General features: G+C 34.6%; 19 protein-coding genes across 24 annotated transcripts; 10 read left to right on the top strand and 9 right to left on the bottom strand.

Moving 5' to 3' along the window:
- Positions 1 to 16868: 16868 nt before the first annotated feature.
- mol (dual oxidase maturation factor 1 mol) lies at positions 16869 to 91011 on the top strand. Of its 4 annotated transcripts, XM_077442419.1 has the most exons (10): positions 16869 to 17101; positions 37142 to 37338; positions 79782 to 79972; positions 81160 to 81217; positions 86091 to 86225; positions 88085 to 88307; positions 89404 to 89615; positions 89703 to 89895; positions 90023 to 90336; positions 90450 to 91010. In XM_077442419.1, coding segments are annotated over exons 3-10 (1302 nt in total). In that variant the 5' UTR covers positions 16869 to 17101; positions 37142 to 37338; positions 79782 to 79807; the 3' UTR covers positions 90452 to 91010. The 4 variants fall into 4 exon arrangements, with proteins under 4 accessions (XP_077298545.1, XP_077298543.1, XP_077298544.1 ...); XM_077442417.1 differs by lacking the exon at positions 16869 to 17101 and having other exon boundaries at positions 37221 to 37338; positions 90023 to 90340; XM_077442418.1 differs by lacking the exons at positions 16869 to 17101; positions 37142 to 37338 and adding an exon at positions 71091 to 71456 and having other exon boundaries at positions 90450 to 91011.
- Positions 90573 to 94800, bottom strand: LOC143919862 (EF-hand domain-containing family member C2-like). The gene is made up of 15 exons (XM_077442413.1): positions 94101 to 94800; positions 93909 to 94032; positions 93726 to 93838; positions 93576 to 93656; positions 93412 to 93503; positions 93179 to 93344; positions 92945 to 93107; positions 92687 to 92873; positions 92436 to 92586; positions 92171 to 92359; positions 91940 to 92085; positions 91745 to 91858; positions 91503 to 91682; positions 91282 to 91411; positions 90573 to 91168 (listed from the first exon to the last, which is right to left on the bottom strand). Exons 1-15 carry the CDS (start codon positions 94185 to 94187, stop codon positions 91064 to 91066), a joined length of 2028 nt encoding a protein of 675 aa, XP_077298539.1. The 5' UTR covers positions 94188 to 94800; the 3' UTR covers positions 90573 to 91063.
- Positions 94801 to 95049: 249 nt separating this feature from the next.
- On the bottom strand, positions 95050 to 97086 carry LOC143919863 (U6 small nuclear RNA (adenine-(43)-N(6))-methyltransferase). Its single transcript, XM_077442414.1, has 7 exons — positions 96919 to 97086; positions 96611 to 96824; positions 96372 to 96512; positions 96162 to 96297; positions 95973 to 96089; positions 95724 to 95884; positions 95050 to 95646 (listed from the first exon to the last, which is right to left on the bottom strand). Exons 1-7 carry the CDS (start codon positions 97003 to 97005, stop codon positions 95081 to 95083), a joined length of 1422 nt encoding a protein of 473 aa, XP_077298540.1. The 5' UTR covers positions 97006 to 97086; the 3' UTR covers positions 95050 to 95080.
- Positions 97087 to 101080: 3994 nt separating this feature from the next.
- Positions 101081 to 102789, bottom strand: Rpn6 (regulatory particle non-ATPase 6). The gene has a single exon (XM_077442379.1). The coding sequence runs from the start codon at positions 102736 to 102738 to the stop codon at positions 101470 to 101472; it is 1269 nt and encodes a 422-aa protein (XP_077298505.1). The 5' UTR covers positions 102739 to 102789; the 3' UTR covers positions 101081 to 101469.
- A 1718-nt stretch (positions 102790 to 104507) lies between these two features.
- Positions 104508 to 107088, top strand: Ccz1 (vacuolar fusion protein CCZ1). The gene is made up of 11 exons (XM_077442002.1): positions 104508 to 104801; positions 104892 to 104989; positions 105066 to 105156; positions 105246 to 105317; positions 105391 to 105516; positions 105594 to 105769; positions 105846 to 106114; positions 106203 to 106390; positions 106466 to 106554; positions 106632 to 106759; positions 106837 to 107088. The coding sequence occupies exons 1-11, from the start codon at positions 104730 to 104732 to the stop codon at positions 106893 to 106895; spliced, it is 1368 nt and encodes a 455-aa protein (XP_077298128.1). The 5' UTR covers positions 104508 to 104729; the 3' UTR covers positions 106896 to 107088.
- Positions 107089 to 108847: 1759 nt separating this feature from the next.
- On the top strand, positions 108848 to 117643 carry Hmt-1 (ABC transporter ATP-binding protein/permease Hmt-1). Its single transcript, XM_077442374.1, has 17 exons — positions 108848 to 108949; positions 109259 to 109412; positions 110798 to 110942; positions 111030 to 111229; positions 113063 to 113216; positions 113320 to 113497; positions 113580 to 113746; positions 113896 to 114133; positions 114210 to 114385; positions 114457 to 114526; positions 114606 to 114741; positions 114846 to 115053; positions 115128 to 115306; positions 116361 to 116475; positions 116555 to 116695; positions 116780 to 116901; positions 116979 to 117643. Exons 2-17 carry the CDS (start codon positions 109267 to 109269, stop codon positions 117160 to 117162), a joined length of 2559 nt encoding a protein of 852 aa, XP_077298500.1. The 5' UTR covers positions 108848 to 108949; positions 109259 to 109266; the 3' UTR covers positions 117163 to 117643.
- Positions 117639 to 158792, top strand: Gprk1 (G protein-coupled receptor kinase 1). Of its 2 annotated transcripts, XM_077442375.1 has the most exons (17): positions 118468 to 119005; positions 119138 to 120379; positions 127168 to 127244; positions 147181 to 147254; positions 151793 to 151894; positions 152691 to 152765; positions 152851 to 152912; positions 152990 to 153041; positions 153122 to 153313; positions 155703 to 155868; positions 155966 to 156107; positions 156407 to 156581; positions 156655 to 156755; positions 156834 to 156996; positions 157116 to 157284; positions 157506 to 157762; positions 158120 to 158792. In XM_077442375.1, exons 2-17 carry the CDS (start codon positions 119853 to 119855, stop codon positions 158300 to 158302), a joined length of 2517 nt encoding a protein of 838 aa, XP_077298501.1. In that variant the 5' UTR covers positions 118468 to 119005; positions 119138 to 119852; the 3' UTR covers positions 158303 to 158792. The 2 variants fall into 2 exon arrangements, with proteins under 2 accessions (XP_077298502.1, XP_077298501.1); XM_077442376.1 differs by having other exon boundaries at positions 117639 to 120379.
- Positions 158793 to 161375: 2583 nt separating this feature from the next.
- On the bottom strand, positions 161376 to 163525 carry Pdxk (pyridoxal kinase). Its single transcript, XM_077442410.1, has 6 exons — positions 163460 to 163525; positions 163078 to 163180; positions 162750 to 162993; positions 162408 to 162677; positions 162116 to 162295; positions 161376 to 162043 (listed from the first exon to the last, which is right to left on the bottom strand). The coding sequence occupies exons 1-6, from the start codon at positions 163516 to 163518 to the stop codon at positions 161931 to 161933; spliced, it is 969 nt and encodes a 322-aa protein (XP_077298536.1). The 5' UTR covers positions 163519 to 163525; the 3' UTR covers positions 161376 to 161930.
- Positions 163526 to 163940: 415 nt separating this feature from the next.
- Blos1 (biogenesis of lysosome-related organelles complex 1 subunit 1) lies at positions 163941 to 165893 on the bottom strand. Its single transcript, XM_077442117.1, has 3 exons — positions 164997 to 165893; positions 164834 to 164906; positions 163941 to 164713 (listed from the first exon to the last, which is right to left on the bottom strand). The coding sequence occupies exons 1-3, from the start codon at positions 165055 to 165057 to the stop codon at positions 164476 to 164478; spliced, it is 372 nt and encodes a 123-aa protein (XP_077298243.1). The 5' UTR covers positions 165058 to 165893; the 3' UTR covers positions 163941 to 164475.
- Positions 165634 to 173410, bottom strand: LOC143920144 (TBC1 domain family member whacked-like). Its single transcript, XM_077442861.1, has 9 exons — positions 173157 to 173410; positions 172292 to 172606; positions 169065 to 169248; positions 168794 to 168988; positions 168488 to 168717; positions 168008 to 168037; positions 167782 to 167917; positions 167517 to 167597; positions 165634 to 165774 (listed from the first exon to the last, which is right to left on the bottom strand). The coding sequence occupies exons 1-9, from the start codon at positions 173342 to 173344 to the stop codon at positions 165634 to 165636; spliced, it is 1500 nt and encodes a 499-aa protein (XP_077298987.1). The 5' UTR covers positions 173345 to 173410.
- mRpL18 (mitochondrial ribosomal protein L18) lies at positions 173110 to 177541 on the top strand. The gene is made up of 3 exons (XM_077442384.1): positions 173110 to 173234; positions 176120 to 176375; positions 176454 to 177541. The coding sequence occupies exons 2-3, from the start codon at positions 176215 to 176217 to the stop codon at positions 176806 to 176808; spliced, it is 516 nt and encodes a 171-aa protein (XP_077298510.1). The 5' UTR covers positions 173110 to 173234; positions 176120 to 176214; the 3' UTR covers positions 176809 to 177541.
- Positions 177542 to 177872: 331 nt separating this feature from the next.
- ox (ubiquinol-cytochrome C reductase complex subunit oxen) lies at positions 177873 to 178588 on the bottom strand. Its single transcript, XM_077442385.1, has 2 exons — positions 178337 to 178588; positions 177873 to 178033 (listed from the first exon to the last, which is right to left on the bottom strand). Exons 1-2 carry the CDS (start codon positions 178469 to 178471, stop codon positions 177998 to 178000), a joined length of 171 nt encoding a protein of 56 aa, XP_077298511.1. The 5' UTR covers positions 178472 to 178588; the 3' UTR covers positions 177873 to 177997.
- Positions 178589 to 180317: 1729 nt separating this feature from the next.
- Usp32 (Ubiquitin specific protease 32) lies at positions 180318 to 190098 on the top strand. Its single transcript, XM_077442372.1, has 23 exons — positions 180318 to 180464; positions 180603 to 180846; positions 181269 to 181596; positions 181672 to 181900; positions 181976 to 182539; positions 182620 to 182847; positions 182934 to 183082; positions 183172 to 183312; positions 183410 to 183500; positions 183904 to 184061; positions 184147 to 184370; positions 184441 to 184576; positions 184650 to 184775; positions 184847 to 185050; positions 185133 to 185322; positions 185404 to 185682; positions 185759 to 185805; positions 186319 to 186869; positions 186952 to 187106; positions 187182 to 187477; positions 187544 to 187729; positions 187806 to 188276; positions 188357 to 190098. Exons 1-23 carry the CDS (start codon positions 180407 to 180409, stop codon positions 188669 to 188671), a joined length of 5370 nt encoding a protein of 1789 aa, XP_077298498.1. The 5' UTR covers positions 180318 to 180406; the 3' UTR covers positions 188672 to 190098.
- Positions 189378 to 191218, bottom strand: Hsc20 (iron-sulfur cluster co-chaperone protein HscB-like protein, mitochondrial). The gene is made up of 3 exons (XM_077442382.1): positions 190809 to 191218; positions 190520 to 190605; positions 189378 to 190443 (listed from the first exon to the last, which is right to left on the bottom strand). Exons 1-3 carry the CDS (start codon positions 191111 to 191113, stop codon positions 190142 to 190144), a joined length of 693 nt encoding a protein of 230 aa, XP_077298508.1. The 5' UTR covers positions 191114 to 191218; the 3' UTR covers positions 189378 to 190141.
- Positions 191219 to 194215: 2997 nt separating this feature from the next.
- Positions 194216 to 198479, top strand: unc-45 (unc-45 myosin chaperone). Its single transcript, XM_077442240.1, has one exon. The coding sequence runs from the start codon at positions 194495 to 194497 to the stop codon at positions 197339 to 197341; it is 2847 nt and encodes a 948-aa protein (XP_077298366.1). The 5' UTR covers positions 194216 to 194494; the 3' UTR covers positions 197342 to 198479.
- An 843-nt stretch (positions 198480 to 199322) lies between these two features.
- On the top strand, positions 199323 to 201750 carry CCT6 (chaperonin containing TCP1 subunit 6). Its single transcript, XM_077442377.1, has 6 exons — positions 199323 to 199612; positions 199700 to 199899; positions 199979 to 200118; positions 200201 to 200348; positions 200442 to 200635; positions 200714 to 201750. Exons 1-6 carry the CDS (start codon positions 199329 to 199331, stop codon positions 201488 to 201490), a joined length of 1743 nt encoding a protein of 580 aa, XP_077298503.1. The 5' UTR covers positions 199323 to 199328; the 3' UTR covers positions 201491 to 201750.
- A 777-nt stretch (positions 201751 to 202527) lies between these two features.
- On the bottom strand, positions 202528 to 205418 carry Pis (phosphatidylinositol synthase). The gene is made up of 4 exons (XM_077442383.1): positions 205279 to 205418; positions 204872 to 205006; positions 204481 to 204798; positions 202528 to 204370 (listed from the first exon to the last, which is right to left on the bottom strand). Exons 1-4 carry the CDS (start codon positions 205316 to 205318, stop codon positions 204210 to 204212), a joined length of 654 nt encoding a protein of 217 aa, XP_077298509.1. The 5' UTR covers positions 205319 to 205418; the 3' UTR covers positions 202528 to 204209.
- Positions 205419 to 213300: 7882 nt separating this feature from the next.
- On the top strand, positions 213301 to 219344 carry LOC143919826 (uncharacterized). Its single transcript, XM_077442367.1, has 7 exons — positions 213301 to 213859; positions 215465 to 215587; positions 215669 to 215938; positions 216020 to 216300; positions 216376 to 216751; positions 216841 to 219061; positions 219147 to 219344. The coding sequence occupies exons 1-7, from the start codon at positions 213638 to 213640 to the stop codon at positions 219206 to 219208; spliced, it is 3555 nt and encodes a 1184-aa protein (XP_077298493.1). The 5' UTR covers positions 213301 to 213637; the 3' UTR covers positions 219209 to 219344.
- A 7739-nt stretch (positions 219345 to 227083) lies between these two features.
- On the top strand, positions 227084 to 237961 carry LOC143919825 (apoptosis-inducing factor 3-like). Of its 2 annotated transcripts, none has more exons than XM_077442365.1 (3): positions 227084 to 227654; positions 235940 to 236271; positions 236358 to 237961. In XM_077442365.1, the coding sequence occupies exons 1-3, from the start codon at positions 227579 to 227581 to the stop codon at positions 237660 to 237662; spliced, it is 1713 nt and encodes a 570-aa protein (XP_077298491.1). In that variant the 5' UTR covers positions 227084 to 227578; the 3' UTR covers positions 237663 to 237961. The 2 variants fall into 2 exon arrangements, with proteins under 2 accessions (XP_077298491.1, XP_077298492.1); XM_077442366.1 differs by lacking the exon at positions 227084 to 227654 and adding an exon at positions 232674 to 232785 and having other exon boundaries at positions 236358 to 237960.
- The last annotated feature ends 5256 nt before the right edge of the window (positions 237962 to 243217 follow it).

Raw genomic sequence — 243217 nt, 5'->3', positions numbered from 1 at the left:
CATTGATTAAAAAATGCATTGAACATGGGTCGTGTAATCCGTGTCATTCATTTGCCAACATTTATAAAGATCGATTTACATGGGAATTTCTGAATTTATAACCATAGCAAAATTTCCCAATGGAAATTCTTAACTCCTGAGTATTTTAGATCGTGGCTTGGCATTTCGAATGCGAGCATTACATTTTGACAACAATGAAGAAGATGGAACTAGTTTTGAAAAAAATATATTGTTGTAAGATATATTAGATAGTCTAAACACACCTTAACAAAACTCGAAATCCTCGACGGTAGTGATATAGGATTTGTTTGGATTGGCGAAATTTTCAGCGTTGCGGGCTTTCAACAGAAAGGACGTCAGCACTCAAAGGGTTAACCTAACCTAACCTATAGGGCGGGTGATAGGTTTCGACCATTTCCCGACCTATAGAAATTCATTTGTGTTTTGAAGAGGATATTTATTGCTCAGTTGATACGAGTGTAATTGTATGTACGGCGAATGAGATGGTTGCTTCGGAGGAGTGAACAGGTTGAGCTCCTGAAGCCCACTGGCATCTGGGGATGATGCGCTGGTTTATATACATAGTAGTTGATTGTGCAACGCCTAGCTTGGCTAGTGAGATCACGTTCTGGAAGATTCCTACGGGGTCAGGGTTATAATAATAGACTTATTTTGTTTATTTTATATACATAGTTGCAAGATATATTAGAGATTCAAAACACACCTTTACAAAACTCAAAATCCTCGACGGTTGTTATCTAGGGTTTGTTTGGATTAGCTACAATTTTTATACCTGCTGTCTATTGGATTTCTAAATAATGTTGGCGAAATTTTCAGGGTTAACCATATTGAAAGAATCGCCCTCTTTTCCACAGCAAAATTATCCAACGCCCCCCTCTCAATAAAAAGAAATTATAAAATTACATCTTCTCTATGTATTTCATGCAATGGATTATTATATTTTTTTGAAAACGAACACATAAACATCATATTAATTAATAACATTGACTGAATACTATTTTAGCTTCACATTCAGTTTGTAGCTCAAAAAAATGCTGTTTTATATTTTGACTGACACTTTCTACATCTGATAAAAATGGATTAAAAAAGTATATGCAAGTCTTTGATCACATCGCCAAATTCTAAAAGATTAAAAAAGCCTAGCCTTTAAATCGCCCACAAGTCGTTACAAATGACATTCATTTTTATTATATGTTTTTTGTATTATTTAATTTAACTAATAAGATTATACAGTAAATAACAAAAATCAAATTAGTTAAAATATTGTTGCGTAGGGGTGGGTGGAGGATCCAAAGAAAAGACCAAAGTCGCTTCACAGTATTTATTGGGTGATTAAAGAGATCCACACACTGCCAGTGCTCCGTCCAGAATGCATTCATATGGCCTAAGTACCTGCTTATAAAGGGCAGGTCACTCACTACATCTTCCTCGACGCGTTTGTTTACCTATTGTTATAGTCACGTACCAGATATGCAGTCCCACGGTTTCGTGCTGTCAGTTCTGGAAACTCTATCGGGAAGCGACCGAATGCCATTACCGACCACTTAGTCAATTCGGGGATCTCCGTTGTTAGCCGACTTGTATTTAAGCCTGGAGATGATCCTCAAAAACCAATTATGACGGCGGCTCCTTTTAGCATATGCTACAATATCTAATAAGTGTACGAATTTTTTTTAACGTAATGTATGATACTATTACAAATTTATTTTTTATATTTACTTTAATAACAAAATTAGATTTATAATAATATTTCAATTTTAATTGAAAGCTCAACATTTTATAAGAATGCTAAAATGGGTGATTCATTTTGGCCCACCGTTACATACACTAGCAGTCACATAAAACGGAACGCTTGTGAATTTTACGACTTCGATTTATAATTTGTAGATAATAATATGTGACTGTAATAAAATTAAAAATGCATATGTATAGTGATATTTTCATTTCAAATTTCATTTAACCGTGAATTCAACGCACGGTCCTAAAATCTGCCCTCCATTAAATTTGTCCCCAACTCATTTTTATGACCTTTTTTTTCACGTTTGGTGTTACAAGAATGCACTATGGTACAACCTATAATCATGGTACAACCATCAAAAACATGTTTCGCTTTAGCGTTCCGTTTTATGTGACTGTTGCTGTACATACAAAAGTTGCTGTACATACAAACATTTCTCAGATATGCTTACATGACTGTGTATGGTCGCTATCCCTGGCTCTATCCAAATGCCTATCTACAGGGGGCACTAGGCTACAATTCCCTCGAGTCACGGCGTACAGCATATCCGGGAAAACATTTCTATAAACTTCTAAGTGGATCAATATACAATCCTCGTATTCTTGCGGAGTTGAAATTTAATGTTCCCAGCAAGTTCAGAGCTACTAGATACCACGAATTGTTCTTCCCACCTCAGGCACGTACCAATTTAATGCTTTCGTCCCCTGTCGCCAGGGGCATCAAGCTCCTCAACCAGATTTCTATTGGATTGGATCTGTTTAATCTAAAATATACTGATCTGGTTGAGGTACTGTATAGTTTGAGGTCGTAGCAACTTGTAACATATTGCATTTTTATATTCATATTTTTACATTTTTATATTTTCAAATTTTTATATTTTTATGTTTCATATTTTTATATATTTATCTTTCATATTATTATTTTTCATTATAATTTTATTTCTCATGTTTTTTATATTTTTATATTTCATGTATTTACAATTTTATATTTTTATATTTTATATTTTTATTTTTACAATTTATATTTTATATTTTATGTTTTTACAATTTCGTATTTTTATATTTCATGTTTTTACAATTTTGTATTTTTATATTTGTTTTATCCATATTTGTCTTTTAATTAGTATATAATATTATTATAATATATTAATAATTAATTTCCTTTTTATATAACCATAGTGTCGACTTGGAGTTGATCTGTAAAGTCACTATGGCAAATTTGTGAATAAATAAATAAATAAATACATATGTATGTATGTAATACGTCAAAAAACTTTATTTTATTGTAGTTAATTTGTCAGTTTTGCCCAACATGTTTTATTTTCTACATTTATTCCGAAACACGAAAATATTTCACACCTACTTAGCGCAATTGCAATATATAATTTTCACCTGTCATTGTTCCGACTAGGCGTACCATTACTATACTAACTATGTACATTGAAATTAATTTTTCCACTTCCGTTGCAATGTTTTTGAATTAAAATAATCATGGATCATAGAAAGGCATCAATTCAATGACACAGAATGGAAATACACAAAGTTTTCAATAACATTTCATTCATATATTGTTTAAAGCACTAATTTGAATAACGCAAAGAGTTTACACGGTATTTAGCATTTCAACGGTGCTATAAATAACGGTTTTGCATAATAATCGCAAAAAGAAATATAGACGTATTAAAATATCATTCGTCGCCATGAATATTATAATATAAGATGTGTTCAGAACACTTTTATTGGTGTAAAAATGGTCTTAATAACGCAATACAAATTTGTTTTTGTTGAAAACAATGGAGGTTACACTTTTTGCATGCGCCGCAATAAATCGTACTTTTTACGAGTCTCTTGTTATTGTAATGGTGTACGATTTTATTATTCATAATAATAATTCTGTCCAACGAGAATATAAGCCATGGATGCAATAAATTTGTCAGGGAAAATCTATGCTATCTAGTATTCTAAGTTTGATCGCACGCATACTTCAAGAACAATGCAATAATCAATTTATAATAAATAATATAACCTCATTGAATATTCATTATTTTTCTTTATTTAAAAACAACTGAATGAAACCGAAAAGTTGCAATACGCCATTGAACTCTACAACAATATTAGGATATTAAATCGACGACAAAAAACATATATACACACACATAAATGTACAAATATTAATAATATTATTGGACAGACTTGCATTCATGGCTGTTATGACCTATTTCCCCCTCCATTCAGTGTAATGCTCTATAAGGTGCAATGCTCACGCACAGTCAGACAGACACGTGGAGGTGGTCAACCGAGAGTAGTCACTCAAGACCCACTCATATACACAATAGTCGTCGGCACGCACCATATGTGGCTTTAGGTGTCATATTTTTGTCAAGTGAGGAATGTCCACAGACCTTTTCAAATAATTTTAGCATCAGTCTTATTTGATGCTCCATGCTCGACGTATGTCCTATAAAAACTTCTCTGTTTGTTTATATCACTCGCAAGATGGGCAAGTGCATCGTTAAAAATTGCACGGTGCATTCAAAAACACACAATAAACAACATGGGATACATTTTTATAAGTAAATTGAGCATTTAAGTAACATATTATTCAATTAACATCGTAGTTTGACAGTATTTTAAAGTTGCATGGTGATCGCCCGCATTCTACATAAAATTTCAGGGTTGGCACCAGAGAAATGTAAAAAATATTTTTAAATAAGTGTAAAAACAATTCTCTTGGTGGCGCCGAATACTCAATTATATTATTAACCAATTATTTAATGTAAAAATCGTTTATTTTATATTATACATATTTTTGTTGAAACTATACATTACACATTAATTTAAGAGTTCCCAAGGACAGGCAAATAAAAAAAAGTGGATAAAAATAATCCGCCAACTGAAAAAAGAAACGGATTGGCCACGAACGCCCATCACCACCATATACTCAAATTGTAAATAAATCTATATCAAAATAAAACTTTCGTGCGTTTTAGCGTAGTTATAGAGACGTACCGCGTATTTTTGACACAACCAAGGCATTGGTAAAGGCACTTCTATTATTATAACATTCCTTTGTATATATCTATGTAAAAATAAAATGTATGTAGGTATAATTGATTAAGCCATTTTGTCAAAAATAGTACGTATTCAAATAAGCGTGTCTGTGACAAGTGCTGCGTCGCTTTTTACATCAGAAGTGACACGATATTATGTCAACAAACAATGACAAGAATGCCTACAATTTATCAACACGTGTTATACGAGAAAGTATATATATGTATGTACATATGTATTATATGGCGGACAATTTATTAAGTGTAAGTCGAGCTAAAATAAATTCGCGTGTGACATAAATTATACACGCTTCGATTTATTGCCGCGCCTTTAATTTATCGCTAATTTTAATTTCAACTTTCGAATTAATTTCAAATTTTAAAATGTCGGTTTCGTTGCACTTTTGGTGCATTAATCGTCGTGGGATCGTTTCTATCTGAGTGCTATTTTTTTTTATCGGTCGACTTCTGCCCATCTCGTCCCTTTTAGTGTCCATTAACGACCGGTCACGATTTGTCTTTTTGCAAAATATTAGCACTTATGCATCATCGCGACGCATATGGGCGTCCGTGTCTCGGTTTGGCTGCTTTTGTTCCGTGGAAAATGTTTCTGCTATGTTTGGGCACGGTTGACGCGCATCTGACATTCGAATTTAGCTCGTAATGATATTTTGCACTGGACCAGCACCAGTCGACCGTCAAAATTGACGGATAATCTCTAATTTATGGTAGAATTTTTTTAATATTTTTAAAATCAATCTATGTATATAAAATTTACGTTTATTTCAGGTATAAATCGTGTAGTTTTGGGTCCGTTGATTTCAACTGGTGGTTTCGGAAAGGATTTGATACACGAATTAAAGTTTTATGTTATATATAAAGAAACAGGCTGTGTTCGATGCGGTAACCTCTTTTTTTTCAAATATCGTTAAAATATAATTAATTTAATATTAATAATAAATTAATTATATTTTAAATTAATTCTCTTGTTAGAGCGTTGGCGTCTAGAGCAAGACATCACGGGCTCGAAACCCGAGCTGGTATATTTTGAAATTCATTTTATTTTTCGAGTATCGTTAAAATATAATTAATTTTAATTAAAAAATATATATTTAATTGTTTAATCATATTAAACAATTAAATATATATATTTATTTATATTATACTTCATATTAAACAATTTAATTGTTTAATATGAAAACAAAAAAAAATGGTTCAAAACCTCGCTAAATAAAATTATTATAATTTTCATATAGCGAGAACGAAACATTTCAATTAATGTTTAAAAAAAGGCCATTTCAATATTCTACGATGGTTTCACGGCTAAGTCTCTGAGCTCAGGTATACCTATAAGAGGATATTTGTGTTCGTCATTCGCCGGTTCGACTCCGAATGAGAATCTATACAATGTTTAGGCTTTTTATCGATTCATCATTATGTTCGACTGGCGTTAGGACACACACACACACACAGATTAGCGTCTTTATATACATATATAATAATTTAGCTCTACATATGAAAAATCACTTTTTGAATCATCTTCGGTTCGCAGACGATATAGTTTTAATAGCTCACGATCCAGCTGACCTACTTAACAGACTAACGCAGCTGGATAGGAAAAGTAGGAAAGTAGGATTAAAAATTAACGTAGATAAGACCAAACTGACGTTCAATAGTTATTGCATGCCTGATAGCATCTCATTAGATGATAAACCAGTAGAAGTAGGAAATAATTATTTATATTTAGGTCAAATAATTGACATGTCCGTTAGGAAAGATGAAGAGATAAAGAGACGTATGAAATTAGGATGGAGTGCATTTGGACGAATGAATATTGTTTTTAAATCAAAAATGCCACTCTGTCTGAAGAAAAAGATCTTCGATCAATGCGTTTCGCCAGTGATGACGTATGGATGTGAAACTTGGACATTGGACGCCAAGATGCTACACAAAGTCCAATGCACTCAAAGAAGTATGCATTGGACTTTTTTCGACATAACGAGGAAAGACAAGCAGCGGAAGCGTGGGTGATAAGGGTAGTGGATATAGTGGATAGAGTAAAGACATTGAAATGGCAATGAGCGGGCCACGTGACTAGAAGAATGGACGAAAGGTGGACAAAAGAATTGCTTGAATGGTACCCGAGAGAATTCAAAAGGGTAAAAGGAAGACCAAAGGGAACATGGGTAGACGAAATTAGGAAAATGTGTGAGAGAGTTCCGCAAAACAGAGACAAATGGAAGCGTATTGGAGAGGCCTTCATCCAGCAGTGGATGGTGAATGGCTGTAGATGATGATGATATAAAAACTAATATTAATGTGGGATTTGGTTCCATAGCCTAGAAGAATGCATGTATGAATGATTAAGTTAGCATGCATGAGTAGAATGATAAAGTTAGCATGCATGAGTAGAAGTTGGTAACATGTATTGTCACAGATCGTTGTGGCTCTCCGAGTAGTGAAAAATCCATTCAACCGCTCAACGAATCTTATTTTAATATACTGCCTATGTCACTTGACAACCAGGTCCTAGATATTATTATTAAAAATTTGCCCAAAATTTAAATTTGGAAAATTAACGGAGCGCGTTCCGGCTTAGAAAATTCATTTCATTTCATTAATTTTCGAATGACAATAATGAGTAGATTTGGAGCGTGGAATTTTTTCGTTGGATACCTTATTAATTTAATTACTTTTTGCATTAAATAAAAATCTCTCACAAACACACAATCATATTAGATTTACCCTGCAAAAATGCAGATTTGATAAAGTAAATACCAACAACTGCAAAACACATCGAAATTGAATACATCAACAGTCGAACAGATTGAAAGCGACCGATTCGAAACGCGGCCCATCCAATCAACAGTTATGATGAGTCAATAAACGAGAAAATGACGTAAAAAAAGAAATAAACCGGTCACTCGGGCATTTCTAATTTGATAGATAAGCTTTAATGCGCTAATAAAAGCGTTTACAGCTAATTAAACGTGACTGAACTGAACCGAGAGAATAAGAGTGAGAAAGTAACAGTGTGTCTTTGCTTCAAGGTGATTTTAAAAATTAAATATCCGAAGAGGTATGTCGGTTCGGTCGCAGCATCCAAATTCACTTTCACAACTTTCATCTTCATCGAGATAAAAATAATACGACGAAGACTACTCGCTCCTCGACGTCTCGACTTCACATATTATATTACATACATATATAATATATCAATAGTCAAATTCAGAATCGTCGTTGCCTACTTACCACCGTCAAAGTTATACAATCCAAATTACACATTGACTAACTATTCAATGGGTAATGCCGATATAATGAGTCCCTTAATTTCCACATTAATCTTCTCCTGGATGGAAAAATTTCATAGTGACACAATCGGTGGGCGTTCACGTTTCTTATAAAATGTGCAATCGATTGCGTTAAAAACACACACACACACACACACACACAAATAAATAAACATACGCATTACAAAATGTTAAGTTTTTTGTTTGGGTATGTTTCAAGTGAAGATTGATCTTTTGTTCGGACCGTCTCCGTTATTATTGTGATGAAAAAAAGCGTGTAGGTAATACAAATAAAATTGTGATTTGGCGTGATGAATATGCATTATGGCTCAAATTTCATAATGGGACGAAGACAAGTTAAGCTATTGTCCAGCATGCCAAATGAATAAGGGTGTAAGTTCAAATGTGCGGTTTGAAAAGTCAAACTTCGGCGGTTCACCTTTGGATGGTAAAATTTTAAAGCTATACTCGTATTGCTGTAAACTTTGCACTTCCTTATTGTTGGGTTATGAATATGAAAGTCTGGCTTAAACATAATATTATTTTTATACTAAGATGTATGTGTGTAATTTGATTGGATAATAATTAAATTAAATTTCATAGAAGGTCAATAATTTTACGTGTTGTAAATTTTATCGACATACGAGTGCAAAAGGTTAATATTTTCAAGCTGAATAGTTTATTTAAAAAAAAAAAGTGTTTTTAAAAACATACCTCTTCTATAATTTGTATATAAAATTACTATTTTGAATAAAAATACCAATAATTTTATTTTACTACCGCCATCTATGTTTAAAACTAAAAACTGTATAAACGTCGGGCACTTTTCATAAATTCAAATTTCAAACGCGTCTAAAACGATATTTTTTCTCCATCGTAATGGCGAAGGATCTATTTACTTATATTGATGACCAAAATGAGCAATATGGCAAAGTATGAAAACGATCGGATAAGAGGCAATTTTTTTTCTGAATTGTAATCGTAAGTGAAGTATAAAAGACGCATGTAAAAATAGACGCATATTATTAATGAAAATCATCTTACAAAAAAAATAATATTTCTTTGTTTATCCCCTATGCAAATCTACAGTTTTCAATTCAGAACCGTCATATATGTATAGTATTTTACCATAGACGGTCTTTGGAACGGTTCAAAGCCACGGATAAAGGTTTAACGAATCCGATCTTTATTGCCTTTAACTTTACTTCTTCTAAATTAGTTTGGAACGCTGTGTGCTTGGCATAACGGAATTCTTACTACCAGTTAGTAAACCTTTCCAGAGTGCGTTGGTGCTTAAAATTCTTTATGAATCTCTAGTACGTAGCATTTTAAAATTTTCTTCCATTATATGGAGTCCTACTCATATGACTCATTCATTGAAGATTGAGACAATCCAAAAGCGGTTTCTCAAATAACTTTATATTAAATTGTATGGTTATTATTAGAGGTAGGACCGGAAGCGCGCCGTCTATTGTTCCATTATTGTAAATGCTTGAATGGATGATTAAGATGGATGAAAGTTGCTCAAAACAGATGTCTTCATCCAGCAGTGGATGGCAAATGGCTGTGAATGATGATATACGAATTATCAAATAGATGAAGTATTATGAGTTAAGAGCGGACCAAGTTTGCGCCGTTCTTTGTTCATTGTTCGCCGTGCATTGTTCATTTTTATGATGAACCTTTTACACTCTAGCTTTTGTAGTTTGCCTTGTTTCCTGGAAAATAGACTCAAAACGCCCTGTTTCCTGGAAAAACCACGCTTCCAGTCCTACCTCTAGTTATGAGCGTGAGAAAATTTGTAATGTTGAATGGTTTGTATGGAGTATTGATTCTTGATCACTGTATTGTTTTTAAAACGTGTTTCTGTGTATTTTGAAGACAATTGGTGACAATGAAACAAACAATACTACTGTAACCGAAAGGATTATCGTGTGCGCTGATTTTACAAATGATAATACCCAGCTTTGCCCTGGTGCGAATCAATTATTATATGTAAATCTTTTTCTCACACTAAAGAAAGCATTGTATTTCTAAAATCTACTCGGTCTTTTACGAGTCAAAAGGCTAAAATGACAGGCCGAAGACGAAAATATATATGTGTATATAAAAAAAATGTTTTTTAAAAACTAACCTCTTCTATATTTTGATATATTAAGACAATATATTTTATTTTTACATACCTTCTTTACGTTTCACATGGCTTTCGTGTCAGTGGTCATTTTTATCTCTTATCCGATCGTTTTTTACATACATATTTTTACATACATATATACAAATATACCAGGAAGGCTTAACAGGTAAACCCCAAATGTGCCTTCCTGGTCCACATAATTATTACATAGATACATGTAAATCTAAACAATATCCAACATCTATGGTCAGATATTACAAACATCGTATTAATACGATAAATAACGATGAATAACTTTCATGTAACAATACGAATTTTATATTCGATAAACAACCACAGAGATATCTATGGTGAGCAATATGGCGAAACCTAAGATATAACAATAACTAAAGGTTCGCAACAGAAAATTGGGAAGGAAACGCCAATTTTACAGGAATCGTTTCAATGAAAATCAGAAAAATTGGCGAATTCTGATAAGAAACGATCGACCTCGACAAACCAAGGTCTGGCCAACAGCGAGACTTAGCGGGAATCGAACTCGTAACATCAAGTACGAAATAATTCAACATTCACCACTAGACCACGCTGCTGGTTAAGAAAAAACCTAATTAAGACATCACCAATTCTCTTGATCATGAATAGTCACCGGAGCCTGAGGGGGCCGTTTATTGTTCAAAGGTTGTAAATGCATTGTTAAAGGTTTGCCGAACAATGGATAGCACTGTGACTATCCTACATCTAATCATGAGTATGACCAAATGCTCAATCTGCCATAGCGAGAGGGGGGCGAAAAGGGAAAAAAAACGATCAGAGCAGTGTGGACAAATGGGACAGTGTGGACGATAGACATCACCGTGAAGGAAGATGCAGTATTTTCAAACGTGTCTATTACGATTATTTTTCAACATGGTAATGGCGGACGTCATTTCCACTTATATTGATGACCAAACCGAGCAAAATGGCAAAGTTTGAAAACGATCGGATAAGAACCGAAACTTCGTCAGACGACAAAATCGATTCTGAACTAAGAAGAGGTTAGTAATAATAAAAAAAACACTTACGCCCTTCTTCCAACAATGTACAATGGTTGTTAACAAATAAAAAAAAAGTTTGGGAGCGAGTGTCGATTTCTCGCACCGTCAATCAGTGGCGCGCATGTGTTTATGTGTAAAATTAATTATAGGCTTCAGTGGCGTCGCGGTTATTATTATTTGAGGGAAGTTAACGAGCGAGAGGAAGTGAAATGGAGTGATGCGAGCGAGAGAGACGGCAAGTGCTCGCCTAACTGCTTTCTCTTTCACTTGTGCAACGAGAGGGAAAGCAGAGCCGGCCAAAGACGCATCGCTACACAGATACACAACCTCTTCAAAGGCCTCTTCAACTCTCAACACTCACTCTTTCATTCTTTTTAACTCAAATTACAATCACCCGGCGTTGCTCGGTAGCAAGTTCCCCGAGCTTTTTGTACGGGAGCCCTGCGATCCAAGGCTCCGAGCCATTGGGTGATCCTATGCAAGTCGAACGCTGTAGCTGTGAATCTGGTTTATTCCCGGGAATAAACCGGGTTTTTTCCCCGGGAAATTTTGGTAAAATTGAAAAAAATCAATCAAACGTAGTAGGCAAAAGCTACCAGCCACTACTTCTGAATGCTCAGAAGTAGTAAACTGGTAGCTTTTGGTAACACACACAATACAAAGAAACAGGTTAACCAATGATAGAGTATCAAAATTAGTTTCTGTTAGATCTAATCTAATATTACAAGCAGCAGATGATGAAACGCATACAACATATCTAATAAGTGATTCTGATCTAATAAGTAATAAGGAAAATAATTTAACTATCATCTCTCACATTTTTGTAAATAAAAAAAGGATTTAATCAACGATTTCGTTTTTATGCAATTAAATGTTTATTAATACACTATTGTTAATTTTTACAAAATTGAATATAAAAAAAAATATAAACACATTAAATTTTCAATTTTTAAGAGGATTTTGTGTTATATTAAATGTATTGTATGCATAAATTTTGAATAAATGTGACATTTGACATCCAAATAATTTTATAAAAACTCTTATGTTTAAATCAATTTGACCTTTCTTTAATTATTACCTACATACAAAAGTAAATTGTATTATTTGGTCAATTAAAAAAATACAGTTTCATTTAACAAAACTCAATTTTTTCCAAAGTTTCTGGTTTTTTCCCGGGTTTATTCCCGTTCGTTCAAAATTCCAATTTTTGTCCATCTCTAATTATGATATATGTATATTTAATATAAATATTAGGGATTGCAATATACTAAATTCATAAACCGGTAAACGGTAAATGATTTTTCCTACTACCGGTATACCGGTATTTACCGGTAAACGAAAGAAGTCAATTTTTTCGTGGATAGATAACTGTATGTGGTTGGTTACTTTTCCTAAAAACGTTAACTTATACTGAATCATAAATAATTTTAAAAATATATCGGGTTATAATGTCATATAAATGCATTAAAGTACGTTCGTAATAATAAATTTATTTTATTTTTTATTTTTAACCACTACATATTTATTTATTTAAAGTTTGGACCATTTATTAAATCAATCATAAATGAAAAACGTCTAATCATATTTATTGCGATTTTGTTGGTCTGTGTTGCCAGTGAATTTATTTCAGTGAATATGCAAATAAACAAATTCTTAAAACTATTTGCATCGATTTTTAATGTAATTTTATGTATGTGCTTAATTCAGGATGAAATAGTTTCCGGTAATTACCGGCAAATATTCATCGTTGGCAAATTTTTGTGGATTTACCGGTAAACCGGTATACCGGTATTGCAATCTCTACGTAAACCTCGTAATTTAAATTTTGTTAAAAAAAAACCATGTGATATATAATATAAAGGTAGATAAAATAATTGTCATTCTCCCCGTAATATAATGTAATTTTGGATTTACGAGGTTTATAAATTGGCGTAACGATATGCATATCGGATTTGCAATATTGATTGCAAACCTATGATGAAATAATTCGTCGACCCAACTACAATTTTAGTTTTATTATTTCCGTTCGAAATAAATTTATTTTGTAAAGTGGGTTTGTTTGTAATTTTTAAGACGAATATTCTGTATGTTGAAATAATTAATTTAATATAATTAAAATGATTTCCATACGTAAAAGCGTATATACAAAAACAAGTATAATATTTACCCTTGCAAAGTAAATTTTTAAATATTGTGAATTTTTAAAACAGTCGATTCAAATAAAATTCATGTATAATTCTATTGTTTTGAAAAATATTAAAAAACAAACAGTTAAAATTAGACGTAGCAACAAATGTGTCGATCTATGAATAAATCGAGCCAATGGTAATAAAACATTATTAGATTAATTTAAACGCTTATATCCGTTTGCAATTTCACGACGTGACGAAATCTCGTGACCGGATTGAAGATTATAATTAATGAAAAAAAAACCAGTAGCTCGAATAAAGGTATGAATAAACATTTTTTTACAAATCATTTTATCACCTTGCATTAATTTATAGTTTAATTGTATACCGTTTACCGGAACATTAATAATTATTTAATTTTCTATATTCAAGTACGTATGAATCGTTTTGATTTGAAATTTCTTTCTCCTAGCAACTCCGGGTAAACAAATAAAATTAATCAATATATTAATTATCGTTTTTCTGTAATATATACAATCAATTTCTAATTCAGTTTTGGAATAGCTCATTGGCTAGCGTATAATGCTGACAACCGAGGGGTCACCGGTTCGAGCCCTGACCCAACGGTGTTGCTAGCCAGACCTTGGTTATTTGACTCTAGGTCGATCGTTTCCTATTTGCCTCTATGTTTCACTTTTATAGAACACTAGTGGTGCTACCCGGCTTCACTCGGTTCCACTTTTGACGATCACCTCCATTTTAGCATGGATATAATAAAAGTAACTTGAAATGGAAATGCAGTCTAATAGTAAGAATACCGTCGAACCATGAAAAAATCCTTATTTATTTTTTTATTAAATTTATTTGAATCCAAAAAAGTCGGCTAACAATGGAGATCCCCCCGAATGGACTTAGTGGTCGGTAACGGCATTCGGTCGCTTCCCGCTAGAGTTCTCAGAACTGACAGTACGAAACTGTGGGACTGCATATCTGGTACGTGACGATAACAATAGGTAAACAAACGCGTCAAGGAAGTTGCAGTGAGTGACCTGCCCTTTATAAACAGGTACTTAGGCCATATGAAGGCATTCTGGACGGATCTCCTTAATCACCCAATAAATGCTGTGAAGCCACTTTGGCCACCCACCCCTACGCAACAACATCATTTAACGACTGACCAACCACAAACGTCTTTGACCAATCCAGCCAATCAGAAACGATTTTGACGACAGCCAATCGGAAAAGATTTTGACGACAGCCAATCAGAAACGAATTACAAACGCCGTTTCGGTTTTATATAAAATATATGTTCAACTTAGGCATAGGTGTCGTCTTGGGGAAACCCTATAATTGCGTTATGGTTAAATATATTTATAAAAATGTCTTTGTACAAAATCCTTTGTTTTGCCCGGTAAATAAATGATTTGTGATTGATTTGAAAAATAGCTAATATTAAAAGTTTCAATAAAATTGATAGTTTAATTTTGGATAAATATACATTTACATATACATATATATACAAATTAAGTTAATGTCATAGTGCAGAGTATTAATTTACAATTTCAAACATATCATACTATTTAATTAAGTCTCCAATAGATTTATGTTACCTTATATGTAATAAAGATAATGATCACCATCCAATTAGTGTAACAATCAAAAGAGCGCACAGAAAGACTTTCACCGAATAATTTGTAATCCATTTAGAAATTTGGCATTAGTTCACTCAGAATATAAGCACACGTTAGACTAGATCAATTAAAACGTGACAAAACGACAAATGTATCGGTAATTCACTCATCATTGGGAAATTCGCACCGAATAAATATGTGTACACATTGCTTATAATATTGTATTATTCATACACAGTATATGTACCTACTCCCGATTATCCGGGCTAGTTGGAATTATGGATAGTTGAAAAACACGAACTGTTGATTTTTAATGAGACTTAAAATGCGATAACACATTTCTAATGCGGATAACAGGTTTACGCCTTTAATGCGTATTATTTATTAAGAAAATCTGTCAATACGAGATTTTTTTATTTGACGATTTTCTTATATAAATGTGAATTTTCCAAGTTGATTTATTCTAATAAATTGGCGTTTGCTTTCGACCAAGATATAAATGCGGTTTTGTTCCTATTTTCATATTTTATTAGAGCACTTTTATAACTTTTCTAAAGAAAGTTTTTTTGGAAAATAAATCTATTGAAATTTATTTAAAATCGAGTATTAATTTATTTTGCAAAACAACCCGTTAAAATAATATTCATACAAGTGTATGTACATATGTATACTGTTTGAGGACTTGTCGGTTAAATAATGGGCCAAACACTTAATTTAAGAATCTGTTGTTCGATAAACGATTTTGAGAGATTTGTCTATTGATATACATACATATGTATGTATCTCTATTTGTCTATTGATAATTAAATAATTGATCCAGCAAAATACAATTTGACTAAATTTTATTCCTGATTCTATATTCTATCAGTCCACGTTGATAATATAGAATAAGTATTATTGATATTCTATCAGTCCACGATATTATATGGTATTCTATGATATTATATGATATTATAGAATATCATGATATTATATGATATTCTATCAGTCCACGTTGATGGGGTCTTCCTGTAAAGCCATCCTGATATATATGTACATATGTAAAAAATAAATAAATATTTTCTTATATACATACATAAAAGTCAATTTCGAAATTATATATTAGACTAGCTGTATTATCCGGCTTCGCTCGGTATTTGTAATATAAACCGCTTAAACATGACTAATCTAATAGTAAACATTTATTAAATTTATTTGAATAGTTTTATTTTATATAAATTTATTTGAATACTCATTTTTTTTTTATTAAATTGACTATCACGAACAAACAAACATATATAGTAAGTCTCTTATAAAAAATTATATGTACACCCCCGGCTTCTGCGCCCCCTAGGGCTCCGATATCGGCCTCTGAGCCCCCTAGGGGGCGGAGCCCTAGGGCTTTGTCCCCCAGGGCTCCACCCTCGTCATCTACGCCCCTTAGGGCTTCGCCCCGGCGCCTACGCCCCCGGGAACTTCGAATCCTTTGAATCGGAAAAAAGCGAATTATTTGTTCGATGACGTTATACAAAGTCTTTTTCCAAATTATATATTAGATTTCATTCCAGTAGATAAACTTTACATAAATATCGATTCCTTCGGCACACGCAAACCTCAAAATGAGTGATGCGTATTGATCAGATCATCTCAATTTACCAACAGGAGTCGTGCATTTTCCTCCCTGAAATGAAATCCGGCATCGTCATTAACGTTGAATTAATGGAAATAAAAGTAGTGGGTTAATGCACGGATAATCGAGAATATATAATATATATCCGTATAATACAGAATGGAGTGTATTATAACAATAGCTGGGTGGTGTGTGAGGAGTGGTTCGGAGAGAGTTCGACGCGTTCCCAAGCCAGTAAGTGTCCGCTTGTCGAACGGGCGCGTCGTGTCTACCCCTCCCCCATCTGCTACGACTGCGTTACTTCTCGAACACCCACCCATCTACCTGTCAATCGCTACTCCTCACATACACCCACTCACCCACCCAGCAGTGACCCAAGTGATCCCCCTTTCTCGTGTTCTCGTGTGTCACACTGAAAAAGTGCATCGAATTCACATTCACATTTCGAGACCGACTGAATAATACGGTACCACGTGTTTTCTATTAACATCTATATTATACTTTATTTTTTATTATGTGTGACCTTTCGACATTCGAGTGCTGAACGTACTATGTGTATTATGTATTTCGAAAACGGCGTGTTAAAAAGTTTTCGCGTTTGATGCATGAAAAATGTATTGGACTTTTCGTGTAGCTTAAAAAATTAAATCTCGTTTACATTGATTGATTACATTTATGGTTCTTAAACTTCGGTAGTATGTGTACCCCCCATTTCATAGAAAAATAAATAAACATTATTTTTATGATAAAGAAATAGTTTAAATCGTTCAAAGAAACGTTTTATCTATTTATTGCTTAATATCAAATTATAAAAGGAAATATGTACATATGTATGTTTGTGTGTGAAAGATTAGAAAAATTGCCTTATTTATGTATTGCGATATTGTATTTTATTTATTTTCAAATTAGGTCATCGCCATGCCAGAGGTCACCCCAATGGGTCACTGTGGTTCAAAATAAGCAGAGAATAAAAAATTAAATTATATATTGTACGCACTGAATGTAAAAGCTCATAAAATTATGTGAGAATGTGTTGCGTAAAAAAAAGATCATAAAAATATTTAATATTTTTTTCAAACTCAACATAATTATATATTACATATTATTTGAGAGCGTATACAATACTTGTATTAATATGGTTTTGTTGATAAATTACATTATACAAAATAAGATGGTAAAAGTTTATATGATCACGTTGAATTTATTAGTTTGTAATTTGAAATTGAATTAAATCAATATTTATGTATGTATGTACTTTTACAAATTAACATGAAACGTGTATGAATTGTGACGCAAATATTTTCACTGATAAGACTTTTGCATACCTTTAGTCTTAACTATCAATATATGGACGTACACTAATTATTCTAAAATTCGCTTGCATAATATAATTTTATCAAAACGATGTCAAACGTGATAAGTTATACGTCACGTATTGTGCATTTGAACGCAAACAATGATACATTAGCGTGGAGTCGTTAATTTGCGTAATTTCCATCATTTTATTTGTATGTATGTATGTATATAATAAATAATAATGCGGGTGCTTTATTTTGAACCGTAGGGTTTTTTCCATCAACACATAATAAAAATGTTGCCATTTCGAAATAGTTCTCTTTGTTGTTTTCGTATTGAATAATCGAGTGTCATAAAAAATTACAAAACAGAAGTATAACAAAATAATAATGCATTCCGATCGCAACTATTGTATTACATATTTCACACTCTGTCTGTATATTAAATATTTGTAAACCAAACTATCCAACTATCGATAGTGTAAATACTATATGTATATACTATGTATGTATGTACATACAGGATGTCTGTTTCAATTTTGCAAATTCGATACAATTGTGTTTGAAAAATTGTATTGTATTTAACAATCGGTTGACAGCTGAAGGTTTCGATGGTAATGACACAGTATTTTCCACTGGATATTCCTTAAGTGGGGGGGGGGGTCTTTTAATTATCGTATTGAATTGGCGATAAAATTTCGCATAACTATGAGAACAAAATGGCGAACCGGACGAATCATAATGAACAATCGGTTTTTTATTTTTTGTTTAGCGAGTAGAAGTTTTTATTCAATTCAATCCAGTTATCGCAACAATACGATCCATCAAACCGTATATAATAATTTAATATAAAATATGCTATCACTATCAAATGTTTCTAACGTTAAATTGAAATATATCAATTGATTAAATTTTATTAAAAATAATTTAAATGGTATTCGATAAATTACTCCAATTAATTATTAAATTATTTCAAACAATTGATTTTGACCGTATTACAAATGTATGTAGGTACATATTTACGAGGGCTATTACTTCGGGCTATTTTAACGGGGTCGCATTTTTTATTACTCTTTGGAGTAATCAAATCGTACGTTTCCAAACAAATAAATTTACTTTTTGAATATTATTCGAGGGGCGTTTATAATTTATATTATTCGTAGTACATATGTATGTAGGTAAATTCAGATATTATACAGGTGAAGTGTTTGACGCCAATCGTTGAATTTTGATTCTAACCTCTTAGTAGAAGTAATAATATCAGACATACAAGTGTAGTGACATAACTTTCGCATTAACTTACATAACATACATACGTACATATGAACATACCTTCGACAAATCAATTTATAAAAGAACGATACAGGTTTCATGTACTTATTCATAAAAATACTGTACTATAAATCAACAAGTTCGAAATGCATACATACATACATATGAACATATTTATAGTGTAGTAATATAAATGACGTGCGAAACAATGTAAACGTGTGTGCAAACAAATTACGCCCAATAATTATAAATATTTATAATTTAATTTACGCATACCGGTATGTATGTTTATAAAATAAAAAGTGTTCGATAGGACGATGTATCTCGTTTTTGTGTTAAACGTAGATAATCTAAGAATAATTGTCGCTGATTTGCATAGGACCTCGTGTTCAATTTAAAAGCCCGCATGTTTTCTTCGACTATTTGTTTGATTTCATTGTGTATTTTAGTCTGAAATGTCGACGCAGATACTCGATCGTAAAAGTAGACTAAATCAAACCGAAAACGATGTAATTAACCGCCATAACGATATTTACCCCTCGGAGAAATTTCGCGATGACCCTGAGGTCGACTGGTTTAACAAGAGATACATACATAATGTGACACTGGTGATGATATCGTTAACAACGACTGCACTTGTTGTGAAATTTTTAAATATTTCGCACCAGGTCTATATATGGCTTTTGATTTTAATTACGCTGTTGAATTCACTTTTATGTGCAAATAACTCGAGACAAAATTGCCCTGATAGTTGAATTCAAATAAATCACATGAATATATGTAAGATATGTATGATGTTCGGACGAAATAAGTGCTCGAATGGTACCCGAGAGAATGTAAATGGGATTTAAAAGAGATGATTGAATGAAATCAGAAAAATTGAGTTGCCCAAAAGAGTTGCCCAAAACAGAGACGAATGGAAGCATGTTGGAGAAGCCTTCATCCAGGAGTGGGTGGCGAATTACCGTGAATGATGATAAACGTAAATTAACGGGAAAAACGGGAATGAGTGGCATTACAACGCAATAATTTCAAATGCTTTCGCGTCGCCACCTGCGTTGTTAGGGTAAAATAAACAAACAATTGAATAATTTCAAATGTGTTCGCCACCTGCGCTTTTTCGAAAAATTATCATTACTCTAGTTTAATTTGACTATTAAGTATTAATTTGAAACTGAAACATTCACTTATCAGAATAACACATTGAGAAACGGGAACGGGAATGGCATGCGTTATTCAATTGTAGAAATAATCTATTGATTTAACTTTAATATCATATTTAATGAATAACTTATATATAACCATACATATTGAAAAAAAAAATTATACCTCTCTTGGTATCGAGATTATTTTTTCGGGGGTATATGGCTGGTCACGTATTTTCATTAATTAAAATATTATAATATTATAATATAACAAACATTAGTTGGAGTAATCTACATGTATTATAATAATTATTTGGATAAAAATAAACCGCTGTGCTTCCGAAAAAACAATAGCACAATCGAATTTCAGTTCAATAAAATTCGAATAGCTCGAAAAAATAAAAAAAACAATAATACAAATAATGTAAAAATCAATATTTAATTTCATGTGAAATCAAATAGTTAAATACAAGGAAACGGCGGCTATTAATCAAACACCTTTTTAACACATAAAACGCAGATAACAATCGTGTTAAAAATTCCAATTTCATTTTGTATTATATATTTTTTCCTCTAATTGGGTGTTTGAATCGGGTGATCAATTGCTCCCCATGACACGATTCCCATGAATTGAACCATTATATACCATCAAAATCGAACAAATTAACACGGTAACATCTCGTCGGTCGAGCCGGGGCTTAAGGTGTTGAACATATACATACATATACACCTAGTATGTATGTACACTTAGCATAGAATGCGTTTTCCCACACGTGAGGTGGAAAGTGAGTCTTTTATGTCACAATTGTACGTTTTAAAGTACTCCGAATCGAATCGTTCAATTATACTACGTATGCGCGAGTGTGTGTATGTGCACTTATATACAATAATATATTATATATATATATATATATATATATATATATATATATATATATATATATATATATATATATATATATTATAGAGTATTTAAACGTACGTGCAACTTTCTATTTCGTTCTATTCCGGGACAACTGGCGTATATAGGTTGAACTGGTTCACCATATAACTGGTAACTGGTTCACTTTTTTTGTATGTTTGTTTGTTTGTGTATGTGTGTGTGTGTGCAACTTTGTTGGCTGATTTGCGGCACAAAAGGTTCGAGATATGGTTAAAAGATTCAAAAGAAGTGAAAGACGTTGATAAAAGTTGTGTATTTTCGAAGTAGGAAACGATTCGAACGATAGATATGTATGTATGAGTGTAGACCTAATCGTTTGTGATTTATTATAAAATTCGATTTTTGATTGATTGATTTGTATAAGAAATATTATATGTATCTACATATTTATATTTCAGATATTTTATAAAGAGTTGAACGTTGCACCATATTGTGAAGTTCGATAGTTAAATCATTCGTGAGGTGGAAGAACGATTTTAACACTATGGTGGCCTCTGACTCATATTTGTATCACGTTGGGTGCACAACGCTTACTGGCCGCTGATACATATATGATTCACGACTACGCGAAGTGTTTCAGTCCGCTGATATATTTTTGTATCACGTTTTCGTTTGTGGCCGATGATACAATATATCAGCAGCGGACTGCAAAATATATTCTGCGTGAAAAAAATATTCGCATATTCAATATGTATGTATGTATCAGCGGCCACTAAGCGTTTTGCAACTAACATGATACAAATATGAGTCAGCGGCCACCATAGTGTGTATATATGTAATATTATCATATACTTATATTTTTAAGTTAGCTATTTATTTTATTTTTATATATCTTCCAATCTAGAATCCACTTCAACTTTTGAGCGAAGGTTTTCATACAAAATAAATATAAATTTATACATTATCATAATGAGAAATCAACAGATTAATTAATGGGTGACACTGGACACAAAGGTTAACTTCATTTGAATTCTGACAGCATAAATTTTTGATGTCAGACACTGAAAGGGTTAAAAAGGTCAAATTGAATACATATTCATATGTAATCTGATGATACGAAAGTTGTTTTTTTTTTCTTTATTTATTTTATTTTTGCAACAAGTTCGATTCAAGTTTATCTCGTAAGCGAACTTTTGTCGCTTATTGAAAATTGAAGTGTTGCTCAAAACGACATTTTTTAATCGAAGTGAAAATCTGTCAAGTGTCATTATATTATAACGAATCTCGTTATATTATTATTCTCGTACACCGGGAAGCATTTTCTACTTAATTGCAAATGTCCAAATACGGTAGACGAGTTTTCCGTTTCTTCGCGGTCGGACACTGCTGATGATAATTATGACGCGCTGCGTCCATAATTCTGGTTCGTTTTATCGGAACTGTTTGTATTTCGCACTGTCGAATTGAGACGTTATCGTTTAATTTATTTGTTTTCGTTTTATGGGCGATTTTTATGTCTAATTTCGAGTCGGTGACACGTTCTCTTGTGCAACTTTGAATACATTTTAGCATTATTATGTATTTTATGGATGGCAACAATTTTAAACTTCGGTCACATAAAGTGTTATCTTATCTGCTGTATTTATATTGTGACATTTCATTTTTTTTTTTTTTTTTTGCGAAACGGCACAATGTCATTCTGAGAAATGTGAAAAAAAAGTTAAATTATATGTATTATGCCAGGGTGACGCAATGGAAGATTTTTACTGTTAATTTTACTTTTGACCCAAAAAAGGAACAAGTCTTCTTCATGTAAATGCATAAATGATAAATTTATAATTAATAATTTGAATTATATATAGAAAAATTTGCCGGCAACACCTGTAAATACCTGTTTGATTGATTTAAAATGACTTTTGTATAGAACTGCTTGCAATTGGCGTTCGCTATACATTTTAGACTTTTCAAACCGTGCAGTATTGAATCAATATGTTCATTTACACCTCGCACAATAAACAATCATCAGTCAATGTCGCATTTTAGTACCTACATACATTTGTATGCTTATGATGCATTCGAAGAGGCCACCGGCCAATGTTAAATTGTCAAATGAATATACTTATATTAGACAGTCATTTTTTTCACGTGCTTTTCGTGCAAGATTAAATAAGCACGTACTTCTTAACAGAATTTCATTTGTTATTACTATTATGTATATATGTGTATGTGTGTATAAATTTTGAGAAGAAATCGCATGCATTGTTACGCACGTGCTTTTCAATGTTCCAAATGCCAACTCATGTACGTCGACAATGCTTCAGATTTCGAATCTGATTTAATACTACTTGGAAACAAATAAAAAAAAGGTCATTATAAAATTTGGCGACATTGATATCTATAAATATACCTAACTATCGATTGGTACACCTCGAATGCTCAGAATACGAATGAACTTCGTTGGAAATTCGAAATTGCGTAACCCTCGAGAACTTTGGTTCTTCTTATGACCTCATCTATACTACATGTATCAGTAGGTATGTATATCCTGTACATACATACATATGTTCTGAAACTTTCCCTTTTTTTATTTTTTCCACGTCGGTGTAATCTTCGACGGTAAATTGAAATAAATTAAAGCGTTAATTATGGTGATTTTTAAGCGAGGTCTTATCTCTCTCTCTGTTTCTCGTTGTGGATTTTTTTTTCATTTAAATTGCAGTACAGGAATCTTTAATTAAACATTGATCATTGGTGTGCCGTCGGTGTAGAAGGGGTTAAATTAATGGATATGAATGAGAGTGTGGAAAATATGTGGAGATATCTCTTTCGTTCGTCGTTTCTCAAGTCGTAAAATAATAATTGTATGTAGGTGGGTATACATAGCGTTTTTTTCAATTGTCTATTTGTTATTTATTTTTTCTGCAAATTAGTCAATAAAAATTATATTTAACGACAGAAAGAGGCATTGAAAAAGTGTGAATTGTAAACTTTATCAATTATTTTTACTTTATTTATGTATGTATGTCCGTACGAAGTAACAATAAATGAATGATTTGATTGTTATGACGTTTTAATTGAATTTGTAATCTCAATAGTATTCAACAATTTGAAAATTACTTACATATATTATAAATCATAATGAACTTGTAAGTCGTTATTTTATTAAAAAAAAAAAATTATAACCATTTTTGTAGCATATTTTGACGATACATAAACTAAATACCTTTTTTTTTCTAAATATATTTTGAATTAAATTATTATTTATATTTTATAAACATTTTGTTCGCGAGCATGTTGCATTGATATTGAAGTACTTCGAAATTTTCGACACAAAATGGCGTTGCCTGTATAATATTTTTCATCATAATGTGTACTTTATTTACATATTAACAATAAACTATTATTTTTTTCTGAATTAAAATTTCAACATTATATAATCAAAACGATGGGTAATAAATACATTTAATGGGATTTCTATTTGCATATGTATACATATGTATGCTTTTAATCTCCCATTCGAATATACAGATATATGTATGTATGTATTCGTCCCAATAGAAGAGAGCGCAGTTCAGACGTTGGTGCCTTTCTCATACTTTGGCCATATTTTACGAATGATTTATTCGAATAATATCATGTAGAGAGATTGAGGATCATCGATCGATAAAAAACACCGGTAGCTTAATGGCTCGAAATTAAAAAATGATCTCGTAAGTTGCACCGCATGGGGCCTCGACTCTCATAAGCCGCACCTACCACCATTATACATATTATGTACGTACATATATGTACATAAATTCATTCCGTTGCATAATAATTAAACAAAAAACATTTATACGCATGTGTGTATGTATGTGTTTAAATTTTAACTTTTTAACTGGCCTCTAACGTTTCGATGCGTATTTGGTATTCGTGTGTCGCTCGCTCGTGTCCAAGGAAAGGGGTGAAAATATTAACAATCTAATAAATTAATTATAATAATATATTTATTATAAATATTAATATATTATGCTTATTTATATAGTTGAATAAATAATTTATTATTATTTTAATTTATAAATATAAATTTTATTAATATTCATATTAATTATATTTTATTTGTGTAGTATTAAATTATTTATTTACATTTATAAATTTATATAGTATTAAATTATCTATATATTTATATACATTTATAGAATTATATAGAGTTTCTGCAGCCAAAAAATAATTTTCTACATTTGCAACTTAAAAGTTAAAATACTTGTATATGATACGTGGAATTTCCACACATTCGGTATTTTAGTTTAATCTGTATCGTATCGGATCAGAAAAATCGACTTGGAAAATATTGTAACGGCTTAAGTTTTTCTGAAATATGTAACTCATATGTAACTTTCATATTTTCTGAAATATGACATTTTTTTTTTTGCATAAGAAAATTTAATATATAATATGTGGAATTAAAATAATTTAAAATCAAAATTTTTCGATTAATTTTCACAATTACATATAGTGTTATTATTTTGGATTTTTGTGTATTATTAGTATTATATACATAGTACATACATTTATTTATTGCAATTACAATAATAATAATAATAACAATAATTAATACATATACATATTTACATATATATGTATGTAGATACGATATGTACCTTCTAAACTTTTAAAATAATAAGAAGAGTTCATTCTTATAATCTTGAAAGTTAAATAGCTTCGTTGCATCTGTAAATGGTGTTATTATTAGATTTCCAACATAATGAAGTGATTGTTAGCTGACTTGCATGGGATGTGGTGATGTTCGTTCAATAGTCAGTTCACATGAATATATTTATACATATTTGACGTATAATTGTCATAAATCAAACATTCGAATGCAATAGAGGTTTCCGATTTGAACTTATGATTTTTCTTTTATTTTTGCAAAACTTTCAAACATAATCTGTGTTGTGTATAAATATTTAGTCTCGGTTTGATCAGGAAAATGGGGTCGGAAAATATGTATAGTATTACATATTGTGGTCTTCGTGACAGCTTATCCGGATGGATAAGTGCAACGTTACGAATTGTTCCTTTTATGTTAAATGCATTGCAAAATTTTGAAATGTGTTCGTTGTTGAGACATATAAGACGACGCGTTTGAAAACAATGAAATATATATGTATGTTTGTATATATTCTATTTGACATAGTTTGCAAATCACACCGACTTACAAAATTGTGGTAAGGAAATTGTGAACTGTGACGGGGAAAATCGCATCCACGTGTATCCAAACTACCTAAATAATTAAGGAAACGCGTTTAAATGTTCCGTGGGTTTTGTTGCTTAAAAGATCGAGATTTGCATTACATATCTATGCGCTTTGCAATTGGGTAAGCCGTTCATTGTACATATACATATAAAGTTGGGATTTGTGATGTAAGTTTGGATCTTTTTTTTATTTCATATGTACAATGTATTGTATGAACTTTTTAGTAAAATAATCGGGTACCATTTATTGGCCCGGCAAATAAATAGAATGCCCCTCTCTAAAATAGCTCACACGATAGATTCAGTTTTCGCCCGGAAAATCAAACGTCAAATGGGATGCCAGTAACAAAAAAAAATATTGACCCTAACAACCTTTTAAAAATTTATTTTATTTATTTTTTACATATATGTATACCAGGAAGGCCTTACAGGTAACCCCAATGCGCCCTTCTTGGGCAATTACAAACATTGCAGGATTTTTTTTATTATACAAGTCGCTGAATTACGAGACATTGAAAAACTCGCGAAATGACGAAACATCTATGAATTGTACATACATTTTTATTGTACATTTATCAATCTCAAATAGTGGTGACATAGTAGGTAGGAAGGATATTTAGCCAATTTTACCGTGAACCGTTTCAACAATGAAATCAGAGAAAATTGGCAAACTCTGATAGGAAACGATCCATCTGGAGTCACAAATATCCAGGTCTGACCAGCAGCACTACAGATATACTCTGAAAAATTCTTTTCAATCGAGGTCAGCTCGTGGGATCGAACCCGGCGCCTCTCGACGCTATGATGACCGAGCTATACTGCTGGATAATCTTAAATGAATAGGGCCAACCCTAACTTAACCTAACCTAACTTAAACCTTAAATAAATAAGTTTTGGCTGCTAAGATATTACGATTACCCAGTGGTTATGATTTCACTGAAACGTCAAATTTTATTTCTGCTACTGGCAACCCGTTTGACGTTTGATTTGCCTACTTTTTGTCGTACTTCATTAGGGCATTTTAAGTGGAAACATTTTAAAACGCTGCATTTTGAGATTTGAGGCCTGTAAGTTGAAAATAAGATTTGACAGTGTTACGAAAATATTATATACATATCGAGGGTCAATGATCGGGGTTTGTTTATACATAGTTGTGGATATTGGGTTTTGTAAATTAAACACACATTTTTGCTTACGTCACGCGATGTAAAAAAATACGTACTTTTCATATTATCCGATGCCGATTCCGATTTCGACTTAGATATTGACTTCGAGTTTTATAATTTTTTTTATTGCATAATTTAATTGGCATAACCGATTCCCAATTTTTGTTTCAGTTCCGATTCCGATTAATTATTACTATTCATATTGTAACTTTATTTTAAATTATGTATCAATCCGAAAGCACCCGTGGAATTTTCAACGGGCATAAAACTAGTTATATACATATAATTCACAATGAAAGATGACTAGTTAAAAGTGGTCGTGAATATATTGTAATAACTATAAGTCACAACTAGAAGTGTTTCATAACGTAATAAAATGTTAATAAGAAGCTTCTTTGGAGGAGTGGATCGAGCACACCCATCTCTGAACTCCTCTCACCAGATGACATTCTACTTTGCAATCTTCAAACGTAGTCATTTACCACTCAGCAGCTGATTAGATTTCTTTGCAAATTTTTTTAATGTTTATCTGAATTACCTTCAATTAATGCATGTGCATATACGTACATACCTATGTATGTACCTGAGAAATATAATACGCACATACATACATACCACACTTATAAATATAAATATAATATAGTAGTATAAAATATAATAATATAATAGTTGTTGTCTGAACGATTACCGAGTGGAACAGAGCGCGGATCTGCACAGATAAAATCCGCAACCGTCACTTTACGCAATATAACACAACGCTCGTTTCACAAGAATAGATCCAAAAATAAAGTTAACATTTTGCCTAGAGAACGTACGTATGTATGTATGTATGTATTTACCTATTCCTGCTGTACAATATTCAATATATGTACATATCTATTATATTTTGTTAATAAAACATGAGAAAAATTTTAGCAAGAACCTTCTCCTAACAAGATGTCTCTTAATTATTTTATTTTTTTGGGACATCTAAAAGAAAATGTACAGATATAAACTTAAATTATTTCATTTAATTAATGTCTATTTCTATTTAAGTGTAATTTATGTCGTGGTAAATTGACGCAATTTACAGGGGGCGTATTAATATTTCGCTTATTTTTAATTACAAAAATGAGTTGTTCGATAGGCAACACAACAAATAAGCAAGTTATTAATGATTGGGTAATTGCCTTTATATACCTTTATATCCGCATCTAACGAGATTAATTGTTGAAAGTCAATTTCGCAATAATGGTGGCACCGAGCTCGGTTAGTAATAATGCTGTGTGCTATTCCTACTTTTCCTTATAATTTATGCATTACAATAAATAATTCGCCAAGTAAGTAGATAAATATCTGCAATATATCTATCCTCCACACCGTTTTCCGTTTACAAACGAAAACAAAAAAATTTAATGGACGTATCGAAATTAAACAGACTAATTATTATCAACGGATCGTGAATAAATCGGTCGACCGGTCGAGAGAGATGTGTGCGATTAATTTTGCACAAATTTCGCGCCGATTTCACAATCAGACTAATCGGAATTGTATATTTAAACATTGCTGCTTAATTAATTTCAATTTTTTATTTTAATTTATTTAATTTCAATCGCGGAAATGAGCTATTGAGAATTGAGCTATATATATGCCTAGGGAAAAAAACGGGTCGTGGAAAACTCGGAAAATTCAATTGTAATATTGTTTATTTTTTGAAGTTATATTTTTTTTAATCTACTATGTATACTTCTGATTTCGGAAAATAGTATAATTTGTGTTCTTGTTCGTGCACTATATAAATCCATATTTTTCAACTTATTCGGCATACTATTTTAGTGTGACCTATCTTAGTCCACGGGTTTTCAGAAAACCCCTGGGGAACGCATAGTATGTTTTAGTCAGCTTTGTAATATAGAACTCTTGACTTACACTAACAATTTTGAAGTTTGTTTTTGTTTCCTCATTTTTGAAATGCCCGAATTTTTCAGGCATTTCCATTCTATTGAAAAATAAATAGTCAATAACTCTTTGGATACTTAAATGTGATTTATTGTAGATACGCTATGCATGATTTAATTCAAATGCAAAATGAATACAATAAATATTAAAAAACAGTACGGTTACTATTTGATAAATAATAAAAATATGCGAATTGATTAACATTCAACATGAAATCAATCATATTGAAGTATTATATCCATACGTATGTAAATTCAGCACGAAAATCCGTTTTGCAACTGTTAAATTTATATTTATTGTTTTAAATCAAACTGACATTTAGATATGACGATGATTAATAATAATAATGCGAAGGCAAAATATAAAACGTGTCGAAAAGCAGAAAATAAAAAAAAATAACAATATAACATCAGCCCCGCCTCATCCATATTCAAGTGAAACGATTGCTATCTCAAAAACCTTCATATTTTCGCGCTACATCTCAAACTTTCCATTTATGATTAGATAATGGTTCTAAGAAGGATTTCAGCATTAAGATTTAATACTTTTATCATTTGAACTCGTGACATTTTCCTATACATATGTAGCATTTCATTCATTTACGTGGAGAAAATGTGTACGGAAGCACACATGGGATTATCCAGTATTTGAAAATGAGAAAAAAAGAGCAAATAAATAAAAAGTTGATCGTATGACCTATTGGGTAATATGTTGTTGTGGAATTTAATTGCACACGCGCACGATTACCCACATGTACATATATGTATTTAAGTATGTATGCTATTTAATGTAATAACTACCGCATGCTTGTTCGGAAAAAAAATCTATGTGCTAAACTGAGGTCGTTGCAGTGTGCTAAAGATGCGGGTGAGCGATTGGAATGTGCGCATCTCGATTGTGTACCTGTTCTTATAGTGATTTATAGCACGTGCGCATATTGTGTGTGTGCGTTTGGAGATGTGCGCAGGTAGTAGTGGCGAAACGAGTGGGGAGTCTATAAAGTCGACGTTTCGTTTCCAAATCCGTATCACAGCTTAAGTCTTAATAAAATTGAGGTCTTACATTGTTATTGTGTTAATGTGGGTGACTTTTATCTCGCACACACGCAAGTGAGCTTTTAAACCTACGACAATGCATTGCTACGGTCACAAGATGTCCAGATGACACAAGTGACAAAGATAATTTAACCCTTGAATGAGTTTTCCCAAGTTCGAAATACTTTTCACACATCAGCCAGCAGCGTGGATTGGTGATTGCGTTAATACTAAGCACCGAGAGAGGTCTCCGGGTTCAATCTCGAGAGCTGACCTCGATTGAAAAGAATTTATTCCGAGTATAATCTTTAATGCTGCTGGTCAGATTTGGATTTTGTGAAGTTTCCTATCAAAGTTTGCCAATTTATCTGGTTTCATTGTCGAAGCGGTCACCCACTATGCCACCACTATTTGAATATGATTTCAAAAAGTTATTATCTGTAACTGTATGTAGATGTCTCGCTATTTTTTTTATATAACACTAGCTGAACCCGGCATACTTAGCAATGCCACAATAACGCATGCAATTCCCGTTCCCGCAATCCTCGTTTCTCGTTGTGTTTCATTGTATAAGTGAATGTTTCAGTTTCAAATTAATACTTAATAATCAAATTAAATTACAGTAATGATAATTTGTCGGAAAAACAATCTAATCTTAAATGAATAAAACAAACCCTGAAAATGTAACTGGTTATGATTTCACTGAAACGTCAGTGAAGCATATATTTTCACTTGAAATATAATTTCACTGTGACATAGATACATGTAGTATTTTTATTATGTTCTGTAGTTTCACTGTGGCAAAAATATGTAAACAAATAAATGAATTTTGATAAAAGTTTCGGTAAGGCTACATAGTTTTCTAAAAATTTACAAATATATGCAATTATGTAAAATTAGTGATGTCGTTTATTAGTAATATATAATTTTGAAGGTGCTTCATACGTACATAATATCATAAATTCAATATGAATTAAAAATGTATGAGATTTTTGTATGCAGCTGTGAATCAAGGATGCGTATTCAGAGTAGGTGATATGTGTTTGGGTAAACAGTTTTTTTTTCTTTATCCTTTTAATTACATTGTGACATTGAAAGCATCGCAATATTATTTAATGTGATGATCAACCGAAACGTATTCGACGATTCGGCAATATTAAAAAGGTGAACAGGTCCAGAAGCAGAAGGACACGTGTCGTGTCGCATTCAGTAGCCGGCATGAAAATAAACTGAACCCGCATTTTTTGCGCGGAAAAGTATTGCGCAATATTTCGAATCGATTGTTTTTAGTGAGTTCGTGACGAAGATGATCCACATAGATAGCGGTTTTGATGAATGGTTTCGTACGCTCGTAGACATCTTCCTCGACCGTTTTATTATGTTCCTTATGTACCTATGTACATATATGTACATGTGTATATTTCGACTGAGTCATCGATGACTGCCGACTTGGAAAGAAAGTCAGCTGAAGAAAGTCAAACTGGCAGAATATATTATCTATGATTAACCGAAGGCGACGCGCTAAGTAGCCAAAAAAATATATCATATATACATATGTATGTACGTATACTCGTGAGATGAAGTGAAAGTGTTGTGTAAATTTCGGATATATGGCGAAGATTCGATATATTATATTACACCGGATTGACAAATTGAAATGTCTGTTTTATCCCCTTCAATTTCCGTAAAATTGTTGCGAAAGTGATAAAAACTGTTGTTGGTGGTGTTGTTTATTTTTCTATGAGAAAGTGTTTTTCTTTTTCCGTTTCTTAAGCAATTTTTAATGGACACGCTCTTGTGCTATGTCCTTCCTCCTCCCGCTCACCCATGATTAAATCCTGGGTGAACTGTCATTTATTATATTTATTGCATACATTATATTATATGTGGGGTTTAGTTTTCTAACCTAGCACTGTATGTATGAATGATTATCCCAATACGACATATGTCTCCTGACAACCAGATCCTACATTTTGGGGGTTCATCCGGGAAATATATTTTGAATATATCAAATATGAATTATTGACTTGTTTATTTATTATTAATATTTATTGCTTTTTGAAATTGTATGAAAAAATCTAAAATTCGAGTTTGTCATTGGAAAAAACCCATTCGCAACAATTTGACGCCTCTTTCTTTGGAAACAAATGTTGATAGTAAATTTCTATATAAATAGGTAGTTACATTATAATTTATCTTTATTCTCAACATATTATGCGTATATACATACATATGTATGTACTATGTATGTATATGAGCCGTTATATTTGAAATTGGTAAAGTCCACTTATCTTCACTTCGAAAAATATCTCGCAAAACATTAATAAATATAATGTTTTGCTTTAGACAATATTTAAAAATATTGTAATACGCTTACTCCGCTTTTCCAAGATTCTAGACATCGATTTAAAATAAGTGATAACAATTTGTGAGTCAAGTCAAACAGAAATAGTGTTTTTGGAACTGAAAATTGGACTTCCGTCACTTACAAATATAGCGAATTATATTTTTTTTATTTTATTATATACATGTATACCAGAAAGGCCTAATAGGTAAACCCCAATGTGCCTTCCTGGTCAATTACAAACAATGCAGCATTTTTACTACATACATATGTACATAAGTCGTTGAATTACGAGACATCTATGACTTTTAAATTGTATTGTACATTAATCATACTCAAATAGTGGTGACATAGTATATGGGGAGGTTTTCATCCAATTTAATCGAGGAACCGTTTCCACAATGAAATCAGAAAAATTGGCAAACTCTGATAGGAAACGATTGACCTGGAAGTCTAATCAGCAGCATTACAGATATACTCAGAATAAATTCATTTCAACGGGATCGAACCCGGCACCTCTCGGTGCTAGGCAAAATCCCAACCACCGAGCCATGCTGCTGGTAATGAATTTATTTAAATTTTTTCTACCTATGTACATATATAAAGTCACGTGAAATTGTATTTAATCAAATTAAAACACCTTAAGTTTATCAAACGTTATTCTAAAAATATACATGGAGAAAAATGCGCGATTTCTGTTGTTTAGTTACGATGTTTTGATCAATAGAAACCGAGATTTAAGCCACTGAAATGAAATATATTGTACGGCGAATATTGGGCACATTTTTTTATTACTATTACGTGAAAGTGCATGGGATTTGGCAGTTAGTAAATAATTTCAGTTCCGTTTCCACTCTTTTAGAATTGCAATATAATGAGAGGTCGATGTTACGTTTCCGCAATTTGTTCGAAATTAGAATCACAACTATGTATAAATCTATGTATGTATATATGTATAGTGCCCGAAATGCAATCATACGGTGCGGAAAAACTGCATTCGCTTTTTGTTTTCAGTGACATTTGGAACGTTCGCGTTCAATTGAGCGGATTAATTTGGCGTGGCGTGCCATTTAGCCGTGTAATGAGAATAATATGTGTCGATTGTCAAAAAGTTGGGAAACTGCGATCATGTCCAGCGATGATTGTTGATTGTGATCGATTGGGAAACGAGCGACCCGAACAAATACCTGCTGATTGGCCTCGAAACCCCTGAAAATATCAAACAATACGATACATTCTCAACACTCAGCACTCGAACGCTCTTTGCAAATTCTATTTTTAGCAAACGTTAAATCGCCCATTTTGAACGTACGTACGTACATATATATGTATGTATGTACCAGTGGCGTGCGGTAACTTTTCAACCAGAGGATGCTGTCCAAAACACGATCAGTTTATTTTTTTTTTAATTTTATTTTATTCTTCCAAATATTGTCATATTTATATTTATTAAAATGTTTTTGATGTGTTTTCGTCTTTTATTGAATGAATATTCAATATTGGTGTGGGTTTTGGGCTCGTAACAATAATCTCTTTTTCATTATATGGTAGAGAGGCAAATATCCTTTTTAATACATTTTTAATTAAACAATTGCAATTATTATTAACAACGGCGATAAGTCCACTTGCATTTTTTATCTATATTTAGGGCCATAATAAATAATAATTTAGGACGTAATCAATTACAATAAAATAATAAAATTGAATAACTTAACGTAACGTACGAAATATCAATCAACGAATCAAGCGAAAGTCCATAAATAAAAAAACGAATCAAGTCCATACATACGCAAAAGGAGATTTTGCTTCCAGAGCAAGTGTCGCGCGAGCGAGACGACTGTAGAGTCGTCTCACTCATGCGCATACGCAAGAGTGGCAGTTCACTTGTGCGCATGCGCAAAAGATTTGTAGAGAACTTCAGCATTCAAGGCGATACGAGATTTGTGTGAAACGAGCATCGGTCGCGCAGACGGCTACGGCCTTTCAACGGGGATGTTCGTTTATGTCAATTTTTGATCAGACAAAATATCGTATATATATATATATATCATAATCACGTAATCAAAAATATATGAAAGAAAATTTTAAGGGATGCTCAGCATTCACAGCATCCATGGACGGCACGCCACTGCTACGTTCATAGATATGTACTAGCTCTGTACTGTTAAATAATACCGTTGCGTTTTTGCGAATCGATGGAGACGCCGATTTTTATCGCGGTTGCGCAATTCAAATTCGAAATTGCGCAATCGCCGAAATAACCGTGAAATCGTTTGTCGTAGATTTGAAAATACAGACCTTGGGATTTCACGATAGCACCATAAAACGAGACAAGGTGACCTCTGTCTTCTCCTGTCTATTTTAACTGACTGCGTGGTCAGTTGCTGTTCGAACGTTTCGCCCTTTTTTAGTGAATTTAATAAAAAATATGCGCCATGTCGCGTTGTGAAAACCTCTCTCATATAGTGATTGTAAAGTCATGTTTGAAAATTTAATCATTTTGATTATTTTATATATGTATATGTAAGTTCATTGCCGGTAAATGGGCCCAAAATGGTACTGGTAAATTCACAAAGCATGAAACACTTCAAAAATAAGACTCTAAAACTACATATGTACTTAGATGGAACGGTTTTTTGGCCAATATTTAAAACTTGAGGAAAGGTCTGATGAATCACATAACATTTTAGCCACTAAAACTTATAGAAAGCTTTATGATACTACGTGGTGATACGACATACCCGTTGTTGATGGAACAGTTGGGACTTTATGTCCCTTATAATTATGTGCGTGGTAGACATCGTCTTTTGATGGTTCGCACAGTTTTTTTTCGAATGGCTCCTATTCCAAGGGCTATTCGACTTCTTAATGAAATCGTTAATTGTCGGATATTATTCTAGCTTACATATTTGTCTGGTAGTCTGCGCTCATCATTGTTTTCATGATTGATGAGTGGAATTTTGATTTACTATCTTCCATTTGGGCCTCACAGGGATGTTTTGATGTATTTGCAGTTGGCTCTTTTTTATAGGAACTGGCAGTAGGTGCAAGACATTCCTTATGCTACATTTTATTATTTGATATGTTTACGTCATCTGCCATTATTAAATACTATTTTTTTGTAATTATGTATAAATGTATTTTGGTTTGTGTATATACGTTTGTGTATATCGCGTCTTATATTGTACATTAGTTCGCAGTGTGCTCGAGTTTGGCTCCATTATATGGTATCCCTATCAACTTCGTTACTCTCTAATGTTGGAACGAGTCCAAAGGAAATTCCTTAGATTATTATATCTGAAGACATTTGGATTTTATCCATATCTGTTCCCTAGTGCCTTTGTCTTGGGATCTTTGGGTTTCAACTCCCTGGCAAAGAGAAGATATTTATTTCTTGGGAAACATTTCGTACAATTACTTAGATGAGAGATTCACAATCCCGCTATCCTGGAGAAACTAAAATTCTGGGCCCCGGAAAATCATAGATTTTTAAGAAAACATGATATATTTTTGCCAATTAGGGCTAAATCAAACGTGCTCATGAACTCCCCCGTCTCGAGAGCTGTTCGACTCCTTAACTTACTGGCACATTACTTGGACCTCTTCGATGCCAGTTATGTTGAGTTGGTGGAACACATCCTAAATAGCACGATATAAATTTTTCAATCTTATTTCTTTGTTTTTATTTTGTGTACATATTTTTTACTTGATTTTTATTATTTTTTTATGATGTTTTTTTTTTTATTTATGATTTTTATTATTTTTTTATGATGTTTTTTTATAATTTTTCTGATTTTTATTATTTGTATTATAATCACATTGACGCTTTGGGGCAACCTGTCAAGTCTCTGTGGTATTGATTTTTTTTTAAATAAAAAATAAATACATACATATGTATTTATATATTTATTTTTCTTTCTGTATTTTTCTTTTTATAAGACACTAGTTGTTTTACCCGGATTCACTCAGTATTTGTATTATAAACAGCTTAAACATGGCGAATCTAATAGTAAATATTCATTTGTTTTTTTTATTAAAATCATTTGAATCGAAAAAAAATACATCGAATCGTCATAGAAACTGATTTTTTTTTCGATGTTACGAACCAACATTACATATTTACATACTTACAAAGTCGATTAAAATTAAATCGATTATGTACATTTGTATTTATTTTATTTTTTATTGTTTCAGATGCTGCCAGAAATGTCAACTCACGCAGTGAAATCATAATTATAATAGTTCGTGAAGACGTGTATTTGGAAGATATTAAAAAAATATGTTGAGTGTGTTGAGTGATAAAAAATATTAATAATAAAAAGTGCAAAAGTTTATAATAATCGGGTGCTGACATGAAAAGAAAGAGACACAGGTGTACCAAATCACCATCGGTGAGTGTTTATACTTTGTCGTTCTATTTTTATTTTATAATTATATAAATCGATTTCCATTTAAAGTCGACACGACACGACACCGTAACCAGATAGTAGTGTTTGCTCTGTAAATATGTACGCTCCAGCGAAGATGCAAGAGAATTGCACAAAGATCGGATGCAGTCATTCGAGTGGTCAATATTTGCACAATATGTTTGTGTTTGTTCGCCGTGTTTGCACAATTCGATTCGGAGAACTTTTGAGATTCGTACGTGTGTAGTACACACACACACACACATTCACGATCGCGATATTTTGTCTACTTTTGGTTTTGAGGTGTGTGTGACAGTTTGAGAAGCGGCGGGGTTGTATAGAAAGCGAAAGGTTGCGACCTCAAAAATGCCAACAACAATTTTTCTTTTTCGAAAGGGGAAAGTTCGAGTTTCCGTGACCCTTATCGCTTTTTTTTTCTTCATCTTCTTTCTTTTCACTTTCTCCGAGGTGTGTTATGCTCTTTGGCAAATGACCCGGTCCAACTGTTTGACCTTGAAGTTTGTAATTCAAATAGTGCTTCCCGTTATTCGATACGGTGGCAGTGGTTGTCAAACAGGCAAGAGTTGTTGCATTCTTAGTTTGTTTGCAAGATAACATTGAAGCCCAATTTTAGATTTTTACAAATTGCATAAAATGGTTCATAGAGATAAACAAATGAAAAAGAAAAGAATAAAAACCAAAACATTACTAAATAGAACAGTACAAAACTAAACAAAGTGATATAATATTGGATAAAGATTAGATATATGTATTATATAATAGAAATAGAAAATGATCAATCAAGACTCTCCTGATGGCAGTCCTGAATTGATGCAAGGAAATACCGAATAGATCAACGCCATTCAGCTTCCCTTTAAACATTCGATAAACACGCTGTAGATAGACATATTTTAGGGTATTGGTTTTGAAAGGATTAAGTGAAAAGAGTGCAACGTGTCTATGTAGAATACCTAACTGGGATCCTGAGACCAACCTTACTCAGTAAATCGGGACAATCAAGGAAACCATTTAGGAGCTTAAAAAATAATGTAGCATCAGTGAGTCGTCGTCTGACAGAAAAATTGTTAAAGGATAGGAGCTTTAAAATATCGGGAACAGTAGTATGGGCGTAGATAGGAAAACGGTAGCGTAAGGGTTTGATAAATTTTAATTGGACTTTTTCAATGGGATATATAAAAAAGTGATCAGATAATTGAGGCAAATTCAAGGTGAGATCTTAAAAGAGAAAAATAAAGTAATTTAAGTACATGAGGATCATTACAGAGTTTAGATGAGCGTAGTAGGAATCCAATAAATTTATATGCTTTATTAGTAATGAAGGAAATATGTTCAAAGTAATCGAGTTTATTATTAAAAATTACACCAATATCTCTAATAGAAGAGGGTGTATTTAGAATTGAATAGTTTAAATGGTAATGATAAGTGATCATAGATTTATTTCTGGTAAAATTTAAGATGTAACATTTTTCAGGATTTAGCAATAGGTCGTTATTTTAACAATATATAGCAAATCTATCCAAATCTTTTTGCAGTTTATAAAAATCGTCTATAGTGTTAATAGGCTTACAATGTTTTATGTCATCAGCATAAAGAAGTATAAAAAAGTATTTAAATATGTATGAAATGTCATTAATATAGAGTAAGAAAAATAAGGAACCTAAATGGGACCCTTGTGGGACTCCAGAGGGAATAAAGCATGTGTTTAGAGCAGGGCTGTGGAGTCGGAACCAAATGTATCGACTCTGACTCCGACTCCAACGAACTATTTTAGTAAGATGGACTTTTCTCGCCATCGTATAAAATTATTAGTGATAAAAATAATTGCGATTTTCATAATATAAAAAAATTACTAAAAATTGACATGTAACCCAATTTATTGAATTATTGGTAATGAAATAGGTATAAATAATAAGCAACTACATTCATACAATGTTATTATATTATATGTGTATGAATTTCATACAACAAATCAATATAATAAAAACAAAGATAATAAAAAGTATGAGACGAAGGAAACATCTGTTTTGGCCAGAACACATCAAAATATATATACGTGTATGTAGTTCATAGATTTTACTTATAATGTTATTTCCATTTCAATTTCAATTTATTAGCAGATTAATTTAATAAAATTAGAGACTCCAGCTGACGCAACCGTAATACTATTAATTTAAAAATATAATAAAAAGGAGTTGCAGTTGGTTTAATTTTACGACTCCAACTCCGCTTGAAATATTCCGACTCCGACTCCACAGCCCTGGTTTAGAGTGCATACTTGTGTATTATTGATTATGAAAGAAAGATCAAACGCTGCAGGCAAAAAATCAACTATTTTACAATATTTTCTGTAAACTACATAGTAAGGACGATTGCTGGGTTCAGAATCAATTTTTCGTAACAGCTAAACCAGAAGGCTTAAGCGCAAGTTACTATGAAAATCTAATTAATTTAATCATTTACTAATTAAAAACAAATATAAAACACCCCAAGGTGTCAAAACGAGCTACTGTTGTTTTACATATGTACTTCCGTTTTCTACAACCTATTTATGCAAAGTAGGATTTTCGTACTATCCTGCACAGGTCAAACTGCAGAAACAAACTCGACGCCACACCAGATATAACAATTCCACTCACCCATATTTGTGCCTGATATCAAGAAGATTTGCGATTTAAGGACTCAAAATCATAAATCTATCTTCTATGTATATAAAAATGAATGTCTGTGTGTGTCTCAAATAGGCTCCTAAACCACTGAACCAATTACGATGGAACTTTCAGGATTTGTTGTATGATTTGCCAAGTGTTCCTGTGCAGAAAAAGTTTGGGAAACCCTGCCGTAGGGGATCGACCGGGTGTGAGAAGGTCATGTGTGAAAAAAAAGGCAGTAATCCATCACGTCACTGTCATCTGTATCTGTTCGACAAATCATTTCGCTGGTGGAATACGTACAGTAATTTTTTCGTAGAAAGTCGCGTGTTGGTCGCACACGTGGAATAATACAATGGCGCTTAGTAAACACATGTACAGATAGCATGTAAACTTGACCCGAATACCTTTGTTTTGACATGGCGAAAGCATACCGGTACGTATCGCATTTCTCGCCAATATCAACACATTCGTTTCGCAACTGTATGACGTCCGCCATTTTTCACTTTCTTTTTTGTTTTTTTTTATTGTTTCGGGCGCATTGCGATGTCTCCTCGAAACGTTGTAAAATGATCAATAAAACGGGAGAGGATTTTTTTTAGCGTTCGATAATAAACACAATTACAGAGGCGTCAATCAACATCGATCGTTGAGATTAACCCCTTCACTGCCGCTCGACAAGGCCGTGAAATGGTTGCGCAAAACGATTGTCGTTTCAGTAGACGCTCGCTGAAAATAGTGTAACGAAATTTGTATCATGTACACAATTTATATATATATGTATATATATATTACTCAACTCGTTCGTTTCCAAGGTTTATTTTTTTTTATAATTATTTATTACTTTCAGTAAACGTTTTGTTTTTTTTTTAACTTGTTGTTGTCTAAGATTTGTCTCATCTGAATACAATTTTCTGTTGCAGATATAATGATATAAAGATTTCATTTCAAACTTGATAGAATAATTGAAAAATATCATATAATATTCATTTTATGTAATTCAATCTCTAAATTATATTTATATTAGTGGTTTTACCCGGCTTTACTCGGTATTTGTAATATAAGCCACTTAAAAATTAGCAATCTCATAGAAATCAATTTATTTGAATAGTTTTGTTTTATTCAAATTTATTTGAATATTCATTTGTTTTTATTAAATTTAAAGTCATGGATTCTACAAACCAACGATAGTTACATACATACAAAGTCTCTTTCGAAATTATATATTAGATAATTATACCAGAATCCGGCGGTCCCCCTGGGCCCTCGCCCCCGCCGCCCTCCAGGGCCTTCGTCCTCGGCGCCCCCTGGGCCTTCGCCCCCACCGCCCCAGGGGCGAAGGCCCGAATGTCGTCATGGAAACTTTGACTTCTTTACAAAGCTCCCAAAGAATATTACATATATACATATGTACATACAAAGTCTCTTTCGAAATTATATATTAGATGATGAAACTAGTGACCTGTTTAAATAGCGCATAAATCGTATATTAAACACATATGCCAGCAGCATAGCTCGGTCGTTAAGCTTCTGCTTAGCGTCGAGAGGCGCCGGGTTCGATCCCATGAGCTGACCTCGATTGAAAAGAATTTTTCTGAGTATGTCTGTAGTGCTGCTAACAGGTCAATCGTTTCCTATCAGAGTTTGTCAATTTTCTCTGATTTCATAATTGAAACGGTTCCCGATTAAAAATTGGCTAAAAATCTTTCTACCTACTATGTCACCACTATTTGAGTATGATTAATGTACAATAAAATTTATATACAATTCATAGATGTCTCGTAATTCAGCGACTTGCATAATAAGAAAAAAAATGCTGCAATGTTTGTAATTGGCCAGGAAGGCGCATTCGGGTTACCTGTAAGGCCTTCCTGGTATATATGTAAAATAAATAAATAAATAAGTATATAGTCCTGCCAGTTAAAGCACTACTTTTTTTGCTTTCTTCTCAAAAAATTTTTTTTCTTATCGTGGTAAAATGTTAAGATTAACTTAGATGATTATCTAATGCATATCTAATTCGAATGTTGCTTGTCGAACTTTTTTTTTAGAACTTTCGTGGGCAATTTTTTCCTGCTATTGGACGATATCCAAAAATAATTGTTTCAAATATGGAATCCATGTTATATTTAATGATAGGTTTATATCTTAACCTAATTAACCAGCTTTGTCCATGATTATTTTTATACTTTCGGCCTAACACGTACATATGTATATTGTTTTCACGATTTTTTTAACATCACTAACAAAATTGATTAAATTTTTTTGAACAATTATTTAATACAATATCAACTCGTCCGATCACACACACATTGAGAAAAATTGGAGCGTGCATTATTATTTATTTCTGTTGCAAGTTACGGGAGCTTTCATCAATCGTGCGATTTCAGTAACTGGTTGTATGAGAATTTTTTCACTAATTTCATTATTATTTTTAAATTGAACGCAATTGGTGTGATGTTTTGACATTTTTATTACACACGTACATATAGTATAATGTAAATTAATCGGAATGCTTTCACACTCTTATATGTATTACAATATAATATGTAAGTGATGTGATGTGTACGTGACGCAATAAATGACTTTTAAAATAAATAAACGAGTAATCGATCAAAACTGTATCCGTCGTATTTTTGGGCAAATAAAAAATAAAATAATCTTTCACATCTGAAATTGCTTAATTGAACAGTATTAGATGTAATCGTTCACGACTTAGCATGTATGTATTGTAAATAGCTTGCTCAACGTCGATTGTTGGTTCAAAAACGTCGTTACTTTAAATATTTTTCCAGTTTAAGTGAATTAAATTACATCTATTTTGATTGCGAGGAATGCACAGTATTATTTTTGCGCCCGGGGCTATTACTGCTACGAAAAATGTTCGGCGAAATTGTTTGGTAATATTTATAGTCGATAATAAAAAAAGCCGAGCCTTGGGGCCAATATCGAATGTGAAATCTGGCGGATTCGAGAGATACGATTCTGGTACTTACACTGGAAGAGATTACACTTAAATATGTTAATAGATGTAGGGAAAAAATGGCTATCAGACAGCTTAAGCCTATCGCCCTGGGCGCTGCAAAACTGGGCCGCTAATAACTGCGCTATTATATGTAGTTTAATTATTGGTTCGGTCGTTCTTGTGTTGCTTGCGATTATTCTGCTATTTTACAATTATTATTTATTTATTTTTGCCGATTCGGGGAAAGAAAGTCTCACTTTGACAAATGACGACTTTTTTTGGTTCAGAGACGAGATATGACTTTTCTTATAGATCTATGCCCATAATAACAAAAATTCTATTGATAACTGGCTTACCTCGATAAAATAAACGATTTTTTGTTATTAATCCACAAGAATAGTCGAAATATGATTTTTTTTAAGTGGAATTTTATTTAATTCTCATATAAAGACAATTTAATATATTATCCCTATTAATTAAATTCAAATTCGTGTAAATACGAGTAAATACTAGTATGAGCTTTTAGCTCGAATTTTACCGATTTAAAATTCAGCACATTACCAATTAACCCTTTTAAACAAAAAAAAAATAGTGTGGCCAGAACACTATTTCAATAAACATGTTTCAATTGAAAATACTCAATATAAAATAGTATTAACAGTGGGAAAAAATCCCAATTTAAAATACGTACTTTTGACTTTTGATTTAAACTGGACGATTACTTATGGAGATTTGAAAGCTGAAAAGTACTAAAAATGGAAGATAAAATATCCAACTATAGATTCCAATATTCATTTTGAATAGGAAATTGACAGATTTTGAGACATCGACCGAACAACACCAAAATATAGAAAAATCGCGCGATTTAAAAAATACATATACATACTATCTCCGAATCTCGAGCCAATCAACATTTTTCATTATCAGATTCGTGTTTACTGGGCATAGATCTATAAGAAAAGTCATATCTTGTCTCTGAACCATTTTTCGTGTCAAACAGTGTAATTAGAATTATACAAATGTATTTTTCGTCACTTTGACATTTTTTTTCGTCACTCATGAACTACATATCTATATATTCTATGTGTATCTAACTTAACCGGAAGTGGCAATTTGTAGTAATAAATGGCGGACGTGTTTGAGTAAGCGTTTTGTCAAAAGCTATCAAGGAAATTGGCTTGAAAAATGGGTGCATTTGTAATGCTTTGATAAAATCTGCGAAATCGGAAGTGATAGTTTATTGTTGCGCTGATTCGGTTTTAAATTTTCGCAGTGTATGTAATACAAACGTACATAAATGTGTCAAGACCATTTCATCGGAAGCACAAGTTTATGCTGTCTGATTAGATAGTAGAAGACTTATGTGCTATTTATAAACGATTTATTACATTCGTATAACATTCATTGAAAAATTCCATGAAATGGCCCGAAACAAAACGGCTTCGGTGAAATAGCCCCAAGTTATTTTCATACTTAACCGTATGTACTATGAACGTTTGAATTTATAATATAAACTTAATAACGTTGCAAATTGAAACAAATATACTGTAGCTCAGGTTTCATTAAATTTAATTTTACCAGACTTATGAGTATAGACATCTCTAACTCGTTGTTTTTTTTAGTATATGTATGAGTCATTCAAATCGACTCGTGTTGAATCTTATGAAACTGACCAGTTCATCAACATGAAAATCAAACAGGTCCAAATGCTCATCTATCACATTAAGGAACAGGACAGCCTTTACGAGAGGCGAGTTACCGAAAGCCGACGTTTTCGCAACAATAGGTTGGAAAAGTCGACAATGTCGCAAAGCTCTACCGCATTCAGGCGCCCAAAATTTAAGCTCCAGCAAAATTGAAGGGTTGTCAATACTTTCCTTTAATACTCCGAAGAAGTATTTAGAAATCGCAATAATTCTTCTCGAAGATGGTGAGTCAAAGCCTTGGGCAGCTTGTAAAAAGGCAGTGGTAAATAAATAGGGGTTATATTTATATTCCCTCGTGTAAAGTTTATATTATAAACATATGTACATATTAAAATAGTAGTTTGAGCCTGAGAACGCAAAAGAGAAAAACGATTTATTATATTCGTATAAAATTCATTGAAGAATACCATGAAATGGCCCGAAACAAAACGGCTTCGGTGAAATAGCCCGAATTTTTTTTCGTACTTAATAATTATGGAAGTGTGAATTTATAATGTAAATTTTACAACATTAATCAAATATGTTGCAAAACCGGTTTCATTAAATTTAATTTTACCAGACTTATAAGTCTGGACTAGGGTTTCTGACCCGGGTCGACCCGGGACAAACATTCCCGGGAATTCACGGAATTTTTGTTGTCCCGTGTCCAGGGAATTCTTATCTCAAATCCCGGGAATTGGATTTTAAAAAAAAATCTTGAAAATACACAACATTTTCAAGATTGCACGAAGGGAAATAATAAATCAAATACACAAAGAATCGTAAAATATTCACAACTTCGACTGAAACTGAAAGAGTTTATTCCATTGTTGGAAATTTTTGTACCAAATCTAGAAATAGGCTTTCGGATTCTCATTTAAATATTTTAGTATTCTTAAGAAGCTACTTTAAATAAGTTTACTTTTATAATTACATTCTTTCCAGTTAATAGATTATGTATTTATTATATATTAAAAAGTAATAGATTATATATTAAATTGAAAAAAAATGTTTTTTACATGTGTCCCGGGATTCCGGGAATCCCGGGAACGATTCCGGGTTCCGTCCAGTGTCCCGGGAGTTGAAAAAGTCCGAGAATACAGAAACCCTAGTCTGGACATCTCCAACTCGTTGTTGTTTTTTTTTTTTTGGTATATGTATGAGTTATTTGTGGTATCAAAAATAGTCTTTTTACAGGGCTATCATAAAATTTAACAACTGTAGAAATAATTGACCCTTATACTTTTAAGCAATTGTAGGTATGTCCAATAAAATACTGGCACATATCTATATATACATAATAGTAGTTTGAGCCTCAGAACATTCGTAAAGGAGAAATGGTTAAATCGTGTTGTTAATGCATTTTTGCCACCATTGTCATATTCTATCATAGCACAACATTAACTTAATTCAAAATAATATCCCATTTTTTTCGCCATTACACTCACAGTACAGAAGCTATAAGTTTGAAATATTATGTAATTCAAATCGATTATCAATTCCTAGCCAAACGTCAAAGGGAAAAACATTAGCAAAGTAAAAGTTCACTGAGAGATGAATAGCTGGAGTGAATTTCTTCGTAATTTTGAGGCCATGTGAAAAGTTTCGACAAAACCACTAGTCTTGTTTTTGATTTAAAAAATTGACAAATATATTTATTTATTTATTTAATATACTTGGGGGAGGCGGCAAAGCCGATAGGCCCAAGGGGTTTGATCAAACATATTATAACAAATTATACATATACATATGCAAATAAAATGAGAAAAATTAAAATTCATTAAAAAAAAACAATATTAAAATAAAAATAAGACAGCAAAAAAATATATGAACAAAAAAAACATAAATACGATTATGGGAAAGAAGAATTACAGAAATTTTTAAGTATCAAGCTTATTCTTAAAAATATTAACGTTTTCAGAGGTTACTATATCATTAGGAAGACTATTCCAAACCGAAACCACTCTATTTGAAAATAATGAAACTATGATCAATTTATTAGATTTATATTTTTGGAGTCTAAGCGAGTGACCTTTGAGGTGAGTATTTACGTTGAATGTAATAAAATTAGACATATGACAATTATAGTGATTATTAAGTATTTTATAGACTTCGATTAAGTCACCTCTGGTTCTTCTCGTCTCCAATGTAGTGAGATTCATTATTTTCAATCTTTCGTTATAAGAAAGTGATTTGAGTTCAGAAGGAATCTTTGTAATTCTCCGTTGAACCCTTTCAATACATGTAATATCCTTTTTAAAATGAGGATTCCATATGTTAAAAGCTTATTCTAGTCTAGGTCTGATGAAAGTTTTATATATTTTTGATCAAATAGTTAAATTTAGAAAATTGAATACACCTACATATGTATGTATAGAAAATTATATGTATGTATGTATAGAAAATTAGCTCGATTAATCGTCCATCTATACATAAGTAGAAACAATTTCTGGAATTTAGCATCGTGCGTACGTGATTTCTGTCGTTTTGATAGTGGATATAGTGGAGAAGAAGGCCACCTGATAAAAATTCGTTTATTAACATTCACAATGTAATGTTACAACGTACCTGTACATGTATGTATACATACATATTGTAGTACTTAGTAATGGGTATTTATTCACGATAAATGTTTGAATGTCGACTCGTTGGTTGTTCTTGAATATTTATGAGCGTGCTTCACTTTCATGGATATAACTAACTCTATGCAACTACACATACATATACATATACATAATACATACATTATTTAGACGATCGACTATGATCCTGACACCTTTGTCGTATATCGTTGATTTATGCGACACACTTTTCGTCCTTCTTGTTCCGTCAATAATATAGTCATTATCGCACCCAACCTGCTTTTCCCACGGATCAATTTAGTCATCGTTCGCTTCGATTCGATTCGATTCTTTAAGCATTTTGGTTGGACAATTTATTTTTTGAAACACAAGACTCACTTTCGTCTCGAAGCTGGTCGACTTTCACTCTTTGATGTGTGCATTTTTGATTCGCATTATCGCCACTATGCAAATCGTATTATACACATACAATATGTACCTGCATATTTCAAACGATATTTTTTCAAATAAATACGCCCATTTCCGCCATTTTTACAATATAAATATATATATATATATATATATATATATATATATATATATATATATATATATATATATATATATATATATATATATATGTATGAACATTGAGAATATATTGACTTTTCGTTGCAGGATTTGTATATTTTAATTGCGAACCGTCCGATTTCCTTGAAAATAATTATACGTATTTTCGTACGATCGTTAAGAGTTTCGAATTAATTATTGTTGAAATCGGTTTCAGTTTGCGATTTTCACAATTAAATTACATTTTTCGAAGTATTAATTATATTATTTGCACGCTTGCGCACAAATTTAACCATTCGCTATAAATGAAATGACTTTTATAAAACATGAAACTGTAGAGAATGGCCGAACATTAATTACGCTCGTAAGTACAACATATGTATGTAATTTCGTGTTAATTTATTGGCCGAATTAATTAATGAGGTTGATTTAATTAGAATTTATTTTTAATTGGCACATTATGGCTATTTTTAAATCCGCGATTCGTAAAATAATCGACCCCACAATCGGCCTGCGGGTACAATCTGAAAATCATAAATTACATATGTTTATTTTATTTAAATGTTCTATTATCCTTCTTAATTTTTATTCCACTCTTCAAAAGCTGGCAATCATGATTGTTATTTTAACTTTGAGGCATAATATGTTCTACTATGTTAGATCATTTTTTTTATATGTAATCGTATGCAATAATATTAATATAATAGATCAACACGTAATATATTAGTAGTGTGAAATTTTTTAACTTGGGCTATTGAATATGCAATTTGTTTTATTGTAGTTGTATACACATAAATTCATATTATATACAGGCTATTAGTCGCTATTTTATCGTGGACTATTTTGACGAGTCGCGATTTAATAAACGGACCCAATTCAAACGCATTCAAAATGCAATTCCAATTGCCAAACCCAATTCAAAATGCATTCTTTAAAGTTCAATCTGTATTTAAAAGTACAAATGTCGTAAAATGTTTTTTTTTTTTTGTGTACGGGCTATTTCATCAGGACTATTTAATGTTAAGCGGGGCTATTTTGTCGGGGTATCGACAATGCAATGTTTGATGAAAAAATTCATTATAATTTATTTTTACAATAAACATTCTCAAATGCGTAATAGTTATTTTTTAATATTAAAATTATAAAAAGTGCAACAGAATAGGCAACGAAAGGCATCATCCATAGACTTTCTCTTTCGCGGTGAAAATTTCATGGTATTGTGATTCTAATTGTATTATATTATCCTCGACAAGTGAACACGTCAACGTTCATGAATATTCAAAAGGATATTATAATATACATATGTATATGTGTGTAGCTAGGTAGGTATATAATATAATAATATATACATCTGCGGCTATTTTTGGTCACAGTTACTTTCGCGGTTAAAAGCAGTTACGAACAGAACTGCGAGAACCGCTTTCGACAAGACAATAATTGTCCAAATTGTTTAGAAGCCATTATTATGTAGTATACATATGTAGATAGATTGCAGCGAAACGGCAGCAACGATACGCCGACGGCTTCATATATTATATTATAACTATGATTGTTATGTAAATTCGATATACGGAGAAATGTGTGCAACTGCATTCAATTAATATCGATCGATTTAAAGATGCTTTCGTACATACATACGTCACACGGTTGTGTGGTGTGTGTGTGTGTGTGGGAGATGATATTAGTCAATAATTGCATCGGTTGACCTGGTTGTTGCAGTCGCAGGTGCATTTTAGTTGAGCTCGTTACTTTGCTGAAGATCCGTTGCACAAGTCTCACAAATTGCCCAACGTTTGCTGATTTTATCCGCATCGTGTAGTTAAACCGGAGATGCACTTGTTTTGCAAAGTTTCCGGTTGCATTGTGTGCGTGCTTATTGCAGGTCGCATACTCCCAACGACACAGATCCAAAACTCTAATTTACATTCATATGTAATAATTATTATCTATATACATATTTATTTAAAGTTTGGACCATTGTAGCATTACAGGAATTCCTAATGCGCCACAATGGTCACAAATATGAAAAGAAACAAAATAATAACTAAAGAAATAAGACATAACAACAACAAAATATATATATACATATATACAAAAACAACTAATAATAATAAGAATAATAATTACAAATTATAAAAAACAACAAAGAAGGGAATGTCTTATAAAAGAAAAATAAATATAAACATATGTATGTATATATGTACACAGACAAAAATACATACATTTATATATAATCATAAAAAACAATAGCAATTATAATAGCAGATACGTAAAAATATCAAATATAACATAAGGAATGCCTTGCAACTACAGCCAGTTCCAATAAATAAGAACCAACTGCAAACATATACATACATATGAACATATGTACGTAAGTTATATCTATTTCATGAAAATGTAAAAAAAATCTTTTGTCGTATCTACGATTTCATTAAATTCAGTTCAAGATTAGTTAATGAATTTAAAATTTGCATCAATTAAAATGTTTTCTTTTAATAATTAACTCAAATTATCATTTGAATAAAAATTATCACAAGTATTATAGGTTTCTTAACGTTGTTCAGTAAACAAGCGGTTAGGAGTAAATAATTTCATGTGCAACTTGTTCAATAAAGCAATAATAAAAATCTATTTAATTGTTATTTAATGTTAATTTTTCAAATAAAATTTACCACCTATGTATTTATATAATATTTATGCAACTTGAAAGCTATTTTCAAACGATGCTTCGTAATTCGAATTTGTTCGAATTATATGAAATGTTAGGCTGACGTTCATTTGTTTAATTTACTGAGTTTTTGATTTTGATTTTTAAACGTGATTTTTAAACGGTTTTACCTGGCTTCGCTCGGTATTTAACATTTCGAAATTACATATTAGATATATTATGAACAGTAAAATTCACAATAAATTTCTTCGTTCTTTCTATTTTACACGTTATTTCTCTTTTTACTATTAACAATTTAATCTTATTTAGTGTTGGTGCTTAAGATATAATGGGAAAATAGTTCGAATACCTATTCTTTACCGAGTTTGATTGCCTAAGAAATGGTTCGCTATTTCACGTAGAGGTTGATTTGTAATTTAATTTGATTTGTTATTTAAAGGCTAGAAATAGAATGTCAACAATTTTCGTCAAAATCGTATGTCTTGTTTTCGAGAAAGAATTTTCAAATGTATGTACCGTATATTATATACATATGTACATATATACTAAAATTAGCTTTTTAGTAAAATAATGTATAGGTAAAATTGTGTGAATAAAATAATTTCTCAATATTATGTTAATTTTCACATATAAGCTTCGTAAATATATACTTACTACGTACGTATGTATGTACATATGTATATATAACGTGCGTAATGTACATGTACATATTTTGAAAGCTTTTGATTTCAATCGAATTCTTTTATACGTTGTTAAATAGTTGCTTTGTTAAATGAAAAACCTTGTAGAGTAAAGTGAACGAATGTGTTCTTCTTTATGTTATATACCTACAAACTGGTTTGTATTGCAATTTTATCCGTTTGTTTTTTGTGCAAGACGACGAAATGTTCATGCGAAAACCTTTTAAAAGCTTAAATGCAAAATTGAATCGGTCGTTTACTTTATATCGAGTCGTGAACAGTGCTATACTATGTATATCTTTTATGCTTGCATTATACATTCATATATATATGTATAATATAATACATACACATTTATTTACATTGAACGAAATGAGCCGAAGTAAATTGTTTAATCACGTTCCTTATTATAATAATAAATAAGCAAAATACACATCGCCGAAAAGACGTTGTGTAATTTTCAATTTATGCAAAATAATAAGTATTATCATATAATATTATGAACATACATATATGTATATTTATGTATATACATACATATATACTAAGTTAGTGGAGTAGTATTAGAATTATCGAAAATGGACAGTCACTCGGCTCGCGTTGGCAAGAGTCCATATGTATGCGAATTTTCCATTTAAAGTAAAAGCGCATAAGCAATAAATCAGCGTCTTCATATTCGTATATCACAACAAGATTTGCCATAATCATAGATTTATCTAACCGCAATCAAGTTGACAAAACAATGGGGCGGCGCACTTTAAAACCGCTGATCGGTAAAATGTTAGCCAACCGATGAGAATTATGGTGACAGCTTGTCGGAGAACATCGGACAGACCCCCTGCTATTCAAACGGTGGCTCGCGATATGTATTTTTTACTCTAACGCTTTCAATTTCAATTTAACGGAGAGACACGTATTTTGGGCATTTTGCTATTAATGCTTAATTGATGCTTAAATTCGGAATGGATCCTAATAGATACTAAATTCGTAAAATATGCGAATAGATGCTAAAATAACAAACAAAAGTGAAATTTGCATAAAATTTATAAAATTAATAGACAATTTAGAAGGTTTTTCCTATCGCTTTGCCCATTTATTATGTGAGGGGATAAAACATAGCTTGCAGTTTACCATAGACGGTGTTTTTCCTGTCGAAACCAAGCAACTGCTTTTGTATACTACTGTATACAAAAGAAGATAGTTGAAGCTGTGTATCCAAAAGGCTGCTCAAAAAAGCGTCTTAAATGAAGACTCGCACTCAAGACTAAATGAGACAAATCTATTCCTCCAAACATTGAGTAAACTATTGAATCCATCTGTGGCAGGTACAAAATCTAATATTAATGTTAAAGAAACAGTTTTGTTTTTTAGAAACCTGCCATTGTTTAATGTATTAACAGAGGCTCAATGTTAGGAAGGATATCAGCACTTTTTTTGACAATGAATAGAGAATATAAAAAGTGAATCCACGCCAGATATGTATATTGCTATTATTGATATCAGGCAACAAAAATTAAATATGAAGAGTTTTTGTGTTTGGTGATGAAGAGTGAATTTGGTGTCCCGTCAATAGTGTGGATGCTGAAAGGTATTTTAGTAAATATAATATAATTTTTATCGATCGTCGCACGAATCTCAAAAAATAATCTGTAGAAATATGCTCCATGTTGATTTTTAATAAATTTTAATTGGTATTATATTTTTATATTCATATTTTTTGGCTTTGCATTTTTATATTCATGTTTTTTTCATTGTAATTTTAATTCCAAAATATTTTTGAATTTTTCTATTATTTTTAATTGTTGTGTTGTCTTTAAATTGTATATAAATTTTATTAAAATTCATCGAAATTTTTTATTATTTAAAAAATTGAAAATTTAAAATTTTTAATGCCCTAAAACGCTAAAATGCTAAAATTGACAAAAATAAATGCCCAAAATACGTGTCTCTAATACTGATCAATACGAATAGGACTACCCGACTGATTTTCCGCGTCAGGAACTTGTATCTTATCTGTTGGTTAATAATTTGCTCGTAGTTGAGAAATATTCAACTACAACACGTCTACCGATTTGTCTACAGATAAATCTTGATTGATCCCCACTTTCAGTATTTATAGTTTGATTTTCATTAAAAATTAAAGTTTAAAAGCCACTGAAACAGTCGATATTCAACGTGCAGATGCAGGGATGACACTAAACGTGGACGGAATGCGATTATCTTCTACAAGTTGCACACATTTTATTCATATACGGTGAAACAGGAAAAACTCTACAAATATTGCGTAATCAAAGCTTGGATTTATCGTTTATTTAAATTAAAAAAAGTTTAATATTAAAAAAACGTACACTAATATTTCGACAAGTTTCTTTTCCTTGTACTTTGTAAGATAATACAAATGTAAAATGTATTATTATATTTTATATACATACATACATATATACATATATTATAAGATATAATGTAATATGCATATTTAATTTCGGAATTGGCGATATGTATGTACATAAATAATAAGCCATCTGTTGGGCGTATTGCGAATTAGTGTGCGGCAAAAAGGCGTGTTTGATTTCATATTCACGAACAATGCCTTGAAAATTCGGTGATTTTCAAATAGTTTTGATTGAAACATTAGTCGTCGGCGTTGTTTAAATAAAGGTTAATGTAGCATTAAATTTTAATTTAAGCTCGCAGTCACGAGTGCCAATAAATTAAGATTACAGCTAAACTTTCAAGGCAGCTGCTTATACGAGTATGTTCAAGCAATCGAATCAACGAACGAAGATTGATTTCTGTTTTGAGGAAAATGTTTGAGGATATCAATAATTACTAACGGAATGTTCTCTTCCACAAGGTGACGCACTCAAGTTCGACAAATTATTTGCTATTATTACCGGCTTATGTAACACGATTGGATCGGACGCACGCCACTGCAATTATGTCTTGAAAAATCGCACGCCACTGCAATGACAAACCGAAGATGTATTCGAAGATGATTCTCGTATTTGCGTAGCGCCTTGGGCTACATATTAATCGCACCATTACCCGGGAAATTAACCGGTAACTTATGTAATTCGTCTATATACATACATATGTCAAGTACTGTATGGTGATCGGAAAAAACTGACCAAAGAAGCGCACGCCGAATATTGCATACGAAAAAACCGGACATATGTACAATACATATTATATACTACGTTTTAAAATCAATATATTCGGAAAATCATCGGAACCTTTTCAAATTGCATGTATTTATATCCTGAAAGCACAGGTAATTCTTTTAATACTCAACTTACTAATTTCCTAGCGAATATGTCTGCTATTTCAACGGATTATTCGGATGATAAATATTGAATCGTGGGAGATTTCAATCTAAGTAATATCCAATGGTCCCAGGATATTTCTAGAGGATGAATTATGCTTATCAATTTGTTGAGCAACATTGAAATGTCTCCTATTGATGCATTGCAATTCTGTAATTTTAAACAATACAACGGAATCTTCGATTTAATTTTATCAAATGAATATTTGGTAGTAGATGCCTGCTTAGATCATAATCTCATCATAAATCTCTTTTAATTACCGCTGACCTAAATGTTTATTGATCACTTGGATCTAAACGTTATATTATGTATGTATATTCCTTTTTGATCGAGTACATTATGATGCGATACTGTTTCTTTTGATGATGCTAAAAATTCGTTTTATAATATAACTAGTAGTTTTACCCGGCTTCGCTCGGTATTTGTAATATAAACCGCTTAAACATGACTAATCTAATAGTCAACATTTGTTTTTTTTATTAAATTGACTGTCTCTAAACAAACAAACAAACATATATACTGTATCTTTCGAAATTATATGTATACCAGAATCCGGCGCCTGCGTCCCCGGAGCCTGCGCCCTCGGAGCCTTCGCCCCCAGAGGTTTCGCCCTCGCCGCCTTCGCCCCCGGGGACTTCGAATCCTTTGAATCGAAAAAAATCGAATCGGCGCCTATGAATCGAAAAAAAAACTCTGAACCAACGAAGTTTACATACATACATACATACATATATGCAAAATCTCATTCCAAATTATATATTAGATATATAATATGAGGGATAAATATATTCCGCAGAAACTTGTCCAAAGGAGAAAGTTTCCCGCTTCTTATGCTGCACCCCTGAAAAAAGTCCTGAGGGAAAAATGCAAAAAATTATAATAACCTGGCTGACCACCATACTAATTAAAATCGATATATTCCGAAAATTAAACACTGATTTGACTATACTGTTTATTATCTGATATTTTAAATGGTTACTTATCAATTAATTCGTTTATGATTGGATATAGAATTTTATGCTTTTTAATGGATTTTTCATGTGCTGTTTTATCACAGAATGATCAAAGGTTTTGAACAAATTATTTAGTCTCAAATAGCAATTGTGTATTCTGTTATTTGTGAAGTGAATCATACGGCCTTTGTGTTTGTATAATTGATGTATGTATGTATATACATATAGTATGGGAAGCATCGTGTTGGTCACGTAAAATATTTATTTAACGTATACATGGTGGTTGCACAAGGCGTGATTATCTCGTAACCGCGTTACGAATCAAATTCTTGACAAATTAGTGATTAAGCACATTTTTTAAATAACAAAATGTATTTTCCATTTCATTCCCATCGGTCACCCTTATTACATACATACAATTATTGTTTATCGCGATCGTAATTCATTATTTTTGGATTATTTCTTTCAAGGTTGCAAAAATCCCTTCGTTGCAATAAATAATTCGTTTCGTACTTACCTAATGTTGTTTTGATCGTTTTCCTGAATTTATGGCATACGCCATTTTTTTTCATACTCCGGAAATTGTTTATGAAAAATGTTCAATTTTGAACAAAAAATTATACTTTTATACGATTACGAGAGAAAGTTGAATGTAAAATTACTTTCATACTGTATGATAAATTGATGTCATTTTGATTTTATTTCTTAAATTACCAATCGTAGTCGACATGCTATTTTATCGTTTTATCGCTTTTCGTATGTTGTTCACTTTATTTATTTTAAAAAACGGCGATTCCTTCTACTTTTTTCCAAAAAATATGGTTGGAAAATTTATTTAGTACATAAACATTCATTTTTCTATAGCTTAGATTTTTAAAACATTACAAGTCCTAGGTGAAAGTCTCATAGTTATACTACATTATTTTTAGATGTACATACATACATGAGGATAAAAACTAAATTTAACTAAAACAGAATAGGACACATTTAAAAGTAAAAAAAACCCTTTAAGATTGAGATATGATCATCGTATTTTAATTTTCGATCACTTAGAAGATGGTTCATAACTACCCATTACTGTCATCATTGCCTGATTATGATTTCATATATTTTAATAAAACCATCACAATATTAAATGTATTAGATACGTGTACATATTCTATTGCAAATGCGGTAATAATCCTTTAAAACCTAATTAACCTTTTACCTTTTATATTAGGTATACCTATATATTTATTATGTAAGCAAATGATTTTGAACTATTCAAAAACAACTTGGGTGGACTAATAAATTAATAAATCCATGTCCACTCGAAGGTCGACTCCGTCGATTTATTGTCTCAATTTGGACGACTCCTGTCTACGTGGAGACCTTTATGTCAAGGATTCGGATGGACTTTTATGGAAGAGCAGTGTGGTGTTGAGGTCACAAAACTACGTATTATTAAACATATTATGACAAACGATTGATACTTAATATATGAAATAAACACGGGCTCTTTTACAAGTTGCATACACCTTATAATTTTCATTAGCCACTCGAGGTCGGCCAAGTTTCATACGCAAGGGATTAGACGACTCTTACATACGTACAGTATTAATTATCGAAACAAGGGCATTGTAATTTTAATGCTTTTTAAGTATATAAAGGCAACAAAGAACAGACCTTGTCCACTCTGTCACATTTGAACTCAAAAATTCTTGAGCTACACACACACACACACAAGGTTGTCGAGTGCAATGCTTTACCGTAATTACGCACAGTATACATATACATACAATGTATGTACATAAGTCTGGTTGTCATATGATTTTTTGTTTAATAGAGGAAAAATTTGTCTACTCAAAGTACATAACTTTTTAGTGATTGTTTTCCGAATCAAATTTTTAGAGTAGGAGTTTTACAAAATATGTACAATATTTCAATATTTCATTTTAATATGGGAACTAATTATTTGGTGGGTTAATAATAACTAAATCGATCAGTTAAAAATTAAGATTAATGACCAGTAATTTATTTATTTATTTATAGTTTCGGACCATTGTGGCATTACAGGAAGAACCTAATGCGCCACAATGGCCTACATTTGATAAAGAAAAAACAAAGATGAAATAAGTAAAATACAAAGATAAAACAAGTAAAATATAAAATAAAAAGAAATAAGTAAAAGCAGAAAAATATGATAAAATAAAATAAAAAAGTAACAAAAGAAAAATAATATATCAGAAAAAAAAAGAACAAAAGTGTAAAAATCAAAAATAAAATCCATAAATCTTTATAAAAAATTTATGAAATAAGTGATATACATATATAAATGTTAAATAATATAAATGATCAGTAAATATTGATTTTTCGATCAGTAAATAACAATTTTTCAATCAGTAGTTAATTAAATAAGTGATAATATAAATGATAAGTAATAATATAAAATAATATAAATGATAAGTAAAACCAAATAAATTATAATTTTTGGACAGTTGGATGATAGCCCATCTTAGATCTTAGCAGCCAACACTTATTTATTTAAGGGTCAGGTTAGGTTAGGTTAAGTTAGGGTTGGCCCTATTTATTTAAGATTAAGTTGTTAGGGTCAGTATTTATTAAAAAAAAAACATATCTTAGCAGCCAACGCTTATTTATTTAAGGGTACGCATATCCGAGAAAAAGTCAGTCCAAGGGAAAAAACAAAAATCAGAAAGCCAGTAGCATCAGTAAGTGAAAGAAAGTCAGTTGAAAAACGAATCCGAAGTCCAGGAGAAAAGCGAGAAATCAAAACACCAGTAAATGTCAGATTTTAACAACGCGTGGTCCGGCGTAAACAAAAAAACGCACTAACGAAAACGATCCAATATGGAAACATTGGCTCTACTTCATCTGTCAGAATGCGCAAAACTGATCGTTTCATTTAATAATTGATCATTTATTTTAAAATCGTATCATTTCGTTTTATATACTGATCATTTCGGTTTAATTACTTCTCATATTATTTAAATAATTATCATTCTATTTAATAAATGATCATTTATTATGTTTACTGATCAATCCATTATTTTTACCTACCAAATGTTTTTTTTACTGATCGATTAAATAGAGGCCTTTAAATATTTTATTAAATATAGGTAGAACATTCCGGTGTGGTTTGTCATTTATACACATACATAGTGGTATAATTACTTAGATTTTACGATTAAAAACTATAGTCCTCGTTATATGTGACAACACTTGACAACCAACCCAGAGCCGGGGTCAGTTGCAACACGTGAGACAATGATCTAAGCCCCCAGTTTCTAAAATAAAATCCTAATTGTTATAAATAGAAAAACAAGTGTGACAACCAAACCCAGGGTCCCCTACATGCAACTTAATATTAAAATTAAACGTTTTTTAATTTGTTACAATTACAATTTCCTGTCTTGTTACGTTTAAAATTTTAGTCAACCTTTGTTTGTTTTTCACACGAGCCTTCACACACAAACGGTCAACCCTGATACGATAATTAAAAAGTCAAATGGTTTGTTGGCGACATTGACGAGTTCAGCGACTCTCCTCATATGTGCGAAACCTTCAATTTCTGTTCGGCATGTTTATTATTATATGTATGTATGTATGTATTACTATACAATGTTGTAGAATTGGGTGTGGCGGCTTTTGACATTATGTACATTCTATCGAATGTTCTATATACATACATGTATTTGTATATATTTAATTTAAAGCTGACCGTTTTTCAATGAAATGGTTTTATATTTGTGTCACTTTTGACGCTTCAAGCTTAACCCTCGATTATAATTATGTTTTGAAACAGATTACAATTTTCTAAGAAATAACATTAATCAAAATTAAAGCTCATTTTTTATGTTAATCTTTTTATTTGTATGATACTGATGGTCAAAATTTTGACCGCATGCTGCTAATTTCCCTTGAATTGTTTTTATGTTAATGAAAGATTCACCTTTGAAACTTAATTTTCATATTTATTATTTTTAAATAATAACATCATTTAATTTCAATCTGAAATCATCTTTTTATTCAAATATAAAAGCTCAGTCTGAAGTTACAATATTTGTATATTTTATTATTAAAAAGAATCTAGTATGTACGTACATAGTAAGTGCTTCATAATTCCTTGTCATTTATATAGGAAGCAATTGAAGTTTAAATTTAAAATATTGTCTGAATCAATGGAATATTTGATTTTGATTTTTAAATGCTTTTTATTATTACGAAATTATGTTCACAATACATCTTATATCTATCTACATATTTTAATAGTTACTGATCGACTGACCATTTTCTATTTTACAATTTAATTTAATTTGGTTAGTAATCATAGTATTATATTATTCTAATGTTAATGTACAGCATAATAGGAAAAAGAGCTCAAAAACCTATTTACAATTCTTATAAATGCTCATAATACATCTAATATACATATAATATTAATTAAAGACTCTCTAAAGTCGATGACCTAAAGCAGATTGTGTTTAGGTAATCTGTCTGAATCAATGGAATATGAAAATAAATATACAGTACATAAAGTTCGTATGTCGATAAATTTTCATTGCAAATTAAATGTCATCAAATTTTTTTCAGTGCATTAAATTCATTTTATTCGTATTAATATACATATATGTATTATTTGAAAACTTATTAAAAGGTGTAATTAACTATTTTATTAATACTAATAAATAAAGTGAAAACAGTTAATTACGTTTGTTTAAAAATAATTCAAAAGACTTCAACGCGCGGTATCATTTGAAACCCATTTCATACAACTGTTTCGTCGGAAATTAAATATGTACATAATTTTTCTTATAAAATATACTGAAAATCGTTTCCGAACTAATAAGAAATTAGTAAAAAACAGCACTGCCATATGATATTGGCATTAGTAATTTCGCTGAAATCGCATAGCCGAAGTGCTGCGCGTATAGGTTTTCAATGAGGTAACGACGAATTGGTCCTTGCGAATGTCGTATGTCAACCGACGAAGTTCAACGACACTAATTATATAGAGACTTGAGGTCTCGGGTGTGCTGTGCTATGCTACCTCGAATTTCGCAAATCGCACACCACTCAATCCAATGTCAAAATACCGCAACGAAAATTCTTACGATATTCTCACACCTGTATTCCGAATCGTTTTCCCAACACGCGCGCGCGACCTTCGACTTTGAAATTTCCCGGAAGTGAGTTTTCAGTCGTTGTGTCATCTCAATGCAAATTGGGGTCGTAAAAGCGCAAATTGTGACATTCCAGTATCGGCTCTATACTAAACTGGTTTTGTCAGGTGCGACCTCACCGCTATCGCGATCGACCTTCACCGTATCAAATTGGAGTAGGTACAAACTCACATGTATATATGTATGTATACATATACACGTGTATTTTTTACGCGCGCTGGGCAGAGCCTTGTCCTTTGATGTTCGATTAATCAGAATCAATTTCGTAAGTTAGCGTGATTCATATATGAGTGAGCCGCTCGAAATCGACATGTTCTCCATATCAAGTTCGACTTCGAGAAGGTCGTGCACGTGATCTTTCGAAGGCTGTGTCAACAACCTTTCAAAATCGCTCATTTTTCTATTCTATCACATATTGCATACATGTACGAACATGTGTAGGGATTCTGCTGTGAGATTTTCTATGAAAAATCACGTTAAATTTAAGTGTTTATTATTTTTTGTAAAAAGTTTTCTGAACCTAAATTTACACATCATGTAAAATGTGGAAGATCGATAAAAGTTAAATCATTTATTTTCAACTTCAATTTTCCTTCTTCAATTCCATATATCTACAGAATCCATTGTTTATTTATTTAAAATTTGGACCATTGTAGCATTACAGGAATTCCTAATGCGCCACAATGGTCAAATTAAAGGTATATTCAATAAATATTAATAGGTCATTGAATAGGTATATTCAATAAATCGCTTTTTTGTTCGAGTTGTATTAATAATAAAATCAACCACATTCAACTTTTAATTCATTCCTTCTACATCAACATATAAAAGGTGCACTTAAAATGTTATGTTTATATTGTCGCAGATTGTGTTTGATTTTGATTTTTAAATGCTTTTGATTATTACGAAATTATGTTCACAATACATCTTATATCTATTTTAATAGCTACTGATCTACTGATAATTTTCTATTTTACAATTTAATTTAATTTGGTTAGTAATCACAGTATTATATTATTCTAATGTTAATCTAAAGCATTATAGGAAAAAGAGCTCAAAAAGCTATTTACAATCCTTATAAATGTTCACAATACATCTAATACATAATATTAATTAAAGACTCTCTAAAGTCGATGACCTAAAGCAGATTGTGTTTGAGAATTAGCTGGTGTATTTCTTTTATGTATAATATTTAGAGTAATTTTCCTCTCTTAAAGATAGTTCCAAAGTTAAAGTTCTATTTTAGGTAAAAAACTTATTGATTTTAAATGACTAAACCTTAATTAAATCAAACCGATTTGAATGTATTTCGTTCATTATTATTATATAATTTGGGTTCAACGTCATGCAGCGTTGTAAACACAGACGGATCGGAATGTAAATTCGTCGTTTCAGAATTTTCACAATGCATATTACATTATGAAAACGTATGAATATTTATGACATTTTTTTGACGGTTCGATGACTTTGCCCCGACGAATCCTTGGCTTCTTGGAAATCGAGTGACAAATGGAAATGATCTTTCATCTCGGCAAGTCATCTTCTCAGCCTCGAACGGTGTCGAAATCGGTCAGTGTACCTACTTCTTATATTATAATATACACATATAATAGCTTCCCCGTTATAAAATTTCGACATTGAAGCTGTTGATAAAGAACCCTAGTCATGCCAACGAAGCATCTCAAAAACTATCAAGCTGTTGCTGCAACGCACCTCTATATTTCACAATCCCAAATGCTTATTTTAATATAATATAAAATAAACTCATTGTCTGCGATGACTGTCGAATATCCGTTTAGATATTCGTTAATTTGCCCAATGCCTGAAAAAATTGTTTCTAGCGATTTGTTTTTCGCAGCTGTGGGGGGTGGTTCAATAAGCTTTTACCCCACTAAAAATAAAAATAAACATTCTGTGAACACATGCAACCTACGGCTTATTCTTCACAGCACGTTTTTTGCCCAAAAATTTCACTACATATAAAAAGATCTCTCGTAAGAGAAAATTGTCTTTTGTAATATCTATGTAGATTAGTAGTCAGAGACTTGTCTGCAGATAAATCTTAATGTCTTTATGTGAAAAGTATGTAAATGCATATGAGTTTTTAGTTGCATTTTAACGAGACCTTGTCTCAGTTATAATAGATTTTTCACTACTTTTCGCTTCCGGTTCATTGAAAACGAAAATAATGGGATACGTGTTTAGTGAAATATACACACACGATGGGTGAGAAGACAATCGGAAAACCGACACAGCCTTCGATGTGATAGGATAATAGATAGATACGCCGAGCTGCGCCGTTTGTACGAACTTTCGAAGGGGATCAAGATAACAAAAACGGAAAATAAAATGTAGACACAAATGTAACCCTCGATCGGTGAAACGCTCGCTGGAATTTCAAAGTAGGAATTTATCGAAGGTTAACTTGTCTCAACTGACGTGACGCTTGCGATCGGAAAACACGAAGGAAATAATATCCTTTTAGCCAATTTATGCAATTGCTCACTTTTATCAGGAGTGATTTTTTATATTTTCAAAATTTTACTTTTTTAAAACCATTCATTTAAATTCGTTCAGAGACGGGATAATTTTTCTTATAACAAAAATTCGTTTATTTTATCGAGGTAAGCAAGTTATCAATAGAATTGTTGTTATTAATCCACAAGAATAGTCGAAATATGATTTTTCTAAGTGGAATTTTATTTAATTCTCATATAAAGATAATTCAATATATTATCCCTATTAATTCAATTAAGATTCGTGTAAATACTAGTACGAGCTTTTGGATCGCAATTTTACCGATTTAAAATTCAGTACACTTCCAATTAACCCTTTTAAACGAAAACAAAAAATAGTGTGGCCAGAACACTGCCCCAAAATAAACATCTTTCAATAGAAAATACTAAATATATGTAAAATAGTAGATATTAACAGTGGGAAAAAATCCCAAGTGAAGATACGTACTTTTGACTTTTGATTTGAACTGAACGACTACTTGGAGAGATTTGAAAACTGAAAAGTACTACAAATGAAAGATAAAATACCCAACTATATGTAGATTCCAATATTCATTTTGAACAGGAAATTGACATATTTTGAGACATCGACCGAACAACATCAAGATATAGAAAAATCGCGCGATTTAAAATACACATCTCCGAATCTCAAGCCAATCAACATTTTTTATTACCAGATTCGTGTTTACTGGGCATAGATCTATAATAAAAGTCATATCTCGTCTTTGAACCATTTTTCGTGTCGAACAGTGTAATTGGATGAAATTGGAATATGATAGTTCTAAATTACATATTGTAGATTTGCAAATCAGGCAAAGGGGCACACAAATATTTTTTTCTTTTTCTCAGTATTAGAAGAAGAAGACTGCTCAAATTGCTCGGGTGGGTGAAAGTCGTAAAAAAGTTCAAAAAAAAAATAATGAAACCGGAACTTTTTAAGAAAATTTTGTTGTCTATTGATGAGCTTTAACTTACGTTTTTTATTCGATCATTAGTCTTGATTTATATATCAAAGAATAGGTTTTTTCTATTCAAAAGATTTAAAGATGTGCCATTTTCGCGATGAGCGTTTAAAGATTCAAATTTAATATGATTAATTTTATTAAGGCTTATTTTACATATGTTTGTATTTATATTCAATTCAAACATGGTTTTTTGTAACATTTGGACTCTGTTGATGGGCCATGGAATATGCAATAATAACCTTTTAATCATAATAGCAAACTGTTCAATGGAAAACTATTGATAAAATCATCGATATTCCTATTGTTAGCAAAAGTATTATGACTATAAAATTTAACGATAGTATTTTACGTCAATTCATTTCACCAATATGAAAATCTAAAATGGTCAAATTCAATGGCTCGTAAGAATACAATGCTCTTTCAAAATGTCAGGACGGTTTAAATAATGCAAATTCACATCTGCTTCTCGAAGGAAGTCGCTCATTTTTCGCACTGTAAAATCACCGTGGTAACATCATCGCAAATTCGTCATCGAAACGCCAAAACGTGACGTGATTTACGATAAAAGATTAAGCCAGAGAAAACCCGGAATATAACGTAAGGTCAACGCCTGCTTAACTTTCGATACATATTATTATTATATTGTTGTTTTATTATCAAGGGCGAGGATTTTTCATTTGAAAAACTTACATAAATGGCATTGGATGAGTAATAAGTATATATCACGATTTATTCATTCAAAATGGAATATCGTAAATACGTATGTATTTTAACCCGCTGAGCGTAAGGGACGTTTCAAGGCGATGTTAAATTTTAATTAAAAAACAAAAAAAAACACTAGGAAATGGACTGATTTTAACGAGGGTCATATTATTGATATCGACGTTCGATTTTGATGCATTGGTTCATTTTTATTGATTTAAATTGAAGTATATAATGTATATGTAAAACGTTTGCCGATCTCTTTATAATATGTAGTGTGATGGACCAGATAAGCGAGGTCACTGGTCACTCATTTAACAACAATCGAATTACAATCGAGACTCTTTCACATTTACGTAAAATTATCTGTGTTTTGAATGTACATACGTACATGCATATTTAAAAAAAACACTTTTTAAGATTAATTTTTCGTCAACAAGGTCTTTCGCTTTCGTGTGATTCTTATATAATATATAGATCAGGGTTGAACGGTGTAAAAATGGGTGATAACTAATGTCGAATGCAAAGTTGTCGACCTTAACTGTAGTGTTGCATTCGCAGCTTGAAGAAATTAATTTAATTTCATTTCATGAGAAGATGAGAGAGATCGGAATGTACATAAATTGCATGTGTTCAAATCAATTATCTTCATTATCATTTTGTGACTTCTTCACAAGACGTTCAATTTTAGCGTATCCCCATAATTGGCATACATATGTATTTACAAAGGTCCCGTACAAATATTTCCCTTATCCTGAATGAAAAATCTTACATATAAAACACTAAAGTTTGTTCTTATGTTTGTATGTACCTACGTATCTTTCCTCAATTTAATTAATAGTCGACAGTTTATTGTTCTGACTTCATCGAACAAATAATTCGCTTTTTTCCGATTCAAAGGATTCGAAGTTCCCGGGGGCGTAGGCGCCGAGGGTGAAGTCCTAGGACTTTGCCCCCTAGGGGGCGCAGACCCCGGGGGTGTACATATAATTTTTTATAAGAGACTTACTATATATGTTTGTTTGTTCGTGACAGTCAATTTAATAAATAAAACAAATGAGTATTCAAATAAATTCAATATATGTAAAATGTTAACTATTAGATTAGTCATATTTAAGCGGTTTATATTACAAATACCGAGCGAAGCCGGGTAATAAAGCTAGTTATGTATTATATAAGATACTAGCTGAACCCGGCATGCGTTGCATTGCCAGAATAAGGCATGCAATTCCCGTTTCAAGTGATGGTTCATGAGATCAACTCATGTCTCTTCAAAGCCGTGTCGTCATAAACCAACTGGTAACGTGGTTACCAACGAGCACATTTCCTTCGCTACACAATGGCGCTTCAAACTTTCGCATCGGTAAAATCGTTACGACTACTATTATTAAGAGGTTTTTTCCCGTTTTTTTTTTGACAGTAAGCTTCCCGGATATGCATACAACAAATCCTAAAAGTTGCATTGTAATCGGTTGAGTGGTTTAGGAGCCTATATGAGACAAACATACAGACAGACAAACATATGTACATTCAATTTTATATATACGTATATATGTAGATAATTTATTTTAGCAATGTACATATACTTCACGTCACGTTTTTTTATATAAAAGATTTCATAAAAATTATATAGATTTCAATATGGGATATTTGAATGAAGCTATTTTCTGAGCTTTCATTACGGTTTCATCCAGAACTGTGTTAATATGAACATATTATATATACATATATTGTATGTATGCACATATTTATTTATAGTCAATTTTCACCGTTGAGAAACACTCTGTTCTAGAAGGACTTTTATGATTAAGGTTTGATCGTAGTTTTATGAAATATTTATCGCTCTATCGTTAACGTGTTCTACTCTATATTAGGGCATAATAATTTAATATAATAACACGTCGAACGTGTATGGAATTTAACACGATCTCGTGATTTATTTACGAAGCATCTCGCAAATTGACTTTTTGTCACTTGCATCCTGCACGCAAACAACGGCTTGTATTTAATGTGTGATAATCAAAGCGGATTTCAAACTTTTGAAAGATAATATTTGTAAACTTTTGTCTTGTAAACTTTTTGCTTTATTTTGTTATATGGTTAGTTACGGACCCCTTCTCGGAATAAAGTATTAAAAACGTATTAAATATCACATTTATACTTATTTATATAATTTTTAGCTATTAAGCTGATTTAAAAAAACATTCTTAATTACTTAACTCTAGAAGACCTGACACACTCAGGAAGGGCATTGTACATAAGCACACCCATGTGAAAAATTGACTTATTAAACTTATTGAAATAACAATTAAAAATTATTATTCAAATATATCGGGGAAGCTGAAAGTTGGAAAAATATTTACTTTCGAAGGACTCGATTTGTTTTAAGTTAATTTATGCCCAGGTATTTGTTTTAATTAAAGTTATGAGATATTAAATTAAAAATGATGGAATGCATAGTAATATTTTGTTTTTTAAGACATTTCAATCAGAGGGTTTGAAATATATTAGGCACACTAAACGCATTCACATGTTGCATACTTAACAGTATGGGCGAAAACACACAGAAAGGAACGTGGCACGTGAAAAATCGACAAGTTCTGTATTTCTTCAAATATGGGATACACCGTTATCGATCACTGTCAAGCAAGGATACAATTTTATCGAAAACACTACAGGGGGTAATTTTGGGACGGTGCATGTTGGGCGTGTCATGAATTTGTGAGAAGGCACGCCACATTTTTTTTTCGCAGGTTTAACTCTATCTAAAAAAAACCATGTGCCTATATCTCACGGCTCAATACGGCTATATCTTACTTTAAATAATAAACTTAATACTTTTAAAAATAATAAATAAACTTAATAAAGCATTTGAAATACAAATATATGCGAATATGCATTGTAACCTTTTGGACACAATAGCAAAATGTTCAATGGAAAACTATTGATAAAATCAATGATATTTTGATTGTTAGACACAAATAGCACTATAAAATTTTACAAGCAATAATATTTGGTTCCGATACGAACCACAAAAGCTAAACGATCCTATTGGAAACTCTTGGTTTAAATAAATGAATAAAGTGAACGTCGTGGAATTTTATTGGTTACCGTTAATTCTGTACGGATTTTTCCCCGCCATTGTTTGCACAAGTGTAAACCTTGAATTCGTTTGATTTTATTTTATTAGAGATAAGTGAAGGTCGAACCAGCTGACCATATACATATGTGTACAATACAAGTAGGATTCAATTTACGAAACGTGGTCACTCGGCTTGAAAACTAGTCTCATTCCACGTGTCATTAATTTGATCATCATTAAAAAATTCACAACAAATTTCTCCCATAGAAAGTATGTATGTAGTGTGAAGTTTATATGTATGCGCATTTTATTTAAAAAAATACCGATTGCCAAGAAAGTGATATGCCATTAACAGCTAATTAGTTGCTTTCGTTTTATATCGTTAAATCGCCAATAATAATAATAATAACAGTACGTAAATGGTTAAATTAATCGGTGTAAAAATTAATGCAGAATCATTACAATTTAATGGCACGTCCATTTCTCTCGATAGACTCTTGTGCAAGTCGCAATTACAAATTTTAATAATAAAGATGTGCCAAATGTTGTGTGTGTGTGTGTGTGTGTGTGTAATAGCAATTTCGACCGTTTTACCGTGTAGGTACTAATAATTTAAAATTTTTGTGATTTGTGATGCAAAGATCATTCGTATTTATGTATGTGAAGCAATTTCGAATCGATGAAACAAATTGATCGGTTTTGCAACGGTTTTTTTGTATTCCTAAATTGATTCAGGAAAAAGTATAACTTTTAACTAATTTTCCTCAATTTGTATTTGTTTGTATACGTTTACAATGTATTGAATTTTCATTCATACATACATATAATCCGTTTATATTTGCAAATATATATTAATAGTATTTCTAATTAAGACAACAAGTTTCCTATTTGTCATCGATTTATTAGTGAAATTATGTAAATCATATTACGTATGTACATATGTATGTAGGTATTTATGTAGAACTTTGCACTCAATTGATACATCCATGTATCGTATTGTATTTTAGAAATTTTTGATGATTCTAAAATCATTCGCCGTGACTTTTTACTTTAAATAACATCCCTTTTTTAACTATAAAATTATCAACCGTTTCCAGCCAAAAATGGTTTGATAAATCAATCTTTTGATTTTTTTAATATTAGTCTTTTTTTTATTTTATAATCAAGCTGAATCGAATTAGGAGTCGCATAAAAACAACAATATGAAAATAAATTAACATACAAACATATCTAATATACATATAATTTCGAAAGAGACTTTGTAAGTTTGTCAGGTTTAGGTGGGAGCATCGAAAACAAATCAATGTTTCTATGACGATGATATCGATATCGTTGAAGATTTTTATTTTTCGATTCAAATAAATTTAATAAAAAAAACAAATGAATGTTTACTATTAATAGGATTAGCCATGTTAAAGCCGTTTATATTACAAATACCGAGCGAAGCCGGGTAAAACCACTAGTAATATATATGTACATACATATACAACCAAAGTAAAATAATGTTATATATAAAAATATAGCTGTCTGGAATAAAATTTTGTATTATATTTTTGTACATTTTATGATTTCAAACTGTTAAAACGAATACGTCGCTTTTATTATCCGATGACTCAATGATTGAAATTCATCGAATACGTTTTTAAATGATTTATTTTATATCCTTGATCGTTAACATATCTATTTGACAAAATTCCAATACCATCCAATTGCAAAACTCATAGTATATATGTAATGCCAATCTCGATCTTTTGAGCAACAAAACCCACGGAACATTTAAGCGCGTTTCTTTAATTATTTAGGTAGCTTGGATACACGTGGATGCGATTTTCCCCGTCACAGTTCACAATTTCCTTACCACAATTTTGTAAGTCGGTGTGATTTGGAAACTATGTCAAATACAATATACAAACATACATACACACATGGATAGAGCCAGGGATAGCGACCATAAAGAACCAAGTAAGCATATCTGTGGAAGGCAACGGAAAACCATCACATTAAATGTTCTAAATAAATATCATGATTGACAAAAGCCTCTGCCCTCAGTCCCCGGCAGGCCTTAGATGGTCAGAGGTGGCTAAGAATCTCCGGGTCAATCATGAAATTAGCAACATGGAACGTCCGAACAATGTACGAAGCAGGGCAACCATGGATAGAGAGAAGATATATATATACCCTACAAAAGGAGGATCCTACAAAAGCAATCTAAATTCAGTAAAAGTTTCGCAAAAAATTATTATAAAAGTAATACTTAAAAAAAACTCTACTTTCTCGACAAAATCGCTTTTTAAACTATTTCCAGTACCAAATATCGATGACATATTTAAGCAAGCTTCCATTATAAAAATGTGTAAAGAAAAAAATAACAAAGAATATCAAGAATTTTATAAACTAATGAGAAATGGAAACCAATTTATCACACCAAATTTTAAAACAACACAAATGCAAAATCATTATATTTTCCAAGCCATAAATAATTATAATAATCTCCCTTCTGAATTGCGCTGTATTGTTAACCAAACAGAACAAGTAAAAAAAATTAAACACTTTTTCAAAAAAAATTTTAATGTAATTTTTATATAAAAAATATTATAATAGATTTTAAGAATTTATAATAGAATCGTAGCTCCCTTATCAGGCACAAGAGCTACTCTTATCTGATAAGGAATACATGTCCAACTTTGAAATAAACATTATATCCTGTAAATATATGTATATGAATAAAAATAAATAAAAAAATATATATATCATGATATCCAACCTCCTACGAGGAGAGGAATAAAAAAAAAGAAGAAGAAACATATCTGAGAAACCTTTTCTGAACTCTCTCGATTCTCAAAGTAGAGGGTAGTCGAAGTAATCCGCATTTGGGGAGTAAAAATATTCTGAAAATGACACAGATTTAAATCATGTCACGCTGAAATATCACCATTAGGATAACAGAAAATCGTTCCATTGGATGTCTGCATCAACAGATTACTATAAAATTTTCCGAATCGAGAAATGCTGATGTTCTGAAAATTTGTAAACGTATAAATTAGGATTGAGAGGAGTGTAGTGAGTGGAGTGGAAAGGTAGACAAAGAAAAGTACGGTGGTATTAAAGGGATGTAGTGGTATGAGGAAAAGCTCGGTGGGGGTTTCAGCCAAGAGGGTGACCTTGCCTTAGCGGTTCCTCAAGTGTGGTTCGCGACGACAAGGCGGGCCCGGGCCAGTGTTAAACGGATGACCGCGGCGGTCACAACTCCGTCTCGCAACAACACCAACACCTCTACATCTACACCTACACCTACACCTATACTTACACTTACACTTACACCATGGACAAACACTTGACCGACACACTTGCTTATTGTTACAACCACCATCATACGCCATCATATTCCATCCATCAAATCTAATCGGTACATACTATATACACCAAAAAGTGAACGACTATTTCGAATCGGAACCGTAACCGGAACCGGAAGTGATATTTATTATAAATCCACACTCTATTAAGATATTTGACCAACGACAATAGTGGTGTGTATGTGTGTGTGCTAGTGAGTGTGTGCTTCGATTTTATTTTTATTCTAAGTGAGTACACAATTTTTTTTTTTTATATATATAAATCATGCATTTTGTTCAATAAAATTATTGCAATTTATGTAAGATATATGTACAACAATGTTGAATTAGCAGTTTTTAAGTGGTAATTTGTAAATAAAATGGCTTTAACCGAGTGCATCAATAAGTAACTTCAAATGTTTTTGGTCAGTAATCATCATATCGTGCATTTAGAAGCATCGAAATTAAACAAACGGACAGTACATTCGAGTGAGTTATTATAACATTATGAATGGTTAGTTTTACATATATGTACATATGTACTGCTATATAGATTGGTCAGTACAAATTTTGTATTTAACTTAAGTCAGTACTAAATGGTTAGTATATTTTCAAAATGTAATGAAGTTCTATTCAAACTAATAAATTTTTGATTTTTTGAAGCCGAAAACAAATGAACAATTTTAAATTTTATACAAAAAAAAAATTTAATGAATCCAATGACAAAATTATTTGCCTGAATATTTAGTCATAACTAGCTTATTAATTATAAATGATCTTTTTAATATTTTAATTATTTTATCTGAAGCTCATTTATAATAACTAATTTAATTTGTCACATAGAATTGTCGTTGTAAACTTTTTTCGACGATTAGCAAAGCTCGAATAGAACACTAATGTAATGTAATAGTGGGTTGCAAATTACATTATGGATTTACAAAACGATAAATCTATCAAAAGCGTGTAGATAATAAATTCAGTTTTAGAAGCTGGCGGCGCCTATTTTATTTATAACTAAATTCAATATTTAATAATTGAATATGCATAACAAATTCGTTGTACGTACTATGTGCCTACCTACTAGTAGAAGAAAAAAAAACTGCCATTGTTGAAAGCGTGTCGTAAATCATATAATTCGTAATATGAATTGGAGAAAAATAGTCTATAGTCTATAATAAATCAACGTTTATTTTAGTAAATTTAATGCGTATAACAAATTTGCATAACTTTTAACCGGTCGTCACACTCGGTTTTTCCATCCCGGATCTCCGACAAATCTCCGTTCATTTTAAATTTGTACATTTTTTTCCTTCATCTCCGCGTCTACTGCCTCCTCTTTTTTTCCGGTTGTTTTTGTTTTTTTTTATTTTTTGCTTCGCTTTGTAATTTTTTACGTCCATTGTTTCGGAAGATAGGAAAATGGCTACTGATTACTGCTATGCGAAGCGAACTCGTCAAGGACCACTCATCTTCTTTATAAATACGCAAATTGCCATGTAATTCCTTATTTTTTCTATATAATGATGTTGATGTACAATATGTAAAGAATCTTATTATTAATAATGTAACTTAGGTATGTACATATATAAATTCTTTGTGTATAGAAAAGTTAAACGTACAGTGAACTTCAATTAAATTCACATCATTATTAATTATGCTGAATTCCATCTTTTGCCTCATTTATTTTAAATTCATTTTATAAATATGTACATATAAAATGTTTTAATAAAAACTATTAAATTAAATTAAAATTAATTTTACTTACAATCAAAAATGATGTACATAAATATGATGTTACTTACAATCATATATGATTGTTATATAATATTACTGTATATATGTATGTATACAAACAATGATGTAAATGTTCTTTTAAATATAATATGATGAATATTAAATTAATACCTACTCGATGGAGTTTTGCAGAAACGAATTTCGACATAAAATAAAATCGATTTTATTTAAATAAGTGAATAATTTTTGACCGTTGGGTTTTTTTAACGTTGTTTATTCAAATTGATTTTTATAATACTTAAAATATATGTGTGCGTACTTCTAAATTTAATTACAAATTAAAATAAAATTCATTTTATCAAAAATAAAATTGTTACAAATATTTTTAATAGGGTGAATAATTTTGGTCCATCAAGTCGTATCGAATTGTCTTGTATATTAATTACAAAGCGGCACGATTCGTAAATGTATTAATTAATTTAAAAAAATGTATCCCATTGAACTTTAGAAGCGAATTCATGTAGATTCAGATCAATCTCTGTATGATTTCAAATAATTCATTAAGTTATTTTTACTAGCCTCTTCTTACTTCACTTTCGATTTTATCGTCTGACAAAATTTGGGTTCTTATCCGATCGTTTTCAAACTTTGCCATTTTGCTCGGTTTGGTCAATATATATGGAAATCAAGTCCGCCATTATTATTACTAGCCTCTTCTTATTGTAAAATGTTATCTCTCGTTTGTAATAAAAATAAGCATATATTTTCAAAATGGGGTGAAAACTTTTGGCCCCCTCTACATATGTATGTGCATATACATATGTATGTATATACATATGTACATACGTATGTGTAATATCGCACGTACAGAGATTCAATATCAACGGTGCAAACTTAAAAGCGAACAGTCAAGGTAACTAAATGAATCGTTAATTTGTAACATGTGACGTTTTTGGTTTCTTTTAGTTTTCGAATCATGAATTGAAACCGGCTAATTAGCATTTAATACTAACGCGATACTTGTAGTGTAGGTATACTAAATACATACATATATGAATAGGTATATATTTCGCGACCTCCGCAATACCAAAGCAAATAATTAGCGGATCGTGACTCGAATTCCACTCGTTTTTAAGGAAGTAATCAAACCCCAAATGTATAATACTATACAATGTAGGTTTTTTTTTTCTCGACGTTATATTACATTTTAGTGCACATCTTCAAGGTGCTCGTAGATCGAGTGAATCGATGGAGAATTATCTCGATTTAAAATTTATAGATGGTTGTTTCTTGTAATAATTGTGTGGTCGTGTTGTTTGCAGTTGGCACGCACAGACAATCACACAATAATGACAGATCAAAACCCTGCAAATAATTGGTACGTTGTCCTTTGAAACACACCGTACTTGTAATCGCCGGTTATATCATCGCCGTAATATCATATTGCATTTATGCGATAATAAACCTAGACAGATTGTTTTTAACATCTTCATCGTGCGAAATATGTTTGTTCCTGTTCAATATAATGCTATCTGAGGCAAATAATGCCTACTTTATCATAATAAAATTTAAAAAAAAACACACACATTAACAGCATGTCAATTTAATTTACACCCATAGAAGGCACAGTATTATATAAAGAATTTGTCTATTATTTTTTTTTTCTGAAAAAGCTACCACTAACAAACAGGAAAAATAAATATGTTATTGCCATGGATACAGAATAGAAAAACTAGCTGAGATGAAGCAATAAATACTATTTATTTATTTTTAGAAGCTTTTTTATGAGCTTCACTCTGTTATTTATAGTAAACTAGTGGTTTTGCCCGCTTTGCTCGGTATTTTTTATATAAACCGCTTAAACCTGACTAATCTTATAGTTAAAGAGCGGACCCAGAGCGCGCTGTTCATTGTTCACATGTTGTAAATGCATTGTTAAAGGTTTGCCGAACCTTTTTTACAAAGCATTTACAATAATGGAACAATAGACGGCGCGCTTCCGGTCCTACCTCTATTTATAGTAAACCTTTTATTAAATTTATTTGAATAGCTTTATTTTATATAAATTTATTTGAATATTCATTTTTTTATTAAATTGACTGTCACGAACAAACAAACATATATACAAAGTCTCTTTCGAAATTATATGTATACCAGAATCTGGCGCCTGCGCCCTCGGCGAATTTATTTGAATCGAAAAGAAAATATATTTTCATAGACACTTACCTGTTTACAAAGTTCCCAACGACAGTTATAAAAAAAAATATATATATACATATATATATACAAACTCTCCTTTGAAATTATATATTAGATACACTGTTCATTAACTTCAACATACAGTATGTATTTCAATATTTTTTTATAACCACGAAAGATGTGTTAGACTCACTAAAGAGCACCGTGACGTTTTTTCATGGTAGAAATATGGTAGAAATAAATAATATGGTAGAAATATGTTTTTGTTTTCGAGCAATTAGCATTCGATGAACCCTTATTTCGAGCGATTGATTTCGTGTAATTTTCTGGATACCCTTGGAAGATCTCATATGTTTTTTCCAGGAAACAGGGCGTTTTGGGTCTATTTTCCAGGAAACAGGACAACCTACAAAGCTAAAGAGCATAAAAAAAAGGTTCATCATAAAAATGAATAAAACACCGTGAACAACGAACTGCGCAAAGTTGGTCCGCTCTTTACTATTATGAGATGAATGAACCGAGTTTTAAAATGCGTAGAAATTGCTAGACGAGTTAAATTGCTAGAGAGAATAATATAAGTGTGTTGAACTCCAAATGATATTGATGAAACAAATTCAAATCTTATATTACCTATTTTGATTTTTTTTATTTGTATCAAATTTCAATAAATCTATAAATTGGAGCTAAAATTGATATTTGATATGTTATATACATATTTATATAATAACTAGTGTTGTTCCCGATGAAATATCATCGCATGGGTTATGGCATATTAAGTTATTAAATTTAAAAAAATTAAAAGAAATGTGTCGGTGCTGTGTTCGATCCGCACGCGGTCGTATTTTTTTCACATATCTTTTAAATATATTTAATTTAATATGAAGAAAAAGACTACCTACTAAAAACTATATACAATATAAAACACCAATAGAAAAATTAATTAATCAATTAAATAAATTCTCAATAGATGGCGCTAAATGCTCAGAGACTTAGCGCCGTCTATTAGCGTAGAGAAAACATTGGTAATACACAGTATATATAGAAGTGTTTTTTTTATTTCGATATCATATTCGTACATTTTGTTGGCAGTAGTTTAGCCGTGACGCACAAATGTATGTCGAATTGAAACGACTATTTAGTACGGCGAGCGTTATCTCAGATACACACACAGACAGACAGAATAGCGATATTATATCGTTGAAGGTCAAAAATGTACTTTGAATTATAGTTTATCTATTTTAGATCGAATTCTTATGAATTAATGAAATATACAATAATAAATTCAATATTCTTTTGAATCGGAGCATGTTTAGTATTATACAATTTTTTTCACTTTCGATAGCAACATTCTCGTAAAGATACATAAATGTAAGAAAATCTACTCAAAATAAAATGTTAATAAGTTATTTCACGGCATAAAAAGTAACATTATTATATTATAATAGGTTTATGTGTATCAACATATACATATGTATGTATAACTTTTATATTGTATTATTTATTTCATGTATATATGTACATATGTTCAATAGTAAAATGTTAAAAATTCAGTGGAAAAGGTTTTTTGCCATTCTCAAAGACTAGACAAATATGTCAAAATTGACATTTTCACTACATTAGTGAATGTTTGTTATTTATATTTTGATATATGTATGTACGTATAATATAATACACCGGCCAATACCCATGCGAATATGAAATAAATAGCTTTTGTCAAAATTTTACTTGTAACACGACAAGGATACACAAACACGCCGCGAAATTTATGCTTGTGCAAAAGCTAGAACCGAAATCGTGTTTTGCAGATTTATTTACGAATACGCAGCATTCTGATTCCCAAACGTTTTCGTACTATCATCATAAATCTTCTGACGTGCAATTCGAATTGAAAATCACTATACTATAGGTATATTATGCACTAGAAGTCATAAACGGATTCTGATCTGATGACACTGCTATATAAAATACAATACTTATTCATTGTGACCTTTGCAAAAAAAAATTTTCCAAGTAGAGCAATGTCTACAAACAATAAAGAATTTGTATTTGTATGTATAAATTTTGACTTGTCCTTAATTTACGGCTGTAAAAGTGCATTAGTGGCAGATGTAATCAATCAAGCGTTGTAAACGCAAACAAATGTAAATGTCAATTACACGTAGTACAAAGAAATTCGCTCTCATTTAAATATCATCCATTGAAGGTGTTTTCAATTTCGACGGCAAAATTTATGACATACATATGTGTACGCGCAGTAAAAAGTCGATTTTGAAGGAAAATTGTTGGAAAAATCACGGAAATTGTGTGATGCAGTAATAAACGATATTGCCAAGACCTTTAAAGCAGAGCAATAAGGTCAAAACCGAACAACGCCTCGGGCCAAATCGACATTAGCGAGCAACATTATATTATACAAACTCTCATGTGTGTGTAGAATTTTATTACCTACATACATATATAGGCATCTAACAACTACGTGTACCTACATATGTACCTATAATAAAGTTTATTCAATTTATGTCTTGAAAATCTTAGCAACGTGTGAAATAATGTATGGAAGCACAAACATACATATCTGTGTTTTATTTCGGACTAGTTGAATGACACAATATTAGCATGCAATTCCCGTTCCCGTTTCAAGTGATGATTGGAGCTCAACTAACGTCTCCTCAAAGCCATGTCGTCATAACTGGTAACGTGGTTACTAACGAATACATTTTCTTCACTACACAATGGCGCTTCAAACTTTCCCGTCGGTAAAATCGTAATTTCGAATATTATTATTAAGAGGTTTTTCCACAGTAAGCTTCCCGGACATGCATACAACAAATTCTGAAAGTTCCATCGTAATCGGTTGAGTGGTTTAGGAGCTTATACGAGACAAACAGACATTCAATTTTACGTGCTACTTTAGTATGCGGTCTACCTTCACATATCTACTTTAGTATGTGATCTACCTTCACGTTTTTACTTTAATATGCGGTCTCACTGTCTAAGTTCTCGCGTGTGACACTGAGACTGAATAATACCGACCTTAACAACCTAATCTTAAATTAATAGGGCCAACCTTAACTTAACCTAACGTATCCTGACCCTTAAATAAATAGGTGTTGGCTGTTAAGATATGTTTTTTTTTTAAGTTTTATTTCATCAATATTTTCACAAAAACAATATATCTTAGCAGCCAACACCTATTTATTTAAGGGTCAGGATAGGTTAGGTTAAGTTAAGGTTGGCCTTATTCATTTTAGATTTGGTTAAGAGATATGTATCTTCTGACGATATTTTGATAGAAACATTATGGGGCGGCAAGAAAAAACAAAAATTTCGTTGCTACGATACAAATATAAAAAAAAAGTAAAAATAGTCGACTGCGATTCAAATATAGATCACATGCCTTAGCATTTAAAAGTCTACCTTAGTAGACATATATATATATATAGATTAAGTTTAAATTGTATAATTTAAACTTAATTTATCGTATCTTTTATAATATACATATACATATATATTATATACATACATACTTTGTTTTCTTTATATGTTTTTAGTTTAAAAATGAAAGCATTGAGAATACTTCTTTTACAAAATCCAAATATGTATGTATAAACAATACAAATGTTTGTATATCTCTTCCATTTGAAAGTATTATTTCATTTGCAAAAACCAAATTCTCGAGTTGTTTGTCCAAAAATAACAAATGAATTATTTATTATTTTCATTCATTATTCATTATTTTTACACGTGAGAATGTAATAATTTAGCATATAAACTACAACTCAATTAAAAATTTATTAATACAGGTTTTTTAAATTGGTTCCCAACCAAAAGTTCTGTAAATAAATGACGATTTTTAAGTCCTTATGGTTTCAATTATTCTAAAATTACACAGAACGAATGTTATGTATATTTATTTGAATTTGTAAAAAATCGGTGCAAATTCAATTGAACCCGAACGTAAATTTATGTAAAATCGGCTAATTTGTCGATGAATAGATAGGCAATACGTCCAAGTGTGATTCTTAATATAAAATTTTGGCGGAATAGCATTTAGGATTGAAAATTTCCGCGTTTGAAATGTGAAAACGGACGTGGAGCGTGAAGGCCGCTCGAAAGGTGTATTTATTTTGTATTATGTATATTATATTATATATCCACCGCCTACGTGTGAGTGTTTCTCTATCGAAAATCTCGGATTAAAAGCTGGTTTTGAGTCGAGTGTCCGCATCCAGGATATGAAACGGATCTCCTTGAACGGAAAGCAGTTTGAGAAGTGTCGGTTTACAAGTACATATATATGTATGTATCATGCCAGTTTTCAGAGACACCTTGAGACGTATCCGTATTTGTAATCCATACGGTTGAAATCGAATGTGTTAACTGATATCTGATTGTTCTAAAAAGAAGAAAATCCGTTTTCACTTCATGATCACGATTATACATGCTATCAGATATTCTCGTATCTGATAAGCATCGTTCTAATTGAATTTGGAAGCTGTTCGTCGATTCTATTGTTCGCTCGCTAATGGATTGCGTTTCGACATTCGCTCGTGGTCGAATTGATTTCCGCCTGTTGACCCATTCATTATACATACATGTGTACTACTAGTAATTAATTGTATTGTTTTCATTGTGTTTCAGGGGGTGTAAAATAGGGTGCAGTCACGATGCGAGGTTGGTTCGACGCTTTTAGAAGTGACGGTGGACCAACACTTTATAGTTTCAATAATAGAACACCAGTCACCGGCGATGTCAGCATCATTACATTGTATGTTGTTTTCGCCACTCTCTACTTTGCCTTCCTAGTCATCTTTCCAGGCATAAGAAAGGAGGTAAGTTCTTCTCTTCTTCATTATACATAGGTATTATAATAATTACAAACAACAATGAGTTAACTGTATATATAGCAGTGCCAGCCTTACACCCAATGGCGCCCTCGGGCATTTTTTTCTAAACATTCTTAGAAAAAAATTTCGCATTTGGCGCTCTAATCTAAAATTTTGTATGGCTTTTGGCGCTCTAATTTTAAAATTTAAAGCGCCTTTGACGCATCGAACGGCGCCCTAACTTATTTGGCGCCCTCGGGTGCCACCCGACCCAGCCCCCCCCTAAAACCAGCACTAATGTATTGGTATATATTACATATGATACAGATCTATAAAATATATGAAAAATATTTTAAATAATGTAATGATCATATTATATTATATAATGGGATATTTCAGTAGCAATCCTTAACTCAACAATTGAACAGTTTAATATTTTGACATGACGAGATAGCTATAGTACATATACTTACTATTGATATTTTCATTCCATGCTCCATGCCATATTTTTCTTATAGTAAAATATATCTAATTTTAAATAATGATAACAAAAAAAAATAAATTTAACAATACCTCAAGTTATATTTTAAATAAAATGAGTTACATACTTGTTGCCAGTTCGGTTCTTTTATGTACATACATACATATATTGCAAGGTTTCACGGGTTCGATTCCCACTAGAGTCTCGTTGTTTGCCAGACCTTGGTTTCTTATCAGAATTTGGCAATTTTTCTGATTTTCATAGAAATGGTTCCTGTAAAATTCGGCTTTTCCTCTCCAACTTTCTATTGCAAACCTTGAAATATTGTTATATCTCAGGTTTCGCCAGATTTCTCTCCGTAGATGTCTCTGTGAATGTTTATTGAATGTAAAAATTCGTATTGTTACATGAAAAATGTTATTGATCGTATTGTATACGATGATTGTAATATCTGACCGTAGATGTCCGGTATTGTTTCGGTTTAATGTAATAATTATGTATGTATTTAATATACATATGTATGTATGTAATATATTATTTCTCGAGTCTTAATCTGTTTAGCACACTTGACGCTTTGGAGCATGTATAATTGAAAAAAAAATACTTATATATATATTATAATTTCATAATAAACAAAAAAGAATAATTATAATAAAATAGTATATAATATACACATAAAAGAATAATTATGTCATAATAATTTTAATTTCAGAGGTTTACTACATTTTCAACAGTCACCCTTAGTTTGTTCGTCGGAACCGTAATTTTAGGTATGTACAATGTTTATATAAATAAAAGCTAGTATAAAATTCCACATGAATTTATCACATTACACAGACATCATTTGCCATGATCTTGAGAGAGCTCATGAGTCCAGGAAGTGAACGCTCAAATGCGTCGTAGAGCAACACATTGTTTTTTCGCCATTAAAATATGCACGTACATATGAATGTACTTACATAATGCACATATAATTAAATGTGACGCATGTTTTACGATAATTTGTTTTTGAAAGTCATACTTATAATAAATTTTTAAAAATTATTGCATTCTCATAATAAATTCGCACGAGTCATTAGCGTAACAGTAAATTGTTGTAATGCCGAACGGTTTTGTTGAAAAGTGTAACATAATTTAATATTATTAAATATCTAGCAAATTGATATTGTGAAAAAGCATGTTCTATTTAACATTTCAACCGATTTTATATTGCTATAACATTCACTTGGGTATTTACCTAATCAAAACTTACATTAAAACATAGCTCGCTGCTCATATTGATGCTGTCAAAATAGTTTTAATCTTATTTGGTAGGACGCTTTGCTGTGAAGTTTGCATAACGTCACACATATGGAATATGTCTTTTAAAAAGTGAGCTAATTAAAGAAACTTGTTGAGTTAAAAGTTCATGTCGGTGGTAATTGGTTATAATGAGTATGTATTTTGTAAATATGTAGATATATTATATTTTATAAGAACATACTGATTCTTATAATGTGATGTCACTTATTCTTGCTTTAAAAGAAAATGATGCATGAATTAAATTACACCATACTCCACTGTGTTTGAATAAAATTGAAAATTTTCAAATCAACAATATTGATTGATGATACCAAGTGCATAGAAAATCTGAAATATTTCCTTTCAAATTTTCTTTATTTGTCCAATCTTTATCATTCTATTTACAACCGGGTAATTTTTCCAGAGAATATTTATGATTTGATTAATCTTCATTTATGTAGAACTAATTATTATGTTTCACTTAATTTGTTTCCATATGAAAATTTGTATTTATGTATGTATAAATACAACACACAAAAAAGGCGACAAAAGCGATATCAAGAACTACCGACCCATTAGTTTACTTTCAGCGGTCTACAAGCTCTTCACGAAGGTTATTACAGAAAGGCTGAAGAATATCCTCGACGAGAACCAACCTATAGAGCAGGCAGGGTTTAGGGCAAATTTCAGCACAATGGACCACCTCCAAGTAGTTGGCGAACTAATCGAGCGCGCCAACGAATATCAACGGCCATTGTGCCTAGGTTTCGTCGGTTATGAGAAAGCCTTCGATACAGTTAGTCATAATGCAGTACTTAACGCTCTAAAAACACAGGGAGTGCCGGAACCCTATGTGGGACTGTTAGCTGCAATATATAAGAATGCCACAGCTTCGGTTAAAATTTTTTCAGGTACAGATAGATTTAGCATAGGAAAAGGAGTAAGACAAGGAGATACAATCTCGCCCAAGTTATTCAACGCGGTGCTTGGGGGAGTTTTCAGGAACTTGGATTGGGATACAGCCGGAGTAAGCATCAATGGTCGCTTCTTGAGTCACCTTCGGTTCGCAGACGATATAATTTTAGTAGCTCGTGATTCAGCTGACCTACTTATCAGACTAACACAGCTGGACAGGGAAAGTAGAAAAGTAGGATTAAAAATTAACGTAGATAAGACTAAACTAATGTTCAATAGTTATTGCATGCCTGATAGCATCCCCTTAGATGATAAACCAGTAGAAGTAGTAAATAATTATTTATATTTAGGTCAAATAATTGACATGTCTGGTAGTAAAGATGAAGAGATAAAGAGACGTATGAAATTAGGATGGAGTGCATTTGGACGGATGAATGCTGTTTTTAAATCAAAAATGCCACTCTGCCTGAAGAAAAGGATCTTTGATCAATGCGTTTTGCCAGTGATGACGTATGGATGTGAAACTTGGACACTGAACGCCAAGATGCTAAATAAAATCCAATGCACTCAAAGAAGTATGGAACGCTGTATGCTTAGCATAACGAGGAAATACAGAAAGCGGAACACGTGGGTGAGAAGTATGACAAGGGTAGTGGACATAGTGGATAGAGTAAAGAGATTGAAATGGCAATGGGCGGGTCACGTAGCTAGGAGGATGGACGAAAGGTGGACAAAAGAAGTGCTTGAATGGTACCCGAGAGAAGGCAAAAGAGTAAAAGGAAGACCGCAAGGAAGATGGGTGAACGAAATTAGAAAAATGTGCGGAATGAGATGGATGAGTGTTGCGCAAAACAGAGACGAGTGGAAGCGTGTTGGAGAAGCCTTCATCCAGCAGTGGATGGCGAATGGCTGTAAATGATGATGATGATGAAATACAACAAAAAAAGAGTTTATTATCAAATTAAAACTAAATATTAAAGTGAAAATGATAACGATATACATATATATATATTAGCAGGTATCATAACGTATCTAAGATATTATACATAGTCATATTTTAAGACGATTTTTTTAATATGTACCTTATAATCAACACATACATATACAATTAATATTTCATACTGTTTAACGACTTTAAGTATATACAACGTATCAAATTTGTTTTAAATAATTGACACAATATTTTATATAAGAGTAAATAAATCAAATTATTTAAACCGTAATACATGTGTGTACCCAACAGATTAATAAAAGTAAAGTTGAATAGACCACGATTGAACAGCTGCTTGATATAATACATAGCCCGAGGGTTTGTCTGCTTTTCCGCTTCATACCGACTCTTACCAGCTATTTATTGCCAACGGCAAGGCTGTCTTTTTTACCACTAGACAGATTCGTATCATAATACACAGACACAATAGAGAAACTTATCATAATTGAACTTCCTGAAAACTCTTCAAAAAGGATGATTCCATTCCTGCGAATAATTGATTTATTTATTCAACCAAAAAAAATTAAAAACAATTTTAAAAAACCATGAAAACGTAATCAGTGATAGATACTAAATACTAATCAGTCAAAATCTCAAATTTGAATTTTTTTAAATTCACAATACTTTAATATTTATCTATTAATATTTAGAACGTATAATATATATGTTAAAAATAAATTATTATTATTATTATAAGAAGTAAATAAAATATAAATATATTCATAGCATATGTAAATATTTATTCAGGGAAGTACAGTCAGAACCAATATATGTTTTATTACAATGCTGGTTGACAAAGCAAAATATCACCTGTCAGGTCAAAGTAGAAGAAAGCAGACCAGATATTTGTCACATTCATTCTAATTTCTCAATTGGCCATTATAACTGTTTAAACAAAAGAATCAGCTTCTAACAGAGATGAAGCACGTGTCGTGTCGGTGATTGAGGACATGATTGAAGTTCGATTATAGCGGGTATCTGATGATGATCATGTCATGTCGTGGCGACACGGCAACCGAATCAACGTCCGCTGAATAATCGATGAGACGGAAGGAAGGATATCGATTGTTCAGGTGAGCCTTGGCCCAGATACAATGATCATCGTCAATGTCCATTGTCTTTTACGGCAAACACGATCTTCTAATCTTCACTCTAATTACGCGCTCGCATTTTTTGACCATCTGATCCAAATGGAACGATCACGCAAAAACGACCGACACTCATGAAAATCTCCACCCCGAGGTCGTGTGATTCTGCAAAAAAACAATGCAGCATGATTTTCTCGTGTGTACGATATGATATTTAAAACTAAAAATAGCAATGTCAATATTGAGCACATAATAAATATAACAATGCTATTTTGTATTTGTCTACTTTTGGACTGCTTATACAATGTGATTTATCGATCGTAAATATTGCTAGCTGCCTATGTACGATTGTACTGAGATAAATTCAACCTAGTCTACTAGATAATTAGATAGATTATAAAAGTATTGTGGAGTTAAATGAATCATTTTAAGCTTAAATTTACAAAATATACATATAGATATGAATGTTGTTTTTAAACCAAAAATGCCACTCTGTCTGAAGAAAAAGATCTTCTATCAATGTATTTTGCCAGTGATGACGAATGGATGTGAAACTTGAACACTGAACGCCAAGATGCCACACAAAGTCCAATGCACTCAAAGAAGTATGTAACGCTGTATGCTAGGCATAACGAGAAAAGACCGGAAGCGGAACACGTGGGTGAGAAGTATGACAAGAGTAATGGACATAGTGGATAGAGTAAAGAGATTGAAATAGCAATGGGGGGGGGCAACGTGGATAGAAGAATGGACGAAAGGTGGACTAAAGAAGTGCTTGAATGGTACCCAAGAGAATGCAAAAGGGTAAAAGGAAGACCGCAGGGAAGATGGGTAGACGAAATTAGGAAAATGTGTGGGGTGAGATGGATGAGAGTTGCGCAAAACAGAGACAAATGGAAGCGTGCTGGAGAAGCCTTCATCCAGCAGTGGATGGTGAATGGATGTAGATGATGATGATGTAACTGAATGGATGTTTCATGTCTCAAAAATGTATCAATGAAACGAGCATAAAGTTTTTGTGTTTTAACATGAATTATTATATACTTACATACATACCTATATGTAAATGTATTTATTTGTTATTTGGTTTTAAAAACTAGCATACAAGTACATATGCCCGATATTTAGTAATTAGCAATGTCGATACATTATTATTACATTGTAAATACACACATTTTCACAGCACTTTTTTTAAATAATGATTTTAAAAATACATACATAATAGTTAGTCTATTAACTCTGATAATATACACACAAACAAATGTACATATATGCATGTAATACAAAAATGAAATCTGTGTATTTAAAAAAAACATTTGATAATATTTTTAATATAATATATTACATTTACATAAATTGTTGTTTCAGTGGCGAGACACGGTTCCGGATGGCACGTGGCCACAACAACTGTAGAATCTTCATACAGAGCCTTTTCTACAGAAAAGGTGTTTGCACGTGTCGGTGCATACATAGGATTAGATCATGTCAACGTCACTCTCTTAGGTAACTATCCTCTTTTCTCGCTACCTCATCAAACATATATTTATGTACTTGCACACTGGAAAACTGCATTTGTCATCGTTGCTATACGTACTAAATATTATTGGATTTGATCATTTCAATTAATCTGTCAGTAAGTAGGCACTTACTGAAATAAGTGGCACACGCGGAAGTCAACAATGTGCAATTTGTTCATTTCGATTAAATGCGAGTGTGCGTTTTTACACCATTCTGGGTGACATCACCGATTTCTACGTGACTCTGAAGTCTCTTCGTTGAACGTGAACGAACTCTACTAAACATTTCATTGAATAATAACAAGAAAAAAGCTATATATTTTCTAGCCAGAGAATTGATCTTCGATGACTTATTTCAGAATGTGTATTATTAATAAGTCAACTCACATGACATTAAAGTTTTTGTATTTTTCATAAGCCTCAACTAAAATCTAAGAACCTGTAATATTTTAGACCCCACTGATCCACTTATCATAAATTCAATATGTATGTATAATACATAATTTTTTTTCTGACAGACTTTTGAGATAAAAGCAAATTATAATTTGAGCAAATTTTCCTTTTTTTTTTTACAGCTTTGTGGAGTGTAGTTTAACTCAAAACGACAATCATAGAAAAACTACTACATATATTATTCAGCAAACAGATGTATTTTTTAATTATACATGTTATACATACATTGTACGTATGTGCGTACTTCTAATTATTCGTCCAGATTAGCTGATTTATTTTAATTCCAGTTTTTCACTACATTTGATTATCAATTTTATTATTTTTAAATTTTAAAATTTTAACAGAAATAGTAGCATAAATTACTTTGCCATTATTTTTTGTTTGTGGATTAAGGTGTTAATTGGAGCTACAGATGATTTCAAAGTGAGATTAAATTTGAAATTTGTGTGTGGTTTTATTAGTAAAAATGTATACAATTGTCAGTTAAAAAGCTATTTGACAATTTGTCACCGTGATGTATGTAGATATGTCGTAGTATTATATCACAATTCACAGCACAAATCTCGTGATAACATCATTCGTTCTCTTCAGTGTATAACAACTGATACAGGAGAGAGAGACTTGTGAAGTTGTTAAGTCAGAACGTGACCAGACTGGTAGGGCCGTAATCGGGTAAATTTCTAATGCAAATTTGCATTTGAAACGTTTCTGAAACGAGACTTGCACGTACACACACTTTACCAACTTACTATTATTTATTATTCATAGTTAGAGCGGAGTTAACAACCGACAATAGACGGCTGCTCTGCGCCAATTAATGATCTGCTGCACCGCTGAATGCAATTCTGTTCCGGTATCGTTTGCATAACATTTACTTCGAATTAAATTAAGTGGGCAGACAAGTGAACACTCCTTAAAACTAATACCTTTATAAAGATAATAATTTATCGCTATTAATATACATCTTTGGTTCAATGCACATAGTACATAGTGGTATTTATATAATACATATATAGATCTATCTATCTATCTAGTTATTTGTTGGCAGTGTCTCGTTGTCCGATTGCAACATTGCAGAAAAGATCGCAATGTGTGGAATGCTCGCGATTTAATTAAATTGCTCCCAGCCGATATTGTAGAGTCTGAACTACTTTTGAAAGTTGATACTTTTGTGGTAACGATTTTAGTAATGGATATCCGCCTTCTAGTCGGACATTCTCAAACTATACATAATATATAAACAGTAAACTACATAGGTACAGTGTGTCAATAAGAACAAAATATAATTTTTAAGTCTCTATTAGTTTGTTGGTAAACCTAGAAGAGCATTTTCAAAACAATGTGATTTCTCTATAGTAATTTTATTTTATATGTAATATTTGATAATTTCAGCAATTCCTAGATACAACTACACGCCTCCTCCAGATGTAGAATTCAACGAAAGATTCAACTGGTTGGAACCGGGGGGCATGGCAGCATCCTACGGAGCAGCACTCCGTCGTGGTCTGCCATTTCCTATCCTCACCGTAGCCGAATACCTATCTTTAGGACAAGAAGGCTTTGCTTGGGGCGGCCAGTACAGAGCGGCAGGCTATTACGCTGGAATACTCTTATGGTATAATAACTTAACCTTTATAGCCTTAACTGTATTTGCATTATACATATGTACATACATATACAAGCACTCTCATTAAACTGAAATACTCCATAGGTATATGCAAATGAATGTTAAATTGCTCTCGTTGGCATTTGATTAGACGAACATCCGTGCCTAATTCCCAGTGTTTCTAGCGAGTAAATCACAAACTCTTCGCGACCGGTCAATTACCAGCTAAATTTATAGCTCATTCTACTATTTATCACTCGTTCGACACTTGGATCTAATTTAACAACATCGATATAAATACTTACTGACATTGATGTACGTGTTCTCATGGTGTGCGTGTCAATGCTTGAGATACATAGTTAGATTATTATCTATAATACATATCCACAGCCATACAAATGCCCTGGTACATATGAATTCATCAATTGTCTACATGATGTTTGAAATAAATTAAAAAACATTATTTAAAAATTTAAAATTATTGTATGCACATATTATTGGTAAATATAATTTGAATCTACAATCTGTAATCAATTTCCAGTGGAAAGGATCGATTGATCTGTCGAGCAAGGCCGTCGATTAACCGTTTATTTAATATCGTTTATTTATTCTCCTCTATCTGATGTGATTATCTCACCGTTTTAACGATTAACAACCATAAATAAGCTACACTCCCAGAATATTTGCTTATTTTGTTGGATTGAAATATTTCTTATGTTTTTTATAATCTTATTTGTTTCATTTGTAATCATTAAATGTATGTATATTATAACTATCTAGTCATAACCACGTATTGGGGTATCCACAGTGACCTAATTTGAAAAATAATTGTGTCTGTAAATATATACTTATACATACACCGATTTTGACTGCTAATTTATTTACTGTGATTTCATAGTTGAACATAACCACCTGTAGCCATTAGACAAACGAAAACCCTGAGAACGGCCAAAGGTGAACGCTTTGAAATTTTCATATGAAAGATCTGGTCAACAGATCAGTTTTGAAACGTACCCGGCTTTTGTTACACGATCTCGCCTATATTACAACAAATAATGTTGTTATGTCGTTACACGCAATGATCTTAATTTTTGATAACTTTCAGGGTGTCTTTTGCGTCATGGCTGTTGATGAATCTGCTGGTGGTCGTCGTACCGAGATATGGCGGCTATCTTATGGTAGGAACCGGATGTTGGTTGTTGGCTTCTGCTCTCGGATATTGGGCTTTGTTGCCTGCTTGTCCACTGTCCGTTCAGTTGGAAGGTGGACGTCTGCTTTTCACCCTAGGCTGGTGCTTCTGGCTAGTGATCGTTGCAGGTATATGTACATTCTCGGACATCGTACTTACTTTTAGCGTACAAATTTGTATTATACAATAAATACATATTTTGTTTTGTTTGACAGGGTGTGGCTGTTTGTTAGCTGGTATAATAATTTCAGCCGTGGATTGGATGTACCCTCACCGTTTCTCTACGGTGATAGAAGTGGATTATGACACGCCGTACGATCGCCACGTAATCATCGAAGAAAGTCACGATACAAGGTTTAAAAAGAGAGGCAGCAAGGACGATCATAGTTTGGGATCTAGAATATTGAGGTGTGTTTGAGTTATAAAAGTGTTCCTAAAAAAATATTATAAAGTACACCGCTATGTAAATAAGTGTTTTTTTTTTATTAGGACATGTTTTCGTTAATTTAATTTTAATTATACATTAAATAAACAGGAGATTGTCATCAAAGACTCGAGATATGACGACGACGACGACGACAATGACGACGAGCGTCAACGAAACGAATAAGCCGAACCGCGGAGGCATCGATAACCGCGGCTATCAGATGGACGCCCCGAAGTCTCCGTGGCGCTTCGCCTTCAGAAAACAACCCTTCGTTCCTCCACCGTATGAAAGGAACGATTCGACGAGCAGCATCGCGTCCAGCATAGCACCGACGCCTCCTAAAATATCGCCTTTGGCTATGGAGCTTCAGGGTTTCAAGAAGGACACTCCGCCAGTACATAAAGAACTCACTAGGACTACTTGTCAGTCAGTGTAACCTCTGTTATACTTTTACTTACATATAAGCACTAAGCTAATCGTATACACAAACTGTTTTATTAATGAATGCATTTTATCGTTGTGCTTTTGTTTGCAGAGTACGACCTCAGCATTCGCAAGTCGAGAATGTACGTGATAGCGCTGCGTGGTAGCAAACTTTTATAATTAATTATACTATATCAAATTATTTATTTTTAAACGCGAATTTAAACAATTCATTGACTACAGATCCAGTTTTTATTAAATTTTTAATGCAATATATATATTGAATAACTTAAAATTAACCTATCAATACATAGATGTATCGTGTTTTTTTTTTTTTTTATATATAAAATGTGACTTGTGTGTATGTACATACATTTCATAATGAATTTTTGAATGTGATATATGAACGTAGATAAGATACTTTGTATAGGGTATTTGTGAAAGAATCTCATCTTTTTAGTTAAAATTAAATAAAATTTAAGAGTATTATTGTGATTCGACATTTATTCGTGAATACACACATGAAACTCTTTCATCAATACACACAACAACGATGACTTTTTGCCATAAAAGTAAGTTAACTGAACTTTATATATAAGTTAATATAATTTGATGATGTGACTGTTACAATTGCTTATTTTTTAATATCTAAATGTGATAATAAAGATTCTCCAAAAATACATACATACATATTATTTATTCATAGACTACTATGTACTATTTTTTTCAAGATTTTTCATTGATAGTGTGCTCCAGATTGAAATAGTTTGTAAAAGCGTCCCAATTCACTAAATCATCTTTAGAAAACTTCCCACTATAATCCGGATTGACCTGCAATAAATTTACAATCTTTCTCAATATTACATATATCATATTATAATATGAATTGATATTTTGTATGGGCATTTGTGGAATAATGATAATATAATATTTAAAGTACACACAGAAAAGTTTTGAATTTTCTTTGTAGACTTGGCAGGATGTGCAATGATCGATTGAGCTGGTTTTAATTTAAAATTCAAAAAATCTATCACATCGTCATAGCCGAGACGTTGCTCTTCGTTCACTTGTATTCTGAAATATGTATTATACATGCATATAAATATGTAAGTATGTATATGAATGTTACTCAAATTATTTCAATTTGATTGGCTATTTTTTTTACACATCGAGCATTTTATCGAGAAGATCGTTCGGAATCGGAAGCCTGTTGCCTTTCAAAGCGTTTCGAATTTCATTCCTCGCTAAAAATCCAGTTTTATCATCGTCCAAGTACTTGAAGTGTTTGTGCAATTGAGCATTGTCTTGCCAGAGATATCGACTCGTGTAGGTATACACTTGCGACCTACCAAATTATGTATATAAATGCAAATTCAAATTACAATTTATATAATATCGCTTACAAACCTTATACTTTCTCGTTGAGATTCAATTTTATCAGTCTTCACTTGAAAGTGGCGCACTATAGTTATGAATTCTTGTTGAGTTAACAGATCTCCGGCGACTTTCTTAATCGCTTGTCTGTAAATTGATTACATGCGTATAAAAAATGTACTATGTAACTTATACAATGTTCATATATAACGCAGGTATAATACAAACTCTAGACACTGCACAGGCATCAGACTTTTATGAACAGAGTGCAAATATTGTAAATTGCTAGCAATAAAATATTTGAAACCGTTTTCTTCAGCCGCCAAGCGATCCCGTATTTTATTCATTATAACGACAATGTTCGATTTTGGATACTAAAAATGTGTTAATTCAAAGTATCACTATGACATGCACACATATTGAATATACTTTTAAAAATTGTATATACCATAAGTGTACCTGAAGTGCATTCTGTTCCATATAACCCAAAGAATAATCGTCTCCACCGACCAAAAGAAAGCGGTAATTGTTAATACTAAGTACGTTTCCAATCCACATATCTTTGATTGTGTAACAAACGGGGTAATTTGACTGAAACAAGTTCTGTTCAGGCAACATTACGACGTTTCTTTTATAAAACATGCCACCCTGAAATGTATGCAGTAAAATTCAATATACTATTTTAAACATGCATACATAATACAAAAATACTATATTATATTACCCGAAAGCCAGAGTTCCTTATGCCAACTTCGAATACTGATATGGCATCGTCTTTTAAATAGTAACTGACGATAAATTGTCTCATATCATCATCAGAAATATCAGACAAAAGACGAGCCGTAAATCTTAATATATGAGAATCGGGGCCAATACTTCAACGTAAATAAAAATTATATTATTATTATTTTGGTGATCAGACAACCGCAACATTCAAATTATAAAACATAATGGAATTTTTTATTTACTATGTACCTATCTTTGTGTAGAAATTTATAAAAATCGCAATGCGGTGCTTTAGGACTCATAGTGTTGCAATTCCCAGCTGAATCGGCATGACTTCCTAAACCATTCCACGGTGGCAGTTGCCGGACTCCCCACTGTCCAATAGTCTGGGAAGAATCAGACGAAACATCAGGTGGTGAAACTGCCTCAATGTTTTCTAGTAAAATACCATTTGTTAGAGCAATGGATTGTTTTTAAAACTTATTCATTTTATAATCCAAAGCTTACCGATGCCATATTTGGACCGATAGTATTCTTTAGTATACAGATCACAATCTGTGAGTATAACCAATCGACCGTACACATTTATAGGAGCACCGACAGTGAGATCAGGAGGACGATACGTCTCAACGGGGGCTCCATAGTTTGCTAATTGAGGTTGATGCATCGTCTACCAAAAATTCATTTCATTTCAGACAAATTTACATTCAAATCGTATTGAAAACTGAAGTTTTTGAATACTTTTGGCAGGAGAGCTCTTCTTAAAAATACTGCACCATTCTCTGCTTTAGAAGCGGAAGGAGACTTCTCCAAAATTTCCATTGTGTCATCGGCAAGATAATACAGCACTTCCAAATAATGAATCGTACCATACTCTGATTGTCTATCATCCCAATAACCTGAGAACCTTTGAATTGTAATGTTCAATTATATGTCGTATTTTTGTCTAAAAAATTGCAAAATTTATTACAAACCTTAAAATCATTCCATCAAATTGCAAAAATTGAAGAGATTTTCTATTCTCCTTGTTGTATGGTTTATTACTCTTCGACAATTGATTTATTTCCTGATAAAATTACACTTTAATAAAATAAAAGGTTGTGAAATGTTATTGTATGAAATAACCGTTTGTACAAACCTCGGCATAATTAAGCGAACTTGGCACTTTTACACCTAGACGATTAAGAAACTGTCTTGTAAAGTAATCACAATCCATAATCTATAAAAAAAAATAACTATTCTATAAACTTATATATGTACATGTATACAATTATGTATTTTTCCATACCAAAAAATGTTTTCCATAAATTTCGACTTGGTAACCAATGTTGAGATCGGTTATTCCAAAATAGCTTTGATTACTACCGGGAAGTGGAATTCTCTGACGGCCAACGATAGTTCCTATAATATTTATTATTAATGAATTAACTGAAAACTTTTCATTAATATGTATGCTACGTTTTTAAGTCACCTTGATTCATAGAAAATTTATTTTTAAGCTCGACAACTTTCATCGTACCGTCTTCAAGATAATACATAATCTTTACAGGTCTAGCGTCTGAATCTTTTTCAAAATTAGCATAGAATGTAAGGATCTGTAAATGTACCAAAATCAATAAAAACCCAAGTACATCACAATTTCTTTAAATGTTAAAAGTTTAACCTGTTTATCAAACAATATCCAAAAAGGTACATCGGGAATTTGACCTCGACAAAAGGGTTGTTTAATCAATTTTATATTGTCACGCATAGTACGTGTGTCTCCGACTAAGGATAAATATTGCTTTTTCCCAAAATACTCCTTACCAATCTATAAACAGATGAAATTTATAATTCTATTACTTTATTCTATATTATACCAATAAGAAAATACAAACTAAAGACGACGTCGATGAAAGAGGTGAATGCAAGTCTTTAACAAACATTGTAAAGCAGGGATCTATCAAACTTAATGATGGTTGCTTAGAGACTACCGTAACCATCATAAAAGTTTTACATTCATAATCAATACATTTGTAAATGCTAATTTTAACTAAATGTATATATGTCACATTTATAAATCAATATCCACACGTGCTGCATCCTATTATGACAGTGATTCAAGTCACAAAATCGAAAAAAACTGTTAATAATGTGATTTTGTCAAGTTTCACACAATTATTATTTTGAAACTTTGGACGTTCAACGAAATTCAACATTTACTCATTATGACTATCAATTTAAGTCAATCGTCAAAATAATAATATCTGTTTGTAAAAGGAAATATTTATTTTGATATCATATATTCATATTATAGTGTAGTGGTTCAGAAAAATATATATTGATGAAACAGTTGCAATTTCCAAAATAGTTAGCATTTTCATTTTGGAATCGTAAATGCAAAAAAGTTATTCGATTTCAAATACATATTTCCTTATTGTAATACATACATATTAATGTAATACATACATACAGAAAAAAGAAAATATATGACTTATATGTATGTAAATGTACATCTCTCTGAATTTTCACCATATTTGCAAGTGCTAAATTGATCAAAAAGATGTATTTAATGTATATGTGTGTATTTTTGAATGAATATTTATTATAATAACTAACAATAAGAAATCAATAACTTTTTAGTAGAAAAAATATTTATTCGTATCAAATCCAATTGTTCTTGACATATTGAACGATTTGATTAACACCATCTTTGCCACACGAACCGCTTAAATATGCTATCTCTAATAATAAATAATCATTATCTTTTCTAATGCAGAGTGCTGCCTTTAAAAAATCATAACTATCACCATCACCGTTAATTTCAACGGTGCTGCTACGATCATCAATTTTGTTGTTATTGATACTATCACACTGCTTGTCCATATCCAGAGAAGTTTGTATTTTAATTTTTTTACGAGGAACCTCATAAGTATCTAATTCGGGCACTCCAGATTTGGGTTCTGTGTCATCATTATTACTACTGTCGGTATTTTTCATTTTTATTTCCCTCCTCTTTCTGCGTTGATAGGACCACGTATTTTTGTACGCTTTCAATTCCATAGTGCAAATACAATCGGTTTTCTCGACAACTCCTATTTTGATTTCCAATTTGTTTAATATTTCTAACACTTTCTTGGTGACATCTTTTACGGAATAATTTACTGATTGCAATTGAGGTATAATGAAACTTATGGGGGCAGCAGCTTTTTCTTTCTTGTGTTGTATTTCTATAAGAACAATATTATAAGTTTCAATATTAAATTTATCATAGTTTAAAAGCATTCATATGTGATATGATTCTTACGCTTAGAGAATGGAGTGTCTGAAAATGACCACGCTAGTCCCCATCGAGTTGTTTTTCCCTGTTGAAATTCCGTTTGAGTATATTGGGGTATTCCAGATTGTCGTATAATTTTAAGTAGACTTTTCAATGATTTTTTATGACCTAACATTGTCGTATAAATTCTGTAAGTAAAAGTTTGATTACGACGTAAGTAAAAATAACCGAGAACCAAACTAATTTACAATATAATAGTAAATATCATTACAACACCTTACAGAATCTTTCAATTTAATACTTTCGCTTATAAGTTTTTGGATGAAGACCTCCTCTCCTCCAGGTGTAATGATTTCTTCAAACGATCCAGAACGAGCATTGCGAGGTGGAGCCCTAAATAAATACATGAACTCAAAATAATAATATCCCACATGTAATAAATAAATTAAAAAACTTAAGACTAACCTTGATACGTTCCTATCACAATCCATTTCATCAGTCGACGAATAAAACGGTGGATTGCACATGCAAAAATCTACAGCTTTAGTTAGCTCGTCAAAACAATCTGATATCAGAAATCCATCCGATGTTGATTTTCTAACTAAAATTATGAAAATACGTAAGCTACAGATAAAATAATAGATTTGATATTATATTTAAAATACGATAGCTAACCTGTGATATAATTTTCTAAATTATTCTGTTTGATATTTTTAAGTGCAGAATTTAAACTGTCTTTATCGATTTCAGTTCCGATCATTTTCCATTTGAACTGTTTAGCTGCGATCAATGGATATATACAACTAGCTCCAGTACCTATAACAAAATTATGAAACCAAATTTTCAAGTTAAACATGCATACTCGTATATATGTATGAAAAAAAATTCTAAAGAATATTCATATTCAACTTTACCTATATCGATTCCGTTAACATTTGCTTTCATTCCAGCCGAATTGAGCAGGTCTTCGATCCACAGTAAATAGTTTAATCTCAGCGGAACAGTCGGCACTAGTTTATTAGCGGGGATGTCGACATTCAAATCAAAATCCTGATGCAGCAGACATCTCGTCAGAATTCGCAAAGAATTCAAATCTTGGAAATCGATACGCACGGTTCCATTTAAATCCTAAAAGTTACAGGCAGTTTGAAAAGTATTCCTAACCTTTTTACCTAACAAATTTTAGTTGTACAAATGTACAAAAATATAGAAAATCACCCACTATATTAACTATTTTCATAAATTCTGGAAATTTGACAGCAAGCTTGGAGAAATCTGGTGGAGTTTTGTATATATTTCGAGGATGCATCTCGCTCGGATTCGTCAACAAGAGCACTTAACCTCACTTAATCGGTTCAACTGACGTACAGTGACGCCAACACTTGTCAAACACCGACAAAAAGTCTTAACACCCATTTTAATGTCTTAATTTTTAAATTTATTGTGACGTTCAAACAATATTTCACGTCATACTCATCTTTTACAGTAATTTTCATACTTGTTTTCATGTAAATCTACCATGTTTTTTATTTATATCATTTAAACAGATTGGAGCGAGTACAAAAAAGATTTTGGAAGTACAGGTATTCCTCGACTTACGACGGAAATACGTTCCTGAACCTCGGTCGTAAGTCGAATCCGTCGTAAGTCGAGGAATATATTTTTTATTTTTTTTTTCGGTGATTTTACTTACTTTAATATACAGTAATTCAAATGAATTCATATTTAAATTAAAAAAAATTTAACATCTATATCATCCGTACTTATTAATTATAAATTATAGATCCTCATCACTTATCACATAATTACAATCCATTTCTTCATCTTCAGTTTCAGATGAGTCGTATGAGTTTTTTTGAAAAATGTGTCTAATTTTGTTTGAACAGTATCCTGTTTTTTTTTTCTATATATTGGTAGCATGCGAGATTTTCTTGAATCCTGCGGTTCACATTTGAAAATCTTTTACTGTCTGGGTCCATCATTTCAAACATTTGTATTCCTTGATTAATTCCAAATCACTGGTAATTTTCCATTTGTTGAATGGGTCCGAGTCTTTTTTTATTTATTATTTTAGATTTGATTGACAAGGACCCTTTAACGGCTTTACGAATTTTTTCTTTATCTTTTAAAATAGTGGAGACCGTTGAATGTGACAATTTCAAATTATTTGCCAAGTCCATCACTTTTTTACCACTATCATATTGTTTTATCACTTCAAGTTTCATTTCTAAATCTATCACCTTTCTCTTTTTTTTAACAAGAGTTCCTTTATCAGTGATTATCACGTTTCTTTATCACACATTATAAATGTTCTTATAAATAAAAATTTGAGCACTAATCAACATGAAATTGAGAAAATAAACATCCTAAAACAATAACGAACAGTTATGTAACAAACAGTAACGACCGTATGAGTTTGTTGCCGTCGTGCGACTGGTGACGAATCTCAAAAAAATGAGTCATAACTTAATTTTTAAAACTACTGCGATGTTTCATTTCTTCCAAAAGAGAATTCCCCGTTTTCATAACTCACATCCGCTTGAGATTTATCAACAAATTTTTGAAAAATAATTAATTAATAAAAATTTTTTTTTTCGGTCGTAAGTGCGAACCGTCGTAAGTCGAAGACTACCTGTACGTCAACGGTCGTTTTGGGCTAACCATGCGTCCTTCGAGAATGTTTGATAACAGCATTTGATGTTACTTATTAAAAAAAGAGGGAATTTTAATTCAATTTTAAATATTCTGTACAGGACGATTGACCGTCCTCAATGACCGAGTAAGATTTCCTTGCGAATATCATATAGAGCAGAGCATCGTAACCTATGCACCGCGGTAATATGTGTTCTTGGAACAGCACTTCGGCCTAATGCGTGCGAGTGAGATCGCGCGTGAGGGAGAAAACCGATTTTAGTTACTGTTTTGTCGCTATGCATATACGGAATAACTAGCAACTGCCGATGAAGTATATATGTATGTACGTAGCTGACAAACTCTACGAGTCGTAAATAATGTATGCCGCGAATATCCAGAGGTTACGATGCTCTGATATAGAGGAATCAGATATAACGAGCTCTTTTATAAGCCCAATGTCTGTTTACATTATGGAAGGAGTTCGTTTGTTTATAATTTTTTTGATGTAAGGATGAATTCAACCAAATGGTTTTGTTGGATTTGTTTTTTCAATGTCCATCAGATTGTTTGGTGTATATGTAGATTAGTAATGCATTTATTTTAATTACTTTTGTGCTTTGTTTTAGTTTTAAATTATTTGTTGATATATGGAATTATTATTATTTTATTGTTGTTATTATTACTTTTTTTTATTGTATTAACATCTAATTTTTTTTACCTATGTGAAAATTTTACAAACGGTTTACTTTTAAAAAATATATATTTTATGCATGCTTGTTATTTAAGCTGCTTAATTTTCCCAAAATAAATAAATTTCAAGAAAAAAAATTCTTAAGCCCACATTAAATAAAAAAAATAATAACTGATACATATTTCAAAAAATCTTGTTATATCAAATTCAATATACATAAATGACAGCAATATTTTTGTATCAATTTGTGTAAATGTATCGTTTTAATTCATGTGATGCAACAGTCGTTAATCACTTGAATTTTAAAGTTTAAAAATAAGAATCTTGTATTTACAAAGTATCGTAACTATTCACTACTACCTAATATCAACTTTAGTATTATAATTTACAGTCGATCATTTTAATCCAAATAGTAACTTGATACATATTTCAAAGAATCTTGTTATATCAAATTCAATATAAACGACAGCAATATTTTTGTATCAATTTGTGTAAATGTATCGTTTTAATTCATGTGATCAATGCGTTCATATTATACATACTAGCTAAACAAATTAGAGGAAATGCAACAGTCGTTAATCACTTGAATTTTAAAGTTTAATAAGAACCTTGTATTCGCTTATTTATTTAGTATCGTAACTATTCACTACTACCTAATATCAAGTATTATAATTTACGGTCAATCATTTAATCCAAATGGTCAACGGCTCCCTCTTACCCTGAAAAAAATTATTTTCATTTTCTGCACAGGTCTCGAGTTGTACATCAGCGTCAATACTAATTAACATATGTATGCTAAAATATATACTACTGAAATATTCTTATTGCAGAATACCTACCAACATGGGGTTGAAAATATTTCAGATTTTAAAAAACGTGTTATAGTTATTTGAAAATATGTACATAAAAGTAAACTACATATGGTGAAGTTTTAAAAAAATGCTATACTTTGTGATTCTTTGTATTGTATGCATTTTAATTTTGTTGATAAAAACTTTATATGGACATATATTTTTATTATTTTCTAGTGATTGAATACATTTTTCAGTAGTTATCTATTTTACGTCAAGATCAAAACAAAAACAAGAAGATAACACCTTATAATGAAAAGAATATACAGACTTGAATTGATTCAATGAAGGCGAATTAAAAGATTTTTGTAATTATATTGTAAAATTTTCACAGGCAAAAATATGTATGTAAATAAATAAATAAATGTACATATGTATAATCCAGAGCCGCCAAGAGAGAATCGGAGCCCTGGTGTAGTATCATAACAACGGACCCGCTCTGTTGGTTTTTTTTCATTGCACACACAAAGACAATTTTATTTATTTTCAATTGATGCAAGTTGCTTATTCTACAAGGTTCATTAATTACTAGTCTTTGGTATAAACAATCACCATAATTTAAATCTTATAAAATATGAGACCGAGCCCTGGTTATTAGCATTGGCTAGTACCTCTCGCCCGGCCTTTTATAATATGTGCTGGTTAGTATGAATGTGAAATTGTCTGAAGATTGAGAATATTCCAAAGGTTATAGAAAACGGTGGAATTTCTTTATAATATATGACTCCAAAGTAGTGAGAACTCAATTATAATTTAACGGGAACTAGCAGAATCGTTTTAACATTTAAAGTATCTTACAGCGATGCCAAAATCGAAATTTGAAATGTCATTGTAAACATTGTACATCTTTGGAATTATTGTATTTGTATACATATGTAAAAGTGAACTTTTTAGCACTAGCCATGATACAAGTCAGCAAATAAAGCAAACCAACTATATTCTCAGTTCCAGCTGCTCGATATAGGCAATAAAGACACTACATATTAGTATGTGTTGAGAACATTTTCTTAAAATGGACAATTGTTACAAGTAGTATGCACATAAATGCAATTCATTATACATATAAAATATAGACAGTCACAAGGCGCACACATGTCTACGATGCGTAAAGTGAATCGAGAAAATATTGGCAAACATCCACAGGTTCCCATGACGTTGCAATATTTACTAAAATTTCATTATACAAAATACAAACAAACAAACACTCGGAAACAGTTTTAATAGTTTTATTAAAATGATTTTTGCATTTATTACAATCTTTAAAATAGAAAATGTTTCAAATATTTCAATTGTACATAATATTTATTGTCGCTTTACTGACAGCGACGGGTGTTAACGTGAAAGAAACGGAATAAAAAGTAATGTTAGTTTTTGGTTACAAAGCGGGGGGGGGGCACCCTTTATTCGAGATTACATACTCGTACATATAAATCGTACAGATTTTTGAAAGAGCAAGAAAAATTACACACTCCGGAGATGATAAAAAAAAAAAAAAAAAAAAATAAGCACTCGGAATCCTTCGTTACATATTTTTACAATATCTCTATCGCGACATACGACATAGTGTTCAGAGGCGAGGCGAGCTCTACGACGAGCTCTACGAGAGTTTTTTCGCCTTTTGATAGAGCGTGTCGACGACTTTGCTCATGTGGTGGATGGTCTCGAGCGCGGTCTCGTACATCGCGTCGACGGTCGCCTCCTCGAAGACGATCAACACGCCCTCGCCCTGATCCAGGATGCCGTGGAACTTCTTGTCGAGGATCATCTGCGAGAGCTTCTTCTCGACCTGCGGCATGGGCAGCTTGATGCACTCGCTGACGTAGTCGACCTCGACGCGGCTGTAGGGCTCGATGATGCGGCAGAGGTTCTGCTCGAGCATGGTGTCGTAGAGCGTGCCGAGGTGAGCGCGCACGATCACGTCGTCCTCCAGCTCCTTCTTGAAGTTCTCGAGGCAGGTCTGGAAGTCGGCGAGCGAGCGCTTGTGCGAGGCCTTGGCCACGTTCTTCATGGCCTCGATGTCGGAGCCGGCGTACTTGAGCGCGAGCTTGCCGCCCGTGATCTGCTGCACGTCCTCGGGCTGGTTGAGCATGATCTTGGAGAGCAGCATGTACTTGAGCGCGGTGAGCGCCTTGGGGTTGTCGACGCTGTCGTAGCCCTCGAAGGCCTCGTAGAAGTAGGAGTAGGCGGTCTTGAAGTCCTTCTCGTCGGCGGCGTGCAGCACCCCCGCCTGCAGGTCCAGCGCCGCCTGCAGCTTCGGCGGGCAGTAGATGGCGTTGGCGGTGGTGCGCGCCGACGTCAGCGCCGCGCGCGCCTTGCTCAGGTTCGTCAGCGCGTGGTACGTCTTGCTCTCGAGCAGCTGCACCTCCACCAGCAGGTTCTTGTCGTCGAGCTTCTTCAGCTCCTTGAGCAGGGTGCCGGCTAGGAGGAGCGCCTCGGCGAACATGCCCGTGTCGAAGTAGAGCGCGACGAGGCGCGCCTCCAGGCTCTGGCGCAGGAAGGTGCGCTTCTCGGTCTTGGCCCACTCGATGCACTCCTTGCACAGCTGCACTTCGATGCCGATGGCCGCCTCCAGGTCGAGGAAGCAGTCGACGAGGTGGCGCACGATCTTGGCCGCCTTCGCCTTGCTGATGTCGCCGAGGAAGGGGCGCACCGAGCGAATCAGCTGCGCCAACTCCTCGGCGTTGTTCTCCGCGCGCAGCCGCTCCGCCAGCCGCAGGATCCGCGCCTCCTGCTCGCGCACCGCCTCGTCCCGCGCCGCCGCCGCCCCCGCGCCCCCCTTGCCTGCGCCCCCCACGGCCGCCCCCACCGACCCCCTCGACAGCGCCTGCAGGTCCGTGCGCGACTCCATCGTTACGGCGCCCGCCATGCTGAAGCGCCAGTCATGCACTGACACACACTGCGTTGCGCTGCCTACGCCGCCACTGCCGCCACTGCCGCCACTGCCGCCAACCCACACACACACACACACACACACACTCTCTCTTTTGTTGCAATTTTCAAAATAATTTAAGCTTTTTCTTTTTGTCATTTATCATCCGAGATTTCAAAATATTTATTTTGAATAGAATACAATGTCAAACGTCATCTATAAAATCAGACATCTGGTTAATACTCCAGGTATGTCATTGCCGGGCTCCTTTTGGCTCCAAACTAGAAATCTCTGAATGAAGGAAATTTGAATATTGTAAGACAGGGAAGGTATGTTGACCGTATCCCGGTCTAACGAAACACGTGTTGTGTAGTTTGAAAGAGGATCGTTTATTTTCGTTCAATTGGTACAATGGTTATCGTATGTACGAAGAGGTTTCTTCGGAGAAGTGATCTGTTTGAACTCTAGAGGCTCACTCTGCCGGTGGAGGTTGCTGCGTTGCTTTATAAACGTTTTGGGTTGAAGTGTGTCGTGTGCACATCTTTTGTTCTTGGTACTCGCGCTGCCATAGTTATGCTGCGAGCGTGGTTTTATGGGTTCATACGCCTGGACGTAGTTCGTGGTTTTTATGGGTTCAGTGAGTTCTTCCTTTGTTTCCAAGACACGTGTATAGAAACACGTGTCGACCTTTTGACGAGGCGAGCGTGTGCCACGCGTTAATGACTTTCCTGGATATGTGTCGCAGTGACCTGATGAGATCATTTCAGTTGTACTATATGCCTACAATATTAAAAAAAAATTATTTTAAGCGGCAAAACATATATGTAGAATATGGTAATTGGACTATTCGTCACATTGGGATGTTCACAAAGACAATTTTTGCCATGAAAATCAATATTTGGCACTCAAGTTCTCGTTACTATGATAGTTATCATTAGTATGATGGACTTTTCGGCTGCCAGATGTTCCGTTATAGAGATTTTAGTGACTTTGTGACGAGTAATTTGTGACCAGTAATCACCGAACCGTAGAATATATCGTGTTTAATCACTGAACATATCTAATTTTGAAATTATTATGATTTTTCATCTTTATAAAACTCTTGCGATGACATCGATCCAAGTTGTCGACTATTTTAATGAAAATAATACGTCGATATATTCGATCAACTCACCACGTGACTTTCAGTCGATGGTTAATTTTATTTATTTATTTAAAAATGCTTACTTTGAATATAGGAATTTGCACTGCTATAAAAAAACCATACAGCACTCATTTTATTTGATGACTGTACCATTTTTACGCATCGCTTCAAATCTAATAAATGTTATCGATTCAAACCTTTTCATTGCGAATATGTCCTTTAGATTTGTCCATTGTGTCAAGTATTTAAAATATGTATAAGTTTATCGCTACAGTTCCATATGGTGGTTTCGATATTAAACATTCTGTCGTTCATGCGTCTGAGTAAGAAACTTTTGTATTCGTTCGAAATCATTTCACGAAAACAAAAAATACTTATTTTAGCAATATTCCATACAAAAAAATTTATATGGAAAATAACACATTTTCAATATTGCCGTACCACCAAATCTCCACTAATTCATACCCACTGATCTTAATTATTTTTTATATAATTAGACTTTTGAGACAAAAATTGATTTAAAATGAATTAATAATTATTTTTGTCTATAATTCAAAAAGTTGACCAAATAGAAAAAAATATTTAAATAATTAATTGTGGACACCATTGTCATAATATAAATATTGATTTCATGTACATATTTTCTTTTTGGACAGCGTGCGTCGTAGGGTAAAGTTACGCCATTTCGAGATAACGACAACTAATGTGCTTTTAAGGCCGCGCGTGTTATCGGTCGCCATTGTCGACTGTGATCGCTCGATTCGTTACACTTGTCACTTGACTATTCTCTCTCTGTCTACTATCACTCCACTTTGTTTTACCCAAGTACGCATGGTCATTAAAGATGATTAAGAACGAATGTGAATTGAACGCATTCTTTATATTCAACTCTACCCTTGGTTCCGATGAAGGACAGGTAAAAACTTGTTTATTTTCACATTAAATAAATATTTGACTGTCAATATTGTATGGACGCTAATTACCAAAATCTTATCGTTTCTCACAGGAGAATGAGAAAATTTTATACTACTATCCCGACGATGTTGACGTCGAAACCAAAAAGATGAACGTTGGATTATGCGAAGCCATCATTAAATTTACAGCGTATGTTTTCTTTACAATTATTAGTATTATTATGCGTTCAACTTAAACTTTTATTGATTGAAAAACATCATTTCAGGTCGTTCTCTATAGACAATTGTGAATCTTTGCATACGCAGCGGACTAGACAGATATTTCATCAGCCGGAAAAAGATTTTTGGATGGTTATGGTATTTATTTTTGCTATCACTAATTACGAAATATAATTACACATCGATTATTACGAAATATTTAAACTAAAATCATGTTACATTTGTAGATAGTCAATGTACCATTTGTTGAAAAGACATCAATCGAAGGAATGAAATACCATGAATATCACGGAGATCAGGTTTTTTAAAAATTCACACGTTTATTTTAATATCATACATATTTCAAATTTAATTTGATGGCTCAAATTTTAGGTTCAAACAAACGTTTTGAAATCAGTGCTTGCAGCTGCTCACCGAATGTTTAGATTTTTCACGGGTTCCTTCAAAGAAATTCCTATGGATGCCCTAAAACGAAAATTAGATAATTTTTTTCTACCAGTGAGTATGGTTTTATCTTTACTACTTATTTTTTGTTCATTTTTGTTGTCTCTACAAGGTACTATATTCATTTTTAGTATTTGCAACAACTGAATTTACCTTATTGCGATATACTGAACGTTTTTCAAGGCGTTCAATATTTGCCTTTGGATCGACTCTCATTCTTGAAGGTGCAATGTCTTATTAATCTGATCGAAGCTCACTTTTCTGAAATAAAACAATCTGTATTCTTTTATAACGACCAACTTATATGGTATGATATTTAATTTTCTTTTTATATACATATATATATGTACATACTCATATATATTTATCATATATAATTGTAGGAATGGAATATCGCCTGATGACCTGCAAGTTGTGTACAAATATTTAGTAGGTTCCCTTTTACCGGCTCAGATTGAAAATGAGTTGCAGGGGAGACCTCAAGTTAACGCACAGCATTTTGGATGCTTTATAAGTCCTCCGGGTGGATTCCATCAAGCAAGCGACCTTTTTAAGATAACAAAAGTGCATCTGAATTATGACACCAACGTTGGAGTATCATATTTGGTTATATACAGGGCACTTGCTGCCACCGTTTGTTTTTTCATCGATGGTTTGTATATTTTAATATGGAGAAATAAATGTAAAAATCACACGTGTATGTATGTATTATAAAAGTTAAATGTTTGTATTAACGACAGGCGACATAAATCCAACCATTGAACTGATGCAAAAGATCGATGCGTTTGTCGGCCCACAGTTGACTAGCATTGCATCTGAAATTGGCGAACAGTGTGGCAAAGAAAGCTCTTCGGTTACAAATCAAGTAGATCAAGCGACTCCGAAATACCTGTACTTTAACCAACTAAACGTGGCTTACAAGAGCACTGTACGTATGCTTTTATCGATAACTTTGGAATACGATTAATCGAAAATAAAACACACGTGTTTTTCTTGTAATTAGGTTCATCTTGATAACAGATGTAGTGGAAATATATCGGTACATTCGGATGTTTTAAAACTCGTAGCGGATATAAATTCTGATAGAAAGAGGTAATTTAAATATTATTATTTAATTATTGATGAATATTTATTTTAATATATTACTTAATTTTTTTGTGTTCGAGCAGTCTAGAAAAATATGGCGAAATCACTATGAAAGCTGGAAACGATTATTGGCTCGTCGGAAAGGTTTCGAATCAGCGAGAATTTTATATTATTATTCAACAGAAAAACGCCAATCTGAAAGAAATTCATGGTCTGTATTTATCACATTTCGTATTAATTTACCTAATATTACAAACATAAATCCTTATTTTTTATTTCTTTTTTCAGAGGAAGTAAAGAAAATATGTGATAGTAAACTTAAAACAATTTTTTTCTATCCGGTATAATACAATACAACACCCAATTTTTATTGTTGATAGTAAAATTTGTTGCGAAACCATGTTTTAATTTAATACCAAAAATTTTAGTAATAATAATGTTATCCAAAAACAGAATTTATGCTTTATTTATTTAAACCCTACAAATATTATACATACATATGTACATATAGAAGATAAATATAAATATGCAAAGGTCGATAAAATATTGGTTTGTTTAATGAACAATAGAATATAATAATCAAATGTATCGTCAAGGGTGTGTACACTCACTGCTACTGTTTAATTCATATCCCGAAAATATTATTGCTGAAGCCTTGGAAGACAGATTCCGGAATTACAATACATGGCACAGTCATCAATAACATTCGGTACGCGGAATGTACTGTACTACTGACCACTAACTTCAACGACTTGCAGGCAACAATGGACGCAGTTGTTGTGCATAGCTCTATAAAAAAACCAAATGGATGATATTCAGCAAGTCGACGCACAATATGGTCAACTCTCATATAAAAATTAATAACAATGTGGTGGAAAAAGGAAATAGTTTCAGATATCTGGGTGAAACGTGTGAAAGTAAACAGGAAATTCGCGTTAGAGTGGAGCAAGCAAGAGCTGCATTCTTAAAATTGAAAAATGTCCTAACCACACGTAATCTCAGTATAGCACTTTGTCTTAGACTTCTACGATGTTACGCTTTCAGTATCCTTCTGTGTGAGACAGAAGCATGGACCCTGACAGATGCTACGTGCAAAAAACTACAGGATTTTGAGATGTAGACATACAAAAGGAAGCTGAGAATCTCATGGATGGCGCGTCATACCAATGCCGAGGTGCTAGCCCTGATGGGAAAGCATGTCGAAGTGCTCAAAAGTTTGAACAGGCGTAAATTGGAGTACTGGTAATTTTTTTTGTTGCTCAGTGTAATCCAGGGGAAAATCGTAGGCCAACGCACTCGGGGCAGGCGGAAAACATTTTGGCTAAATAATCTTCGGCACTGGTACGGCCTCAGAGGTAATTGGACTATTCGTCAAATTGCGGTGGTCAAAGACAATTTTTGCCATGAAAATCGCGAATACACAATATTTGGCTTTCAAGTTCTAGTTTGTATTGTTGCGTGGACGTGAAGAGGGGCTTCCAGAATCGGAGAGAAAGACGCAGGAGTGTTGTAGAAGTCGTTTATCCGTCTGCTCTCGTCGGCGCTCCAGGTCGGAATGGTTTCCAGGCCGAGAGCGCCCCATATTTATACCCGTTGGGCGCAACACACATACATAGACATGTAATAAACTATTGGTCGATGAGTCAGGCGATTCTATTGGCCGTTACATACGGCTTATTCATTCTGTGAGGACATTTTTGCGCGAACGAGAGATCAGCTGATTAGCACTCGTAACTATCTCTACGTTACAGTATGATGAACTTTTTGGCTGCCAGATATTCTGTTATAGAGATTTTAGTGACTTTGTGACCAGTAATCACCGAACCGACCTTAGCACCAAAGCACAATTTCGAGCAGCCGTTGACAAAGTATGAATGGGACATCTAGTTGCCGACGTTCTGGGAGGACATGGCACGTGAAGAAAAAGTAATGTATGTACATACATTGGCGTCGTCCACACACAAGATATCAACTAACGATATTTCGATAGGTATGAGAGTATGAGAGCATTGCGTTCGAACGCACGGTATTTACTAGATTCAGTAAATATCGTTAGTTGATATCTTGTGTGTGGACGGCCCCATTGTAGAAATTATCAAAAATATTGAGAAATGATCAGATTATAAAAAAAAATTTAATATGCAAATATGACATAAAAAATATACGTGCCCTTCCACGACTATTTGCGACGAGCTGCAACCCCTTGGTAGCCTGAAGAGAATAAGGGGCAGCAGTTATTATATTGAACCCTTATCTCCCTAAAAAGAAAGCATCAGCATCGAGTGAATGGTCGTGAACGAAAGTGTTTGGGCACGATTTGCGCGATCAGCTGTCAGTGATGTGAATAGTGACTTGCGTAGTGTATTGCGTCCGCTCTGCGTTTGACGTTCGCCGCTCGCCGGTATTTTTCAATCACACTACAATCGATACATCATCACTGACAAAACGATCGAATGGCATCAATTCACACACATAACCAAACCCCCTCCATCAACATCAACACACTTGATCCGCGATATTTTCGATTCATATTACATATGTATTTCATTGTAATACGCACATTCAAATTTTAAATTCACCACTCACTAACCCTAATACACCGTATGTAAACGAGTGCGGTCGTTCGAATAAAACAATACGTACTCATTCTCGAAGGCGTGATAAACTTTAATAGCTGTTCGGATAAACTTTATTGCATTTCTGTTTCCAGGCCGCGAGATGTTATACTGCCCGCCGAACGTCACTTTGAACGAAGTATGGGTGGATCACGGAATTTCGCAATGCTTTATGGAGACTGTGTGCGCTTCGGTCATCGGCGGTTTTATCTTAATACTAGGCACCATGCAAGTTGTGATGTACCATAGGTAATCATTTAATTCCCACCTCCCGTCGCTGAATTATTATTGTATAAAATTATAATGAATTAGCTAATGTTCACTATCCAATGTAATCCAATCTTCATTAGTTTTGTTACCAAAATGCGAATAAAGTTCATTATTGTTTTCAACTTTTCAAATGCGAATTATCATTTTTGTAACTTCAAATGCCGATTACTTTCACTACCCACTATTTAGTTCTCCATTAAAGTGAAGATTTAGCTTTGATATTTGAACTAATTTTAAACAAAAGTTGTAAACAATAATGAACATTTATTCGCATTTTAGTGAAAAAAGAAAACTACAAGGATTGGATCATGACAATTCGTGTTACCTTATATAATAAGTACATAGTAACATTCATTTTTTTGTAGAGTCACATTTTTATGTAACTTGTTTCATGTTTCTAAATACTGATTTCAATGACCCGGAACTGACATTTTTTCTACTTAATAAGATAAATGGTGCTATCTACTGTATTGATAATTTTTTTTTCATTTCAAAATACACCAACGTGGATTTTAGCTATAACAGAGTTTCGAATTACAGCTTAAGTTTGATGTTCAACCGAGACAATAATAAATCAGTTAAAAAGAAAATTGCAATCGTACTCAATAGCGAACTGTAACCTTAACCATAACCAGAGCCTATACAGTAACAAGTTTCAGATGTGTATGTAACGTTCTGATTAACACCGACTGATTTCGATGACAATGTTGTAATCAAAACTAAAATATGGAACCGGAACTGAAATAGGCATTGGGAATCAGAACTGAAATAAAAATCTAAATCGTTACCAGAATTGAAATCGGAACCGGAACCGAAACCAGAAAAGAAATTAAAATCGATATAGTATCTCTTGATAATTCTAAAATCTATTTTTTTGAAATCTCCATACTTGTGCACTCGCACGTCCCCGCAAATCCCGTCCGTTTTTATATACATAGTACATATAATAAAAAATTTTGCATTATACCGTTAAATAATTCATTCAAACGAAATCTATTGGACATCTATCATTTTACTCGGCGTAATTCCTAAACTTTTTACGAATTTTAATAGAACAAGACAACTGGATTGCATAAAATTTCATTTGAAAAATGTTCCCGTAACATGTCATATCTGGTTTCGGAGATATTATCTGGCCTCCACGGTCGCCTAATTTATGTATCAATTTTCGAACATTCAATGAATTTCAGAGACTATGCTGAGGTGATGCAAAATGTATGACTCACTCTAATGAAATTATCCTCTTTAGTTTTGTTTTAAAGTCGGAATCAGCTTTTCGCCTTATAACTAATATGTCAGTGTAATTTCTTTCATGTAAAATAAAATATATATATAAAACCAGAAAGAACCATATGATATTTCAGATATGCAACAGAGATGGTGGAAGTCCACTGCGCTCGCTTGTACGGCGTGCAATTATTCTTCACATTCTTCATACCTGTTTTGGGAATAACTCGTTTTTTTCTGCAAGCGTACGTATTCAAAGACGGTCACATCTACGGCTACATGGTACTTGTCACAAAAATACATTTTATTTTATGCTAATACTAAACCTTAAACCTTTAACGTAGATTTTACCCTTTTTTATTTTTCCAGATATTGTCATTAGTGATGAGTATAATGATATTTCCACTTTCTGCATATTTGATGCGACTTGAAAGACTTTATTTGTTACCGTCTGTTCCGCCACGAGGACATGGTTTCGTTCTATTGCTATTTTGGACACTGTTATTCGTCGCTGAAAATCTCTCGTTCGTAAACATCAAAAAAGAAGGATGGTGGTGGCATCTAAGAACGTGAGTTTTACACTTTATGTCCTATTTATGTAATAAAATCCTGTACCATCAAACGAGCTCATCTTGTACATACATAGACTTTCTAATGATTTCTGTCCAAACGTTATCTATGGATGTAAATCATCACAAATATTGTGCGTTAAATAAGATTCGAGTGTTGATTGAATGAAATAATTTACCCTTGGGTTGAAATGTGTCGATGTTAGCAGTTTGTCCCGAAACTTTTCTTATCGCACGGCTCAGTTCGGGGGGCCAAAACATTTTTCAGGAAATATAGTATTTTTCATATATTATTTTAGTTTATTTATTTATTTCAACGCTGTGTATTTATTTCAAGTGTGACAATTATCATCGACTCATTAGCGTTATAAAGTTCAAATCATTTGCAGATTTAAAAATTCCATCAAGAGGTAAATCGTTAATATGTAAATATTTGAATATAAAATACTTGCTGCTTCAACTATATACATATGTATGTGAATGCTGTTGACCGCTGCTACATACATATATTATAGTTTAATGACGTTCAATTATGTACATATCATATACATACATATAATACATACACGAATATGTATGTATGTATGTATATTTATAAGCAAAAAATACCGCATCCATAAAAAGGTTTTCTCTCAAACTAGGTACCTTCTGGTTACTATTTTTTTTATGTGTCAAAATTGTTTGTCTAGATTAAATGCATTTTTGTTGTGCACTTGATACAAAACAACGAATTGATAATCTTTATAATAATTGTCTAAGCCAATATATAAAATAAAATTTGACAAATGCAATATAATACAACTAATACATCTTTTTATGTATGTACTTTGAGAAATGTTATTTATTTATTTATTTTTTATTTAATTTACACCAAGAAGGCCTAACAGGTAAAGCCAATGCACCTTCCTGGCCAAAGACAATTATATAAACATATATGTACACCATCCATATATACACAAATTCTTACACGTATACACCATAATAATAGAAGGGCCTTAACGAATAAATAAATTGTGTCAATATTACACGGTATGTCTCCATAACTACGCTACAACGCACATAGTATAATCAGATCAATCCACTTATAAAAAAATGTATCCCATGTTGTTTATTGTGTGTTTATGAATGCATTGTGCAATTTTTAACGATGCACTTGCCCATCTTGCGAGTAATATAAACAAACAAAAAAGTTTTTATCGGACATACGTCGAGCATCAAGCATCAAATACGACTGATTCTAAAATTATTTAGGAATGTCTGTGGACAATCCTCACTTGACAGCAATATAACGCCTAAAGCCACTTCTATTTTTATAACATTTCTCCGTATGTAACTATGTAAGGTTTGGGTGGTGGAATCCGTTACGTTAAATTTAATAAAAAAAGCAAATGAATATTCAAATAAATTTAATAAATTGTTTACTAAGTTAGATCATATGTTAATGCCTAAGTACTTTGATGATTATATAAGAGATAAACATAGTTTTTATACTAGAAATAAGGACAAACTAGTTTTAAGTAGAGTAAGAAAAAAAATAAGACAGCTAGGGGTGTGCTCAGGTATAATGCCCTCCCTGAGTGCATCAGGTCTGCTAAGACCATGGATGCATTCTTGCGAGGTGCGAAGAGACACCTCTGTGACGAACGGTACATATACATAAGTTAATTATAAATTTTAGAGTTAAGTAATTAAGATGTATTTTTAAATTAGCTTGATAGCTAAGATAATAAATAAATTAGATTAACCATGTCTAAGCAGTTTATATTACAAATACTGAGCAAAGCCGGGTAAAAACACTAGTACATATAGTATAATATAAACATCCATTTACAGTTTGGAGGACCGTCTTGAAATGTTTCTATTCGTTGGTCGATATGTGTCGTGCATGATGATATTCACTCTCGGTCTAAAAGCTCCAGGAATCGTACAAAGTTACGACTCGTTAAACTCCAATCGCTATTCGACGAGAGCTCCGCTTTCGGCAAGGGTGAGACAGACAGACATACACATATGTACATTATTACTGAAATTACATCCCTCCTTTTTTTTCATTGTCATTTTCAATTGATCTTTTATTCTGAAAATTGCAGATAAACGATGAAAATCGATCTGCATTTCGGAACGCCTTTGTCAAAATAAAAACGCTATTACCTTTTATGTGGCCTCAAAATGACTCGATTCTTCAATTTCGCGTGTTGATATGTGTTTTGACACTGCTAGCTGGAAGAATTATAAATCTGTACGTGCCGATTTACAGCAAGTTAATAGGTAAAATTAAATTGAAATTCCTCCTTGTTGCGTTACGCATCATTATAGATTAAAATGTATTAATAAATTTTTAAAATTTCAGTCGACAGCATATCAATTCCTCCCATTTCATTCCGATGGGATTTGATTTTAATATACGTACTTTTTAAATTCCTGCAAGGCGGTGGAATTGGAAGTATGGGCTTCTTGAATAATCTACGCTCATTCCTGTGGATTCGAGTTCAGCAATATACAACTAGAGAATTACAAGTAAATTCAAACCTTAACATTTTTACTAAACAATGTGTCGAAATTGCTCGAAATACATTTTTCTTTAAACATATATAACATGAATGAAGAAAAATATATTTACATTAAATAAATGGCCTATTTCATAATTTTGTTGCGTTTGATTGCAGACCGAACTCTTTAAACATCTCCACAGTTTACCAATGCGTTGGCATCTTAGTAGAAAGACTGGAGAAGTCCTCCGTGTGATGGACCGAGGGACCGATTCGATCAACAATCTTCTCTCCTACATACTCTTTTCAATAGTGCCGACTCTCGTAGATATCGTAATTGCCATTATTTTCTTTGTCTCGGCTTTCAATATGTGGTTTGGGCTCATCGTATTTTCAACTATGGCTTTATATATAGGTAATTTTATTTGTGTGAACATATTTAAATATATTAAATTTAAACCAGGTGTGAAATGTCGAATTTAAATTTACAGTTGCGACTATTTCCATTACCGAATGGCGGACGAAATTCCAACGTCGTATGAATTTAGCGGATAATGCTCAGAAAGCCAGATCTGTCGATTCCCTGTTGAATTTTGAAACTGTCAAGTATTACGGAGCCGAACAATACGAAGTCATGAGTTATAAAGAGGCTATCACAGATTATCAAGTGAGTATATCAACCGTTGTGTGTAATTCTTTTTGTCACTAAACTAATTCAAAACAAATTTTTTTTTTCAGAAAGAAGAATGGAGTTCAATGTTTACTCTTAATATTTTGAACACGATGCAAAATGTCATAGTGTGTGCTGGTAAATACATGTATTATAATTATAACTCTTATCCCACACCCATAGAATCGTCAATTTGTAATGTCAATATTTTCTACAGGATTGTTGGCTGGATCTTTGCTTTGCATGAAGATGATAGTTTATAAAGAAGGATTATCAGTCGGTGATTATGTATTGTTTTCAAGTTACATCATTCAATTGTATGTGCCACTCAATTGGTTTGGGACGTTTTACAGGTTGGTTTTATATTTATTTTTTAATATACACACATACAGATGTATTGATAGGTCATATCTAAAAGAAAAATACAGTCCGATCGATTCAATTCTTTTTATTATAGAGGTATACAGAAAAATTTCGTCGATATGGAAAATATGTTTGATTTGTTCCGTGAAAATTCCGATATCAGAGACGCCATCGGAGCCCCGGCACTCCTCGCCAGAAGGGGCGCAATTGAATTCCGCAACGTTAAGTTTAGTTACGTGCCAGAACGTCTCATTCTCAACGATGTCTCATTCACCGTTCAGCCTGGAAAAACTGTGGCTTTAGTAAGTGACTTTTTTACTATTTTACTTTTAAATATGTAAAAGTGTTGTAATTTATTTTTAATTGCTAATTATAGGTTGGACCGACGGGTTCTGGAAAGTCGACTATTATTAGGCTATTGTTCCGTTTCTACGATGTGGATGCTGGCTCTGTTACCATCGACGGTCAAGACGTACGGACTGTGACCCAGCAATCTCTGAGAGCGTCGATCGGAGTCGTTCCTCAGGATACTGTACTTTTCAACAATAGCATTAAGTATACACTTTTATACCCCTTTCTCCATTTACATACAGTATTTTTCAAATTTTAATGCGGTTTGTTAATAGTATGTGTGCGCGCCGCTAACAAAGACCTTTAGTTTTAAACAAAATTAAAGAATTAATGAAAATAATGTTAAAAACACGATTGAGCACTTTTACTATTTTTCTGATATTGACCCTGACCCTGTTCATAGTGGTGTCAAATTCATTTTTTTTGTTCAGAATTTAAACTAATATTTTTAGTAGAATAATAACACGAAACGACATGCTCCACTAGTACGATTTTTTAGCTCGCAATTTTACCGATTTACAATTCAGGACACTTCCAATTAACCCTTTTAAACGAAAAAAAATTGTGGCCAGAACACTATCCCAATAAACATGTTACAATAGAAAATACTCAATATAAAGAAGTATTAACAGTGGGAAAAAATCCCAAGTGAAAATACGTACTTTTGACTTTAGAGTTGAACTGGACGACTACTTAAAGAGATTTGAAAGCTGAAAAGTACTACAAATGAAAGATGAAATACCCGACTATAGATTCCAATATTCATTTTGAACAGAAAATTGACAGATTTTGAGACATCGACCGAACAACACCAAGATGTAGAAAAATCGCGCAATTTAAAAAACACATACATATATCTCCGAATCTCGAGCCAATTAACATTTTTTATTACCAGATTCGTGTTTCCTGGGCATAGATCTATGTTATGTATAAGAAAAGTCATATCTCGTCTCTGAACCAAAAAAAAGTCGTCACTGTTGAACAGTGTAATTGATGTTAAAATTAATTTAATTTGTGTTTATTTTTAAATTTATGTTGCATTTTATTAAATTATATTGTGTGGTATGTTTTAATAAAATTGAGGGGGGGGGTGCGCAAATTTAAGTTATTGTCCAGGGGGGCTGAAAATCATGGGGCCGGCCCTGGCGTATGTACGCGCAAATATACATTTAAGAAACTGCACTAAAGTTTGAAAAATACTAAATAATACAATATAAAATGTATTCACTATAACTCGTAATATTGTCTCTATTGTTAGATATAACATACAATATGGAAAACAAGGTTCTTCAGATATGGATGTAATTTCTGCAGCTAAAAACGCAGACATTCACAGCAAAATTTTAACATTCCCTGACGCATACGATACACAGGTGAAATGACTTTCTTTATTTACCAAAGCCTTGAATGTTTTTTTGTTATAAATTTAAATAGTAAAATATTTGTGTTCAGGTTGGTGAGAGAGGTTTAAAATTGAGTGGTGGCGAAAAACAAAGAATTGCAATAGCTCGCACGATTCTAAAGGCTCCGATGATTGTTTTGTTGGATGAAGCTACATCAGCATTAGATACGAAAACAGAAAGGAATATTCAGGTTTATATTATATTTACATATAATAATGTTAACTTATACGTTATTATTTTCGGTTTTACTTATGAAACTTTTGATTCCAAATAGGCTGCATTGGCTCGTGTGTGCACAGATAGGACAACTTTTATAGTCGCGCATAGATTGTCAACGATCATTCATGCTGACGAAATTATGGTATTAAAAGACGGACAAATTGTAGAAAGGGGAAGGTATTTATATTTTTATCCCTTTTTTTCAATGTGAATATGTATTGGAAACTTTTAATATCAATATTTTTCCATTTTAGACATGAAGATTTAGTTCAAGCGAATGGTATTTATCAAGATATGTGGAGTCAACAATTGGAAAATAGCAATGGCCAAGATGCACTGTTGAGTGATACAGATACGGAAAATCCGAAACCGACAGTTGCGAGTAATCTTCCTGTTCCACCTCCACCTCCTGCACCTAACCATGGTCATCACCATTAAAATAAAATATAATATAGTTGTGTTCTGTATACATAAATGCATTATGAAGAAACCATCCTTGTTAAAATTGTGATAGTGTGTTAATCACGTGATTTTCTTAATTATTTGTATAATTTTTTTTATTAATATTAAATGAGACAAATGTACATATGTATGTAGAACATAATGAAACAATGCGATATACATATATGTATGTACATACATATAATATATTGACATCATATTGTATGAATTTAAAGAAAATAATTGTTTCTTCAAATGACACTTTAATTTTTTATGTAGGAAGAAAAATGATAAATAGAATAATATAGTCTCAAATATGTATTACTATGATTATTAAGTATCACGTTTTCCCTTTATATTTCATTGTTGTTAACACTATTTATTAGATTTAAATACAGCTTTTTGACATTTCAAATAAGTTTTATGTAATTATAAATTAGGTTTTTTTTTAAATAAAAGACATTAATCGTTTCAGTGTATTTTTATTTGTATGAAAATATTAAAATAACTATGTGGCATTCCTTTTACCTGTAGGTTTCTCGTTATACTAAGAATATGACTTCTGGTGTGTCGATCTGATCAAATTAAGAAACTAGTTGGAAACATACAGGCTGCATTTAACTTAAAAGGTCCGACCGCACTAGGCGACAGTGCGTTGCTGCGACGCTACGCGACACGTCAAAGTTGGTACAAAAAACAACTCTAGTAGTGCGTTCTACATATCTCATACAATTTCATGCAAACAATATTTGGCGGCTCTGCAGCAGTGCATCGTCGTATAGTGCGGTCAGACCTTAAGATTCAACAGGACTGGAAGGAAATTTAAAATAAAATATTTTACCCTGAAGTTGGACACGTTACAGACTGAAAGGAGAAATATAAGGCGAAAAAAATTATAAGAGTTGGTAAATAACATATATTGCAGTTTCTTGTTTGCTATCAGTGAGGAGTTATTCTAGGCTGTGGAGTTCACTAAACAAAACCCGGTTTGATGTCGACTTAGACTCTGATTGATATCGTATTAATTTTTTTCTACGCGTTTCTACATACAAATGTATTTATGTAAGTACCGAGTGAAAATTTAATTTAGTGACTAAAAAAAAAAGGACTTGACTGTTTATGTCGACATATTTTTCTTACCATTTCGGATCAGGCCCTTAAAAGAAGCCGGGCTCCGGTAATTTGTTCTCTCTCCGACCCTTTTCCTCGGTCCTGCATACTGTAAGACGAATACATCTTATTGTATTTTTTTTCTTCTAATTTTATTTTATTTTGATTCTTGTTTTCATCTTATTTTATTTTATCAACAAACCCCTTTGGGAATTTAATTCCCCCGAGTATTTTAGACGAATAAAATACATTTTATCTGGTCTCAATTTTATCGACCGATTGCAACCAATAGGTTGAATTCAAATTTCGGATCTATAGCAATCAATATTGATGATTAATTCTCTCCGTAAGCTTGCGAAGATTTATTTAGTACATGTATACATGCATTGTCGATAAGGTGACCATTATTTACAAATTTAACAAAACCCAAATTTCGTCAGACGAAAGAGCGAAAGCAACTTGATATGAGGCTTGTAATAAAACATAGAATAGTCTTGTAAAAAAATAGCCAGCGTGAGTGATAAATAGTATCTGTGGAATGGTTCGGTGATTACTGGTCACAAAGTCACTAAAATATCTATAACGGAACATCTGGCAGCCGAAAAGTCCATCATACTGTTGCGTGGGCGTAAAGGGGGGGTTTCCAGAATCGGAGAAAGACGCAGGAAGATGGGTAGTAGCGGTTTATTCGTGCTCTCTTGGCGGCGGTCCGGGCTGGAATGAATTCCATGTAGTAGTGGGTAATATTTTATAGATAGTTCCATGGAGTTTACTCCATGCCTATCGATCTAGCGAATTATATGGGATCCGATTCGCGGTGATGTTGTGGTGCGGGCTGGCGGCTGCTCGCAGGGAATTCCATGCCGAGAACGCCCCATATTTATACTCGCTGGACACAGTACACATACATACATATCTCAACAATCATTGGTCGATGAGTCAGACGATGCCTTTGGCCGTTGCATAGGGCTGATTCATTCGTGGAGGCCTTTTTGGCGGGAACGAGAGATCAGGTGATCCGCGGTCGTGAACCATCAGTCCACGAGCGCCACTCACCTAATCTCTACGTTACAATACTAACGAGAACTTGAGTGCCTAATATTGCGTATTCGCGATTTTAATGGCAAAAAATTGTCTTTGTGACCACCGCAATGTGACTAATAATCCAATTACCCTGTAGAATGCACCTACGCTGAAAAAAGATTTCGGTCGATGTTTATTTATGCATTAAAATTAATCATACATAGTGTGATTTAAAAATAAAAATGGCAAAGTTTGAAAACGATCGGAAGATTGCGGAAAAGAACCCAAATTTCGTCAGACGAAAATATCGAAAGTGAAGTAAGAAGGGGCTAGTAACAAAGTTTGAAAACCCAAACTTTGTCTCATGACCAAGTCGATTGCAAGAGGTATGTAAAAAAAGAGAAGATTCCGACTCGATTCCAATAAGATTCCACCTCCAGCGAGAACTGTGACGACGGCAGCGAGTGGAAGTCGACGAGGGCAAATCACCCGTTGGAATATTGTGCACGATATTCGTATCGATAATTGTGCATGCGATAAAAGCGAAAGCGAGTATGGCCGCGAAACGAGCGTCGATTGGGAGCGAACAGCGAGAGTTCGAAACGGCCGTGTATCGACTGGCGCGAGTGTCGGAGTCGCGCCAGCCTCGACTCGGACGGCCGAAACACTCGGGGCGCAGTCGGCGCGTGTCGCCCGAAAGGCGCGCGTCTCTCCCCACCCCACCCCACTTCACCACACCACACCACACCACACCACCCCTCACCCACTCCCGACGACGACGACGGCGACACTCCGTTTCTCTCGCACTCGCACTCGCACTCGTTCGTCGTCGTCCCTCTCGCTCGCTCGCGTCTAGCACTCGCGTTCGCGTTCGCGCTCGCATTCGGCTCGCGTCGCGACTGCATCGCCAGAGAGAAGAGAGTGTCGACGGAGAGAAGCGCCCGCTCGCCACCGCCACAGCCACAGCCATGGCCGACCTGGAGGCCGTGCTGGCCGACGTCAGCTACCTGATGGCCATGGAGAAGTCCAAGTGCACTCCGGCCGCCAGAGCTAGCAAGAAGATCGTACTTCCGGATCCTAGGTACGATCCGCTTCGCCCCACTCTCCTCTCCACTCCACTCCACTCCAATCCACTCCACTCTTCCCAGTACTACTACTACTACTACTACTACTACACATTACTCAAATCCTTAAACCGCAACCATCGAACGACAAAAATTGACATATTTACACGCTGATTGCGTGACGTCATCGCGTCGTCTCCGAAACGAGACGGGATCCGTGACGAAATTTTTTCCATTGACGTCATCTGTAAATAACCACTTTTTTAAGTTTGCATACATACACGCGCGAGATTCGCCTATAAAATACATAACTCGTTCCGAACTTGCATAATGATATATCCGCGTACGCCGAATATGACAGGAGAAGACGGCGAAGACCGTGTATTTTTCCGGCGCCGTGAGAAAAAAAAAGCAAAAAAAAGATCAACAAAAGGGACGCTGCGGAAAAGCGGTAAATAAACAGAGAGGAGTAGTGGAGGGAGAGGAGGAAAGTGGGTGGGGTGGAGGAGGGGTAGGAGAGAGGAGGGTCGGGTCGTCAGCCGGGATCGACCCACCGACCCGTCATATGGCGACGTGGTGGCACTTCGACTATCCCAAGGAGTCAGTCGGTTGCGTCGAAACGAGTGCTCTACGGTTGTTGTTGTATTCGTCGTTATTATGCCGAATACGGAACTACATACATATTGAGGATGGTATGTGGATGTTGATGTGTGTCAGCGATGCGGCGGAGCGAAGGTCGTCCTCGACGTGCGTACGCAATAAAATATAAACACGGCGTTAATCGTGCGAGTTCTGGTCTGGTCGGTGGATCGGATTTCGCCAATCGAACACCGGTTTCGACGACTAAGCTTACGGGGGACTGGGGGGTGTGGTAGGCGGTTGAGGGGTGGTAGTAGGCGATAACGAAAACTGCCGATAATGATGGTGATAAGTGGATAACGCACGGTGGAATACCGACGCGACCGACCTACCTGCTGCGTTCTACCTGTTATCCATACATACATGTATATCTATGTATGTAGCTACATATTTGTCAAAACGAAATTAATCGAGGAGATATATGTACGATTCAATATTCAAGAACGACCCTTTTAGTTCTACGTCTCGTGGACCTAAAGGGTTTATTTAAATTGGCACACATACAAAATAAAAAGAATTCAGTACAGTGAGACAAAAAATATAAAAATATAATATTCCACATACATAGGTACAATGAGCACCACATGGTAATATAAAGCAAACAAAAAAGAAAAATTACAAAAACATTAAAATTAATAAACAATGAAGGACAATGAAGGTGAAGAAGCAAATCAACCACAGATTTGCTTCTTCACCCTAGCCTTAAAAGTACCGAAAGAGTCAGCAAAAAGGTCGGGACAGTCATCCACACCGTCGTAAAGACGGCATGGCATATACGTGCGATTGTACTATTAAATGAAGTGTTGTTATGACAAATTGGTGTATAGAACAGATTTCTACATCTGGTGAATCGGGCATTAACGTTAAAATTAATTTCGTTCAAAACAGATTTGTCAAGAATACCATTAGCAATCTTGTATAAAAGTGACAAATCAGAAACCTTATCATATCGTCGAGAAGTCGTTGGATACCTGTATACCGACTTCTAATTAATAATTTGTATGAAATGGCCAACTCTCACTCAGGTCAGCGGTGAAAAAAGCCGCCAAAAGTCTTCCAGTCGATTTCGAAACACATAATATTATCCAAAATGTCTCTCAAAGACTGGATTTGTAGCGATAGAGCTTTGTCGTAGTGTAGGAATCGATTCACTTCTGAATGAGCTTAAACTGCCATGACTGACATGTCTACATATTATATGTAAATATCCTGATTGAGTGTCACGGATGAGTAAACCCCAGATTGGCCTGAAATAATAGTACATATACATACTAGATAGGATACGATCGTCTGGAAGACTGCTTTGATTAAAATAAAAGTGTAAAAACGTCGGTGAAATATTTGCAACGTAAAAAGAAAGAATGGTCGCAATTAAAACGAGCTCGAAACATCCATAAATATCGAGAGGAATGTATGTACACGTATGTGGAAGAATGATGGATCGCGCATTGATTGATGAACAGACCATTTTTACGTAGGGGGATGCGAAAAGAAGCCAGGCAGAAAATGAAAAAAAAAAACATCCTGAAACGTTATTGAAGCATATTATAGTAGTGGAGGGAACGAGAGTGTTAATTGATAGATTAAACGAAAGCCACGGCGTAAGTACATATGTATATCAAATATAATACATGTGCACGCATTGATAAGAGCGATAATCGTAATCTGCGCATGTATACTGATTGTCGTTTAAAGTGAAATCATTCGCTTTGATGTAAGCTGGAGGCTTACTCATTTGTTGTTTGATATTGTATTATTATGTAGAATAATATTATATTTTTATTAATAAATACTATTATAGTGGCCTGTGTACACATAATTGTGCAATCGTTAAAATATCGCAATTCGTATCAACTGAAACCGCCATTTGATCGACCGACATAAACAGAAGAATAGATTTATAAAAAAAAAACGATTTTTAATATTATCATTACAAGCCGCATCTCTTTCCACGATTCCAAGGGGAGAAAGAGAGACGGAGCATGGTGTTAGCAGCAATACGTACACAAGAACGCACACATTAGACAAATATTATATACGATATTAAAAATTGGAAAAAAAGTAATAACAAATTAATGACCTCTGTCGCCTGACAGGTTACCCCAATGCGTCACAGCGGTCTTACAATAAAACAACAACAAAAAATAAATAAATTATCAATCATTCATCTCATTCAAATAGACTCGTGTTGAATCTCATGAATCTCATGAAAACTAGACAGCCTCTACAAGAGATGAGTTGCCAGAAGCAGACGTTCTCGCAACAACAGGTTGGAAAAGTCGACACATTCAGGAGAGAATTAATCTCTAATTAAAGAAAAGTTGTCAGTACTTCCCTTTAATAGTCCAAAGAAGTACAATTTGGAAATGGCAACAATCCTTCTCGAAGATGTGAGTCAAAGCCCAAGAAACATCATACATGTTTCCATATACGATACCCAATAAAATATGATATGTATCGCATTGTTATGATTATGGCTGGGGCGTGTAGTATCTATTGACGTAAGTGGCCAGTTTAATGATTGCGGCTCATTATCAGGTACCCATTTGACCGCTGAAACGTTAAAGCCAATCGACTGCCATTCACAGCCACCTCGACTCGTGAATTACCCATGTACTTTATTTATAATATGTATGTACCACCATCTCCATCTCCATCTCCATATCCACATCTCCATCTAACACTCCCACTCTTTCAATCTCGATGAAAACATTATCCAGATGTTTCTATAAAATGTATAATCCGTTTGGTAAACTTGTATATACAATCCGGGTTTCCAAATGTTGAGCAACGCCCTCGGCTGAAACGTCCACTCTTTGTGCTGGAATTTTGACAGTGTGTATATCCATCTGACGCAAACGACATGCTATCTCATATTCACAGCGTTTGCGTTCTAATTTTTTCTTAAAATAATAAAAATATAAAATATACTCCATACTTTCATACGCACACGGACGATGTCAACGATCAACAATCGCGTAACCATGGAAACACTTTCGAGTGACGCTGATATCGATGTTGACAGAAACTTGTACGATGCACACACCTCACACCGAATTAGTATCAGTTAAGTTTTTGTACCTAATCTCTCTCTCTGTATAATTTTGGAGAATACTTATGTACATAAATGTCAGCTTGGTGGTCGTGTCGTACTTAAACAAATTAACATAATCTGCCTCCCTCGATCTCTTCTGGGTCCGCCTCACAGGTTTTTTACCTACTGCTACTGCGAAGATAATCCACTTTGTCAACCCTTTATCTGGCATTCTGAGCACGAGCCCTAGCCAACTTAATTCAGATATCTCAACATTGAGGCTTAGCGTTTCAATTTCTAAGGATTTCCTTATGTACACACATACACGTATCTGTGTATCGTATGCGATCCTTGAAACTGCAATCTGAGATATCTCATTTCCACTGCAAAGAGCTGCCTGCGGTCACAAGATGTCATGACGAGAAGAGATTTTTTATTGGGAGCCTTTTTTCCTCATCGCGTTTTTTTTTATCATTTTAGTTGTAGTTACTAGTCTGATATCTAACTAGTTTTTTTTAAAAAACATTTGTAAAATTTGCATACGCCGCCGCTTATTTCGTATACCTATAAAATATTGACCATTACAATTTTATAGAATTTTAGTACCCCCTCCCCTAAGTAGCACGCAACTGTGTAATGGGAATTGCGGCATTACATCACATTATACAGGTTGAAATGTTCAAATGTGTCTGTATTTCACCTTATTAAATATATGCTATACATTTACATATGTATGTGTGCTCCTCCGCATTTAATTTTCAAAATCTCATCTTTACTGCACAGAATTAAGTGCGCAGCATTAATGAGTCCTGCTTGATAACCGTTACTATGTATGTACAGTTGATAATAGTCGAATCGGAAAGATGATCGAATGGAATATGGTAGTAAATATGTATATACATACATGTATATGTAGGTTTCTTGAAGGAATTTTTATGTAACAAACTTGGGAGGATTGCTTTGATATCTTACCGACGGTAAACGGATTATTGCGCAAATTGCGATCACGCGCTCGACAAAAATCGCGAATACCGAATATCTGGAACTCGAGTTCTCGTTAGTACAATATTTCGCGTGGGATAGATGGAGTTTTTGGGTGCTAGATGTTCCGTGATCGAGATTTTAGTGACGTGCGCGTGATTGCTTTTTGCGGAATAATCACCGAATCCTTACCGAAATACGGAGGTTAGGTGACATCGAAGTAAGCATACGAAATGAAGTTAGAGGACTCAAGTTCATTAACGAACTGAATAAAATTTACATCGAAATCTTGTATCAGATCAGAGCGATGACAGTTAGCTGTCCATACTCGCCTTTCTACCACTCCTTTGCAACTCATTTAAACTACTTTTTTCACTCATTTACTCTCATGTCATATACATTTAATATTTCATACGAATTCCCATATTCCTTGTTTGATTCACTTATTTATACATTCAAGATCATAATAATAAAATTAAAATAAAAGAGGAAAAATAAACAAAAAAAAGACGAAATAAAAGAAAATACAGAGATAAAAAAATTAAACAGTAAAATGATAACTAAAAAGAAAACGAACATATAGAAAGAAATGAAGAATGAAACCTTTTAAGTTTAAGAAAGACATTTCGTTTCTTGTTTTGTTTTAAATAAGGTTTTCAGAAATTATATTTATATTATATTAAATAATACATACGAACAACGTTTCTGAGCGAATAACATTTCAGATTCAGAATAAGGAGGCTTAGGGAGTGTTAGATGAACATTAAAGTTCGGAAACATAGTGGCGAAGTGAAATTGCAATGTCGTATCGGAATCTTGCTGTAAATCCGATTGCATCATGGAAATAATAAAAATCGTGGAATAATTCTTCCACCCTTCTTATTTTACGATCTCTATCTTTCGCCCACGAACCCATAAAAAGCCACCCACGCACTCGACTCGTATCGCTACTTCAATTACCTACACATGTATGTACATTCAAACATACATATGTACATACATATTGTACCATACAGTTTGTCTTCTTATTGTTTATGATTTTTCATGACTTTCGTGTCAATTTGTCAATACATATGTATGCTTCGCTCTGTTCAGGTCAAAAGTTAACCAACTTGACTGATTTCAAGTTCACCTCAATGAAACCACCTACATATTTATCTATTCTATTCTCAACCGCTGAGATGGCTCAATGGTATTAATGTATCATTATTTATTTCCGTTTATTTCGCCAAACATTGCATGGGAGGCTTCATGAACCTGCATACATACTTATATATGTACATATTTTGTTTTATTCTTAGAAAGTCTTCAATTACGTTTTCAGTAATGAAACATGAAACTGTAACCACACCATTGTTTAAGTTTATCCCAAACACATGTTCAACCGATTCGTGTTGTTTATAACGGTTACTTTTTATTAAATATCAACGGCTAAACAAAGTATTATACTATTTTTAATATACATATGAGGACTACCAATAGGTACACGAGTAAAATATTCCACTATCAAATATATAAAACAATACTTAAATATGTGCATATTTAAAGATATATGTATAACAGTTCGTTTATACTTGCACATCTCCCGCTAGCAACTGAACGTAAACAGCTCTACGAAAAATATTCTTTAGTATGTTCTATATGTCACATTCATATCTTCCGTAATGTATACGTGGCGTACCGCAACAACAGTAACCGACACGATCTATTCATATTAAACAGTCAGCGTTGATAGTATAAAATTATTTTATAAATTTTGTTCGTGAATTTTACACTAATTATTAGTATGTATTACAAACTACACTAGTACAATTTCATCACGAAAAACCTAAACACCCACTATGTAAGAAATATGTTGGGTTTATCTAGATAAATATGCAAAACTATTGAATACTGTGATCTACATATTATTATTATGTTTTGATCGATTCATATCCCAGAAGATATTTTACATACATATAATTGGTGTATTAATAACCAATATTTTTAGTGTAACACATATCGCGCAAACACTGACCGCGCCTAGCGCTAATTATTGTACATCTACAGTCACTAGCGCGGAATACTACCCACGACACCTAGTGATTTACATCCAACTTGTTGAATAGAACCACAACTTTAGATAATAATATGCTTTATGTTTTGTTGCAGTGTTCGCAGTGTGATGCACAAATATTTGGAGAAGAAGAACGAAGTTAATTTCGACAAAATCTTCAATCAAGTTCTAGGTAAATGTGTTTTTTTTATTATTATTTATTTTAGCTTTATCTATCCTTCTAGTGATCGACTAGCCTCGCGTATCCCCTTTTTACGTATCGCTGAAGATAACTTTTGACTTGAATGCTAGATAATTAAGTTAATTCAACTAATTAAAATTTATTTAATTCAATTAATTAAATAAATTCAACCTCGACGTGTTGCATTTTCTGTCTACGATTTTTATTCGTACAATTTTTATTCGACTGATTTATACACAAACAATACTGGGATTTCCCATTATGTTCGTGACTCCATCGAAGGCTGCGTTGTTACTTTTTTTTGCCAATATATGTATAAATATAATTTTAATAGTTTTCCCTATTGAATTAAATTGCCATCTTCTTGTCCACAATCATTCGATTTTTTCAGCGGAGACATCATTGATGTACGTATTTATGTACACTTGATTGTAGTTTATAATATACATACATACGTACAGAATATATTAGACATTTATGTCATAAGTAGAGCCCGAAATCTGAAGGGGCCGGATAAATGCTTTGTAAAAAAGGTTCGGCAAACCTTTAACAATGCATTTACAATCTTTGAACAATAAACAGCCCCTTCAGATTCCGGGCTCTAGTCATAAGATTTGGTTTATTAAATTTTTAAAAGTGGGATGTGCCACAAGTGTTTGTCTATGTAACAAACCTAGCAAACAGAAAATCTTAGAAGACTTCATGACATGCCAAAGTTGACATTTTATTTTATTTACATATATTTCATCTCTACCATATGCCATAACAGGTTTTTTTTCTCAGGCCAAAATTTTACATAAATACAAAACACATTATACAATGTACATATGTAGGTAGATTTAACAATTAAAAAGCAGAAGGAGGGGGGGGGGGGGTGGGGGGCGATAAAGGAGAAAAAAAACCAATTTTATTAGATCCGTCACAACAACAGATGAAATGGTATGTAACTCTAACAGAAGACAGTCGATCTGGATTTAATAACCATTCAGATCTCGTAAGCAGCGTATATACATAAATCGAAAATTACTCGATAAAACCCTCGACCTCTCTTCTGGTAAACAATGGCTTACATACAGAGGATTTGTAATCCTCTGTATGTAATCGATATTTCGAATTAATATCAACATACATACATATGTACTTTTAAGAATTATACAATATGTAATTGGTAGAGACACGTATTTTGGGCATCTATTTTTAGCGTTTTAGGGCATTAAAAATGTTTAATTTTAGCATCTATTTTTATTAAGAGTTTAATTTTAAATAATAAAAAATTTCGATGAATTTATATACATATATATAATTTAAAAACAACACAACAATTAAAAAATAATAGAAAAATTCTAAAATGTTTTAGAATTAAAAATTACAATGAAAAAAACATAAATATAAAAATACAAAGACAAAAAATATGAATATAAAAATATAATACCAATTAAAATTTATTAAAACTCAACATGGAGCATATTTCTACAGATTCTTTTTTGAGATTCGTGCGACGATCGGTAAAAATTATATTCTATTTACTAAAATACCTTTCAGCATCCACACTATTGACGGGACACCAAATAGATTTTAGAGCTGCACAACCAAACTCTTCATATTTAATTTTTGTTGCCATCAATAATAGCAATATATCCGGCGTGGATTCACTTTTTATATTCTCTATTAAATGTCTAAAAGAGTGCTGACATCCTTCCAAACATTGAGCCTCTGTTAATACATTAAACAATGGCAGGTTTCTAACTGTTTCTTTAACATTAATATTATATTTTGTACCTGCCACAGATGGATTGAATAGTTTACTCAATGTCTGGAGGAATAGATTTGTCTTATTTAGTCTTGAATGAGAGTCCAGTTTAAAGATGCTTTTTTGAGCAGCCTTTTGGATACACAGCTGTCTTTGTCTTCTTGTCTTTTGTCTTCTTTTGTTTACAGTAGTAGACAAAAGCAGTTGCTTGGTTTCGACAGGATAAACACCGTCTATGGTAAACTGCAAGCTCTGTTTTATCCCCTCAATTTCTTCACATAATAAATGGGCAAAGGGATAGGAAAACCCTTCCAAATTGTCTATTAATTTTATAAATTTTATGCAAATTTCACTTTTGTTTGTTATGTTAGCATCTATTCGCATATTTTACGAATTTTGCATCTACGTATTAGCATCAATTAAGTATTAATAGCAAAATGCCCAAAATATGTGTCTCTAGTAATTGGTTTTATCTTAATAGGTATTTACATATTAATATATGTGTATGTGTATGCGAGGAAGTTATACATATGTCAAAGGCGATCGGTAAATACATGAGTAGGTACATAGAGCTGTATTAGCGATGAAATTTGAGAGCAAAAGGTTAAATTTCATTCAATAAACGTGAATTGGATGAATTAAGTAGGTCGTTTAGCGGAATAGAAACGGACGGTATATTTATTTTATTCTCATCCTCCGTCCTTCTTTAATTATTTTAATTGCTTTTTAAAGGGCAACTGTCAAAATATTATTCGATTGAGCTGTAGGCATATTCAAAACGCTTCATAACACTATACATACATACTTAAACATGTGTACATATTGTAATTGATATAAATGAAAAAAATAATCGCAATGAACCTCCTCAAACGGTCAGAAAAGTTAAAAATAAAAAATTAATTAATTTGCAATAAGCTCTGCAGAGGCAGATCGAGGATTTTTGCTCATGATTACCGTTTGTTTACAAAAAGGGTAAATTTATTTACTAGGGACATATCGGACCTAATGACCATTAATTTGATAGGTTTGCCGTTGACTTCATGGGATCTACGCCATTCATTAAATCATGGCTTAGAAACTGACAGTATGATGATTCATCAGATGATAAACGACCTTATTATGTACTACTACGACCACTATTTTTTTGACCCTTTAAATATGTATGCTCTTCACGAAAAAAAATCCAGTGTAATCCTTTGTATCAATGTCATGTTAATAAAATAAATAATTATCAAATTTGATAAACTGGAAGTGGGACTTTTTCCTCTTAAAAAAGTCAAAAATGTCAAGTGAACACACAATTTTTTCCACATTACTGAACGCATCGACCTGAAAAATTATTTTTTTTATTCTTTGTGTACCGTTTACTTGGAGCTAATAAGGTTTTTTAGTTAGAATTCGTAAACTGGAAGTAGTCTTTTTTTTATAAACAATATTTTATTTCTATATTCTTGTTATTTTACGATTGTAATTTTAAGTAATATTTTTTTTTTAAATAAGTGATATTTGAACAACCGGAAGTAGAACTTTTGTCCTGTGTGAATTTCCCTACATTAGCACTCAAACTTGTATCGAAAATGCTTTCATAGCTAGTATGTGTGAACGTGTACATGAAAACATATAGTACATGTCACAGTGAAATTATATTTCGAATGAAAATATATTTTCACTTATTGTTTCAGTGAAATCATAACCAGTTACATTTTCAGGGTTGGTTTTATTCATTTAAGATTAGATTGTTAGGGTTGGTATTATTTAAGGGTTAGGATAGGTTAGGTCAAGTAAGGGTTGGCCCTATTCATTTAATATTGGGTTGTTAGGATTAAATTTACATAGTTAAACGTTGTAAAATTCATTGTTTGATACATTTTCACTGCTTGAATTGGTGAAAATATGTTTTCACTTGAAATATGCTTTCACTGTAACACATATACCAATAAGGTCTCACGACCCATCGACCAATGATTTCTCGGTGCGAAGAGGGTCATTCGGAGCTGGCGGGCCGACGGATGAATAAACTATGTACCTCTATCATTACTACTGCGTCTTTCACTCCGATCCTAGAAACCCATCTACACGTCCACGCTACAATATAATTTTACAATAATTTAATACAATATTTTTTTCAAATACCTTTTAATATTTAATATATTTAATTGTTCAATATGAAAACAAAATGGATCAAAACCTTGCTAAATAAGATAACCATTGCGTGTTTTGAAAAATTTTGACAGTTTAAAGCAGTGGTTCTTAACCGGGAGTGCGGGAGGCGTTACTAACAAAATAAATTTAGTTTTGTGATATTTGAAAACTATTTTAATATTCGATGACATCGGCTAATTTTTTTCGTGACGAAAGCGCTTGGGTAACTATAGCTAAAATAATATAATTTATGGGAGGATATCGCCTCAAGCTCTCTCCTCATTTCTCGCAAATAATAAAGACAGTTTTCTCAGAATTTGCACACCGCCGTCTCCACTGGTATACTGTTTACAATTGTTTTTGTGACAGTGGCAGATAGCAAAAAACTATAGATAGATAGATAGCAAAAAACTTGTTGAGACTAGCATGTGTACACACACGAAAGTTCGATTGCAAAACGTTATCTACCATTTTAAAGCAGAAACAAATACATACTTAATTTGTTCAGTGATTAAAGCCCGAATAGGATATAATCATACAAACGTAAGAATTTTTCTCTCAAGATTTTGAAGTACATTAGTATTATTTTATACGTTCTTTCTAATTATTATTTAATTGACTTTAGTAAACCCCTCCATGTTAAAAAAAACCGCTAGTGGAAAGACGATTATGTTGGTTTCGGATTCACTTGTACAACAGAAAAATATGGTACACACCGACCTCAATGCATCTGATGTTCCAAGATGTTTTCAAACTCCAATCTTAAACCATCAAAGTTGTTAGAACATTTCAACAATGTGCATGGTGGTGAAGTTCATAGTCTGAACATCTCGAAGTCAAAGAAGGCTCGATTTAATGCCAGTGGTACAATCACAAAATTATGTGGCGCAATAATTCAAAAGCCCTTGTTAGGAGTGTCCTATCAAGTGGCATATCTGTGCGCTAAGAAAAAAAAGCTTGTATTTGTTATTATGTATTTTTCTAAATTAAAGATTTCAAAACTCATTTTTCAAGGGGGTGCGGGAACATATTTTCAGATTCAAAGAGGTGCGGCTCACTGAAAAGGTTAAGAACCACTGGTTTAAAGGTACATATGTATTTAGAATGTTCTACGGTAGCTAAATCGTCCAAGTCCTATGTACATATGTGTGTATGTACATATATACGGAATATACCTATGTACATACATATGTATGTATATTCGGATATTTGGGTGACGCGATTCTCGGCAGGGCCGACGAATGAAATTATAGAAATTACAAATTAAATTGAATGAATTAAATTAATAATTAAATTACAAATTATACAAAGACGAATGAAATTATACATACGAACATTTCACATTTTTTGAGAAATATGCATTATTCCAACTTTTATACACACCTGTATATGTAAATTCTACTTATGGAAACGTATCTAGAATTATGAATCCACTTTCATTTAACCCATACTTACAATAATTGGACATATGTACTGTATATCATATCCGAAATTAATTAAGTGCCTGTTCGGGCAGTACATATCGTATGTAAATGTATTTCGGGTCATAACATATTATAAATAATGAAAAATCGATGAACTAACTATTGACTAGCATTAATTTCTGTCCCAATTTATGATGTAAGGACTGCTTTTTGATCAACTTTAGACACAGATTATATTTTTTACAAGGCTTTTCTATGTTTGACTTCTCAAAGGATTCAGTATCTATTCCTAGTCTTTCGATCGTTTTGAAACTTTGTCATTTTGCGCGGTTTGGTCAACAATGGACATTTAAATCGATTCTGACAGTTCGATGGTGAAAAATAATCGTAATAAACGCTTGTAAATTTTTGAAGACGGTGAGGCTTAATAGGTAGTAACCTTATATGTTCGACTTTCCGCCACCCACTCGTTTTGTCAGACTTTAATTGTTTAAACGCCTATAACTTTATTTTATAAAATTTGCTTTATAGGCTCTCATTATCTCTCATATAATATATATTTGTATTATGTCATTTTGTTCCATGAGCGACTTTTCGTGTCTGTAATTTTCGGTATACGGTTTTATCCAATATTATGTATATTTTACATACATTAGTGTAGAGACGCGCCAACGCATGATAACCTTGGGAATTCACATATAATAATATGCATCAATTAAATATGATTATTATCCATATTTAGATATTTAGATAATCCTATAAAATGTATGACCTAACGAACATTTTCAACCAAATTTATACGTGTTTTTGTAATCTATAATATATCTATATCATCATCATCATCATCATTTACAGCCATTCGCCATCCACTGCTGGATGAAGGCCTCTCCAACACGCTTCCACTCGTCTCTGTTTTGCGCAACACTCATCCATCTCATTCCGCACATTTTCCTAATTTCGTTCACCCATCTTCCTTGCGGTCTTCCTTTTACTCTTTTGCCTTCTCTCGGGTACCATTCAAGCACTTCTTTTGTCCACCTGTCGTCCATCCTCCTAGCTACGTGACCCGCCCATTGCCATTTCAATCTCTTCACTCTATTCACTATGTCCACTACCCTTGTCATATTTCTCACCCACGTGTTCCGCTTCCTGTCTTTCCTCGTTATGCCAAGCATACAGCGTTCCATACTTCTTTGAGTGCATTGGATTTTATTTTGCATCTTGGCGTTCAGTGTCCAAGTTTCACATCCATACGTCATCACTGGCAAAACGCATTGATCAAAGATCCTTTTCTTCAGGCAGAGTGGCATTTTTGATTTAAAAACAGCATTCATCCGTCCAAATGCACTCCACCCTAATTTCATACGTCTCTTTATCTCTTCATTTTTACTACCAGACATGTCAATTATTTGACCTAAATATAAATAACTATTTACTACTTCTACTGGTTTATCATCTAAGGGGATGCTATCAGGCATGCAATAACTATTGAACATTAGTTTAGTCTTATCTACGTTAATTTTTAATCCTACTTTTCTACTTTCCCTATCCAGCTGTGTTAGTCTGATGAGTAGGTCAGCTGAATCACGAGCTACTAAAACTATATCGTCTGCGAACCGAAGGTGACTCAAAAAGCGACCATTGATGCTTACTCCGGCTGTATCCCAATCCAATTTCCTGAAAACTCCCTCAAGCACCGCATTGAATAACTTGGGCGAGATTGTATCTCCTTGTCTTACTCCTTTTCCTATGCTAAATCTATCTGTACCTGAAAAAATTTTAACCGAAGCTGTGGCATTCTTATATATTGCAGCTAACAGTCCCACATAGGGTTCCGGCACTCCCTGTGTTTTTAGAGCGTTAAGTACTGCATTATCTATTATCATTTAGATATATTAAAGAAGACTTTGTTGCGACTACCCGTAAACACAAGAATCTCACAGTTAATGATATAGGTGTTGGTGTTGATAATACCAAAATCTACATAAATGATCAATTAACCATTGCCAATAAGCAACTTTTGACCAAAACAAAATCCTATGCTAAAGATAAGGGGTTTCAATACGTCTGGGTAAGAAATTCAAACATACTTTTAAGAAAAAACTCCACTTCAAAGATTCTACACATAAAGACTTTGGACGATCTAAAAAAGATTATATAAATATTTTTTCAATGAATAAGCAATCAATTCTAATTTTTTATTTATATTTTTCTTACCTTCTCTTTTATGTGACAATTATATTTACCGATCCTGTTATTCTCTTCTCTATATTTTATATCTACATTTCTTACTTTATTTTTTACTGTATTTTCCACCATATTTTTTACTATATTTTCACTTTTATTAATAATAATTATTTGAATATAAATATTATTATCAAAGAATATACACTAACTAATTCCATATTTTATTTTGCTTATACTTATTTCAATTCAATTGCTATCATCAATAATTGTTGTTTGATAATTGATTCTATATCTTCATTTATAATTACATATACTTGTACATGCAATTACATTTTTTACTGTAATTTCTTCCATACTTTTTGCTCTATTTATAACTATAGTTTCACTTCTATTATTGATTATTGTCTTAATATTAATATTATTGTTAAAGAATATAAACTGGTTAATTCCATTTTTCACTTTGTTAATATATGTTCAGATTCATTTACTACCATCAATGATTATTATTTGAACAATAGTTCTATATCTTTGTTTATAATTATTGATGCATGCTCATTTGTATACATATGTCTATGCTTACCTACGCATGTAGGCTTATACGTCTATCTTTATGCACTCTATCAATTCTACCCATATATTATGGTTTTTGTTTTCTTTATTAATTATTGGTTCTTTCTTATATTTCTGAACGCACTTTATTTTCAATTCTATCATCAATTGTCATCTAAATCATTGTTTATTATTATATTATGAACAAATACTTGCCAAAAAACTATATAATTCGCTTTATTAATTTTATTTTAACTCAATTGGTATCACGAGTGATGGTTTGCTCGGTAATTCCGTATCGCTTCTATGGATGCAAGTATGTATGTGTATATTTATATTCATATACACATAACTGCTGATATTTATGCTTCTAGATATCTACACGTCTATCACTACGTACTCATCAATTGCCAATTCTATTTACGTTTTACAATTTATCTTATTTTTATTACATTGCTATATTTTATTCTGTGTACTTTCCATGTTCCTTATTTCCATGTGCTTTATTTTCCTACTCTATTAATACGTTTCATTTTTATGTTTGCATACATATTGACATGTGTATTTTCGTGTATAATTGTATGTACATATGTGTGTATGTGTTTATATGCATTTGTATATGCACATATATATATGTGTGTGAGTACCTTTTTATTATTTTTCTGAGACCACTTAATGGATTCTATTAATTTATATTATCAAAATGTACGTGGTCTCCGTACAAAAACTGATATTTTTTTACGAAATATAAACATGTCCAATTATGATATTATTTTGCTTACTGAAACTTGGTTGATGGACACTATAAGTGATCAGGAACTCTTTGATGAAAGATATATAGTGTGGCGAAGAGATCGTAATTATGTTAGCTTAAACCAAATACGTGGTGGTGGTTGCCTTGTGGCAACTAAGCGTGAACTTGGAGTTGTTTCACGTCCAGAGTGGCACTCTTCTGCGGAGGATATCTGGATATCTCTCACTTTACGCAGCACCACTAATCATCGCAACCTTCTCAAATTTCATATATGTGTATTGTATTTATGTTCTGAGAACATAGGTAATTCTTTTAATACTCAACTTACTAATTTTCTTGAAAACATGTCTACTATTTCAACTAACTACCCGGATGATAGATTTTTAATTGTTGGAGATTTCAATCTAAGTAACATCCAATGGTCCCAGGATATCTCCAGAGGAGGACTTATACCTATCAATTCGTTAAGAAGCACCGAAATGACTCTTATTGATGCATTACATTTTTGTAATTTTAAACAATATAATGGAGTACTTAACTTATTCGGCCGTATTCTTGATCTAGTTTTATCAAATGAACATTTGGTAGTAGATGCCTGTTTAGATCCTCTCGTTCCTGAGGATCCTTATCATAAATCTCTGTTAATTACTGCTGATCTAACTTTTTATCGATCACTTAAATCTAAACCTTATACTAGATTCCTTTTTGATCTTGGTAACTATAACGAGATTCAAAATGAATTAAACTCTGTTTCTTGGTCTTATTTACATACTGTTTCTCTTGATGATGCTGTAAATTCATTTTATAATCTTATATATAATTTAAGGGATAAATATATCCCACAGAAACATGTTCAAAGTAGAAAATTTCCCGCTTGGTATACTGCACCCCTAAAAAAAGTCCTGAAGGAAAAGTACAAATTTTTTAAGAAATTCAAAAATTATAACAACCTGGCTGACCATCATACCTTTGTACTATTACGCAATCGGGCAAAAACTTTAGAGAAAGAATGTTTCAAAAATTATATGACTTTAGTAGAAAACGACATTTCCTTGAATCCCAAAGCATTCTGGTCCTACATTAAATCAAGGAACAAAAACAACGTCCTACCTCATATTCTGTATCATGGTGACATTACTGCTGATACGGGGGTGGACATTTGTAATTTGTTTTCTTCCTTCTTTTACTCGACGTTCCTTAAACCGGTCTCTAATCAATCGACTTCCTCTTATCCCTTACCAACCAACGTCTGTTCTGTCACATCTTCCTCTGAAATTGGATCAATTGAAATTCGAAGTGAAAAAGTATTAAATATTTTGAAATCAACTGATATTCATAAAACAGCAGGCCCAGATTTAATTTCTCCAATTTTTATCTCAAAATGTGCTGAAAGCCTAACTTTACCACTAACCATTATCTATAAAAGATCTATTAGTGAGGGCCTTGTACCTTGTATCTGGAAATCAGCATTCATATCTCCTGTACATAAGAAAGGAAAAAAAAACGAAATTTCCAATTACAGGCCTATATCAAAGCTATGTATATTTGCTAAGATATTAGAAAAATTAGTGTACGACCAACTTTTTCCAGCTATCTCGCAATCTCTTAGTATGCAACAACATGGTTTTCAGAAAGGACGCTCAGTTACAACAAATTTACTACTATTTAATGATTTCGTTACTAATGCCATGAACGATCGGTCTCAGGTTGATACTATATATACAGATTATAGTAAGGCATTTGACAAGATTGATCACGATATTCTCCTTGAAAAACTTTTACAGATCGGTATTCATGGTGATCTCTATAGATGGTTCACCTCATACATTACGCGTCGATCACAGGCTGTCTCATTAAATGGATTTATATCGAAATGGATGAATATTCCTTCTGGTGTTCCACAAGGCTCCCTCTTGGGACCTCTATTATTCAATATTTTCATCTTCGATATTGAAAAATGTTTTCAGAATTCAAATGTACTATTATTTGCTGATGATATGAAGATTTTCAAGAGAATAGACAACCGAAATGATGCTTTGGCCCTACAAGATGATTTGTTCAGACTAGAGGCTTATTGCAGCATAAATAAGTTGGAAATTAATGTAGCAAAATGCTCCTGCATAACCTTCACCAGAAAACTATGTCCAGTTGACTTTCCTCATTCAATTAACGGACATAGACTCACAAGGGTATCGGAAATTAGGGATTTGGGAGTCTTTTTAAACTCTGATCTATCCTTTAGTAAACATATTGACAATGTTGTAGCTCGAGCGTCGAAGGCCCTCGGGTTCGTCATCCGGTCCTCCAAATGCTTTACTTCTATAAAATCATACAAAATACTATATTGTGCATACGTAAGAAGTATTGTTGAGTTTGCATCCCAAGTTTGGAACCCAGATTACTCTGGTGCAAGAGACAGATTGGAGCGCATTCAGAAGAGATTCCTGAGGTACGTCAGTAGCCGTTTTGGATTAACCTATACTTCCTATGAAGATGCTTGTAGGTGTCAGCATCTACTTCCTCTTGTCAAAAGAAGGGAGATAGCTGACATCTCAACAATTTTGAACATCCTTAACGGCTCGATTGACTGTCCTCAATTATTGAGCAGACTATCATTGCGTGTACCAAATAGAATGACTAGATGTAATGAGCTCCTTTACATACCTAATACTTTTTCTAATTATGGAAGAAGCTCATTCATCTGGCGTGCAAGCTCCACCGTCAACACACTAATCTTAACAATTTCTATGTTTGACTTATTTAATATTAATGCTATACAAGCTAGAGTAATTATTGCAAATTTGTTTTTCGATGATTAATTTTAATGAAAGTTTATGATTATGATTATGAATTTTTATTTTGATGTATTTATTTTGTCTTTTTGTTTTTTGTTATATATTATATTTTTTATATTATTTCATAATTTTTATCATATTATTATTCTTATTATTCTGATATTTTTATTATACTGTTATTTCTATTTTTTTTCTTTTTTTGTTTTCTTTAACTATCTTACTCTATTATCATTTTTGTTTCTTATTTTAAATGTTTGAGCTTTTCTTTTTTTACCTATATGTGAAAATTATTAATGGTTTACTTAACATAATTATATTTTTTTTTACTATCAATCTAATAAACTGTAAACTGTAAATTTTCCAAATAAATAAAATAAAATAAAATTATGACTAACTGTATCGAAGGCTTTCTCATAATCGACGAAACCTAGGCACAATGGCCGTTGATATTCGTTGGCGCGCTCGATTAGTTCGCCAACTACTTGGAGGTGGTCCATTGTGCTGAAATTTGCCCTAAACCCTGCCTGCTCTATAGGTTGGTTCTCGTCGAGGATATTCTTCAGCCTTTCTGTAATAACCTTCGTGAAGAGCTTGTAGACCGCTGAAAGTAGACTAATGGGTCGGTAGTTCTTGATATCGCTTTTGTCGCCTTTTTTGTGTATTAAAATGATAGTTGCGTTATTCCATCCTTCTGGTATAGCTTGGTTCTGGATGCATTTGCTGAAAAGCCTAGCTAAGATATTAATTAGGGGGGGGCCGCCACATTTTAGTAAGTCAATGGGAATATTATCTTCCCCTGGGGTTTTACCATTCTTTGCAGTTTTTAGCGCGGCCTCTACTTCGCTAGGCAATACTGCAGGAACCCTTTGGCCGTGTGTCGATTCCAGAGTGGGGAATTGGCCGTTGTCATTCTCGTATAGTTTTGCATAGAACGTGTAAACTCTGTCTATGATTTCTTCTCTATTCCTAATTATTACTCCGCTCTCTGATCTGATTGCGATCATTTGGTTTTTGCCTAAGAAAAGATCCTGTTTGCACTTTTTCAGGCTACGGTTATTCTTAATGGTATTTTCTATTAGCTTGCTATTAAAATCCCTGACATCCCTGACTATTCTCTTCTTAATTTCCTTATTTACTAGATTGTATTCTTGCTTATTATTATCCCTATCTAAATTCCTTTTATGCTTAATTAGGTTTTTTGTTTCCGCTGAAATTTTGCTTAATTTAATCTGTTTCCTGAATCCACCTAATTTCTTACCTGTTGAGGTTAGAACCGAACTAATTACAGTGTTCAATTCCTCGATGTCTGCTTCTGGGTTTAATTTCCCGTATCGATTTCCAAGTTCGAGTTCGAATTCCTTTTTCCTAGACCTTAGTTGAGCGAAATCTGGAGAGTTACTGCATCCTTTTATTAATTTCCTACGTTCGCAATTTATATTAATGGCCATCTTGGCACGGACTAATCTGTGATCGCTACCTATATCTACTTTACTTAAAACACTAACGTCTTTAACGGAGTGCAGGGCATTTGTTAGGATGAAATCGATCTCGTTTCTGTCTCCTTTAGGACTCTCCCAAGTCCACTTATTGTTGGTGTTTTTCCTGAAAAATGAATTAGTGATGAAGAGCCTGTTGTGTTCTGCGAATTCTATGAGGCGATCGCCTCTGTCGTTTCTTTGGCCGGTACCAAAATTGCCTACTGCTCTTTCTGTGTTTGCCTTTTGTCCTATTTTTGCGTTAAAGTCGCCCATGATTATTTTAAAGTGGTGGCGGCTATTATCGTATGCGCCCTGTAGTTTTTCGTAGAAGTCTTCTATTTCCTCGTCTGGGTGGCTAGATGTGGGGGCGTACACTTGGAAGATTTGACAAGTGTACCTGCTCGAGATTCTTAATACTACATAGCATATACGTTCCGATATGTCGTTTATTTCTATAATATTTCTTTCTATTCTCTTATTGATAAGAAACCCTACTCCTCCTATTCTACCATTTGGTAGCCCTCTCCAGTAGAGACAGTTACCACTTTTTAGGATTATTTGGTTTTCCTGTTTTCGTCTTACTTCGCTAAGTCCTACTAAATCCCATTTGATACTTTCTAGTTCATTCTCTAATGCAAGCACACTTCCTTCACTCGATAACGTTCTTACATTGTACGTGGCTAAATACAGGTTTCTATTAGCTAAGCTATCATCCATCGTCACTCTTACCTTGTTGGAGGTTTGGATATTATTTTTCTCGCATTTATCCAAGATGTGTTGAGAAAAAGGCGGTACTTGAGAGAGATTTCCATTCAAGGAGTGAGTTCTTACCGCCATAGACTCTTCTCTGTGGTCAGCTTTGACAGATAGTCATCCTAGGTATCACTTGGATCACTTATGAGTTATTACATGCCATTTAACAGGGTTACTTTGTAAGTGAAAGTAGTTAGTTATGATAATAATAGATTAGCAATTGTTATACTACTTTTTTACAGATCTTTTTTACAGATCTTTATCGTGAGACGCCTCTTTGGAGACAACGGATTTATATATGTGAGTGCGGTTTGCAATTTAATATTTTAATAATAACTTTAGTAAAGAATATAAAATTACACGAATTACTTTAATATAATTTAAATATGAAAAAGAACTGATAGACAGTTGGGAAACACCGTTTCTGTTTGCTATTATTCTATTAAGTAAAGTTCGTTAAAGATTTTTGGCTGGAAGCAATTATGTGGAAGATTTATTGCTTCTGTGGGACCGACTTGACTGGCGAAGGACCCTTTTTTTGTATTCAGGTAGGGAGATGTATCTCGTTTGACACCGATTTGACACAAAAATTAGCACAAAATTTTTCGAAATAACTGATATAAAACCGCTTTTTACGACCGATTTGCTGTTTATTTTTACACTTAAATTATACTAGGATGCAATTAGTAAAATAAGTGATTAGATGGTTAAGTTAAATTTCGTGCAATAGCCGGGTTTAAGCGAGTAATAGCGGGAAGAACGCAGAAGCACGTCTTCCCCGCATGACACGAAAGACCGAACTCAATATATCTATATATGTACATATATGTATACATATATAAAATTGAATGTTTGTCTGTCTAGAATAGGCTCCCAAACCACTGAACCGATTACGATGGAACTTTCAGGATTTGTTGTATGCATTTTCGTGGAAGATTACTTTGAATAAAAAAACGGGAAAAAACCTCTTAATAATAATAATCGTAATCACGATTTTACCGACGCGAAAGTTTGAAGCTCCATTGTGTAGTCAAGGAAATGTGTTCGTTAGTGACCACGTTATCAGTTGGTTTCTGACGACACGGCTTTGAAGAGACACGAGTTGAGCTCCAACCATCACTTGAAACGGGACTGGCATGCTTTATTCTGGAATTGCAACGCATGCCGGGTTCAGCTAGTACATAATACATTTATGTACATAAATATGTAGGTAGTTGATACATATGTATAATAAGTGATATGTAAATGAAACGGTAGATTTTTTATGTGAAATAATTATACAGAAAATAATATACACATGTATGTAAGTATTTTTTGTTATGGGATGGGATCCATCGATGTTGTTTCTTAATGTGTTCTCGCTTAACTGGCTTTTATGGCGAACAATACCCAAAACACATTTATTCTCTTATTTTATGACACGCCACGTTTCGATTCGAATCATTGGCGGAAAACACAAACACACCCAAACTTAATTTTATTCAACTTTTTAATTTTAAATATGTATTCGTAAATTATATAATATATATATATACATATGTATACGTATAATAAATGCCAAATGATTTTGACAGCTGGTTGAGCGATCTTATGCGGTGTAGTCAGCAAATGTAGTCAGTTTTGTATCTCTGTGAAGGGGAAATATCTAATCAACGTACTTCCTGCACTAGCCGATGCATTGTTTAACAACACTATTCGCAATTAAAAACTCTTGCTCTTTTATTTTTCCAGCTCTAGCGGTTCACATACTTGACAATGCTAGATATGTTTTAAATGCATTAAATGAGATTAAAAAGGAAATCATTTATACCAAAATATATTTGTGGAACATTAGGCCGGAGCGACAAACGAGAATTTTGGGTTTTCATCGACGAACTTAGTGGAAAACTTGCGTCGTATCAAGGAAAATTGTGGAAAACCTTGTAAAAAACGTGGGCTTATCAGGTTCGAGAGGTTATCAGGTTCGATCCCGTGCTAATATTTAATACTGCTGGTCAGACTTGGATATTTGTGGCTCCAAGTCGATCGTTTCTTATCAGAGTTTGCCAATTTATCTGATTTCATTGTTGAAACGGTTCCTCCATCAAATTGGCAAAAATCATCCTACACGCTATGTCACAAATTAGGGACGTCATTTCTTTTTTAACCATTAAGGAATGACTTTCTAAGGGGGGGGGGGTGTATTATATTAAAAAAATGAGTGTATATGAATTTTAACTATTTCTTTTAAACATTTTTTTTATTTATATATTTTTATCACTAAAATTAATAGTAAAATAATTTTAAAAAATCTATTAAGATATTTGGTTTGTTGGTTTAGTATTTAAATATTTTAATTCATAATAATATAATTAAACAACGTGGATAGTCCCGTTCAAATCTGGGGGGGGGCTTCCCATCCCAGGCCCCCCACGTGGGCCCTGCACAAATATCTGAATTTGATTTATGTACAATTGTAAATCCATAGATGTCTCTATGGATTCATTGATTGTTAATTTCGTGTTCTTCAGCCTCTCAAAATACAGCGATTTGTGTAATAAAAATGCTGCAATGTTTGTAATTAATTTTCTAGGAAGTGCATTGGGGTCTACCTGTTAGGCCTTCGTGGTATATATCTATGTAAAATAAAATAAAAGAAGTAGTTTCGATTTTTGACTATTTAAAAAGTAAATAAACGTTTATTTGGGTCGATTATGATAAGTTTTGACTGATTAAGAGATGTATGAAAAAATACTTACGTTTTAGAATTATAACGTTTCTGTGGTACTAGAAAAGTTTTCAACTGGGTCCGTTGTTGGAAAGCCAAATTTAGCATTTTTCGCTCCGGCCTAATGTACTCACGTATTTAAATATGTATATGCAATATATGTACATATGTATGTGTATGTAGTAGTAATATTTTTAATATCTTAAATGTCATTTTGGAGACTTGCTTTTAAATAAAAACATTAACTGTTGTACGTATGGTATTTGACAAGGTTAGACGCTAAACATCGATTTCGGGCTTTCGTTTTCATTATTAAAAATTTTAATAATCCGAATTCGTTTTACAATATGAGTATCCCTTCTTTCAGAGAAAACACGTACCCAATTGTACAAATCTTGTATTTACAATTTATGTAAACTCATAGTGGTGAATTAAATGCGAATGTTTAAAATGGATGAAATGTAATAGTTTCAATTGAACAGTTTTTATCGGATTTAATTTGGCGTCTATGTATTAGAATATTTTTTTTACAAATATTATGGTAATACAGAAGACCGGCTAAACTCGGTTTTTGTATAAACCCATTTACATACATAAGCAATATAATATCTACATATGTATTGTATTTTGAATTGATACGTACGTATGTATGTAGGTATATGTATGTATTGAATTAAATTGACGAGTAGAGAAATGTGCGAGAAATCCGAAATAATATAATATGTAGATCGATTGTTTGACAAGATCGCATTGTTTGAAGTGGCCACCCTCGAGTAAACATTCGTCGAAACGAGCTTTTGAGAATCCGATTTGATTTGTCTTGCTTGGCATCCGGATAATTTTAAACAAACATTTTCAATGGGATCTCGACCTAATTTAATCGTTCGATATACCTACATACATGTACCTACATATGTATTTAAATCTGTTCTGTTCTCTCTTTTCAATTAAAATGCCTTGGGAAAAATAAAATAAAAAAAATGAAATATGGCCACACAAGGCTGAGGTGCATCCATTCTCGCATCCATCCTGCTCTTGCTATTCTATTTTTAATACTTTAATCTCAACTTGAAATTACCGCTAACCCGAAGGGTGCGTTATTTTTAATCTTCACGTACATATGTACATACACATATGCAAGTACTTGACAATATTCCATTTCAAATATTTTTGATTCGCAACCAAAGCGTTATTTATTTCTGCTGCTTTAAACCCCAATGATAAATCATAGGCAGTATTTTCGTTTCAGTATTTTTTTTTTAAATTCTGGTCTTAATTCAAAGCTTGGACCAAGCCGTTTTTTGAGTTCCGGTTCGGTTCCTGTTGCCTGTGATATTCTCTCGCGCTAAAACAAAACATTAATTTAAATTCTATCGCTAATCATTAATCTGAATATACTTAACTATGTATATACATTTTTGGTCGAAGAAGAGGAATCTAATATATCATTTCGAAAGAAACTATGTAAGGTTTGGCGTTTCGTCCGTAGAATCCGTGACGTCATCGACAAAATATTTCGCACATTTTGATTACGCGCACGACAATCGTTGCTACACAAATCGCGAATATCGAATATCTGGAATTTGAGTTCTCGTTAGTATGATAGTTCGTGTGTTTAACTCTCGATGGATGGAATTTTCGAGTGCCACATGTTCCATGATCGAGATTTTTATGACGTTTGCGAGATCGCTTTGTGCGGAATAATCACCGAACCGATGACGCCATCGATATCGATTCGGTTTTCGATTTCGATTCTGATTTCAGTTCCGATTTCCGATTCCGGATTCTTTTTTCAGTTCCGGTTCCAGATTATTTTTTCAGTTTAGCTTCCGGATTCCTATTTCAGCCGGCTGTCGTTAAATATCATTTTTTTCCAATTCAAATAATTTAATAAAAAAACAAATGAACGTTTACTATTGGATTAGCCATGTTTAAGAGGTTAATATTACAAATACAGAGCAAATCCGGGTAAAACCACTAGTTATTGATAAAAATAAGTTCTGTTTTCAATTTCGCTTGTGGTGTATTCTACCTATAAATAGGATAGAAAATTTGTATTCGTATAGGTAGAATATTTCAAGCTGCCAGTTTCTACGTACAACTTGCATTCTACTGTAATAGGACAATAATATTTGCCTGACATCTCGCCAGTGGTAAACGGACTACTAATACGTAAACCAGTCACAGGACAACCGGTCTCTCTAGATCGGTCACACGTGATCACCCGACACAATAAAACTGGTCATGAGAAAACTGGTCACACCCTAAAATCGGTCACGAGAAAACTGATGAGGGTGAATTCTAATTATATTATAAAAACATACCTCTTCTATAATTTGTATATAAAATTATTATTTTGAATACAAATACCAATAATTTTATTTTACCACCGCCATCTATGCTTAAAACTAAGAACTGGATAGACGTCGGGCACTTTTAAGAAATTCAAATTTCAAACGCGTCTTACACGATATTTTTGCACCATCGTAATGGCGGAGGATCCATTTACTTATATTGATGACCAAAATGAGCAATATGGCAAAGTATGAAAACGATCGGATAAGAGGCAAACTTTTTCTTGAATTGTAATCGTAAGTGAAACCTAAAGGAGGTATGTAAAAATTGTATACTCTCGACCCACCTTTTCCGAACGATGGCCAGTTTTCTAAATACGTACACGTTAATAATTGGCGAATTAGCGTCGTCATCTTTGAGATTGTTCTCTACATATCGTTAGCAGTGCTTCCGCTAATTTATTCAGTTGTTCGCTTGATTTCCCTTGAGCTTTTCCACCACACTATACATGCATACATATGTATATGTACCTTCATATTCCGAACGACGTGGCTATTGGAATTCTACCCGTCCGAAATCGTTTAATTGTGAACCGTTTTAAAGTTATTCGTGTGAAGAAAAGCTTTCTTCGCAAAAAGAAAAAAACAAAAAAAAAACCCCAAGTTTTTCAATCCCACTCGTGCAGCATCTCAATTTCTCTGGGGTGGCACTCGCTTGAAAAGAAACATCGTAACAGGAGTGAGTGTCTGCCTTTGTGAACAAACAATATCTTATGCACCTATTGTTATGTGTGTACATGTGTACTCTTATATTATACGATACCTCTATGTATTTTATTTCTTTTTTGTATGTACATACTAGTGTATAATATTTAATGTAGGTACATATATTGGTGGCGTGCCATGGAAATCTCCCCGTTTTTGTCGCACAGCCTTACAAGGGGATTGGGTGACGTCATACCGAGTCCTGCTCAAGCACACGTAACAGAGGCTGTGCGATGAAAACGTAGAGATATCCACGGCACGCCACTGGTACATTTGTATGTATGTACTGTAAATTGATTGCTTACCATTTTTTCTCTCGTTTGTTTCAGGATATTTATTATTTAAAGATTTCTGCGAGACAACGTGCGACGAGCCCGTTCCGCAACTTCGATTTTATGAAGAGGTAAATTACATATTTACACACACACTTTCAGACACGATAATAATGTTCTTTTCGTACTGCACCAAAAGTGCTCAACTTATTTACATACAGACATAAAACTCTTTTTCACACTCGTTCCAACTAATATACGGTACATATTCGTCTATTACGAGACTCATATCATTAATATGTTCATTTTGTTTTTTGATTGGCATGTTCATATAATACATATCCACATTTAAATCATATAATTGGGCCTATTGGGTTTAATACTAAACATGATATTTATTTTAAACTAGTGGCACCAAAAATCGTACATCAGACGTGTTTACGGCTATACGCAAATAACACGTCCGACTACGCGCACGCTTTGCGGTCAGATCTTCATAATCGTATGGAATGGACATAACGATTTTAAACTTTCCTTGTAATGATTTTTTTTTTGTTCTTAAAACTTACTGGTTTCTATCTACAACAGTGTGGTGACTTTTGTCACACAAAACCGTTGTAAAAAAATGATAGGATTCAATTTATGAATTTTAAGTATTCAGGTTGTGCTTAGATCAAATGTGTGTCAGTTAACCCTTCGTGCAGGACAATATACGATGAATTACATATACTGACACGAGTATCATTCCTTCGCCCCTGCCACGTGTGCCAAACTATTACACTTTGCTACATTGATGAACGACGACCGATGTTTTTTTGTTAAACAATAGTGTTTTACTTAGATTCATTAATTGGAATTGGGATAACTCGTGAAGAGCTGATTGTAGCTAATATGTACGTCCATATTCACAATAAATTGTACGTACATGAGGTACTATGTATGTAGAGTGGAGTAGCAAAGTAAACTAAAAATTTAGAGTTCAATTTGAGCAAATTGTTGTTGAATTTACAAGATTTAGCATTTTCGCAATTCGTTTGACGCGTGTTTTTTTCGTCGGTTGCATATATGATTTGAAAAGTAGCCGCCTCTATAGAGCATACGCATTTCGAGAATGTCTAATGGTCATGGATGATTTCCATGGATAATTAACATGTGAACGAAAATTTCATCCAACGTCAATCTTCTATTCGGACGAATGTTATCTGTTTACGAAACTGTTCTTTAAATAGATTGTATATAAAAAAAACTGTGTTTAGTTTGTAAAAGTGCTAAATTTAAAAATATCAAAGTGATCGTAAACAATAGATTTTGACAAGAATATCGTGTTTTATGCGAGTGGTGCTTAATTGAAGATTAATGAAAGAATATGGGAGGGGGGTTGGTGTGTGCGAATCGAAACAATTTTCCGCACGTGTCGCGCTCGTAAACAAACACCGAGAAACGCCATTACGTGCAGACCCGTCTCGCCTCGCTTCTCCCAGGAGTCTTCGCCTCACTTACCTACTACACTTACTGTTACTGCCTGCCTCCCATGTACATACATATTAGGTACTTACCTATGTATATGTGTGGCGTGCCACGAAAATCTCCCCGTTTTCGTCGCACAGCCTTACTTTAGAGCGGAATACACGAGGACTTGGTATGACGTCACCTAGTCCCCTTGTATACCACGCGCACACGTAAGTGAGGCTGTGCGACAAAAACAAGGTGGAATTTTAGGAAATCATTTTATGTTGGAAAATTCGCAGTTTTAATAAAATATTATTATTCAAAAGATAAACCATTTATAAAAAAATTTACATATAGGTAAGGAGGAAAAATAATAAAAAAAAAGAAGGAATAATAATATTGATAACAGTAGTACTACCTAATGATGTAAAAAATAATGTTAATAATAACGTAGATTACAATTAAAAAAATAATTAAAATTCCATATTACAGCAAAATAAAACAAAACATAAAACTAAGTAAAAAAAATAATAAGATGAATCTTTTTCTCAAAATTATATTATTGAAATTTGAGGTAATCCAATCTTTGACATTCAACAGGGGGGGGGGGGCATTGATGGGGCAGTTTTAATTTTACACTTGGGATACGATAATCACGCCACAGAACGATTTAAATGCGGCATAAGTTTCTTTCTGGTCACAAAAGTATCTAAATCATACCTGGGCAATAAAAGTCTGTACAAAAAAAATAGACATTCGTTCAAGTGTTTGTAACTTACATACATACATATATTCGGCGCAAGACCGTTACGGTAATGTTAACCGAAATTGGGTGCAGTTTCTTTCGTGTTGTCTTTTTTTTTCGATATCTTTCATATCTTAAGATAATGAAGTAAAGTTATTTGGGTCATAGCATAAGAAAGGTCAACAAAGGATGGGGCGAAATCCACCCTGCCTTCGTAGAATTTACACAAAACCCGAGTAACAAGTAGAAATCGGTCCGTTGGTACAATAATTAATGTTAAATGACTGCTACAGAGCAGGGTATGTATTTATAATATACACCCGTATTGTATATACTGTTTTATGTACATATAAATAAATATTTAATATGGGTATACATATACATATATCTTTGGGAAAGTTGAATTTCCTGCATCCGATCGATAGTCTTCTCACTCGCGTCTAGTAAACCAGACCTCTCCCAACTTTTATCTTCGCCATCGATATTGTTTTATTTTTCTTGAAAACATTTTTTTAAAGAACTAGACAAGATACTTTTCAAGATCAGTAGTTAAGTTTCTTCGTTATTCTAAATGATTTTACACAAAAGTAAAAAAAAACATCAACAGCAAAAATTGTTCTGTGCCAAGGATAGGGTCGTGGCGACGAATGGTACAGTATGCATTAATCGAATAATGATGTATGCACATTGTATTTGTATGCTAGTTGCTAAAGTGAAATTATCATAACATTATAATTTATATCAAAGCGGATTTGTTAAAATATTGTATCCAACGTATGTAGGCTTAAAATGAAATGCAATACATAGACTTAATCCTGGGCGAATATACAATCACACTTTCAACTTTATATATATGTAGAGATATGTATCATTATATTCTAGATAGATAAGCACTGGAGTGTATTTTCCTAAATGTATGTATGTCTGAAATAATCCACCCTTCGAAATTAACCGTGATAATTGTTCATCGAAATGTGAAAATAGATACTCACGTGTGTCGTACATACGAGTATGAATATGAGGATGTGGGTTATGTTGATACTTTCGATATAACTTCATTTGCACCATTTACTATACTGCCTTTGTCGTTCGATGGCGAATATTTTCTAAATTTTACAATAAATCATTTCAACGTAAATAAATTTTATCGGATTCGGGTGCATATGTCGGACTATTTCATACTACATATTATACATATGTATGCATAATACATACATAGTTATTAGTAATCATACAAATTTCGTTTCGTTTTCATTTAATCACTTATAGACTTTTGCGTGTATGAAAAATGGTAGTGTTACTAGAAATTTTTATCCAAATTGGCTTATTATGAATTAATCTTTTGTATTTTTTCAAATAAATGAAACAATTTTGAAAATCAAAATTGACTTTTATCAATATTTTTCGATAGTTAAATATGCAATCGATAATAAAGAGAAACATATATCATTTTTTTTATAACATTTTATAAACAGGAAGGCCTTACAGGTAAAACCCAATGCGCCTTACTGGCCAATTACAAATAATACAGCATTTTTTATTATACAAGTCGCTGAATTACGAGACACTGAAAACTCGCAAATTAACGAGACATCTATGAATTGTACATACATTTTATTGTACATTAATAATACTCAAATAGTGGTGACATAGTAGGTAGGAAGCTTCTTAGCCAATTTTTAATCGGGAACCGTTTCAACAATGAAATTAGACAAAATTGGCAAACTCTGATAGGAAAAGATCGACCTGGAGTCACAAATATCCCGGTCTGACCAGCAGCACTACAGATATACTCGGAAAAATTCTTTTCAATCGAGGTCAGCTCATAGGATCGAACCCAGCGCCTCTCGGTGCTAGGCAGAAGCTTAACGACCGAGATATGCTGCTGGCTGACATATGTACTTCCCTGTAAACAAATCTAATATATAATTTCGAATATTTACATACATACAAAGAAAGTTTGTATGTATGTAAATATTGTTGGTTGGGAACTTCGTTTCTATGACGACAATTCAATTGGTTGAATGTAGTTTATAAGTACATTCAACAAGTACTTTATAAGTACATATCTTTTGGATTATTTATATAATATTATATTATATTTTTCCTTTATCATTCATTGATATGAACTTCGACAAAACAAGTCCATAATTGAGTTTTTTATATAAAATTTTAAGTAGCATTTTTTTTTCAGTAATTGTGATTTTATTAAAATTAAAATTGAAAATTTTTTGTCTATAACGTGATATAAATGTAATATCGAAATAAATATTTACATTTACAAACAGCCATGTTGATTAGGTATTTTTCATAATAATCATAATAAATGAATGTTGGATTTCGTTGAAGCCTCCTAGTTATTGAATTTCTAGTTAAAATTATTTTATAATATTATTTTTTTTGTGACAATTGACCATTATCATATTATATATATATGAATGTGTGTTCTAATTCGTGGACTAATTTTGATTGCAGATAAAGGTGTACGAAAAGCAGGAGTGTCCTGACGAGAGAAGAAAAATCGCTAGGAATATTTTCGATAATTTCATTATGAAGGAATTATTAGCACACGCACATGTAAGTGTTACATATATGTATTACGTACATACACACATACATATGTAGATATATCTGCATCGTAAATTTTTGACTTTTCCATAGTTTCACATTATGAGTAAGGTTTAATCAGCTGGCAGCCATCATAGTATTATTATCACTGAAGCGGCGGCGCCGGCAAAATTTAATTATTTTGCAAGCGTTTCGAATTAAATTACGCAAAGTGATAACTCAATGCTTTTAACTATGTACAACGCGTCATACATCTTTCGAATATTATGTAAAGAGTGATTCTCAACACTCAACTTGGATGCTTTTTTTTTTTTTTTTACTTCGCGTCTGAATCTGTCATTCGCGTGAAACAAAATCATCCAAAATTTCAAAATTTAGGATAACTTTTCGCAATAAAAATGGTTATATGACAACTCGAACGTTGTCTTTCATGTGAAGTGCTTGTGGGTTGTTGATATACAACTTTGCTTTTAAAATCATTCTAAAGGGATGTGGCGCTATGTTCTAGAAACGGGAACTGATTTACATTCATTTTCAATGATCGCGTTGAAGTCATTTCGAATGATTCCGTGTAAATGAAGCTGTATTAGTCATATCATATCAGATATTTTGTTTTACGTATAATTGCAAATATGTAATTCACTCATAAAATGTGTTTTATTAAAAAAAAAAATACTTCTAGACTGTCAATATAATTGCATACCCTATGTACATATGTATGTATGTACATTCATACATGTTTATGTGATTACATACACAATTTCGTTTTATCACATTAAATTCTCATTTATTTTTTTTGTTCAAGGACTACTCAAAAGAATGTGTTGCACATGTACAAAAACATTTAATGAAGAATGAGGTACCTGTTAATTTATTTGAGGTTTGTACCATCATTATTTTATCGTTAGATTAAATAATCGTCGAGATTCGACCGTAATCATAATCAAACATACGTTACATTTTAGCCATATATAGAAGAAATCTTTCAACACCTGAGAGGAGAACCTTTTAAAAGTTTTTTAGAAAGGTGTGATTTTATTTGGTCGCTAAAATGTATTAAACGTGCGTTCAGTATACTAAGTGTGTTTTTGTTATTATTTTCAGTGATAAATATACAAGATTCTGTCAATGGAAAAATTTAGAATTAAATATACAGGTACTTAAATATATGTACGGTACAATTTCGTCAAGTGATCTCGAAATGAGTGATGTTGATGCGCTTTTTTTTATTTACAGCTGACAATGAATGACTTCAGCGTACACCGTATAATCGGTCGTGGTGGTTTTGGCGAAGTGTACGGCTGTCGCAAGGCCGACACGGGCAAGATGTACGCCATGAAGTGCCTCGACAAGAAGCGGATCAAAATGAAGCAGGGCGAGACGTTGGCACTCAACGAGAGGATCATGCTGTCGCTAGTTAGCACAGGGGTATGTACTCGGGGTTTGTTTATCGATTCTCCAATCGTTTTGCTCCTCAACGGGGCACTCGTCTTCCTATTTTTTGTGTCTTCCTTGTTTGGCAAGTGCCGCGTTTGTCTCACTCCACTGTATTTGTAGTGCAATTCAACACAAAAAAGTTTTGTTTAAAGTGAACATCCGTAGAACGCCTTGTCCGATGCATTCCCAATTTCTTATGTCTAGTTGCGTGTTCAAAATATTTCAGTTTGCTTTGAAGATCTTTGGAAGACGTTTTTTCTTTGGGCCACCCACCCAACCCCCACGCGTGGGAATGAAATTTGAATGGGAATGAGCGAATACTTTTTAAAAATTCCCAGATTTATCGACTTCGATGTTTGCTCGACTTTTCAGCTTCCAATTTTTGGGGATATCCTTTAAAGATGAACTGTTATGAAAAATGCTGTCAGAAGAGTCTTGTTATACTTTGAGATACTGCAAATGGACATACGTATATGTTACAATGAGCTAGGTTTTCCTCTCGAATTGGGAAACCTCAGTATAAAAAGATTTGGCAAATTATTGCAAAATATGTGAATGCACTTGTTGTTATGAATGTTAACTGCCTATCCACTGCGGATGTTATCATGGTATATTTTTTTCCTTTTAATCTGTGCTTCACAGCCTTGTATGTACACACATACATATGTTTGTATGTAATGTTTATCGAATAGTAAATAGAAATTAATTGTGTGCAAATATTGTACGGTATTATAAAATGGTAGTGAATACCGTAAAGGTGCACACGGCGGCCGCTCGCTGGTATTCTCAGTGAAATGCTTTACGATTTAAATAGCTACTTGGCAACGATAAATATTTACAATTGGTTAATCGTAGACTTTGCCCATAAAATCAACAATGTGTGGCTTTAGAGCACATCTCCGACTATTTTTTAACGCTTTGCATATTCTTTCTCTCTCTCTCTTTTTCTGTTCTATATGCACTTTATGTTCAGTTCTGGCTGCTGTTATTTTTCCCTCCAAAAGGACAATTGGACAGTTCGAAAATGCCACATATGTATTTATATATAAAAAAGGCATTTTGTTTTGAAATAGGAAATTTTTATTTTTAGATATCTTTTAGCAATCTTGTAATGTTGCTATTGCAGTTCGTTACTCATTCTATCACATTTTCTGTGGCTTATTAATATGTATACATATTATTAAACAGGCTAATCTTGTATAATCGTATGTACACATTTTTGTCATTGTTTTTCTCGAAAATTAGACTATCGATTTTAATGAAGTATTTCATTTCGCCTAGTTCTGGTCTACAAATTCCGATAAAACAGGTCTCGGACTTTGAAAAAACTCATTTATGGGGCTAAATATCCAACCCCCATGTAAAATACCCCTGTGGTAACCCCGAGGTACTGGGCGTAAAACCATCGGTTGGCCAGTGTTTCACCGGTGAGCAATCACTTCCTTCCAGGCTGTCTAAATAAATAGTTGTGCATTACCAACACAGTCGTCTCACTCACCCTACCCCCATTACTGGTGACCCCGACATTTGAGCCACGCTGAGGAACCAAGAAGTCAATCGGTGAAACTTTCCTCCCGCCTACAACGCAAGTGACAATAATCTCGCGAGCAACCACTGCCTTCCTACCGACCCGCCCCTGCTAATGCTGATGCTGAGTCCAGACACAACAATACAACAAGGAAAAAAATGATAGAGTGAGTGAGATGGCAACCTTGACGACCGGGGACGAAGTCATACACCATCATCACACATCAAACGGCCATCCAGCTACAAAAGGAGTCGGCAACGAGCGCACGACGACCCACTGTCCAGCTCGCGGCACCACTACCACCACCACCACCACCACCCTCATCAATCGATGCCTACGCTGCACCCACCAGTCGCACTTCACGCCGGGATGAGCTACGCACGTTGTCGATACCTACGCCGTGTCTCACGCTGGAAAGAGCTGTGCAGCATCAAAAATCAAAAATGTGCTGATAGCAGATAGATAGCAGATAGCCCATATCCACAATAATTTCATAAAAAATATATTTTTTTTCTTTTGTAATTTTTGTATCGCTGATGCTAAGGGGGGAGTGATATGGCAACCGCGAGGTACTGGCCGTAAAATTCTATCGGTTGACCAGCGCTTCGCCGGTAAGCAATGACTTCCTTTCTGGCTGTCGAAATAAATAGTTGTGAATTACCAACACAGTGGTCTCACTCGCCCTACCCCCTATGTAGATAACCGAAATTTTGAAAAATAATTAATATGAACTTAAATCTGTTGATTGACGAGCGATATTTCATATACATATGTATCAGTACTAGAATATACAAATAAACACATGTGTACATATACAATATCATCACTATAATTTTGTTTTTTAATTTTTAGGTAGACTGTCCTTTTATAGTATGTATGACATATGCCTTTCACACGCCTGATAAACTGTGCTTCATACTCGATCTGATGAACGGGGGAGATCTTCATTATCACCTTAGTCAACACGGCGTATTCAATGAACCAGAAATGAAATTTTATGCAGCTGAAGTAATATTAGGTAATTTTGCATATTAATAATTAATTTCGGATAAGTGCTGGAAATGACGTATATCTACATATATACGAGTATGCTATTTAATTTTGTTCTCATTTAGGTTTGGAACATATGCATCGACGACACATAGTATATCGCGATTTAAAACCGGCGAACATTTTATTGGACGAACACGGACATGTAAGAATATCGGATCTCGGACTAGCTTGTGATTTCTCTAAGAAAAAACCTCACGCTAGTGTGTAAGTGGATATTCTGTACTTCATATATGTATATTGAATGATACTGTATAAAAACACTTGGAGTTTCATTTTTGCCGAGTCGACACGATACATTTATAATGCAGGGACTAAATATTAATCATCGGCTGATATATTGTACATGTATGTACATAGTAATCAGATCTGTTCAATTTATGTAGGACTAACTCGAATTTTTGAGAAAATCGCCTCAAAAGTGGGCCACAAATAGTAGAATAGACGAGCTAAATAGAACTGTGTAAAACATTGTCTACATATTTGATAAAATAATTTGTTTTTAGGGGAACACATGGTTATATGGCACCCGAAGTACTTTCAAAAGGCACAGCGTACGACTCTTCGGCTGATTGGTTTAGTTTTGGCTGTATGTTGTATAAATTACTTAAAGGACATTCGCCTTTCCGTCAACACAAAACGAAAGATAAGCACGAAATCGACAGAATGACTCTAACGATGGTACAGATTCATTCATTCAATTCAAACGCATAGTTTCATTCAAACGAAATTATAATACATTTCAATGTTTTAGAATGTGGAATTACCGGAAGCATTTAGTAGTAGTTTAAGAACACTGTTAGAAGGATTGTTACAAAGAGATATAGATAAAAGATTGGGATGCAAAGGAAATGGGTCAGTGGAAAATCTGTTTTTTTTTATAAATGTAATAAAATTCAAGTTTATTTTATTTTATTTTTAATACTTTTGTAGGGCCGATGAAGTAAAAGAACATCCATTTTTTGCTGGAATAGATTGGCAACAAGTGTATCATCAAAAATATACGCCTCCGTTAATACCTCCGAGGGGAGAAGTTAACGCCGCTGATGCTTTCGATATCGGCTCATTCGACGAAGAAGATACTAAAGGGATAAAGGTTATTTATTTTCCCTCTATGAGTTGATTGACGGTTTCCAATAGCAACTCATAACTTTCGCTAAATAGGATGAACGTACAATGTAGGTACCTAATAACCGTCGTATTTGATATTTTTAGTTGACGGAGGCCGATCAAGAACTATACAAGAATTTTCCATTGGTGATATCAGAAAGATGGCAAGGTGAAGTAGCTGAAACTGTTTTCGAAACTATCAATCAAGAGGCTGATAAAGTTGAAAACAAGAGAAAAGCTAAGCAAAAACAAAAATTCGATGCCGATGAAAAGGGTGAGGTTTTAGTAAATATGTATAATATTGGAAAAAATAAATAAATTCACTTTTCCAATTCTCAAATTTTTCACTGAGCTTAACTTTAATTACCATGGGAAATCTTATGCCTAATGCGTATGGCCTCTTGACCTAATATAGTCGTGTATTGTGGTACTGAACTGTGAAGTTATTGAACATGTTGTCGGATTAGCTAAAATGTGATGTGGTACTCTTTTTAGAATCGGATTGTATACTTCACGGATATGTAAAGAAACTGGGTGGACCATTCGCGTCCGCTTGGCAGACGAGATACGCCAAATTGTATCCGAACAGATTAGAATTACACCACCCCGAAGGTTCCACAGGAAGTCGACCGCCAGATTTGATATTTTTGGATATGGTGCAAGAAGTCGCTCGAGATCTTACTAGCGTTAAGGGCGAACAGTGTATCGTATTGCGTACCAAAGGGGATAACAAAATTGTTCTCACCAACAGCGTAAGTGTTTCGATTATTTCTCTTTTACGTCTTAAAAAAATACAATCTCTGAACTTTACATACATATGTATACAATGTACCTGTGATATAGCGCGGTATAACCTTTGCCCACTCAAAAGTAAACATGTGTGTGTGTGTGTATTGCATTAAAATTTATACATACATATGTACATGTTAAGATTAAATGAATAACCTCTTTGATAGCTTTGTTTTTCTTTTTTCGAGCAATGTACAATTTTTCTAGAACTGATCTAGTCTATTTATCATTATTCTCGAAAACGAGTAATAAAGTAAAAATTAATAACTTTCGGAAGGGTTTCATAGTAATATATGTACAATATGTGGTTGTGGTTTCAGGATGAGATCGGATTGAAGGAATGGGCGCTTTCGCTACGTTCGGCACACAAGTGCTCTCAGGAATTGCTCTCTTCTATGGCCAAAAAGGCGGGAAAGATCTACGGGACGAACGACGGGGTGCGAGACGGCATCCGGGATCCCAACAGTCAGCAACGCAACACAAACGGCGGGAACAACAACTAGCACGAGCTACCGGCACCCCTGCCCGCTCGGGGTGCTAAAATGTTTCGTCGTTCCAAAAGTGCGATGCAACTGATCAAATGAAGTTTTGTGATTTTCTTATCTATTAGTGTCAAAAATAATACACGTACATCACAATCGACGTTCGTCAACACATCAAAAAAAAAGAAGATAGAATATAATACAGTATATGTGTATTCATATAAAATAGTCACCTAAATAGTTAATTGTGTCAACATGGTGTAGTGAAAGCACTCTACATGTGTTGGATATATGTGTGTGTATCTCTGAGACATACATACATACATACATATGTATGATTATTCTAATTTTATTTATTTCTTTTTGTAAATACTTTATACATGTGTGACCTTTACCTACACACACACGTACTTTCAAGGGTCAATACATATTGTATTATACACATATGCCATTTATGTATATTATTATATATATGTACTTGAGAAGTACAGAGTATGGCCATACAAACTTCTTCAAGATCTTTTTTTTTATTAAATTAGTATTTGAAGTACAGTGTGTATAGATAATCAACTGTATGGATATTATTCGTAGATACACCCGTACAACCCTTTGTAAGAAAAACCTCGACTGTGTGTGTGTGTGTGTGTGTATGTTATAAATGTAATAGTAAAAAGTGAGATAAAGTGTGTCAAAACAGTAAAAATACAATTTTCTATAATAGTATATATATATATATATATATTGTATGTATGTATGTATTGTACGAATCCATTAGCGTGTATCTGTATCTGTATGTGTACAAAAGTCATTTAATTTTTCCACAATTGTACGTGAATTTGGTTCAAAGGTACTACTACTACTACTACTACTACTACTACATAACTATATAATACATGTAAGTAGTAAAAGTAGTTTATACTGAACTGATAAAATGTTCTTAATTAACAAGTTCAAGTGCAAGTTCCGCCGAATCCGTGTTCATCTACATGCATATGCCTCCATTGAAATACTGAATAATTTTATATTTCACCGTCGTCGTGTCGAATAATTGGTCGTTTTTTTTTTCATCGAATTCACAACATGATTAATTGAACTAGAACTTCCTCACTTAAGGTACGAAATAATTAAAATAAAGAAAAAAAAGTGTAAATAATAAAATAGTCAAAAGATGAAAGCGCACATAGTGCGCAGTATTTAGAATGAGAACCTAAAATAAATGATACCTATTCTAAGAATACTGTGTAGTTTTTAATGTTTTGTATGTATATAAACATTTATATAATATTATGATTATATTAATATAATAAAAATATTACTGGTGGTTTGTCAATTACGCTAATCTACAATATTTTAACGAGGAGCGGTATTGACGTTTTCATTCAAATGCAGTATTTTATTTTATAAAAGTCGAATGCCATATTTTTATTATTACATATACATACTTACATATTTATTTCATATGCTGGAGATGTGAATGTGATTTAAATGTGACACATTTGCCCAATGTTTTTAACTTTTTCAGTAAAACGAAACTACACAGAGAAGCCACTTCATTTATATTGAATGAAAAAGAATGTTAATGACATTAATCGATTTCAATTATTTGTTTTTATTGTTACAAGTGACACGAAATTAAAAAAATTACAGCTCACTTACTAGACGAAGATGTGCTTTTTTCAATTATGAAAGACTTTTTATTTCAAGTTAAATTTAATTAGTATTTTCAAATTGAAACAAAATACATACCTATATTTGATTTGGTACCACTCGTTTGAGACGTGATCAGTATTCGTAAAGAGCGACAAGTTAAGCCATCTAATTATAGCGATTAAACGATTTTAATAACATCAATTGCACGCTGCATCTCTGCGAGTCCCGAGTCTAAACAAAATAATACATAAATGTGTATGTATATCCATTCCTAAATTTGCCAACCCTACTGCAATATGTACGTACGTATGTATATGTAATTATAGTGTCTAGTTATTCATGCAGCATAATGTTTTGTTTAATTAAACCATGACATGGAGTGTATTTTTATAAGATTGCATCAAGAAACATTTAAAAAATGTTAATTAATTAGTATTCTTTTAACATTTGATGTATTCATTCGATTAACATTGTTTAATTTGTTTATTTGGTGTTTGGTTAATTGATGTTTAGAGTGTACAGATAGTGTAAAAAAATATGTGTATGTTTGTTTGTTTGTTTGTGTGTACGTGCAGAGATGCGCGTCGAACGTGTAACTTGTGTAGAAGAAGAGGAAACTGCTAAATCATCGTCTCAGTGGCCTAAGTTATCTATCTTTCTTACTGTCTATTTAAATATTCCTTTTTTACTGACTTTCTTTTCACGAATTTCATCATAATACTCAAAGACAGTCATTAATTGAAAACAAATTATTACACAAAACTTACGGCTCAGAACAATCAACTAGTAAAAAACCTACTACAAACTTGAACTTACTCTATCGTATTTCATACATATGTACTATACGTACGTATGTATAATACATAACTCTAATGTGGCTGAATGGTTTTCTGATGATTCTTTGTTTAGATTTTGTGATAATGATATTATAATTTATAAAAAAAAGTCAATGAATTTTGTAGACCTGTATTTATTAAAAGAATAAAGCTTTCTTAACGAAATTCATAGGTTCGATAAGAAATTTATTCAAATTGCCCTTGAATTTTTAATGTATACATTTAAGAAGAGTCATACTGAATTAATTTATTTCAAGATCCGCCGATCTGAACACTGAACACCCTGAATTTTTAAAATTAGCCGTTTTATATATTTTTTCATCAAGAAAACTGATATCAAATCTATTTTTTTGTATGTATACACAAAAGTGATACATTTTATCGTCGTCGTCTCGTCCCGTCTCATAAAAATCAGAATGCGTAGAAACAGCTTATTCTCATTGTATAATTATTGATTTTATATATCAAATATTACATTGTTATGTACATATATAAAAAAATGAGTCGTTGAGTTTTTATCTATTGTTTTTCATATAGAGATTTTTTTTATTTTTTATTATTATCTACATATATAAATGTTTTCTCATTCAGTATAAAAAATATTAAGTAAAATTTAAATATAAATTAGTTTATTTTATATGTTAATTATTTATTACAAAAATTTAGCATACATATTAAAACCTATATTATATATAGAAACGTAAATATCGTAGTATTTGTGATGATGACAATCGGATGCAACTGCGTGATTAAAAAATAAATTAAAAAAAATACTGAATATTTTTTACACTTCTTTTATTCGTCTTATCTCCACGAAACATTGAAATAACTTTTATGTATATTGTGTATATATATATATATTGTATATATTTATTTTTTTAAAGCTATAAATATGTATACATATAATTTTTATAACATCTATAAATAGCTAACACTTACAATACAATGTTAACAGTGTACATATACATATACATATATATGATATGATATGATATGTTCACATGGAAAAACTTAACAAAAGCTTTACAAAACGATAAACATGGGAAGCCCTTTAATTTTGGTCAAGTAACTAGCTAAAAATACACTTTACAAACACATTTCCTACAAGTCACAATATGATTATTGTCGTTGATATATGTATAACATTTACGATAAAAAAAAAATTATTCAACAATGGTAGCCGTAGCTTCTATGATTGGGTTTTCGATAGTGTTCTTGTTTTGTATGAGACGCAATTCAACCTTATCAGACGTCAATTTCGTGTCTCCATATTTTTCTGAAAATACATACACACATACAATATTATATGTACATAGAAATCGCATTAATCGAATTCAAATCGCATTACCTTTGGCAAAATCCAGAGTATCCTTCAATATGCATTGCATAGTAGAGATAGTCTTCTCCAACGACGACTTGATATCTAAATCGCTCTTGTAAGTCCATGCCAACATCAAGGCGGCAAACAGATCACCGGTGCCCGTAAAGTTTGCAGCAAATTTTGGGAAGCGTATCGAATAACAATTTCCTAAAATTACAATTCCAACTATTTATGTATGTAATGACCCATCGAGTTGGATACTATTTACCATTTAGCCGAGTTATCTATACACACAACACAATTTTATATACATAATTACCATTAACGATACTGGCGATGCTTATCATGTTGTTTTCGTCTCCCAACTCGCTGCTGGATAATACTACAATTTTTGCTCCTGCATCGTGAAGCTTCTGTATAGCCTTACGGGCATCTTTCAAGTTATTTATCTTGATTCCAGTCAACAACTCGGTTTCGTATTGATTAGGGGTAAGTATATCGGCCAAACCAATTACGGTATCTCTATACACGGGTAAAACTTCTTGGGGCACGTACATCTTACCGTTGTCGCCCATTACGGGATCGCACACTAAAAAACAGGTGGATAATTTTTAATACTGTCTTCACCGCTAGAATATCAACTAAATGAAATTCCACTGACCGTAGAGTAAATCGGGGTTTTTCGCTTTCAATTTTTTCACAATGTTTGCAACCTCGAGAAGTGATTCAGGGCTTCTGGAATAACCGGTCAGGAGGTGAGTATAATGGTCGATGTTGTTGAGCGACAAACCTTCCATCAGCTCCATCACTTCGGTGCCGTTGACGACTTGTCCTTTAACGTGCTCGTAACCGGTGTGGTTAGAAAATTGAACTGTGTTAATGGCGTCCACTTCAAAGCCCAATACCTGTCACACAGCAATTCACAATATGTACATACTCGTATAATACATATATATGTGTAACAAAAATATTATTATAAATTAACTCACCTGTAAGGGAAACGTAGCACTTTTGTTACCGACGTACCCATGAATTACATGGCTTTGGATGGACAGAACTCTAGGAGAATCTTTAAGTTTGTTCATGTTTACTCTGAAATAAAGCAATTAAGTAATTAGACGTAATTGTGAGTGTGTGTGATATCTAGAAGAAAAATCAATACTCGGCTTTACATTTGATTAAATTGTTGCAACACAAAAATATAATCAGTGTACTTTCACTATAAATCTGACTTCGCTATACTCTGTTTGCATTGACGATAAGAATTACCCATTATATGTATGAAGAGATATGCACAGAATGATAAAAACAATGAAAGTAAATAGCTATTGTGATTAAAATGAGAATATAAAATAAAATATAGTATAATACCTGTAATTGTATTGAGCGTAATCGGAGAACCGACGAAGAGCGACCAGACGCAACAGCATGCAATGTCTGACTGACACAACTATCGATAAAAACAATATTTCACACCATCTATTTACCCAAAGTCGTAGTACTTGAAACCAAGGATTTCCACCATTGTGGTTTGGCACATTGTATTCTAAATACATGAATTGTACAGTGCGGACGAATATTTTATACCATCTATGCATCCAAGTTCTACTACTATTATTTACAGTACATTTTTAGCCAACAGTACAATTCGTCAAATGTATAAAAAGCGTTCCGGCACCTTTTTGTCTCAGTATTTTTTGTTTCAAATGAATATTCTATGTAATGTAATTTGAATATAATCTTTTCCAAACAAGAAATGAGTTCGGCACCTTTTTTTAAAAAAAAAAAGTCATGTGAAAGGTTATTATTGAATGTGTACACCCAAAATCAAAGAAATACAAAAATACAAATTCAAAAGCTAAAATCTTTAAATGGATTTTATTGTATTTGCAAAGTATTATTTGAAAAAAAAAATCGCATCTTGAACAATAAATAAAATGTTTTGTAAGTATAATACATACATACATAAATACATCATTTGAGTCATATTTATCATGTGTATGGATATTACATATATTTGGTCAATCTGGTAAAAGTATTTTCCAATTAACAATGTATAAAGCATGTGAGACCCGTATATGTATAATATAATAATAATATTAAATTTCATCTTTAAAAAAAGGTGTGAAAACAGCCTTCTAATATTAATACAGAATTATTGAAAGTAAAATACGAAATTCAAGTTTTTATTTTATTTTGTACAAGTATACTTAAATATAATAACAAAACTTAATATGTATACGTTAAATATAAAAAAAGAGGTTTCAAAGCTTATTAAATAAAGATTATTTGCAACCTCTACTGAAATTTCCAGTACACTGACACTCTTTTTGATTAAAATTAACGCAAAAAATTATAAGCTTCAAGCTAAAATTGCACAAAAAGAATCATCGAGTCTCCTGGGTTACTTTATATGCACACTCGAGAGCATCGGTAATTACTTTCATATCGTTCTCTATAGTCCGAGCCCAATTTTCTACATCGCCGATCTCTTTCAGAGCACTGCTAAAACTTTCGACTAAATTAAGCCACTGCTGAGTCTGCTTGGCAAATCCGATAGCTCCCTGATGAAGTTGTTTCGCTTCAGCGTCTAATCTTTTTTGGTTTAGATACGCCTGAGCAACCCTGAACACAAAATGATAATTGGTTATTTTAGTTTATTATAACTGTCCACCATTAATTGTGCCACAGCGGGGATCGAATGCGTGTCAACTGTAGTAAATAATGACGGTCTACTTCACCTACCCGACATTTAAATGATCCACCAATGCCTGCGTTAGATTATTGGCTGATGCTACAGCGTCTTTGCGTTTCTGTTCTGCAATAGCGATCGAATAATATAATTATTATCAATTAAGAGTAGACAAAGTAGCAGAAAAATAAATAAACAACAGTACGAATGCAGTACCTTGAACCACTTTCTTGGCTGCTTCCTTGGCCTGATGCTCTCGGAGAATAGACGATAGCATTTTGGCATTTACTCTAAATTATTTTTGAAAAATTCAAAATTTACAAGACTTGACACCACACCACCCAGTACTGTCAAACGAAAGATCAGTGCTGCCAACCGCCGATCAATTGCTGTCATTACTGCATTTCCAGCCAATGACAACAAACTGCAATTTACAACATTTCGACAGGAGGGGCAGTTTTAAGAGACTAGTTTATTCACAGGGAAATAAACTAATTAGATGCATTTCTACATCTATACCTGCACATATTTAAATTATACACTTCCATGTGTCTAAATGCATATGTACAATATTGAATATGTTACAATAACCAAATTAAATTAAATTGAATAGAAAATGATCAGTAGATCAGTAGCTATTAAAATAGATATAAGATGTATTGTGAACATAATTTCGTAATAATAAAAAGCATTTAAAAATCAAATCAAACTACGGAAATTAGATATTCACTGGTCCCCATTGTGAAATTATAATTTTTGTCAGTAGTGAAATACCAACATAATATTATTTCATAGAATGCTTTACGATTCAATAATTAATTGATATAACGTACTATAAAAATAAAGTTTATGATTACGAAGACCCGAACAACGCTTTTATATTCACTTCAAACTGAAACTGATTAGCACACATATGATCAGCAAACGACTTTCTTGAAAATTCGCATCTTATCATATCATTGGAATACACGGCGGGTTGGTAGTACGACGTGCACTATTGCATGGTGTATTAGCGTTCGAATTAAAAATTCACCGATATTGAGAAGCGAATTTGTAATTCTATTGTTACATCCGTATTCACTACTCGAGTCAGTGAAATTATAATTTCACTGTGACATACATATGACTCACCTCGCGACAATTATGTTCAATATTTTAGATGTAAATATGTACATGCCCCACTCTGTCTACTCAATAACGCAAAAATGAAAAAAAAAACATTGGTATATTTTATACAAAGGTATTTTCTTTATTCAAATTTGTACTCTCGAAGTTACAGTTAATATTTAACTTTCACAATAAATCACCAGATATACAGAAAATGTTAAATTTTATTAATAATTTTCTTATTTAAAAAAATCTTACAATTGCCTTTTGGGGGAAGACCGATTACAAGAAAGAATTGTTATTGCACGAATAATTACATTACAATTACATAGGTACATATAAACAAATATATAGATCTAGACATAAATCGCTTCGTTGTAATTGCAATATGCTCATCTAAGAATAAAAATATATTACGACACGTCCTGAAGAGAAAAATGGCCATTTTTATTAGAACTATACTTTTGATTGATACATATGTACAACAAAATGACTTGTTTTATTTGAGATTCGACATTAAAAATAAAAACTGCATCAACGAGAAACAAAGACATTTTTCAAAAAGTAATGATTTCATATATGTATGAACATATATTAATAAATACATATACATATAATATGATACGTAGAAAATAGAAGATGAAAAGTAGTAATCAAATGTGAATCTTAAACATAATAATTACTTGTCGCTATTTATTGGAAAAATTTTGTTTAATTTAATTGTATGTATAACCTTATTTTGGCATATGAGATATATGTAAGTGTATACGTAATATTCTGTATTTTGCTTATGTGAATAAATAACATAACTTTTAAACTACATATTAGTTTGTCGAATAACAAATAATAAAATTTATTGTCTTAATAAATACAAAAATTGCACCTGAAAGTTTTTAACCACTATAAATAAATATGTAGATATACACAAGTTAATTAATAATATACATACATACATTACAATTACGTAATAGTTGACAATAATACTTGTGAATGATTAATTAGTGTTTGGATAATACAACATTTACACACGCGTGTATAATATTTTACCTCAATTGACTGTTCTATGATAATTTTCACTATTATGATAAGCAGACAAGTTGCTTTTTCCAATAGTGAACCAAAAAATGGTTCACTATTGTCCGACAAAGCAAGAGAGCAAAAGAAAAGATTTTGGCAATAGTGAACCATTTTTTTGGGCAAAAGCAACTTGTCTGCCAATCTCTCATGATAAGTATTATTACATACATAGAAACATAAAAATGAGAGCGTAACTTTTATCTAAATCCAACTTAATGTTGACGATGTTGAGATTCGTGTGCACTTTAATTTCGAAAGAAACAGCCCTTCGGCCAAACCAAATAAATTATTTAAACGCAAGTTGATGCAAAATAATAGTTAACTGAAACTTAACACACACATAAATATTTAAAATATGCAACGAAATATTTTATCTATAAGTATTCTCATATATCTACATATGTATGTAAACAAACAGTAATAAAGTAATAAAGAAAATTACACCTATCTATAATATATTTTATGTTAACTACAGTACAAGTCTGTTTGAAATGTGAAATGTATTCGATTATAGAAGAAATCAAGACAGACTACAAGTTATATTTCACTGACTAGCATAGCCAACAGTTTAGGCTGCCCGTTTGCATTTGCATCTGCATTTCTTCCTCCAAACTCTGGCCAAGCGTCACAACACTACACACATACATACATACATACAATGTTACATATTTACATTTCTATATCACTATATATTTTATATTATCTTTAATTGACGGAATTATTTTCATTGTCATTTCGGGAAAGCCAAATATCTAAATCCCGAATCCTGAAATTCTACGCTTTCTCCGTGTCTAACCATTTTGTTACGACTACGCACGAGATAATCGAAATGTGAAATCCACAACGTTCTAGTTGTGGTTGGGTTCATTTTAGACACTCTTTCTATTACACATTTTACGATAGACATGAAGTGATAAGACACGTGTGCATGTGGACCAGCACTCTTTGCCCGACTTTATTTATGTTTACATTCACTTTCGTTTTCATTACGTTAAATCACATTAAGTTTACGCTACACCTTGCAGTCAGTCACAAACGTTTACCCTAAATCAGTTACGACTTTCAAAATGCACCTGGAATGTAAATTGCTTTAGCCGCACTAAAATGTATGGAAATATTTTTTGATATTTTTTTTCTATATTTATAATATGCCTCTACATACATTAGTTTTTATTTAAAAAAAAAAAAAATCATTACTCCTCTAATGTTCGTAAATTATGTATAAATGTATGAAAATTTTTTTGATATATATATATATGTATGCATTATATAATTATATAATATATGTATATGAACCTTTCGAGCAAGTCTCTATCTCTTTTTACAATATTGATATTGATATTTTTCGACTCCAAGTAACCAAGTGTTAAATATAATATTTTTAATAATGACACATTTCATAAAAACGAACACAAAGAAAACATGTGCACAACACAATAGAAAATTAAAATAAAAAGAAAAAAAAAGTTATCGCCAATGTTTTACTCTACGTATGTGACTCTTCCGATTTCAAAATTGGTTACCTCTTGCTGGTAAACTTTCTTTTGGCGGTTTGTCTTTGATGCTCGAGTTCAAAATCTTCTTCAGTCAAGTTTAAGCGAGCCATGTGATATATGAGGTATTCTTCCGAGAGTATACCTTCGGGTGGATGTCTCAAAATTTCGACAGTTTCACAAAGACCGGCAGCTCTCTTTCGCACTTTTGCCGAACCGAGGGATCCTTGCAGAATCACGAGCGACGCTTTAAATAAAACCTAATACGGAAGTATAAATATAACGGTCAAAGTTCAATTATAATACATATGCACATATTTGAGGGCAAGTTAGTACCTTCACTCCTTCACATAAAAAACAGTCCCATAGCCTCAGCAAACAATCCCAAGGTAAAGTTCGTGTCAAAGCGCACAAAAACCACTCGGTGGCGTACAACGACGGCTCAACGTGATGGCGTAGTAAATGACGATGTACAGACGGGGCCGTTCGTTTCAACAGTGCAAACAATATATCTCCATCCTTCTGTAATACCTGTGAAATCTCAGCGATTTAATACGGAAAATGTACAATACGATATACTGTATGTGAGTCATCCAAAAACGTTTACCTCCAGTCCGGGATTGTAATACCCTGCAAGATATTTATCAGAAATGCTAACTAGGCACCAAAAAGCTTGTACGGACGGCATATGCATCAGGAGGAAAGCGGCTACGGGCGCTTGTGCTTGAAAATATCCAACTTTGGGATTAAGCACAGAGTACGCCTTCAGCACTGAAAAAAGTTCTTGTTGTCTGCAAAAACAACGTTAGGAACAAGTTGAAAATGTGAAATACGCTAAAAAAAAAAAACACAATTACGAAGATTTTAAAAATTTACTCATTAAAAGGTAATTTTTTTTTTATAGAAAACGTGGATGTCTCTTGGAACATGAGATGATGCAAGGCACAGGAATTACCATCAATTTATGATGTCCACCACACACCCGAGTAATTTGGGAGATCAAGATCAAAAAAAATGCAATAAGCATTTCTTCGTTTTCTTTATAAGAAAGAGTATGGGTACTACCCATATCTCTATCCTACTCCTTTCCTTTTGGGCATGCTTGGGTATAATTCTCTTGAACTTCGGAGAAACTTCTCGTTAATTCGTTTCGTTCTCCAGCTATTGCGTGGTAATACGTCATGCCCGTTGTTGCTGGAACAGTTGGGACTTTATGTCCCTAATAATTATGTGCGTGGTAGACATCATCATTTGATGGTTGTACCTGCTGCTCGCACAGTTCTTTTTCGAATGGCTCCTATTCCAAGAGCTATTCGACTTCTCAATGAAATCGTTGCTGCTGTCACTGAATGTGATATTTTCCACCTTGGGGAGCGTAGATTATCGGATATTATCTTAACATATTTATCTGGTAACCTGCGCTCATCATTACTTTCTTAATTTGAATGTGATGAATGAGTGGAATCTTAATCTACTCTCTTCCATTTGGGCCTCGCTGTGATTTTATTTTTATTTATATTTTGTTTTACTTTTTCTTTCTCCTTTGTATATTTTTATATACTATTTTAATTTTGTTCAGTGTAAACAAAGAATGGGATTTATGGATTTTATTTTTAATTTTTACACTTTTGTTATTTTTTTTCTCTTTTGTTTTTTTTTTATTATTTTATTTTACCATGTTTTCTGCTTTTGCTTTTTTTCTTTATTTACAGTTTACTTGTTTTTATATCATGTTTTTTTATCTTTTTCAAATGTAGGCCATTGTGGCGCATTAGGTTCTTCCTGTAATGCCACAATGGTTCAAAACTATTATAAAAATAAATAAATAAATCCCAACAGTGAGAGATTTCTCTAAAGATCAAAGAAATTATACCCTGGTATGTCCAAAAGGAAAGGAGTGGGATAGAGAAATGGGGACGCGACAATTGGTGCAAGTCCAAAAGGTTCAACGACAAAATGTACCCGAAAATTAGTGCACTGACAAAATGTACCCGCGACAAAATGTTCACGCGACAAAATGTACCCGCGACAAAATGTTCATACGACAAAATGTCCACGGAAATAATGTTCAAGCGACAAAATGTTCAAAAATCCTAAATTTTCCTATTTCCTATTTATCGATGTATATGGTACTTTTTATCATATAGATCGCGGATGTTATTAAATTAGTATAAATTACAGGTGTTCTCAACCGCACCAACATATTCTTATTTAAATTGAACAATTACATTTTAAGCGAATGTCATTGTGACTCATTAAATATCATTTTAAAATGTCATTGAATTAGTTTAATTTTTGGGGGTTCTTATTTAAATTGAAAAAAAAAATACTTTCTAAGCGTATGAACTGCAGATTACATTGAATCAGTTTATATGGCAGGGCTTCTCAACCGTCTCCAAAATTTTCTTTATTTAAAATGAATTTACTTTTTATCGTACACATCGCGGGCGTTATTTAATTAGTGTAAATGACAGGTGTTCTCAACCGTATCCAATATTTACTTATTTAAATTGAAAAATAATAATAATTTAAAATTAACTTTAAAAATTTAGGATTTTTGAAAATTTTGTCGCTCGAACATTATTTCCTTGGACATTTTGTCGCGTGAACATTTTGTCGCGGGTACATTTTGTCAGTGCACTAATTTTCGGGTACATTTTGTCGTTGAACCTTTTGGACTTGCACCAATTGTCGTGTAACCTAGAGAAATACCCATACTCTTCCTTTTACCACTTTCTTGGCCGGTAACCCTTTTACAGAATCGCGAGATATAATTCTCGAGTTGATATTTCGTACAGAATTTTTGAATTTTATATATATATATATATACAAACATACATATGAATAAGTAATTAATTTTTTTTAAATAGTCACTTATTTTCATTGGGAATTCATCGATTGCTTTTTTTTGAGAATTAATTTTATGACTTAATGAAGTATATTATATATAAAAACGGACTGTCGCTAAATATATTTGTATGTATATATGTGACGGACGATCAACCGTCAACCAGTATGGGGAACAAAATTTTTTGGGCTGGGGGCAGTGCTGGGGCCGAAGGCATCGGGGCGCTGGAGGCGTCGGTGGCGCTGGGGGCGAAGCCCCCGGGATGCCGAAGGCATCGGGGACGCTGGGGGCGACGGAGGCCTCGGCGGCGCTGAGGGCGAAGCCCTCTGGGTACCGAAGGCATCGGGGGGGCTGGGGGCGACGGAGGCCTCGGCGGCGCTGGGGGCGAAGCCCCCGGGGTGCCGAAGGCATCGGGGCGCTGGGGGCGCCGGAGGCGTTGGCGGCGAAGCCCCCGGGGTGCCGAAGGCATCGGGGGTGCTGGGGGCGCCGGAGGCGTCGGCGGCGCTGGGGGCGAAGCCCCCGGAGCGACGGAGGCATCGGGGGCGCTGGGGGCAAAGGCGTCGGGGGGTCGGCGATGCACAAAACTTAATTCGTAATTCGTAATCACTTCGTGCATCAATTTCTTTCCGAAACCAGTCGATTCAATATCTTTAACTTTATTTTTATTCGAGTTTCAATTCCTTTTCGAAACCACCTGTTGAAATCAACGGGTCTAACACTAGTTTATAGTATAATATGATATTCCCAGAAAGTCAATTTTACATCAGTTTTGGACGCTTATAGATTTTACTTTTTGGTTTAATAAAAAAAATCTATCTTTCATCTCACCAGTGTGAATTGAATTGGCGAGCGAAAAAATTAGAGAATGATCGAATATACGATATTGTACAATTACGCATAAGTGATATTGTGCATCCGGCACGACAATCATAAAATGAGTCAAAATACTATTAGATATATGAATGTGCGAGTACATAGATAATTACCCGGGTCCTTCTTCGTTAACGAACATTTCGTGATAGGGAAACTGTCTGTGCAGATCTTTTTTGATGTCTTCCATACATTTGGGATCGCCGGTTTCCTCGAGGAGCTCTTGATACAGCTGGGGGTGACGCTGCATCAGCAACTGCCCACCGCAGAGATATAACCAGGCGCGCGCTCGCACAGAAGCCGGGATTCCTTTGCGACATCTTTCTCGAACCTTTTTGTAATTTTTGGTCATGAACCCTTCCCAGTTGTTCAGCATGCGGATCCATTTCTGTTCTCTTCTCAATATAGTGGTCGGCGATAGAGTTCGTTTACTGAAAAGAAAAAGGCGGAGCTGTAGTGTCGGCAACGTGCACGCAGAAACGGCAAATTGAGATGGATCAAAACGATAACGACTAAAGAGCTAGCTATAAACGATTACCAATCGTGCTACACAGGTCACACCAATGTCACAATCATCGACCACGACGCCCACTCGTCACCATTTAACTCACCACTCGTTAATTGGCAGCCTCGACAAAAATTATGTCGATTTCGGGGAAAAGTTACACGCACGCAATCATTACCACGCATAATAATCGGATTTCGATTTCGATTCTTTCAACCACAATCGAAAACAAATTAATTTAAAATTCCCGCTCGGTTGGTTCTGTAGAATAGACTTGAATTATGACGAGATACTGGGCATAATAAGGAAAACATGTTTCGATGTTCGATCACCTCTTCGCACGAAGGGGTGATCGAAGGGGCGATCAGCAGTCGGCAGTGAGCAGTGAGCAGTGAGCAGTGAGCAGTGAGAGCTGACTGATGTGTATTTAGTAGTGAAAGAGCAGCAACAGGCTAGCGAAAGAGAGAGAGACTAACGGCTCGGGGCTGTACTGCGCTCCTCCCAGGAATCCGTGGCGGTCGGGAACCGTGGAGATGACGGAGCCCTCGTGCAAGGTACTCCCCGACGAGCACTCGGACGCCGCGTCGCCGCCCCCCACTTCCCCCCCATTCCCGCTTCCGCTTCCGGCCCCCGCCCCCGCTCCTGTCGCCTCTGCCGCGGACATGAGGGTGAGGGCAGATTCCGCGCTCCGCAATTCCGACACAGACACAGACACAGACACCGACAACTCGCATATGCGCGCCCCGCTCTCGCTCCCGCTCCCGCCGCCCACGCCCCTCTATTTATTTACACGCGCCGTCTGTCCACACCCACACCCACACGCACTCCACACCCCACACCCACACCAACACCAGCAACCCGCACGCCGCACACCGCACACCCTGCTCGCCACCCTCGATCAACACTAATGTCTTCGATCGACGCCACCGGGCATGAAAGGGATGACGACTGTCCGAGCCAAAAACCCTCATGGCCGTTAGTTGTCCTCTTACGGCTTCGGCTTTTGTTTTCTCTCTTTTGCTCTGATCATCTGTCAGTCGTGCTAGATTCTCGTAAAAGCCGGCCTCGAACCAAGGCAGGCTGGCCCCGTGATCCACCCAAGCGATCACGGCGAGCGCTCATTGGCATTGTGGGAATCTCGTCACATTCATCAAAACATTTACTGCGACGCAGAATACATTCCCAAAACCAGTCGACCCACAGCATCAAGCGTCGACACACAGCACCAGACCAGTCGACCCACAGCAGCAAGCGTCGACACACAGCAGCAGACCAGTCGACATCCAGCTCCTGACCTGCCACCACTACACTACGCGGACTTGGAAGATCAACCAGCCGAACGAGCCAGCAACACACTGCCGTATCCAGAGACCTTCTGAACATAACCGAACGAACGAGCCAGCAACACACTGCCGCATCCAGAGACCTTCTGAACATAGCCGAATGCCGAGCCAGCGACACTCTACCATATCCAGAGACCGCTGAACGACATACTTTTGCCCAAATATAATACCTTTGTACAATATTTAGGCAAACAATAAAACTTTATTAAAACAAGCACAACAGTGTTTCGTTAGGCTGGGATACGGTCAACACATCCTACCCCGCCTACAGCATCATAGAAGCCCTCCATAATAGAAGGAGTATGGCTTCTTCCATAGTCGTGCCTCATCGACTATGTCTACCGACTATACTCGACCACGTGTTCGACCCAAGCCTCGAACACGGCGAGCTCTCAGACGCTCGCCATCCGCCGGCCGAGACGGTCTTGGCGTGGCTGGTCTACCTTGCCTGACCAGCCAGCGTACTCATCCACAGCCCCCGCCATAAAAGGGCACAGGCGCCGAGAAACTCCCCGGCTCGCCATCTACTCCTTAATAAACGAGGATAAAACCGACTTGACGTGTCTAATTCCCCACCCCGTCCTGTTCCAGCACGTGCTCCAGAGCGAGCTGAACGAGAGACGACGACACACACACAGCCACTGGTCACCCATACATATACACACATTACAGCTCCTGAAGCTATCGTTCAACGACAAATAAACATCATTTTCATATATATAGAGGCAAGTGACGGCGAGAACGAAGTATAGCTCGGTGGTTGCGTTCATGCACCGAGAGGTCCCCATGTTCGAACTCTGGGCTAACCTCGATCGAAAACAATTTATTCAAAAGTACTTCTGTATTTGCCAATTAATCTGATTTCATTGTTGAAACGATTCCTCGTCAAATTTATCAAGTCACTAAAATCTCGATCACGAAACATCTGGCACCCCCCTGCGCTACAAACGATTGCAAACCAAGCGGCCGCATGCTCATTTCATATTTTTGTCTCGGCTTTTGCCATTTTAAACTTGCCAGAAAGATCCAACTCAGTTTTAAGAATTGCCAATCATCAATGTACATCGAAATGTCGTCTTTCGTACATACTGAAATTCAAACAGTTAAAATTCAATCGAAATGAGCATGCAGCCGAGTGGTTTGCAATCATTGGCAGCGTTAACACTAGAGGTATCTACCGCGGTATTTGATAGATCTATCAAATACCGCGTGTTCGAACGCTATTTCTTGTTTTCCAAGACCGGATAGGCAGCGTTAACACCAGTGGTAGCTTGTCCATATGGGCTGTAGGGCTGCAGTCCCCCCAGCACAGTACAAATGCATGCTATTTTTGTCGTTTACATAGGCTGCGGGCTGCAGACCTCCCAGTATAGTACATATGCATGCAATTTTTGTTTTCATTCGATCACTGGTTTGGTTAACAAGCTACTACAGCCTGATTTATCTCTGCAGCCCCACCACTATGAATTTTCACGAGCCGCTCTGGTTAACACTAAAGGTATCTACCACGGTATTTGATGGAGCTATCAAATACAGCGTGTTCCAACGCTATTTCTTGTTTTCCAAGGCCGTAATCTGAAATCTTTGGCGAGCCACACGCCCCTCCATAATTCTGGCAGTACCCATCAAATTGCCTTGGGTGGATATCATCGATATTTCAGAGAGCGTGTCGCGAACATATTTACGACATTTGCTCGGCTTATTACATTATTCAATTATCTTTCTATTTATTACTTAATAGTGTTTTTACCCGGCTTCGCTCGGTATTTGTAATATAAACCGCTTAAACATGGCCAATCTAATAGTAAACATTTTATTAAATGTATTTGAATAGTTTTATTTTGTTTAAATTTATTTGTATATTAATTTATTCGCTGACGTCGTGGATTTAGCAACTAAACGTCTCATTGCAATTTCTTTATATGTATGTACATATATACAGCTAACACGAAATATATAGCATCAAATATGAGCCATAATTGACTTTTTCACTTGAGATCATCGAGATCATTGGTTTTTGGGTGTGAAACGTGAGCCCGACCAGTGAACCATCTATCGCAAAATGCCAAAAATGATAAACGCTATTTTTGATGTAGGGCGACATCCGACAGGTTACGGCCGTGGGAAACGTCAATTGTGGCCGATCAGACATAACCTAGAATAAGCCAGGGTTCGGGGAGAAGCGAGCGAAATGCTGCGTCGCTGCTTGTCGTCCGCGGCTTCTGCGAGTCCCGCCGTCTCCGTGGCCCCCGTCGTGTTCAACAGGAACCCTCGAAATTTGGAGAAGCTGCGTATCGGTTACAGACCCGACGGCTATCACCTGGACGAGAGAGGAAGGAGTTTCTGGCACAAGTATGTAGTTACCATACCGAGTATATCACACCGTGAATGATTTCCCGTTTTCACTCTACGTGTTCTTGTTCATTTCAGGCTGGTACTCGAAGCTTCGGGAAAACATATTCTCGCGAAGGTTGTGCACTTTGAAAACGGACCGGTCATCGAAGCGAGTACGGCGGAATGGGCCATCAAGAAACAACTCTACAGATATGCGGACACCTGCGCTCACATTAACCTGGGGAGAATTTTAGCGCGAAGATGCTTACAGTTTGGAATAATCGAAATGAGATGCGACATTAAACCCATTGCGGGTGGCAAGGTAGAAAAATTCTTGCAGCATCTGGAAAACGGCGGAGTGCGCCTAAAAGAGGAAAAACAGATCAAGAAAGAACATCCACTGAAGATGACGAGGAATGAAAAGCCTTGGCTGGTTCACGAAACAAATTGACAGACGTACATTCTCTTCAACTTTTCTCCCATATTATTCTCCATTTCGTTGTAGAAATAAAATAGCATATGTATATGTAGAAATATTTCATTTACGTTTAATAAATACTATTTATGTAAATACCCACCATTTTACTAAAAAAAACCTAAATTGGACGGATAACCATTGGATAAAATTGATCCAAATTAAACCGAAAAATAAAAATTTACTTAATGTTTTAAATAAACAGATTGTAAATATAGCGAAAAATAAATAAAAAAATTCTCCAAATTTTTTTCTTTAGAAAATGAGTCAATTACGATCTCGTTAAAGTAAGCCAGGTAAAGTAAACAGGCACTTTATTTCGTCAAGTTTCACTTGGACAATTGCCGTTTGCCGGCCTATTTTGACACTTATACACGATAATATTTATTTACTTTGCGTTTATGGATCTTCCCTTACTCAGTAATTATCTTATTTATCACAATGAATGAACGTACAATCTGGTCATATTGAAAATTAAAAATTTTATTGATGCCAATGAAAATATTCAAATGTCAGAAGCTAAAAGCGTATGCAATTCTATTGTATCGATATGAAGAAAAGATGCACTTTTATAAGTCATTTAGTTATCGGAAAATTCTTCTCTTAAAAAAATACCTAGTCAAGAAGTGAAAGCATATCCAATGCTAGAAAAATTTAAAAAAAGTTTTAATAAATTTATTAAATTTTATTTGTGAATTATCAAAACTTATTAAGGTAACTCTTACGATTCCAAGGTTAACATCAGAACTGGAACGGTGCTTTTCTTCATTAAATAGAATAATTTATTTTAGATATATTATACTATGAATGAAGACAGATTGACAGTTCTTTCAATTATCTTAAACGTACATCTTCCATTTCAATTCACATTTCAATCTTTCAATAATTGCACATATTAGGATCGATTTTAAATATATCCCGAAATAAACTCTTATTTGGGAGGTTGGGGTGCTGCAGTTCCACAGTTCCTATGGACAAGCCGCCCCTGCTCACCATAATTCTTTCTTTTAAATAATGAGACAAATGAAACGAGCGCGAGCTATACATTTGTGTTTATTGATCTAATATAATTTACATAACTTAAATTGAAGACAATAAAATGTTCCGAGTGTGATGTTGGAGGCTGGTTGGTACTGGACACGTCTTTTGGCGATTCAGCCGATTATTATTCATATTTGTGTTTGATGTCATCCCACAGTTTCTGAAAAACAATATGAATGCGTTATTGATCTGTTCGACCAGTGCGACCGTACTACTAGTCGCACGAATACAATAGTAACAATCTACAATCGACATTATACGCAATTGATTTCACATTGACCATCATGTAAATAGGTATATTTACAATGGGAGGGATTATCAAATGAATACATATGATGTCATAAACAGGTGAATACCAAAATGCAGGATATTAAATTATATTGAATTGAATTGTAGGAATTTTGACAGTCGGCAGTGGGCAGTTACGCAACGCAACGCAACGCAGCGTTTGGTTGACGCTTACCCCTCGGTTGACGTTTTCGTAAAGCGTGTCGGCCATCAAATCGAAGGTCCTCTCGAAGATGAAGGCGCCTCCGACGGCCACCAGCGCGAACGTCGAGGTTCTTCGCAAAACCGCGCGGTACAGAGTGGCGATCATCTCGGCTGCTGCTGCACACCAACACTGCGATCTCCTCACACGAAAACACTCTCTACACTAGCGCCACTGAAACGGCGAATTGCCAATTTGGCCCCAGGCGTCTTTTCACCGGCATACCTACACAAAAAGCGATCTCACCACGTTACTAACATCTCGATCACGGAACATCCAGCACCCAAAACTGCATCAATCGAAAGGCATCCACGTGAAATATTGTACTAACGAGAACTCGAGATATTCCGTGATCGATATTTGAGTGAATTTGCGCAATAGTCCGTTTACCCTACACAATTTGCTTCATCCTTTCACGTGGGCTGGAAAAATAACCGCGACGAAAACTTAAAACGACAGCAGCAAATTCAACGTGACGAAATTGAAAGGCAAAGGTCTGTAGTAGTCTCATGAATTCGAATGCACATGTAGAGATGCAAGGATACGAAGTGAGAGGTATCCAGACCAATGTGTATTCACTAAAATTGTACATAAAAGCCCTGTAAAAAATTGACATTCGGCGAAAAACAACAACAAAGATCACGCTAACGCGATTATAACAACAACACAATACAATAAATAAACTACACACACACATAAATATATGATTTGGGTTTGTTTAATGTTTGATGGTTTTTGTAATTTTGTATCGCCGAGCATTCTTACTGATTTCACCAGTACAGTACTGGTTTTTTGGGTATCTGGCTTGCTAAGTCGTGAGATATACATATTACACTTTCTTAACCAATAGTATCTAATACATGGATTAAAATATACAAATTCTCCAGTAAAATGATATCTCCTACAAAAATATTTGAAAATTAATTGAACACTGTTTCCGTTTATTGCACTTGCCGAAAGACTTTTTTGTTCAATTAACGATACATACGTGGTCCAATGATACATCTTAACCAGTCTCGTGTAGAATTTTATAAGGGCATTTAACAAAATGAAATCATTTTTTCATAAATGTACGTCCATGATTTTTTTGTTCGTTTTTAATAGCACTGTGCAACAAAAAATCACGTTTTTAAATTACCAGAGCGGAGTTAAATCAATCTTTACTTAATTTGAATATTGCAATGATTTTTGTTGGTTTGCTTTCGTTTATGAGATTTTTTGTAGTCTATAACTCAAAATCTAGTATTGCTGTGCTAAAAGTGAGTATTGGAATCAATATTCAGATGTTTTTCTTATTGATTATGATTTTTATTTTTTTTAAATACTTATGATTAACTATCTAGCAAATTTTACAAATCAAAAATGTGGTAAACGGATTATTGCGCAAATTGCGATCGTGCGCACGTCAATCGCTGCAACAAAAATCGCGAATACGGAATATCTGGCACTCGAGTTCTCATTAGTACAATATTTCGAGTGGGTAGCTTTCGATTGATGGAGTTTTGGGTGCCAGATTTTCCGAGAATTTACTAACTTGTGCGAGATCGCTTTTTGTGGAATAATTACCGAACCCAAAAATATATATTTTTTCCGGGGTTATATTAGAAGTTTAATAGGACAGTATTTTATTTCACCACGTTTATAAGGATTGGTTTTCTATCTTAATTTTATCTCAAAGTACTAACTCAAACGGTAAATGATTTAAAATTGATTCGAAGAATGTTGTTTTTTAGAAATATTTTTTTTTTGTCCTGGTTTTACATCTAAAAATAAATGGTCACCTTAGATTGAATACAAGTGCGCAACGATCATGGAAACGAAGAGAGCGGTTCGAGAGCGAAGCGGACAAAGTGGGCAAAATGGGCAAATTTGGCAAAGTTGGCAAAGCTGGCAAAGTGGGCAAAGTGAGCGAACAAAGCGACGAGTCGTCGAATGAATTGTGACGTGCGGGAGGGGAGGCGGAGTGTTGTGACAGCGAACGAGAACTCGTCCATTTCTTTCTTTCTTTCTTCTTCGCGTTTGGGTTTCCTCTGATGGGTGGCGATGGGCGGGCGAGAGTCGCGGCCCGGCTTTCTCTCCTACGAAGATGCTCTGCGCAGAGGTAGATGCTCTCCACTCCACTCACCTGTCACCTGTCACCTGTCACCTGTCACCTGTCACCTACCACTCACCACCTACCACCTACCACCTACCACCCATCACCCATCACCTGTACTACATGTCGGTGTACTCTTTTCAGTTTCCGATGCGGAAGTGCGGCGACTGCGAGAGGCGTTTCGAAGGGCGAGTGGCGGAGGCTCCGGGGGCGCAGTCTCGCTCTCGGCCTCCGCCTTCGGCAATCACGTGTTGGCGGGGGCGGCGCCCCTCGCCTTGGCTGAACGACTATTCACGGCCTGCGGGGGCTCTCGCCGAGGCCTCCCCTTCCGAGAACTGCTCTGCGGACTCGTGCTGCTCACCAAAGGCACGCAGGACGAGAGAATCAGGTCTGTCGTTTTGCATTCCTTTATTCTCGTTTTCGTACTTTCCCTTTGTCTATACATATTAACGAAAAATGCTATCGCCCAATGGAGTCAGTCAGTCATTTATTTATTTTTTTCTCATAATATTGTCGATTCTCGTGTAATTTGAATGCGTCTTGAATAAAATCCCGTTGAACAATTATAAATATTAAAATAACGCGCCTATCTAAGCAAATTGTTATCTTATCTCTTCTAGAATTTCACGAAACGAGACTCCATTATAATCTCTACGTAATATTTGCTCTCATTTTAATATGTTACTCTTGTATGCTGAAAATGATATTTTCGTATTTATTTTACGTTATAATAAAATAAAAGTATTTATTTAGTGTTACTTTTGTTTTATGTAAAAATAACATTGTGTTGTGTTTACTTATTTATCGAAGGTTCTTGTGGACGCTGTACTGCAACGATGCGGGAACTTACATCTTAAAATCGGAATTTGTCGAAGCGCTGACTCTCGAAAGATCTTCCCTGATTTCTGTGAGGTCGCAGCGGAACGATATCGATCTTCACGTGCCCGTTACGACTCTGTTCGGCGGACAGGGAGACAAGATAAATTTCGAAACGTTCAGATCTTGGCTCTTGATGAGAAAAAGCGCCACAGTGTTTTCCAACTGGTTGCTCGTCGAACCCAGCGTCAACCTGACGTCCGATCTCGAAACGCCGACGTTTTATCAAAGTCTAGCCGGTGTCACTCATTTAGAGGAGAGGGTAAGCATTTACTCGAAACGAGTTTACCCAAGCAGTGCGCTGAACCTTGTTACAATTTTACTCGATCTTTTTCAGGATATCTGTTCGCTCGAAAAGTACTTTTGGAAATTGTTGGGTACTAGTTCGAGCGGTCAGTTAGACTCGGCGTGTCTCGGACCTTTGCTGTCTCCACCGATACCTCGAGCCGCTCTACGAGGTCTCTTATTAGCGTTGGACGAAAACCGAGACGGTCACGTCGATTTCAAAGAACTTTGTTGCGGATTGAGCGCTGCGTGTAGGGGTCCCATAAGCGAGCGTGTCAAATGTATGAAGGTTTTATCGAATTTTTTCTTATGCGATTTTACATTTTAACGTGCTAATTTTTATATGAAATTTTCAGTTTGTTTCAAAATTTTCGACGCCGACCGAGATGGAATATTAAATCAAGTGGAATTGTTACATATGATAAACACGCTGTGTTTTGTAGCCAACGAGTCGGAAAATGCCAGCGCGTCGTCTCTCGATGAGAACAAAGCTTTTCAGGTCGACGCTATCCTCGATTCGCTCAAAGATATGTTGACTTCAGAAAATAGCGTTAATTTCGTGAAGAAACGATCTAAAGAATCTCTATTCAAGTGCAGTAACGGCTCGCTTGCGGATGTTTCCAACGTGAACGTGAAAGACGCCGTCGATCAGAGCAACAACAATTTTGAGATTCAAAATAGCAACATGTGCGAAATAATTCCGAGCGCAGATTCATCTTTGGACAGAAACGAAAGCGAAATGTCTTCGATAGAATCGTATGGGGATAAAAAAGTATGGGGACTGTCACAAGAGAACTTTTTAATTTGGCACGTCAACAAAGGGAATTCGTTGATCGCACCATTTCTACAACTCATTTTTCAAGTTTGCCATATTGTTTTAGGATTGAGACCTCAATGTAAGCACCAAGAGCAAGAGATAGGTTAGTTTTATACCATGTGGCACGCCTTAAACTGCAAGTATGTACATATTGTACTTGATTACATATATTATTCGTTGCAGTGTTGGGTTGGCTGTCTCGTGAAGTGCGCCGCGGATATTCGGTGGGACAATTCTGGTATTTAATTTCTGCCGAATGGTGGGCCTCTTGGTTGGTCTATACTGGCGGTAACACCAATGGATCGGATAAAGTTGATTCCTGTTTTATATGTGGACGTTCGGCTCTTCGCAGTCCACTCCATCCCAATGTAGACGAAGCCATTGTGTGTGATGAGAATTTCAATAATTCTGGTAATTTCACGATTACCAACGTTTTTTCTTCTTTTCTTATTAAGATTTAAGATTAGAATTATACATATTGCATATATTTCATACAGAATATATGGGAGATCTTCTGGGTCGTGCAGAAACTGGTTCTCTGGGTAGCGGCAGCAGTAGCAGTGGCATTTCCAGTAATAGTGGCTCTCAAAGTGCACGTCCAGGTCCCATAGACAATTCGACCCTAATTGCACCCAATCCATACAATGTATGCGTCGTTTCTTACAACAAAAGCAACATATGTATGTATGTGTGTATTAAAAATAAACAAATGTATGTGTTTTCGTCAATTTAAAGGTACGCACTCTGACCGGAGAGGGTGGACATTTGAAAAAAGACTTGACTCTATCTCAACACCGAGATTTCGAGTTAGTGCCAGATTCTCTTTGGAAAGCTCTAGCGCAATGGTATGGCGGACCCCAACCCTTACCTAGACAGGTTAAATTACAGATGTGTCTTTGAGTGCATGAAGCCATACCTATACCAGTCAAGCCAGTGGAAATCTAATAAATGTGCTCTCGTTTAAAACCCACAGGTCATTCAACCGCCAAAGTCGGGTGTAGAACTGGAACTGTATCCGAGAAATTTGAGACTTATGAGACATATGCCGTCGACTCAGCATCATGGTTCGCTTTGTTTTCCCTTTTCTTTTATGTACATACAAATATCTACGAGATGTGACGATTTACTTCCTGGAATATATTTTTTAAAGAGTTTGGAGATTATTCTGCACAAAGTATCACTAAAAACTCCACCGAGAGTTACCCACGCGAACTATCATGCTAATAACGAGAACTCTAGTGCCAGATACATATCTCGTATTCGTTGCAAAGATTGTCGTGTGCGCGATCGCAATGTGCGAAATAATCCATTTACCTTTTAAAATATATGTACATGTACATGTATGTATCTACCACTTTTGTGCATCGGTACTGGCTAGATTAAATTGTCACACATATGTACATTGTTGGAATTTCACGTACATACATACATACATATGTACATAAATTACAAATAATATTTTATTAGCTCCCAACACATCATCCTGGTCAGGAATGGTCGGGGGCTATGGAGCAGCAGCTTTATCGACAGTCGGAGCCGCTTCATATCAACCGACACCACCCAGTGTTCCCCATCGCTATCTCGCCTACACAGCTGCCTTTTCTCGACTCGCTACTGTTAAACAGGTTATTTTTAATTATTTTCACTCAGAGTTAAAAAAATAAAATATTTAATTACTATACATATGTATGTACGTACGTACGTACGTAGGTTTGTGAATTCATATGCAATCAATTGGGTCTGTCGCGTGAAGATGTTCGTCTTTGGCTCATCGAAGATATTACAAATACGACGTCAGAAGATGGAAATTCACTCAGTCTTTTGGAAGAAGAGATCATAACTCTCGCTCAACTGGGTGTTGTGGATGGTCAGAGATTGCTAATCGAAGTTCGAAACAAAGATCTCACGTGGCCCGAGGAAATGGGAGCACTCGGGTAATTTGAATTCCCAATCGTCAATCAAATTAAATTTATATGACATATGTATGCATGTATGTAATTTTAGCAAAACGGCACTGTCTATCGGAGGAAAACGTATCGTTCAAACTGGTTTTACACCTGGAACTATTCCACATCCACCCGGAGCAACGGGTCTACAAAATTTAGGAAACACCTGTTTTATGAATGCAGCTTTGCAAGCGGTAAGTGGCGTGCTGTATTTGAAAGGAAATGCAAATAAATTAGGTGGTCTTTTGAAATTGGTTTGGTCTTTAGGTGTGGAATACTGGCCCCCTCACTTGCTATTTCACTAGAGGGATGCATTTGTTCGAATTAAATATGAAGAACCCGCTGGGCACCAGTGGCGCTCTCGCTCAAAGATACGGAGAACTTTGCAAAGAGGTATTGCTATTGAATTTGCTATTGTTGGATTGAATTGAATTGCCGGCATTTAAAATTTTGCTGCCGAATAGGTATGGAGTGGAGGCGTTAGATCGGTAGCACCTCTCAGGGTACGTTGGTGCATTTGGCAACACGCGGATCGCTTCAGCGGAGGCGGCCAGCACGATTCACAAGAACTGCTCGCGTGGCTGCTGGATGCGTTGCACGAGGATTTAAATCGGGTGTACACGCGAATTTATACAGAGTTGCGCGATTCCGATGGACGACCAGATCAGGTTAATCAAAGTCAATCATTTGCCTAATCAAAGATGCTCGCATCGCTTTGCTTGCCTTTAATTCGAATTTATAATATTACAGATAGTAGCTCAAGAAGCTTGGGAACAACACACCATCAGAAATCAATCGGTTATAACTGAGCTTTTCTATGGCCAGCTCAAATCCAAGGTTACGTGTTCCAACTGTAAACACGAATCGGTACGCTTTGACCCATTCAATATGCTCAGCTTGCCCTTGCCGATGGAAAGCTACATTCTAGTTGAAATATTGGGTACGTTGCATCATCGTACGATGGAGATCGTACGACGTGTAAAATATTAATGAAATTCTATTGAATTGGCATTGTTTTTAGTTATATTACTGGACGGTTCGGTGCCCGCCAAATATGGTATACGTTTAAATTCAGAAGGAAGATATTCTGATCTTCAAATTGCACTGTCGAAACTTTGCGGCGTGGATGCGAAACAATTGTTGCTCGCAGAAATAAACGGTCCAATACCGTCTAGATTTCCATCTTTGAGAGCTCGACTTCGTCTCAACTCTGCCACTCTAAATTTATTCGCATATCAGCTCCCACCTTATTTTTCCTACACTCACATGTCGTCTTCAAATATGTCCAACGATGTAAAAGGTATTTCACTCGAAAGACACGTACACATTTTATTTGCATTTATTTGCGTACACAAGTTACGGATTATTATTTTTAGATGTCGGAAGTGGACGCGTAGAAACAGATCCATCGAGTTACGCTGAGGTAAGACGGCCCCTTACTTCTTCCTTGTGCATGCCTGCTATTTTATGCTTCAAGGTATATTAATTACACCAATTCAAACTTAATCTGACACACATAAGACTCTGAAGTAAATATGATATACATACATACGCATATTTTTATTTAATTTTCGCATGACACAATTAATATTTGCATATTTTACTACATATAGTATTTTTAATATTTGGTTTGAGGTTGAATATCGACTGTAAATATATTATATAATTTGGTTTTGGCTATTTATCTGATCGAGTATAATATTTTGGTTTTCCACTGTATAGATATGAATTATATACGTACATACATATATGTACGTATGTGGTTGTTTCATATTTGAACTGTCTAAAAAGAATTACACATGTACATTAATTGGTGGTGGATTAATAATTTATTTAAAATGTGATTGAATTTATTTTAAATACTGCTGTAGTGAATTTTTAAGATTTGGTCTGAAATTCGAACATGTAATTTATTTAAATTTTTGTAACGTTACAGCGACTGTCGTCATCGAGCGAATATAGTAATAACAGTTCCGTCTCTGACAATTGCCTAATGAAAAAAGAGACCGGACTTCAAATTAACGATACTGATAGGATTAATAATTTAAACGAAATCGCCGACAACAAAGGAGACTACGAGGAAAGTGAAAAGTCTGCCAAAATTTCTAGTCAAAAACAGAGCCACCCGAGTATGAAAATGAGCGCAAAAGGTTCTCCGACGCCCAGTCTTAAGCTGCAACTGCACCACACCAACAGTCCTAAAAAAGATGTGCATCACGAACGTCAACCGACGAAAGAAGGCGGCAACGAAGATAACATGAAACCCTGCTATTTATTTGCCATTCATAGGAAACAGACCAGACAAGACACTTATTTCCTTTCACAGCATAAAAACAAATCGGAACTTTTCGGATTGCCGTTATTGGTACCGATTCGAGAAGGTTGTACTAGTAAAGAATTGTATACAACCGTCTGGATACAAGTCACTAGACTCTTGAGTGTTCCACCGATTACACCTCCAGATCAGTCTAATCATGCCACCGATTGGTAATATAATACACATGCACGTGTGTAATTATTATTAAACTTGAGATGTATGTAATCTTTAATTTAAATTTTTTACGTATAGTGACGACAGCTTGGGATACAGTTTTCCTTTCACCCTACGAATAGTGAGCAGCGGTGGAATTAGATGTGCCATATGTCCGTGGACAAGATTTTGCCGCGGGTGTACAATACCGTGTAGTGATGACCCCTTTATATGCAATGTATCTCAAGCGACAGGTCTGATACGTGTACATATGCATGTGTATTATTTTGCGTGTTGACATTTAAAAAATTCGTAATCGTTCGTTTCAGAACCGTCGCCGTATCTCAAAAATGGAGAAGCTCTTCGACAGGTATACGCGGCGACGGGCAGTGCGTATACATCGCCCAACTCGAGCCCGAGGCTGAAGAAGAGGTCTGGTCTGACTGTGAATGACGAATGCGATTCTCCGTTCGATTCGCAGTTAAAATGTTTAGATTTCAAGGATCTGAAAATAAACGCGAGACATTCCGCCGATGCTGAATACACTCCCATCGATAGTATTTATATTGCGATAGACTGGGACCCGACGGCTCTGCATCTTAGATATCAGAGTACAAGAGAAAAGGTACAAAAAACTCAGTTGTGATGCAGTTTTAGAGAGGTATGAAATTTGACATTTTGGTTTGTTTAGCTTTGGGTAGAGCATTCGTCGGTAGCGGAGAGTCGCAGAGCTCACGCGGCCGCCGTTCAATTGCAACACTGTCTGAATGCCTTCACATCGGAGGAGCAGCTGGAGCAGCGTTATAGTTGTGCTTCGTGTCGCACCAGTCAGCCGGCTACCAAGAAATTGCAAATATGGCGACTTCCACCTATTTTAGTACGCCATTCACCATTACTAATTGCATACTTATATGTACTTTTATTATTATTGTCGTACGACATTCTGTTTGCAGATCATTCATCTGAAACGATTCCAATATGTTAATAACAAGTGGATAAAGTCGCAAAAAGTAGTAGATTTTCCATACAAGAACTTCGACCCAACTGCGTTTTTGGCATCGATACCGCAAGAAACCATTCTCAGGCATGCGGAATTGAGGAATTTCAAATCGAGGAGCGTATTGAATACAATCGACGCTGCCGATGATGAAATTTTCGACGACGACTCGTTGACCGAACCCCTTCCACGTGACGTACAGTGCGAAACTGCACAGCAAGAGGATGAAAACAGCTCAATACATTGTACAAATTTCGGCGCCGAGAGACGCAAGAGCAGCTTATTCGTATCGAATCGCGAAAGGTTAGAATCAACGAGCCTGACGAAAACCCCCGTCTTGGACGATAATTTCGTCGATTACCATCAACACAAATTGAAACCTGGACAAGACCCGTTCGATCTCAAATACCGATTGTACGCCGTTGTCGTAAGTCGAAACGAATTATTCTTACGATATGATTTCTGGCACACTAATCATGGGTGTCACTTTCTTTTGAATATTTTCAGAGTCATTCGGGTATGATGAACGGAGGTCATTACGTTTCGTACGCTCAAAATCCTAGCGGAGCTTGGTATTGTTACAATGATAGCTCGTGTAAAGAGTTGACACCACCACTGAAGGCGGCCGACGAACCCGGTCCCGCTGGCAGCATCAATCCGTCGATCGACCCCAGTTCAGCGTATATGCTTTTTTACGAGCGCGTGGGTCTCGACTATGAACCATATTTACCCAACGTTAGTGAAAGGAAACCTGTAATCAGTGAGACGGAACTGGCCGATGGGGAAGACAGTGATTTTAAAAAAATGTGTACTATAAGTTAGCTTCAAAACGTCATCGCAACAAAAACTATCATTTCAAAGCCTTCAAATTACTCAATATGCATAAATGTATAAACATATTGCAAGTTGAAATTTTTTTAATATTCGTTTGTATGCAAAAATGCTTTCAATCGTAAACAACAATGGGTGTAATTTAGAAAAGAATATTTACATGTGTTAATTTATTTGTTGGTTTTTATTAATATTAGATTTTAAAATGTATGTATGTATGTATGCATATTAAAATATATGTACATATGTGTGTGCGTCACTAATTTTTGCTCTTTGTAGCCTAAATATCGTTGTTACAATACATATTGTGCATATTACATTTACTTTGCATACAAATTGTATATCTTTTCGTTATCTATTTATAACATATTACAAATACTACTATTTACTTTTACTATTAATTAAAAATATATTTTTATCTACTAGTTAAATATACGTACGTATGTATATACATATGAGCAGTATTGTTTTATGTATTTTAAGATTACTACAAAGTAAAGAATCAAACCTTAAAAACAATATTCAGATTTATCTTTCGTTCAGAGATGTATATTAATTTTCAAATGAATGGGTGTGGAAACTGTGATAATGTTAACAAATCGACACGTGTTTGTTATTATCTGCATTCCAAAACTTGTGACAGATTTATGCTTTTATCATTCCTTGCACGATGCAAGTTTTAAATTAAAATCAGTTCGATATTCACGATATTGCATGTATTTTTTTCACAGAAAATTTAATATTACTTTTTAGGTTAAAGTTATTTTATGCAAGTGCAATATTTGTATTACCAGTAGTAGTATTATTTGATGTAATTTAATATGAAAGAAAGCATGGAATATATGTATGTTCTTTCCCTCTATATTTGTTTCTACGGGCCTCTTATGTACTACATATGTTTTTATTTATATTTTTATGTGATAATACTGCGTAAATCTAATCAATGATATTTTAATACGTTTAGTATTTTATTATGCATCTCGTACGTGTACTGTTGGATGTTTTACCGCGTATAGCAAATCAGAAATCAGATTATTTCGGAAAGTGTATTTGCAGACGTTTAATTGTGTTTGTATTCTTTTTCAAATATGCATGTACTATATAAAATAAAGTATCACTTAAAATTTTGAACTATTGTATCTAAGTAAATATTATAAACGAGATGTGTATGTAATCTGTTGTGTGTTTTACCAAAGAGCTTGATCAAATTTTCTTTTCTTTCTTTTCGATTACGGAACAAATAACAATCGACACATGAGTGTATGTATACTATTTGTCTAATTTGCGTTTACAACTGAGTGTGTGTGTATATTTGCATCAATTGCGCGGGATATACCTACATTTTCATTTTGTTAAATTAACAAAAATATTTATACTGTTTATTATTCTGATATACCTAAAATAAATACAAATTGGCTAATAAAAAAGTTGTTATTCTTTGTTTATATGTATGTACACCTTTCATCGCACAATGTTCATGCTTCTTATGACATTTTTGATTTGGTCCTCTATGCTAATGTAGTATTTCATTTGAACTAGTGTTTTGATAGCGGCCGAAAAGTCGTCAGTTATCAACGCATCGTTTAATTCATTCTGTAATCGCACAAGAATGCTTTTAATTTCTCTTTCGATCCTGAGTATTTCTTCGGGTGTGTCTGCACATTCAACTTCTTCATTTCGCTCCATGATCTCGTGTAAAAAACCACTCTCCAAGTCTGTCTTTTCAGGTAATTCGTGACCTTTCAATTGCAATATGTACGTTCCTGCAAAGCGAAAATTTCATCGTGAAATAGTAAGCAATTTAGCAAACGGATTGAAAGGCTGAAAATCTGTTCATACCCCTAGAAAGTGGATGAAGCAATGTAGAGTAGGCTTTATTGACCAGAGACGAATACTCTTCAGATATTTTTTGTTCCGCTCGAGTCCTAGAAATTTAACATAAATCGTAAATTTGCGCATCCACTTTATCACACTACACATACACGAGGTGTGTGGTTAAAAAGACCGTGACATATTATCCCGTGACACGCTTTTATTTTGGTTTTAGTTTGAGTTTAGTAAAAAAAAATTTCATCGTATTTTCGGTCACATCTCTCGTACGTTCTGGAAAATTCGAGTCGGTTCATACTTGTTATTGAATTTGTCGGGGTGTAAAACTTTTTGGAGGTCTTTGAACTTTTTCGCCAGCGCGGATTCGTCTAGTCGGAAGTGCTCGTCGACGCCGATGATTTGAAAGAAGTTTTGTCGAGCGTTCGGGCGTTGAAGGGAATCGCATCGTCGACAAAACAGACTCGAAGCGGAGGGTTCGTCGCAGTTCCAACATTTGGAAGTTTCGTTCGCGCCGCTCGTCAACGTTCGCCAAACGCTCACGCCCACACCCCCCATTCTGAGCCAAATCGCATTCGGCCTGGCATTGAAAATCGCCAACATCATGTTTCCAGTCTGTTCGAGATTGTTATCCAACCAACGTCCGAACCACCGTAGAGTGAGCGACTGTCAAACGAACAGCTGACGACACGTTGACAGAACGCCAACTGCGCAATTTTGAGATATTCCATTCCAAATTCCAAGGCTCCTTTATTAGAAAATGTTCACAAGCGGTTTCTACGGTTTCTTTGACGGTTTGTCCAATTGAAGAACGATTTCTGATCTCACGATGTTGTTAGAATTTTGAACCCCGACATTGACACATTTGTTTTAGAGTAGAGCTACAACATTTATTATACAATGTATGTGTGTATATAGCCCTGATTCCTCTTCTAAACATTATGTTTTCTTTCAGTTTCAGGGCTTAATTAAAAAGACAAATCGGTGATTAATTTGTGGCGGCTCGCTTATACGACATGGTCGAGTTTGGTTGCCTTCCTGCGAGTGGGAACCAACTCGGCTGGGTTCGGAGAGCCACTACTCACTCTGTCTTCAGCTGTCATATAATAAACACGTGCATTAACATGCCAGTCGTCTCATTCGTTCATCCCCCATACTGGTGACCCCCGACATCGAGCCACGCAGCCTCGATCAATTTCAACATGCCGCTCATCCCTGCCTCGCCGAGCCAGGCGGGGAAGCTACCCGCCGCGCCCCCATCGCCATCAACAGAGCGCGTCGCGGCCCGCGGGTGACAATAAACGAGCAGACACGGCTACCTACCTACCTACCTACCTACCTACCGACTGGAGTCCAGCCAACGTCGATGACAGGTGCTTTAAAAAATGGGGGAGCGAATGAGACGACGATCTTGACAGCTGGATGTGGAGTCATGCGCGATCCACTACACATAGAACGGTCATCCAGCACCACAAGACATACACCACCTCAGCACCATCATCATCATCAAGGCCCCGTCCGTCCCCACGAGCGTCGTCACGCCGAGACGGGCGGTAGCGCTACAACACCTCCACGAGCCACAACGACTCACAGTCCAGCTCGGAGTATCATCAACCACATCGATGCCCCTGCCGCCCCCGCCGCCCCACCAACCGACATCAGCCTCGGAAGAGCGGCGCCGGCGCAGCATCGCATCGCGCGACCATCGGACCAGCCTCCGTCCTGCTCGCGACGTCACCGCCCTCGAATGTACCGACCATTCAGGGCGGTACACCTACACAGCGGATGACCCACGTCAACAATTTTTTTCTCCCCACTCAATAATTTTTTTTCTCTTTCTTTGTGTAACAATAATTTTTTTTTCTATTGTAAAATTTGTTTCTTTGTAATTTTGGTATCGCTGATGCTGGGGGGGGAGTGATGTGGCGGCTCGCTTATACGACATGGTCGAGTTTGGTTGCCTTCCTGCGAGTGGGAACCAACTCGGCTGGGTTCGGAGAGCTACTACTCACTCTGTCTTCAGCTGTCATATAATAAACACGTGCATTAACATGCCAGTCGTCTCATTCGTTCATCCCCCATAAATTGTTTGTTTAATTTTCTAATCTTTACCTTGTCATTTACCTTGGCTATATCCTAGTGCATTCCTATTAGGGGCGTTAGGTTTCAACTCATTGGAGTCTCGTCGGAATATGTTACTGGGAAGACACTTTTTTAAGCTGTTGAATGGGATAATACACAATCCTCAGGTTCTAAAGGAATTTAGGTTTAATGCACCTTGTAAATTCAGGGACTTGAGAAATCGTGATTTGTTTGTTCCTCGCACAAATATGTTGTCAACGGCTCCTATATCTAGAGCGATATATCTGCTTAACAGGATTTCTGGTGAAATTGACCTCTTCAATATAAAATATACTAATCTGGTTGAGTGGTTAATGAGGAATGCCAGTGGTTGATTTTGCCTATTATAAATATTAATGATTGTTATTACTTTATCTATGTTTTTTTTATGATTTTATGATTTTAATGATGTTGTGTTAATATTGTTATTATTATAAGTTATTATTACTGTTATCATGTTATTATTACTGAATGACCGGCCACAGCGACGCGTTGGAGATCTCTGTAATGTCACTGTGGCTAATATGTTAAATAAATAAATAAATAAATTTCATTTTCTTCTCTTTTTTTACTACTGGTTTTGTATTATTTTCATGAAATATGTACACGTATGAATTATAATAGTATTTTCTATTTTAATTTATTATTATAATAAATACATTTAAAATGGACAATAAATAATAATAACAAATTAATAACCGCTGTGACCTCACAGGCTACCCCAGTGCGTCACACCAGTCTTAGCAAAAAATAAATAAATTATTAATCATTCACCACATTCATATAGATTCGTTTTGAATCTCATGAAACTGATCAGTTCATCAATTCAACAATTAAACATCACGTTGAAGATCTCGATAGTCTACAGTAGACGAGTTACCGAAAGCAGACATTCTCGCAACAATAGGTTGGAAAAGTCGACGATGACACAAAGCTCTGCCACATTCGGGAGCTTAAAATTTAATCTCAGATAAAATCAAAAGGTGTTCAATACTTTCCTATAATACTATATTTTGAAATGGCAAAAATCCTCGATGATAGTGAGTCGAAGCCTAAGATAACTTGTGAAAAAGCTGCGAGACAAAGCTATAATACATACGCGTAATATTCACAATGTCCCGTGTAAAGATATTGAAGAAACTTTTTTTAAACTCTCTATTATGAGAGAGCATTTCAGTTTACTGGGACTCCATGACAGACTCAAACTCCAATGTGCAACCGGACAACAGAACAACAAAGTAACACGATAATATTTGGATCTTGGAAGTAGTGAGCATTGCACAAAACAAATCTAAGCATTTTGTAATATGAGTCGAAGAAAAACAATACTCCTAAACAGTTAACAATATGCCAAGATCCGTAGTCAAGTCAGCTCTCGATAACTGATAGTTTCGAAAGCTATAAGAGAACTCAATAAGGGACAGCGATTTTGAATAGGAAATATGTTTAAACATCCGGTATATATTGTATTTTGGAATGCAAACAATTGCACTTTTTACTTCGTTTATATAAATGTGTTTTTTTTTTTTTTTATTTCTCTTACATATAAATATTTTAGAGTTAAGTAATTAAGAATGTCTTTGAGTTAAAATAGTAAGTGTATTAAATTAGCTAAAATTATATAAATAAATAAATACGTTTGTTGTTCTGTTAAATAAATAAATTATCGTCGTCCGTCTCAAACGAGAGGCTCGCAGATGGTAGCCCAGGATTTGTTTACGGGCGCGTCTGGCAACACTCGACGCGGAAACTTGAGATGACATTTGGAGAGGCGGGGCCTACGTTGGCGGCCGGCCAACTCGTCTATTCTGGACGAAGGGTCGAGAACGTGCTGCGAGCGGAAGCACGTTGCACTTGACAGAGACGATGGCGAGCGCACAGATCGAGGCGGAGCAGCTGAAGAGCGAAGGCAACGCGGCGTTCGGCGAGGGCCGCTTCGAGCAGGCCGTCGAGCTGTACTCGCGCGCCCTGAAGCGGGCGGGCAGCGGGGGTGCGGCCGGGGATAGTCGCGATGTCGCCGTCTACTACAAGAACCGCGCGGCCGCCCACCTGAAACTGGGCCACGCGCAGAGCGCCCTCGACGACTGTGAGGCGGCGCTGCGGATCGCCCCCGAAGACCCCAAGTCGCTGTTCCGGCGGGCGCAGGCGCTCGAGTCGCTGGAGCGCTACGAGGAGGCGTACCGCGACGCCAGGGCCGTGCTCAACGCGGAGCCGGCCAACGCGGCCAACGCGGCCGTGCAGCCGCTGCTGGCGCGCCTCTTCCGGCTGGTGCAGGAGCGCGCCAGCCGCAACGCGCAGACCGAAAACCGGGTGGAGCAGATGTTCGCGATCGCCTTCGATCCCGGGGCGGAGCGCGACAAGCGCGAGACGGCCGCCAGCAACCTGCTGGTGCTGGCCAAGCAGGCGGCGGGCGCGCACATCATGTTCGAGAAGGGGGTCGTGCGCCACATCCGGCGCCTGCTCAAGCTGGAGAAGAGCGCGGCCGTGGCGCTCAGCTGCATCCGCATCGTGGCGCAGCTGTGCGAGAAGAGCGTGGAGCGCGTGCGGGGCGTGATCGAGGCGTGCGGCATCCCCTGGTTCCTGGAGCTGATCGACTCGGACGAGGAGCAGCGCGTGGCCGCCGCGCAGTACTGCATGCAGTGCGTGCTCAACGCCTTCTCGGGCATGGACAACAAGCCGGAGAGCAAGCCGGACCAGCGGCTGTGCGACCTGCACAAGCCGGAGATCGACACGCTGCTCACCTGCCTCACCTGCTCCATCACGAACCGCGTCATCAGCGGCAGGGCGCGGGACGCCGTCGTCGAGCTGGTCATGAAGAACTGCCACTACACGGCGCTCAGCTGGGCCGAGCGCTTCGTCGAAATCAAGGGCGTGCACCGGCTGCTGGAGGTGTGCAGCGAGCTCGACGAGTACCGCTACGAGTCGGCCATGAACGTGACCCCCTCGTCGCGCACCGTGGCCGCCGTCTGCCTCGCCAAGATCTACGAGAACATGTACTACGACCAGGCGCGCGAGAAGTTCACCGCGCAGGTGGACGACTTCGTCAAAGACAAGCTGCTCAACCCCGACATCGAGTCGAAGGTGCGCGTCACGGTGGCGATCACCTCGCTGCTGCTCGGCCCGCTCGACGTCGGCAACGCGATCGTCTCCAAGGACGGCATCGTGGAGATGATCCTCGTGATGGCCGGCACGGACGACGTGCTGCAGCAGAAAGTGGCCTGCGAGTGCCTGATCGCGGCCGCCTCCAAGAAGGACAAGGCCAAGGCCATCATCAACCAGGGCGTCAACATTCTGAAGACGCTGTACAAGTCCAGAGACGACGGCATCAAGGTCCGCGCCCTCGTCGGCCTGTGCAAACTGAGCAGCTCGGGCGGCACCGACGCCTCCATCCGCCCGTTCGCCGACGGATCCACCACCAAGTTGGCGGAAGCGTGCCGGAGGTTCCTCGTCAACCCGAGCAAGGACCACGACATGCGTCGGTGGGCCGCCGAGGGGCTGTCGTATCTCACTCTGGACGCCGACGTCAAGGAGAAGATGGTCGAAGACAAGCCGGCGATTCGGGCGCTGGTCGAGCTGGCCAACACCGGGGACCAGTCCGCCGTGTACGGCGTCGTCACCACCCTGGTCAACCTCTGCAACGCGTACGAAAAGCAAGAACTGGTGCCCGAGATGGTGGAACTGGCCAAGTTCGCCAAGCATCACATCCCCGAAGAGCACGAGCTGGACGACCCCGACTTCGTCAGCAAGCGGCTGTGCATCCTAGCGAAAGAGGGCGTCACCACCGCCCTCGTCGCCCTCTCCAAAACCCAGAGCGACAATTCGAAAGAGCTGATATCCAGAGTTTTCAACGCGCTGTGCAGCCAACAGGAGCTGCGGGGCATCGTGGTGCAACAGGGGGCGGTGAAAGTGTTGCTGCCCATGGCGTTGGAAGGGACGGCCAACGGGAAGAAACAGGCGGCACAGGCGCTCGCGAGGATAGGCATCACCATCAACCCCGAGGTGGCCTTCCCCGGACAGAGAAGTCTCGAGATCGTGAGACCGCTCTCCGCCCTGCTGCATCCCGACTGCGCGGCGCTCGAGAATTTCGAATCGCTCTTGGCACTCTGCAATTTGGCGTCGATGAACGAAACGTGCCGACAGAGGATACTGAAAGAGTGCGGTTTGGCCAAAATCGAAGCGTTCCTGTTCGAAGAGCATCAGATGCTGCGCAGGGCCGCCACGCAAGTCCTCACCAACATGGTGCAATCGGAGGACGTCGTGAAGATGCACGAAGACAAGAACGATCGCGTTAAATTTTTATGCCTTTTGTGTCAAGAAGAAGACGAAGATACCGCGCTGGCCGCCGCCGGAGCTCTGGCTATTTTGACGGGTGCCAGCAAAAAGTGCTGCTCCAAGATTCTCGACTCGTCCGCTTGGCTGGAGACGTTACACTGTCTCTTGGCGAACCCCAACGCTCAAATTCAGCATCGCGGTCTGTACACGCTGCTCAACGTGTTCAATAACGACAAAGAGGTGGCCGAGAAAATAATCGCCACCGATGTGATGGAAATTTTAATGGCGCTCACTAAATTGCAGGACGAATCTAGAAAAGTAGTCATCGAGTATGCAGAAAAGTGTTTAAAAGTGGCGAAAGACATGAAATTGATCCAAACGCCGGAAGAAGCCGCCAAATTGGTCGCGTTGAAAGAAGAGGAAGAGGACGAAGACGATTGAATCATATCGAGTGCATTCTGCAATATTATTATATAATATCTAGTGTTGTTTGTTGTTTAGATCCTATATATTTTTTAAATCGACCACGGACATTTTATATTCTATTTGACTATTTATTTTATATCGAGATTTTTATTAATAAAGCGATCGTTTGTAATAAGAATTGAGAGTATTTATTTTTTTATTTTACGTGTATGATTTGGGTGTGAAAAATTATAAGATTTTCAATTTTTTTTTCATTTTATGAATTTATACGTAAGCAGTAGACTTTGTAGAACATTGAACAATATGTCCCCCAATGCACCGCACCACTTTTATTTACTTTTAGGTATTCATTCATCAGCAATGGTGATTCCATTGTAAATGTTCTGGATGATCGTATCGAATAGTCACGAGGTTTGGATAAAATAAAATTTTACTTAACAATTTGTGATCACTTTTCTGTCATTTGCAGGGCTAAAGATTATTTTCTAAAACATTGTCGATTCCTTACATCACTCGGTATATGTACATATATCTTCATACATAGGTACACATTTTAGGTGACCCATTTAATTTTTTCCTCAAAGTGAGACATATACTAATTTTTATGGGTATTAAAGAAAACTCACATTTCTTCATAGTTTTTATCTATTAATGAATAGAACAGGAATAATTTATTTTTCTGAAGAACAAATTTGCTCAAGTATACATTGATTTGAGATAAGAATGAAATTCTTGGTAATTAGCATTGCTTTAAGGACTACGAATTGCAACTGCGTTTTCTCGCGTATTTAAAAATACCTTTTTTACAGGTGCATTAGTGCCGGACAGACATAAAATATATTCAATAATTATATTAGTGTGAAAATGTTCCCGACGACTTTCGGTCGAAACATTTCCATTCTGCCATGTTTTGCGGTTAGAAAAAAGTGAATACTCATAAAATACTTCTGTATCTTGGATACAATTAATAAATCTCATCTCATTCTGAAAACGGGACATTTCGGCGTCCAGAAGCTGTGCTCGGAGAAAACGGGACGTATGATCACATTAGGTATACCTGAAATGGATGAAAGATTCAAAGTTTAATAGACACACAATCAATATTCCATCGCTCGCACTCGAATAGTCTACTTCATTCATTTGACAGTATTTTGACAGTAAACAATCATTAATACCAACTGTCGACACGCATTCCGTTTACCCGAGAGTTGACATCTTTGTTATGCATTAACGTATAGGTAAAATAAAATAAATAAATCATATTAATGATAATTTTGCTAACAGGAAACCAACAGATGAAATTTCATTTGATAAGATGTCGGTTAAAAAGTCATGAAAAGATAAATATATTTATTTTGTTAGGCAGAAATAATGCAAACGTTGACGTGGGGACGATGAGGTTTATCGTGTATTTCTGCATAACAAATTTTCGTGGTGCGTTCCATCACATTAAAGAAATTCACCAAATGTACAGACCTTGCGTAAAAAGCATTTACTTGAAATAAAACCGATCGATGTCATTTATGTCACATGCTACGCCTTCTGGAACTTTGTCAATAGCCTAGATACAAAAAGTTGGACAATTGCGTGAGGTGCCTTCTCAGCATTCCATTCAAATTTGATGTTAATATTTCAAAGCCACGTATGAAACCAATTCGCTCAACCGTGTGTGAAGAAAGTTGGAACATATAATACTATGTATGCAATTTTTAGGTCATCGACTTTAGAGAATCTTTAATAAATATTATGTATTAGATGTATTATGAACATTTATAAGGATTGTAAATAGGTTTTTGAGCTCTTTTTCCTATTATGCTTTAGATTAACATTAGAATAATATAATACTATGATTACTAACCAAATTAAATTAAATTGTAAAATAGAAAATGATCAGTAGATCAGTAGCTATTAAAATAGATAAAAGATGTATTGTGAACATAATTTCGTAATAATAAAAAGCATTTAAAAATCAAAAATCAAATGTACATGCACGGAAAGTGGCATGTGGGCGGTGAGGTTGGTAGTACCGAAGCCGGCCGAGCACGCGGTCACCAGAAGGTTCTGCGGTGTGGGTGTGACTCGCCCGTTCGCTCGCTCGCTCGCTCGCTTGACATTACAGCCGAGTAAAAAGTCCAGCGAAGAGTCGAGAATGGCGGCCGTAAGTCTGCTCAACCCGAAGGCCGAAGTCGCTCGAGCGGCGCAAGCGCTGGCCGTCAACATCACCGCGGCTCGAGGCTTGCAAGATGTCATGCGAACCAACCTGGGTCCTCGCGGCACGCTCAAAATGTATGTCTAACCTCTACGTCCGACTCACACTCACACTCGCAACCCCAACTCGCACTCACTTATAATTCCATACACATTTGCACTCAGGCTGGTGTCCGGCGCCGGCGAGATCAAAATCACCAAAGACGGCAACGTCCTACTGCACGAGATGCAAATTCAACACCCCACAGCCTCCCTGATCGCTCGCGCCAGCACTGCTCAGGATGACGCCACCGGAGACGGCACCACTTCCACGGTTCTGCTCATCGGGGAACTTCTCAAACAGGCCGATCTCCGCATTTCAGAAGGCAAGCCTTTTTTTCTGTCCCAATAGTGCATAGCCCACCTTTCATTTTTTTTTTATCAACCTTTTACATCTGTCCGCAGGACTCCATCCGAGAATTTTGATCGAAGGCTACGACGTCGCTAGGGTTAAGGCTTTGGAGGTGTTGGATTCTATGAAAATCGCCATCGAGGCGACTAAAAAAGATCTAACAGATGTCGCTCGCACTTCACTCCGAACCAAGGTATAATTTTATGACGATTCGAAACAGAAAAGTATCGCTTTGTACGCTGCTTCTTCACTACATTTACATGTCTCCGTTTCAGTTGCACCAACAATTAGCAGATATTCTCACAGACGCCTGCGTCGACGGTGTCCTTGCCATTAGACAGGCCGGTAAGCCTGTGGACTTACACATGGTCGAGTTAATGGAAATGCAACATAAAACTGCCACCGAAACTCAGCTCGTACGAGGTATGCTCACATTGCGACGCGTTGATTCATTGATTGAACGATCGTTCTTCTTCTTTTTCATTATGGTTTATATACATATATCTACTGTTACAGGTATTGTTATGGATCACGGTGCCCGTCATCCCGATATGCCCAAACGTCTCACGAATGCTTACATTCTGACGTGTAATGTTTCTTTGGAATATGAAAAATCTGAAGTAAATTCAGGATTCTTCTACAAATCGGCTGAAGATCGTGAAAAATTAGTAGCTGCCGAAAGGGAATTTATCGACCAAAGAGTGAAAAAGGTTTAACTTTCTACGAGTTTTTTTTATATACATATGTATGTTTTAACACAATTGTGTTGACGATGAATGTCTTTTCAGATAATTGCAATGAAGAGAAAAGTCTGCGAAGGTACCGACAAACAATTTGCAGTGATCAATCAAAAGGGAATAGACCCCATGTCACTGGACGCCTTGGCCAAAGAGGGAATTTTGGCCCTGCGACGTGCAAAGCGTCGTAACATGGAACGTCTGACTTTGGCGTGTGGAGGCGTCGCCGTCAACTCGGTGGACGACTTGGAAGAGTCGCACCTCGGATTTGCCGGCTCAATTTACGAACACATTTTAGGAGAAGACAAATTTACATTCGTAGAAGACTGCAAGGTGCCGCTGTCTGTCACCATTCTCATCAAGGGACCGAACAAGCATACTTTGACGCAAATCAAGGATGCGGTGAGGGACGGACTGAGGGCCATCAACAATGCGATCGAAGACAAGAGTATCATTCCCGGTGCGGGCGCTTTCGAAATCAAAGCCTACAATGAATTGATGAAGTTCAAAGATACCGTCAAAGGAAAAGCACGTTTAGGAGTTCAAGCGTATGCGGAAGCCCTCCTCATTATTCCGAAAACGTTAGCGGTGAATTCCGGATACGACGTCCAAGACGCAATCGTGAAACTACAAGAAGAATCTCAACTGAACCCGTCCCCCATTGGATTGGATTTGAGCTCAGGGGAGCCGATGAAACCCACAGATGTCGGAGTTTACGACAATTACATTGTTAAAAAACAGATTATCAATTCGTGTTCGGTTATAGCGGGGAATCTACTTCTCGTCGATGAAATAATGAGAGCCGGTATGAGTAGCTTAAAAGGATAATAAACCAACACTAGTTTTTCCAGGCCTCTTTAATTAATAATATAAATATAAACTATTTATACATTGCGTTAATCTGCATAGAATCGCTATTTTCACAAAACGATAATTCATCTAATAAGTATTATATTTTTAATTAACAATTTCGAAAGCAACTCATAACTTTGTCACCAGTGAACGACTATGAGACACACTACACAATTAAGCTTTATACAATTATTATTGTAATCATGTAATAATGCAAATAAATTTTTTTACTAAATATTTGGTTTTTATTTTAAATTAATTTTTAATTATTTCCAAAATATAATAGATGTGGCTTTGTTACAGAAGAGACAAAAATTAAATTAAAATATCACAACTTATGACTAGATGATTTAACTAGAAGGTTAATCTTACTCAATGTGAAAGCAGACATTGAGAACATTTTACACCAAACTTTTTTATTTATATTTTTTACAAAGAAAATTCACCATCAGTCTGTCCTTTAATGGCAATAGTTACCATGATCGTGCTGTCTAGTCTTCATTCCAATTTTTTACTTGTGCCACAATTTCTTCCCCAAAACCGACAGTAATAATAAATTCTTTGTAAGAGTAATAAGGCTTATATTAACTAATAAATTAACGGTAAATAGCCTCCAAAGTTTTCTTTATTTTTAAAAATAAAATAAAATCTATGAAAATATATATTTTTTAAATATAGCAGTTGTTGTAAAAAAAACTGGACATAAAAGAAAATGAAAAACGTGAGCCAAGTATTTTTTGTATTCTATTAGGGATTGCAATACTCAAAATTTCGCCATCGATAAACACTGGTAAATTATAAAATTACTCGGCATAATATTACATTAAAAATCAATGTAAATGGCGAATTGTGGGTTAGGTTGTCTGTAATAATAAGTGCTTCCTGAAGCATTTTGGTATGCGGACCCACTAAATCACCAGATGAATACAATTGGTCAGCTGAAAATATATAATATACAAACATACATATACACGAGTTTGTATTTTTTTTTATTAATAGAAAGTTTTCTAAAAATAAATTCCAAAATAGAAATGAAATTTGGAATGTTTATTGAATACTCATATTTGGTTAGAAAACTAGCGGAAGATTTGTAAATATTAGGAAGTTACACACAACACGTACACACTTCATTCTTCTCTATTTTATAATTTAGAAAGTAAATATTTATATCAATGTATAACATTCATATACATATGTATTCTACCAACATCAACTACTGTATTCCATTAATTTACATAAATGATGAATACTAGTGATTATTTTTATATAAATACATACCAACATAATTAATAAGTCGCGTAAAGCCAAAAAAAAAAATTTAAAAAATTTAGACGTTTCCTTGACAATTTTAAGTTTGCTTATTCCCTGCATGCATAGCTATGGGGGCGCCAGCCCCCCCCCCCACCCCTGTAATTTTAAAAGGTAATACATATTTAGAAAAAAAACATAAAATCAAATTCATAAATGAAATATATGTACACTAACCCTAATTTTATGTGAATTCTAGGAACGAAAAACAGCTTTAAGGTCTGTTCATACCTAGTCAGCAGGTATCCGGCCGTACGAAAAGTATTCTTTGTTACATTTTGTATGGGTATATTCATACCAACCGTCACGTTTACGCCATGGCAGGCTTACAGCAGTACCCGACATTTCCTGTTCATACCTTACAGCAACATCCATCAACGAATCGTATCCGTTTTTTTGGCCATCATGGAAATATACACGCGAATTACGTGCCATGAGTCTGCCGCTTTGCTGTTTTGGACCAATTATCGATAGTGACAGTTGACAGCTGTTCAATCTTTCGACATGGTTTTGGCGCAAATATTTAAAATAAAAATTAAATTTTTTACGGAAATATTTAAAAAAAATTTGTTCATCATCTACAAGCTCCTTATACAGTGTCCAAAACTCTCCTTCGGTTTTTCTATTTTTTAACATGGGATGCACATCAAAACGCCTCCGTGCTTTTTTATCGCCTTCTTGAGCTTCTTCTTCCAACAACAACGCGATTATACATAATTTTTCGTTCGATAAACGTCGAAACATTTTTGCTGACTTGTATTTTGACGCGTAGCTACGAATGCACGTGTGTGCATTCATATTGCAAGTACTCGACAATACGACGTAAGCAATATTGCGCCGTATCGTCATGGCCTCTAATGTATAAGTAAGCCGATTTTGCCTTGCACTCGGCCAAATTGCTGTAAACGTGACGTGACCGCGACGTGTAGGTAGATATGAATAGAAATGTAATAAAATGACATATTTAAAACGGAGTCGTGCAGTGCTGAAGCCGTGCAGTGCTGTTAAGTATGAAAAGACCTTAAAACGTAAAAAGTTTTTTTTTTGAAAAAACAGCAAGGTACATACATATGTATATATATGTAAATACATCGGAGCAAACTGAAAAATGACTACACGGATATATTACATATATAATATAAATTGTATAAACATAGTTATGTATTCATTATCCACTACATACATATATAATTTTTAAATATCAACAAAAATATGATTCTGAAAAGGAAAAAAAGTATATAAACGAAATCTTTCGACTGCTGGAAGAGTACCTACACATAAAACGATGCAAATTAATTCGACCACCTGATTGGTCAATGAGAGTAACATAAAATGACAATCTTGACTTAAATAATGAAAGTTTAACTTTCATGATGTCGATTGGGTATTAGTTGGTTTGTTTTTCAGCGATGGCAGCTCGTTCATTCACATCGATAATACCAAGATTAACAGAAGCCACAAAACCGTGAACGACAGATATAAGTGATTTCACAATTGCGACAGGCGTACAGATGTAAGCAATCAAACGGAAAAGTCCAATTCCATCAACTGAAAAAAAAAAAGAATCATCATTATATGACAAGGCACGTACACAGACATATGTATGTTTATATATACAGCTGAATTTATTAAATTTAGTACATTATTGGATTACTCACTCAGTGGTCCTTCGGTGAAGTGCAAAAGGTAAAGAGACGCATAAAAAGCTTCATTTCCACAACACATCCAAAATAAGACCATTTTATTAGTGTAATAAACACGCATTATAGGGTTTCCAGACATGTCTATAAATTTGTGAGACGTCTTTCCTTGTAAAAGTGTAGTATGCAGATACAGCCAATGGCAGACGATATCGATAGTCATGGAGAGTTGGAACCAAAACATGTATTTGGGATAAAAGTTGGCGAGAGTAACGCATAGACACATAGTGCCAGCTCGATCCGTCAATTGATCCAGCATCGCTCCAAATCGAGTACCTTCAAGTAATGCAGGGTGTGATTAACATAAGCAAGTATGCAATTACATACAAGTGTGACTCGTCGAACTTACTCTGGTTGAAATATCGGGCGGCGTGCCCGTCCACAGCGTCGAGTAATCCGGATACGACATAGCAAGTGCAAGCCAACACACAATTAGTAGGCATGAAATAAAAGGATATTAAAGCCAGTATAATCCTCGCATATCCTGCAATTACACTTGAATAAATATAGTATATATTACATACATACATACATAGCATAAATGTCACGATACAACTAATTAGATTAACGACCGACTGGGAAAGAAAATAGATGTGCTCGATATTGAACATATTATTTTATCTTGAGATTTTTTTTTCGTAAAATGCCAAAATCGAGTCTATCTCAGAATAATGTTAATTTGATTAATATTAATCGTCTTAAGATGTGTTTTTCGAATAGATAAAAGCGAATTCATATACGCAATAAAAGCGTTACCGATTAAATTGGGAACGAATAGAAATATATTTTCAGCCATCTCGAGAAAAGATCAAATTCCAGTCGACGCAAAGACACGACCACGCCTGACAGCGACCAGCTGAATAATATCACCAACTTTGGTGTTGCCATGTGAGATCGTTCGATTCGGTTAACGGATTATTTCGCACACTACAATCGTTGCCACGAAAATTGCGAACACGAAATATCTGGCACTTGAGCTCTCATTAATATGATATAGTTCGCGTGCCAGATTTTCCATGATTAAGATTTAAGATTTAAGATTTTAGGCACTATTTAGAGCTGCTCAGGACAGAGACACATACTCACAGGTACTCCGCTACAAATCGCTGCAAACGACGCGACTGCATGCTCATTTCATACTTTTGTCTCAATTTTTGCCTTTTTAAACTTGCCAGAAAGATCCAACTCAATTTTAATAATTGCCAATCATCAATGCACATCGAAATATCATCTGCGCAACCCAATGAATATCTCGTCTTTCGTACATGCTTAAAAACAGTGGCGAATTTTGTCGAGACATCAAATACCGAAATGCAGCCGCTTCGTTTGCAGCGATTTGTAACACTCACAATAAATGTAGTAAATATTCAGTAAATAAATGTAGTATATATAAAATGTAGTAAATATTAACGAAGTTCAGATATTCTCAAATATACATACATATGTATGTGTACTAAACTCTATGCCCATTGATAAATGGATTTTTATGTTAAAAAATTAGAATATTGGATATCGTTAAAAATCTTTCTTGTCTTGGCAAGAATGTTTTTTTTTTTTATCATTATTTAACTGATCGCTGACTCACAAAACCTTCCATATGAAGTCACCATTAAGTCAATGGAAGATTTTTTCGGAGAATGATGTTTTTGAGCTCGATGTAATAATGTACTAGATTGACGTAATAATGTAATTAATCACAGTTCTATTATAAAGAAATACTTATTGAAAATATGAAAATAAATTACATTAAAAAAAGCAAATTAAGTAAATCATTAACATGTTTTGAAAATTATCAAGATATGTGGACTCACTATTTTTATTAATATTTAAAAAAAATCATCTTCAATATATAATTTTTGTAAATTTTTTTATTTTTATGCATGTTCGGTGAAATCTAATGATTTTTTCAAGAATAAATAGATTTATAATTATTACGAAAATTACCAATAAATTGAGATATCTGTAATTATTTAAGTAAAAATAAGCTATTACACATTTCATATTTAATGGATGTGTAGGAATCTCGTCGTCGTCATCGTCATCGAAACATTCGAGAATATTCCGCAACAACAAACTACATTCCCGAAACCCAGACGACATGCACCTGTAGTCGTTATATTAAACTCAAGCGGAACGCCCCTACCAGTCGAGTGGAACCAAACCGGTCGAAACACGCCGCCACCATTAAAATACATCGAGCGGAAAGGCGCCAAGCATTCCAGAAAATTCGACGCCTCGACGAAAACAAAATTCCTCTCGTACGCGTCAATAACCACTTCCATCAAGCATTCCAGAAAATTCGACGCCTCGACGAAAACAAAATTCCTTTCGTACGCGTCAATAACCACTTCCACCAAGCATTCCAAAAACACTATAAAAGGAGGTACAACCCAAACAACGCGAGTCGACCCACAACAGCAAGCGTCGACACACAGCACCAGACCAGTCGACCCACAGCAGCAAGCGTCGACACACAGCAGCAGACCAGTCAACATACAGCTCCTGACCAGCCACCACTACACTACGCGGACTTGGAAGATCAACCAGCCGGACGAGCCAGCAACACACTGCCGTATCCAGAGACCTTCCGTACATAGCTGAATGCTGAGCCAGCGACACTCTACCATATCCAGAGACCGCTGAACGACGTACTTTTGCCCACAAATACCATACCTTTGTACAACCATAGGCAAACAATAAAACTTTATAAAACTAGCACAACAGTGTTTCGTTAGGCCGGGATACGGTCAACACACATGTAACCCGCCTACATTGGTACTACTCCGACGTGATCTACGCAACCTTCTGATCATCCAACAGCGCTGTCAACACATCGCTACCCCGCCTACATTGGTGACCCCATCTTTGAACCACACAACAGTGTTTCGTTAGGCCGGGATACGGTCAACACATCGTACCCCGCCTACATTGGTGACCCCATCTTTGAACTACGCAGCCTTCATAGCAGTCAACAGCGCAGTCCACATTGCAGCCCAGATCGCAGCCTACATAGCAGCCCACAGCACAGCCTACATAGCAGCCCACAGCGCAGCCTACATAGCAGCCCACATCGCAGCCTACATAGCAGCCCACAGCGCAGCCTACATAGCAGCCCACAGCGCAGTCAACATCGCAGCCCACAGCGCAGCCTACATAGCAGCCTACATCGCAGCCTTCATAGCAGTCAACAGCGCAGTCAACACGGCAGCCCACAGTGCAGCCTCCACAACAACCAACAGCCGCCACGACAGCAGTCAACAGCGCAGCCTACATAGCAGCCCACATCGCAGCCTACATAGCAGCCCACATCGCAGCCTTCATAGCAGCCCACATCGCAGCCTACATAGCAGCCCACATCGCAGCCTACATAGCAGCCCACATCGCAGCCTACATAGCAGCCCACATCGCAGCCTACATAGCAGCCCACATCGCAGCCTACATAGCAGCCCACATCGCAGCCTACATAGCAGCCTACATCGCAGCCTACATAGCAGCCCACATCGCAGCCCACATCGCAGCCTACATAGCAACCGCAGACTTCACGCAACCGCAGCCTTCAACGCAGTCTACAACGCAACCCTCAACGCAGACTTCAAACGCAGTCCGCTACATGTCCCCACAACTAGTGACCATGTCAAACAACTCCGCAGCTTTCGCCACAACAAAACGCAACCCGGAGACAACAACCAAATGGATCCACTACTGTTGATCCGCCAGCACCGCTCATCACACCTTCGATGATTCATCACCTCGATGAGCCCATGCAGGACGCCGCAGCCTGCACAACAGCACCGTCCAGACCGTCACAAACCTTCACTACCATTGTAACGACCGCAACAGTAACATGGTGTGAAAGTACATATGGACCAGCTACCAACACAACCCGCTGTTGAGTCAACCCACTCCAGCACAACCGGCGAAACAAACCGCCACTGAGCCAACTAACTCCAGCACAACCAACGAAGACCAGCACTCAACGCACTTCGCTAACCAACAGTCTCCACACAAATCCCGCTGTCGAGACAACTAACTCCAGCACAACCAACGAAGACCAGCACTCAACGCACTTCGTAAACCAACGTTCTTCACGCAAGACCCGCTGTCGAGACAACTAACTCCAGCACAACCAACGAAGACCAGCACTCAACGCACTTCGTCAACCAACGTTCTTCACGCAAGATCCGCTGTCGAGACAACTAACTCCAGCACAACCAACGAAGACCAGCACTCAACGCACTTCGTCAACCAACGTTCTTCACGCAAGATCCGCTGTCGAGACAACTAACTCCAGCACAACCAACGAAGACCAGCACTCAACGCACTTCGTCAACCAACGTTCTTCACGCAAGATCCGCTGTCGAGACAACTAACTCCAGCACAACCAACGAAGACCAGCACTCAACGCACTTCGTCAACCAACGTTCTTCACGCAAGACCCGCTGCCGAGACAACTAACTCCAGCACAACCAGCAAAACAGTCACGCGAATGACTCCACGCAGAACACAGCAGCCTGCACAACAGCACCATCCAAGCCATCGCAAACCTTCACTACCAACGCAGCTCGCCCAAAATAAGCAACCTGGTAGAGAACAAGACTTGGACCGGCATGCAACACAAGACCCGCTGTCGAGACAACTTTCTCCAGCACAACCGGACAAACAACGACGCCATCGAGTCAATAGACTCCAACACATCAAGATTCCCACAAAATCACACACATCGTTAACACTCACCGGAGAGCCATGTAGGAATCTCGTCGTCGTCATCGTCATCGAAACATTCGAGAATATTCCGCAACAACAAACTACATTCCCGAAACCCAGACGACATGCACCTGTAGTCGTTATATTAAACTCAAGCGGAACGCCCCTACCAGTCGAGTGGAACCAAACCGGTCGAAACACGCCGCCACCATTAAAATACATCGAGCGGAAAGGCGCCAAGCATTCCAGAAAATTCGACGCCTCGACGAAAACAAAATTCCTCTCGTACGCGTCAATAACCACTTCCATCAAGCATTCCAGAAAATTCGACGCCTCGACGAAAACAAAATTCCTTTCGTACGCGTCAATAACCACTTCCACCAAGCATTCCAAAAACACTATAAAAGGAGGTACAACCCAAACAACGCGAGTCGACCCACAACAGCAAGCGTCGACACACAGCACCAGACCAGTCGACCCACAGCAGCAAGCGTCGACACACAGCAGCAGACCAGTCAACATACAGCTCCTGACCAGCCACCACTACACTACGCGGACTTGGAAGATCAACCAGCCGGACGAGCCAGCAACACACTGCCGTATCCAGAGACCTTCCGTACATAGCTGAATGCTGAGCCAGCGACACTCTACCATATCCAGAGACCGCTGAACGACGTACTTTTGCCCACAAATACCATACCTTTGTACAACCATAGGCAAACAATAAAACTTTATAAAACTAGCACAACAGTGTTTCGTTAGGCCGGGATACGGTCAACACACATGTAACCCGCCTACATTGGTACTACTCCGACGTGATCTACGCAACCTTCTGATCATCCAACAGCGCTGTCAACACATCGCTACCCCGCCTACATTGGTGACCCCATCTTTGAACCACACAACAGTGTTTCGTTAGGCCGGGATACGGTCAACACATCGTACCCCGCCTACAGATGGTTTAAATTTAATATTGGGAATATGACTTGTACGTTACGTTTCTTTGTGTTGTGCACGTGCAGAATGAATATGTTTGCATATCAATATGCAACCGACAAGTTTCCCTACATTTATTCAAATATCGGTTTTCACCGTTATCGATCAAGCAAGGATAAATACAAGAATAAAATATTACCAAAAACACTTCAGGGGGTGATTTTTGGGATTGTATACCTGTAAACCATGCTAGGGGGCTACGTTTTTTTCGGTTCGGTGATTATTTCGCAAAAAGCTATCTTGTGCAAGTTGCAAAAATCTCGATCTTGGAACATTTAACACTCAAAATCTTCATCTGTTTTTTCCACATATTTAAAATAAGGTGTCCAGGTTTTGAAAATGTCAGAGGATACTTTGATAAAAATGAAAAAAAAAATTGTTAAGTAACATTCTTTATTGATCATATTGTCGATTTATTACAATGTTAATGATTTCAATTTACCAAAAAAACAGTTCGAAGTTCAAAAACTTTTAGAAAACTATTTAAATTTTTCTTAGTTACCTGATGCAACTTACTCAATTCAACAATATTTATCGTTTTTTTTGAGTAAATCTTCATTTTTTTTCTATAAATTCAGGAACGCTATGCAATCTAGATTTATATTCGTATTTATAATACGATTAAAATTTTATACACCACTCTGGTTAGAAACCAATTAGAGTACAATTCTACTATTTGGTCTCCTTATTTAACGAAACAAATTAACATAATAGTCAGTGCAAATAAAGTTCATTAGATTCATCAAATTAAAATTTTTTAAAAGTCATAATCATCATGTCAGTAATGTTATAATTTACAGGAAACTTAATTTGCTAAAATTATATGACAGAAGGAAAATTAACGATATTTCAATTCTGTGTGGTCTTCTTAATGGCACTATTAAATGCTCTGATTTGGTGAGTTTAGTGTGCTTCCATGTGCGGGGTAGATCAATTAGATGTAACCATCTTTTTGATATGCCCAGGTTTACCACTAATTACTAATTGAACTCAGCTATGTTGAGACTGCACAGAGTTGGAAACGAATTGTCCATGGTCGATTTATTCATTGTTAGTAAATACAACATGAAATCTATTTTATTTAAATATTTTTTTAATATAATGTAATTTATTTTGTAGTATATGAATGTATGTGTATTTTTCTTTTATATTTCATTTTAATTTATTTTATATATTTTTTTCTTTTTCTATTTCCAACATGTAAAATGGTCAATTTTTTCTTGACCGTAAAAATAAAATAAATAAATAAATATTACATTTAACTGTAATCATTCCTGCCAATGTTTCAACCGCTAGTCTGGATTTTTCATTTGTTCAGATATAATTGCAAATGGAAAATGTTCGCTCTACGTTGGCGTTCGTACCCGGCAAACACAATGCCATTTCAATCAAAATTTTTATATTGTTGTGGCGGCTCGCTTATACGACATGGTCGAGCTTGGTTGCCTTCCTACGAGTGGGAACCAACTCGGCTGGGTTCGGAGAGCCACTACTCACTCTGTCTTCAGCTGTCATATAATAAACACGTGCATTAACATGCCAGTCGTCTCATTCGTTCATCCTCCATATTGTCATGAAGAATATTTCGATATTTCAATAATTCAAAAATAGTCATCCATTTCATATCAATTATGTACATCTTCTGTCCACTTTCTTTCTTTAATAATTCGATTAAAGGAGGACAATCCTCCCCAAAGGGTGACGTTTGGTCACCTTGTTTAAAAGTATCTAAATAAAAAAAGTCCCACTCTGTTTATTTTCGCCTGTTTTGTTTTATTTATTTATTTCAAACATAATGGGCACACATGCAGAATAAAAAGGATCGAGCGGAGTTCGTTTCGAAATCGACGGCGATCGTGGCGATTTCGTTACTCCCGATCGATTTTCAAAATGATACGAAGTAAAAAAAAAGTAATTGTTTTTTGGTGCATCTAATGACGGTGGTGTGTCTTTTGTTTATTTATTTATTTAATATACTTGGGGGAGGCGGCAAAGCCGATAGGCCCAAGGGGTTTGAATAAACATAATGTTACGTACGCCACGGATCAAACGAATAGAATCCCAGAGACTATGTGATCGTTCAAGGGTTATCTGTTATCGGATTAACTATGTAAGTGCTTGCACTTACTTCCAGGATTATATCTGGACTCTAAGTGCATTTAGGCTAAACAATGACCGTTATTAGTTATTTCTCAGAATCGGTACGGGAAGACCCAATGTCGTGGAAATACATATCCGAATACGTGACTATACAACAGGTAAACAGATTAGGCGTCCTGAGAGATCTACCCTTTATAAGGCGGTACGTAGGCGATATCATGTCATTCTGGACTTAGCAGTGACACTGCGTGTATCTTCTTAATCATCAATAAATGCTGTGAAACGACTGTTGGCCTTTTACTTGGATCCTCCACCCACACCTACGCAACAATATTTTACAAATTATACATATATGCAATAAAAAAATGAGAAAAATTAAAATACATTAAAAAAAAAAACAATATTAAAATAAAATAAAATAAGAGAAGAAAAAAAATATCAAATATATAAACAAAAAAGAAAAAAATACAGAAATATGATTATGGGAAAGAAGAATCACAAAAATCCTTTTTAAAAAAAGTATCAAGTTTATTCTTAAAAATATTAATATTAATTGAGTTTACTAAATCGTTGGGAAGACTATTCCAAACTGAAACCACTCTGTTAGAAAATAATGTATCTCTGATCAATTTATTAGATCTTTTTGGAGTCTAAGCGAGTGACCTCTGAGGTGAGTATTTATGTTGAATGAAATAACATTAGACATATGACAATTATAGTGATTATTAAGAATTTTATAGACTTTGATTAAGTCACCTCTAGTTCTTCTCGTCTCCAATGTAGTGAGATTCATTATTTTCAATCTTTCATTATAAGAAAGTGATTTGAGTTCAGAAGGAATCTTTGAAATTCTCCTTTGAACTCTTTCAATACATGTAATATCCTTTTTAAAAAAGTTGTAAGTTGTTTGTAAGTTGGTTTGTGGGAGAGCAGGGCAGGCTCGACGCGGCACGTGACGGGTGGCTGCTCTGCGCGGACGAGAGTGCGCGGGTGTGCGTGAGGGCGAGTGCGACTGTGGCGTGTGCGTGTGTGTGAGTGTGGGTGTGTGGGTGTGTGGGTGAGTGGGTGAGTGAGCCAGGCGAGTGACGAGTGACGAGCGGCGAGCGGCGAGCGGCGAGTGGATCGCGAGGGCGGCCGCGGCACATCGATCGGCGGGCATAGCCGCGCGCGTTAGCGGCGGGCGGCTTCGCGGTTTCGCGGCTCGCGGTTCGCGGCTCAGCGGCTCGGCGGCTCGGCGGCTCCGCGGGATGCTGCGGCCGCCGCCGCGCGTCCGCTGATTGCCGCCTCCCGCCCACCGCCCTCCCCGCCCGCACACATGCCGCCCTCCCCGCCCACCCCGCCCGAGCGGGAGCGGGAGCGCCAGCGGGATCGGGATCGGGAACGAGATCGAGATCGAGATCGAGATCGAGATCGACACCAGTCTGCGTCTACGTCCGCCTCCGCCTCTACGGCTGCGGCTGCGGCTGCGCCCTCGACCGCCTCGGCCTCCGCCCCCGTAGCGGTCGCCCCCGCCGCCCCCGCCTCTGCGCCCCACGAGGTCAGTCTCTCTCGCTCTTTCTTTCCCCTCCCCTCCCCGCCACTCCCCTCGCCTCCGCGGCCGTGCTCGATGCAGTCAAGTGCAGTGCTGCCACTTCCACCTCCACTCCACCCCTCCCCCACCTTCCCCTCCCCTCTCCGCACTTTTGACAGTTCGCTCTTCCCCGCTCTCTGGAACGTTCGAGCGTTCGACATTCGGATTCGCCGACTCGCCGATTCGCGTATGCCATTTTTTTTCTTACTTCACTCTGATTTTGATTCGTCACGATCGCATTTAGAGACAAAGCGGACCGCGTGAATAGTCCGATAGTCCGATAGTCGTCGGCTCGTGTGACGTTTCGCGCCTCTTCTGTCGCCTGTCAACATTTTCGCTTTTCGCCTCGCCACGACGTGCCTCGCCACGAAGATTTAAACGAACCCGCCGATTTCGCTTTCGCTTTCGCTTTCATCGTCTTCGCACCCTCCGAACGTTTTCTACGCGCTCGCTCGCCTTCAATTATGTAATTGTTCGAAGAGTGCTCCCGAGGAGAGGTCGGTCGTAACTTCCCATAGAATAGATCGCCCGCAGGGAGCCCCCAAACCGTTCGACCCCCCCCCCCCCCCTCCCGAAAACATGACGGTCAAGGGGGTTAAAATGCGACACGATTATTTCGTTTCCTAAATAAAAAACAAGTTGAAATGTACAGAAACGTTGTACGTTGACATGTAACTTCTCGGTTTTCGTTTCGATTTACGAATTCGGCAAAATTTCCGCGTTTCGTTCGCACAAACGAACCGATTGGTGCGAGGTACGCGACATATCGCTTCTTCCACCGAGCGACTCGTTCTCTATTGCCGTACCATGTTGTCAATGTGTATCCTGCGTTGTCGATTCGGCACATAGGTTGCATATTGCATGCTGAATGAGAATATATTCAGCAAACTGTTTAAAAATACTAGTAGCACCGTACGTCGAACGAAAAGTGAATTTCGACTCGGATCGAGAAAAAGTACATTTAAGGGAACAAACGGCACTATGAGCACTACGGTGAGTTTCGCATTTCAACGGCTGTTGTCGAGTGATCGGTCGTTTGACAGGGTCATCGTTTATCAGCAGTTCGATGTTGAGGTTATCTCGCCGATTAATAAATTTAAGCGTTCGATTTAGAGAGTACGACTCGTCGAATTTTTTATTTAATTTGATATTGTACGCACGTTGAGAAACGCCAGTTCTCTCGCCCGGCAATTATCGCAACGGTGATGAACGATAATCAAACGTAACGTAGTATAGTGCGCAGTGTAGGTAGTGTGAAAGTGAACGCGAGTGTGTCGTGCCGACTTATTTGTACCTACATTTATTTCATTGCAATAAAACGTAAACGTAAAGATCGATCGACAATTCTTACAGAGTCACACGACGTGTGCTGATACTTGCAGTGATTTCGATATTTATGCACTTACAGCATATTATATTTTAGCCGAGTTTGCACTCTCTCTCTCTCTCTCGCTCGTATGTGTATATTTAAAAGCTAATTTGTCGTGACAAAATATGCAATTTGACGAAATATACTATAATTTGTACTATTTCAGAATTAAATTACCGACAATCGTTCCGTTTCCGTTACAGATATTATGCGAAGACAGTGGGCAGTTGGAAAATTTAAATGAAAAGCAGCTACGCGCACTGTTAGACGAAGCCGTGACTTACAAACGACCCAAGGATCGAGAAGGGAAAAGTTCTCTGTTTAAGGTTCGTCGGTTCACGTTTTTACACAATTTTATGCTATATGTGTATATAATCTATATTTAATAACATTGAAACTACTTTTAGAATCTTCTGTACAAAGCTGAACAGGCTTCGGAAGAAGAGCTTCAATTGGCTTGCAGCAGTATCGGATCGATCGGGGCCAATTGTGGTAAGCGTGGACGTGCCAAACGTAGTTTAACTCACTTTCCACACAGCGGTTCTCTTCAAGATTTGGCGGGCGCAGGTAGCGGAGCGGACGCTCGTTTGCCGCGACCTCATGCACGTCACCGTCGTCCGGTTCCCGTCTCCGCCCGATCCTTGCACGGCGGCAGTCTTCCCGCCAACGTCGATCAAGTATGTTTATGTATTATTTGTACGTGTACACTTTCGCGCGTCGCCACTGTTTTGAGAATCACACTGCTGTTTATGTTTTAGCAATACTTTGGCACGTTTTTGGAAGACGTGCGCTGCGGAACGAGTGGGGGGATCAAACCTAGAATAAGTGGAAATGATTACATTGCTACCGTGAAATGTATAAATCCACCGCCCTTAGGCGAGCCTCCTAATCCAGATTATATGGTTTTGAGCGTAGCTACCGACGAGAGCGATCGCGTTTCTTCTCCGCCCGTTCAACATCCCACCGCCAGTAGCCCGCAGCCGACTTATATATCTGGATATTTTGACGATGATGAGGGAACGGAGATGGATTATATTAGGTAAATTTTAATTACTGTACGTACGTACATATGTATATTGTACGTTCAAAATATTTTATTGCGATTCATTTTTAGGCCGCAGAAAAATTCACACATACCGAGTTATACATCTAGAACCACATTAGAAATAGTCTCGCCTAGTATGAGCGGTGAGGCGGCAGTCACAGATCGAAGTTCGAATGCTCTGAATTTGGTCGATTCAAATCATGGGTGCATTACTTCACCTGCAGTAACTCAAACTCCACCTTCTTCCGTCTTGGAGACTAAACCTCTGCAATTACCTTCGAGCTATTGTGCCGTTCGAAGTGTGACGGGTCCTACGAGTATCGATGGAAATAGCCCCACAAACAGCGCCACTTCTAATGCTTTCCCCGTCATACCCAATACGCATTTAAACGTTATCAACATTCTTCAGTCACAATCCCATCAATTTCAACACGAGTCCGATAAGGTTTGTTTTTTTTTTTATTTTTACTCATTACTTGTAACACGCAATTTATTTCGCCACTTATGTTGTTGTGCGTTTTTTCTTTTTCATAGAAAAATTTCGACGAAAACTACAACGCTGTGCAAAATATAGGCTCAATCACGGGAACTAGTCAACCGAATCAGAAGAATCAAAAGAAACGTAAAAAATTATATAAAAATGAAACGCAAACTCTCGCCGAGTTGATAGATGGCTATCGAGGTGACGAAAAATTGGACGACATCATCAAATTTATCGAATCCGATGCGGATAATGTGAAACATCATGGCAAAAATCAATCAAAGTCGAATACTGGAATCGGAATCAACGGGAAAGTAACGATAAACAAGTCCAAGGATGACAACGATCACGACAAGAGTAGTAAAAAGAGGTCTACGGAGCGCCGAGTCAAGGACAAGCTGGAGACAAAGCTGAAGAGAGCCAATTCTATGGAAGAACTATCTCGCAGGAAATTCGACGATCTCACTTCTCCCAAGGATTCGCTCTCTTTTCGTAAAACTAAAAAGACATGTGTGTTTGAGTCGGCGTCTGTTTCAAACGGCAAGAACAACGAGAGAAGATCGTGGTGTAGCGACGAATCCGAGCCTTATTGTAAAACAGACAATAGAAATAACGATTCGGATGACCGGACGACGCCTACTGATCTGATCGCTTCTACTTCCAGCATTTCAATGACCAAACAGAAGAAATCCAAAGCATCTCCGGCGGAATTGGACATTTCGATAATCGACTACGATCCGTTTTACGCCATCGAAACGTCCGATTTTCAGACTGTCACTAAGAAGAAGAAAATCAGAAAGCGTCACAGTCCCAGTGATGAGGGTCGCAACAGGCCAAACTTCTACGCTCACAACGTGCAGAACATGAGACCGTCGAACGGGGGACGCTCCAATCAAGAACGAGATACGCTGTACAAGCGCTTTGGCAACGGAGCCCATCCTTCCGTTTCGTCTCCGCCATCCGACAAGAGTAATGATTCTAACGATGATTTAGATTCAGTTCACTCTCTGCCCGCCGACGCGTCTGGTGAACGATTTCAAGCCTCGTACGCTGACATGGCCCGCGCCGCTCCACCCGTTTCTCCCCCACCCTCCGCCCCGCCCGTCAGTCGTCAACACAATTTTCCCGATCTCATCGAGTCTTGCAACTATTACACCAACGATGTCACAATTCAAGACAAACATTTCGACATATCTGTCGAAAACACCAAGAACCTTCTGCTAAAGGAGAATTCCAACGACTACGATAAAACCAAATCTATCAAGGCCAACTGCTTGGATTTGGGCAACCAACCGGATCTGAACATTCACAAGACGTACATTCGCGAACAATATCCTGCTCTAGAATCGCGACAAAAGATGTGCAACAAAATCACCGTGAAATCGAAAGTCGACAACAAGTTTCAGAATCATAAAATGTACAATGAAAAGCAAGGAGACGAATCGACGAAACCATTCGATAGTAAGAGCAAGGACGAAACGGTCACAAGTGGCAGTGTGGCGACCGTCAGCGGCGACGATGCAAACTGTATCTCCGAACAGTACGTGGACTACCGTGCCGTGAATAGTGTCGCCGAAAACGTACTCAATAGTAATACTTTCGCAAACGCAAAGCCTAATAAAATTAATCACTCGAATAACAAAATCGACAACCCCAGTAAGCCTCCGGACGTAGTGCTGCCGCTCGCCGCCGAAATCAATCAATCGTTCGAAAGTCGGCCGCCGGTGATCATCATGAACGAGGAGCCCAACAGGTCCTCGGACGACATTCAAAATATGAACGGCATTACGTTCGGCTTCGACATCAACGAACAGCTGATAAACGGTGAAATCGCCCAAGGATCTGATACCGTCGAATACTCGGACTCCACCAATAACAATAACAACGTCCGAGTGAACGATTCGCCCCCCTCCACCGTAGTGTATAATTCTAACATTGACTTTCCCGCTATCAACGAAAAACCATTTAGAGAGTCCAGCGATAAATCGAAAGTCGTGAGCGATGACTCTAAACATTCCAAAAAATCGAGTAGAGCCACCGTCAAAGATGGCATTAAATTTGTTAGTAAAAGTAATTGTTCGGATGCAGCCGATCCTCCGTGCTGCCCCAAGACTGAAGATGCGAATGACACGTCAAAGGACAAAGTCATTCAAGGTGAAGGTCAAGTGGTGGAAACTTGCGTCGGAGGAGACAAGGCGTTGAGATATCTCGCACCGACTGCCACTTCAAAAGACATTTACAACCTCGACAGAATCGTTCATTACGTCGGAATGGGTATGTGTTGTTTTACAACTTTTTACAACACATTTAATAATGTACACACATGACGTTAAACTCTTTTTTCACTTTTATTTTCCAGCTTGGGAGAACATCATCAAGTCTTCAAGTGATAAAATTCGTTATTTCAGTGATCAACAGTGAAAATCTGGAATGTGCCCCGAATTCTTGCACATGGCATTTTTCCAGCTGTTTTTAAACATTTCCATAGTGAAAAAGTTTCGAGTGAAAATAATAACATAGAGTGTTATATAAGTTGAAAGAACCCCAAAGAAATCGTTAACTTTTTATCTTTATTATTATTATATATATATATATATATCTATATATATATATATGTATACACACACATACACACATACACAAACACACACACACACACACACACACACACACACCCCCACACCCACACTCACGTATAATTATATTATTTTATTAACATGCTTTACCTTTTAACATTAGATTCTAAAATCAAAGTGTGTGTGTGTGTGTGTGTGTGTGTATCAATCACTTGATCGACATATAATAATAAACTGCACATTTTGTTTTTCTATGTTGTAATAGAATGAATTTTTCAATTGTGTTTAAACATTAACAAAGATATTAATGTTAATAATGATAATATAAAAACCCACACATAGTGTTGTATTTTTTCTCTCTGTTATTGCTAGTTCAATAATTTTCGTCAGTCAGTCAGTCAGTATTTATTTCGTTGAATGCACTCTGCCTGGCATATTCGGTAATAATATATTTTACTCATTACATATGTACATATGTATGAGACGAAAACGAACCTTTCTTTTTTTTTTTTTTTAAGTGTAATTCAAAAGTATTATTTTATGCCTTTTGCTTCTGCATACATTTTCATCCAAAATGAATGTCTCAAATATTAAGCTGAATTTTATTGCTCGAATTAAATTATTCATTTCTTTAATAAGATTTTAAATTTTACACCTCCAATTATATACTATATAAGTTATACTTCCGACTACACATATTATATATTAAAATATAAAGGATTTAAAAAATTGAATTAGTGTCTGTCTGTCAAACACAAACTCGTATTGAGGATCACACATTCACATGTACAATAATTTACTCTTACGTGTATTTATTTTCTATCTTATAAATATACATAGAATATTTTGCGTGCGCTTTGATTTTACATATGTGTGTATGTACATACATAACAATGTCTGCTCTACACCTAATACTACACCTAACCAAAATTTTATTACTATACTTATATTATTTGGTTATATTTCTTTTGTCATAACAGTTCCTCATAAATCCAAATTTATTTGACATATTTGTATATATGTATGTATACATGTACCCATGCATGCACATTTGGTGTATGTGTACGTACTTTAAAAATGTATTTCTAAGATGTAAATTATTACAATGTTCATATATGTGGATCATTAATATTAACATTATATATGCAAACATGTTTATATATATATATATATATATATATATATATATATATATATATATATATATATACATGTAAAATATAATATATAGATATACATGCTGAGAACAAGTTATCATAAAAAATGTGTTTCAATAGTGAATATTTATTGTTTACCAGTTTAAAAATACTCACGGTGCAAGATGTAGTGACTTGAAATTCAACCAGACGAATAATGATGAATGAAGAAGAGGACAAATTTATCAGTGATATGTTGGAACATTTAGTATGGAAAGTAGATGAATACATATAGAGGGGGCGGGGGTGTAAATGTGTACATTGCGAAGTAAACGAGGGACAATATCACATGTTTATTCATAAAGTGACTTGTTTTATTGGAGGTTCGACTATTTTTAGTAACAGGTTCACAGAAAATAATGAAATAATGGAAAAAAAATTGAAACGCTTAATAAATGTGCTCATTGTGTTTAATAAATAATTAATGTGCATGTGATGATTACATATGATGAGTACGTATTCATGTGTGTGTGCGTTTCGTTAACGTAACTCTTAATACCGAGCTTCAATGCTTCGATATTCATATGTACGCTACTATTCTACAAAAATTACTGCATATATTCATTACTGCATATCTCATATACATGAATAATAATGAGAGTGTGTACATTGGGTTCTCATGTATGTTTTGAGGTCGAACTTTTATCTCGATTGTATTGTCTCGTCATCCCCGACCAGAACAATTTGCTTTTATTCATACAAAAAATCATTCAATTGATAATGTTAAGTGAGAACCCGCTGTGTACACATCCATCGTGTCACACACGCATACACACACACGGCCACATATGAATATGTAGATTATATTTAATGTGAGAAACTATTTTAATTATTATAGTGATAACCACATTTTGGTATATTGCTTTTTCATTTTTCCCCCCCATATAATGTTTTGTTTTTATGAATTTGTATACATTGTAGTAAATATAATATGTTGGAATTTGGAGACCATTGGTTTTCATTTTTCATTCATATTATTATATACATTGTGCATTTCCATTGGTTTTCATTTTGAGAATAATTAAATTGACAACGATAGAGAGTGACATGTCATAAGTTACATGTTGCATACGTTTCGATAACTGATACACATTCATTCGCCCTTTTGTGTTTTTGGTATTTACTTTTATTTTTGTTACCTGTTTTTAATTCAATATATATATATATATATTAATGTATTGCTACATGCATATCTTAAAATGGGAACTGCAAATCTGGATAATCGAATTGTAATGATTAATAATAAATTTAACTCAAATTGTATGTATTTTTTTTTTGGAATTACATTGTGAGAGCTGTCATTCGATTCTCTACATTTTAAAAGCCTAATTGGTAAATGAAATTTGTTTATGTATAACTGACTAAATCATGTGTTAAAAAAAATCTACAAAACTTTGTTAATTCAGTATTAGAAGGCTCTTTTTTTTATTCTACTTTATCTTGACTTTACCTAATAAATCATGTTTATTATTTTCAGTGATAATCGTGTTTCAAATAAAAATGTTTTATTTGAAAGTCAGCTTAGCTTTTCTGCGTTTGAATTCTATGATTTTTTTTATTTTCCATTTAATATGATTAGCAGTAAGCAAAAGCTTTTACTAAAATAAAAAGAAAATGATATAGGTATATGTAGGTAACTTTTAAGAAGTTCCAGATGTATATTTGTACAGTATAATTGTCATTATTATTTAGTTATAAAAGTTTCTTCTTCAAAAACTAATGAGCTTTTGTAATGGTGTTTTGTTCATTTTTCGATTTAATTTGTGCACTAGAGTTTTTTTTGACATCCCGATTTTTATTTTATTTTCTCTGAAGATTAAATTAAATTTGACTTATATGGTCGATATGTATAATATATGCGGATGGATCCACTCATAAACGATTGTGATAGTTTTTGTCTGATTTCAAATGAATTGACATGATAATCGGTTTTAAATTTTTCGATAGGATAAGCAAAATTAGTGAGAAAAATCAGCCATGTGGCCACATGTGTATACATATGTATGTATATCCTCTTTTCTCACTTACATACGAGCAATATTTGGCACATATTCCCATTGCACTCTCCATATAATCTTCAATTTTGAAATGTAAAAATGTCTAAATGACAAAATATGCATGTTTTTTTTTTAAATTAATGCCATGTTACAATCACAACTTGAGTGCATTGGGGATTTGTATACATTTTTTTTATCAGTAATTTGTGTATATCGAGAGGAGTTTTATTTATGTATATGTATATGCATGTATCAGGAATATAATATTTAGCCTTAAAATGATTGGTATTATTCTCATAATCTCTCTTCGTTTATACTGAAAAATTATATTTATGTAATGAATAAAGTATGTATTATATATTCTCAAATATAAATGTGTTTGTTGTGTTGTAAAGAGATATTTTTGATTTAGTTATATTGAAGTAAAGCAATATTACTTACGTAGAAGATTGATTTGATTTGTCAACACGAACACACAATATTTACATACGTGTAGTTTACGTATACATATGTATATGTAACATGAGTTTGATTGAAGATTCTCTCTTTACAGCAAAACTTTTTTGCTATAACTGAAAATCACGTTCTCACTAATCTATATATATATATATATATAAATATATATAATATAATTTATTTCAAAATATGAAGAGTAAAATAAAAAAAGCAAATGTGTTACCAATTTGTGGGGTGAATAAGCGTATATAAAATGTTGTTGATATCTTTTTAGTGAAGTGCAGAATAATATTCCACCAATGACTACCGTTTCCTCACATTTGCAACGTAGTTACTTTCAGTTTTGCATTTCACCCTTTAGTCATGTTTATATTTTTATTATATTAATATTATCGTTTGAAATATATAATTTTAAATTATTAAAATGGTATACACTTTGCACAGTGTATTATTTAAGTCAGTGTTATGTCAACTGTTTCTTGAATGAAATTCATCTCGCATTCTCGCGTTTTCAAGTGTTCATGATAAAAAAAAACGAACATTTGAAAACGTCGACGGTGTCATTTGAATGATGTCGATATTTTTGCATATCATTCGACAATTTTACAATAGATTATGGAGATATTTAATGTGTACACTTGGACGTATAAACTATTAAACATACTGCCTGAAAACACCTAAAGCCTGTTTGCTATATAAAAGGATTTATTTTTGATTTCTATTCTGCTTTTTAACGAAACGGAAGAGCGGCTCTTCGAAATTAAATACAATTTTCAATGTGGGTCAGGCTTTAGATGGAGCTGGCTTGTCAAGTCCACAAATGAGAATAAAATTCTATACATATTTCTTTGTTATTATTTTTTTCGAAATCCCACCATCCCTCCCATCTACGTTTACCAAGGGCGATGATGATGATGATGAATTATGAACTGCAACTGATTTGGAATGGACGACATTATGGTAGCTTTATTCACATTTCAAACGAACATACATGTATTCTGTTAAATCTTTTATCGCTAAAAATGTTCCACACCTTATTAATTTTAGAAAATAGTAAAACTCGTTAAATGTCATTTAAATTATACTGGGCTAATGTTATTCCTTTCAGATTCAACTATTGATGTACATATGTATATTCGTCTATATTTGAAATTTATGTTATGAATAATAAGCATTTAGGTATGTTTAAAAAGCAGTGTTATTGCTAGTGCTGCTAGGTTTATTGACATCCAAACCGGGATATTTAAGCAAGCGACGGGAAGTGGGATTAGAAGAGGATGGGCACCAAATATGTACATACATACATAAGTAACACACTATGTATTATAGGAATAGCAAATACGTGGCACACATGCCCTACTTGGTATACGAAAAAATTGAATGGATAAAAGTAATGTTAAATATAGGTGTATGTACATACATAGATATAACAATATACCTACATGTTTATATTTCATAAGTTGTTTTTTTTATATTCAATAAATAAAATCATGTACATACTCAGCCTGAAGAAAAAATTGGAAACTTGAAACGCGTTGTATACGATATTTTATCTCCAACGTAATGGCAGACGATACATTAACGTACCAAATTGATGATAATTAACGATACATTGATGACCAAAATGAGCAATATGGCAAAGTATGAAAACGATCGGATAAGAGATAAGACATATAAAAATGACGTCTTAATGTGAAACGTAAAGGAGGTTTGTAATAAATAAAAAAAGATCATCAGTCAGTGCGTATTGTCAGTGATGACGTATTGATATGAAACTTGGACATAGAACGCCAAGATGATGCACAAAGTCCAATGTACTCAAAAGAGTATGGAACAAAAGAGTATGTTCGGCATAACGAGGAAAGACAGGAAGCGGAATACATGGGTGAGAAGTATGACAAGGGTAGTGGACATAGTGGATAGAGTAGAGATTGAAATGGCAATGGGCGGGCCACGTGGCTACAAGAATGGACAAAATAAGTGCTAGAATGGTACCCGAGAGAATGCGAAACGGTAAAAGGGAGACCGTAGGGAAGATGGGTACATGAAATTAGTAAAATGTGTGGGGTGCGATGGATGAGCGTTGCGCAAAACAGAGACGAGTTTTGAAGAGGTCTTCATCCAGCAGTGGATGGTGAGTGGCTGTAGATAATGATGATGTAGGTATAATATACTAGTTGTTTTACCCGGCTTCACTCAGTATGTGTAATATAAACAGCTTAAACATGGCGAATCTAATAGTAAATATTCTTTTGCTTTTTTATTAAATTTATTTGAATCGAAAAAAAATTATATCGAATTATAAAAAATCAAATCCCATTTTCCATCCCTCCTGTTCTATACGATTCGATTACTGATTAATGATTTCACTTCGTAACTGCGAGGACTCGGTATTTCTGAACAATGAGAGTTACATATATTCAGCAAGCAATTTATTTGAAACCGGGATTTTTTCTTCGGGTCGCCGGGACCAGAGGCACTAAACTGGGACAAACCTGGAATGTCGGGACGCCTGGCAGCCCTATCTATCGTTTATGTGGTAACTTGTTTTTGAAAAAGTTTTTTCTGTACGGTGATAGAGAATAAAAAAAATATAAGGTCATCAAAAATAAATAAGAAATCTCGCTCAAAAATCCAATGCACAATATTATTATAGATCATCAAAGTTGAATAATTTATTTATTTATAGTAGTTTTGGACCATTGTGGCTTTACAGGAAGAACCTAATGCGCCACAATGGCCTACATTTGATTAAGAAAAACAGAAAAATAAAATACATAAAATAAAAAGCAAAAATGCAAAAGCAGAAAAAACATGATAAAATAAAAAAAAAAAATAAAAAAAAAAAACAGAAAAATAATAAGTGTACAAGAGTGTAAAAATCAAAATCCAAAAATCACATTCTTAGTTTCATATTAATAATAATCGATCGGCTTAGGAAAAAACGGGACAAGTCTTCTTCACGGTACATATGGTCATACATATACATATGTATGTATGTACATACAACATGGTTCATCTAATCCAGCGGTTTCCAAACTTTATGCTACTACGCCTCCCTAAAAAAAAATTTTTTTTTCCGCGCCTCCCTACCTTTTATTTTTTAATAGATATAATAATATAGACACGTTTAAAATAATAAACCTTTATTAAAAAAAAAATACCGAAAACTACAATAGACAGAATAATAAAAAGGTTTTGCTATCACATAAATTTATACGAACGCGTATATTTATTTTTATATTACATTACTAATTAAACTACATCTAACAAATCAAAATTTAATGCGAAGGGTGTTGTTATTTATTGGCTCAAAGTTTATCAAATCTTGGGGGCAATATGGAGAGTGCCACTCGGAACTCCTTTTCGACTATTAACCTGGCTCGATATTTGGTTTTCATTGCAGCTAGTGCCGAAAAGCCCGTTTCGCATAAATAAGACGTTACAAACGGTAGAAGTATTTGCATTGTTTTGCAATACAAAGATTCATACTCTCCACTAAGATTCATCCAAAATTTAATTTTGAAACTTTTGTTTTAGTGAGCTATCGCATGATAATTCTATCAATTTTTCTTTTTCGATGGTTGTCAGCTCGAATTCGTCTTCTTCATTGTAGTAAAATGGATTCTGTATCCACAAAAACTTTGAGAACTCAAGGTCTTTGAAATAATTGGAAAAATGCAGCACTAAACCATCCAAGTGGTCAATAAAAAGATTTTTACTTGCTTTAATATTGGCTGTGGCCCAGAAATCTTTGGAAAGTGAAAGCATATCCAACTCATTCTTTTGTAAATTTGATTTCCATAACTTCAACTTTTTAATGAAAGCTTTTACTTTGTCTTTTTGAACAAGTGGATATATTTGTGATCCCTGCATTGATTTATTTAAACCGCTCAATTTTCCAAAAATTTCAAACAAATAGGCAAGTTTAACAATAAAATTATCGTTCGTTATGAAGTTTTATTTATTTGTAGATATTATGGTATCAAAATTATTTTTTTATTAAAATGTTTTGGCGCCTCCCCTGGCAATAGTCTGCGCCTCCCCAGTTTGGAAGCCGTTGATCTAATCGATAATAGCGAGTATCGTTGTAAAAAACTTGTTGCGGGCTCATGCGGTCCGGTAGAGTGGGTGTCGCTATCATTTTGAGATGACAATCTTAATAATCAATTCTTAGTCAGCGCGGGGATAACCTTCGAGACAGTACCGTTTCGACCGAAAACGGTGAAAGTGGGCCACTGAAATTGGCAAAACAGGGAGGGGATCTGCGCGCGTTTGCCATTTGCGCTCCATTACTCCATTTTCCGCTTCACGCAGTCCGGCGCGGACCTTCAGGCGACGCACAAAACCGCTTTTGCTTTTTACTAGTTCTCGCCATTCGCCATTCGCCATCGTTCACGGTCGGACCTAGCACGACATTCGTATTTCAAATTCCCCCACATAAAAATAAACGTTCGCCATATTGGATCTTATATAAAAATACACGAATCTGCAGTATACATACTTATGTAAACAATAATCTGTTGAGTCAGCGCGTCTTTAAGAAACGACGTTTTTGTAAATAAAATGGGTTCTTCTAATTGCAAATCGTTTTCGCCGAGTAAAGTTGCAGCTGCAAATTCCTGCTCCGAAGAAAATAGTGGTAAGTTGTCGTATCGCGTTAGCACGTGCGTTAATTACTATGTATGTAATTTATATGTGTAACCGGATTTAACCACACTGTAACGTCTCGTTCGTTTGTATGAAACTCAAACCGGTTCTTCGAGGTAGAATTAAACAATAAATTGAAATTGAGTGAACTAGTGAACTAGATCGATTACACTGGGATTGTCACTATTTTTTTTTTGTCTCAAATGGTGTATCTTTCGGGACGTTCAAATGTCCCGGTTTACTATTTTATAGATTCCCACCAAAGTTAATAAGTGGAAATATATAAAAAAAAAACTACACTATGAATAAGTCGAAATCTATAATAATACAGTTGGCACAAAAATTTGTGTTTTTGAGTGTGATTTATTTATTTATTTATGGTCACCTTTTCTAAAATAAGAATATTTTGAGAGGAGGGGATGACAGTGCATCCCTGTTTGACTTTCATGAAGTATGACAACCCTAATTACACATATGTACGTACATAGTGTTGTAGTGCAGTATTACATGTAGTATTATTTTATTATTCGTATGCCGCGTGAAATAATCTGTGCGGCTTGCAATTTCTTACATACATACATATGTATTTGCTTTATTGAAGTGTATCGTGATTTTTCCGCTAACTTTCAATTCGTGTTTTACTTGTTGGGCGATGACTTAGGTCGTTTCACTTTTAATCTACATTTAATCGTTCGTTACTAACAACAAACCGCATTCGAGTCAAAGCCACATCGGAACGGACGTTTGTTACCTGTATAGATACATACATATGTACATATATATGTATGTACATAGTTCGTATTGATCGGTCGATACATACACATAATAGCCTCGTAAAATTGGTATGTACATACAATATTCAAAATTGCTACTGCGCATTTATAACATACTAGCAGCTAGCTAGCATACCCGGCTTGCGTTGTAATGCCACAATAACGCATGCAATTCCCGTTCCCGTTCCCATTTGTCGGAAAAACGCAGGCAGCGAACACATTTGAAATTATTGCGTTGCAATTACACTCGTTCCTGTTTTTCTCGTTTCCGTTCCCGTTTTTGGCCGATTTTTTTTACAGTAATCTTGCCGGACATACATACAACAAATCCTGAAAGTTCCATCGTAATCGGTTCAGTATATATGTATAGACTACCATGTATATACATATGTATAGACTACCAGAGATGTAGTACTAAAAAATAAGTGCCGTAATAATACGAAAAAAACACATGTAGTATATTTCATATACTACATGTGTTTTTTTCGTATTATTATGATACTAGTGTTGTGCCCGATGAAATATCATCGAATGGGTGTTGGCATATTAAGTTATTAAATAAAAAAAAATAAAAGAAATGTGTCGGTCCTGTACGATTATGTCGGAATATGTACCCGATATAGGGCTTCCAAGCCGGTTTAAACCGAAACCGAAAAGCCGGCTTTTTACCATTTGTCAAAAAACCGAAAACCGGCTTTTTGGCTCGATCAACCGGCTTTTTAAGTTTTTCTTTAATTAATGTTTTTTTTCTCAAAATTGACAATTATGAATTTCAAATTTAAAAATTAACAATTATGATCAAAATAAATGTGTATAAACGCTCTTAGATAATAGGCGTATATTTATTTGAACAAAAAAAAAGCTACATTACTTTCTTTCTTGAGCGGTTTCTTTGAGATTTAGTAATAAACCAATAAAATATTATTGAAAGTATGTAGTTTCAATGACCTACACAACTTCAGGTATAGAAAATATTACTACAAGTCCTTGTACTTGAAAACATAAAAAAAAAGTAGTCGTGAACACAAATGATTTATGGCAAAATGCATAGGAAAGAATTGGAAGCCCTTTAAATATTGAGGCCAGATACCTAGTTTTATTATGGATTTAAAATGTTCGTGATATTTCAAATGAATTTGTTTCCGAAATTTGCAACAGTTGCTTTTAGATTTGTTAATCTAAAACAGATGCGTAAAAACAACTTTGAAATCTCTTTATCTACATATGTATGTATATCTTTGAATCTCAGCAGTTCTTAATATCTAATTCCACAATTATATTTTTTCTGCGAGGTTACACATTATTTTTTAAATAATATATTCTTGATAGTAGCTTATTTAAATCATTTAATTATTTGTGCGTATTTAGGATCTGCCATTTTACGGCTCTGATATATGTACAAATAATACAAATTGTATTATTTGTAATATTTGTAATAATAATATATAGTAATGATCTTATGAAAGTTCATAATATTTATAACTTAATTTAATTTATAAAAAACTTTTTTTTTTGCATAATATATTATACACATATTTACATTTTTTTTCGATATAAAAATTTTAAACTTAAAAAAAATCTTATTTTTCTAAAAACCGGTGAAAGCCGGCCAACCGGCTTTTTATTTGTAAAAAAACCGAAAACCGACTTTTTATTTCGGGCGGTTTTTTGGAACCCCTATACCCGATATAATTGAACAATTAAATTTTAATTCATTTTTTCGACACTATTCGTTTTTACGTACATATGTATATCGTAAACGTATACGAAAACCGTAAATGAATGAAAAAATTGTGACGTAAAAATAATTTGAAACCTACCTCCCGCGCATCGCCACGCGCTCCCACATCGCGGCTGTGTTCGACACGCACTCGGTCGAATATTTTTCATCCATAATGATATCGTCTAACATTGGAATATGTATACATTTAAAAAAAAATCTTCAGGACATTTATTGGTTATATTGTTCCTATTCAATTGGCGTTTTATTTGTCTTGGGACCTCAATGGATATGTCAAGTTTTTCACTAATTGATTTAGCTTTTTCGAAAAATATTGAAAACTCAAAATCACAGTTTTTTCTGATTTCCTCGAGAGCTTTAGATTAGATTTTTTATTATATTTCGGGCTTGGTCTATCCATTGGGTTTTTTTGAAAAATCTTACTTAAAAAGATCACGTGCCGTTGAGCAATTAAATGCAACTAAAATGCTGAAATGCGTACCAAGTGTTTACAATAAAATGTTTGAAAATAAAATAAAAAATCATAAACTTAGTAGGTCTCACTCGCACGCTTGCGTTTCCACCCACCAAAGAAAGAGAGACAGAGAGAACTGCCAAACATTCGTTACAAATGTATTTTTCCTGTTGCTAACCAGGCTTCATTTCTAATGCATCTCATGCTGCGTACGGACCAAACCAACGACGATTTTGGTCCAACGTTTTAACCAGCAGTATAAAACCAGTAGCGTACAAAATATCGAAATAAAAATTAAATTTAAAAATTGAAATTAAATATCAAAATTAAAACTAGTATTATTATATTAAAATTAAATTCAAATATCAAAATAAAATAATAATCAATATATTAAAATTAAAATAAAATATTGAAAGTTAAAACAGAACATGCCCAATTTAAATAAATTTTCGAGATTGACCTAAAATTAGATCATCAACAATCACATACAGGTAATCCTCGACTTTTGTTTGTCGAAGATGTTTTGACTTACGAAGATACGCACTAAGATCGAAAAAAAAATCAAAGAATTATTATTTTTACTTCCCCGTAATGCGCAGTTACTGAGAATATCTCATGTATAAGTATGGGTGACCGAGCGATGGTCCCAACCCGGCACGTTGTCGGTTTATCAAACGAAATTTTTTTAGTTTCAATTGTTTCTCTCGTCGAAATAAATCAATTAATTAAATCATTTCAGAGGTAAATTTTATCGGATAATGTCTTCAATTGTTTCTCTCGTCGAAATAAATCAAATAATTAAATCCATCTCAGAGGTAAAATTTATCGGATAATGTGTGATTATTAATTTTATTTCGACGAAAGAAAAAAAAAACCCTTTGACAAATCACCGACATTTTTTTTGTTAAATATTTCATCGACGGCGAAACACAGTAGTGTATCGTGACGACTTATAAGAAACAATAACAAGGTTTTTTTCGCTCGTAATTATAATATTTCTCTGGTTGTAATGCGTATCGTCGTAATTCAAAACATTGTTGTAATTCAAAACATCAACGATGATCTAATTTTAGCTCAATCTCGCTCGTTAGCTTAATTTTGATATTTAATTTCAATTTTTTTATTTAATTTTTATTTCGATATTTTGTACGCTACTGGTTTTAAAAGTTGGCCCAAAATCGTCGTTGGTTTGGTGCGTACGGACCATCACACGCACGCTCGTATGTAAAAGCAAGAAAGATAGAGAAAGCGCTAGCAAACACCTGTTAAATACAAAATGTGATTTCATATAAAATTATTATCATTAAGCGGGCCCTACACTCGCGTGTGAACAACGGCGCGAATTCGCGCCGCGAATCAATGAGTGTGGTGACATATTTTTCGCGCAGAGTTCCCGACAAAAAACGGGGAACGCCTCGAAGCGTGAATGCGAACGCGCGAAATGCACACACTCACATTTCGACTCACACGCACGGTGTTCGCGGCCGTTTATGGCGCGAGTGTAGAGCCCGCTTTACGGAATTGATATCGTCGTCATACAAATTTTGATTTGTTTTAGATGTTACCAACCAACATTACATATTTTCTTACTGACAAAGTCTCTTTTAAAATTATAAATTAGAGTAATGGTTTTACCCGGCTTCGCTTGGTATTTGTAATATAGACAGCTTAAACATGGCGAAACAATCTAATAGTAAACATACATTTGTTTTTTTATTAAATTTATTTGAATCGCAAAAAATAATATTCAACGATATCGATCTCGTCGTCATAGAAACTTTGATTTGTTTTCGATTCTCCCAACAAACCTTAAGTCTCTTTCGAAATTATATATTAGAAGAAGAAGAAGAAGATACGTCAACGTAATTTCTGAAAAATTTTCAAATTGTAATATTCAAATTAAAATTTTCATTATGTAAAGCAATTTTCGTGCGAGCGGTTATGCTGTTAGCGATTCACATTTGAGAATTATTAATCACCGAGCCATGTATGTATAATATAAATAATTTTGTAGTCAGAATTCGAGGTATGGTCGTATATGTTGTAGCCTTAGTCTTTATTGACAGCAAACTGTCAAGTCTGTGCAATTATTTACATACAATTGTTGCAATTCATTAAGTGGGCGTATTACAATTTCGAAATTTCTACATTAAAAGTAAGCCTCTAATCTTATCTCTATTTTATTATTAAATTCTTAAAATTTCAACATTTCATTCAACTGGTATCAAATATTGTCAAATAGTTAATCGCACTTAGGATTTTCCGGCCGACACTAATACGAATAATGATTCACATTTATAGATCTATGCTATAAATTTTCTATGACATATTCCCAAGTTCAGGTACTGATTAGATAATGATTTTTTTATCAGTGGAGTGTTTATACGTTTAGGTTAATTGCACAATAAATCTGATTCTCGAAAGCCATATAATGAGTAAATCACTTATTGTTCATTCTTTTATTGTGATGTTTCACAGATTACTAAATTTGAATTCCATAAATAAATGATATCATGAAATAATGTAACCGGCGTCGCCTGACTATAACACTGTGATTAGCCACACATATGTACATACATATGTATATTCTGTGAGTCTTGTAAATATTATTTTTCGATTTTTTTAGTTGAAATGGATGTTTTAAGGTTGGTAGCCTAAATCGAAAAAGGTAAGATTTCAGGAGAATGAAGTGGCCAAGTAAACCTTGCACTCTCTATGTAGAATTTTCAAAACATTTCACTCGTTTAAAGTTTCTAATAATCTCTTTTAATGTACATACATATGTAGTCATTCGTTCAATTAACCAGTCTACACAGTAATTATAATTAAGTACATCAAACTTAGATCGATAAATTAAGCGATGTAAACACTAATGACTTTTTTAATGCAAGCTTGGTTTCACATTTTATACACAGAATCTGAAAATACATAGATATTAATTTACTCTAAGGCTTCAAATGAACATTCATTTCATTTTGACACAAATGTGATTTTATGGCCGCACAAGATAGAAATATATAGGTATTCCACGACTTACGACGGAGATACGTTCTTGCATCTCGGTCATGTGTAAATCGAATTTCATATAGAACTTCAAAAAAAAAAAAAATCTATCAATTTTATTCATTTCAAAATGTGCATATAAATCTAGACTTTTATAACAAATAACATCATCTTTAATTATTGCATACATATTTAAGTACAATTCATTTGTCCATCTTCAACGAGAGGTAAAGCAGTGATAGTTTTTTTGTTAAATATGTATCTAATTTAGATTGAATGCTGTCCCGTTTTTTCTTCTGTAGCATGAAAGGTCGTCTTGATTTTGGCAGTTCACACTTAAAAATTTTTCTTTATCTGCATCCATTTCTTAAAATTTTTGCCTTCCTAATGCATTTTCTCCAATATAGCCAATATTTTCTTTCATCATATATTCTTCATTTCTAATCAACATATTGAATTGTTTAATGAAGTCTTCAGCAGTTTTGTAATCGACATTTGCTGCCTTTCCAATAATTTTTATGGTAATTCGACTTTTTTTTAAATTTTGCGAACCATCCATTTGGTTGCAATTGTCAAACTCCTTTATTTTAAGTTTTCAAATATGCTCGAGAGTTTTTTTTTTGTATTTACATATTAAGCGCAATGGAATTTGTTTCGCAATCTTATCATCTGTCCAAATCACTAATGATTTTCCCCATTTTTTTTGATGCGTTATGCGAGTCTTTCTTTGTTATTATTGTGGATTTGACTGACCAAGATCATTTAATAGCTTCTCGAATTCGTTCTATATCTTTTAAAATAGTAGAGATTGTTGAATGAGCCAATTTCAGATCACAAGCTACATATGTAAGTTCTTCACCTTTTTACCATTATCATATTGTTTCAATCACTTCAAGTTTCACTTCTGTCAATCAGTTTTTTACTTAATCTTTTTTATAACTATTTCAACTAATTGTAGAATTTTATTATATATGTAAAACAATTGTAAATATATGATATGAAAATTAATGAGATAGCAATCAATATTTTCTACTTCATTACTTTGATGTCAGAACATTCTACATTGGAAAGAAGCCGTCCAATCAATTCTTATTTTATGTAAACCTTTTTGAGATAACTATATAGAATGATTCTTTGATTTTTTTTGAAATTGTTCTAGGAATAACGTGTACAATTTATACACGCCAAAATTACTGTGCGTAAATATGTACATATAATTCCTCTCCTACAATTTTTGTTTTCGTTTTAAGAGAAGCAATCCCACTACATTTACAATATATCATTATCCGTTTCCTTCGAAGTATTTTTGCTACCTGCTGTATAAAAATCAGTCATGGATTGCATTCGATTATGCAGATTTCATTAAAGATAAATAAAATGTATGATATATTTTCTAAATTTTGATTTTTGAGAAATTTTTGAGACATCGAAAAATTGCGAAATTCTCGGGTTGTCTCGAGACCCCCTAAGACCAGGATCACACTGAACGACTTCCGAGGGACTTAGTTGAAGGCGACCAGACCAATGTATGCAGTTAGAACGGTCGTGCCACACTCGTCAACTTCTTGGTCGCTCACATTTCCATACATTTTTTCTGTTGTCGGCAGACTAAGTTATTTTGTATTTTGATATTAAAACGAACAATATGTACATAGATTGATAGATAGTCCATACTAGGGATTGCAATACCGGTGTATTGCAAGCCCTAGTATGGATTATATATGGACTGGTATACTGGTAAATTGACAAATTTTGGCCATCAGTAAATTTTAAAATTTACAGGTATTTACCGGAAACTATAATTACTTTAAAACTCGATGCAAGTGGCGTATTGCTTAGGTTGTTTGGAATTTGTTTATTTTTAGTATTAAATTTGGCAATTTTAAATTGATAAAACTGGCAACACACATCAACCAAATCGTAACAAATGCGATCAGACAGTTGTTTCAATTAAGATCGAAACATTCAAATGGTTCAAACTTTAAATAAATAAATATGAGTTGTAAAAAATAAACTTTATTTATTGTTACGAATTTACGTTAATGAATTTATATCGCATACTTTTTTTAAAATTATTAACGTTTTTAGGGAAAGTAACCACATACAGTTACATATCTAATCCACGTAAAATTTTTTTTTTTCATTTAACGGTAGGAAAAATCATTTACCGTTTACCGGTTTATGAAATTTGACGGTAAATTGCAATCCCTAGTCCATAAATACGTATATATGTATTATACATATGTAGGTATGTGTGTATTCATTTAGAAAAATTTGAATTGACGAATTAATTGTATTGATTTCAGTTACTTCAAAAATGTCATCGAGTACAGAAGAATACGTTGAAGGGTTCGTGTGTATGGATGCCGATATAAAAGAGAATGAAATGAAGCAGTTTGAATTGACTGATTACGGAAAAGTATTGGTAGTCAGACAAGGTGGTAAATTAACGGCAGTGGGAAGCAAATGTACCCATTACGGGGCGCCATTGGTGAGCGGGGCTTTGGGACAAGGCCGCGTTCGTTGTCCTTGGCATGGCGCTTGTTTCAACATCACTACTGGCGACATCGAAGACTTTCCTGGATTAGACTCGCTTCCTTGTTATCAAGTTTCGGTCGAAACCGACGGACAAGTCAAGGTACTTATATTACAAGGTACACATATACTTCACAACACATTGTGTTTGTTTTTTTTTTGTTGTTATAAAACTAATCCCCTTTTTAGGTGAGAGCTAAGATATCGGAACTGGAATCTAATCGCCGAGTTCAAACAATGACATTACGAGAAAGCAATAACAACGAAACCTTTGTTATCGTCGGGGGAGGTCCATCGGCTGCAGCCTGCGTTGAAACACTTCGCCAAAATTCATTTGGAGGACGAATAATCATGATAACTAAAGAGAATGCTCTTCCTTACGATCGCGTGAAAATATCTAAAGCTCTCGATACTCCCGTGGAAAAACTCCAGTTGCGAAATGAAGAATTTTACAATAAGAATGACATAGAAGTGCTCAGAGGTGTTGAAGTAACGAGCGTCGATTGTGAGAATAAAACAGTAAAAGTTTCTGATGGAGACTGCATAAGTTTTTCAACTCTTTATTTGGCAACTGGATCAAAATCAAAACGTCTTCCTATATCGGGGAGCGAGTTGGGAAACGTGTTTACGTTGAGGACGTGTTCGGACGGTACAGCGATTCATTCTGCAATTGGAAAAAATGCAGACAGGCACGTTGTAATATTGGGGGTTAGTTTTATTGGAATGGAAGCTGCAGCTTATTGCGTTGGGAAAGCCAAAAGTATTACGATGATCGGTCGTGATGATGTGCCATTTCGACCCGTATTCGGACACTCAGTCGGAGCTAGTTTGATGAAATTGTTTATTGACAAAGGGGTGGTCTTTAAAATGAACTCGAATATAAAATCGTGTTTGGGGGAGGACGGGAAAATAACATCGGTTGAACTGAACGACGGTTGTGTCTTAGCAGCCGACGTTCTCTTGATGGGCGTCGGTTCTTCTTTCAATACAGAGTTTATTCGAGGATCTGCAATCGAAATGGAACCTGACGGCTCAATACCCGTCAACGACAAACTGCAAACTAATATTCAATGCGTATTTGCCGGGGGAGATATCGCAAAGGCTCCAGTCTATTCATACGGAGGAAAGAAAGCGTCGATCGGCCATTACGGATTGGCACACTATCACGGCAAAATTGCCGCTCTAAACATGTTGGATAAGTCCGCTCCGCTTAAGGCCGTTCCCTTTTTCTGGACTATGGTATTTGGTAAATCGATAAGGTATTGCGGTTATGGAAAATTTCACAGCATGCAAGTAGAAGGCGACGTTGACAATTTGAAATTTGTTGCGTTCTACTTCGACGAAAGCGGTAAAGTAATTTCCATGGCCTCATGTCAACGCGATCCCATCGTAGCCCAATTCGCCGAGTATTTGTCACAAGGAAAAACACTACACAAAGATAATTTGGCGCCCGACCCCTTTGCTTGGGTTAATGATGTCGCTAATGCAAATTGAAAAACATATGTACATACATACATTAACATGTACATACATATGTATGTACAATGTTATATTATGGGACCATGTACACATTAGTTACATATGTATATTAATTAATTTATAATAGCTATTTATTCTTGAAATGTTCTATGTACTATAAGTTTCACAAACAGTATTATCAAAAATAAAAATTATTCTTGTATTATATGTATTTATGTATTTTAAAGTAAGTTTGTTTGTCTAGTTTCTATAATAAAAATACAAATAAAGTATGTACACATGTATAATTAAATAATAACATTTTTATTACTCCAATCCAAGTTTTCATTCTTCCCAATATTGTAACGCAGAGATTTCACATATAATCTTTAAAAAAAACATTTTTACATAATTCATTCCAACTCGACTCAAATACTATAAGGTCGAAAACTTATTTTATAATTTACAATACATGCCGAAGGGCTCCTCTTTGTCAGTACTGTTAAAGATGATTAAGAGTAAGGACCACGAGAAGATGGAAGCCCAACACCTAACCGGGAAGGGATGATAATGGCCAAAGGAAAGTTAATTTGGAAGCTGGAATGTTATTAAAAATTAGTAAACATAACGATATTAGAAACATACAATTCATTAATTCATAGATAATGCACATGTTTAGATACGAATTAATTTTATTTAACAAAAAAATAGTGAAAATTTTAAAAACTTACTATTAAATTTACACATGTTATATTTAAAAGATTATAATAATTTCAAGAGTTCATCTTTTTTTTTTACAAATTCTCGCCTGACTGTCGATGGCTTATCTATGGCTTCTGAGCAATTATTGGACATATTCTTTTGGTTCCCATTGTTCAAGAGGACGACCGTGAAATTAAATAAACTTTAATTTAGATACGTGTTCTATTTCTAATCTAGACCTAGTGTTAGTTATAATATGATTCATGCAACTAAATCCTCTTTCACATTCAGAGGAACTACAAGGAATGATTTTTGGATACTTAACTAATGGAGTTAAATTTATTGGAGTATGTCTTCCACCTATGTATGTATGTCTAATTATTCCCTAAATTTTTGTATAATTTTTATAAAACATAATTTCAATGTCATTTTCTCCTTGTTTTGAATCAATGGCTGATTTGTATGTCATCTTGCAAGAAAAACTGTTGGATCCAGATGCTGACGAAGGATTGAAGATGGTTTTCAAAACCATGACATCGCAAGCCTCTTTTTGTAATATAAACTCTGATAATAAAGATAAAAATATAATAAAATTAAAGTACTATGGGAAAATTATTACACGACAACGGTCAAATATTATCTAATTTTTAAAAAAATTAATTTATTTCTTATTTGTAAGGGAAAAAAAGCGACGCAGGTGAATTTTTTTTTCATGTAATACGTAAATTTATTATTTTTTGAATTTTGAAGAAAGTACGTACAAAAATGGACAACAAAGCGTTAAATTGACGCTGAAGTTCTAGGTTGAAAGATTTCAAAACAAAACTAAAATATTTTCTTTATTCTATTAGAATAAATTTACAACAAATAAAAATTATACTCTTTTATTTGTATACTTGTACTATTGTATTTTATTTGTATTTAAGGGATGATTTAAGTTACGGTAATGTAATAGTTAATAAGGTTGATGGTGAGTTTTGGACAATTGGTGTGGATTTGCTTGTGAATGGAGTTACTGTGTTTTTGCTAGTAATTTACCGCTCTCCGAATGGTAGAAGTGGAAGATTTCTTAAATGTTTAGAAGAATTGAGTGAAAGAAGTATAGATGTGAGTAAAAATATAATTATGTTTGGGGACTGGAATTTTAATTGGTTACAGACAGAAGAATTTTATGTAAAAAAGTTGAGAAATTGGGTAAATGAATTGGGTTTTAAACAAAAAGTGACGGAAGCAACGAGAGTGAATAATTTATCAAGCTCTCTCATTGATTTGGTTATAACAAATATAATGGATTTGCGGTGTGAGGTGATGAAAGATGTACCGAAAATAGGAGACCATTCAATTGTCAACATGTTTTTGGGACAGCGGTTTAGTAACGGAGGACTTAAAAGTATGCAGGTGACTGAAAGAGAAAACATTGATTATCAATTGATGAATGAATTGTTAAAGGAGTGTGTATGGGGAAAGGATGGTGATAGTGTGAATGAAATGTGGGAGATAATGTATCGTAATATAACATATTCTAAAAGTAAATGCGTAAAAACCACAAGAATGGTGCATAAGCATAAGCTGAAACCTTGGTTTACCAAGGAAGTAAAGGAAAGCTTAGTTGATAAGAATGTTAGTTATAAAAGATATAAAATTATTAAGGCTATGGATGGAATCCAATTAGAAAAGGCTTGGTTAGAGTATAAAAGAAAGAGGAATAAATGTGTGAATGTTTTGCGTAATGCGAAGAGGGATTGGCATGAAAGAAATATTGATGGTGCAAAAAAAGATCCCACAAAAATGTGGCGAATAATTAAAACTTTGATTTCCGGGGGAAAAAATGTTTCTTTGAATGAATTAGAAGTCGAGGGGGTAGTATATAATGATAAAGAGGATATGGTTGAAAGATTGAATGAGTTTTACATCAATAGTGTGAATGATATAGTTAATTCAATACAAACAAGGCATAATAGTGTGAATGATGATATTAATTTGGGTTTAAATAAGTTTGAAAGGTTTAAATTAGTGGAAATGGGGGGATTAAATGGTGTATTGAAGGGCATGAAATCAGTTTCTAGTATGGATGGATTGACTCTAGATATTTTAATCAACACTTGGGACATGGTTGGACCTCAGTTACTGAAATTAATAAATGAATCGTTAGAAGTGGGATCCGTCCCGGATGCATGGAAGGTGTCTACTATTGTACCGGTACCAAAGGTTACTGGCACACATAAAGCCAGTGAAATGAGGCCCATCAATATGTTACCAATTGTTGAGAAGATGCTGGAGGAAATCGTTATGATTCAATTGAAAGAGTTCATTAGTATAAATGATTGTTTGGTTGTGGAACAGTCTGGATTTAGAGTGAAACATTCAACAGAAACCGCTATCCAATTGGTGGTTTCTGATTGGATGGAGGCGATGGATGAATCTAGCATGGTTGTTGGAGCAGTTTTTCTAGATTTTAAGCGAGCGTTCGAGACAGTAGATAGGAATATTTTATTACAAAAATTATATAAGTTAGGAATAAATGGTATAGTATTAAAGTGGCTTCAATCATACTTAAATAATAGAAGGCAAATAGTAAAAATTGATAAGGTGTTATCCTCTGAATATGTAACACCTCATGGAGTGCCGCAAGGGTCCAAATTGGGACCCTTATAATTTATATTATATATAAATGATATTGTTAAGGTTAATTAAGATGTGTAAAATACATTTGTTTGCAGATGATACATTGATATATATATAATTGGAAAGAATGTTGATGTAATGTCTGAGATTTTAAATATAGAATTAAATTATGTGAATGACTGGTTGTGTGAAAATAAATTAAAGTTGAATGTGAATAAAACAAAAATGATGTGGTTTAATGGTAAAAATAAAAATATATTGAATGAAATTAGAATTGATGATAAGTTAATTGAAAAAGTTGAAAATATAAAATACTTAGGTGTATACATAGGTTCAGGACTAAATTTTAAAATGCACGCTGACTATATAATAAAAAAATTCGGGTGTGACCAACCCATGACTTTATCTATGTATTTGAGGAATATAAGAAGGTTACAAAACAAAATTCGATATTGAACTGATGACTATGATAGCGATACAAATTGAGCGCAAATGTATGGAAACTTGCACAAAACAAAAGTTCTACTTCCGGTTGTCTGATTGTGTTCAAATTTTTTTTATTACTAAAAATCACTATCAGTATCATACTCATTAAATATCAAGAAAATAAAAATAATTTTAAAGGTCAAAATAAAATATTGAAATATTGTTTTAAAAAAAAATACTACTTCCGGTTTACGAATTCTGACCAAAACCCTACCAGCTCTAAGTTAGTACATAAAGGATAGAAATATAAATTTTCAGCTTAATACGTTCAGGGGTGTGGACAGAGTAGTGGGCACAACATTTTTGACCTTTCTAAGAGGAAAAAAATCCCACTTCCGGTTTATTAAATTAATTGATTTTTTTTTATTTTTACTTAAAATTACTATTTTTATTATACACAATAAATATCAAGAAGCTTAAAACAATTTAAAAGGTCAAAATAAAATAATGAAATATTGTTTTAAAAAAAAATACTACTTCCGGTTTACGAATTCTGACCAAAACCCTACCAGATCTAAGTTAGTACATAAAGGATAGAAATACTAATTTTCAGCTTAATACGTTCAGGGGTGTGGACAGATTAGTGGGCACAACATTTTTGACCTTTCTAAGAGGAAAAAATCCCACTTCCGGTTTATAAAATATAATAATTTTATTTTATTTTCATCAAATTGATACAAGAATTATACTTGAAGTTTTTTGTGACGAACACACATGTTTAAGGGGTCGAAAAAAATAGTGGAAGGAAAATCGAACAAGAATAAACTGCTACTTCCGGTTGACGGATGCTAACTAAATTTTATAATTAACTTGGTATTAAACTTAAACTTCTAGATATGAAATTTCAGTTCAATAAACCAAAAGGTTTCTGAAAAAAACATAAAAAACTTCGATTCTCTAGAGTAAAAGTACTACTTCCGGTTCAGATAGAAATATTTAAAAAATATAAGGTTATAAAAATTATTATTTGTATCATATTTAAAAAAAATTCAGTCCGATTCAGTTAGTGGTTTGGGAGATAATAGAATTCAAAAACTTAAAAAAAGAGGACACCTATGTATAGGGCGAGGTACCATTTCCGGTCAACTTAAAAATTTGAAAAAAATTTATGTCGTGTCGATAAGAATTTCAGTAACCGATACTAAGTTTCAGTTCGATAGGACTAACGGCGTTAAAAATATCCCCAAAATACACACCCACACAGCCACACACACAGACACACATACACATTTTTTCTAGATCATGAAAACGTGATCAGTGATCGATTCTGAGTTCGAATCAGTCAAAATCTCGAGTTCGAATTTTCGCATGATCACAAAACTTCATCTATTGTTACTACGTACATAGATAAAGTAAAAATGGCTAGAAAAGTTGGTGTATTATGTAGATTAAGAAATATTTTAAGTAAAAAAAGTAAAATTTTAGTGTTTAATTCAATTGTCTTGCCACATGTGGTTTATTGTGCCACTGTGCTTAATTTGTTTAGTGGCCAAGATTTAGAAAAAATGCAAAAAATACAGAATAAAGCAATAAGAGCTATTTTGAATGTGAGTAGATTTAAGAGTATTGGAAGTATGTTAGATGAATTAGGATGGATGAGTATTAGAATTAGTCTAAATATTAGTACATTGTCTTTTGTTTATAAGTTAGATCATAACTTATTACCTAAGTATTTTGATGATTATATAATAAGGAATAGAGATAAACATAGTTTTTATACTAGAAATAAGGACAAACTAGTTGTAAGTAGAGTAAGAAAGAATAAGACGGCTGGGGGT

The sequence above is a fragment of the Arctopsyche grandis genome, chromosome 12, assembly GCF_051622035.1.
Source record: "Arctopsyche grandis isolate Sample6627 chromosome 12, ASM5162203v2, whole genome shotgun sequence".
Lineage (NCBI taxonomy): Eukaryota > Metazoa > Arthropoda > Insecta > Trichoptera > Hydropsychidae > Arctopsyche > Arctopsyche grandis.
This window is presented reverse-complemented; position numbering and strand designations above follow the sequence as displayed.

What these genes read in the sequence shown, in the direction of transcription:
- LOC143919825 (XM_077442365.1), top strand. Translation starts at nt 227,579, where the DNA reads ATGGGTTCTTCTAATTGCAAATCGTTTTCGCCGAGTAAAGTTGCAGCT. An exon ending in CTGCTCCGAAGAAAATAGTG is followed by an intron (nt 227,655 to 235,939) that starts GTAAGTTGTCGT and finishes TATTGATTTCAG; the next exon opens with TTACTTCAAAAATGTCATCG. An exon ending in AAACCGACGGACAAGTCAAG is followed by an intron (nt 236,272 to 236,357) that starts GTACTTATATTA and finishes TCCCCTTTTTAG; the next exon opens with GTGAGAGCTAAGATATCGGA.
- LOC143919826 (XM_077442367.1), top strand. Translation starts at nt 213,638, where the DNA reads ATGCCGCCCTCCCCGCCCACCCCGCCCGAGCGGGAGCGGGAGCGCCAG. An exon ending in GGAAAAGTTCTCTGTTTAAG is followed by an intron (nt 215,588 to 215,668) that starts GTTCGTCGGTTC and finishes AACTACTTTTAG; the next exon opens with AATCTTCTGTACAAAGCTGA. An exon ending in TTCCCGCCAACGTCGATCAA is followed by an intron (nt 215,939 to 216,019) that starts GTATGTTTATGT and finishes TTTATGTTTTAG; the next exon opens with CAATACTTTGGCACGTTTTT.
- Hmt-1 (XM_077442374.1), top strand. Translation starts at nt 109,267, where the DNA reads ATGTTATACTGCCCGCCGAACGTCACTTTGAACGAAGTATGGGTGGAT. An exon ending in GAGCTCCGCTTTCGGCAAGG is followed by an intron (nt 113,217 to 113,319) that starts GTGAGACAGACA and finishes TGAAAATTGCAG; the next exon opens with ATAAACGATGAAAATCGATC. An exon ending in AAATGTCATAGTGTGTGCTG is followed by an intron (nt 114,527 to 114,605) that starts GTAAATACATGT and finishes TATTTTCTACAG; the next exon opens with GATTGTTGGCTGGATCTTTG.
- unc-45 (XM_077442240.1), top strand. Translation starts at nt 194,495, where the DNA reads ATGGCGAGCGCACAGATCGAGGCGGAGCAGCTGAAGAGCGAAGGCAAC.
- Blos1 (XM_077442117.1), bottom strand. Translation starts at nt 165,057, where the DNA reads ATGCTATCGTCTATTCTCCGAGAGCATCAGGCCAAGGAAGCAGCCAAG. An exon ending in AGCCAAGAAAGTGGTTCAAG is followed by an intron (nt 164,907 to 164,996) that starts GTACTGCATTCG and finishes TCGCTATTGCAG; the next exon opens with AACAGAAACGCAAAGACGCT. An exon ending in GTGGATCATTTAAATGTCGG is followed by an intron (nt 164,714 to 164,833) that starts GTAGGTGAAGTA and finishes TTTTGTGTTCAG; the next exon opens with GGTTGCTCAGGCGTATCTAA.
- Rpn6 (XM_077442379.1), bottom strand. Translation starts at nt 102,738, where the DNA reads ATGGCGGGCGCCGTAACGATGGAGTCGCGCACGGACCTGCAGGCGCTG.
- CCT6 (XM_077442377.1), top strand. Translation starts at nt 199,329, where the DNA reads ATGTGGGCGGTGAGGTTGGTAGTACCGAAGCCGGCCGAGCACGCGGTC. An exon ending in CGATCTCCGCATTTCAGAAG is followed by an intron (nt 199,900 to 199,978) that starts GCAAGCCTTTTT and finishes ATCTGTCCGCAG; the next exon opens with GACTCCATCCGAGAATTTTG. An exon ending in TCGACCAAAGAGTGAAAAAG is followed by an intron (nt 200,636 to 200,713) that starts GTTTAACTTTCT and finishes ATGTCTTTTCAG; the next exon opens with ATAATTGCAATGAAGAGAAA.
- LOC143920144 (XM_077442861.1), bottom strand. Translation starts at nt 173,344, where the DNA reads ATGTCCGCGGCAGAGGCGACAGGAGCGGGGGCGGGGGCCGGAAGCGGA. An exon ending in ATTACAATCCCGGACTGGAG is followed by an intron (nt 168,989 to 169,064) that starts GTAAACGTTTTT and finishes GAGATTTCACAG; the next exon opens with GTATTACAGAAGGATGGAGA. An exon ending in TTTCACATTTCGATTATCTC is followed by an intron (nt 167,598 to 167,781) that starts GTGCGTAGTCGT and finishes GTATGTGTGTAG; the next exon opens with TGTTGTGACGCTTGGCCAGA.
- Gprk1 (XM_077442376.1), top strand. Translation starts at nt 119,853, where the DNA reads ATGGCCGCGAAACGAGCGTCGATTGGGAGCGAACAGCGAGAGTTCGAA. An exon ending in TTTAAAAGTTTTTTAGAAAG is followed by an intron (nt 152,913 to 152,989) that starts GTGTGATTTTAT and finishes TATTATTTTCAG; the next exon opens with TGATAAATATACAAGATTCT. An exon ending in TGTCGCTAGTTAGCACAGGG is followed by an intron (nt 153,314 to 155,702) that starts GTATGTACTCGG and finishes TTTAATTTTTAG; the next exon opens with GTAGACTGTCCTTTTATAGT.
- mRpL18 (XM_077442384.1), top strand. Translation starts at nt 176,215, where the DNA reads ATGCTGCGTCGCTGCTTGTCGTCCGCGGCTTCTGCGAGTCCCGCCGTC. An exon ending in GGAAGGAGTTTCTGGCACAA is followed by an intron (nt 176,376 to 176,453) that starts GTATGTAGTTAC and finishes TGTTCATTTCAG; the next exon opens with GCTGGTACTCGAAGCTTCGG.
- Hsc20 (XM_077442382.1), bottom strand. Translation starts at nt 191,113, where the DNA reads ATGATGTTGGCGATTTTCAATGCCAGGCCGAATGCGATTTGGCTCAGA. An exon ending in CCCGACAAATTCAATAACAA is followed by an intron (nt 190,606 to 190,808) that starts GTATGAACCGAC and finishes TTAAATTTCTAG; the next exon opens with GACTCGAGCGGAACAAAAAA. An exon ending in GCTTCATCCACTTTCTAGGG is followed by an intron (nt 190,444 to 190,519) that starts GTATGAACAGAT and finishes TTCGCTTTGCAG; the next exon opens with GAACGTACATATTGCAATTG.
- Usp32 (XM_077442372.1), top strand. Translation starts at nt 180,407, where the DNA reads ATGGGCGGGCGAGAGTCGCGGCCCGGCTTTCTCTCCTACGAAGATGCT. An exon ending in TGAATGCAGCTTTGCAAGCG is followed by an intron (nt 184,577 to 184,649) that starts GTAAGTGGCGTG and finishes TTTGGTCTTTAG; the next exon opens with GTGTGGAATACTGGCCCCCT. An exon ending in TCTAATCATGCCACCGATTG is followed by an intron (nt 186,870 to 186,951) that starts GTAATATAATAC and finishes TTTTACGTATAG; the next exon opens with TGACGACAGCTTGGGATACA.
- Ccz1 (XM_077442002.1), top strand. Translation starts at nt 104,730, where the DNA reads ATGATTAAGAACGAATGTGAATTGAACGCATTCTTTATATTCAACTCT. An exon ending in TAGATAATTTTTTTCTACCA is followed by an intron (nt 105,517 to 105,593) that starts GTGAGTATGGTT and finishes ATTCATTTTTAG; the next exon opens with TATTTGCAACAACTGAATTT. An exon ending in CAATCTGAAAGAAATTCATG is followed by an intron (nt 106,760 to 106,836) that starts GTCTGTATTTAT and finishes TTCTTTTTTCAG; the next exon opens with AGGAAGTAAAGAAAATATGT.
- LOC143919863 (XM_077442414.1), bottom strand. Translation starts at nt 97,005, where the DNA reads ATGCATCCTCGAAATATATACAAAACTCCACCAGATTTCTCCAAGCTT. An exon ending in TGTTAACGGAATCGATATAG is followed by an intron (nt 96,513 to 96,610) that starts GTAAAGTTGAAT and finishes ATTTTGTTATAG; the next exon opens with GTACTGGAGCTAGTTGTATA. An exon ending in AGACACTCCATTCTCTAAGC is followed by an intron (nt 95,647 to 95,723) that starts GTAAGAATCATA and finishes TTGTTCTTATAG; the next exon opens with AAATACAACACAAGAAAGAA.
- ox (XM_077442385.1), bottom strand. Translation starts at nt 178,471, where the DNA reads ATGATCGCCACTCTGTACCGCGCGGTTTTGCGAAGAACCTCGACGTTC. An exon ending in ACGAAAACGTCAACCGAGGG is followed by an intron (nt 178,034 to 178,336) that starts GTAAGCGTCAAC and finishes ATTGTTTTTCAG; the next exon opens with AAACTGTGGGATGACATCAA.
- LOC143919862 (XM_077442413.1), bottom strand. Translation starts at nt 94,187, where the DNA reads ATGCGTGACAATATAAAATTGATTAAACAACCCTTTTGTCGAGGTCAA. An exon ending in GAAGAGCTCTCCTGCCAAAA is followed by an intron (nt 93,108 to 93,178) that starts GTATTCAAAAAC and finishes AATTTTTGGTAG; the next exon opens with ACGATGCATCAACCTCAATT. An exon ending in AGAAAATTCAAAACTTTTCT is followed by an intron (nt 91,169 to 91,281) that starts GTGTGTACTTTA and finishes AATTTATTGCAG; the next exon opens with GTCAATCCGGATTATAGTGG.
- Pis (XM_077442383.1), bottom strand. Translation starts at nt 205,318, where the DNA reads ATGGCTGAAAATATATTTCTATTCGTTCCCAATTTAATCG. An exon ending in ATTCGTTCCCAATTTAATCG is followed by an intron (nt 205,007 to 205,278) that starts GTAACGCTTTTA and finishes GTGTAATTGCAG; the next exon opens with GATATGCGAGGATTATACTG. An exon ending in CGCCCGATATTTCAACCAGA is followed by an intron (nt 204,799 to 204,871) that starts GTAAGTTCGACG and finishes CATTACTTGAAG; the next exon opens with GTACTCGATTTGGAGCGATG.
- mol (XM_077442417.1), top strand. Translation starts at nt 79,808, where the DNA reads ATGCGAGGTTGGTTCGACGCTTTTAGAAGTGACGGTGGACCAACACTT. An exon ending in TTCCAGGCATAAGAAAGGAG is followed by an intron (nt 79,973 to 81,159) that starts GTAAGTTCTTCT and finishes TTTTAATTTCAG; the next exon opens with AGGTTTACTACATTTTCAAC. An exon ending in CGTCGGAACCGTAATTTTAG is followed by an intron (nt 81,218 to 86,090) that starts GTATGTACAATG and finishes TTGTTGTTTCAG; the next exon opens with TGGCGAGACACGGTTCCGGA.
- Pdxk (XM_077442410.1), bottom strand. Translation starts at nt 163,518, where the DNA reads ATGCTGTTGCGTCTGGTCGCTCTTCGTCGGTTCTCCGATTACGCTCAA. An exon ending in AAACCCCGATTTACTCTACG is followed by an intron (nt 162,678 to 162,749) that starts GTCAGTGGAATT and finishes CCTGTTTTTTAG; the next exon opens with TGTGCGATCCCGTAATGGGC. An exon ending in CATCGCCAGTATCGTTAATG is followed by an intron (nt 162,296 to 162,407) that starts GTAATTATGTAT and finishes TTGTAATTTTAG; the next exon opens with GAAATTGTTATTCGATACGC.